Source organism: Haemorhous mexicanus, chromosome 1 (assembly GCF_027477595.1).
Source record: "Haemorhous mexicanus isolate bHaeMex1 chromosome 1, bHaeMex1.pri, whole genome shotgun sequence".
Taxonomy (NCBI): domain Eukaryota; kingdom Metazoa; phylum Chordata; class Aves; order Passeriformes; family Fringillidae; genus Haemorhous; species Haemorhous mexicanus.
Window position 1 is genome coordinate 136181546 of NC_082341.1, and position 243793 is coordinate 136425338.

Below are 243793 nucleotides of genomic sequence, written 5' to 3' on the forward strand. Positions count from 1 at the left end.
CCTCATCGTGCCCTGAGCCTGTGCCAACAAACACTCCTAAACAGTTTGAAGGCATGCTTTGGGATGTAGCTCAAGTTTAAGCTTGCGTGCAGTCATCCTTTTTTGGAAGATAAGCAAACCTAAGGCCCCTCTTCTGCCAGCTAATTTCAGTGCCCAAGATTTAGCCTGCACACATTTAATTTAATGACAGAGCTGTAGGCACAGAACCACTGAGCATGGTGCCCCTGCACCAAAAACTTCTGGATATCATCCTGCCTGAACTGTGGTCACTGGCCCTTCTCCCCACCCAGCTCAATGCAGGATCAAACATTTGGTCACACCACCCCACTCCAATGGGCATTGGCTCACACTTCTGCTCCTGCTGAATCCCTCCATTCATTCCCCTGGTCTGGAAGGTTACACTTTTCCTATACTACCTATTAGTTTTTCTTACTCAAGATCCATAAACATCCAGGTACCCTGCTCATCTTGGAAGTCTTCTCTGCAAATCCTGTCTTTTCAAGCCCTCTACCCAGCAAACACTTGCAGCAGGTAGCCCATTAATGGGCAGAGCTAACACTGATCAGGTTGACCATGACTGTTTTATTATTTCTTTGAGCTGAAAGGCTTGAACTCTGCCCCAAGATAAGGAGCAAGAAGAGACTAGCAGGAGAGTAAGTTGTATTTCTTGTGGAAAGACAAGATATTTTTAACTTGCTTTTTCTCAGGTCTGATGTACTACAGAAAACTGAACAGAAACACCAAATGGTGGAGTGGAAAGGCTACACAGTGTTCCTCTTCATAATGCCACATCAGGTTTCAGTGATGCTTAGCCCCATCATGAGCCTGTTTCTCCTGAAAGATCTCAGTGATTGCCCTCAGTGTCTTCTCTGCCCCAACGTGTACCCCTGAGCCACAGCTGTGGGGTGCCAGCCATAAGTGAAGGGGTGCAAGTGCTCCTCTTATGCAATCCTGCCCTCAGATAACAGGGTGCTGCAGGTCCTGCTGTAGGCTCTGCACATCTTCACCATGTGCATGTCCCTACTGCCTCCACCCTTCTAGATCTGCCACAATTCATTTCTCAGAATTTTTCAATGGCAGTATCTTTACTCCTGCTATAAATTTGAGATGTTTCCAAGCAGATGGATTAAGTATTTGCTAGTAGGAGGTAGGTAAGAGTCAGCATTGAACAACAACCAGCTGGCCATCATGACCCATATTTTACATTGTTAAGGGACTGGATTAATAAAAACAACAGGATGAATAAAATCAGCAAGTAAAGAGCACAGGGAAATTTCACTGCTTGTGCAAAAGGGAGCATGTCTCCCATCCCAAGTGATTGTGCCTTTTCTTAGGACTAGCATGAAAGTCATCCCAGAGAGTCAGAACAGGCTAAATCTTGCCAAACAAACATGGTCACTCCTCTTTTACTGATTAATAAAACCAGCTGATAAAGAGAATGAAGAAGCAGCCTACAGCCAGTCCAGAGACAGCCTCAGTTACAAAATTACTTGAAAAATGAATGTAAGTTGGCTGGGAAATGAGCAGTGTCACAGAGATTGAACACAGGCTGTAAGTCCATAAACAAAGAGGAACAAAAGATAAACATGAACATAAAGAGCTGATGGGAGAATATCTGGGGCATGAATTGGGTGTGGGGAGGGGAGGAAAGGAGGACTAGAAATCTGCCCTAAGTCTGTTTTTATTTAATGTCTATTATGATCTGGAAGGAAGCAATAAACACCACATTCATTCAATTTATATTTGATGTAACAACTCCTATGAGTTAGAGAGGTGTTGTGTAAACTAATGGGGACAGACACAAAACATAAAGAAAGTCAGACAGGCTGGAAATAACAAAACAACAGCCAAGTGGATGGGCACAAAGCAGTAGTCTGCAGAAGGAGGGTCAACCTCAAAGGCAGACATGGAACTAGAGAAATGTGCTCAAAGAAGGGAGGCAGAAGGTCCTAATAACAGCAGACACCAACAAACTGTGATCTTGTGGAGCAGGCTCATCCCAAAGGAAGCAACGGGGTAAGTATCTGGACCTATTGATTTATGAGGAATTAAGTCAATGGACGAGTTTGGCTGTACACAGCTGAGCAGAGAGAGCAGAGTGTGCTCAGGCGTTCATGTTGAGACAATCTGCTGGAGGTGAGGAAATACCCTGGGGATGTCTATATATTTTGACAGTGTAAACATCACAAAGGAGGAGAAGGACTGATTTATGGACTGAGGAGGAGCGAGGGTCAAAAACAAGCTAAAAGAAATACAGGCTGACTCATTGACAGGGTGAGCTGTACTGCCCTGTGAAACAGCTACCTGAGGAGTGGTCTGACATTTCTTTCTCTGAATCCCTTAAAAGTAGATTGCACACAAACATATGAGGAAATAGTTTCTAGGAAACAGGTTTTTGTCTTTGAAAGGAGAGACTGAATGGATGTAGAGGGCAATGGCAGCCCAGATTTGTCTGCTAATGGGTCTTGTCTGTTGTAAAATCCTAAGTGAGCTTCTCTCTCTCCTAAACTGCCCTCACAGTACAGCTGCCTGTGAAGAAAAAAAAACAAAACCAAACATAAAGCCAGGGGATAGCTGAAGCAAAAACAAGAGAAGAGAGAGGCCACAGAACTAAAGTGAATGACCTGTCAGCAGGGAAAAAGATTCAGATCAGGGACCTGGACACTTCACATCTTAGTGGCTGTATTATTCCACAGATAAAAGAGAAACCTGAGCTCTTTGCTCCTTTCATCAGACTGAAGTTGAGCCCACACCTAGCTGCCCAAAGATTGCCTTAACCACACAGCCTGGGAGAGGCTACCAAGATTACCAATCCTCCCATCCCAGTCTCTTCCCCTGGAGAAGGGAGGATGCTCAGGGGATCCAAAAAAACATTCAGCAGAGGAAAAGGGCAGGGTGGCAGTGTGGCCTGTGAACTCTAACGCTGACTGCTCAGCACAATATGGATTTGGATGGCTCTGGAGGCAGGACTAGAAGCTAATGATTAAGAGGAACTTGGCTGGTAGACATGCAGATGGCTCAGGAATTTAGGCAACACAAGGCTGAAGAGGAAAGAGCAAGGAATTTTGAGGTGTAGTATTAGTTCCAGTGTAAGTTTATCTAGCACTAATTTCTTACAGGTTCATTGTTTTAAGATGTTAAGCCTCTCTCCTGTGCCAGATGAATGTCCAGAATATACTGGAAAATCAACCTTAATTTAGATAATTCTGTTCACCAGAGAAGTAGCCATAATGCATTATCAATTGATATCTCATGCTTTGGGCTGAAGGGGAGGAAAAAAGAAATCTATTGAAAAACATGTTTTCAAACATAAGACAGCAGGAATTGGCTTCCCAGCTGTCTGAAGAAGGTAAGGACAAAAGTGGAAGTGAGGAGCATTTTAATAAATCACTGGTGAGGGAAACATTAGACTTGTCAGTAAGCTGCATTTCTTTACCTAGGTATTAGTCAGTGTTTTTGAAAAATCTTTAAAGGGTATAAATAATTTTTTTAGACAAACAAAAAAACCAATTACTCCTTACTACAGAAAGCTGTGAAGACACCCAAACTTCAGATCCTTCTGGGAAGGGAGAACTCACACCATACAGAATCATAAAAGGTATTCAAACATGAGGTATTTCCACTTTGATTTTCCTTATTATACAGGCGGTCCATGAGCGAAACAGCCATTTCCAATTTTAATGCAAAGAATGGTTGGACAATATTTTTGGTAGGCAGGAGGTAAGTGCCAGGGTCATGCTCTCTATAGATGGCTCCAGGAGGCATCAAATCACACAACAGCTGAGGCTGACCAGCACCCCTGGAGATCATCTAGTCAGTCCCTGGCCCAAATCAGGGTCATGTGATGATGATCCTCTACCAGGGACTGAGACCTCACAACTTCTCTGGGCAGCTTCTTAAGCAAAGTCCAGCCCCATCTTCTTCGCATCCCCTCCCTCAGGTATTTATACACATGGATAAGGCTCCCCCTCCAGGCTGAGCCACAGCTCTCAGAGGCTGGTCTTGTACGTCACTGCGTGACACCTTTAGACATCTCAATGGCCCCTCACTGGACCAGCTCCATAATGTCCAAATCTGTCTGGTACTGGGGACCCAGCAGTTCAGACAGGTCTCACCAGTGCTTAGCTGAAGGGAAGGATCACCTTCTTCATCCTCAGCCTGCTGGCAGTGCTCTGCCTGGCGCAGCCCCAGCAGCTGTTGGCCTCTGCTGCAGGGACACAGCTGGCCCACGGCCACCTCCCACCCACCAGCCCCAGCAGGGCCTCCCCTGCCAGCTGCTCTGCAGGCAGCCAGCCCCCAGCCCGTCCTGCTGCAGCCCACCGGTCTGGCACCATGCCTTAATCTCTTTGGAAATTAAGGGATCCTCTCAGTTCTGCACCCTTTACATCTGGGCTACGGGACAGTCCCACGGATGAACATTTCTCTCTCGGCCCTGAGGACTGGGCAAGCAAAGAGGAGATTTCAGCTAGCTACTGGGAAAGACTTTTTAATGGTAAGGAAAGTAAAGTGTTGGAAAGTCATGCACTCATGAAAATTCTGTCACTGGAGCTTAGACAAGTACCTAACAGGAAAATATTAGGCCTAGTTGATCCTACTTTCAGGCAGAGGAGTGGATTTAATGAACTGTCAAGGCCTTTGCCATGGTTTTCTGCTGCATCACTACACAAAAATAATGGCATCGATATTTGAAAAATCTTACCCTGTTATTCTAGGAATGGCACCTATCATCTCACACACTGTGAAACACAGATACTTATTCCAAAAAAGGCACTTTATGGTCTTCTCCGCTGCAGGATCATGGTGTTCTACAAACACTGACAAACTATCTTCCCAGTACTCCTGAAGTTGAGAAGAAAGTATTCTTCTATGTTTATTCATGGTCATTGAGTCAAAATTCCCAAAAGAAACCACAGACTTTGGCTGCTCATTTGAGATGCTCAAGAACAGATTTTTTTCAGCATCTAAAGTATATCTTCAAATCAAATTTCCCATAATTGTGAGTTTTCTGCATATCCCATATCAGATTCCAGTTGTCAGGGTTTCCAGAAAATCAGTTACCATCTGTGAAAAGTTGTGAGTTAAGCGACTAGCCCAGCATTACGTTTGGAATGAGGTGAAGTAGAATAACAACAAAATCCATAATAGCAACAAAATCCAATACCAAGAGAGCACTCAGTTTCCCAAACCACAGTACAATCCTTTCCTATTTTGAAGTCCTCGGCCATCACCCTCCAAATTCCACAGCTTCTGCAATAAGGTAACCATGATTCATCCACAGCAGGTCCATCCTCTGCAGTGAGGGGAAAAAAAAGCAAAGAAACCACTAGTTTTTGGTCATGCAATTAGAAATTGGAAGATAATGTAGACAATGGACCTGAGTTATTGCAGTTTTAGTTCTGGCATTCCTCATTCCTTAGCCCTGCTTGGCAATTATTATGGTCTTTTCTGGGTTGGCTTTTGCTTCTTTTTTTTTTTTCTTCTTTTTTTTTTTTTTTCTTTTTTTTATCATTTCAAGTAGTTTCTTAAGCTTTTAGAAAAGCAAAGTGGAAAGACAAATTCTTCACATGGAACCAGCTGCTCCACAGCTGGGTAAACAGCAAAGCTGGAACTTTGGTATCCTCATCACAGTTCAGCGGGTGAGAGGAGAGGCGGGGGGAGAAGTGCTGATACTGACCCTCTGTTATCCTCAGATGTGCTAGCAGATGCATGTCTTCAGACATGACTCGTGCATTCCACAGGAAAAACGTGGCACCTCTTCTCTTGAAAAAGGTAGTCCTCAGACAAATTCCTGCTCTTACTCCAGGTTTCATCCCTCAGGTTTGGTTCATTTTATAGGTATACCAGCATACTGGCTATCCTCCAGATATAAAAAACTAAAGCCATATTGTTAAAGAGGGTCCATTGGCTACAATAGTCTCCACAGATGTTAGGGCCAAATAACCCATGGTGGATTTGTAACTGGATAGGAAAGCTAAATACCTTCTTCCTGAAACTGTGCACCATTCCTCTGCTGCTTTTCTGAATCTAAAATCAAACTGAAAGCATAGATCTCCATTCTGACCTTCTACAGGTTTTATAGATTTCTAATTACCCTAAAGAGTTAATTTCAAATAAGTAACAGCACTGTTATACATTTTTTTTCTTTAAATTTAAAGATGGCTGTTTTCCCATGTTAAAAATTCACAAATGTTGTAATACACGTCTGTACATAAAGACCCAATTCATTTCTTCTTTTTGGCAGGGTAAATCTCTTACCACAATCAAAGTCAACACAGAAGCACCAATAAAGCAATTAGATCTGAAGTACCTCTGGTTGTTTAATAACTTGAGGCCTGTACATTAATGGGTTTCAGTCTTCTGGCTCTAAATATCTAGATAACTAGAAGAAGTCTTATGCATTTCCCTGCAGAAGAAAAGAAGCTAAGATTGGAAGTATTGCATTTGGGATGTAGAAGCAAGAATCACAGGACCAATCATGCAAAATAAATTATATTATTATTAGCATCATTTAGAAGCTGTGTGAAAGATGACAAGTTGAAAGGATGTGTTTAAACATGCCAAACATGTTTAAGATATCTCAGAAGGATTTTATCATCCTCAGATACAAACTGATTTGCTTTGTTATTCAGGGCTAGCTGGCCTACAGAGCAATTCAGTACACTCTAAGGCCAGAAGAAAGTATCAGATGAAAAAAAAGACAAGTTTTTGTCTATTGCTACTTTCAGCTCCGGTGACATATGTCATAAGTTCATTTAAGATCAGATTTTGACAATTTCTTTGTTTCTAGTGAGACTTCCTTAGAATAGTCTCATCCCTAAGTGAGACTACTCTAAGGAAGGCTTTCAGCAAAGACCAGGGCTGGTGTGGCCCATGAAACAGCAACAACAAGCAAAGGGATCAAAATCTGATCCAGTTCAGTGCTATGGCAGAAATACCAGCCCTTGAATGGGAGCTAATGAAGCACATCTAATTGGTGTTTGAATCACACCTCTACCTCTTTTCACAACCTCAGCTGAGAAACTGTAATGCTCTTCCTGCCACTATAAATTCTCAGGAGAATCTGCACTAATACCTGGGATTTTTTACTTTAATCTGATAGAATGGTTGAGGCTGGCAGGTACCTGTGGGGAGCCTCCAGTCAATCTCCTGCCCAAACCAGGGTCATGTTGCCTGTGATTATGTTCAATCAGGTTTTGAATATCTCCACAACCTCTCTGGGCAGCCTGTAGCAACACTTGACCACACTTGCATTGAATATTTTCTTTTCTAATTTTTTAGTAAACTTTCCCATGTTTCAGTTTGTTCCTACTTTCTCTAGTCCTGTCACTGAGCACCACTAAGAAGAGTCTGGCTCCATCTTTTATTAATCTCTTTACCCAATCAGCTGTTTTATGCACACTACTGAGATCCCCTGGAGCCTTGTCTTTTCCAGGCTGAGCAGCCCAAGTTCTCACAACTTCTCATATGCCAGATGCTCCAGTCCCTTAAACATCTCAATGGACCTTCACTGGAGTCACTTCAGGTACAGCCATATCTCTTGCACTGGGAAGCCCAGACCTAGCAGACTGCACTTCTTTGTAAGTCAGAGGATTCTTATCCTGCATCTGTATGTACAGAAAATCAGAACTTTCCACTCTGGGAAATAATTTGCCACTTCCATGTGTTTATTCTTAAACTCTTTCACAGGTAGAGAGTTGGAAATTTTTCCGAAAAAATACCTGATGAGATCTATTTCCTCGGAAAAGAGACGGCCAAAGCCATATACCTGCCAGCTGCTTGCAGCTGTTCTGAAGTTAGCTTTAACATGCAGCCACAGCAGCATGGTCATAGTGGCACATGGCTCATTAGAGAACATCAATTCAAGCACAGTTTTGGGAATGTCCATGCGTTGCCAGCTTATGGTGAAGACCAGCCTGGCCTGTCTCATACTATCATTATCCATGAGAACCAGAGAACAGCTCGTGTGAGACTGCCTCTCTGAACAGTCTTGTGTGTTAACTGGGCTATGTGAGCAACTCCCCCATGTCTTCTTTCTCCCTGGGATGACCTATGTTCTTGGGCCAGCCTCCAGAAAATCCCTGTGTCCTGCACAGAGAAACCTCACCACTGCCATCCCTCCATCTTTGCCAGGTTGTGTCTCTGATACAAATCCACCCTGAATCTATAATCAACATAAAAGATACACAAAATTACTTTATACAGTGGTATTGTATCTGTAGATAGGAGTTTTCCTGGCTTAGTTGTTTGCCTAGTATTGCAACAAGACTACCTATCTAGAGAGTGTTTCTGTTACTAAAGGCATCACTAAGGAATGTTTAATTCTTAGCAGAACTCCAGTTCTTGTTCTACACAATCCAGATGATATAAATAAATAAACCATGAAACATTCAGGGAAGGCAAATCACCAGTCCATCAAAATACCTGATAAATTAGTTCAACAGACTGGACTACAGACATGTTCAGTGATTCATCATCACAAAGAGTAAATAAATTCCGATTAAGCAAAACTTGATTGAATCATGCTGAAGTTTGGCACTTAACAAAATAGATCAGTCTGAAGTCTTACTTTAGGAACACATAATCTCTTAAGATTTATGAGTGTTATTGCTGACCACATATGTTTCTATGTTCCTGTTTGCTATGTTGAGAAATGGATACTCTGAGTGTACAAAGGTTTGCCTGCTATTACACATTTTAATCTTCAAGAAACTCTTCTCCTTATTCCCCTTTTTGGGGTACAGAACAGAACAAACTTTTGCAATAGTAAACTTCCTGATTTCCTCCTCTGCCCCAGTAAAATTTCCAGTTTCTTCCAGGTTATTTTCAGTTCCATCTGACCATTCAATTTGTTTCGCTAGAACAAATGTTGTGATATAGCCAAAATGCAAGAGCTGAACTAGGGCACTTAGTGTCACTGCATTAAAAGAGTTGAGAATTCTTTCCAATAGCTGAAACAATTTTCACATACTGATCATTGTATTAATCTGTTGGTAGCTGTAGATTGGGAACAACTCATGCCTATGGATATCTTTTAAGAAACAAATCGAGGGAAGAAATAACCTACCCACTTTTTAGCAATAATTATGTTTGTTTAATGTGTATAGTATGGCAATATCCAGAGGTCACTGTCAGGGTGGAGATCCAGATGTGCTGACTGCTGTGAGAATGGGAAGGTAAAGTCCTTTACAAAGCAAATTGAAAAATTGTAACTGCTTGAATCTGATGTCAAGTTCTCCTCTGGTGTAATACTAAAGCCCTCAAATATCTTTGCATTTGAGAATTTCTTTGTGCTATAAATATTGGCTAGGGATAGAGTTGGTATCATTAACCTTATTATACTAAGAGATATAATATGCAGAACAAGTTCCAGACTAGCAGTGGTGAGTACTCTGTGTTCAGCCTTGGATGGCTATCATACTTTCCAGAATACTTAAAACAACAAATGGTGATTTTCCAGCCAACATCATGGATTGTGGGTCAACACTGTCAAAAGTTGATATTTATAATCTGTGTGTTATCACACAAGCAACAAAGTCGCATGTCCTTATCCAAGCAACTGCTGTATTTTCATCTGGAAATACTGATCTTCATCCATGCCCTCCATCCAGGCTTTACTAAAGACTTTTAACACTGTGTTTGGAGGGCCCAAACGTCAACATCCCAAGAGGTCACACTTAGAACTAGAATATGACTGAATTTTAAGTATGTTCAGTGCAAGTCAAAGTATGCTCTCCATAAATAGCCTCTATTGCTATAGGAAAAATAAACAACAAAAAACCCCCCAAAACAACAACAAAAAACCAACCAAACAAACAAACAAAAACAACAAAACAAACACACAAACAAAAATAAAAAACCATCTCCCCAAAAACAAACCAAGAAAACCTCCACAAAACCAAACCAACAAACCACAGGAAGATTCATTTTGTATAAAAGCCTTGTCCTAAATTCTAAGTATTAGTGGTTACCATGTTAGCAGTGCTTGCACACATATATGTGGATGCCAACACAGAACTATTATTTTCCTATTATGACCGTACCCTGAAATAAGCCTGTTCATTGTTTCTTGTGAATTACAAAAGTAATATTCACTGAAGCAAGCCTGCCCTTGGTGATGCCTATGCTCCAGCCCATCTGTAGGTCAGAGAGGAATGTTTTACAAGACAGCTTCTCCTGTCTGCTGGGGCTTGTTCAGACAGATGTTCTCTGACTACTGGTGTGGTCTCTGTGGTGCCAAGTTAAAATTTTAAACCCATTTCAATTTACCCAAACCATATTGCAAAGGGAGAGCCCGGCTGCATTTCCCCCACTACACCTGGGAAAAGACTGGCTGAAGTACATCTTATCATTGTTTTGTGTTAGGAACTGCAGAAAAACAATCTGCAGAGCATGCATCTATGTCAAGCACTCTCCAGAAAATATTTGCTCAAAATGACTTACAAAAGCAGCGTCACTGGACAGGGGGTACCAGGAAATGAGAATGGGAGAACAAGGGACAGTGAAGCAGACCAGAAGTGCCAGTGACAAAGGCACTGCTCCCTCTCAAGCAGCTCTTATACCCAGCCACAGCAGCAATACATCTGCTCTACTTGTGGCAGATTGTGTGAGTCACAAATAGGATTTCACAGCCAGCAGCAAACTTGTGAGCCATAAAACCCACTCCCTCCAATTACAGTGATCACCTCCCAGGGATATTGTAAGACTTGATCAACTGATATTTACAGAGTGCTTTGAGATCCTGAGATAAAAGTCACTGTAAAAGGCTACAGATTTTTCATAACGTTCATAGACCACCTGCTCAGACCAGAAGCATTCACTTTTAGCATTGCTTGAGCCAGCTACCAATCTGATATCTCCACAGGAATTTCCTAAAACAGATGTGGCTGTCACATTTAATCTCTCTTTTTACTAGGAACTCTAAAAAAAGAAACTCCTGGAAAAGGAAATAAAACAAACTGCTTTAAAACTGATGGTGAGAAGAAGGCCCATAATTCTGTTCCCACAGCTCATGGATTCTCCATCTGTACCTTTCAGAAAGCTGCCATAGTGACTAACTCTGTGAGCTTCACAAATTAGACCTGACCTAGATTCAGTGAAGTCTTTGATCTGCAGCTGGTTAGTGTAATATTCTGACTGCAGTGAATTTCAGAATTGTTCCACAAAGCAGCAGCTTCAAAAGAAAAACAAATAAAACAAAATTCAGGTTTTCCTCAAAACGTGCTGGCCCTCACTTGACTGTATACCAAATGAATCAGTCAGCAAACCAAATGGTGAAGTTTAAACTACTGCTGTTTTCTCATAATTCTATAGTATGTGCTCTTGAAAAAAATTACTTTGTTATTTCCTCTCACTCTTTATTATAGGAATAACAAACTCCAGGAGACTGAAGAAAAGCATGATTCTGAGAACCAGAGGGGGTTATAATTAAGCATATTGTTAAGTGCTTTCTTGAATAGAGGTTAAAAATTTGAAGTTTAAAATCATGTTAGCTAAGGATAAAACAGTTCAGAGGCTTTTTTTATAAACTGATCTGAACCATATGAAACTCTTCAGAGCATGGATCTGGACTGGCATCCCTTCAGAATAAGGTTTCCCATGATGTTTTGGACTTTCTGCATTGTGTATAGAAACTGAGCACAGATGTCCCAACATGTTTCAGAAATTCTAAAACCTTTTGTTCCACGATAGCAATGGGAACAGTGGGAAACATTAATTACAGTCTTATTTGGTGATCCTTTTTTTTTTTAATTGGCTTGTTCTTGCTTTAAATATGATCCAAAAATATCATAGTGAATCAAATCCAAAGGAAATAGTTTCTTTATCCTTCATCCAATAGTGAGAGGCCTCTTTATAACCAGAATCTTTTTGGAAGCATAGAAGAATGTACACAGTCTCAATCAGATACTTAGGTAGGCAAGTCTGACCTTTAGGGTAAATTACAGACCAAACTGCTTTTGAGATACATTTCAAGCAAGGTACTACCATGGCAAACTTACAGTGAATGACTCAGAGGTAGTTACTGTTAATAATTTGTTAGTATTTCTAAAAGGGTGAAGGGTGCCCATTCTTAAAAAAATGGGACATAAGCATTATGCAGATTATGAAAAAGTTTTTAAATTCCATTTGCTGTGTATGCAGTTATTAAAGAATATATGGTTAAGGCTGATTTTTTTTCAATAAACAAAATTTAATTTTGGAGGTGCAAACTACTATCTCAATCCCAGTAGGGCTTGGTGCAGCACAAATCTTTCTCTTTGAGCTGCTACCAAAACAAAACAAAACAAAAAATTAAAAAAAAAAAAAAAAAGGTGGGGGAAGACAAAAAAGCTGCTGGAGACAATAACAGTACAGAAATATATTTTGTTGGCAGCGTGTGATGGCCATATATCTTCCAGATAGTGGGCTACAAACATCTCAAGGAGAGACTGATCTACCTTTATCTCAGCTGGCAAACTCTGCACGTGGCGGTTTATGAGGCGGTGGCGAATGGGTCACACAAACTGAGAGAAATTATTCACAGTGCCTGCTTTGGGAAGCTTCAGGAAGCTGGTTAAGTGTGATGTGCTTTCACTCGCTCCTCTTTGGTGGTACTAGGCTGCCTAGAAAAAGATATACCTGTACTGCCACTTTGGGACCACTCCTTTTCAGACCCAGGCTGCAATTTCTTTAGGCACCCAGGATCCTTAAGTTTCTTTGCACTCAGGCTGACTTCAGAGGCAAATGCTGTTCTTCTCTTGATGAAGCAACCAGCATGAACAAAGTGGATACTGAAGAACTGTGAACACCAGAGCCCTCAGGGCAACAACTAAATCCTTTGCAAGTAACACAAGGATAAAACAGAGGATCTGATGTTGTGTGGCTTCATAAAAACCAGACAATGGTAATATTTCATATTTAAGGATCTGAGACCTTGTTTTAGAGGCCAGGAAACAGTAGCTTCTGAATCTTTGCTCAGCTGCACAAATATTGGGATGCAGGAGGATGGAGCCCCTGATGGTCCTCTGTGATCAGAACTGGGTCTTAATTATTAAGTCAGCTCTCCAAAATCTTTCCAGTTAAATCTCTATGGCCTTATCTGAAGATCCAGTAAAGCTTTCTCTCAAGCTAAAATATGGCAATAGAGACCAGATATTGTATCACCAAGCTATTGTGTCATTGTTTGGGCAGTCAGGGAGGTATGGCGGTGGCAACTCACACGTGGAAAGCAAAAAGCACATCTTCTGCCCTCTCCCTGTAGAAACAACCTTTGGGAGGTGCAGGGAAGGCTGCCTTCCATTTCCTTTGCTTCTTTGTTTTATCTCACTCATTGATCTAGCTGGGCATTAAGGTTTTCAGTTGCAAAATAAATACATTTGGACAGATGAAGAGGAAGATTCTCTTATGCTCTTCTAATTTGTTTTAAGGTTAGTAAATGTGCTTGTGATTCCAAGCTCTACCTGGCCCCCTGCAGACTGGCCTCACACTCTGTGGGTGTGCTGGCCATGAAATGATCAGTCCATCCTTGCCAATCTCCCTAGTGATGAGGCTGGGCAACAAAAGGCAAGGGCAGTGTGGCAGGTGTCATGCCTGGGTATTTGCTATAAGGGGTGACTACATGGATGAGAAGATTTGGACACCCAGCAGAAACTCATCCAGGGAGTCAGGACAGAGAATCAAGGGATTAAGAATTTGTGTTTGGCAGCAGAAGCAGTCTCTTCTGGCTGTTACCAACACCGTTTCAATGTTCTTCCCATTTATTTGAAAAACACAGGATTAGCTAAGAATCTCCTAGCACCAAACTCCCCCAAAAACGTCTGGAAGAAGAAAGGAGATAATACTGATCCACATCTAAGGCAATGGTAACAACATTGGAGCTGGCCCAGCACTGCAACACTGAACAACCTCCTGGCCTGGAGGTTACTAACCTGTGTAAAGTATGGCATGGCCCTTTGCTGCTCAGTGCTGACAGTAAGAGCAGTCTGTGAGGCTGGGTCACCCAGCTCAAGGGGCTACTCCTGCCCTTCTGCATGCTGGTTTCATAATCAAAATCAGTTTTCCTCCCACACTGAAATAGCTGTAAGCTAGGAGGGGCTTTCTCATATTCATGCTTTCTTTGAATTCTATGTTTCCAAGTAGGAACTTGGATAAGTTCCAAATAAGTTCAAAATGCAAGCTAAATAACCTTCCAGTGCTCCATGTCAGCTGACTGACATAACAGAACCAGGCTTTTTAGCCACATTTTAGAAATAATAGCCATAACCTGCATCCAAGCAAGATCTTCTTTCTCCTCACCTCCATTCAGACAAATATCAAAGAGGCCATGCCCATTGCTGTCCGCAACACGTGCCACTGTGAAAGTGACCCTTGCACTGCATTTGGTCATCTTTACACCCAAAGATGCACCTCTAAAACCCCCTCTTTCCCACTGCTCATTGCTACTGGCAATGCTTACTGCTGCAGCTCAGCTGGAGTATGGGGGGTTCTGTAGGTATGGCTCATCTCACCCATCTCAGACATCAGTTCTCAGTAGGGGACAGAAGGTTGAATTTCTACAGTCTATCTAAAAGAAAGTCACAATTATCTAATAATCTTTTTTTCTTTTTTTTAACCTTCCATTCCATGATTCTGGGATGCAGTGATTTAATTAAGGAAGACAATGCTCCCCACTGGGCTTCCAAAAGCCACATGTCCCTCAGAGTCGAGAATCAGGTGGAGCAGGCACATCAGTGACTAAGGGCCACTCACAACAAAAGGCAGAATACTGCAGTCATCACAGTAAAACTCCAATGCTCATGCAGTCACTGCTCCACAAAATATCAGTGTTTGCCTCTCTGTTGAGGTGCTATCAGACAAAAAGAAATGTTTCATTCGTGTTCAGTACATGGTTCAGTTTCTTCAGCTGCCAAATGGTCTCTCTGTGGTCCACTGAGTTCCGCTGTGTCACAAAGAAGGTCTGTTTTCAGACATGGCTATCACTGCCTTGTAAACTTAGAGCTTAGTAAAGTGACTCTCCTACCTCTCCCATTTTATACTGCAAATGCCACAGAGCTTGTGCAAAGCCTTTGCCTCCTAAGAAAAGCAGGCATGTCAGTCAGGGCACTTACAGGGCAAGCAGACCCATAAATAAATGGCACTTCTTTTCTGCCAGTGGTTATGAGGGTTTGATAATTATGAAAAAAGCAGGGACAATCTCAGCTTTTGCTAGACTTCCAGTTAGAAAAGGCTGGCCACAGACTGACAGGAACCAAGCATCATGAGAGTGGCTTCCTTGCTGACATGGGGGAGGTAAGAACAAAGTTTGTTTAGATGGATTTCTCTTCTGCAATGTTCTCTCTCAAATTTCTGTCAAACTGGGGCTGTACTCAGATTATTTGAATGAATAACCAAATATCCATCCAGAAAGGGATGTAGTATTTATGAATTTGTTTAAATACATTTTCAACTTTGTTCATATAAACTTGTCAATGTTCTGCAACAGTCCTTTTCTAGTATTTAGTGACCATGATATGCAGAGCTATTTTTACTTATTTTAAACATATTTACTGACTGGCCACAGTTAACAGTCGTGACAATAGAAATGCCAACACAGAAGGGTCTCAGCCACCTTTGAAAAGAAAAACAGGTCTTACCTATTGATCTTAAACTAACACATTAAGACTACAGGATTTTCCTCTCTGTCTGGAACAAAAGGAAATAGTCAACAAGAATGCACATTTGAATCTGGCCCTGGGGACAGAGGGAAACCTTTCAATAAATATGAAGTTCAGACTAAAGTTCTGCCTTCAATGTAATAGATGGTAGTGTCCTCAAGTTCAAAGTGAATCCACCATGCCAATAAAACTACTGGCTTTGGTCCCACAACTTCCTTTAGACCCTGTTCAGTATTTCATTAACACTTGTAGATTTAGTAGTTTTGGAGCAGTTCCATTTCTTCCAAAGGTGACAATGCATCTCAGATGCAGTGTCGTGCCTGCAGGACAGAGTGCCACATGTCCCCAGCAGTGTTAGCTCACTGCAGTGGTGGTGGGGCAGCCAACAGGGACTGGGCAGGGGATGTTGTCTGAGGACATGGCTTCTCAGGCAGCAGCTTCCTACACTGAGTCAGTCAGTAGGATGGCAATAATTTCCACATTCCCTCACAGCTCAGGTCACCATAAACCCCAGGCAGGGGGTATTGTCAAACACTGCAGTTGCTATGTCTCCCCAGCCCTGAAGGGCACCTGTACCCATGCCATGTTTTACACAGCACTGGCACCTTCTCATATTCCTTAAATAATGTGGTACCACGTGTACCAATTAAACAAGTCCTGTCTCCCACAGTCTCAGTCAGAAACTATAACCACCAAACCCAAAGTTAGTTTAGCTTTTGTAATATTGCCCTAGGGTAATATGAATCACTCATTCATCTCTCCAATCCAACAGGCAATTCTTTCACGCTTCCTTTTGCTCCCAGCCCAGTCCCACCTCAGCACTGGTCTAGCATTCTCTACAGTCCAAGAAATGTCCACAAGGCAGTGTAAACAAAGTGTTGGTTTGTATTTATTTGGTCTATTACCAGTGCATCCCAAAATGTGCTTTTATCTGACACATCAAGAGCTCATTTTGTGCAAAAATGACATACCTGATTTCTTTTGACATATCTTTTGCCTCAGATTACACCAGTGATAGTTTGTTCACAGCAATTTTTTCTGTATTTACTGCTGGGAAAGGCAAAAATATTAGGTCAGTAACAGTAACTCTTATATGTTCATGGAGCAGAGTGTGCCCCTTGCAAAAAAAAAAAAAAAAATCAGATGGATTTTGGATTACTAATTTGGATGCTGGAATCATTTTAGCCTTATTAGCAAAATGCTTGGGCTGAGTCTATTTGCCCTAATTACAGGAACAGTTATATGAGACCAGTGAGAGCTGTATCCCAATGTCTCTTTTAATGAGAAAATGCAACTTAGAAAAGTGACCAGCAATTTTTCCAAGGTACAGATAAGATCAGAGATTGATAAATGAGTAATGAGACTGCCTATAACCCTTTTTTCTTAGCCAAGTGACTTAGAAGGTGAGAACAATCTATAAAAACTTGGAAGTCCTTCAAATATATCTCCACTTAGTTTGTTCTAAAGCAGCATTAGGGAAAATATTTAATTTAGGAATAAGAGACAAAAGTAATTTATATTTTTACAAATTTCCTGAAAATGTTTCAATATGTTTAAAGCCCCCACCAGCCCCCCAGGATAGACCAGAGCTGGGGGAAAAACATGGACATTGCTTGAATGCACTTCCAGCAGCAGCAGCTCACTATTCCTTGTAATGTTACTGAGGAATATGAGTTATTTTTGTTCTCCTAAGAGTGAGTGGGAAATTACAATAGAGAAGTTTCGTGATTTATCCAAGCCCTGGGGAACGTGGTGGGGCATCCAACTCAAAAATTTTAACTGGGTGGTTTCGCAGTCTGGTGTCCTGCTGCCCCTTGCTCCAGGCATTAAAAGCCAGTATAATTAGAGCTCCCCAGTGAGTAGCTCGCCAGCAGAGCCCTGAGAGGAGGTGGCTCTCCCGAACACAACAGCTACAGTGCCACTGGGAAGCAGGAGAGCTGCCTCTCTGGACGTGAAACACCGCTGGTACAGGGAAACGGGCAGGTCGCCACTACATTTGCAAAGCCTCCTCCCTGCTATATGCAGTCTGTCTCCTCCGTGCCACTTCCCAGCAGGGGAAGAGCTGGAGGGACAGGGCTGAGAGGAGCAGCACTTTCCCTGGCCAGGAGAGCAGCCTGGTGTCCGTAATTCCGTGTGGATTCAGCGTCCCTCGGGATGCCACCGGACACGCAGTGACGCAGTCTGGGACACAGAGCCCTGACCCAGGGCAGTTGTAGGAAAGGGAGGCAGGAGCCGCTCACCAGCAGCTGAGCAAAGCAAAAACACGCACCACCCAAGAAAAGGCGAGCAGGGAGACCATCTGTAGCATCACTGAAGCACGGATCGTCAGAAGCATCTCCGGGGAGCTGAGGGCGCCGTGGGTCCCTGCACAGCGCTGTGGGAGTGTCCCCAGAGGTGTGGAGTCTTGGCCACACTATGCACCAGCCTTGGAGGGATGTGGGGTTCTCATGACACCCCAGGTAGGAAAGCTGAGCAGGCTCTCGGAGACCTGGCCCGTGGCATACACTGGGACTTATTTGCCCCACTTCATGTCTGCACTCAGTTTCCTGGGCTCTTAAAGGGCTGACCTTTAATACTGGGGGTCCTTGTAAATGAGGCTCACCTGTGGCTGGACTTGAACGTTATAACCGCTCTTCTTCATTGAGGCTTTGAGGAACAAGCCGAAGGTGATGCATAGGGCTGGGGTGCTCAGGGCTCTGACAGGGCTGTGGGGAAGCAAGAGAGGAGTCTTCCTCCCCCTGCACACCCTAACCCTACAAAGCACTGACAGCAGTGCATCTCCAGGAACCGGACTTCAGATGCGTGGGACCACGAGTGAGAGGCGGTCACGAGGCAGCTGGCAGGAGACGATGTGGGTTATCCCGGCATAAAGCACCTGTCTCGAAGCATCTGTGCTCTGCACAGCCGGCCCTGCTCAGGGCGGGGTCAGGTGAGCAGGGATTGCCACGATCAGGCTTTCCCCACGAGAAACTCAGCCTCACCCCGGGCTCAGCAACAGAGGGGAGATTTCTTCCCCAGTCGCCTGCAGCGTGGGCAGGGACACTGCCATCGCTGACCATGTAGCTGGACACTACTGCGTGTGCTAGCACGAAAAGTCTACCCACCAAGAGCAGCGGCAGCGCAAGGAGGTCAGCCCTCCCTCCGCCCTGCTCGAGGTGCCGCCGCTCACGATTTCTCCCCCCCGAAATGGCTGGCGGGGCTGTGTGCTGAGGTCGGGGGTTCCCAGCAGGCGACTGAGGGGGCGGCGTGCGGCTTCAACACGCAGCTCCGCTCCCCTCACACCAAATTGCTCTGACAAGTGTCCCCCTCTTTCCTATTGTCAGTCTCCGCAGAGACCCTGCTCAGGCGCCACAGCGAGGACCTGCCGGTGCCATGGGCGGGCGGGGTAGCGGCGCCCGCTCCCCCGGTCCCTTCCCGGCAGGGTGAGGGGGAGAGGGGCGGGGGGCGGGCGACGCCCCTCGGCAGAAGGTCCGCGGGCCCTCGGAGCCACTGCGGCCGTGGGTGGGCGTCCCCCGGCCCCCCTCGGGAGGTTGTGCCGCTCGGAGCCGGCGTGAAGCAGGATCGCGGTGGGGAGGAAGCCCGAGTTTGCGGCGCCGCTGCTGCCGGTGCGCAGGGGCAAGACCGAGCGAGCGGAGGCACCTCCGGCACACCGGCTCCGCCGGGCCGCCCCTCCGCAGCCCTGGTGCCCACCCACCCGGCCCGATCGCTGCTGGCGGGGTCGGGCCGGGGGTAGGTGGGAGAGGCGGGGGCGGGCGGCAGCCGCGGGGGTCGTCGCCATGACGAGCGGGCGTGCCGCCGCCTCCCGCCGCTGAGCGGGGCGGCCGCTGTCCCTTCAGCACCGCGCGGCCGACGGGGCCGTCCTGCCCTGCCCTGCCCTGCCCTACCCTACCCTGCCCGGCACCGGCATCCCCCCGGCACCGGCATCCCCCCGGCACCGGCATCCCCCCGGCACCGGCACCCCTCCGGCACCGGCATCTCCCCGGCACCGGCACCCCTCCGGCACCGGCATCCCCCGGCACCGGCAGCCCCGGGCAGCGAGGCGAGCCCTGGCGGCCCCCGCGGGTGGCGGCGATGGCGGGCGGGGACCGGGGGCAGCAGGGCGCGCCGGCGGGGGGCCGCGGCCGCTGAGGCAGCAGGTAGGGCGGGCGCGGAGAGCCGCGGAGCCGGGCGGGGCGGGATCCCGGCGGGTCGGAGCGCGGCTCCGGCCCCGGAGGCGCGGCGTGGGACGGGACCCCGGGCGGCGGCGGGGACTCCTTGTGTGGCGGGGCCGGGAGCGGCGGGGGGGAATGAAAGGTCCGCGCGGCCCCGGTGGCACAAAGGCCGTGAGTAACGGGGCTTGGTGGGAGCGACAGCCGCAGCCCAGGTGAAGGGCGAGGGGAGGGACAGGAGCCTGCCGCGGGAACAAAGGAGCCTCCCTCAAGGTCTTCAGTGGGAGGTGGGAGAAAAGAGGGAAAAGGGGAGAAACGGGGGCAGAGGGAGAAAAAGGGAGGGAAAGTGAGAGAACGGAGGAAAAGAAAGGAAGAAAGAAAGAAGACATCAATAGGTGAACATGCTGTAGACTTGTTCATTTTACCAACTTTCTGTGTAATTATATCCTAGGTTTTCGTTCCCTACCCACCTTTGGAAGGAGCTCACTATGACAGGGCAGAGTCTGAGGGCTTTATCTGAAGCGAATTTTGAAGACAATGAGATCAGCATCAACGTTGGAGGCTTTAAGAAAAAGATGAGATCCAACACATTATTAAGGTTCCCCGAGACCAGGCTGGGCAAATTGCTGAGCTGCCACTCAAAGGAGTCAATACTGGAGCTTTGTGATGACTATGATGACACCAAGAATGAATTTTATTTTGACAGGAACCCCGAGCTCTTTCCTTACGTGCTACATTTTTATAACACTGGCAAGCTCCATGTGATGGGTGAACTCTGTGTCTTCTCTTTCAGCCAGGAGATTGAATACTGGGGAATCAATGAATTCTTTATAGACTCCTGCTGCAGTTATAGCTACCATGGGAGGAAAATGGAGCCAGACCAAGAGAAATGGGAGGAACAAAGTGACCAGGAAAGTACAACATCTTCTTTTGATGAGATTTTGGCATTCTACAATGATGCCTCTAAATTTGACAAACAGCCCTTTGGAAACATCAGGAGGCAGCTCTGGCTTGCTTTGGATAACCCTGGGTACTCGGTTTTAAGTCGCATCTTCAGTGTCCTTTCAATAATGGTGGTGTTGGGCTCCATTGTGACCATGTGCCTGAACAGCCTCCCAGACTTCCAGATCGTTGACAGCAACGGGAACACCGAGGAAGACCCTCGCTTTGAAATCGTGGAACATTTTGGTATTGCATGGTTCACTTTTGAACTGGTGGCAAGATTTGCAGTAGCTCCTGACTTTTTAAAATTTTTCAAGCATGCCCTGAATTTGATTGACCTAATGTCTATCCTTCCATTTTATATTACATTAATTGTCAACTTGGTGGTGGAAAGTAGTCCAACTTTAGCAAATTTAGGCAGAGTTGCACAAGTCCTGAGACTCATGAGGATTTTCCGCATATTAAAGCTTGCTAGACACTCCACAGGTCTCAGGTCTCTTGGAGCCACTCTGAAGTACAGCTACAGAGAGGTGGGGCTTCTTTTACTCTACCTCTCTGTTGGCATCTCCATTTTCTCAGTAGTGGCTTACACTATTGAGAAAGAAGACAATGAGGGGTTAGCCACCATCCCTGCTTGTTGGTGGTGGGCTACTGTTAGCATGACCACAGTTGGCTACGGGGATGTGGTGCCAGGGAGCACTGCTGGCAAGTTGACGGCATCTGCATGCATCCTAGCTGGTATCCTAGTGGTAGTGCTTCCCATTACACTGATCTTTAATAAATTCTCCCACTTCTATAGGCGTCAGAAGCAGTTAGAGAGTGCCATGAGAAGCTGTGATTTTGGTGATGGCATGAAAGAAGTTCCATCTGTCAACTTAAGGGACTACTATGCTTATAAAGTTAAATCCCTTATGGCCAGTCTGACCAATATGAGCAGGAGTACCCCCAGTGAGTTGAGCCTGAATGATTCACTGCATTAGTGTACAAGTCTGACAGCAGTTTGCATGAGAGCTATCAAGAGCTATGTTTATAAATGTTTTCCTATTTGTCTTTTTTTTTTTTTTTTAGAAGATAGTGTGCAGTGCTGACACTGCACTTTGCACTTGGAAACTAAAGACATTTCTATTACAAGTTAACAGTTTGCACATTTTCATCCTGTTGCATAAAGGTACTAAGTGCTGACTTTTCCATACAAATGTTACCACTTCCATGCCATTAAATTAGTGGAATAGTGATGATCTGTTGCTTTGTGCATTTTCTCATATGAGCAGAGAAATGAATGTACCCAAGTGGAATAAAAATTCTCAGCTGTGACATGAGTAATGAAAAAATCACCTATCACCTATACTGGTGTCTGTGCTAGTATAAGACTTAAGACTTCCCTTAGAACAGTTTGAAACAGACACCTGTGAGTCACTGATACAGGAACACTTCTACCTATATTGCTGACCAATAATTCTGATCATCACTTGCCTGAAAACACCTCTGAGTTCTTGACTATGTGTGTTAAAATCTGGGTGTTCTTGTTCTGAAATGTTATGGATAATAATATTTTTCAGAATCTTCTGGGCATAGACCTTCCCAGTTTCCAAGATTAGATCAATACCGAGCCCTCTAAAGAAGGCCACCCCTCATTTTCAGATAGCTGCATATTCAAAGACGTAATTTCCACAAGTGACTCCAAGTATGGAGGCCCATCTAGATCTTCTCAGGATCCCTTTTCCAGAAGGATCTGCTCACAGCTTGGTCCCAGTGCAGCTGCAAATGTGTTGTATCAGTCCATCAAAAAGGTTTTGAGATTTGACATATGAAGATGTGGGGTTTAAACAATTAGAAGCACCAATGAAAAACTTGGATTTGATTAATGAAGTGAAATATTCCTACATGAACAGTACAGAGAGCATTTTAGGAATTGACATTCATATACTGCAAAAAGACTAATTATAAAGATGCCATATGTGATGCTGAGATATAAAATCTAATTTTATCAGTAAAGCTTGAAAGCAGGTGTTGATGACAGACAATTCCATTAAAATTTCTGCCAAGGAATCTCTAAGCAAAAAACCATTTTCACTCAGAAAGAAACTCTCAATTTACAGCTAAGGGAGAGTATAAGGGCCTAAGAAGGGAACAGATAAAGAGCTTAATACTGCATTGTCTGTGGGTAGATCCTCCTACCTACTTCTGTGATGTAGTCAGTTTTAATCCTTTCAAGGGCTGGCATGTACTTGTTTGAAAAAAAAAAAAAAAACAACATGAGAGAACAGATCATATGCAATTTCAAGAGTAATAATGAATCTGCATAGAGTTGGCTTTTGAGCGCTCAGTCTCCTCCCTTACACTATTATACAGAGATCAAACACTTGTAGGCAACAGACAGAAGCCACTGCTTCCCTCTTTTTACATCTGTGCTAGAAAACAGACTACGGGCACCCAGTGGGCAGAACAGCATTTCTCTTCAGATCCTACTGTGTTTCCATCCCATTCATTACAGATAATATTCCAATTTTTTTTTTTTTTTTTTTTTTTTTAGTTTTACTTGTGAAGACTCGAGAGGTGCAGAAATCAAATTCAAGCTAGTTAGAAGAGAAAATACTAAAGCAGAAATTGCCTTTTTGGAAGACTGTTTTTAACCATGGCAAAGGATGCTTCAACCAACAAAATAAAGCAAATATGATATCAATAGGTAATTGCCTCATTTAGGCTATTAGAGGTTGCAGCTTGGTCTGGATCCTTTGATGCTGTATCAGCACCACCTAAGAAAAAGAAAGCTGAGCACCCAGGATCAGATTTCTGTTTGCCCAGTGGTCTATGACAGAATACACAGTGTGAAAAAACTAAAACTTACTCCCTGCCCACTCCATTTCTGTTGAACACCCTCCCCTCACATCAGTAGCTGATTTAGGCCATGAAGTGTGAGGGGAAAAAGGTCGTTTCCACCCTTACCAATATTCAACACAGCCTGCACAAGTTATAAGTCAGTTGGCAAGCCATTGCTTGCTGTCCCTGAAATTGAAAGTGCCATGCATGTGGTCCTGAAGGTAGACCTAGATAACCTGAATTTGGGGTCCAAACTTGAAACATTTTGCTAAGGTTTACACTTCCAGATAGGGCCAGTTCAATTCAATTTCTGCTGCCTCCCAGGCATCAATTCAGTGCTGCTGTCCCTGATTCATACTGCCCGTGTGTAAGCTACGACACACCCCCAAACAGCGCCTGACACACGGAGCAGCGTGGGGTCACCCGTTCAACTGAAACACCAAGGAAGGAACAAGGGGAGGAAGAGGTGGGCATGGGCAGCACATACCCTCCAGGCAGGTTACATGCTGCAAGGGTGGCAGATTCTCTCACTGATGCAAAGGACCCTGCAAACGCTGTCTGTTGGTTGGGGCTTTTGGAGAACTCAGCTCCAAGCAGTGGTTTTATCTCAGTTTCATAAACAGTAGGTTTACAGAGCTGAAAACCAGAGACTTTCAGAGCAGTTATTTGGTGAGACCTGTAGACTTGCCAAAGAGCCACAAATTCCCTCAGCTGCTGCTAGTTTAACATTGCAAAGGTTGGATTTAACTTTGCAACACATCATTTCAATAACCTACAGCTTATCTTATGTTCTAGATTTATTATTATTTGTAGGGCTGATGTTCTGTCATTTCTGCAAATATCGACTGGAACGTGTCCAAATTGCATTTTACTAAAGAAAATGAAATACCCAAGGAATTCCAACTTTTATTGTACTGGTTGAAAGGAATTTTCATTATTGCATTTTTATATAAGTGCTTTTGATCAAAGACACTAAATAAATAAAGTACTGAAATTTAAGATGTTCTTATTATCATGGCAATTACTTTACACAGTGCACAGGAATTCCTTTCATAAACTTAACTAACTCCATGTTAAAAGTAGTCACATTTTCACTCCCCCTTCCTCCTGAAGACCATTCTAGAGCTGTGCTGCTCTCCAAGGCTTGCACAACTTTTAGCACAATTGTATTAATGGCTGCTTTATACCAGTATTTTTTTTCTTTTGCCAACACTGCTCTTTAGCTTAAAAATTTCATTTTCCTCTTAGTGTATTTATAGACAGCAACCACATGGCCTTACATACATATTTTCACAGGTTTATACCTCTCAAGCTTCCTTTTACTTTTCTTTTTGTAAGTCCTGTTCTCCTGGCCACGCTAGGGGATGTAGCTCTTTTTTTGCATTACTTCTGCTTAGATTTATTATGTTTGAGCATTGGACAGTACTGTACAGCAGTTTTAATATTGGCTTATGACTAACAGAATTTTTCACTGAGCAGGATAACAATTTAATGATTTAAGAAATGTTGCTGTCTTAGCTGCCCCAAAATACCTAGGTAAGGAAGAACAGGGCACATCTTTCCTGCCATTTTATGAAGTAATATCTATTCTAAGGCTCAGTGCAGTAAATGCTGCAAAAACTTATCTCTCGTTAAATAAAAGCTACAGTAAAATGTTTACATTACACTTGGAAGAAAAAATGCAATCTCCCCAAAGCCTCACAGGGGAGAAGAGCTGGGGCACTTTTTGCACAGTCAGTGCTTTTGCCAGACTTCCTCCCTGCTGAGTGAGAGCCGGGCATCTGCACTTCCATGCACCACTGGGTCAGGACTGAAGGATGAGAGGACTAACTGGCCACTTTCTCCAGAGCTGGTCAGTAATCTGCTCAGTATGGAGTGCAGTTTGCTGAAAACATTGCATCGGCCTGGGCTCCTCCTGCCTGTGACAGCCGCCTTCGTGACACCAGTGAAAATGCTGTGCCTACTCCCTTTCATCTGAGAGCTTTGTATCATTTAAATGAGAATTGTGGTAATATTTCAAATGAGGTAACTTGCTTTATTGCAAGGAATAAACTGTTAGAGAATCTGGATTTCTAGTACAAATCTAGGGTATTATGAGAGTCAGAGATGCCCTTGAGAAGCAATATGTTACATTATGTTCCTGAGATGTAAAATCTATATATAGATTGTGATTAAGCTTTTTATGTATGTTCAGATTTTGTATTATTGCCTGGTTTATTACTCATTTGCTTTCATCAGTTGCTAATTCTCTCTTTCCCTGCAGACTTTCCATTTTAAAAACAGACTGGTTTTTCCTCCCATGTTATAAAAAGCATGGGCTACTTCACATTGCAAACTTCAAGCCAAAAAGCTTTGCATTTAGTTTTCCAAATTTAATACCTTCACTATTTGTACTTTTTTGTATAGAACTTTACAAGACTGCAAGGAACTACTGTTTCTGGTGCTCTTTGTACTGTGTGTCTTGTCCCAGTAGTGTGTACTGCACTAAATAACTCAGTTTTGTGCCACAAAATAGAAATTAAATGCATAAAAAAATTATCTTTCACCAGGGATCTAGAACTGATTTAAGTTTCAGGACATTCTGAGTATATATTATAATCAGAGAAGCCTGAGCCTCATTGTGAAGATAAGTTTTTTTTTAAATATGCACATCAGGCTAGATTTCAATTCTTAGAAATGCTCTTAATTGGTGATTGTGGGGGGGAACCCACATTTTTCAGATGAACAAACAGTACAAGCTTCTTGTTCTCTACCTGACAGATTAGGGACTAAACAACATACCACCAGCATTTGTAGGCACTAAATCAACTTGACACGACCTTTCATCTCTTCCAAAATAACCCCCATCCCTAGAGGCCCCAGCTGTGCACATATAAGCAGCAGAAAGCCCCTGGAGTAACTGCTCCTGCTGTGCTGGTTATCCATTTCCTCCCACAATACTCCTGACTTTAATCTACCTTTGATGGTGCTTTCAAACAGCATTCAACCCAAGGCACCACTCATATCCCTTGGTGAGGTGTTGTGCCAGAACTATTCTTTTCTCATTATGTTATTCTTATTTTCTTTTCCAATTTATGCACCTGGCTTCCCATTAAGTTACACCAGAAATTAATTTGATCTGTAACTAACTTTCAAGTTACACACTGTTCAGACAGGATAAAAGAATGTTCCCATCTGATTTCAGAAGCATTTTTTACTGATTCTGCCTTTTTTCTTAAGAAAAAAATAAATAATATACTTCTCATCTGAGAATAATTTACGGGGTTAAAAATAGAGCAATGGGTAATACATTATTCAAAGCAACAGTTCTACAGAGCAATCATTGAAGCTGCTAAGAAACATAATTCTCATTAAAAATTGTGGATCTCTTCACCCCTCAGATATAAAATTATGGGTTGTCAAGTGGAGGAAGCAACCTCCAAACAGTCTAGAAAGTGTTTCCCGAGATCACATGACACTGCTGGCAAAGGTCTGGCTCTGGAATTTATTTGCCCTGCTGGAAATGAGGATGGAGAATCATCTTGCAGGTGTTGGGACTCACACTGACCTCCCACTGCAGAAATTTGTTTGCCTGACATCGCCTCACCCTTTACACACAACCCTAAATCATGTAAGTCCTCACTTGGATAAACACATGAATTTGCCATAAGAGGCAGCGGCACAAATCCAGCATTTCAGCTTCACAGAAGTGCAAAGAAACATCAGCACCTCCCACTCTTGCTTTTTTTCTCTAAGGGTACTAATCGGCTCTGGCTTCTCACAAATCCCTGTTCAGATATAAACAGGGCTAAGATTTTCAGGAATTGGACAAAGCCTGCTATAAATCTGACAATTCCTTCTATAGATCTAAAGCAGCCTAAGAGCTGCCCACTTTCAGATGCACGGTCCAACATCTGCTTGTTGTCACCCAATGTGCAGGTGTTCTGTGTGGTGCAAAAGTCTGTGCAGCTTTGAGCAGACAATTCCACTGATGACACTATTGACTTTCAAAGAAATTTCTTAATCTTACTTGGAAGATGAGTGGTACTCACACAACAGCTCAGTTTGCTTGCCAGCAGCTGCTGTGCTGCCCATCTCAAGTCCTGTACCTCCTGCTTCACCCTCTCCATCTGCCATGGCCTGACGTGGCCATTCCTGCAGCCTCCGTTTCATATGAGGAAAGGTGATGTGGTGGGGTTGTAACACTGCAAAAGGGGGGGTTGGAATTCCTGAACTAGGAACATCAATCCCACCAACTTCCAGTGGAAATTATCCTTTCAAGTTACTATGCTGTTTTTGAAATTCATGTTCTGTCCAATTCTAAGAACTGTTCTGAATACTGACACCCTACCACAGCCTCCTTAAGGAACATCCATTTGATTATCATTAGGTAAATTCGAATTTATTTCCATTGTATCAGTGCCTAGGCATGTCAGACTATGGGCTAGCACCTCCCTGTGTTAGGTTTTCCAAGTATGGCAGGAGATAACGTCAAAATTGTGGTTTACTTTTGGGAAAAATCTACTCTCTATGTTGTTTCTTTCTTCTTTCCATACCAAGGCACACCTTCCTACTGCCACAGTTAGCGTGATCATTTTTTAACATCTTGATCCCTTTCTATTGAAGGAAGAAGCCCTGGATGTATTTTTCTTTGGTGAGCTGGTTCTCAGCATTCCCTGTGGGAGCATGCTCTGAAGAAGACAGCTGAAATCAGGGAAGAGGCTGATGCCACTTGCAAGCACCTTCCAGAAGAGTGGCTTATCCCCATCCTACTACCCCTCCCTTGCAGGGTCAGCAGAGAGGCATGGCAGGCCCTACAACAGACATCTCAACCAGCCAGAGGCAGGATGCAGCTCCTTCTCCAATCCTTCCTTACTCACCCTGGCAAGTGAGCTACCAAGTCTGGCAGTTGATTTTTGCAAGGGACATCTCAGCTGCAGTGTTGGAAATGCTTTATAAATACAGGGAAATTCTGCTTATGCTTTTGATGGCAAAAATGCTTGGGCCTTCCTTATACATTGGTGAGGGCAGCCCCAGTCCTGGCTCTCACCTTCCCCAAACTGGAACTGTACTGGTGCTCTCCCCAGTGCTACCAGTGCACTGCTGGAGAGCACAAAGGACTCTGCCTCACGTGAGTAGTAACACAGCACTGGCCCATCCACCAGCACACAAAAATACAAACGTGCTTCCTCACACTCAGCAGGAGCCCCAGAGCACCAAAACAATTTAACATGCTGGGAAAGGAACAGAGGTGGCAGGTGTTTCTAGGTGCATTTGATTTCCTTGGGAATCCCTTTAGATTCAGAGAAAGGTCAGTCTAGACATACCAAAAATACAGAAGAAAAAGGCTTTGCTAGACAGTTAATGATACCTGAAACAAGACACCTGACAATTTTCCATCCTGAGAAAGAAGTATTATAAAAGCAGAGTGCATCTTTTCATCTTGCCAGAGAAGAGAAGAAAGCCATAGGGAATGAAAAGTTAGTCTGTTCCAGTTCTGGGCTTTTAAAATAAAGCATTGATACAATGCAGCCCAGAAAAGAACAAACCTGAAGGGAAAGCAAAGCTGCAACTGAAAAATGTTTCAGTTCTTTCCTTGCAAAGTGCACAGGGCTGTCATGTCTTGCATGGTCTCATTTAGAGATCTGGACCAAAAATCGGAGCCCACCTTCCAAAAGTTTCAACTTCAAATTTCTGAGCACAGCCAGGGGTGTTAGACACACCCTCCCTCACCTGGGTGAGCAGCATGGTGCTCCAAACATGAGGCTGGCAGCTTCACAACATTGGGGAGGTAAGGCCATGCAGGTTCTGTCACACTGCTGTGATGAGGGAACATAGCAGCTGCTTGGCTCTGCAGCACAGTGCCCATTCAGCCCTGGCAGCCTGGATCCACTGACCAGGACAGAAGCTGGAAGACAGCTCAGAAATGGAGCACTAGCTCTTCTAAAAAAGCCTGAATGGTTGCTCCTTGTTCTAGAGCGAGGAGCTGAACTAAACAGTTCACATTAGTCAAACACTGTGCAAATAAGACTTTCTCCTACTCTGGCTGAAAGATAGAACCAAACTGTTGAGGTTTTTGTGGAGGCAGTAACTGAAGACAAGTGCTATGAGATGTATAAACTTATGTCAGTTGATGGACTGAATAAATCAACACTAACTACACTTAAAAGGCTTCAAAATTATATTTACTCTTGGAATAAATTTGCATTAATTTTTGGGATGAAGAATTACTGTATTGCTGGTCCTAGAATCCTAGAGATCCTCAATTCCTTACTTATTCTAATAATTACATATTTGGGGGCTGTTTAAACATCTGCTTGTCAACAAAAGTTATAATTACACTAACTAGGAGAAATAGGCTTCTTGGGTTTGTTGAATCTAATACAACACTATTGCTATTGATTTTACCCACGTTACATTGTGGAATGTAAACAGCCTCGAAAACTAATCTATTTTTATAAAAGCTGAGCAATCAGTGGTGGATGTGTTTCCTTAGCAGGAGAGATACCCACATACCTATAGTGGGTTACCAAATTGCTTTTGATTGTTTTAGAGTTTCTAATGGAATGGGAGACTCTTGGAATGATTCAGAGCAATATTTCACTTGTATTTACTGAAAATTTATTGAAATACTGAACCAGTACTTATCACATCAGAGAATTCTGTTCACTTTCTGAGGTAAATCAGATTTGGACTAAGCAACTGTATGTGTATATAAACTGGTGCAGTGCTGAACATTAATACAGTCCCCCCATTATTTTCCTGAACAGTCTCCAGGCCATTTTGTGTAAAGATCAACTAACAGGAAAAGCAACCCAAAATTTCTTCTGGATTTCAGGAAAAGTTATTTTATTAATTGTACTTATAAGTGAAGCATTTGACTTGTTTCTGCATTTTTAATACAAAACACTTTGAAAAATTCTAGTCTTCTTTCAGCAGGAAAAATTGGTATATGACAAATAAATATGACTTATCTAGACTGAAATAACAGCTGCATTTTTAAAAGAAGCTCATGCTTTTGGATATGGTTGCTATGAAAAATGGTACTACTACTTAATCCTTCCTCAAATAATCTCTGACCTCCACAATCTCTGGACTATGACACCTGTTTTCATGTGCGATGAGAGATCAAAAGGACACCTCTTGCTGTTAAGCCTATATACCCCACTGTACTGCAATAAAAATGAAATATCAATTGATGAACCACACAAAAGGCTTAGTGTCATATAAATCAACTCAAAAGCTTTTGGTATCCCTCTTTGATGTATTTGCTGCGAGGCTTTTTTTAACAGCAACCATGCAGGCCTTGGGAGCCAGGAAGAGTGCAAAGCAGCAGAAAGATCTGAACAGGGGAAAAGAAATAGTGTTAGAAACATCTGAGTGCCACAGCCACCTTCTCATGCATCAATCCTTCCAGTGACACCGAGGGAATGAAAGAAGGAATGCAGGGGTAGGGTGCTTGTTTCTGGGCACACCTGTATGCAGCAAAGGAACAGCTGTAAGAATTATACTGGTCAGCTCCAAATACTGTCCAGAGAAGAGCTCAGGAGGGCTGAGCTCTTCTCTGGGAGAAGCTAGGGAGAGATACTGCAATATCAGAAGAAATATCCACAGGGAGAAAAAAACAGTTTTTAGTAAACAACATGTGGCTTAATTAATTTGACAGAGGAAAATACACGCAGGTACATTAGCATGTGGCCATGTATATTTACAAATTTAATTTCTGAAGTTGTGATACCTAAAGAAAAAAATTTTAATGTCACTAGGGTTTGCAGTGCCATGGTAAATGGTGAATACCATTAATGTTTCCCCCCATTGTGACAGACAGAAAACCTGTATTTGAGCCCAGAATCAGATCATAGTTTAATTCCTTCCAGTATCTTCTTGCTACCTGGGTCTGGGCAGCTCCCTACTTAGTGCCCAGTTTATCCTCTCTGAATTTTCTGTGGTCTTTAGAAAGGCCTGTTTGCACCAAACAAGTACCAGCACCAAGCAAGAACTCTGGCTGTTTGCCTACAGCACATGAAAAATTCCTGCTCCCACCATCACTTCTGGCAAAGCCAAAGCCAGCACCCACAGCAGAAACTTGGGAGACTGAGCAATAATGCTAATGCACTAAGAAAGGTCCTGGCACAGGGCATGGCGAAGTTGTTAGCTGATGCCATTACACAAACTCTTCCATTGCACTGAGATAATTTCCTAAATATTTTTTGTACATCAATAAAAAATGGACACAAGGAACTTTATCTTCCCCAAGGGTCATGGGCCAGACTGGAGTCCAGCCAACCACGTAAAGTGGCATCAAAAGCTGTTTGCCACCACAGCACGGCTCTATCCCTGAGATAGCCCTGGCTCTTCCAAGGCTTCCCAGACCACAGGCATTGATTTGAGCTTAGTGCTGCCCTGCTGGGGATCAAGAGCTTCCAGACTCACACTGACTCTCTGAGCAGAGCAGGGCTCCCTGCTGCGTGTTGGTTCCTCGCGCTCTGCAGGAGCCTCAGTGCCTGCGCCACAGCGCGGCAGGGAGGGAAGCAGGAGGACAGCAGTGGCTTCCAGCAGGGCACAACACTTACAGGACATCCTAAGGAGGGGCACAGCTCATCCAGCCCTCTCGATAAAACCATCCCATCCATGTCTGCCTGGAGCTGGAGCATGCTAAGTGTCTCCATGCCAGAAAAATGTTGCCATCAGAAGCCTCTGTAACCCCAAAGAAAGGAGAAGAAAACACCCCCACTTTGGTGACTTTGATTAAGTGCTTTTTCATTTTTATTTACTTGGCACTGTTATGGTATGTTTCCATTTATATAAAGCTTAAAAAAATTAAAACTTCTATCTTTAAAGTAGAAGCAGGATAAATAAAGCATGAACACAGAAGACAATTCACATTAATGGGAGAAAATCAGATGTGAAACATCAACACAGAGCAGTAAGTTGTACAGATGACTACCTGAGTTGCTTTTTTCAGCCAACACATTTTTTCCTCACATTCACAGTTAGCCTCATAAGCCGCCTGGCCAGATGCAGATGCCATATTCTCTTTTTTCTCTCCCCAAAGAAACTTTTAAAAATCGTTTATTTCTTCCTGTTTTTGTGACAAATACTACTCTTCTCCAACCCAGATGACTCTCTGAAGGCCTAGTGAAATGAAGTGTGAATCTGTCCTGAGGACTGTGTAGCAAATAATGGAAAAAAGTATAAAGCATCTGTTGGTCTGGGACTAACAATTATTCTGAAATATTTGCTCAGAATTTGAACATCCCATCCTTTCAAAGGAAGGAAAAACAGGACAGCTGAGACTTCAGTGATCTCTGAATAAAAGAAGAGAATAAAAGCTGTTGCTTACCTTTTCATGTGCCCACTATGTCCAAAGGACACTTGGCTCAGGGGATGCTCTTAAATGTAATGCCCACATTCATTTTCCCGAGCAGGAGGAAGAGAAGGAGGAAAATACAGGGAATTTTCACATATGCTTTAAAAATGCTAACAAAATAAACCAAATCAAGATGGATGAGAGCACACCATGTAAAAGATAGGCCATTTCCAGAATGAATGCACTGAACCAAAAGGAGAAACACATTTTGGGAAAAAGTATTTCACAAATGCAACTTAATAGCTTCACACTAAGCCATCAACATAATTTGCCTTTCTCCAAAAAGTTTACTCCTTTTGGCACAACACAATCATGAGAAACAACACGGGCTATGCAGGATGTGTCTTCTCCAAGGCTTTCATTGTCAATAGTGGGCATAACACTGCTGCATCACAGCCTGACATAGAAACATCCCACAGTAAACTTCCCAGCCAGCAGCTTGACACAGCCTCAAGTTGCACCGGGGCAGGTTTTAATTTGGTATTGGGAAAAAATTCTTCATTGAAAAGATTGTCAAGCACTGGAACAGGCTGCCCAGGGAAGTGGTGGTGTCACTGGAGGTATTGAAGACACATGGGGATGTGGCACTTAGGGCCATGGTTTAGTGTAGAGTTTGCAGTGCTGGGTTAACAGCTGGATTCAATAATCTTTGATCTATATCAAGCTAAATTATTTAACATGCATCACTGCCTTTGGAAAAAAAAGAAAGAAATGTCACTGTAAGCTGGAGTCCTATTTAAGAATTTTCACATATTTAAGAATGTGAAGAAATAAAGACTTTCTTACTTCCTGAGGTCTTCTGATTAGCTTTATAACCAGGTATAAACTGAAGAAAAAGTAACCCTCATCATACCCCACTGATAGAGCCACATGCACAACAAGTGCTTCAGAGAAGTTGTACAGTACACATTCTGCTTGGAAGCACCAGTGCCTTTCCATGGTGAGTCAGGCAGCGATTCACTCACCATGAGCCATAATTATATCTGAAAGTTGAACACACTGAATGGAGAAGCAGCCCAAAGCCACTGTGCATGCTCATCAGAATACACTGTGCAATGCAGACAAGCTATTATTTGCTGTAAATAAGTGGTAAATAATTACAATATCCAATAAATGTCAGATTAATTCAAATTAGCAGCAAACTTTTGTGACTTCAAACATACCATGGTTCAGTAAGGAGCATCAGTCATGAGTTCCTTTTACTAAAATGTATTTGTGGGCAAGTTATTAAGAGAATAATTTTAAAAAATCAGAAAAGAAACAGGCAATGGAATTATATTCGAGACACTAAATGTAGCCAGTTTGCTGCTCAAGTCTATCCATTGCCTACTGGTTTTCTAGTGTCATGAGAACAACAAAGGAACAACACACACCCCTTAAATCCACTAGCATAAACTTTCCAAGTTTAAGAAAACAGCCAAGATATTTGAGTGACATTCAGCTGTCTCAGGATTAGGCCTTCAGCCACATCAGATTGCAGAGAGGACTTCCACAGAGCACTGAGGATTTCTGGACTGATCTGTTTTCATGGGATCCTCAGACTTCAAGTTCTTGCAGCACTGTTGTGATCTGGAAAAATCCTTTCCAGAGCTGACTTTGAGACATGTGGGTTTCTGTGCTCACAGTATTACAGAAAGGAAACAAAACATGAGGGATGACTACAGAAATAAACATTAATGGTTACTATTAGGATAATTTTGCTTCAGTTAGAATGAACAAGTCAACAATTATACAGGAAAAATTAGCTTTTATTAAAAATGTTTAGTAATAAGCAATGATTTTCCAAAATTGTTTTAACTTACTAAACCTAAACATACAAAGTCAGAAGCAAACATGAAATTGCTTGGTTAAAATCTTATTGAAGGTTAACTTGTCAGTAGTTCTATTAGATTTCCTGCAAGGCTTGCTTTTAAAATATCTTATTTATTGTTCTATTGGCTTTCCTTTACAGAGATGCTCATCCTCCAGTAGAGATGTGTAGTCAACAACATGGATGATTTGATTCATTTATATAAATAGAGGAAAGAAAAAATAAGTTGCATCCATCTCTGAGTACAATGTTAATGCTTGCAGAGGATTCAGAGGTCCATATGCTGGCTGCTGAAGCCCAAGGCAGCTCTTACTCTGACTGCAGCTTGCACCACACCAGAATGGCAACATACTAATTTCATATCAATTTATGAAAGTATTCTTTGGTCACAAACATCCTGTACCTACCCAGTTTACAGTGCACCGGACACTATTTTCACCTTTTTAAGCAGCTTATTTTATTTGTTTTATTCATTGCATTCAGATTTTCCTCATGCATGTATATTCCATTTCTGTGTGTATGCATGTGCACAAAGTCTGAGTTGTTTCTATGCAGACACATCAGGATAGAAAAAAAGGATGTCATTTACCTTCTGATAGCTTTCAGATGTCAGACTGCAACAGCTCTAGTCTAAAATAGCCTTTTATTAGAGTTCCTCGGGATACACAGTTCATCTTTAGGGTACCACATTACTGAAGTTTTCAGAATACACAAAATAAGAAATTAGTGATCCTTTTTTATTAGTGTGTATTACACTGTTAAGCCACATTATTCAAACTCAAAGTCTTAATTTTGGTGTGAGAAGTTAAAGATTGAGTATGGGAAAATCTGGCTGCTGAGGATGCAGGTAAGAGTGTCTAGACAATGACACTTTGCTTAAAAGGCACACCAAGAAAAGGCAAGCTAGGTTCCTCTCCTGATGGTTTAAACCTGTTCTATATTTTCTCTTTAATATAGATATGAACATATATGTGTGTATATCTATAAAAATCAATGTATGCACACACACCTTTGAGCTTTTGAGAACAGAAAGTTCAAGAAGTAGAAATTACTTTAAATAAATAAGAACCATAGTAATAGGGGGAAGTTGGTGCTGTCATTTTTTTCCTGCATTATGATTATAATCTAATGACACAGCAATATGTTTATACCATTTTTTACTTTACATCATTTAGTTCTATAAATGTGAGGCATAGGACTACCAGGTGCATTTTATCTTGCCTAAAGTAATTTTTATGGATCTTCTGTGTTCTTGCATTTTCACAAGGAGTGCTCACTGCTCTAAGCAGTATGAAGAGAGGTGAGGATAAGGATGTTCTAATAATCACAACTGAGATTTATTTGCCTCTAGGGTTTACATGTCAGAGCGCGGTGTGCATGCAAACACACAGAGAATGACAAGGACAGCGATGGCTGTATACGGCTCAAACCCAAGTACTGGTACCAGCATGGCTGTAGAATGCTGATCTGTAAGAACTTTTTGTTCCCACTGGCATAAGCTTTGTGACATAACGCATCATTTCCAAAATTGGCACTATTCCATCTAAATGGTCCACATATGTTGACAATTAATGTTAAGAGGTATGAGATGATTACTAACTTCCAGAAAATGTTTAACAGAGAAGATGCCCATACAGTAGTCACCATTAAAAGTTTAACAGCTGAAGGCTGAATGTAAAGATCTTTTCAGCTGTATGGTTTAAAGAAGTATGACTATCACAGTGAAGTTATTTACATACAAGGCAACGATAGTAAAGATTTCAATAGAGAACACAGTAGATTGTTCAGAGAGTGGATCACATTTTCCGCGAAGTCGGAAATATTTCTTACAACGTTGTAAATTCTACCAATAGACATTCCACAACATAAACCAGACAAGAACTTATAAAAAGTTATTAAGAGCTTGGTCCTGCATTTCTGAGTCCCCAAAATCTACCAACAGAAGACTATAGAATTTTGAATGTTTAGCAATTGCAGGACAACCCCCCCAGAACACTATTAAATGTTGCTTCTTTTCTATACTTATTAAATATAAGTATTCCATTTATTTTCTTTGGTTTTTAAATTACTATCCCTTTGTAGCTACAATATGAAAACAAACAAACCCCAAAGCTCTAATAATTCCCCTCTCCCCTCAAAAAAGTGATTAAAAAACCCCAAATGAAACAAAAAACATATCCAGAAAGTGTAGCTGTTACTTCATTATAAAACTACCGTGCAAAATAGAGGTTTATACTGGTCAGAACTGCAATAGCAACTGGAAGTTTACACTTAAAGAGTGACTGTAAGTATTGCTTCTCCTGAATAACAAAAATTAAAACTGATTAGGCACTTGTTTTCTTGTTTAATGACAGCTGACTCAGTGTGCGTACAAATGACATAAATCCTCTCTCAAAGAATGCTCTGTAGTGTAACAACTGTTCTGTCCCTGATTCAGGAGAGCAGAAAAACATGTGCCTATTACTTACTTGATTCCTAAATTTTACTGCTATGAATGGGCTGGATACATGTTCAAGTGCTGTCCTGAATCAGGATACGTATTGAATTTGGAGTTTTAAAAGGTAATACAGTGGTGAGCAGCTTTTTATTATACTACAACAGCAAGTTTATCTAATTTGACTCTGCTGTCCACAATATTATCCTACTACTTCCCAACAGAAAACAGGCATAAAATAAATAGGATAACCAAAGATTACATAATAAATATGCTACTATGTGGGAGAAAAATACATTGCAATATAAGGCTCGGTAGTGTTGCACAATCAAGAAAATATTCCAGGTGCTCCAAAACACAGTTCCCAATGTACAACACCAAGTTACCACTACACACCTGAAAAAGATTGGGAAGTAACAGATTAAACTTCTATTACATTAAACATCTGAAAATGCAAACAAGTAGTAAAGTGTTTTGCTGCCTTTGCAGAACACCATATGAATATTCTTGACTGCTGAAATTGTCACTGCTCGTGAAGGAAAATGTAACAGATTGGATTTTTGAAAACTCTCATAATCTAATTCCTTCTGACTTACAAAGTTACCAGTGTCCACAGTGACTCCTAGTATTATGTCTGAAAGGAAAACAAACTCAGAAATTTTGCTGCCTCCGTTTCTTTGCATCCATTGCATCTAGGATAGGTTGCCTCTTTGCAGTGTACCTCTGACGAAGCTCCTCAATTTCTCGTTCCATCATAGGGTCCAAAGCCTTTAATCTCATCTGCAATTCTTCTAAACTCAGATTTTTTAACTGCAAAACAACCAAACAAAAAACAATTCCACAAAATATATTAGAAACTGTTTTCAACAAAAAAGAAAATCATTGCCTTTCATAATAAGCCTTTAATTTACAGCTGCAGAGTTTTTACACACTTGGAATGTATATACATGTATATATAACTGTTGATAAAGCCAAAAGCCTTAGTGTGCTCCACCATAAATAACAGCCAATGAAAGCAAACACACGTAGTACATTTAACTGAAAATTAAAAAAAAATACAGGACTGTAGTTTAACTCATTAGGCTGAAAAAAGCATGCCACAGAATACAAACATATATATATATATACTCACATATATAACTTATACTGCATAATCAAGTACTTCTTATTGAACTTCATATAGAAGCCTGAAAAATACACTGCTGCTCTAAGTAATACTCTTGAGAGATACTTAGGGGTACTTTCTGATAAGAAGAACAAGGCACCTTCCTCAACAGACTGCTGTCACAACTACTCAAAACAACTGCTAACAGTGTTTTAAGTAATATATTAAATAATTTCCTGAATTCATGGGAGGTTACCTTTGACCAAGTTCTTTTCTCTCAAAAACTATTTTCTCAGAATGTTTAACAGTTCATTACATTTCACTCATTACACGTGAGTGATCATACAACAGGTAAATCACTTCACTGCCTTACTTGCTGCTGCCAACAAAGGTTGGAGTCTTGTCAGATACTGGGGCATGTTGGGCACTACTGCTCCACCTGCTATTGCAAGGAATCATCTGCATTTGAAATGTGTTCTTTGTCTGGCCTATGTGTTTTTCTCCTGATGTAATTTAATGCCATTCTGCATTTCTCTTTTATTAGAATTGCCCATGTGCCATTCAGTCATATTATTCAAGAGTGTGAAAAACAGCAAATTTCAAATAGCACATATAATTTCCTCTTACAAAAGGGATAATCTTTATTTTGTTTGCAAATACTCTAATATTGCAAACAAGCACACTACCTAACTCATGGGTTAAAAAAAAAATTCTGAATCAACTACCAATGAGTCAATACTTCATTCATGAATCTAGGGCAGACTTCTATCAACACAATCTGATCTGTTTTCTCTGAGGAATTAACTGCTACTTTTGATCTTTATTTTTATCAGCAATTGAGGCATATAAATTAGCAACACATACTGCTACATACAGTCCAAACCTCAGCATTATGACTTCTAACAGACCACACTGCACATAGTAAACAAATTATTTAAGGTCATAATAAAGAGAGTGGGCATATCAGAAATGCATAACAGAGCATATGGAAAAGACGCACATTTTCATGGGACATCATTTTAACCATAAGGTTCCTAATGAAGAAGAGAATTAAACCCCACATGTCAAAATATCTTCAAGGACCAAAGATCCCAAGATCTGTATGAGACTTCAGATGTGCTCAGCAATGTTGGTCTTACAGAATCACAGAATATACCAAGTTGAAAGGGACCCACAAGGATCATCAATGTCCAGCTCCTGGCCCTGCACAGTACAGCCCCAAGAACCACATCAGGTGCCTGGGAACATTATTCAAATGGTTCTTAAACTCTTTCAGGCTCAGTACTGTGACCACTTCCTTGGGGAGCTGTTCCAGTGCCCAAGCACCTCTTGTATGAAGAACATTTTGAAATGTCCAACCTAAACCTCTCAGTGACACAACTTCAGGCCATTCCCTCGGGTCCTGCCACTGGGCACCTCAAAGAAGAGATCAGTGCCTGCTCCTCCTCTTTCCTTCATGAGGAAGCTGTAGATGGCAATGAGATCTCCCCTCAGTGTCCTCCAGGCTGAACTGACCAAGTGACTTCAGATGTTCTTCACATGGCTTCCCCTCCAGACCCTTCACCACCATCTTTGTTGCCCTCCTTGTGACACTTTGCCCTCCCTTGCTTTCTCCGAAAGACTTTTCTCCTTATGAAGGAAAGAGCTGCCTCGCAAGGCATCAGATATCATCCATTTTAGTGCACTCCTCCCATTTACATATAGAAAAAAGACGGGGGAAAGGAATTCCTCAGTCACCAAGACTTCTGCAGAAAAAGACCTTTTCATTTTCAGAGGAAGAAAAGATTAAAAGCCTGCACTATTCTATTTAATTTTTAGCTCACTGATATATGTAACTGGCATATGATGCACTTTTCTGTGAAGATACTCTCTTAGAGGAGTTAAGTGTCAAAGATTTTAAGTATAATGGGAAGAGATGTCAGTGCCAACTCCACTGCTTAACTGATCCCAACACAGCACAGATGAGAGGAGCAATAAACCCACGTGTGACAGGAATAATGTATTTAGCACGTGTGACAGGAATAATGCACTTGGGGCTCCACAGACCAGCAAATGCCTAAGGCAGACACTGAATAATCTCATGCGTATGTTTTGTGAGAACTGCCAGTGATGAAGTCCCTACCCACTCTTGGCCAGTCTGGACAGCCACTTATTCTCTCTCAGTCACCACTGTAGACAATAGGCTTAAGCTGCACAGAATAGACTCCATCTGATGTAATTACATAATTATTCTGCTCTGAAAAACATTTTTTCATAAATTAGCAGAGAAGAATGTGGTGGGTGAGTTTTTATTTAAATTTCAATCAAGAAACTGAGCCAGCAAACAGAATTAACTACTCTTTAAAGATCACAGACAGCTGGGATGAATATTAAAATATAAAGAAAATTAATTTTTTAAGCCAGAGACCAAGAATCTTTCAGAATTATCTCAGACACATCTCCCAGGAGAGCCATATAGCCACAGTACTCATCTATTTGAACAGCTGATACCCAGGACATAAAAAAGAAGGAAGTGGCAGAAAACAGAAGAGTTAGGAAGGTCTCACCTATCTAACATCAGATGAGAAAACCACTTAATCAGCCACAGCTGAATCTGGGAAATTATGTATGTGCGTCTGGGCACATACGTTTCCTTGGCAAATTAAAAAATATATTTCTTTGACTTCTGTCTGTGCTATAGGTATTACCTCACAAACCCTAAAAGCCTGCAATAATCCAGACACTTAATGCAACAGCAAATATATCAAATAAGATGTGTAGAAATATCTCAAACAAGATATTTCATTACTCCTATGTAATTTATTGCCCTGCACGAATAAATATTTTGGTTCAAATTCTTAAAGCAATAGAGCTCAGTGTTCACTTACTTCCACTTGCAAACAGTTTGCAATTTAAACTGCCATAAATAATCCACCAAGTAGCTCGCGGCAGTAACTACTGAGGCTACTGGCATTAATGGGAAGGGAGAGGGAAGCATTCAGCAGCACAAGCTACAGGAATTCAGAAAGGCTTTAAATTTTATTTCAGTAGCTTTTAAAAAGCTGTTAACTGTAACAAATTGTTACAATTACAATTGTAATCAGGATAGCATTTGTGTGATAATAATAGATAATTCCATTTCTGCCTCTCCACATAATGGACTGAATCACGTCCTTTCAGAGATCAAACACCCACAACCACACAAGAGACATCAATTAGTGTCAGGATGGGCCACTTCCAAGACAGAGGTATTAATGGAGTTTCTGGTAGCAGCGTTTGCCTTCACTGGGACCCTTTATTTCCCATTTAGGAAATCACACTTGGGATTTCAGAAAGCAATAGTCCAAACTCCAACTTACAATGCCACACACAAACACAGCCTTTTAGAGTGAATACACTTACCCAGTTTTCCAGAAGAAAGATAAGGTGTACAATGATAAAACTTTTCTCCTAAAAGATGTATTTGTTAACCTAATCATTAAAGAGAGCTACAATCCAGAAGAGAAGCAAATCAAACAAGGAAGTCAAACCATGCCAGAGCCAGATGACATTAAATAATTTCTCCTCAAAGCTAATGTATTCTCAAGACACAATCACAGACAAAGAAGCCTCACTGAAATTCTCTACTTTGCTAGAGCAAGGGAAATCAACTTTGCTTATGAAGAGAGCAGACAACAGTCATCCTTATGGGACAAAAGCTCCCAGTGCGGCAAACTGAGTGCCAGCAGCTCCTGCCTCCACCTACTCCTCTCCCTGATCCAGGGAGAAAACCTGGCAGTAGGCAACCTTTCAGAAAGGAGTTCCATTGACCTAAGTTCCCAAGTGGCTGAAATACCTTTCAGCAGCACCAACCTAAGATGGGACAAATAGAATAAAAACTTCTAACTAACTACAAAAATAACTAACCTTCTAACTAACTAACCTTCTAACTGAACAACAATTTTCAGTTATAATCTTCAGAAAAGCCAACTCAGCCACACACTTGGGAGACCAGTAAGTCTGGAAACTTAGTATACTTTATCTCAAACTTCCAGCAAATGGGACACCAATCATTAAACTCCTCGTTGCTCATTTTTCAACTTATTTGTAATAGGTTAGAAGCTTTTCCAGGAAATGCCATATGTAGATGTTAAAAAGGAGCACAGATAAGGAATCGTTAGCAAGCTTTTTTTAGTGTGACTGTCCTCGTTATGCTGGGATACAGTAAAAATCCAAAAGTTGAGGCAGCTCCAGGCATGAAGTGTTCCAGTTGCCATCAGAGCACAGGTCAGAGCTACAAGCGCTCCACAGACAGGCGTGCTGCCCTTGTGTGAAGGTGGTAGGAGCCACTGCTGATCACACCAGGGGTTTAAAATAATCCAGCATGATCAAAGGTTTGTTGAATACAGTGCAAATTAGCAAGTCATCAGAAGAACACTTCCTATTGTAGTGGGCTGACCCTGTCTGGGTGCCAGGCACCCACCAAAGCTGCTCTGTCACTCACGGAAGTGGACAGGAGAGAGAAAATGTAACAAAGATTCATGAGCTGAGATAACATCTGGGAGAGACCACTCACCAAATTCTATCATGGGCCAAACAGAACTGAATTTGGGACACTAATTAAATTTACTTCTAAAAAAATCAGAGCAGGATAACAAGAAGTCAATTGGACTTCTGTTAAAACACCTTCTCTCTGTTAATTGGGCTGTAAAAACACCTTCCCTCCACCCCTCCCTCCTTCCCCCACCAGTGGAGGGAGACAGGGAATGCAGGTTTTGATCAGTTTATCATATGTTGTTTCTGCTGCTGCTCAGGGAGTTATCCTTCTGCTGCTCCAGTGTGGGGTCCCTCCCATGGGAGACAGGCATTCATAAACTTCCCCCATGTGAGTCCATCCCATGGGCATCAGTCTGCACAAAGTGCTGCAGTGTGAGTCACTCTTCCATGAGGTAAAAGCCTTCCAGGAGACAGGCTTCTCCAGCATGGGTCACACACAGGATCACAAGTCCTGGCAGGAAACCTGCTCCAGCATGGGCTCCTCTCTCCACAGGTCTGGAGGTCGCCACCAGGAGCGAGCTCCAGCACAGGTCTCCCACAGATTCCCAGATCTCTTTCCAACATCCAAGTGCCCTCCATTGGCTGCAGGTGGATCTCTGCATCACCATCTACCTCTGTGAACTGTAGGGGCACAGTCACCTCACCAGAGGCTGCAGGGGAACCTCAGCTCTGGCACCTGGAGCTGGAATCTCCTCTCTCACTTCTCCCCTGACTTTGGTGTCTTCAGAGTTGTTGCTCCCACATAGTCTCACTCTGCTCGTCTTTGGCCACAATTGCCACAGGCAATACCTTTTTTTCCCCTTCTTAAATATGTTATCACAGAGGCGTTACCACCATTCCTGACTGGCTCGGCCTTGGCCAGCAGCAGGTCCAGAGCTGGCTGGCACTGGCTCTGCTGGACATGGGGGAAGCTTCTGGCAGCTTCTCACAGAAGCCACCCAGCTACCAAAACCTGGCCACACAAACACAATACACCTATGCTAAAAACATTTTTACTCTGGTCATTACTGGTTTCAGGTGATTGGTTTTTTTACCAATCCTCAGTTTCCTCAGTGAGACACAAGGAACTTTTCCCTCACATAGTGATGCACTCACCTCCCAGAACCAAACTTCTGCAAACAAAGTTACTTTTTTTGTCTTTTGGTCTAACTTCTTGCATCCCATATGGACCAGGTTCATTTGGATCACTATTTCCAGCAAACCAAAGAATAATTACTTGCAATCAATACTACTGCCTGCAGGAGGACCCACACTGTATCTTATATAATTCTTTTACAATCCTCATCAAATCATACTGATGAAAACTCTGGCCAAAAGGGACACCTGGAAAATAGGTGTGCATTCCTGTCTACAGACCTGAGTTCTGAGCAACAGGCTCAGAAGGAAGGAGATAAAGTACAATCAAAAACGGACTCTCAGAAGTCGTGAAGTCAAAGAGCAGAATGCAAATCCTGACTGCTGGATTCCACATGTGGCCAGCACAGGAGCCAGAAGGATGGACCAAGTATCTGAGATACCTGGTGATGCTTGCAGTCCATGGATTTAGGTGAGGGGGTCTGGAACTCAACAGCCACACTTGGCTAACTCATATCTATAGCCATCCAAACTTTTCAGGGGGCGGAAGCCCCAAGTTGTGGTGGATGTAGAACACTATAATCTTAATCCATTCTGGACAGTAAGAGAGGTAAATAAAACCTCCATGCCAATAATGTTTTCAATAAGATAAAAGTAGATTTCATTATTAATTACATAATGCATGAGTTACCATTGCAAACTTCCAGTCTATCAAAAGTAAAATATGAAATACTGTTATTATTAAGCTGGTGCAACAAAAACAAGCAAATGCATTTTCAGGGTTTAAATTGTTAAGAAAATAGATATTCAACCAGAAAGTAACCTCCATCAAGTTTGTTGCATTTACTTGAAAAAACAAATTCTTCCTAGCAACTGCTTAAATGAATCTTACATACAACATGGCTATTAGGAGTCTTTGATTAAAAAAATATGGATAGTTAATACTGTATTCTGAATAATCTATTTTCCCATCTGCTAGCAATTGCTACAGTATGAATTGTCAACAGAATGGCTAACAACAGCTATTGCATCAATGGCAATTGCAAAATGGGATCGGCCATAGCACCTTCTAAGATTTAACCAGTGCATATCTTGGATTGTCTTTGTGTTAGTGGTTTAAGGTAACAGAAACTTTTCTGTCCAGCTGTTCACTTCCCTCTGTCAAGTAAAGTTTTCTTTTCTCTAGTGGAATGAGCTCCACTTCAAACTCCTTTTTTTTACTGGTATAAAAAGTTAAACTTGAGTCAGAATCCAAAAGGTACAAGGTGGGCCTTTCTGCCCAATTTATCTCTACTATGAATTCACACTCAAAATCTGTGAATCTCACCAATGAAAACATTGTCAAACGTTTGTGTGCAAGGAAATACTCCCCAGCTACTGCTGTCTGTTCAGCTGCTTCCATGCAGCAACAGGAGAACTGCTTTATGTTTGCTTACACAGCAAATCCTGCTGACCCTGCCTAAGCAGTGCCAGGTGAGGAGGAGCTGTCTCAGGCACCCACTGGCCACACAGCAGAGCTCTGACTTGCTGCCATCCCCACCCCTGCTGTCACTACAGTGAGCAAATCAGTCTCAAGAAAAACTGGGATGGGGAATGGAATGAGAGCATTTATTTCAGGGTGTCTGAAGAGCAAGAATGCTTGTTGCAGTGCATGAAGTTATACAAATAAAAAAAGGACCTTATTTACTGTAACAATTTATAGGAGAGAATGACTGACAACTGTTGAAACCAAAGTTCATTTCACAGGACTGCAGTTACCTTAAGCATCTTGGGGGATAAAATAAGCATATAAGAGAAAATTAAAGAAAGAGAAGTTAATGTATTTTTTAAATGTTTTTCTAGGGATAAAATTGTATTTAACTTCTCCACTATTAATTCCTATTTTCACTAATAGAATTCTCCCTGCTCTAACATTAAAGCTGAACATAATTTTAGCAACACAAAGCTAAATCTTAGTCAGTACCATCAATATTTTTCAGCTCTAGGAGACTTTTATCAGCTTCATACAAAGTGACATTTCAACAGAAATCACTAGGAACCAAACAAACTTTTCTGTAGCATTAGTTCATACTGTCATTTGCATGTTTTTTTGCATAGCGCCCAGGGCTCTCCTTTGAGCACATTAAATACTGCCAGTACTAAAATTCAAAAATCATGAGCTGAGTCATTTATTTTCATTAAACTATCCCTAAAATAAGATTCCTAAAATAAGATGTTTTTAAGAGAAGGAAAGTGTATTTTTATTTTCCATTCATTTCTAAGTCATCAGGATGCAAATTAAATATTTCTGCAATTAAAAAAGCTAAAAAGCTCAGAGGAAAAAAAAACTAGTAGTCAAAAACTTCAATGAACAATCCTGATTATTGGAACTGAAATCTAAGGAAAAGCATAGCTTATCATGAACAACAAGGTAAAAGTAGCAATAATGTCTGTTGCAATATTACCCAGTTCCTGCCAAAACAGTAAGGCAGTGTGCATTGATGCTTTATCATATCCTAAGCATTTCAAATATAGTTTATGTCAGTTTTACCTACTATAGCATGTGGTATTCTTGGAGCTATTAGGCATATAGTTTTCACTAAAACAAATAAAGCACCATGAAAGAGTCTGAACATGGGGAAATAAACTGAAGGAATGTATCTCAAAAACTCTGTAGCCAGTAAACTTCCATTATAAGTACCTTCAAGATCAAATCTTTAGCATCTCATAGAAAATGTAAAAAATAAATGTAAGTGTACAGAAGGAAAAAAGCCCTACCAATCTCTCTTTCCCATGCCATTTACACAGGGTGTGTTGTTACACATGCTAGGGTCTACTGAAGCATGACACTTTATTTTGCTATCACCTTCTCTTTAGAATTTCATCATCCATCACAGACATTTTAAACATTACTTTTAGAGTATCACAGGCAAAAATTCACAGTTTGGAATCCCTTAGAGAAAATCTTGGTGGCTTTTTATATACTGTGATTTTCTATACTAGGAATCTCAAGTTTAATTGTAGTTTGTCCTGAAGACTACTACAAATGTTTACAGAAGCTTCCAACAGAGTAAATAAGCTAAAGATGAGGAAAACCACTCCATCTGGATACTCACCATGCTGTTTAAACTTCATTGCAAATATATCTACACAGTGTTGATGGCAAAGTAGTTACTACACCTGATCTAAAAATATCAGGATTTCCCCCCCAGTCCCTTCTGCTTTTGGAGAAAGAAAAAAAGCAAGGGAAGAAAAAAACCCCAAAATAACACCCAAAACATCCTTTCAAATATTACCAAGCAAAGATATAAAGATTTAAAAGGAAGAGGGACTCTCTATTCAAAGCTCTTAGCGTAGCAAGTAAGTAGCATCAAAAAGTTAAAAGCACTTTATCTTTATTAATCTAGCTCTCCAGGGCAAGTGCTTGTAAATAATCTTTCATCCTGTGCTCAGCTATCAGCAGGTATCTTACAGTGTCCTTGAAATATCACATTTCAGCTACTGCAGCTGTCATTCAGCATCATAAGCCCAAATGTTGCCCTCATATTCAAAAGTTTTTGCAAGTTAAATCACTGCCTCCCTGACTTCTGATTTTTCCATGAAAAGAGCATGAAAAAATACTCAGAAAAGAACAGTATTTTTTTTTGTAAAATTCTACTCATCTACACATAAATGCACCCTGTATTAAGAACAAAGATCTAAGCTATTAGGGATGAGAAACATTTAAAAAACGGCATTTTTTTAAAACACCAAAACACTGTGAAGATAAATTAAAAAATGAAAGATGCACCTAGTTTTGCTAAAGTATGTTGTAAATACAAAAATATAGTGAAAAGTAAAGACATAAGGAACTTGAAGTAGAAGCCCTGAGGTTAAAAAAAGCTGTATTAAAAATCTATAAATTCATTGAATACATAATGATGTATTTTAAAGCTATTTTTCCTCAATAGTCCATTTAAGATTACTTTTTAAATAGAAATAAAAATGGAAACTGCTTTAACAGTGAGTTTTGACACACAAGGCATGCACAACAATAACCCTCAGAATGAGAAAAGCATTTAACCTGAAGAGCAAATGCAAGAGGCTAAAAGAATTTTAAACATCAAACCTTAGCATCCTACTGAGGGATAATACAAGTGAATCCCAATCTTCTGAGAAGCATAAAAGGTTGATACTCAAAACTAAACCAACAAAACTAAATATTCCTAACAGGAAAAGTCTGTTGGAAGAGACACTCAACCCCCAAACCCAAAATGCACATGCGAATTGCTATCTTATTTGCTGGGAAACCTTGACTTAGCTATACTCTTTATAAGGAAGAAAATTCAGTTTAGTTTAGAACAGCTAATTTAGAAAGGACCTAGGAATAACAAATTATTTTTAATAAATGTAAAAATTACAGACATACTGTTTGCTGGGGTTTATTTCATGCAGAAAGCTTTCTGGAAGTCTTCCTATAGTGAAAAAACTCAGGGCAATTTATGAGCAACAAATGCCAGGTTTATTAATCACTGGAAGAAGGAAGAAAATACAGTAAATGCAGCAAAAAACTCCCAAGAAAACTGAGACATCAGTTGAAAGAGGCCTGCAAAACCTCAGAAACTGTGGAATCTGAACTTGCAGCAATTCAATAAAGACTGGGCTAAGGAGAAAGATTTAACTGAGCTGTTCATCTCAGTTAGCAGGGAGGAGAACCCTGCCTCAGGAAGGCCTGCAGGTTACCACCTCGGGAGAGGGATTGGAGGAGGATGACAGCCGCGCACACCGAGCTTGCTTAAACAGCAATACACAGCCCATGGATGCTGCACACAGGGACTGACTGCAGTGAACTGCAAAGGTAGAATCAAGCACCTAGCCTGTAGCATCCTTGCCAGATAGCACCAAGCTTTCTTTTATGTACAACTTAAAAGAGCAAAGAGAAGCACTTTTGGCTTTTAAAGAATGTGTCTCAGTCCACAGTTCCTCAAAAATTCTTTATTCCTTCCTCAAACATTTTCTGGAAATCCTTTTTCCCCTGCCAGAACTATGTGACTACTGTTTAATTTGATGTGGTTCACAGTATTTAGCTTGATGTGGTTCACAGTTTTCCTAAAAGCTTTGGGTGCCCAATAGCAGCATCCTGGCCTACAGCATACCCAAAGGGGAATGGTACTGTTCCGCTCCTGCATGGCATGCAGCAGCTTCCTGAATCACAGGGGGTGGAGATCTCATCTGCTGATGGAAGTTTTAGTGTTATGAAAATTGATTAACATTGTTCAGGCTTAAGGACTGAGCAGATTTTAAAAAATCTCTTTACACCAAAACAATAGTTTATTAACTGTTTCCAATGCTGCCTTCCATTGAAGTCCTATCTATAAAGCATACCAATCAAGCACTACAGAGTTTCAGCTGGTTCATTAAGGTGGATTTGGTTTCTCTTCTGTCAAAATGCACCAGCCCCATACTTGGAAAACACATAATAAATAAACACTATCAATGAACCTGATGAAATCCACTGTATGATGGGCTAAATCTAGCAGACATCGACTGGTTTGCTTTTAATCCAGACTAAATTAAATCTAAAATAAGTGAACAAATTCAGAAATGGATAATCTATTAATAACACCACTTAGGTAGCAGCTTTTAAAGATTATACAGTATCTCTTATTTTACAAACATGTAGTAGACCACTCCATTGCAAATAATATACTAAAAAAAATCCTGAAAATACAGAACAAGATAATCACTGATAATCTGTCCTGTCAACACAAATTAATCAAGAGTTCCATGTACCAACATACAACAAAAAGCAACACTAAATAAAAAAGAACAGACCACTCATTTTAATGAACAAGAAATCCAGGGAATCTAGACACTGAACAGTACACTTAACCATAATCTAAATCTAGTCTCTAAAACACAATCCACCTTTGTGAGAAGTATGATGCTCACCCTCCATGAATTTAGAAACTACAGTTATTCATTAAGATTCAACAATTCAGTGGCATATTCACTTACTGAGTCCAGAACTGCCAAAATCATGTGCCAAAGAAATATTTTATTATCAAACATTTTGTCTGTCACTCAAACATTAGTGCAATCAAGCCAACAATTAGCACAGCTCTTTCTTACCTTCACAGAACTCCCTCCTAGGAAGATCTACAGAGTATTTATCTATTTGCCTTCTCACAGACAACTGAGCAACACTAGTTTATTTAGTTAGGTTTCTCATAATCTGCAGATATAGTTTTGACTCACTACTCAAGGCTAACAGGTACTGTACAAGCTTTTGTGCCAACACTGTTCATGAACCCCCATTCAAATTTAGAGTGCTCACTACTCCCCTTCTGCACCTCTGGAGCGAATGATGATGATGACATAGCCCAAACTCAGGAATGGTACAAGCTCTGCAAACCCTCATCATGTGAAACACATCTCAGTAGAATCTTTCTGGCCTCTCTGCTAATGTTCCAATCCATCTCTGGAATGATCATCTAGGGTTCAACTAAGGGCTCCATTTTCTAGATTTAAAAATCCATAAAGAAAAAGAAAATAATAATAAAATCTTTTCCATTGCATAGTATATCAACAATGAAAACACTGGTAATGTTCAAGTGCAGAACATTGGTAAACTTCTAGTGTCTATGGCTTCTAGTCTAGATCCCTCTCAAGAAAAACTGTTGGGAATTTCAATCCAGGTTTTAGAATTGATTTTGTGTTTACAGTTTGGAAAATGAAGTAGAACCAAAGGCATCACCTATATTAATTCCAAACTTAACTATCAGGGCAGGAAATAATGTGAACTCCCATGCAGCACATTCCTAGACATAAAAAGCATAAGAAAAATGTGAGCTAGAAAAATGCATTCCTCCAATGCAAGGTGTTAGCACTCAAACAAAATTCATGCTCAATGCAGTCAGCTGCTATACAGTTCATAGGATTAGCTTTAAATAAAATTATAATTAAAAACCAAAAAAATGTAGTTCAGTTTGCAGCGCCTTGTGAAAGCAGTTTAGTAGCTTTGACCATCTTTATAGCAGTGCCTTTCCAAAATAAAGATGAAAATACAAATTTTGAGGTTATTAAATGCCCTCACAATTTATTTAGAGTACATCACTGGGGTTTCTGCTTACAGAACATCTATTCTTCAGTCTGAATGGTATCCTGCATTTAAAGATACAACACTGAAGACAGGCAAAGTGCAAATTTATAGGACTGGTCATGTATTAAGAGTCATTGTTCAGTCTATAAGAATAAAAGAGGTTGAATAACTCCCTTATCACTGACAGATCTGATGTATATGCACGAGTTTAAACAGATGCAGGAAAAGTGTCAAAAGACTGCCTATCTGTCCTGGACTTTAAATATTAATTTACCAATGCACATGGGTTATTTCTTGTTCCAGTTATTGCACATGTCTGGATATGAACACTAGGATTTACTGTGAAAAAAAACTCTACTCTCAGAAAGATGTAAATATACAGCATACAGAATAGAATTGATACAAAAGAGAAATTCATCTTATGTGGCAGTAGGATGCAGGAACGGGAAAGGGAGGAATCAGGAGTATCTTTTTAACTTCTACATCTCATCACAAACAGAAAACAAAATTACCTCAGATATTTTAAAACCTGACATTAACATATAGGAGCAAATGTTAAGAACCTCAAAAATGTAATTATTTGAAGAATCCCGAGTACTAGTATCACCTCCCCTTGTCACCCAAAGAAAGAGATGTGTTTTCATTTGAAACTCAAATGATTTTCTGGGTACATTCTATCAGTGACAGAGAAGTTGTTTTTGGCATTAAGCCACCATCTTCTGAAAAGCTGCCATAGTTTTGAATACAAATTGCCTTGTTGAACTACACCACATATTGAGTAGTGGACCCACTAACCAATTATTTTTTCCTTGAAGAAACAGCCAGCTCAGGTCTGATGGAGGAAACACTATACTTTTTCTGCTTAATGTCTAAAAGACTTGCATTCTTCCAGTCTGAAATCGGAGTGCAATCCAAGCCTAGATGTCCCAACATCCTATCACCACAGAAATTCTGTTAGTAATTTAAGAATGCTATAGACATGAAGAAAGCAATGTCTTGTTGGCTTTTTTGACATCACTGAAAAGGTAAGGTTTTCACTATAATAGTCCTAACTTCATCTCACACACACAACTATGTGCCTGAAGTTGAAAGTACAAATACTGTATGAACTATGAGAATTCACAATGCTGTAAAATCAAATACATTAGAGAAGATTTTAAATTTTTTTTGTTGCAATGAATGTCAAATTCACCAAAGGCTCCATTAAAAGACACAAAATGCAAATAAGGACTTCGCAATATTATAAAATCCAAAACATAGGAAGAGGTATTTTAAAATAGCAACATTACCAAGTTGCATACAAAAAAATTTGTGGAACTGGTCCATCAGTTAATTTTGTAAAAGAAGTAACTGTGCTTCCATTTTCATTACTGATTCCGACTTTATACCCCATTTGCAGAAATTTTAGATTCTTGCCCATTTCAATCTCAAACCATATTCCTCTTTCCTCCATCAGTATCTCTTATTGATTTAAATACAGTCTAAGAGAAAGATCTTATTCTGTTGACTTTTAACATTAATGTCTCCAAATATCTTCCATTCTGGGAGTGTATTTATGTCATTTGATGGTCTGTATTGCACAAGGAATCCTAGTCATTATGAACTAAATGCCTACTAATCTGGTTGGTGATGATGTTGTTAGAATGCCAGTCACGATTACCAGATCCTGGCCATTAGAACAATAATAGCAAAAGAGTATTTTCAGCAATTTAACAGTTTCTCCTACTTCAACAAATGTATTCTATTTATACTTCCCTAAGTAGAACCACAGTGCATAATAAGTTGCCTAGAAGCAGCCACATTGCAAAACTACAAGGTAAATTAATTAATCACATTAATTTGCTTTATTATGCTGAAAATATTTCACCTCTTACTCACCAATATAATATCATACAATGTTTTGAAAGCAATATAATTTGAAAATTAACAGATTTGTTATTTAATGTTGCCATAACAACCACAGCAAATTGTGTAAGAAAATACCAAGCAATAAAGGATGAAATGCCATAGAAACAGATAAGAATAGAACAAGTTATGTCAGTTCTAGCCTTAAGGAAAATTTTAGGCACAGAAAAGCTCATGGACAGAATTATGAAAAGGTGGAGAAGCAGAAAAGGGCAGTTAATGTTGGAAAACTAAAAAAGTAGTTGTATGGCATAATGCCAGTGTCCTCCAACAGAGATTACATGCAGATTAGTTGAAACCTCTAAGAAAACTAAAGCACATTAGATAAAAATTCAGCACAGATTATGACAGAAACTTGTTTTACTTTTTGAAGTTTTTTTAATCTTCTGCTTATAGCAATACTGCTGCAGTTTTGCACGATACAAATAGTCAAAAGCCCTCAAAACCTGAATACAGTAATAGCTAAATTGCTGCCAGTTTTACATGGTTTTCTAAAATTCCCTCCAGCAGAAGGAACTAACAATTGACTTAGGAAGTTATGAAGGAATTCAAATGTAGGACCTATTTTCCTGTAGGTCAACCCACTACTGCACTGCATAATGAATGTAAACATGAGATGATATCATTTCATCTCTGCTCCTCACCTTTCCAACGACCTTTCAGAGAAAACATCCTGGAGACTGAATTTTGTTTAACATGGAAATCATACAGGCTGGATAATATGACGTTCCTACCTGTGAGCAAAACATCTTTAATGCATTTATTTCTCCTAAAATAAAAATATTACACAGATATCTCGATATCACAGCTGAATTCAACACACAGAGCAGTCTAATGCAAAGTTTTGTGTACAGTAAAAGAAATAATATATTTACAGCTCTTTGTTTGAAGAATTAACAAAGCCAAAATGAATCCTCTCTCTGGTGAAAATCCATTTTGGATGTTATCCACTGCCTTGAACTGAGAGTATAATCAAGGAAAGCCACTTTCTTATTACATCTCTCGTTTCAAAGAAAGACAAAAAAGCAGATGGCATCAAAATGGAGCTCAAAAATGGTATATTTAAATTTGATACAGCAAACATATGGAAACCATTATATAAGGAAGAGAATTGTTGCATAAAATGTTCAGGTGAGATGCAACTTAATGAAAGACAATCTTGGGAGCAGCATAAAAAAGGAAAGAGACTAAAGAAGCTTCATGTAACACAAAATCTGATCTAATCACAGGAGATAGCCAAAAGGGCCAGTCCTGCTGTGTGATACCCTCAGGCTACCTTACATGACAATCTACCAATTCTGCAACTGTAGGGTGAGCTGGGAGAGGGAGGAGGACAAGGGGGAGTTGGACATTTTTTGAGCATGACAAATTGACTCAGCTTGACTGATACATGGAAATAACAGAAATGAGCCAGTGTGCCCTTCTGTCATGCCTCAGTCTTTTCCTAGCTGGGTATGGGTATGCAACCCATCTGTCCCTGGCTCCAAGCCACTGAGGCCACAATCAACCTTTCAGCATGGCAAAGACAACAGCTGACTACGGGCTTCAGGCTACAACCCATCCTCCAGCACAGGTATCTACCTGGATCCCTCTTCTCAAGAGGCAAATTAGTAGTAGTAATATTGAAATGTAGAGCAAATTAACTTCCTTTGAAACCTCTACCTTTGCTGGAGGCCAAATTTGGTCAATATGACTCAAAAGTTATCAGGATAAACAGCACAATAACATAACTCTAATTTCCTCAAGAAACGGATAAAAAAATATTATACAGTTAGATTGTACACAAATAATCTTTGTACAGGGTGATTAAAAATTTGAAACACCAGCATGATTAAATGTTAGCAGAACATACATAGTAAGACTAAGTATCCCATTTTGGATAAGTATAGGTTGGGGAGAGATCACAAAAATCTACGAAAGATGACTGTGCTTTTATGACAAAGTGAATAAAATTGATTTTATGTAGTACAGCTTCTAAATCATATAAAGTATTTCCCTCAAAGCTCTGGAACAAGATTAGTAGTTTCCTCAAATTCAGTCTATGTGCAAATCTGTAAACAAGTCATTTAAATGCAAGAGTGGGGGATTTTGCAGGGCTGGGGTCAACCAACAGAGCAGCTTTTCTCTCTCTGGTATTCATAGCACCTTAGAAGAAACAGAGAGATGGTGTATCCTCAGCACATTTTAGGATTCACACTATATCTGACAGCAAAATAACAACACCAATACCTATATCAAAAATTGGCACCACATCTAAAACCCAACAAGTGAAAATGTAGTACCAGCAAGCAAAGCTTTTGTACCAGTTATTTCTTGTAGACTTAGAAAATGAATTGGTAAACTTTTTTCTTACTTCACAATTATTCTTTAAATGCCAAATGCCTACAATCATCAGTCATTATCAGCAGACCACAAAATAAATGCTTTTGAAAATGTTTTTATAACATCATCTTACAATGTAACCTATTGCAACATTTTCTTGTGTTCTTATATTTCTTCCCTGTTCCAATTGAACAAGAGACGAATATCCTATTCATTTATTCTCTATATAAATTTGATCTTTTCCCATTTATAAGAAGAATATGAACTAGAACCAATTGTGGATGTAGATGGGGACCTACTCAAGTGCTGAAGTTATACAACAATGAATTTTAAAGCACAATCTAACTTATCAATTGTTTTTCTAAAAAGCCTTCACACCCATGAAGAGGAAGAAAGAGCATCTTTGGAAAAAAGGTTTCAGCTGTCACCTATTTGAATCCTCATGTTGCTTCACTGTTACTACAGACATTCTGACTTGTTCAACTGCTCAGGCAGCCCTGGTTTAATTTGGAAGCATTCAAAATCTTCTCTCTCAGAAAAGCCTCCAGCAGCCTGGCATCACATCTTCTCACCACTGTGCAAAAGCATTGCTTTATCAAAACCACAATAAATTTAAAAGCAGTAAACAAATAGCAGAGTCCACAACTGTTGTGATAGCACTGATGAAATGTGACAATGCTAATGCTTCAAAAAATGTTTTAATTAACATGTTTCAGTGAAGCAATTGCTACTTTTACTTTTTACAACAGATTTTGATTATCATTTAAAACAACACAACTAATTAAAATAAAAGCTTAAGTAACATTCAGAGTTTTATGAGGAGATATTTCACCAGGAAGTGAATGCTTATTAGTAAATTTTCTGTCCAGTGAACTGAAAAGCATCTGCAGACCTATGGAATATAAAACACAAGGGAAAAGAAATCTGCAGGTATTGCAAAGTAAGTCACCACAGAGCCTACTGAAACTCTCCAAACATTGAGATTCTGCAGCACCACTAGGAAAACTTATCTTACCCCTGAAGTAATTGACACTTTTGAGTGATGAGGACTACACCGTTCATTTTACTTCATGTTATCCAACATGTAACACTGAGGTCAAAAGGTGTTACTAAAATGACCAGCTGCAATTGATTATTCCCCACCTGAACTGGAAACCAAAGGCAGCAGGGAAAGGGAGGCTCTCACCCACTGTCACCCAGCACAGTACATGGTCCAGGACCACACAATGAGTTATCACAGTGCTTATCCTGTAAGGCAGATGTCTTTTCCAAAAGAAAAGTTTGAAGTGCAGCCCAACTGTATTTAGATTCCCTGTACTGCATCCTCATGACATTTGTGCTAATTTAAAGGATTCAACTAATTTCAGGTGGCTGCTTTGAAAATTTAGAAATTAGAACAAGTCTTACATGGCTATGGTTAGTGACAAAGCTCTGACTGAACATAGCTCAGTTTAACCTTTAAATATGTATACTCTAAAAGTAAGATATGACTTCTTAACATAAGCCTCCCATAGACTAAAAGTAGAAGCCCTCCTATATTTAAATGTGAAGTTGCCAGGTATAACTACTCTACAAGAAAGAAATAGAAAGGAAATTTTGGTAGAGAACAGTCAGGAAATAATCAATGATTCCTTCATGATTCAAAGCACCAGGGTCAGCATGAGCCTAACATTTATCAAAACCAGTCTTAAGACATTTAATAAACTCTTGGCATGTCTCCTGTAGATTTCCCTAAACTGATACAAGTTTTGCTGTCATTACAGCAAAATTCTATCTCTTGCCTGCTTGCATAAAATGTTCAGATGAGATGCAACTGAACATTTTATGCAAGCAGGTAGACATGGTTGCTATTAAGAAAGGTAGTAAAAATAATAATTTTTAGTCTGTACTTTTGTCCTCAAAAAACAACATATGCTTTTTTAATGTATAAATGTAGCAAACACTCAATAGCAACCGCCACAGCAAGAGAAAAACTCAAAGAATACATCAAGCGTACAAGACATTACTCAAACATAAAAAAAGATACTCCATGTTCATGAATGCTTTGAACTTGACAATTCTACTTAAATTTCCTGAAAGGTTAGTTGTGATCATGGACTGCCTGGCAACAGGTACCAGGTGCTTAGGTGAGTATAAGGTGAAACAAAGCATGACGTTTGATGGCATAATCAGACAAAAAAATACAACTACTCCTAAAAAAACCCATATGGATTGGACAGGCAGCTTTCACTTAAATACCTGACACCTACTCAATTGTCAACCACCTGCATATAAAGTTCTTTGAAGGTTTAAAATACCTTTTTACTTTCTTTCCTTCTTTCTTAAGAACAAAATATTCTCCAAGCTATTTCCCATTGTATCAAGCACAAACATGCTTTCATTTAACTTCAAAAATGGAATGGGTCTTATTTTAATCTTTCACCTTTGCTCATTTGAAGAAACTTGTACTGCTGATAATAGGAGACAAACCAGATCTTACCTAAATTATGATTTACACTATATGTTTGTATCTTCTCAGGAACACTGCATTCCAGACTGATAGCTACTTGGGGTTTTCTCGGGGGTGGTGGTGGTGGTGTTTGTTTTTCTTTTATTTTGTTTATTTGCTTGCTTTGGGGTGTATTTTAATGTTTTCAAAGCAGTCAACCCTGCAAAAGCAGTTGGCAGGATCACCAGACTCCTGACACAGTAGGTTTATTCATCAGGCACTCATGTTGATTTTTAGCTGAAAAACTCCAGTCTTCATTCCACAAATCATGGTTTGGGAATAGAGGATTCCCATGGCTCTGACACCAGCAGCCACATTTGCAAAAGGGACTGCATATTCCCTGCTCCAGGCCCTGCCAGAGCCCCGCAGGATGCCAGCACAGCAGGGTCTGCAGGGGATGGACCCGTGCAGGGTGGCTGTGAGTGTCACCTCCCCCCGCCCCCGGCTGCAGGAGCCGGGGCAGCTGCTGCAGGTACCACCCAGCACAGCAGCTCCCGCCCGTGCTGCGGGGCACACAGAGCCACACGGCATTCCACCACCTTTGCGTGCTTTTTGGGAGAGACTTCACCATTTACAGCCTAGATCATTTGCTTAATTTTCTCAACTAACTGAAGGATTATCATGTAATAAGAATGCAGTGCAATTGTTTGGCAGCAGGTTCCAAGAAATGAATACTTTTGTGGATCCAAGGCTGTCAGGACAAACTGCAAAAATAATGAACTCATTTAAAGTAGAAAATAAGATTAAGGAAAAAAAACACAGACAATAGGAACCAGGATTGATTATGTAGCTGTAAGCATGGAAAATGCAAATCCTTGAAAAGAAATAAGGGTATCTTTAGAAAAATAAGCAGCCATCTAGACATGAAAGTAATGCCAAACATTATCATATTCCCATAGCTACAACTAAACCAGCCCAGCAACACCATGGTACTCCTTCTTCCTCATCTGAGAATTTAACAAGCTTAAGTTCTAGAAGAGATAACGGAATATGAGCCAAAAATTAAGAATTATCCCCTCATGCTAAGTCATTTGTCACAGTTTCCAGGCTTGCTGAAATTCTGGTCCTATCTCTAAAGAAAAACAAATGGTAAAAGGAATTGTCCATCTATTCTGTGTAAGCATTTTGAATTTCCTCCCTCAGGAAACAAGGTATAAGCATGAAGTTCAGCAACTTGCTTCTGGTGAGTGCTTCTTGCATTCACATGGCTGGCTTCTCTTCTAAGACATTTCTCAGTTCCTAGTCACTTTTAAATAGAGTAAAGATACTGATACTCTCACTGAAAAGCATTTTCAATGCTCTTCTGAAGCATTTTCAGTGTCTTTTCTTCAGACACTGTAGTTTGAAGAAAACATGGAAGAAACAATGTAGTTCTTTTAATTTTAACTGTATAGTAATATTCAAAATAGCGAAGTATAGATATTCCTTGTTTCACCTGAATTCAGTGAGGTAAACTTATGATATTCCAAATTATGGTATTAATAGCATGAACCCAATTTTCTTTTAAAAAAAAGAACCACTAAAACAAAACACAACCAAGCAACACAAAACAACAACAGGAAAAAACCTAACCCACTCTCCAAGTAACTAAACCAAAACAACAACAAAAAAACCCCAATCCCCAAAAGAAAACAACCCAAAAAACTGAACTCCCCATAAACACTCACAAAATCCCCAAGAGCCAAACACCTATCACTTCTGTAAGTAAAGCTATTCTGTAAATAGCTTTGGACTATTTTAATTTTTGTATGACAAATCTAAGGGATTTCATTTTCATATAAGGGAACTGAAGCAACACTCTTTATTTCTTTTCAACTCTTCCCAAAAATATACATGGTTAAAAAAAAAAAAAAAAAAGAGAGAACACTAACCTTGGGAGATGGAAGACCACAGAAGTCTTCCTGGTTAAACCAAATTCCATGGACGCAGCCCTGGGCTGCTCAGATCCACTCCAGTTCAAATCCACTCCAGCCCCATACTGGGGAGCCCCCATACAGGGGCCTCAGGGGAGGTCAGAGGTCCAGAAGCAATGAATATCATTATGAATTTTGCTTTCATTAAGGTTTGATTACTGTGTACAGTGGAGGAAATTTGCCACTGTTGTACTACACTAAGTATTTACAGTGCAAGAAATTCAACTCACTAATAAAAAAGCAGTAATTCCCTTTCAGGCATTATTTGTGATGCTTTGAACAAGTTGCTCAGTACTGTGCCTGTCAGTGGAAGTTCACCTTAATAACAGACTGCGCCACAGGCTCTCCTACTATCCCTTTTTTCTTTTTTAAATCTATGCCATAAAATTATACATCATATATATTTTATTTCCATTCAAATTCAACACTAGGCATGGGAATACATTTCTATGCTACAGGTACTTTGGTAAAAATCTGTGAGCAGTTTAATTTAAAAGCCATGGACAGCAACCTAAAGGAATTTTTGACCATGCAAAATGTTTTATAAACAGTTCCATGTGCACTGTTCTTCTGGAGTCTCACGAGAGACGAATAATGACCTTGTATTTCGTTCTCATTTACTCTGAATTAGCCAAACCTTCTGGTTTTAATTACATACTTAATACACCTGGCATGGTCTAATTACAGAAAACAAAACATCATTTAAACAAAGGGTGACCTTGAACTTAGTCTATCAAAATAATGGTTAACTTTAAGTTTTCAGTTTTTAACGAACTGCCAAGACATGCAATAGTGATTTTCCAAATGTGATCATATACCTTTAGAGCAACAGACTTATTGCATTAGGAAACATCTGTATACACTCTATGGCTTGCCTCATTATTAATGCAAATCCCTCTTAGATTTCAATAGTGCTATAAACAGTTCTATAGGTAAACACCAAGTCTGCACTACTGATAAGTTTAATGTATTAGACTACACCAGATCTAGATTTGCCAAGCAACAGCTTGTAGAAGCTGAAGCTGAACTATTTTTAGTGGTTTTGTATTGCATCTATGTATTGCATCTATGAACAAAGGGAACACAATGCGATAGCCATGACAACATGCTACAAAAGAAGCAACAAAGGGTTATAAATACCAGAAACTTAGTTAAATACATTGGGGATTCTACTGCTGTCATGTGGTTACTTATCTGCTTGAAACTGAATATTTGCTTTAATTCCCTTTTCAGTTGTGTTGAAGAGTTTCAGAGACAGGTCGGTTTTAAAAGAATGTTTCAATATAATAATGAATTCACACATCTGATAATGTTTTTTAATTCTACTTGTGATCAAGTAATGCTAAGAAGCATATTTATTAAAGCATCTGGGATTTAAAGTCAACAGAATGTAATGCCTACTCAAAATTCAGTAAGGCCTAAAATTTCTGTAATATAACCAGATCATGTATAATTTTATATTGATTATTGTTACAGCCCTAAAGCTTCCCACCTAAGCATGTCAGTGCAGCAAATGTGAAGTGCATTTGAGGTAAATTATGTGAATAATAATATTAAGGAAGGACAAGAATTAGAATCTGAGCATGCTCAACAAAGATCTCCCAATAGCTCTTTGGCTATTTCCCAAAGAGCTGGCATTCAAAGATGTACTCACAGAATATTGGTCTGTGTTCCATCCTGCTGACCACAGCACACTTCCAAAACAGAATACTCCAGCACGTATAGGCAGAGAAGTTGGTTATTAGAGATTCTGACAATGTTTCAGCATGGGAACAGATTACTGTCACTGCTGACACTGACAATGTTTTGAACATAGATGACAAAGTGAGTGTTTTGAATGTATGTCAGGTCTGAATAGGTAGTATTTTTTGAAAACAATAATTCTTCACCAATTAATAGTTTCAACTAATTAATATAAAAGTATCCTATATAGATAAGCAAATATATTCAGGGTTGCCATGAATGTTGACAAACATCCATCACTTAATTTACTTAGCTGGCAAACTAATAATAACAATGTCTAAAGGAGTGAAGAATCCTAAACTTTTAATACCTCACTGACAGAATTCAAGAAATATATTAAATTAAATAGTAAGAAAAGATTGTACAACATACACCATATATGTAATAGACTGTGATTAAATAACTATATATATCACTTATTATTTAACTGAAATGCAATAGCATCCAAACCAAGACTCCACTGCCTGACACACACACATTGCAAACTGCCCAGGAAGGGATATGATCTAAATGAGATTTTTTACAAAGCAATACATCCTAGAAAATGAAGATATGAGACACATGGAAGTGAGCAGAATTTATACTTCACATGAGACCTGATGGCAGGACTCCTGTCTTATTCCAGCTCTGCTATGAACTCATTGTGAAATCACTCACTTTCTGTTTCTCTGTCATCATTCTCCTGACAACAGCATTTATTAATTTTTTTCCATTACTAGACTATAATTAAGGAAGTCCTTGAATAAATACTCAGATCTGAATCCTTTTCACTGTGTTCTCTCAACCAAAAGGTCTCTGTCAGTGCAATTATGTTGTTTCAGCTCTACCAGAAAATCCTGTTTTCACAACATAGGCTATATGCCAAACACACAAACATGGCACCCACTAACATACTACAAAAATAATGTGTCATAAATTCAAACAGTATTTCATTCTCTTCAGAGCTAGCATGGCTGTCTTGCTTCGAAATGGAAATAATCCTGTCCATCAAACAATGTTAGTGACATAAACAACCTGGAGCAAACAGGCATGTAACATTAGCACAGAGGAATAAAATCAACAACAGCAGTTAAAAAGGTAATCTGGAAAAAAAGCCTTGAGACTATACAGGGCAAAATGCTCTATGCTCTAATGTTCTCACAAACTCTGAAATTAATGGGCACAAATAGTTAAAATACAGTTTAACTACAAATTGAAAACTATGATAGTTTCTCCGGAAGTTTATTTCCTAAATAGCAAAATAAAAATCAGCACTTCACAAGCATAATATGAGCAAATTAAAATAATCTTTTTCTTCATTTAAATCTGATCCAAAAACTTGACATTATTTAGTCTCTGAATTGTTCAAAGCACATAGTTAATTATATTACTGTTCAAATGACAGCACAATATAGTTGTCAAAAATATTGCAAGAAAGGTCAGTCTATAGTGAAAATAAGAACACAATCCTAAAAATTAGCACAAATTTATCCCTGTTACCTTTTCCTCCTTTGTACTGGAACCAAGAGATTAACTTAAAAGTTTCAAACTCTGTTTCCTTAAGTTGGCATTCATACTTATGGAAGTGAATTGAATTAACCTATCTCAAGTTATGTATAGTAGTAGATACTATCTTCTCTAAGGCCCTTAATACCAGGAATAAGATCTCACAACATAGTCCAAGGCAAAAATCACCCACTATAAAAAAGCATTCCTACAAACCACCAAATTACATGAATGACACACTGAGACTGAAGATAATGGGTCCATCTCTGCTTTCTACAATTCATAAGAATTTTAATAATCCTGGCAGCATCCCTAAGGATAAATTCCTTGCTGTCTGCCAGTGGCTAACCTCTTCCTTCTGTGAGACCAATAATTTATTTACATGGTATCTAAAAACGGCTTGCACATGAAACAACAGAGGACTTTTGTTAGGTTGGTTTTTCATTTGGCAGTATTTTGTCTTTTGTCAAAAAAAAAAAAAAAGACGCAGCTCAAAAACTTTTTTTCTGAGTCTGCCTAGAGTCTGTTCAACTGTAGGAAGAAAAAGTAGCTCCTTCAAGAAGATGACACACAGCCCAACTAATCTCCCCTGGCTGCTGTCAAGGTATTTATAAGGGTTTTCACAAGGTTTTTATAAGAGTTTCCTGTGCTCTGGTTCCAGAGCCAGGGATGACTTGTCACAGTTCAAAATTAGTGTTCAGCTGAGAGATGTCCTGTCCCAGAGAACCAGCTATTCCCACCTGAGAATGCTCCTGATGCATGTAGAGAATCGACACACGGGGAACGGATCATATTCTTTACTGCTACTGATCACTTGGTTGTGTTTCAGGGATCTTCAAAGTAGACACAAATACCAAATCTTTTTAATAACTCCTGGGGTGGGTATTTAAACATTCATACATATCTTGTTCTAGTTGTGCAGTATTCCTCTCCCTAAGGCAGACATGCAAGGGAAGATTTAGTAACCTATATAACTTGAGTAATTTATTCTTCATTGGAGGAGTAGGAATTGTTGAAAATTGTTCAAGGAGCTTCAGTTATTCATAAGATCATAAAACTTTAAACTGAAGATAAAAAAATATTGTTTAGCTGACAGATCTATAAAACTGTGACACAGCCCCCCCAAGGAAAGTAATGGAAGTACCTTTGATTCAGACATGTTAAGCTAATCTGGAAAAAGTACTTGGTAGCACATTTACTTTAGTAGGGATACAGAAAAGAGCAAGGAATTTTAATCTCTCATTTTTCAGATTAATAAGAGTTTAGACAAGAACTACTTTACTAAATAAAAACAACAGAGTAAAAGATAAGAAAAGAAACTACTGGAATCAATATTTAGTTGTTAATTTACTTTAGGACAACCTCCCACACGTATTCAAATTCAAATTACCACATGAACACATCCCAAGTACAAGGAGCTCAAAAACCACCGAAAGAATAAAACATTTTTCTAATTTTGGATATTATATTGGATATTCCCTGTAGATTTGTGTGGTTTTGTGCTTAATGTTTTCTTTATGTTATGTCTCATTTAAAACATAAAGTGAAACTCCAGTTTACCTGAAATAAAAATTTTGAAAGATCACAAAAAACCATGATAGTCTACATAGATCACCTTTTATATCCTTTGCAAGAAAACCATCTATTTATAATATTTTTTGACTTTTCTGCTTTTAATTTGAAGGAAGAAAATAACATGTACAATTCCCCAACAACTCAATGAGTCATTTTTTCTAGATTGTTCTGGAAAACTCCAAAGAGATAAGGTCAGAAATCAATGATCCTCAAGCAGTAATGTATTTAGATACATGTTTTTGGAAAAACTTTGCCTGCCCACAAATTAGCAACAGGAGCAAGTTTTTCTCAAATGCAAGGTGTTTTCCCAGTAACCCTGTCTACTCACAATTTAGTGGCAGGTGCACACTACTCTTGAGACTCTGCAGATTTTTCCTGCAAGATAACTGAAGATAGACTCTTGACTAAAGAAGTGTTATTATAGACACAATTTGTACATTACAACATAAATAACACGGGCAAGCCAACTTAATACTTTGCTGAATTAGAGGTAGAAACCTGGGACTAGCAAAAAAAGGGGGATGAGAGAGTCAAGGAGTGTCATTAGGTATTCTTAGAGAGGCAAAGCCAGAGATAAACCTTACAGATAAAAGAAAACTTGAATAGTTTTAGAATAAGGAATAGAATAGAATAAGGAATTTATCCTTAGGGATGCTGCCAAGATTATTAAAATTCTTATGAATTGTAGAAAGCAGAGATGGACCCATTATCTTCAGTCTCAGTGTGTCATTCATGTAATTTGGTGGTTTGTAGGAATGCTTTTTTATAGTGGGTGATTTTTGCCTTGGACTATGTTGTGAGATCTTATTCCTGGTATTAAGGGCCTTAGAGAAGATAGTACAAATTATTAGCTAGAAAATCTTCAGAGTCCATACTGAAAAACATGAAAAATCACAGTTGACAGGGATTAATTTCATACAAATTATATGATCTAACCATTCATTCATTAACTAGTACCACACAGTGCTGTGCTTAACATTTGTAGTGAATGAAAAGGTGAAATGAAGAGACAAAGTGAGTCTGTTTGTATACCGGCAAGAGGAAACAAAAGGCAAGAAAAAAACATTTAAGACAAGGGTTGCAAATGCTCTCATTAATCTTACACAGGAAAGTGCAGAACAGGTTTTGACACCCTATTTTACTTACAGAGTTATCAGGTGACTAGATTTGACACCAATTCCAACAGAAACAAAGCAGCCTCTCAAAAAAAACTCCAACCACCTTCTACCCAACTTCAAGAGCCATCTTCTTTCTAGTCTTTCTTTTTTTTCAAACTGTATGGCAATCCAAAGAATTTTAGTTTTAACCAAAATACCAACAGCTGCTAAAATAAGAGAATGTAAATGTCTTCTATAGTCATATTAATGTGTAAATGTATAACTCAGTATATTACACCAACTATTTACCTCCACAATTCTGCTTGTCTAATATGGTTACAATTAGATTGTATTGCCATGGAGAATAACTGCAGTCTGAGCTTTCCTCTAATTTTGATTGCTGCTGAAGTTTCTCCTTTCATCTTTGTCCCAGAATGCCTTGCAACTGAACAGAAATCCCAGTTATTCTCCCAAACAGAAAATCAAAATCATAAAACTGGCAGTAAGAGAACAAGCCTTACAGTTTCCAGTGTTACCAGAAGACTTGCAGCCTCATGGTAGTTTTATTATTTTCATTTTCTTGCAATAGTGTGTGAAATTAACAACCCCAAAACTTAACTGAGTGGTTGTTATGCAAAGAAACACACATTTAGATGTAGGATTCCTCAAATGGAAGTTTCTTCTGAATTTACATTTCTTTGTCTCTTAATTCCTATTATTTCATTCCACTAGTGGATGAACGCAAAAGCTTCCATCCTGAAATTTGCTGTTTAATTCTCAAAGGGCCTTTTTTCTTTTCTTAAAATAATAATATACAGCACCACCTAAAATAAGCTACTGAGCAGTAACCAGAATGTCCTTGAAATGTGATGCTCTATGCACAAACCTAGAAAGACTGGGGTTTTTTGGTCTTTGAAATACTCATGACACAGCTATGTCATGCTGTGGAGGTTGCCTACATGAGGTACCAACTGGTAAACGTGCACCCTTGGTTTCTCACATCCAGAATCCCCAGCAACTTTTACTGAGACCTCATACATAGTTAGGAATACACCCATGAATGCAATTTCCTGAAGAAGTTCCATTCCAAGCTGAACCCAGTGGTTTTGACAGATGAAGATATGTAAAACCTTAAGGAAAGCAGTTCTTAAGAACCACTGGAGCTGCATCATGCACAGAAGCCCTCAGCGATGGTACCATGCTCACAAAAAAGCAAAAGCACATATGGAATGTATAGGGACAAATCAGCAAGTCTCAGGGATAGACATATTTCTCATCTCAAAGCACACTTGTGCTCATGTGGATACATATGAATCATACCTCTGGCCCTCTTGCAGTAGATCCTGACCCAGCATGCTACCACATTGTCTCCCTGCAGGGAAATCACCACACACAGGCATTTATGCCATCTCTTTGAAAAGCTGAACAATCTTTCTAAACTTTCTTGTCCACATTAAGAAAAATCCTGGTATCTCAGATGTGTGTGACTTTAGTAAGAACACAGGCAGGGTGATTTTCTGGCTTCAGTCACACATTGCAAGAATCACATAAAATGCAAACTTACACAGTTTTTTCCAATGTAAAGAAAGCCAGTATGACTCAAGATGTATTTTCCTAAGTATGTGGAAATCACTAGGAAATATTATTTGAACTCAAAGAATTAAAAATTGAAGGAGTGATCATCACACAGCCATGAGCTTACACGGATGATCCATAAGGGGATGTAAAGGTAACATTAAAGTCTCAATAAAATGCTGCTTCATTAGATCAGCCAGAAAACTCTTATTATAAATTTTCCTATTGGGAAATTTTGCTTAAGAATACAATGAACTCATTCCAGGAACAAGGTGTACTCCTAAAGAGTGCCCAAAGAAAAACTGCTTTTTTTGTCTTCAAAAAATTATTCTGACCAATGAGACCTCCCCCTTAAAACACAGAGGATGAGTACAAAGCTGGCCACCACCCACAGAAACTGCTTTGCTTGGCTGTGGGTGTACATATAGTGAACTTCTGAGCACTTTTATTGATATGGCCGTTCTCAGAGGATCAGGAGACTTTCCACAATCTGGAGTAACACCTAAGGCATCAGGCAATGAAAGTCCCATGATAGCAAGCCTGAAAACCCAAAATTAGCTGTTATCATGGAGAAGATAACAGCTAATTTTTATTGTAGAATAAAAACTGCCTTCACGAAGCTTGGAATAACTTAAGTCTTTTGAATATTGTAACTTTCTAAGGATCACCAATAATCAACCCCAAAATTAGCTCAGCTGGGTAGAGCATGGTGCTAATAATGACAAGGCTGCAAGTTTGATCCCCATGTGGCCATTCACTTAGAGTTGGACTCAATGATCCTAGTGGGTTCTTCCAACTTGGAATATTTTGTAAATCTGTAAATAAAGTTGCAGGAAAGAGATGAGTAAAATTACTGTAATGAGCGGATTACAGAGTTATCCAAATAGAACCCTGTGGATAAACCAGAGCACAATGAAAAATATTTATTCACCTAATAAAAAATATTTCCTTTTCATTATCAGGGAAAAATGGGCCCATTTAAGCATCTCAAGTGCCACAAAACTGGCTTGAGTATCTTTTTGAAGCCTGTTTACTCAAAATTCTCCAGTCCTCACTACCCAATATTATGAGGCTTAGTCAATACGAGTCTTATACAGATGTATCAATTCCACATATAGTCACCTTTTCTGCAGAGCATAAAGATCTCATGCCTCCGTTTTTGTTCACAGAAATTATTGCCCTGGTATGTTCTTGGCATTCTTGACACACAGAGGCTTAGACTCTTCCTAAGACTCAAGTACCACACGGGAGAATGTGGTGAGATGGGCTAGGTGAAACCAATTGCTTCAACCACAACTGGCCTTTGGGTGTATCTGAACAAAGCATGTGCTTGCCTCATGAACATCACCAGCTGTAAGATTGAGATATTCACCTGTGTACCTACTTGCCAAGCACCTAGCTGTTGCAAAATACCAAGAAAGCTCCAAGCCAGCTCTGACAATCACAATTCTGAGGACAGTGAGTCACTCCAGTGAACAGCCAAGAAATGCATTCAGGCCACCCTGTAGCCCTTCTAATGCAGACAAGACCTTCTTCTAAGAAGTTCCAGAGAAAGCTGATAACTTTAATGAGCAGGAATTTGGAAGCAGTACTTCTGTACATGTGTCATGGGGCAATTTGAGGACAGTTCCAAAAAAAGAAATGAAAAAGCAGCTAGACTGATTATCTGTATCTGGCATGTGTGAGCAGTTATGTAGAAACTCACTGAAGTGATCTTAACTGTAGGACAGATGGTATTTGTGCTTTAGATCACTGAGGGGGAACTAGACCTGGCACTCTTTCCAATAAAGCGAGCATCTGCAACAGCACTTCTTACTTACTGAGCTGTGACTGCATGACAGAAGTGCTGTATCAGGAAAAGAGAGAGAAGACATGACACAGATCATGAAAACTTCTTCTTATGTCAGAGATGAAGATGAGCTTCTAGCTATAGAAGATTCCTCTAATGAGTCTTAGCTGGTGAGGTGGGCAAAGTCTTGCTAACAGCCAAATGCCCATCCAGTTGCTCACTCTGTCCATTTTCTTATGAGGCATGGGGGAGAAAATAGGATGAGAAAGCCTGTGTCTCAAAATAAAGATGAGGAGATTGCTTACCACTTACCACTGCAGGCAAAACATTTTTGACATGGGGCAAATTTATTGTCAATATAAATAGATTTGTGTAGTGAGAACCAACCAACAACAGAAAGCCACTGAAGCAACACCTGGTCTCTTTCCCTTCCCAGGCTTGATTCACTCCTTCATTACAGACTCTGCCACTCATAGCCACTACTCCCCCAACAGCACAGAGGGATTGAGGCTGAGCAGTTATGGTCAGTCAATAACAATTCTTTGTTGCCACTCCTTCCCTCCTCATAGTTCTCATAGAAACACAGAATGATTTGCGTTAGAAGAGACCTTTAAAGAACATTTGTAATACAACCCCCTTGCCATAGGAAAGGGCATCTCCCCCTAGATCAGGCTTCTCAAAGCCCCATCCAATATTTGAACACTTCCATGAATGGAGCATCCACAAGTTCTCAGTGCAACCTGTTCCAGTGTCTCAGCAAACTTATAAAAAAATCTTTCCATTTGAAAATGCACTTCCAGCTCACTGAATCAGTTTTGAAGTCATTGTACCTTGTCTTCCACTACAGGCCCTGGTAAAAAGTCTCTCTCCATCTTTTTTTAGAACTCCACCATAGATATTGAAAGGCCACAGTATGGCTTCCCCATAGCTTTCTCTTCTCCAGATCGAACAACCCCCAACTCCTTCAGCCTTTTCTCTCTCTGATAATTTTTGTGTTCATCCTTTGGACTCAGTCCAACAAACCACATCTTTCTTGCACTGCGGATTCCAAGGCTGGATGCAGCACTTCAAGTGAGGATACATGAGAGCTGAGTAGAGGGGAAGAATCACCTCCCTGGACTTGCTGCCTGTGCTTTTTTACGCAGCTGCAAATGGCTCTCTGAGCCACAAATGCATATTCAGAGAATCGTTCAATGGTTTGTGTTCAAAGGGACATTTAAAGACCACATAACCCAACTCCCTTTCAAAAAAGCATTTTAAGGCTACTTCCACTTTCACGGAAGCAGAAATAAGCGATACATTATCTCACATCTTACCTTATCAGTCCCTAGTCTCATCTCAGTACGCCTTATAACACATCTACAGGGCAACTCTGTCAGACAAGCACTATTACACGAAGGCCAGGCTGGACTGACTCTCTGCCAAAATGACTGGCGGTCAAAGCCATTTTTGTCTTGTTCAGAGTAAAGCATTTGCTCATATTAATCCCACCTCATGACCAGCAGAAAGACTAAGGTGATCTTCCTTGTTTTGTTATATTCCCTGTTCCCTCCATCCAGCCTCCCAGTAATCTATTCTTCCTTTGCACTTCCTCTCTCTGCTGGTCAGCATAAGTGATCTGGGTATCAGTAGTTAACAATTCGGTGCTTAGACCTAACTGATGTTGTGTAATGAAAGGCTTTTGTGTGTGCATAGAATAAGCATTGCTTTTCTCCCTCCTTTTCCTTTATAAATTGATATGAAATTACATTCTGTGATTCTGTATCTAAAATTGTGAAAGAATGTTAAGCCAAATACTAGGAAGACATTAGGGAATAACATCTTACGATTCCTTAGGCAACCTTAATTTTGCTTTTTTTCCTAATTATAGCACTGCAACACATTCTTTAATTACGTGACTATGGGTTAAAACTCAATTAAATAATGAGCCCATAAGGGGTCAAGTCATCATAAGTGTGTCACTTCTTAACTTTTTACCATTTGATTTCAGCATCTGAACACAGTTTTTTAACTTGTTCTTGCATTTAGTGAGATTGGTTGAGAACTCTTCACAAATACTACTTTTTCCCACATAACCAACAAACTAAAGATCACAGATGAACATTCTCCTTCTTTGGTCTTATAATCTGCTTGTTAGAGGTGAAGGAAGACTTTCAATCCATGGCTTAACAAGAACAAGTCCAAAATAATGCCAATAGATTTGGGGAATAAAATAAAAAGCAGCTAGCTAGAATATTCCACTCTGCCATACCTCCCACTCAGTAAGGCAAAGGCTCCAGTATTCCTCTTAACTAAGGTGCTTTACGTACTTTTTTTTTAGACATGGGTCACATTACAACCGCTCTTCTAACTTCATAACATGAAAAATGCCCTAAATTGAAAATTATATTACACCTCTACTAACCAAACCTTTCTGTTATCGTACTATATTGCTGTCCATCTTCTAAGTGACAGTTCTCACAAGCAGCACAGTACACTCTGTATGCCAGGCAAAGTTCACTGCACTAATTTTCAATTTAAAACTGTGTCTTGAACTGGCCACGTGCAAATTCCTCTCACCACCGCATGTTATAACAGCAACAGCCAGCAGTAGAGGAATTTCAGATAGCAATTCACAGATTAGAACTGTCAGATAATTTTTCAATGAATCTGTCTCAGCTCTGGAATTAATTTCTCCTTAACCTATGATCTAACAGCATATGTTTGCTGACTTCCATAACATGGGATATGGAACTGCAGAAGAAAACTACCATTGTATTTGGTGACAGGACAGTATGAGGACCACAGGGTACTATCGCTCTTTGGACGTGTTCTATTTTGAGAAGCAGCAATGAGATGAGATGTGCACAGGATAAAATTAATTGAAATCAAGCTAAATTAATCAGCTGCTCAGCAGGGTTTGGAAAATATGTTTTCTAACGAATCTGTGCTAATTCTAGGGTAGCCCAGGAATCTGTAAAAAAGGTGGGTGCAGGGAGCACACTTTGATGCTGGAAGCAATCCAGCCGCTCCACACACACACGACTGCCGAACCGCTGAAACTTCACAGCGCTCATCCTCGGTGAGCTGCTGTTGCCATAGCAACAGCTCTTTAAAACATGGAAAACAGGTCAGGTAGTTTCAAACTAACCACTGTTTCCAATGTCACTATTTTCCCCTGTAGTTTTGAACTAGCCCACCTCTGAGATAATCACTGGGCTGTTGCTATAGAGTCATCAGCCCACAGAGAGAAGAAAACAAGGCTCTTGAGTTTCACAGGGATGCGTAAGTAACATGGAGTTTGGCCTCCCTCCACCTACCGCTCTCCCTAAATCCCTTGGAAATCCCCTTCAGACTTATCAGCTCTTTTCCATCTCTTTTTCTCTGCAAATATTCTTTACTCTGAAAACTGTTTGGGACTTAAGATTTTTAGTTTTCTTTTTTAAATAAAGAGGCACTGCAAAATTTTAGATTTAAATCCTGTTAACCGCTGAGTGTAAGCTAAAGATGAATTATTTGGCCGTAACATCATTCCTTCAAAAGGCCATAACAGTACCAATCAGAACTTTATGTAAGGAAGAACAATGACTGCAAACAAGGTCTTTAAATCCCATGACAAGGAAGAGAGGCCAAGACAAATCATGAGACAACAAATAAAACAGTTGAGCATGTACACATCAAGCTGCACTACAACCAACACACTCCTGCCAATTCCTTCTCTGTCCCTCAAAGTAGCACTGAAGGTGGACTGTACACAGTTGCTCACATATTGCCAAATTTTAAGCCACAGAGAAAATATAAAAGGACAAGCCTTAGTTTCATTTTTTAATTTAATGTCTTTGTTACATGAACCTGCCTGAATGCAGGCATACTTACACAGGTCTCTTCATCTTGCCTCATAGTCATATTCTAATAGATAATGGAAACTCTTTAGACAAAAATAGTACAACTTTGCAAAATCAAAACAAAAAGCCCATTTAATCCTATACACACATATCACAAGCACCATAAAAATACCATATTTCTATCTCTATGAACATTATCAGCATAACAGTTTGCATCCTTAAGCGGTTCACCATCCCTGTAGAATACATGTTCTTCTTGTGCATGGATGGCATTTAGAACGTGGGACTATAATTAATGGCAATCCTAAAGTAACCCAGATATTTTGCACTTTGGAAAGAAAGCCTCCGCTTCCATTTACACTTCAGGTAATTCCCCATGCCAAAAAGCACAATCTTCAAAGAGGACACAACAAAATAAAAGAGATTGTTATTTCAAGAGAAGTCATTTTTACTAGCAGAACTTTTTGCATCTAAGTAACTTAGGGTAATTTGAAAGTTTGGTCAGTGTCTTTGAGTAACACTTTTTTCTCCTTTCTTACTTGAAAGTATAATATTGAAATATAAAAACCAACTACATATACTGGACTTTATTGACACCACAAGGGGAAAAAAATTTCAAACATGTTTTTAGAAGATTCCACCTAATTCGCATCTACAAGTGTAAAATAAAATGAAGCCACTGGAGCTAGCTTCTTAGCAGGATAGCTGATCCCTCGTAGGGTAAGTGCCCCAGGCAAGCAGCCTCAAGGCTGGACACCTCAGCCCTCTGGAGGCTGGGGTGCCCTAGGCCAGACTGCGGCACAGCCGTGACCCCTAGCAAGCTTAGTGATTGTCAGCTCTTAGTGAAAATCAGCTCTTTTATGATTTCAGCTCTTAGCTTGCTCGTAGGGGCTGTGGCTGGCTGTGGCTTCTGGAAGGCAGACAAAGATGAGAGAGGAGAAGGCGGCCAAGGGTTCCACGATGGTTTATTCTGAGGGTCTCGCGAAGGGTCTTGAAGCTGCTCTTCTCAAGAAATGGGCCGAGACAGCCTCTTTTATAGGGTTAGGGAGGATTGAAAACTGACCAATTGTAAGGGTTAGGGAAACTAGCCTATGGGGTCACAGAGAGATAAGCAGGCCTGGAGGACCAGAGTGAGGACTCCTGGTTCAATTCCTATGACTCAGCAAATACCAATCTCTAACTATCCCTCCACGGAGCTGTAGCTGGCCCTGCATCTGCTACATACAAGCACTACAGCATGGTCATACAGCATCATGTGGTCAAGGCTGCACAAGTTACAAAGTTCCTGCTTCTCAGCTGCAGACCTAACCTTGCCCATCACCCTAGTCTGCAGCAATGCAAAGGAAATTACATTTTTCAAAATGGCTTAAGGTAACTTGTTTTAGTTCTCACTACAGCACACTAAAAATTGTCATGGAAATGAAGTCAGAGTGCTCAGCTGAGCATCAAACTGCTTCTTGAAATAGCTATAACCATGCTACTGTACCTTTAGAGCTGTCCTACTGAACAGTTTTGTCCTGGAACATTTATATCAACAAACTAGATTATCTGATTACTATTCTTATATCTGTACAACTTCTAATGTCAAACACAAATGTAAAACCATGATCATTAAACAGATACCAGAAAAGTGTTAATTCTTCATGTGTTTCTTTCTTAGGAATGGGGTGAACTTGCCCTAAACTGAGGAATGCTGAGAGAAACAGTCTGAGTTGTGAAATTTCTAACCCAAAATCTAAATGCAGTTTCACATTTAGCCACACAAATGAAAGTAGCTTCTTTAACAGTCTGAGCAGTGAAACTTAAGATTGACATCAGTAGGAGTTTTGCCACTGACTTTAGCAAGTATGAGATTAAGTCTTTATGAAGAGTTTGCCAATAACCACAGCTTTGTATACTGGGCTTGCATAACTTTATTTTTAAATTTTTACTCATATAAAAATATAAAGTAGGTATAAAAATTTATTTTTTTGCTTTGTTGGATTTGTTGTGTGTGTGGGTGTACCCTCCACACACCAGAGGATATCACATAGGGGTTTTTTTCCCTTTTTAAGTACTGGTGCTGTCCATGAGGCACATGTCTGCCCAGGCACAAATAGCAACATCAAAAAAATGAAATTACTAGTTCACAGCAATGCTGCAACTCCCCATGAACAGTAGTAAATGTGGATTATAATGCATATTTAATTACAGATCTAATGTAAAAGAATGACATTTGGCTAATTTTAACGTATAGTTTTAATACGTTAAAAAAAAACAAGTAAATGAGAATAATAAGTTATTCAGAAACTAAAGAAATACAAATTCTGCTCTCAGGTTTCACAGAAGTTCCCTTTCATCTTCAAGTTCTGCAAGTAGTAAGAAAAAAAAATAAAATTTACATGTAAGACAAAGTATTTTAGACAATCCCTGGACTTGATATATGTGCACTAAGTCAAATCTAATAATATATCTGAAGATATTAATTCAAAAATAACAAATAACTCCAAGTATTTGAGCCCACTGCTTCAAGTCAATGTGTTAGTGCACACATTGACAAAGCGTGCATTGAAGAAGTGTCTTTCTTCAAATTCTACAAGATATTTGCAAACTAAAACCACACAGATTTTTTTCTGTTCCTCATAAAGCACAATAGGATTAAATGTCAGCCACTTAATTTCCAGCATTTTGTTTATGAAATATTGTTAGCATCTATGCTTAATATAGAGTCTACACATGGTATTTATTGGCTGCTGATCAAAACACGAGGCACCGAAATCTAATACATGCCTTGCAATTATTCAGAGTCAGCCACACAGTCACTACGCTCATCCAAATTCTTTTTCTGTTAAATTGCTAGAAGCTTATCTGACAAAGATCCCATCTGAGTCTAAAAAAAAAGGGATGGGGGGCCAGCACAAAAAACCCTAAACTGATAAAAACACCCCATTCTTTACCAAACTTCACAATGAAGAAATCCTCCTTGAAAATAAGAAGCTATAAAAATTAAGTTAAAACAATCTTCCAGTCACCCACTCTCTCAAGACAGGTTTTATTTTTAGTCCTTTTCATTAGCATTAATTATCATAGCAAAGAGCAGAAGAGCAGATTTTGTTTCCCAGTGGTAAATTTGCATGATACTGACATAAAGATGATTTCAAAGAATTCTGCAGAAACCCTGAACTGGAACAAGCACTCCTTGGTGTGAACATTCAGTGTGGAGATCAGACATTATGCACAAAGGTGTGGCACACTGTCTTGACACTAACACTGATTCATGGCACATGAAAAACTCCTTGGATTAAATACCCTCTCTGTTTGTTTGGGGTTTTTTTAACTGTAAGGGAAAACATAATAGAGACCTGAATCTGAATTGGTTTGATGGACAAAAAAGGAACATTTAAAATTTGTCCAGCCACAACTGCCTTTTTAACAAGTTTCTCAAAACTATGCACATTACTAAGCTATTACACAATGATCCTAAAGAAGTATATTAGTACAGACAACTGGTTACTAAGGTAACAAGATGTTACTTTAAACCAGCAGCACTGTCCCAGCTCATCAGTTTCACTCATGTCTTTCCTTTGTTCTTTTTAAGCTATGCACAAATTACAGACTTGCTATATAATCAAATATACATACTAGAGCTATGCTTCAGTTTCTCAACTCATTTTCCTCATTCAAGCTAATGAGGTGAAAAAGAAGGCATCAAGACAATGGAAGCATTTGAACTCTTTGGTGTGTAGTAGATTCATTCTTAACTCTATACGAAGAATCTGAAAGTTGGCTGAAAATTAAGTTTTGAAATGTTTTCTCACCAGAAACTATTTTGTAAGTAAAAAACAGCTGCACATTGAAATTTTTTTATGTGATAAAATAAGATGGCAGGGATCCTACAAAGTTTTGGGAGGGAAAACCTGCTTAAGTCTTACTGACTGAATCTTGGCTGAAATTTTTCAGAGGAAGACTCATGTTTGGAAATAACAGTTGACTGCTAATGGCAAAATAGATTAAGGTTACTCAAGCTCTAGCTCCTCCAAAACACTGATGCTCCTAACAAACAAATTAAGTATGTCACTATTTGTGAGAGCTCAAGCTTGTAAAACCTAAGTGTTCTCAACATCTTTTATGATTACAAACATCAGGCATCAGCAGTAGTTTAAAAAGCCAGAGGAAATATTAAGGCCATCGGAAACATTTACAGGAGCAGGTCACCTATAACAATCTTCTGCTCCAAGTGGGATTAACTCCACCAAAACAGTTCCTGATGTGTTTATATAACCAAGTCTTCAACACTTACAACAATGGCAACTTCTGCAACCCTCCAATGCAGTCTCCTGTTGTATGTAGTTATCCATTCTTCCTATATCTAACTTCAAATAAATTGCTGCAATTCAAGCCTGACCTCTTGCCTTGTCTTCAGAGTGTATGTCAATGATAAATAAAAGCCTTTTGTTCTGTTTAACATGTAAGAATGCAAAAAGCTTTTTGTTCTAGAAGGGTGTTTCCTGTGCTCTTTTAAGATACAAAAATTAATATAATCTTTGTCAGATAGCACGATTCGCTTTCCAAAGCTGCTGAAGTATAGCACTGGCACTTTGTTACATTTAACTCAGTAGTCAGAGTAACAGCCTTATAATAGTCCTACAATTTAAGATGAACAGAAAGTATTGATCCTATTTACAGCCAAAAAAAATTACTGGGATTGATTTTTAATTATTTACTTACATACTAATAGAAGAAGGGACATATACAAAGAGAAAGGATGCTGTATTCAATACCATTTGGAGAAACACTCTGCTTAGGCATTGTATTTCCCCCTCTCCGTATGAAAAATAATTCTCCTTTCATGATAAGAATATACAAACAGGATTAAGTTAAATCAGTAAGTATTGGACTTAGAGAGATTTTTTTTTAAGTGTCATAAATTGTTCTGTTATCTTTGCCTATAAAATTTCAGCAACCGATACTTCACTTCTGGTTTACATGTCAGGCTGGCAAAAACTCCCCTCCTGAACAGCTGCATGATAAACCTAACAAACTACACTGTGCAAACCATCCTCTGTGGATTCCTAATACAAATACCTCTCCCACTGACTTACCTACATACATACCTTTCATTTTTTGTAAATAATCAACCAAGATACAAGAAGTTTCTCTAAAAGCCACCTACTTTGAAAGGTACAGAAAATCTCCACTGCTGAGGTTCACACTGTCCTCACAAAATGACCTAGATAAAGCATGTAATTTTCATTAAATTCATTTTACAGTGTCTCCCCTTTTAGCTGTGCCTGAACTGAGGGGAATAAAATTTTGTGTGGAAACTATCAGCACCAATAATATCTTTATCTCATGTGTGTACGGCCCATGCAAACACAGAAACCTAAGTTTCGTATCTGCTTAGTTAAGAAAACATTTTTCCTGTCATCATCTGCAAATGCTTCATGATATTCAACAACTAATTAAAAATAAAGCAAAAAGAATCTATATTAATACTTCACTGAAAATTTTCAAATCTTTGAAGAGAATCAGAAATGACTGAAAATAGATTAAATATGTTAATTGCAATTAATTAGAAAGAGAACTGTTCCAAACAAGCTCAATCACTGCTCAAATGAAGTCAGCATAAACCCAGCCAAGATTGTGGACAAAGATGTATTTCCAATGAAGTTATCTCAGCTTGGCTTTATTAGTGAAGTTTTAATTTAATTCTAGATAGTCTTCAGTAATTTTATGCTATTTAAGTTTTTACAGAATCAATTGCTAAATTATACATTTGTAAATATTAACTGAAGTCTCAGTATCTGAGTACTACTATTCCAAAATTATTATATACTAATGTATTTGTACCTTTTGAAACCCAGGGAAATATCTGCCTACAGTAACAGATGGCTTTTTATTTTTTTGTTGCTATTCCAGAATCTTTAAGTCACCCAAAATGCATCTACTTAAACATGATACTGCAGTTATTATGCAAAGCATGATCTACATGTTCACTGTTTAATATTTAACAATCTGGATACCATTCCTGTTTGGAAATAATTCTACCAGAGACAGAAATCATTACCCTAGCATTGCTATAATAAACAGATTTGCCTTTTTACATGTTATTGTCTCATAACAAAAAGTAAATGACTCATTTAAAATGAAATAACATATTCAATTTGTGGAAATGAAGTTTAGCAACTCATTCTGACTAATGTAAATTCAGAGGTTATCATCAGTTAGGTTCACGTAAATACTTTGTTAATATCACGTCCCACTCTAACACACATTAATAAGGGGCAGAAGGATTTACAGGGTAATTTTAAATCTAAATGAGACCTAAAATGTCATGATACAGTAAAAACGCAAGCAGCAGGTTATTTCACAACCCGTACACATTGCACATCAATCTCACAAGCTAAGATCTATCTGAATATCCCCACATAACAAAAATGTTGAGCTGTTCTTGCTCAGAATTAAAAGTTCACATTTTCTTAGTGAAAACGAATTTCTGTTATTAATGTTCTACAACATAAAATCTTCAACTGTGAAAGACAATAAAAAAATTTAAGCAAGCTGCTTTAACAACAACATGCAGTTATACTACTCATTTATTACAAAGCTCTCTCCAGCATGTACCTATTTCATGGGAAACATTCCCCATGGAAAGAACAAAGCTATCCTAACAGCAGCATGGCCACAGGAATACAAAATATCTACAAAAAACAACTGTTCTTAAAGGGACTGGCCAGTCAGATGGGTGAAAAACCACATCATTTGCTCTCATTCCAATCCCATCTGCTGACTTCTGAGCTAGAACTAAAAGTCAACAGTTAAGCCTCCTTATGAAAAAGCTACTTAGACCGTGCACCATTAACACTCCTAGGAATCTAATACCCATACATTACAGAGCTTTACTGCATTTTTACTTATTCAATGAGATTATGCCACTATTCCTCACAATGAGTACTAGCTTGTTGATTACACTTACAGGCATCAAGGTTTGCTGTACATAAAGCATCACTTACCCCAAGTAAAACTGACAAAATTAAAATTAAAAATACTGCCTTATTTATGCCATCTGCCACATGCCTCTTAAAAAGAATTGAAAAGAATTGTGTAAAAGAATTGCCTATAGACTGGTAGAATTCATTGTAAGCAAAATTCCACAGTGATCCCTCAGCGTGAGATACACATTAACAATTTAATATAAAAGCTGAAGTTTGAATAAACATTATTTTGGGTTTTTTGAAAGAGCTGTATATCAAATCAGAGCTTCAACAGCTGCACTTCAAAGGCTGAAGTGGAAAAAGCAAAACATTACAAGTACTTCCCCAGAAATACATTTCCTAATATTCACTGATATCAAAGGCCCATACTTTTAGGTTTGAGAATTTATCATGAGACATCAAAAAGAGACAGTAGAATAATGGAAAACAAAAATTAAAACCAGCAACTCTTTATAAATTCCTACTCACAGAAAAATATTCAAAAGTGTTTGAGCTTGAATGTTTTTGTTTGGTCATTGTTTCTTTTTAAAAAGCAAGAAGAAATGTAGTACAAAAATTCCAAACAGCCCTTTTGCACGAAAAACAGCATTTTAAATCCAGAAGCAAATATAACAGTGTAAATTTGGAATAATGTCATATTCAAGGTGAGTATACAGTGACTGAATTCAGTCTAGTTTAAGTTATTTGCAATATACCTGATTCAATGCAATGTAAAACTTGAAGGTCTGCAGTGACAATTTTTTCTTATCAATTCCTGGAACATGACAGCAATAACCAGCACAGACTGATCACAGAACTGAAGGCCCGCAGGACCAAAAGTCAGAGATAGACCTTAAATTCCCATATGACATCAGTGAAAAAGAATTAAGATCAGCTTTTAAATTTCAAAACAGATGTACTTCAACAGAGGAAAAAAACAAACCATAAATACGAACTTACAGAACAAATAATGCTGCTAAAATTTACTTTTTTTAAAGCTCAGATTGATGACCAAAACATGTTATTTTCTTGGAAAAGTCTTTTAGTTATATTTGTGTTGGCAAGTAGTTTTTAAAACATTTACATCAGGGTGGAAAACTATACTCACACCAAGCCTTTCAAACCAGCCCTAGCACTAAGTTCGTTTGCCTTATTTTATATATTTGTTTATCCACAGTATGAGAACAGTTTCCTATATAATTTATTTACATTATCTAAAAACATCAGCAAGTATGTAAGACTAACAGCTCTACGCACATTACATGTATTTGTACATTTTAACAAATAATATAACTATGTTTTATCAGACAGTACAATAGACTAAGAATAGGATAAAGTATCACTGTGACCTAAAGCAAATACACTATTTGGCCACAGGAAATAGTTTCCAGCTCTGTATGTTTCACCTTAAAATACACAGAAATAAGCAAACTAATTAGTTGCAGGGATTTACCAAGTTTGTTTTCACTTTCTTTTTCCTTCTCTTTCCCACCTCAACGGCATTTCTTTTTCCTACTTTATGCTTTAACAGACATATATACATTAATAAATTTGCAGGGCTTTCCATTCAATACACTTAAATATTTCTTCTTAGCATGACCCTGTCATTCACCCTGGCTCACAAGCGAAGTGCCCACTGGCTGCCAGAACTGCCATGGTGTCTTCGGCTTACGAGGGTAGCAAATTATGGCATCATTCTGTAAATGAGTTTGGTGACTTCTGGCTTACAGAGTATCCTTCCTCTTCTACACAGGAAGCTGGAGTACTATTAGAATATACTAGTATTAAGCTGTATTTTGATCATTTATATTTCCACTCCAGTGTAGCAATCCCTTCTTTAAATAAAATTATGACTGTTATCACTTACAATTTGCATACCTTTTTAGATCCCATTAAGGCTAATTCCAAACAAAACAGCATGGAATTATCCAGTTCAAAAAGTTTCCATCATTTATCCCTTTTATAAATCATTTAAAGACTTCATGTCAGGAACTGAAAACATTCATGTTGATTTCACAAAGAACAGACAATATATTATGCATGCTGCCCACTGATTTATCCTTTGAGAAAGTCTCTTGCAGGCCACTTGCCAATACTGCCACTCACTGTCAAAAACATAAATAGAAGTCTTTCTTGAATATATAAGTAAATAATAATTGCCAGTGGTTCAAATCAGCAGGCAGTTAAAACCCATATTCTGAACATCATCGGCTGGTACCAGATGCTTTAGAGAAATGTATTTTTGAGTGGACTACTCTGAAGCAGTATATCCACTACTGAAGCATCTTCCTAAACTTTTTCTTAGGATGGTTTATCTCTTCTTCATGTTTAAATCAAAATACCATCCCACACACAGAGTTCATACAAATAGTTACTCACTTTTGAAAAAATCCTATTTGGTTTTCAATCAGAATAATTTTGTAGCAACAAGCCTCACAACACTGCCTTTTCAGGAGGCCAAGGACAAACTGCACATCACATAAATCTCAACAGACTCAGGAAAAAATTGCCCAGGTAAGTTGTGGATGCTGCATTATTGGCAGTTTTCAAGGTTACAGCTTTAAACAGCTAATGAAAGATGACAGTGTCCACAGCAGGAACGCTGGACTAGATGACGTCTAAAGGTCCCTTGCTTTAGAGAGAACCATTCTAGAATTCTGAAGCCTGTACTTGCCAGTCTACCACCTCCAGGAAGATTTGCATACAAAACTGAACAGTTCAGTTTCTGAAGATCAGAACTGCTTGGGGTTTGCTCTGGACAAGTTCTTATTTCAAAACGGCAACTTCATTGTACAAGCAACGTCGAGAAATTCCAAATGCTCATCCACATATGAATTATTAATGAGTAGGTACTAACAGATTTATCACCTTAGCATTTACAAAAAGAATAAGTTTTGCCTGCATTTCTTCACAAGTAATGGAAAAGATAGAATGAATTAAAAATTGTTCTAAAGGCAGTTTTTTGCCACTATAATGACCCCACTGAAACAATTGCCAGTTATTTTCCAGTGAATAGTGCAACTATTTTGTTAGTCAATCATCAGGATGATGATTGCTGCATTTGATAGGAAAAAAAAATAAAATAAACCTAAAAAAACTCCACCCAAACCAACTAAACCAACTAAAAATCCACCCAAAATCCAACTAAATCAAAACTCTCCAGCAGCAACAGCTTGTACTATGCTATTTAACTGGCTTTACCTCAGTGTTTTAAATTTAAGAGTCAGCTTTAAGTAGAAATGCAGTAAGTGAAAACTGGAAAGAAAATTCCCCGCCTACAGCTTTTACCTAAAATTAAACACAACATTTCTCTTGAAATCTCAAGTGTGCTTCAAAAAGGCACCATGTGATCATATTTAGCTACTGCAATGTAGTTATGAGCATTTCATCCACAACAGATAAACAAAGACTTCCTTGAAACATGTTAAAAAATAAGCCAAGGTGAAAAACAAGTATAATTACTTACAAGTCTGTAATCACTAATTGTATATTTCATTTTAAGTGCAACCTATAACTTAGGAACATTTTCTTTTTGACCCTGTTATAATTTGCAAAATGAAATAAACTATAAATATTTTGGCAAAATGAAATAAACTACAAATATTTTGGAGGTTAAAACTCCAACCTAAAATAAATGAACTTCTGTTAGGTAGAATAATTCTGTGTAAAGAGATGTGTGCTATTGGAATGGTACCAAGAAGATGACTTGTGCAAAACAGTAGGTGGTCTTAAAGATCTCCAAGGGAATTGATTAAATGGCTCCAATCCAGTTTAAAATGCTTATCATTTTACTGAGGTAGCCAACAAATATGACAACAATATTCCATGTCTATAGCAATTCTATTTTTTCTTAACAGTATTGGGTCAAATTTTAAAGTTGTTATATCACATGAATTTTAAGGAACCAAAAACATTTTTTAAAAAAGTAATTACAAGGTAGTATAATGTAACACACCACTCCTCATTAAAAAAGTCCTGTGTTAATCAGGTGTACTTACTTCAACAACCAGGATGAGGCACAAAAATTAGATATCTGGACAGTATTCTTGAAAGGTTATTTATTTTATTTGTATTAATATAGTTATAGAAAGGGATTAACTATTTTTGGCACATATAAAATAAACTGCATGTAAGAGATTAAACAATAAAAAAAGTACTTACGAAATCAAAGTCTCCATCTTGAGGGACTTTCCAGTTATCAGGGAAAACGTTTTTGGATATGTGGTAAGGTTCATGCATGTTCTGATTACAGTTTTCAGGGCTTTTATTCTTGGAATCTTGTTTATCAAAGTAGTCCATGAAAGAAGGTCTTTGAACTTGTGGTGAAGTAGCATTTCCTTAGTTGAAAGAAAAAAGACAAAAAAGGTAAAAAACTATCAAATTATTAAAGAATTAATGCACTATAAATTAAACTTCACTAATTAATTTTTCTGGGGTTCGCAATAACTAATACAGCCATCTGTATGTGATGCAAGCCTCTGTTTGTCCCCTGAGTATCTCTGGCATAAAAGCTCAAAGTCAGATATTTTTGTAGCAAGATACAATGTTGAGAAATGTTCAAGACATTTCAGTGTTGCACACACAAATAATGAGAGAAGTTACCTCATGCAGTATTAATTTGTTGTTACAGAGACTGAATAACATGAGGTGCTAAGCCTCCCTTTGGATGCTGAATGCCCCTAACTTCAAGGCCTGGACCACAGGCACTTGTAGGAAAGGAATAGTTTCACTAAAGGTGGGATTTAATAATCACTTAGAAAAAGAACTTGCAAAATACAGCTACACAAATTGTGTCTAGATGCTGTTAAATTTAATTCATTAACAATTAATATTCCCAGAAAATTACAGGATCATCCTCTACAGATGGTTGCAAAGCACCCTGTCTCCATATCCTGGGGGACTTTTTGTCATCATCAAACAGTTGCAAAAGCTTTATGAAGCAGACAGGGATCAGCATGAACGCCTGCTCTTTTATCCTTTTCGCAAAATTAAAAGTAAAAAAATAAGATTTTCAGTCCTATATGATTGAAATTTGTGGGATTTCAAGCAAATTCATTACTAAACAGCATAATAAATAAACATAACTGTCACCTCAGAGACCATATTCTGCATAGCACTGACACATGAAATGTGTTATGTCACTTCCTGGATGTGTAACACATTTGACATGAAGATATATAAAACATATTTCCACAAATAAAATATGAAACAGGATGAGAGATAAATAACTAAGTTGGGGGGGGGGGGGGAATCTAACACCAAAAATCAGACAAAACTATACATTTAAATTACAAGCATAACAAAGTAATAGGAATTTTTATTTTATATATTTGTTTTAACAAATGAAAAGGTAAACTGAAAATATATTTTGAACTTTTTTTACATGATTACTAGGACTTGTTAATCTCCTTATCTGGCTTTACACTTGTTTTTATTCATTCACTAAGTGGGGTTTTCCCCCTCTCTTCCACTTCTTATTCCATCATCTCTTTCCATCTCCTTTGTCTAAAAATTTTCTAACTCATTCTAATTTTGCTGCATGGCTAATAGCAGCCTGTTTCTTCACTGATGTTTATTTTTGTACAGCCATCTTTTCACAGAATCATCAAGGCCAGAAGAGACATTCAAAATCATCTAGTCCAACCACTGACCTAGAAACACCATAATCACCACAACCATACCCCAAGTGGCACATGCAGACACTTCTTGACACTTCCAGGCATTCCAGAGATGTTGCCCCCACCACCTCCCTGGGCAGCCCATTCCAATGCTTACTCGCTTTTTCCGTGAAAAAAAAAAATTCAAATATCTAATCTGAATCTCCCCTAGCAAAACCTAAGGCCATCTTCTCTCATCCTTTCACTTGAGACATGGCACAAGAGACCAACCCCCAGCTGGCTACAACCACCTTTCAGGTCATGATGGAGAGCAATAAGGTCACCCCTGAGCCTCCTTTTCTCCAGCCAGGCTAAACAACCCCAGCTCCTCACAGGACTTGTGTTCCAGACCCTTCACCAGCTTCACTGCCCTTCTCTGGACACACTCCAGCTCCACAATGTCCTTCTTGAAATGAGGGGCACAAAACTGACCACAGGATTCAAGGTGTGACCTCCCCAGGGCTCAGTAAAGGTGGACAATTACTGCTCTGGACCTGCTAGCCACACTATTCTTGATAGAAGCCAAGACTGCATGTTGATTTATTGCTTCTTTTCTTTCTGCTGTTCCTAAATTTTTCTGTTTCAGTAAGATTTCTTCTGGCATTTTTTAATGTGTGCTTCTACTGTCGTGCTCTAAGCTTTAGTGAATTTGACTTCAGCTGCTTTCCTTCAACTCCACAATGATTCCTTCAATCAATCTGTTATTTCCATACACACCTTCTTTCCCTCACATTTTTTAGCTGATTTTTCTCTCAGTTTTTGCCACATTTTTTCATGTTTTTTTTTTTCTAATCCCAGATCTCTACTCACATATTTTAATTAGTAACAACTAATAATTCAGTGAACTAAACTCCAGGCCAAATTTAACTGACTAGACAGCAGATACCTCTTCTCCAGAATCTCCCAAGTTTGCCCCCACTAAACTCAAGATCACTTGAAGGACATTCCTTGATCTCCTGAATCTAGGACTGAGGAAGGGATGAGAAGTAAACAGCAGGGATGCCAAACAACTACAGGAAAGAGCACTAAAGAGCAAAAGCCATAGTCATAGAATGGGTTGAGCTGGAAAGGACCCTTAAAAACCATCTAATTCCAACTCCCCTTCCATGGGCAGGGATGCCTTTCACTAGATCAAGGTTCTCAAAGTCTCATCCAACCCAGCCTTGAACACTTCCAGGGATGGGGCATCCACAGCTTTTCTGGGCAACTTGTTCCAATATTTTAACACCCTTATAGTAGATAATTTCTTCCCAATACCTACTCTAAACCTGCCCTCTTACAGTTTAAAGCCATTATGCCTTGTCCTATCACTACAGGCCATTGTCAGAAGTCTCCCTCCAGCTCTCCTGTAGGCTCCCCGTTAAGTACTGCAAGGTCCTACAAAGTCTCTCCAGGGACTCATGCAGAGAATGAGTCTTCTCTTCTTCAGGCTGAACAACCCCAACTGTCTCAGCCAGTTTTCATATCCGAGGTGCTCCACTCCTCTGATCATGCCCATGGTCCTCCCCTGGATTTGCTCCAACAGCTCCATGTCCTTCTTGTTTTGGGGGTCCTAGGGCTGAACACTGTATTATGGGTGGAATCTCATGAGAGCTGAGTAGAGCAGAAGAAAAATGGAAGAATCTAAATTTTGAAAAACCACACATTTAGGAAACAGATCCAAGAGAAGATAGCAGCATGAAAGAGGTAGAATTAAAAACAGAAATACAATGCACTTTCTTAGTACAAACTGTTCATTACTTGGTGATTACTGTCCAAAACCCCTGAAACTGTTTGTACCAAAAAGATAGGACACCACATTGCCTTTCACAACCAATTTTTTTCTTCTGTTGAGATGGCTGTACTTAAGTTTCATCCCTGAGACATAGTTATAAACAAAAAGATTGCCAGTGTCTCTGTGCAAAACTCCAAGTACCAAAATGTTGGCTCATTACAGGTAAGGAAGTCTCCATTCTCACACATATAAGGCACTACTAAAGATTTTCCAAGCACTGCTTGTAATTTTTAAAACTATTTATAAATATCTACCTTATACATGTAATAGAAGACTACCTACATACAGAAAACAAACCAACCCCTCTGAATTCCTTGCTACCAAATGCATATTATGGAAATTGGGTCAACAGGACTGAAATTACTCCAAGGTAAGCAAAGAACATTTATTTTTTGAGAATGTCTTTTATTTGCTTTGCTAAGTAAGAATTTAGAACTCAATTCTGATTTTAACTGAGCATACAGTCAGTTAGCCCAATTAAAACAGTAAGAGCTGCTTACCTTCACTGCAAATACAAAAACTCACACAGAAAACCAGAAATGTGACTGCAAAATGACGGGACCAGAGGTATTTCACCCTTTTTTTGTTTCTTCCTCCAATGTAAAAAATCCCAAAGAATTTATTTAGAAATTTATTTTTAAGGTTTTGTTTTATTTTTATAAATAAATAAATAAATGAAAAAGAGGCACTATTTCAATCACTAGCTAACCTAACAGGTGCAGTTAGTGTTTCATAGGAATGGGTTGACACCTACCAGTTTAAAGGCCATGTGAAAGCTGCTATCTCTGTTGTATTTACGTTAGAAAACACTCAGGATCTTTATGCCAGAGAAAACTGATAAAGGTTGCAGTTTGGGGTTTTTTTTCCCCCAAAATAAGATAATTTTGGTCTGAAAGTACTTTTTTAAACTTTCACGAACAACAGAGTAATGTTATCTTCTCAAGCATCTTTCAAGAACCAAGAAAACTGGAATTATAACACGTAAAGATTCCCCTAAGGACAACTAATTCACTCATCTATTCAGTAAGTTACATTTGCCACAAAAAATCTGCAGCATAGTCAGTATCACTCCAATCTTGCACTGAAAGCTTATTGTGCAATAGCCTGTTCCATTCTAGAAGGATCTGGATTTTTCAGTTCTTCTAAATATTTGCTTTTCAATAAGCAGTGATCACGTTTAAAAATGTTTTCCACTGTTTCAATATTTAAGAATATCTGTCTTCTATCATACCTACAAGTTGCCTCCTGTAAAGACAGCTTGGGGAAAAAGGCTATAACAAAACAACAGTCAGAAACGGCTGGCAAGCCATAAAACACAGCACCACTGGTACTGAAAACACACTCTACCTCAGCAATACCCCTGAAAGGAACACAGCAAACAGGGATGTCCCCTAATAGTTATGTAAGCAAGTTTTTTCCCAAATGTATCCTGAATAAAATTAATGAGGCAACAACATAACACCAACTCTTTGACACTGTTTCAAAAACATAACACAAATAAAATAAATAATTCTCAACACATTTCAAAACATAGAGGAATGCAAACTCCATTCTAATACATGTTTTAGTAAATTCCACCAATGTGTCATCTACCATGAAAAATTATTTTGCAATGAAGCATTTCCAACAGAAAACTATTATAAACCAGTTTACAAGTTCTGCTGTTAGTTAACAAGTAAGGTCAGCAGATGAGGCTGACCATCTCCTACAGAAGGGAGACTCCCACTACAAGTTCCTGGGAGGGCGTGGGTTCTGGTATTTTGTTTGTTTGGCATTTAGGAGTTGAGAGTTTACAATGTCCAGTAGAAAGCATGCAAGTCTTTCTTTCTCTCACTCTGTGACTACCAGGAACCTCTGCAGCTGCATATTTATGGAGGAAAGGTTTCTTCCTTTTGCCAAAAGCCACAAGCTTGCACAGCCTTCCACATTCTGTGGATCTCCACCTACCTCTCAACTGAGGAACATTTTCAGCTGTTTGGTGAAGTCAGGGATCTGGCTCTCCTGTCTGAAGTGCTTCTGTGAACATAGTGTCAGTATCTTTTATTCCCTCAAAATACACAGCTGTGTCACTATTAAAGAGTCAGAAGCTGTAAAGCAATCAGCTTTCTTTAGACCTGTACCTACCTATGTGCTCTCACCCCTGCTGCAAAGGCTACCACAGCTTATACAACAACATACTCTACTTAAGTTTTGTATTCCATACATTCCTACCACTTCTCTCTCCCCTGACAAGGTGCCCTACAACACAGTAGCAGTAATTCTGGGAAATGGGAGGCAGAAGCCTAGAATGTCAATCTGACCTCAGTCTCCAGGCAAATGCATGTAACAGTGAACTACCACATAAAAACCTGCAACAGCCACCTCCTTCAGCCATATTTTAAGCAGGAATTGTGACTGTATTTTATGAGTGGGAAAGTTCTGCTGCTAACACACACCTATTAAGCAACACCCTCAGAGAATTAGAGGTCAGGCTACTGGGAACCACAAGGAAGCAGCAGTAGAAACTGTATCAGTTACTTAGGCTAGAGCAGCTGGGATTCTACCACAGGACAGATCTAAGAAATGTTTGACTACTGAGAGCTGTGTAACAAGTGGCTACTGAGTTCACAGGTTTTGTATCACACTGACCTATATGCCCAAGCCTTCATTCAGGTCAGGCCGCATTCACTCTTCTGTTTGTTGTACGACACACCTATTTACCAGAAATAATTGCAATTGGCATCTAAATGGAAAATCCACATAATTTTCAACTAGTTTAAGCTTTCAGAGACTTTTTGAAGGACTATGAACCCAAATTACAATTTTTAATGAGGAAAAGTTTCTAGCACAAAACATTCCTTTGCTTCTTGAGAATAAGACTTGTAAAACTAGTTTAATAATTTTTGGGTTTTTTTTTCCTCCACTCCCTGGAAAAAAGAAAAAATATTCAATTATACTGCTATTATAATCATGGAATATTCTGAGTTGGACAGGATTCATCAGGATCATCAAGTCCAACTCCTGGCCCTGTATAGGACACCCCAAGAATCACACCATGTGCCTGAGAGCATTGCTCAAACACTTCCCATTAGTCCATTCCAGCAGAATTATACTTTATTTCTGTTTTTAGCAAAACAAAGAAAATCCACATTAAACTAGCATTCTGCAACAGCTCTCAAAAGCAGAATTGACAACAGCATTTAAAAAAAAATCCCCATTTTTAAAATATACTACTACTAGTGACATAAATGAACAACTTTATTACCAGTCAGAGAAAATGGCCTGAGAACCAATACAGATCTGTAAACATCTATCATCTCTATACATATACACCTATATAGTACTATATATAGAACTTGGGCACCAAGCAAACCATTTTACTGGGGGCACAGTAAACATGCCTGACTGAAAATACACCTGTGAAGTATCAATACCTAGGCTACAGACTGAAAATCGCCCACAATTGAGTTTCCTTAAGAAATTCCTACCAAAATTAGGATATAAGTTGTTATAAAACACATTTCACCAGCTTTTGCTTGTCAGCTGAAACACCAGCTGAAGGATTTAGGCCTTTCTAAGAGTTTTGAAGCACCACTCCAGAGCTATCCAAGCATACACCTCGCATCACAGAGAACGCTGACTTACAGTATCAAACAACCCCTGACCCTGGATGCTGAAATCACTATAAAATAATGAATAAACCAACTCATGAATTCTTCCATCAACATTCTACAGCATGGTGCATGTCCCACTGTAATCAAAAATACCATTATGTATAATAAGACAGGAAAGTAAGTGCTGAAACCAAACCTGTTGCCTGACAGCTGAATGATTAAACTACCACTTGCCTCAGGCTATCTCCAGTTTGCCAACTTTGCTGGAGTTATTCTACTCAAAACAGTCATCTGTTGGGGGGGGGGGGAGAAGAGGGAAGGAAACCTGCTGTCCCAAGGATTATCTTCTTATATTCTTATGTCTGATTAGAAGGAAGAATGTGTTTAAAACTTATACTGACTAAATCTAAAATGTTCATGCCTTCTAGGGCAAAAAGTAATAAAACAAAACCTGATTACTTTTCTACATTCTAGCTGTCAAATGCCACCTCATGACTTCTCTGTCCTTGTCTTTTAATACATTCATTACCAACTACAAACTGTCTAGAAGCTTCACTAAAGACTGAAGCAACATTTAGGAATCCAGAACAAACCCAAACTGCACTAAGAGATAGCTTCTTTTCCAGCCAAATGCAGATAGCCAATATAAATTCAACAGGGCAAAAAGGAGAAGAAGGGGGCATGTTAGTGAAAAGGAAAAAAGAGAACAACCACAAGTACTGTTGGTGCACTGGAAAGCCCTAACACCAAGCCTTGCTGAAAAACCACAAGGGGAATGTGAGGAAGCTGGTCTGAGCACTAGTCTCTCCACTGACATATGAAAAGGCTTCTACACAGAAACAAGTAAAACCCCAGCAACCGAACAAAAGAGGTAATATTTCCATCATTCCCCCTCTCTCCTCTACTAAACATGAAATCTCCTAAACTTAAGCTCCTGCAAACTCTCCTATGTTCTTCATTTTCTTTCCTCCTTCCAGGTACATACCACAGAGTCTCTGTTCAGAGCATGCACAGGCATACCAAGCAAGACAGGATAAATGTTGTTTATTACTAGACTGTATAATGTATGTTGGGGCAGAAGTACAGACCTCTTTTTGTTCCAAATCCCAATTTTATCTGGGCACAATTCCCTATTTGTGAAAAAAATATGGTTTTCGTTATTTTCTGTCATGGCTCCCAGAGGCCTCTAAGCATGGGTACTTATAAATAAAAACATATTATTGTTTCTTATTTTGTCCTTGAGCAGGGAAACAAAAGGCAGAAGGAAACAAAACATGAAACTAAACACAACAGCAATTAAATAAGAAGTTTGTCATAAATATTTTGTGTCTCTAGGAAGGAAATGAAATCTCTCTTCCCTAGTTTACAAAGCTGATTTCTCCAACCCTCTTGTTTGCAATGTTCTGTTATTCAACGGTATCAAAGAGCACTTTTAAGATACTAATTTTGATTTATTACAACCAAATCACGCAAACATCCAGAAAGTGCCTACTTTGCCTCTAAAGGTATATTGGAAAAAGCAACCAATCTCCAAAATCTCGTGTCTTTGTTGAGTACAAAGAAGCACAAAATCTGTGGCTGCCTTTCAGAGACAGCAAGGATTTTTATGTCCCTTCCTGGTGATGTTTATTTAGGAAACTTGCTATTGCTCCTATTTCAGCCAATAGCACAACAATCACAGCAGCTACAGTGGACATGATTTAGTCATTTTTAGCTGAGAGATGCGGAGGTCCCATTCTTGAATTATTTCTAGTTTTTAATGTAAAAAATGCAAATAATGGGTGCCTAATGCAAAATACTTGCTAAAATTTCTTGTAAGTGCTGAAACCAAACCTGTGGCCTGACAGCTGAATGATTAAACCATCACTTGTCATGAGGCAAACTACCTCCAGTTTGCTGGCTTTGCTTTGCTGCAGTTACAGGGCTCAAGACAGTCATCTACAGGATAGGAGGGAGGGGAAGGGGAATAATCCCATGATTATTCTTGCTTGAGAAGAAAGAAGAATGGGATTAAGACATATACTGACCAAATGTGAAGATGTAGAAAGGCAACTCCCTAACTACAGATTGTTACTGGAATCAATTAAAAATTGAAAATAACAGTACATTTTAAAAGAAAAGTCCCCAGCAGACAAATAAGACACAGATTAAGAGATTGCAATGCAAACCCAATGCCACTCTTCTGATCTGTTTGGCCTAGCAACAGGAATTTCCTCTCAGCACATATAAAAACTGCATGAATAGTGTGGTGCAATTTTGTAAACTACTTACACAGAACTTACTTATCAAGACTGATTTGGCAAGCTGCATAGAAACTGCACTAAACCCCAATTCAAGATACTTCCACCCTAAAAATTAATTCCAAATTTTTTCATACTATCTTTCCCCCATTTTTTTCAATCACACAGCTGAGAACTCTAAAGGAAAAACAAAATAAAACCCAAAACAAACCACAAAAAAGCCAAACAAGCAACATCTACAAAACCCCCTTTTCCTTCCAACTTCCTGTACACACACAAAAAGCTTCTGCTTTGCACTTCCAAATAATCTTGAGCAAATTACATAGGTATCTACCTGCAAACACAAATGCAGCTTTGTATTTGCTATGAAACACTACAAAGGTATTTATCTGGCACTGAATTCCACTCTTGAGATATTAGCTCTCTATATTACACACACACACACACACACACACACAACTTCCTACAGCCCCCCCCCCTCCCTGCAACTGCCTGGAGTTAAACATTACATTGTGCCTCATGAAATCAGGCAGCTGCAGCCTGAGTTAGAGTCATCTATTGACACTGCCTAATCATGCAAATAAGTCTATTAAAATTCATGGACCTCAATCTGCAGTAGTCTTCAGCCAAACAATGAGCATATCAGCTAGTAAGTATGTAAATCAACTACTTTTAAAATGTGTATTTATAGATATTTCAGTATAAGTTATATTTTTATACATAAAAACAATCACAATTCTTTTTTCTCCCTGTTACGTACTCCCTCACATGCTGCCAAAATCAATTAGAACTTTTTAGTCAGGTTTCAACAATCTTTTGATCACTGCCTTACATCAACCATTGTTGAATTACATTCCAAAAATGTCCAAATAATTATTTGCTTTAAAAAATACAGATATGCTAAGTGATCGTGAGTTACAAAACGATTTTGCAGCAAAATATATTACTGACTGCTGACCCCAAATAGAGTCATGATACATTCCCAGGACCACTGACATTGAAACAGCAGCCTCTCACATAATCACACCAGTTTAGCTCCAAGAAACTTGTTCAAATGTATGTGGAACAGGAGACAAAGAGACAAGCAGTACAATTCACAGAAGGACAATTTAAGAGTCCTCTAGAGAAACTTAGCAAAGCACCAAAACCAGGCTTCTGCTTTGAATCTCCCACTATAGTAAACTTTTTCTCTGCAAATTACAGAGTGCTTAGAGACACAAAACCCCCTCTCTCCCTGTTTTAACCACAGAACTTGACACTTAAAAGCCTTTCATGATACAAAACTGTCATGCAACATGAGAAAACACACTACTAGAAGAAAGCAAATTAAAAACATACGTTTCATGGTCCCATCTTCCTCTTCATCATCATCACTGTTGATTACCATGGTCCCCAAGTCTGATTCTAACATGGTGCTGTTGTGCTCAATCATTGTCTGAGCGCCTTCACTCATCGTACTGGTGGCTCTCATGGTACCAGCACTCTCTGAATTGGTCTTCACCATGGTGTGAGAATCCAACTCATCTTCATCCTACAGGGAAACATTTGCCAGAATACAGCAGATCATTAAAACAAAACAAAGGTAAGATACAATCACTTATTGATTAGTATTTTATCTTTATGTGACCTAGTTGTACTGCTGGAATTCCAGGTTTAACGCTTTAAAAGAAACAACAAAATAAAAAAATCTTCCATATAAAGAAAAACAAAAACTCTTCTCTCTCTCACAGATGCATAGCAGGGTAAGGATAGCATGGCCCACACACTCACTTTGCATTAGCATTCAGGTTTGAGTTATCTTTGTGATTTTCATGACCCACTTTATCTCTCTGGGTTCCAAGAATCACTAACACAATTTACAGAAAGAGATTTTGCGGTTCTGCAAGGGACTGTCACAAAGGATGCTCACCACCCTTGACTTAGGATCATGCCCAGCATTTGACATTACATACAGAGCCCAGATGATAGGCTCATGTTCAATTTAGCTATTAAACAATCTCCAACAGAATTTTTAAAGTCCCCCTCAGAAACAAAAAATCTACTTACTTCAAGTGTTTACTTCCATTTTAAAATCTTTGTTACAAATATGAGTAAATAACTTGTTAATACTACACATAAAAATAGCCCTTGAGCACATACTTACCCACTAAGTGTGGGGGAGATAATATCAAGGAGATAGACAGTAACATTTTGAATTGGTAACAGTAATGGGCCAGCAATTTGAAACAGAGCACTAATGGCAATCCAGTTAATGAAACATGAAATTCATACGTAATGTCAATATTTGAAAACACTAATGGGAAATCCCACTGGTTTCCAAAATCTGATTTAGATTATACACACAACATCACAGCATTTCAGGAGAAATGTGATATAGACTGTGACTATACACCTTTTCTATATGAATAAAATCTATTACTCAAGGTAAAAAAAATTATTCTCATTTGTTGATTAAATGTAAGCAATAATACCCACCACTATGAAGTTACTCTATGCCAAATTGTTGTATTTTAAATACAAATGCTACTTGCACAAGTTCTATAACCATATATGCATCCATTTCCTCTATTGTGTCAAAATTTCATAGAGTTCCTTGATAAATGAATTTTATCCCTGATTAGCAAAATATTTTAGCTACATAGTTTGGAAGACTATTACATAACCCTTTTTTTTTTTTTTTCTTTTAAATTTACCCCTTACAAATAACATGTTGGTACATAGAACCACAGAATTCTTTAGTTTGGAAAAAAGCCCTAAAATCATCAATCCGGCACTGCCAAGGCCACCACTAAATCATGCCCCTAAATGCCACATCTACAAGACTTTTAAATACATTCAGGGTAATATGTAACATTAAAACAAGTCTTCACCCACTAACAAATTTCCCCTTTTTCCTAAATCTTTGCATTACTTTATAGATTTTAAATGTTAAATGACAAAGTGACTTTTAAGTGCAGGGGCTGGGGAGAACAGAGGCAGAATGCCAGAAAAAGTAAAGCCCAGACTCAAACCCCTGCAAGGTCTGGCACTTTCTGTTTCTCAGTGAACTCATTCCCCAGCATGGCAGACAATTCGCCTCTCACAGAGACGCACGTGCACGAGCTGCATGGCCTGAGTGCCTGTTTCACTAAGGGCTGGTCTAGGTAGATATGGAAAATTGAGTGCCATAATACCAGCTCCTGAAAATTACTCTATTACATCTCAACTAAGAGATACAAAAACAGATTTAATTTTGATAGTCCAGCTAACAGCATACTATAATGAAGCCAGGATACAGACCTAAACAGATTTAAATTAAAATTCCAAATGCCAAAAGAATAATTATTTTCCAGATTATAATTTGTAAAAATACTTGAGTTCTTAATTTGCATTCTTTCAGGGTAGTTTTCTTTAGTTGCATTCTAATTAGTACCCTACAGTTAAAAAAACTGTGATATTCCCAAAGATACAGACAACTTACAGCTACAGCACAAGCCAACTGTGACAGTGAAAAAATGAGAATATTTTGGTACTGCTCCTCCTGGTGGCAACTTCAATTTTCTTTACTATCTACCACCAAATGTCACCCCAGTATTTTCTATGAATTGCATTTTTCCCCTTCTAAATAGGGCACTCAGAAAAAAAAGTAGTTTTGCACTGCATTGTAGAAGTGCCAGAACAGTTAACCTACAAGTGTTTCTTTCCGTACTGCAATACAACATAAAACTGACTCACAGCATACTGCTGTTTTGCCTATTAATCACAAATGTGATTACTACAAATGTGGCATCTCTAACATACAAGCAGACAAATCTCTGAGTTTAAGGCACAGTTACATTTTATTTACAGACCAGACTGTCTAATATTAATATCCATATTAATATGCACATGCAGTGCATATGGCCTTAAACTTACCTAAGCTGAAATAAGAAATTAAACACTTTCCTGGAGCTCAAAAGTTTTATTGTAAAATTAATGGGGAAAAGTGATGGCTAACAATATGAACAAGTATGAAATGGAGCCCTAAATTACCATTTTCATAACTCCAGCTTAATTGAAAAAATATCTTTTATTTCTTCAGTCAAATCGACTACCTGGACTTGGCCCAAAGAATGGCATTTCATTTTCCAGTCTAAGAGTGCCAAAAGCCTTTGTCTTAGTATTATCTGTCAGCAAAGAGAACAGTTATCTTTTAGCCCCTAGGAGAATAAGGATCACAAAAGCCCACCTCAGTACGAGAAGAACAGCTGTCACAAAAAGGGAAGTACACACCAGTTTTGATGAATGGTGTTTTCCTTATATCAGGAATGATGTACGGAGAAGAGAAATATCAAACTTCTCGTGGCCTGTGCACCTCCCAGAATATTTAATTTTGGAGCTAACACGGATTGCTTCCAGAGCTGTCATTCTAGTATTTCTCACAAATATGAGATTTAGCTAATATGGCAGTAGACTACATTGGTTTTCAAAAGGTAACTTAATAAAAATATGTAGTGGATCAAAGTTATGGACGTGCACATTTACATGAGAGATGAAAGTGATTCCTTCGTACAAATTCTGATTCATGATTTACAGTACATAAATATTGGTGTAGAACTTGTGATCTGTTGTTATAAAAGGTAAACACACTGATTAAATAAAAACAAACACAATCTCAATTTTAACCAGGAAAAAAAAGAGAAGTATTAAAGCTGAAGTGTCATGTTCTCATACTGTTTATGAAAACAGATACAAGAATCAAACAATAAAAACAACTAACTCTGGAGTTAAACTGTCTGCTCCTCTTCTGTGTACAAGTAATAAGTAACCAAACTTGTATTTGGAAGGGGTTTCAGTTACACCACTGTACAGCAACAGAAGGTGAGGCACAAGCGAGAACTCTAAAATCTCTTTAAATGCTACAGAAATAACAATAGGCTACAGAAACTCTGAATAACATCATAATGTAAAGTACAAGTAAAGTACCAGCAATAACCTGCAATCCTGTAAGACTAACTCTCCAGATCTCCTTATTTACCAGAATGATGCTATTAACAAAATCAACCCTTAGAGCATTAAAACACAATCATAGACGTTTGATTATCAGGATAGAAAATTTAAAAAGACTTCAGCAGAAACCACACATAAGACTTCATGATATACTTGTAAATTAAAAGATCTCATCACACAAGAAGTTTTCTCAGAAGTTGGCCTTGCAGACTATACCTGAGTCTACATCAGTACAGAAGTGAATGAGACGAAGTGATAAAGATTAAAGGATTTTTCTGTTGCCTTTTAAACATCAGTAGGGGTGAAGACTGATAAGAAACTAAACGAGAGAAGCAAATACAGCAGCAGCTACTTTTAAAATCTCTCTGCCTGTGGTTTGGCATGTTAAAAGAACACTAGAGGGCAGCAAAGACAGCCAACTCGGCTGCAAGGTATTAAAGGAAGATTTATTTACATGCTGGCAAAATTTAGTATCCTGTAAAATAATTTCATTTACTATTAACACCTCATCATCACCTTTGAAAAATGTAGCTGTAGTCACAGCTATCTTTTTTTAAAGCACTGCAGTAGCTACATAAACACACAAAATAGTTTGGTCAAGCACAAGGATTTTGTAAAAGCTCCTAAAGTACAAAGCCAAACTTCAACCTGAGTATATGATTAATACTGAGCACACAAAGTTTAGACCCATCAGTAAAACAGGTAAAAACTTAACTTTCAGCTTACAGTCAAATCCCATCACATTCAACTGACATCTGTCACAAAACTGCACTTCAGCACATTTTCTACCTCCAGGTATGATGCTTTGCTGCATGCTTTTACCCCCCATGTTTATTCTTCCCATAACCAATTTCTGGCTCCACACTGCTGTGGATTTTAACAATACGCTATATTTCTAACTTCAGGACACCTAAAGGACTTCAATTGAATCTAAAGAACACATATGTCAAGTGTTCTTTGGCATGAAGAAAAAATGGCAGGGAAAGAGAAAGTTTTAACACTTTCATACAAAATTACATGTACATATATAGACAAATATAGCCACAACATATACATGCAAACACATGAAAGAAGCATGAAAGCAAATATAAAAACCTTCAGAAAAGTACAGCCCAGAGTAACTAATCTGATTCCCTAGTTCCTGTACAACAACACTATAAATATTGTAAAAATATAAAGAAATAATATAGCAATTATTTATTAGAGTCTCAAAATACAGATACCAACTTTTCATAATTAATACAGGATTAACCAAATAACCCTTTGTATGAATGAATAAATAATTCTAAATATAGGAACAATTGATTATTGACAGTTGACTTTAGTGTTGATAGTTGTTAACCATCAAGTGCCCAAGAAAAAAAAAGGGATCACTGAAGTAGTAATTCCTTGATTTAATACTCTAAAAGACTTCAACATTTCTCACATCATAGCGACATTAAAATGTAAAAGAAAACATACAGAGAGCTGCTTGTTAGCTCACTCCTTTAAAGGTCCACAGAAACAAATATTTAGACATGTTTTCTGTAAGCTGCCAGGCAACGAGTTACTTTACATTCCCATAATATAGCTGCCCAGCCTCAGCATCCACTTCACATCACACTTCCAAAAATGCACGAGAAGAGATTGGTCATGCCTCATAATGCCTAAACTAACATTTAAACTTTGATATTGGGATTAACCTTTTGTAGAACACAACACTTGTGATTTTTGCTTAATTAAAAAAAGCTGTACAACTACCTCAGCACCTATCAAAACATGTCAGATTGTCACAAGGCATTCTCATCACATGAGCAGCTCTCGTAACAGGCATAAAATCAATTCTGAGCACACTATTTATAATGATATATCTCTCAGGAAGGATACAGACATGAAGACTGTTTACAGGTCTATAATACAAAGTTTTGAGCAGTAAAAAATATTTACAGTACAATTTACAATTTCTCATGCTATAAAATGTTCACAGACGGTGGTGAGAAGGAAAAATAGAAATCAATTTTAGGGGGGATGTGACTCTTCCTCACTTGAAGGACAACTGAATTGACCCTGAAAATAAAGTACATAATTGTGAAAACCTTGCATCTGATTATTTCTCCAAATCCACTCTACTTTCAGTTATGTAAGTCACTTTTAACTTGAGTGCCCATTACTATACAATAAGTGACTTTAAGAAGGTATTAAAGCACAAAACCATATTCAAATGTAACTGTTAGGGTTAAACAGGTTTCCTAACATAAGAAACTTCACAGTCAGAACACTTTATACCTTCCTTCTTGATGAGTCTCAAATCATGTACTAGGGAGTAACAAGCAGAATTCCTCACAATTTACATAGGAAATTCTTGGGGGGTTAGACCAATAAATTCAAGCCCCTGACAGGTTAACTGAAACCATTCTTTTTCAACAGTATATGGACTCAATTCACTGCCCATGAGAGAACTTTAACCTCAACAGAATCTACTTAACACTAACACCAATATTTGTTCTTGCTTTTAGATGCTGTTAAATATATATTTCTCAAAGTTCAAGTCTGTTTCTACAGGGAGGTCTTTACAGTAGTATGATTGGGAAAAAAATCCATTTCTGAGGTGTTATTTTTCAAAACCGAAGTGCCAGGTGGCCATTACTTTGCAACCGGACATGACACCAATTCTAGACACAATCTAAAACCATTTATAGATATTAAAATATGAAGAAACACATGCATTACTTACTGTCACTACTACTACATAAGATAACACAGGGACTGTCATTAGTTCTTTCTAGGATTGTTGCCATCACTGCAGACTTATCAAGACCTGTATTATCATTTGAACTATAGGATCATGTAGTCATGTAAACCACATACAAGCAACCCTATATTTCTTATGGGGTTCTGTGAAACTGATATATAAGGAAGAGGAACATGCAAGGGTTATTTATCTTTATTCCTGAATGCTGGACTGCTGACTTCATCCACTACCAAACTGTATAGCAACTATACCGAACTGGCACTCATATTATCTGCTTTCCCTTTACCAAAGGAAAATCATAAACACCCACAAGTGCAGAAATAATTGGTTTACTCTCTTTCTGGCAGTTCCACAAAAAAGTTCCAAATTAAATGAAAGACAAATTTTTGTCAAATAATTCTTCACTTTAAATTATTTTGAAGTGAAGTGTGGGGTTGGGGGATTGATTGTTTCTTTTTCAAAAATGACAAACACAAATATTGTAATGCTTTTACTTTATTCTTCCAGATTTTTATCCTGGTTTCCTCTAATAACTTGTGGGTCCATTGATTAACCTCTACCTAGTAAGCTTACAAAACTAAAATCAGAATACTTCGTGCAGGCTTCATTTACACCTAACATATTGTTCAGGAGTTTTCCACTATGCAGTATGCGAGCAACATGCATTCAAGAAACACCTTACAGACACTGAAATTAATTGAAAAGAAAATGGTAACAGTGTCAAAGAATCACAGAATGTTTGGCATTGGAAGGGACATTAAAGACCAACTAGTACCAACTTCCCTAGCATGGGCAGGCACACCTTCACCTAGATCAGACTGCTCAAAGTCCCATCCAACCTGACCTACAATGCTTGAGGAACAGGGCATCCACAGCTTCTCTGAGTAACTTGTTCTAGTGTTACACACCCTCTCCACAAAGAATTTCTCCTAATATCTAATCTCAGTCTACCTTCCTTCAGCTAAAAGCTATCACCCCTATACTACATGCCCTTGGAAAAAGTCCTCCAGCTTTCTTGTAGGCTCCCCTAGGCACTGGTACAAGTTCACACTGCTGTTTCCTAGTTTGGATGAGTTTGCACTTCTGGCTGATCAGAACCTTTGGTGCCAGCAACTGGACAAGATTCTGGTGTTATCTCTCAAATAAATCTGGAATTTCTTACAATGATGTACTGCACTGAAACTGCTGCAAGATATAGGAAGTCTGTGTTATAACCAAACAATTATTAAAACCAGTCCGGAACAAAATTTGTTCTGCATTGTGACACACAAAAGATATTCATAGATCACTCCAAAAACTGCTTTTGTCAACAAGGAAATTCCTCCTCACCTCATCAATATTCTTCCTTTCAAACACCTGTACCCTTGCTTTTTCTATTAAAGCTAAGTATTTCAAAACTTTTTTCACTCAAGGCTTACCAAGCAACACAAAATTATTGAACGTACATTTACTGATAGCAAAAATCACACTCACTACCAAATATGGCCAGATTTAGTAACTGCTAAATCCTAACTACAAATCCTATCACAGATTATTTTCTTGAACCATAAAACTGTGTGAAAACTTAGGGAACTAAAAAAATCTCAATAGCATAAAAAATACACAAAATTATTTTTTATAGTAGGTACAAAAATCTTCTCTTACTTGATCTTTTTATAATGGGAAACTTTTAAAAATGTTTAATTCTTCAATATAAACTTTACAGCAATAACACCTGGACATCCTCTTGTCCATTACAAGATATTCTTGCACACCTCTTAACAGGTCTTGTAGAAATCCTTTAGTGTTAATTGTTAATATGAATTATACAATTACAGCCTGGAAGTCAGCATCCACAGTGAAAATTCAGAAGGACTACACAAGATCATATAACAAAAGATGACAAAAGAATTCTGAAAGAACATATTGCTGAGGTTTTTACCAGACTCTCTCATCCATCTCTTTTTGTCATCTTAGAAGTCTCATGTAGTGATCCCTCCACTGAAGGGAATACTACAAAGCTTCATTCTCCAATTTCTCCCTTTCTGTTTTTCACTGTGCTGAAGTCATGCTCTTCTGTCTATTTTTCGACTACCTTACTTTTCTGAACTAACTAGTCTTATTCACAAGCCCACTTTCATGGCTTTCTCCTATTCTGTTACTATTCAGTACTGAGAAGTCAGCTCTGCCTCTAATTTGCCTATTCCCTTACTCACCTGTGAAGTTTTCAGACCTTTACTCTTTTCTCACATCCTGTGCAACTACAGGCAGGGCTGCCTCTAGCCCTCTGCAATGCTGGCCTTTAGAACTCCTCTACATCATGACCACAAAAAAAAATTGAGCAAGGTATGCAAATGCTGAGCTGCCAACTGCTCTGACCTTCTGCCTTACATTGAAGAGCACTTTCTTCAAGCAGAGGTTGACTTCTGGTTCTGGATTTGTTGCTACTCATGCACTGCTATATGATTTATAGCCCCTAAAATTCTATTAGTGTACATTAAAAAATGACAGACTTAGCATTTCCATATACTACACCAGCACTCATTTTTAAGAGCAAACCAACCTTTTAATAATAGTGGCTAATTAAGACAAATTAGGCACTGCATTAGACAAAGTTGCCAGGAGGTGCAGGAAGGTGAGCGATCCTTCCCTTTAGCTCCACAATGCTGATGCTACACCTGGAGTGCTGGGTCCACTTCTGGCCTCCTTAGTATGAGAGACATGGACACACCACAGAGACTTAACAAAGGGCCACAAAGATGACCAAGGGACTGGAACATCTCTCCCAGGAGGAGAAACTGAGACTGGAACTGTTCAGCCTGGAGAAGATAAAGCTCAGGGGGAATTTTTTTAATGTATGCAAATAACTGAAGGGAAGGTGCAAAGAGGATGAAGTCAGGCTCTTTTCAGTGGTGCCCAGTGACAGGAACAGAGGCAATTGGCATATAATGAAAAGAAGGTTTCCTGTGAACATCAGGAAACACTTTTTGTACCATGAGGGTGATGGAGCACTGGCACAAGCTACACAGGGAGGTTGTGGAGTTTCCTTTCTTGGAGATATTCAAAAGCTGTCTGGACATGGTCCCAGGCAGCCAAACCTCAGTGGCCCTGATTATGTAGGGGGATTGGACAAGATGACCTCTGCAGGTACCTGCCAATCTCAACCACTCTGTGATTCTCTTTTCTCAGCCGTGTTAACCAAAGATATTCTTGTTACTTTCAGATTTGAGGCACTTATCTTCTGTACTTAGTGACAAGCAGACTCTTGCTGTCTATTTTACTCATAACTTGTTCCCTTACAGCACCACAAAAGCTCATGGCAGAATTCCCAACTACTACCAAGGTAACAAAAGTAACAGATTGCTGCCTCACTCCTGGATCTGACGTTCTCTCACAGTGAACATCAAATTGGGAAAAGTATGGAGGGAAGGAGTCGTGGGGGGGGTAGAGTGGGGACTGCAGTGGGGACTGCAGTGTTAGGTTCTGATTTCTGTACCCATGCAAGAACCATGAGGAGTTGCTAAATGCTGCCTCAGTTGAGGTGAACCAAACTTGTGTTACACCCTTCCACACAGGAGAGGGAGAGGGAGGTGTACACCACATCCTTAGCTAGCACAGACTGTGCCTGGCAATGTGATCTGAAGTAATCAGATGTCATGCGTAATTTTGGGTTAATGCAAAAGACATCAATATTGCCAGTTAAGGAAGATTAAAATAAGATTTTCCTTCTAATTCAGAAGGAAATAGTACAGATGAAGCTAGTAAAGATATCAGATTTTTATGTCAGTAATAAATCAGTATCTTCAAAAATCAACTATTCAATAAGTCAAGTCACAAGCATCAACTCTGCATGATAAGTCACACAGAGGAAAATTTCCTAATGTAACAAAAATAATCTCGGCCTTCCCTGCCTGTTTATTACTGAGTAAGCATATACAATTCCGAGTAAACCACTTTTATAAAAACAAGCTATCAATCTTCTTAGAACACACTCTTAGAACAGAAAAAAATGCAGCCATCCACACTGATTATTGGAGATACAAAAGACTTCACAGAATCTGCTTGAAAAGTATTCCTATGTATAGATCATCACATAGCACTCTGTAATAAGGATTCTACAATTTTGCTATAGGATAAACTGCATTTACTGCACTGCTCTTTTCTGTTTGCTCAAAGCTGTTACATTCCAGTCTTCATATTCTCTGTGCTCTTTCTGAATGACCCTGAATGATCATACATTGTATGTATGGCAATACACTTCTCTGAAGCACATCCTACTGCACTGCACAAGACTAACCTGAAATAAATTATGTAGGGAAAAATAATAATATCATGAACACAGATTTATTCTTAACACTTCCAAACAATTCTAAATGCAACCTACTTATCTCACAACCTGCTTCTCTCCTCAAATATATGCTGACAATGTCACCTGAAGAATGAAGTGCTGTCACCATTTTCATGTTACTTGGCTCAAACCACACTGCAATCACTGCTCACTGAGTAGCGTCATCATTAACTATTTTATGCATTAGACTTAAACAAAAACCCCAAACACCAAGCAGCAAACTAAAAATGAAACCACTTGTCTAGAAGTCCACCTGTGAAAGTAGAACCTTAAACAATTTTGGGGGTTTTAAAATTAGTCTGAGTAGCTGCAGTTGACACAGTTTCTTTTCCCATTTCCTAGAAAAGCTTTTTACTAAGACATTTCATGGAATAGTGCTGAAAGCTGGCTTATACAGCATAACTCATAATTAAAGAGTGGAATACTACTCAAAATTCATAGGCTTAAAACTACAGAGAAAACTGGTAAAAAAGAGTATTTGAACACAACTGCAGGAAGTAGGGGAAAACCAGCAACTTATCTGTAAAGTATAGGTGGTTACAGGAAAAATGGGTACACACCGAATTTTCTTCCTCCTCTTCCAGCTCTCTCTGCTGTTCCTCATGTCGCTTTGCCTTTATCTCCATTGCTTCGGTGATCAGGTCCCTTAAAATTGAAACTGGCTTAGCATTCTTAATAAATGTATGCTAGGAGAAAAAAAATCATTGAAATATGTAATATCATTAAAGCAGTTGTACTCCAGATTTAATTACAAGTCCTATTCAACACCACAGATTTCAGGGATAAACAGTATTGTGCATTACACAATAACCAAAATCTACACCAACACAACATATATCTTTCAGCTGCTTTATAACTAAAATTTTACTTTAACTATTTTTAATAACTGCAAGCCTTGGGAAATATAGTCACTTAATAACTGTTTCATGATTGAGGATACAATTTTCCAAAGAAATCATGCAGAAAGTTGTAAATAGAGTGGTGATGATCTGACATAGAAAACCAAACTTTTTCAGATACTGAGTTTTATCATTTGTTTAATCTTAACAAATTGAGAACATAAATTAATGGCTCTAACCGAGTATCTGTGGCTGCTTACTTCAACAAACCTATACTTTAAATGCCATAAAATATTTCCTGATCTATGATGCTGAAAAGTGGAACCAGTAAAAAAAACCCCTTACTATTAGCAGGAAGTTTAATTTTTAATTCAAGGTCAATTAAAGTAATGTTTTACTTCTTCATTTAAGACAATGTGCATTACACCATTTGGACATTTTGCTGCCTAATAAACACCTGCTGTTAGAAAAAGTCTGATTTTTTGCACCATTACATGCAAGTACAATTTAGGCAAAAACACAACTAAGCACCTCAGAAAAATATTACTAAATATTTAAAAGCTGTTCCATGAAGAACAGAACTGATAAAGCCTCATGCACTACATCTATTATCTATCTTCTCCCTTGATATATTAATTCAATTACTCTCTCTTTCATTCCATGATCTCTCCTCACAAGCAGTACTCTCATTTCTACTCAGACATTTTGACTGCACCTCCAGCTCCATCACCCATGCTCCAAACTCCAGCTGGGGAAAAAGACAACACAGACTCTTGATGAACAAACACAGTATCTGGTTTCCTGGTCAGTTAGCACTGGAAAGAAACTGTACACTGAAGCTTTTTGTTTGTTTGTTTCTCCTTACTTGCCCACATTAATGCAAGTCTCTTCTATCCAGCTGTCTGTATTCAGCTAACCATACAAACTTCAAATCCTGGAGGTCTCAAGTACTGGTTCATACATCACACAGACACAACTTTCAATTTTTACTTACCTTGTGGTCTGCATTTTCATATTTTGCAATGTATAAAATTAAATATTCATAGCACGACCTACCAAAAACTACTTTGCAAAATTTTTGTTCGCTTTGTAGTGGAGTTCACTGGAACTTAAAATTTAACAGCTGCTATTGCTAGCTCAACACGGAATAAATCTAGCAGGAGAGTAATACAAGAAGCGAGAGCCTGGCATACCCTGCCTTGCTCCAAAGGTCCACACTGCCAACTGCGGCTCACATAGGCAAGTGCCCACTTGGCTGAACTTAGCCCAGGAACAACCTCATCATACTGCCCATCTGCATCAGACCTTTCTAGGACACAGAGCCTCCTGCCTGCTCCATCTGACATGACCAGAAGGAAAGACTGAATATACCCCATGCGTGGTCCGCACAAAGGGGTACCCTGGGCTCAGTTCTGTAATTTAGACAACTAAACACTAGTCTAAATCCTGAGACCTACTGAGGGCCTCTAATCACAAAGCAAGGCTCCAATATTAATAGCAAGAACCAGCCCTAAACTATTTAATGATTAATTTTAGAAGCAGCAAGAAGAGAAATAAAATGGGGGCAGAGATACAGGAGCTGACAGAGAAAAGACTACAAATTGAAAAAAAATAAGGCATAATAATAGTTAAAAGAAGATTTTCCCTTACAAATTTTCACAATGTTTTGGGTTTGAGGGGGGGAAAAAAAACCCCAATACTGACCTGTAGCAGCTGGGTTGCTGTAGCTCTTTGTTCCGGATTTTTCACTAAGCATTTCTTCACAAAATCTGTGAATTCATCAGACCAGAGCTCTGGCTTCCGGAAGGTCGGAGGGGGATTTGTAGGAATCATAAAAATGGCCTAGATAAAAATCAAACAATAGCAAGTCTAAACAAAACACATCACCACAGCAGCTGAAGCCAAGTTAAAAAAAAGAAATGGCTTTATCCACCTTTCTTATCTGGCTAAGAATCTGGAAGACAAATTTTAAGTACGCAAGGATTTCTACCCAGATCAAGATTCAGAAAGTAAATCCATCTGCTACTAATATAGCTACTTCCCATTAGATTTTCTCTATTTAAACTCTACCCCATTGAGCACAAGACTCCTTATTTAATCTACTGCTGTACATCAATCTGAAGAGAAGATTGTATTATTTCAGAAATTCTCAGCAGAAATGACAGCACTGCTTGTTTAAACACATATATAAAGTTCCTGTAAACAGTCAAGCTCACCTTCTCCTCTCTTAAATGAATGTAGTTTTATTTGAGAATTGCTTAGGAAATTTGGGAGGATTTTATTTCCTTTTGCACTCATCATTCATCAGATAGAGCTTTAAACTTGCTTGGTCAAGTAAGATTTAGATACACATACTAAAAGACCTAAGGTAACACTAAAAGATGACAAAATAATCAACAAGTCTTACAGTACTGAAAACCTACATGAAATTGAAAATGCACCATTTTACCTATATAGCAAAAATTTCCTCTGTTGAAAACCCTATGCAGACAGATTTTTCAACTGGGAAAAAAATATTCATTGTATATAAAAGAAAAGTTTGTCCTACTCGAAGATTAACTATATTGTGTCATTTTTTACATTATTATTTCCAGGTTTTCCTCTAACTATAAATACACATTTGTAGCGGGATGGGGGGTGGGGGGCGGGGGGGGAAACAGCCATATAATTCTGACAGACTACTGCAAAATAATGAAAATTTTTGAATTTTTGTATGTAATAAATGCATCCAATATCATTGCTTAAGACTAACACATGATAGCAACAGACTATTCAGAACTAGGTCTATCGACAAGAACAATGGGCTATTATTGTCTTCTAAACCCAAGTTCAATTCAACCACATTTTCCAAACTCACAGGGAGTGAAAGTTCTTCATTTGTTTTTCTATAAGCATAGGCAGAAATACAAACCCAGAAAAGGGGAAAAAACTGATTCTGCACACTTGTAACATAGTAGAAGCACTAGAAGCTTCAGCCTATGTCTGAAACACAGGAGAAGGCAGAGAAAACTTAATGAGATTTTATCCATAAATTCTAAAGAAGTGTGACTGGCCTTGAAAGTTGGTTGAACTCATTCAAACCCTCATTAGAAAATTCTTCTCATATTCTGAAAGAAAGTGGAATCTATGGAAAAGGATTTAAAAAGTGTTTACTATCATTTTAACAAAAATTAATTCAGTACTGAATAGTTGCTAAATGTTTACAAAACTTGCAATTTTGTTTAATAAAACTGTATGCTACAACAGCAGCTTTATATTTTCAGTGGCAGCCATGCCAAACAAGTATATAGACTCATACAGGAAACGTGGCACTCAGTAACTGCCCTTATCTAATTCACTTGTGATGCAAGGTTAATTGTCTTGCACAAGTACAAGTGAAGTGCTTCTGGCAAAAAGCAGTGGCTAAAAAATTCAGCTGTTTCTGTCCTTGAAATTAATGATCTGAACTTCGAACTGATGACTTTTGATCTTATGTTCAGCTACTCTTAACAGCCAACTCTGCAGTAGCTATTGAAAACACACAGCTGTAACAGAAAACTACCAACTTCTGTTTATGTGGTGTCAAAATGGGTACCTCCTCTTTGATCATAAACATTGACCTCTCTCCCCACAGGTAAGCAAAGATAAGTTACAGAGTCCTACTCAGCTCCTCAGTTCTAGGAAAAATGTTTGTCTTGGCCAATTATTTCCACGAAATACGCAGCAGTTAAGAACCAAAGCAGAGAACTGACTTCGCTGTCATTCACAAAGGACAATGAGAAGAAAGGGAAAATTAGTGAATCATTCTTTTATGCCAGGCAACAAAGGACACAAAAGGAGATATTCAAGGGTTAGAGTTCTAAATCCACACTTATGCTTTGCACACTCATGGAAAACACCTACTTCAGAAATTTGTACATCCATGTAATGCCTAAATTGTAGGCTCTTTTAAATCCTACTATGCCACAGGAGCTGTATTAACTGAAGAGAAAAATTAGACACATTTTTGTAATACAAGAAAACATACAGAAATTACTTATTGTTTAGTCCAACTTGGTAATTATGTCATATACTTGCTAGCATGTACCTCTCCCTCCAGATCTCATCGCTCCATTCTATTAACCAACCTAAAATTCTGGGTTTCAATTCAATCTTCCCTCTCTACTACCTAATTTTGGCTTGCATATTTCTCTGCAGAAAAGTTAAGCTCCTTTCCTCTTTCAAAACAGTCAGTGATTTAGCTTTCAACTACCTTGTTTCCTTTCAAGAGGCTTGCAAAGCAGTCACTGGAGAATTATAAAGCTAGTCCCAAATCTCCAGGAATAAAAACGAAACACTTATCTGACAGAAACTTATTCCTCATTTTTGCTTCCACTTCTTGTCCAAAAAGTAATTTCTATCCTAAAATAACTATGTATTATTTTAAAACAAAACTAAGCTATTTCAATCACTCTGGGTGCCAATGGAAGCAGGAAATACTTGGGGTTTTTTTCATGTTTCTTTCATCTTACCTTAGATTTCTCCAGTCCCTGTTTTCCCAAACTATTACTTGTATTTTTTTTTTTTACCTCCACTCCACTTGTAATTTTCTCAGAAGTTTCCCACAGCTATTCATTTTAGTGTAGCTCTCACAGTGAGGCTGAGGACAGTGATCATTCAGCCAGTGTTAGGCAAATTTTGCTAAAAAGAAACACCATATATAAGCTACTATCCACCCAACTAAAGGGGTTGAACTGGCAGTTCCAACTGCAGGAATTGTTAGGAGGAAATTGCTCAACAGATGGGGCAGGTTCTACACATATTTATAAAAGAGCTGGGGCTGATTCTTTTCTCTCTCCCACCCTCACCATCACCTTCCACATTGCCTTAAATTTCTGAGACAGAAGGACAAATCTTACACGATTAACACAGCAAATATACAACCAAATAATTTAATTGTATGGCTCAGTCTTCAGTTTTAACCATTCAATCATCTTTAAAAAGAGAAAGAAATCTTTAAAGAAGGATCAGCTTAATCTGTTTGTCTTCACCTGTGTATAATATAGAGTTAATTTCAAATTAATCCTGAACTGGTCCCTCCCCCTCTGAACCTTGAGCCCAATTCTACTTTGAATCATCTTTCACACATTGGTCTGAGGCAAATCCTTCACCTTGCAGTGAAACCAGAATTCAAGGCAAATTATAATATATGTATGATGAAAGATGGGAGGAAAGAAAAAATCATCCAGGGCAGTTTTTGGGGCCACTTCTGAATTAGGCACTGGACAATCCAACATAGTTTCTACCATACCTGTTCCTGGGCAGCACTTGGATGGTCAATCACCAGCAGTTACAACTAAGTTGAATACCAGACTGAGAACCAGGTCTTAAATGAGAGCAGAAATGCACAAGTCAGCCCAGGATTTTCTTTTTATTATTCTTAAAGGGCCTAGTATTTTAAATTAAGTCCAGGCTGAAAACAGGGGGTTTTTTAGTATGAAGGTTCCTTTACGGACAATTTTATTGGCGCGAAAATGTAATTATGGTGATGATGATGAATTAGGAAAAGCCAAAATTAAAATGAGATGCTCATATACCACACATGGAAATTCCTAATCAGAAAATCCTTGCAGCTCATTCTTGTAGTCAGTCAGGGTAATATATCTGTATTTCACACAGCCCACAAACACATTAAGTGATCAACAGCAATTTTGTAGTGGTACCATGTATTCTGGCTTTTGGTTCCTTGAATAATTTATCTCTATTACTTAACTGAAATAAGTTACTTGTAATAAAAAGCAGAAAATCTACCCAGTATCATAAATGCTACTGAAGAAGACAACAAAGACTTTTATATTGTGGTGATTTTATAATTTTCATGCAGTGAAGCTTCATTGCTAGAATCTACAGAGAAAACCTTTTCTTATAAACAGGATAGGATATATGACATCAGTTCGTGACTTCATAGTTTTTGGAACCACAAGTACACTACTTAGTCCAGCAATCTACTGTAGAGAACAAACACCAAAACACATTTAAACTCAGTAACACATTTCAGAGTACAAAATCCTGTTTAAATCTGGCAGAGTTAAATATTGATTACTGCAAAATATTAGTAACTTTGGAAACAAAGAATCACCTGAAAGACACATTTTTCTCTTCTTTGTGATACACATCATAAAACCTCCCTCCTTTGTTGAACAGCCTTCAAAAAGACTACTAAAACACCATTGACTGAGTTACACAACTCATCAGCTGTCTAAGAATGAAACATCAGCATGGAGAGGGGTGAAATACTAGCAGGTTCTACACTGGATTTTCTTTGCAGAGCATGTTTTCTTGGTGTGGCTTTTTGGGGTTTTTTCTGTTTGTTTTTATTCATTCAGAACTACAGTATTGCAACATAGTGAAAAGTAAAGTTACTGGACAACATCTCATGTGTTTAAAGTCAAGAAGGTCGGTTCATAATCTGCTTCACAGTAGATAATAGATTTATTAAAATCACTGCTTCCTCCTCCCACCTGCAAACATAGATGTTGATCAGCTGTGTACTCACACCTTTTGTGCAGAACTACCAACAGGTCTGGTTCCATCAAACATCAATCACATACCTGATCCAAGTTGATTCTTACAGGATTAAATGCAGAAAGGGATAAGTGAAGCTTTAATTCAGGGAAGTTCTGGTCGAACAATAAATGACTAAATTTTTCATCCTAATAAGGGGAAATATGTGTGACATTTAACATGCAATCTACTGTGCTTACTTTTATAGTTTTTAGTAATGGCCACTGATTAAACCACGTACACAATACTACATAAGTTAAAATTACATTTAAATTAATTTATTATAAAATTACATATATTAACACTGGGAGCACTTGAAAAATAAAACACCATAGGGGAAAAAACCAAACTGAATAAAACAAACCACAACTGTTAACAGCCATTCACTATCATAAGCTTCCCTCTGGAAAAATGACCTTTCAATGATCAAATCAAAGTATGATTAACTTAAGATGTAAAGTAATAAAGTAATAAACACAGAGAAAAGATACATAATGGGAAGACTATTCTCACAATTAACAGCAAAGATGGGTTACTGAAAGACAAGCTATTTACATTGACCTGAATATTTATTATTGCTAGTAAGCTCATTCTGACAGCATTACAACAGGTCACAAATGTAAAGATACAGATCTCAAACATTTTGCAATAGTAAGTGCAATTGCAAACCTATTGAAAAGAATCAACCCTTGCCTTGTTAGCACCGTCATGCAACAGAACAGTGCCTTCAGATTCACCTCTGAGTTTACTCTTCCTACTAAGGAGGGAATTGGACTAATGAACCCTATGGGTCCCTTCCAAAGTCACACATTCTTTGATGCTAAAAAATTGCTTTCAATTTCAAAAGAATATTACAGATCATTTGTTATGTGACAACAGCTTGAACAAGTTATCATTCTAAGGCCACTAGTTCTTTCAGTTTGGGGTCTTTCATAACTGGTTTTAAACACACTTACTTAGAAAATTGATTTTTAAGTCCCATCACATTTCCTAACTTCTACCATATCCACCACTGATATATATAAAGGACAGAATTTATTGTACTGACTGCTATGCAATTACCAAGACAAACAGTAAGTTCCCCCTGCTAACTCAGCTAAAAGGATCATGGTATCTGCATATATGCCTGTTCATTATCAAACCATTTTATCAGATGAGTAACAAAAATATTTATTACCACCAATCTGCTCCCAAAACTATCACCTCAGCATGTTGACTTAGTGCCAGTTGTTTAATTTACAAGTTTATCTATTTATTTCATTTTTCAAAGCTTCTTGAACTCTTACAACTCATCATTTGTACTATCCAAAGATAACTGAAAGCTACTCAACAAATTACTTCATGGACTTGTATGCAATGACAGAACTCTGTTGATCTGCACTGACCTCCTTATGCTTGCTTCTTTCTTCTCCCTCTCCCTTCAAGTCCAGCAGACCTATCAGTATATCTCCAGGTTTTATTCTAACATATTTAAATAATATTTGGGGAACTCTCCATTACTTTTACCTGTAGTTCTTTATTATTATCTTGTTCTAACTTTCCATCTCCTATTCTGAAATTGAACAGTCTCAGTTTCTCTGTCCAATTCAGTAGGGTTTTTTTTTATTTCCTGAGCTCATCTCTTCAACGCAAAATGTTCCTGAATTCTGCCATTCAATTGAACATTGTCCTTTTAGTTTAAGGATGTAACATTCAAGTTCCCATCTCATCTGCAAGGTGCAAGTCATTGATGTCAGTGACATTTCAACAGAAAGAAGACACAGTCAGCAACCTGCTCCTCAAAATTCTTCCCTCCTTCAATTTAGATCCTTGAAAGCAGGGCAACAAATGCCTTTTCAAAGTCTATAGAAGTAAAAAACAAAGCATGGGAAAATCTGCAATGTTGTGAAGGTTTTTGAACCCTTCTTTGGCTTGATGGGGTTTTTTGTTTTTTCCTTGGGTTTTTTTTGGAGTGAGGGGGACAAGTGTTTTAGATAACTGAAATTTTTCAAGTGAAAAAATAATTTCAGGCTACTCAAGATTTTGTGCTTAAACTACCCAGTCAGCTATCAGTTTTGAGTTTTAATTGATATCTATAGGAACTTTCAGAGGAAAATACCTACTTGCAAATAACCCCTTATAGGTACTAAAAAGTGTAAGTATTAAACAATTTATTGACAGGTTATACTGAAAGTTCACATCTGCAATAATTACAAGCCTACACATTTTTAGTGTTCTTGGACATAAAAAAAAATTTAAATCTTGATGACTTAAAAAAATCCAAGCACTAGTGGAAAACAAGACAGTGAAAGTCAGCAAGTCTTACAAAAAACCAGAAGTTTCAGACAGCTGAAAGAAACTGCAGCATTCAGACACCATCTAGGATAGTATTTCTAATAATTTCAATCACCAAAAGGAAAACCTAAATAAGCTGAAATTTATTTCATTATTCTTATTCTGAAAAGTACCCTCAATTCAAGCACTGGGTGATCAAGATTCATTTTGTCAGAGAGAGAAAGAAAAGAAGGGTCCACTGCATGTATGTATATGTGGGGTTCTTAGGGTTTTATTTGAGGGGAGGAAGTGTTTGTGACTAAGGGGGTTGAGATAGGGAAATAAAGATATTAAACTACCTTTACTTTAGAAAGAAGTATCTGTTATAGAGGCTTAAACTTCTAAGTGATTTTTTACTTAACACAGACTTGGAAAAACAAGTATTTTTAAAATTAAACATTGTTGTAGAGGAGAAAATTTCCTTTTGATAGTGATGAGCAACACCTTCTGTTTGTGAGGAAATCAAAACCAGCATAACAGAGAGATGGAGCCACTTCAGGCCACTGCCCATTTCAATTCAAACCCTCAGAATTCAACACTTAGAGAGTCTCTCAGACTAAACCAGACATTATGGCATATCCTTGCTCAAGAGCTAGGCAACTCACTGCCTAAAGGATATCTCCAAGCCACACAGGTGGCCAGGAATCAAAAAAGAAGATGTCTTTGTGAATGTTGGTACCTCTCAGCCAGAAGCATCCTGCTATCCCAGAATCACCACTATCACTCCCGTCACAGAATACATGAAATCAAGAACATCAACTTGAAACTGAACAACTTTTTTCTTTTTTCAGCACTGAACTACTTTCTTATCAGTTACAGAACAAGGAAATGGTTCAGAAAGTGCACACAGTATGACAGAATCCAGGGAATACTTGTGATTAATTTAGTCTTCTTTCACCATAGTTTGTTTTACTCCTGATTCAGTACTATCTTGAATATGCATTATGCCTAGAAGGTTCCAAATTTTTACCAGAATATGAAACTTACTTTCCCTCCAAGAAAACTCCAACAATAGACCTTACTTTAATAAAAAAATGTTTTCTCTTCTTCCCACAGTATTTTCTGCAGTTTCTGAGAAAACAAGTCCATGATTATATCCAGAGACATACTAACATTTAATGAGACAGCAAGTGGAAAAACTACATTTGCAATTATATTTATTAGTAGAAGAATCAAGGAGTGAGTAACTTATATTTGTGAGAAAAAGCTGCAGTAAACTCACTGGACTTTAAATGTGAAATCTCTGACACAACCACAGACAGCAGTAATGAAAGAAGGTATTCAAGAAATACGTGGCAGTTCTCCTTTATTTGGGGTATGTTAGACCTCCAGCAGCACTTTTGTGCTCAGTTTCAGGCATCGAACTTTCAGAGATGTGAACCAACTGGTTTGAAACAGACTAACTACAATGCTTAGATATTTAAAAAACACACTCTGCAAGAAAAGATTGAATAAATTAGGATGGCCCAGTCTAAAGAGGAGGATACAGTGAGAGATATGGTAACAGTCCCCAGCATGTTAAATGGCACTTCAAAGAGGGACAAAGTCTATAAAGAACCAAAGAGGAGCTAATGAGTTTAAATTTTAACAAGGAATATTCAGGTTACATGGTAGGAAAGTTGCCAATAAACTACCCAAGAAGTTCCAGAACTTGTTGTTTAATTCTACAAAAAATTATAAACAAACAGTTTCAGAACTTCATTATCAAAATCTGGGCATGTGTTTTGAAGATATTTTGAACCACCACGACCTTCCCATTTGCCCTGTGCTCATATAAAAATATGTTTAAAAATAAAGTATATATATAAAAAAAAAGGGGGGGGGATTATAACATTTGGTCAGCCTAGGTGCAGAAACAGAATGACCATGTTTAACACAAGAAACATGAAACAAAGGAACAATGCCTTTCAACAGTGTTTCTTGCTTCCTACTTCACCTTTTACAATAACAGATGAACAGGTGACAGCAAAAGCTGACCACCAGCACAAAGCAAAACAATTAATTCACCTGCAGTGTGCAAACTAGGAACTAAAATTAAACTGACAGATTACAAAATTCCAGACATTAAATGCCAACATCCTACAGACATAAGGCAAACAACTAATTAATTACAGATTTTGTAGTCTATGAAAGAGTAACTGAGTTCATACATCTTAATGCACAGTCTACTTTCAGAAGAAAAAATGAAAACCTCTCCTGAATCTGCTACACTGACTCTCAAGGTACTGAGAGAATGCAAGACTCAATGGTGTTGCTTTCTCAGCTACCAGGTACATACAAAAAACAGTGCTACTGTCCTTGCATTGCTAGTGCTTCCAGTATTCTCCCTACTAGTTTCAAATAAATGTCATTTATATTGCAGAATCTTAAATTTCATTGCTAGATTAGTGTAATAGCCACATTCCTTCCAGAAAGGAAATGTAGTTGCTACAGTAAAACTATTTCTTCTATTCCATAGACCATGATGCAGTGGGAGGCATTACAAAGTAAAATCTGGACATGTGAATGTCCAAATGAAAAGAGAAGTACAAACAAGGAATAGTATTACTTTCATAATTACACAAATCTTACATTCTAAAAAACTAACACTCATTTTAAACCAAACTGAATAGTACAAGGTCATAGTCAGAGTTAAAATCCAAATATAGTGCCAGAGCTGATACTTCAGTTCCTCAAAGCACTGTGTTAGCTTGGTATGGGTAAGCACTGCTCTCTCAAACAGAGTGTGAAAAATATAAATTACATCATGGAATTCAAAAGCCTATTCAAAAGCCATGGAATTCCTACCAAATGACAGAGATAAAGCAATATACCAAACTTTAGACTTGCCAGGTAAATAAATTAAAAGAAAATATCTCTGAAATGGTATTGTGTTGGAGGAAACTGGAATTGGTAACAATTGCTCATGATTTAATAAATGAAATGAAATACATCCTCAGGAAGATTCTTCTAAAACCAGAAAATGTTCTAAAGAGAAAATGTACACACAAGATTCAGATGCCATGTATTTTTTTTAAGAGACAGTAAAAAGTAAAATGAACTGTGAGCCAAAGTTAACTCTGTATCTTCAGTTTTATTTATCAAACTGAAAAATCTCTCCAACTTTCTCTTTTCCTGTATGAGACCAAAACTATGAGATGTTCTGTTTGTATTACAATTATACTAATTCAATGCAGGTCACTTGCATTTTACTGAATCCAGATGACATTTAGTAAGCTAAACACAGGCCAATTGGCTTTTTTTTTTTTTTTTAAGGCAGGGGCTGATTGCCGCTGGGTAGGTCATACAGTGGCTACAGAACACAATTGCTTGAATTACATTTTGACTTACATCAAACACAAAACTGAAGCTAAAAACTACCTTTTTTTTTCTGCATGCCTTCTAGATTTCCCATATTGAAATGTACTAATTTAAAAGTCACCTCTTTCCACCCTAAGGTGATAGATACGTACAGATTCAAAGTTTTTGTTGTTTCTGCTTTCTCTACTTAGTTTAAAAATATACATTTTTAATAGTCTAAGTAGTACAAACAATTTAGTTTCCACTTTATTTTTAATATCCCCAGTGGCTAACTAACCTTTTCAAGCCTGCTCATTTGAACATACCACAGTAAAAAAGAAAAACATAGCACCCTAGATTTAGTGAGTACTAAAAATAAGCCTCTTCTATTTCTGCAACATCTGTATTCTCAAATCAACCTGAACTGCCATGTAATTAGCCATACAATAACTTTTACTGATAATGAAGAGAACTAGTTCCAGAGGAGCAGGAAAACCCTCAAGCTTATCACCAAGAAAGAAATAAACAACATGTCTTCCTTAATGCTTTAATTGTGATCAAGGGCTGATTCTCTTTTGACAAAAACACTAGCTATAAAACAGTAGTTAAGATCTATGCTATTAAATAAAAAAACAGTTTAGACTTAGAGCACCTGACTGCAAATCAGTAGTAATATTCTTTCTAATCATGTCTGCCTGACCTTGGCATCTTTTTTTTTCCCCAGAAGTTATCCACCTCTCAAGTCCTATTATCAATTGCTAAAATAAAATGTAATGCATATTATATAGTAGTAGCCTCATTATTTGTTTATTCTGTAACACCCTGAATTATACAAGTTAGTTACTATTTGTATTATCTCAAGGTTTTGTATCTACCTCTTATTTCTACCAATAAGATCTGCTACACTTTCAACAAATTTCACCCAACAGAGGAAACAAAGCACAACACAACAGATTAATTAAAATGCTTTACGTTAATGCCATTATGCTAATGGCATCCAATGCTAATTAGATGTCCACTAGACTTAGTCATCTCCAAAACACTACACATCCTACAGGAATTGCACATCCTGCAGAAAATCATGCAGATAAACTGCTTAGTTGTATTTACATGGTACCACTCTACAGGATATCAAGGACATAGAAGAGTAAAATTCTTCATAATTAAAAAAAAAAAAATCATAGCATAAGATATTTCGGAGGCCAGAAAGATACACAGACACTGAGAGAAAAGATCTGCAACCATGTGAACTGGCCTTGCATCTATTTTCCTTTCCTTAAACCAAATTATAAACAAACTTGAAGAAAGATGAAAAACAAGCAAGCATCTGGAGTAAAGATGCCTACATCATTTAGCCTGGAATATTTTTTAAAATTTCTTAAGTGTTGGGGTTGGGTCTGTGGGCTGTGTTTTACTGCCCTGTCCAAACACTTACCAATCATATCTTCTACATATTTTTGTTAGGGTCTGGTTTAACCTACTGCACTTTGTTCTATTTGAAGACATGTATCATAGCTTTTCTACAATGACTGACACTGAAGAGAAAAAAAAAAACAAACAAGTGAAAGCAAAGCCCTGTTACTACAGGTATACACAGAAATCACATTCCTTCACAAACTGTTTAGGAACAAAAATCTATAGCCTATATTGCTGAAAAAATTACAGTTTAGCAATGTGGCTGTTGCAATCACTCAAATATGCAAACAATATAGCAATGGTTGAAGCACTGACCAGAAATGCTGATATTGTATAAATGGGCCATATCATACCCTTAATTCCTAGCAGCTTGTCCCTGGTTTATACAAAATACCTCAGGGCAGACAGGGGAAAGGACCTCTGAATGCAAAGGTTCTTCAAGACACAGCAGCTATATACAGTTACATGTAAATGGCCTTTCCTCTCTCCTCAAATGATATGTTAGCAATCATACTCCTGGCTCTACCAGCAATATGATAACTATTCACTGAGTAAACTGCATAGTTCATGTGAAGCATCCCAAAAAGCATCTTCAAGATTCATCTTGCTTGAACAGCCTTTGAATAGCAGGATACTTTACAACATATATATGCAACTACCAAGTGAAGGCTTTGCAGATCTGAGAAATGTACACTTTGAAAATGGTGAAGAATTTGCATCTCTCTTGCTCTAAATGTATGTATTCATTCCACTTAAGCAGCTTCACAGAAATTCCTCTATCCAGCCTAAGAATATTGAGAAAGCTCCCTTAGAGCAGAGACAATAGAGGCAATAAATATTCCTAAGCAAGTAGAAAACTAAAGCATGAATGACACCTATGTTACCTGAAGGACACATGCAATTTGAAAAGAGTATCTGCTGGTAGATTCCCAGCATAAAAAAAGTAATAACCTAATCCCTATAAAAGTCCACACAGAATCACAAAGTCAATCAAACTTCTCCATTCCTCCTCAGATCCAAGGTCAACAATAAGAAAGACTATATTAAAAGGTGCAGGTTGAAGGAATTGACTACAGATTCAAGAATTTCTGAGGGACACCACAGTTACAGAATGGTTGATACTGGAAGGGACCTCTAGAGGTCATTTTCTTGAATCCTCCCGACCAAGCAGGACCACTCAGAGGCAGATGCCAATGACTATGTCCAGACAGCTTTTGAGTACCTCAAGTATGCTCTAGAACACTTCCTAGCTGAACAGGGTTCCTAGCACTCAAATAGAGTGGGACTGAGAAGTTCCTCATGGAAGCTAAAACATGGAGAAGGAATGCAAGTGATAAAAATCCTAAAGAGAAAGCTTGACATGAAACGGGAAAAATCATTATTTCCTGTGGATTTCCAAGGCAAAAAAAACTCCTCTGGAAGTCCCCTATCTCAAAGGGTAAGTTTTGAAGCATTGTTCCAGACTCATGTTTTCCTGAAAAGTGTCAGAAATTATTCCTGAAAAATATTACACTATTGAGCTTAAGGAACAAAGACCTTCACAGGGACTTGAATTTCACTTGACTTCTTTCTTTCTCAGGAGACTGATCCTCATCCGGGAAAAAGCAATCCCTCTCACAATATCACTCTTCTTGGTCATCTGTACATACAGTGTCTTCAGGCCACAGAGGAGCTCCTATGTCTAAAGTTTCTGATGTGGGTGATGAGAGGTAGATTTGCTCACTGTTAGAACAGGACAAAGACTGAAGCTATACCAGGCAACCAGAGTCTCAGACAGATTCTCAAAGTCACCTATAAGCTAGCACAGGGTAAATGCAAATTCCACACATACAGTCCAAAGCAATATGCTAATATAAAGCCGGGCCATCATACAACTTTGCATTAAGAGTGCCATGTATTTCAGGAACACTCTTTATCATTGTATTTAGAGCTTATGTCTTGTCTCTGCAGCCCTACATATTTAGCTCAACACCAGACCGCACAGTGTACCCAAACCTATTTTAAATCAGAAATGAGAGCCACTGATTTGGAAGACAGCAAGAGCTGGAAAGCTGCTGAAGACCATCAGTTGAAGCTTCAGGTAGAGAAAGGCTGGGCACACTGCTTGAAGACACAGCACTCAACCTGAAAGCACCAAATGCAAATCATGAAGCAAAGGTTTCCCTAGAACAGACAGCAACACCAGAAAGCGCAGAGGGTGGTATCTTAATCATTCCTCCTGCAGTTTCTCTTGGCTACTTGCAAGGAACTATGTGGGGTGATGGACTGAAACAATGACTCAAAAGCAGCACAGCACACTCCAAAGGGCCTTTCCTGTGGTACAGCCCCAGGCACTGCATAACCAAGACCACCACCAAGTCCCATATCTAGTGAATTATTTTCTTTGTCCAAAAGTGGATATGCCCACTGAAGAAGGAACTTGGCCTTCATAAGTTAAAGGGAACATAAAAACATAACTAGGAATGACATAAAGATGATTAAACAAGCCACCCAACCAGGATAAAGAGCACTCACTTTGTAGAAATTATTCACTTACTTTAAAGAAGCCTTTATTAAAGCAGTAGCAAACTCCACAGTCAAGCCAAAGTCAACTGACATACAAAAGGAAAGGGAGATGTGAGATTATTTTTCTGGGTAAAGGAAAGGTGAAACAAAGAGAGGGACTGTGAACATACCTGCTACCGACTGCTGGGCTATGTAATCCCTGTGTTAGACTAACACAGGTAATGATTTAGAAGACAACAATATAAAGGGAAAAGTCAATTGCTTAGGCTGAAATTCAAGTACACATTAAACTAAGAAGATGATCTTAAAAATAGCAACAAAAGCTTTAGATAGGATAAATCCAGGATAAATTCCTTCAGAGATTCAATGCCTGTAATTACGTCTTTCATAAAAAAAGAGCCAGATTGAAAGTTTTCATGTGAATCTGCCCAGCAGTACAGATAAATACAGGATGATTTACCAGATTCTCTGCCTAATTCCACTCCAAATGACCTATCTGATGTCCAGTTGATTCAGAAAATGCATAAGACTCATTTTCTACACAGTAGTTAAGCATTACTTGGGCATCCATTTTTGGCATTAAAACTGAGAGAGTCTTGGTTTAGTATCAGATCCACCGGAGCTCTTAGGTATAAACATTTTGTGAAGGGCTATAAAAAAATCAACAGTTTGCACTCATATGATCACCAAGGACACATCTGCAAGCTGCTGAAAAAACAATGCCTTCCTAAAGTGTTATTAAACATGGACATTAAAAAAATAATTAAACAAACACTCATTTTCTGCATGACTGAAAAGAGAGGGCATTATTTGCAAATATGTAGAATGAAAGAACTCCTCTGTGTCTGTGTGCCTGTGTTTCTATACAGAGTTCTTTGAGAGATAAATCAATATGTAAATATATATTCCTTTGTATAAAAAATTAAGCTCTTTCTTTATAGATACTGAGATATGTTTATGGATTTTATATATACACATATATTCCTCACAAAGAACTAACTCAATAGATACAGATATTTGAAAAAACACCCAGTAACAATAAAAATTTGTTGTTTTCTTCATCTTTATTCAATGGAGGCAGGTTTCCACATGTTTGGAAATATCTTGCAATCATGCATTGCATTCACAAAGAATACAATGCTCATTTTTGTCTGAAAATACTAAGGTTCCTTATAATCTTCTAGATGCAAGTTTTTAAAACCTACTGCTCTGCCTCTGAACAAGATTTGCCTCTATTTCCCTAGCAAGGCTCTCTGTATTGGAGATGAAGCATAACTCTAAGTTACATGAGCACAAGGTACAGCAGTTAAGGAATGGTGAATTCTCAAAACACACCACTCACATCCATTAGCTACTCACATGAGCTCCCTGAACTCTCTGGTTTTTCTCTTTAAGAAGCTGGTGTGCAGAGACAACAAAATACAAGTGAAACTACTACTACTGAAAAATCTGAAAGCAGAGGCTCCTCCAGTGAAGGGATTGCCATGGCTGGGTTCTGATCTTCTCTGTGAAACAGAACTTCAATCTCTCAAGGAGGCTTTGCCAAGCTTCACTCCTGTGACTTGACTTACCTTTTCTCCGCTTGCATGCTGGAGAGCTCCCCTTTGCCTGGCCAAAGCACCAGAGACAAGAACGTGAAAATTCACATGGAAAGTGGGAAAAGAAAGAAAATTCACGTGGAAATTGGGGAAAAAAAGAAAATTCACGTGGAAATTGGGAAAAAAAAAGAAAATTCCTGAGCACATCTTGCCTGACCTAAACAACTCAGACTAAGCTTCAAAATTTGGCTTTCTCTAATGGTAGGGGACCAGACAACCATTGCTCTGGCTCTAAACAGGGCCATTTAAAATCTTCAATTTCTAGAACAGATCCCTATACCTGCCAAATGACAAATTTTTATTTGAGAACCACTGTTTATATACTAAAAATACTGATTAAAAAATAAAAAATCCAACCAAACATATTTAAACTCTCTGTAACAAGAAGTCATTTTTTTAGTGAATACTCAATCAATTTCTTTAGCTAAATTATAAATACGCTTAATGATAAATTTAAGAAGAGAAAACATATAACTTAACTCCTAAATTTGCCAGATGTTCTGCAAAGAACAGCATCCAAAACTAACACAGCTTACCTTTGCATATCACCCCACCAGCACTAGCTTTTTCTGCCATTTGGACTTAACACCCCATACATTCAAATGACTCCCTCAGTGAAAGAAAAGCCATCTTTGGTTGACCATCATTGGAATGGTTATTTGAAACTAGTAATCACACAATTCTTTCAATTCTTATCATATTACCAGTATTTTATAGGAAACAGATGTTAGCAGCACAACTTAGTAAGAATTATTTTCTTCCAATTTCATAACAAATTAGGCAATGCTTAGTTGATGCATCTGAAAAAAGTTACAGAATTGCAAGCCCTAAGGCACAGGGCTGGTGTCATAATTTAAACCATCACCATCTGAAATGCAAAGGCATTAGAAACATAATGTTTTACTCTGTTAAACAAATTTCCCTTACAGATGAATTTGTTAATAAATTCTGAAGCCTCAATAGCAACCAAAAGCTCCCATTTCAATGTCAAAAGTCTAGTAGAATTCTTATGAACATAATACTAAAATTCCCCAGATATTTAAAAATAAGTAGTGAAATACAAATAAATAATTAATAACATTTTTTTAACCAAAGCCCATCTTGGCCATAGCAATGCTGAAGTTATGATAGAGTTTTTGATTCCTATCATGTAAGCAAAACAAAGCTAGAAAAGGGAATAATGCAGAAGTCAAATCATCCTGTATGCGTACACTACAGTAGCAGAGCCTAGGTAACAATTCTCAAATTTAAACACAAAGCAAGATATTTTCAGTGTCTGTTTTTTGCTCCAGATTTGCTGTCTTGGCCCCTAGTAATCCAGTTTGCTGCCTTTAAAGTCACTCTGAGAGGCTATTTTATAAATATAACTGTCAAAGGAATCCAATAAAGGTGGAGACTTTTGTCAATTGCTGAAATTCTGGAGTGCAAAAGTTATTTATCTTAGCAACATGCACCAAGAGCATCTTTTGACCAAAGTTGTGTTACAAAAGGCAAAAAAAAAGTTCCTGTGTCAATGCCAGGTTTGGCAGTCTCCTACTCACCATGTGTCTTCTCATAACTGTCATTAATTAAATGTGTAACAAACATAATTATGATGTTCAGGATACACCTTCCTCTTCTGTTAACATTAAAGGTCAATTTTACAGGAAAAAAGTTCCCTTCAGGTGTGAAAGAAAGCTGAGCCAACAATGTTTTTATTTTCTGAATACAGGTAAGGAATCAAGGGAACATCCCAACTAGACTATTAAAAAGCAGTAGAAAAAGAAGAGGAAGGATACACCTTCCTCTTCTGTTAACAATAAAGGTCAATTTTACAGGAAAAAAGTTCCCTTCAGGTGTGAAAGAAAGCTGAGCCAACAATGTTTTTATTTTCTGAATACAGGTAAGGAATCAAGGGAACATCCCAACTAGACTATTAAAAAGCAGTAGAAAAAGAACATGCTCAGTGTATGAAATAATACCTGGAAGACATATATGACAATGGCTTAAGAAAATTAACATTATACCCACTGACTTCATCTATAAGTACTAAGGGGTCAAGAATAAACTCTTATATTATGGGCATGTTAGTCTAGTTGATTTTTATCAAAGTTCTTTCCAGACAACACTAAAGCAGCTTTAGGAATCATAATTCTAGATCGGAAACACCACAGAAGAATACACTGTTCTCCTGCAGTAAGTTACTTTAAAAAGAATAATCTAATAGGTTAAATTTTGCATCAGCTAACTCAATGCTGAACTGAATCTTAATTTAATCAGAACATGCACAAAGTCAACAAGCCAGCAGCAGAAATCCTGTAGCATATGCTTTAGCTGCTTGGTGAAATGCACTTCTGTGTCCACCCTCAGTCCAGGCACTGTGAATGAATTCTGTACTAAAGGTTATGAATCACAGCCTGAAACAGAAGGTATCTTCCACACAGAGAGAGGTAATCAGGGAAACAACCTCAGAGGGCAGGTACATTACTTTGGGCACAGAGGCATGTCAGGGCAGTGCACTGCTCCTGAGCTGGAGCCACGTCACGTCCTGCCCTCAGCCAGCACAGCTGTCAGAGGGAGCACCCCCCAGCTTTTCAACACCCATCCAAACAGACAGATCCTCTGGCTTTTAGCCTGTCCTACTATTCACCCAGGCCTACAGCAGTAAGAGCTTTTTCAAGCACCATCAGCTTACCATAATATTTCCAGTCTAAAAAGAACCTTCCAGCTACTGCACACTCCACATATTTTCACACCAAGCAAATGGCAATGCAACCAGTTGCTCCACAGTCACAATTTATACATGACAATTCACACGACTGCTAGAAGGATCAAGTTCTAAGAAACTTTGTGCCAATTTCTCTAAATAATTTAATTACTCTGACTGTTTAACAACAGCATGTTTTACAAATTAGGAACTTGCATATGCTCATTTTCACCACCAAGAATCAAATGCTAGCTACTTCTAAATATCAAAAAACACAGCTTGCACAAATTAGTCATATTATTCAGAGAAACAAACAAAAAGCAAGACATTTACAGTATGCACACAGTTGCTCCAGAGACACTCCTGGAGAAAAATGAAACAGGGACAGTACAGGCAAAGTTCATTTGTGTCTGGATGTACCTGCCCAGTGTAGATGTGCCCTCTGCCCCAGGTTAGAGTTCATGATCATTACATTTCTTAAAGAACATGCTGCTTGAAACAGACGACTGTTTAAACACATGCATGTCAGTTTGCCAACAAATCTTGTGCTGGCTGATGCTATCTGGTTTACTTTTTCATAGCATGAGAAAAGGAGCAACAGTAGAGAAAATACTGGGCTGCCATCTCTAATGCCTCCAGTCCCAGCACCAGGACACTGGGAAGTACTGCACCACAGGTACCCATGAACTCCATCAGAGGTACTCTCTTTTCTGGGAACAGATTACTTCATTATCTTCCAAAATTATTCTAAGTTTCTGGGGGAGAATGGAAAATATAAGACACCTTAAACTTCTCAGACTGTCCAGTGTTCCTGTAACTATTACTAAAAATCTGAATTGCTCCACCAGAACACCAACTTTTTTCTTATTTAATCGTCAACAGTATAGCATGGAGCTCAGAGGAGGAGCTCCTCACAGCAGATGAGGCTTCTGGCAGTAGAGTTCTTCAGGCAAGTAGGTAATGATAAGCAGTATTTGGAAGAATTATGTCCATGTTTGTGTTTCTGAAACACAAATTGATAATGTATAAAGATTTGTAGCATTTGGAACACCATATGCGTAATTTTCATAAGGTGAATTCTCAGACATGGTGAAGAAGCACAGAAGAAAGCAGAATCTGGAGGTAACACTCGTGTTGATTTTGTTTCCCGTGGGAATGCAAATAATGACAACTTACATCTGGAAGAAAACTTTGGATCCATACAGCTTTAAAAGCAGACAAATTGTGTTATCTAAAAACTATGAAATTTTACTCTACTTTTCTGCAGGTAGTTATTACAGCTTTCATACACACTTTTTAAGACAGTGCATCAGAAATACTTCCTGTATCTCAATGCATTTTAAAAACAGCAGAACAGTACAAACTGGCATTAGTACAGAAAATTCTAATTTTTTAAAAAAAAAATCACAAATTGTACACCCAAATCATTTGAGCTAGTTTGTAAAGTACAGACTGTGTATTAAAGCTTTGTCTAACAATTTAGTCACTAAAATCAAAGGCTGAGCCAGGCTGATTTCATTCTTCTCCAAAACCAGGGTGGTCTCTGGGCAATTTTTGATACCACTGGTGTTGCCAGGGAAACAAAATGAAAACAGGTGCCAAATACAAATTAAAGATTTACTTCTATTTTAAACCACCTTAAAACAAAGTTTCCATAAACTTAACTGATACTACTACAAAATTGACAATACTTTATAACAAGAAAAGGATTATAAGTTGTCTTTAGACCATCAAGTTTTAACTGAAGCAAATTTAGACTGATTGGCAACCCTTCCTTTTAAATAAATAAATTTCTTCATTAAATATGCATCATCCTCTTTTAAAATTACCTAGTGTACATTTTAAGGCAATATAATACCATGACAGAAACAGGGTACATGCAGTCTTAATAAGCTTTCTTCATTCCAAATTTTATCCATATCCCAATATAAGCAATTTTTTAGATTCTTTATGAAGTAAACAACCTGTATAGGCTCAAAGCATATAAAAATCTTCTGGTAAGTAGCAACAGAAGCTTAATATTTTCCTCCTAATTTGATTGCGGTTTTCTCCCACATATTAAAAAAAAAATCAAATATCACTATAATGAAAATCCAAGTAAATACACTTCTGCTTTTAAAACTTGTAATAATGTGCTAAGAATCTGACAATACAGCAGTCAAGTCTCTAAAGCACTTCCTCTAGGTCAGCTAGCTATACTGACAGAAAACGTATTTAAGAAAGTGAACATACAATGCACTTTAATAAATCAACATTAATTCAAGTTTCCAAGAATGTCTTAAAATTATTTACCGAGTTCTTTTTTGGCTTAAAAAGACATTAGTTGTATACAAAAAATTCAAACAGACATTTCAATTAAAAGCAAAATACAGATTCCCTCCTCTTTAATAAAGCTAATTGCCAGACTGAATAAAAATTAAGCTTGTATATTTAGTGCCAACCCTAGAACTTGAAAGATAATAGTAAAAAGAAATTGAATTATATTTGTAGCTAGTATGTATAGCTCTTGACTTAAAAGTGGTACACTTGACAATATCCTGGAAGATATAACAGAATTGCTAATAAAATTAATTTTCCTAAATCTGTGCATAAACACCTTGCTGAATTACTTTCCACATCCATAGCACAGGTTAAACAGAAACTGAATAAATTCAGCATACAATGACATGTACAAATGAAGGAAAGATTTTTTTTTAAAATAACAATGGCTGTAAAGTTCATTAATTAAAAGGTCCTGTCATGTTAAAATTGTCATTTTAAATTTAATGAATCTTGATCATTTACTACAGATTGCCTTTTTCAAATAAAATTTTCTTAAGATCTTCAAATTGCAAAATTATTTTGCTTTGCACTCTTATCTATGTTTATTAACATCACAAATGAACAAATCTATAGCAATTAAAAAACTTCTGAATAAGCTTTTTGGTAGAATGTTGTCTGCTTGCTTGCTCTTAACATTTGCCCAGGAGAAAGCAGCCAGCTCAGCCACAGTGGATACTGTTATCCTGTGCCATGCTACCTCTGCTGAACACATTCCGGGCTTTACCCTCATTAACAGTTCTATCAAATAATCTTTAACAATGTTTACAGGTATAGGCCTTGAGCCAGTGCTCACTCAAGTCATCAAGCATATTTTCATTAATTTTATGGCTTCATTCAACCTCTGTTTACTGTTCCAACCTCTTAGAAAAATAAATTTTCCAGGTCCAATATTTACCACTGAAGCACCTTGTAAATAAATAGGTAGCATCGTGGTATGGGTCCTTTTTTCAGATTAGCACTGCCAAGAATCTGAATCACTCACAGGAGATGCACAGCACTGCATGAAACTAAGCAAGATCAATCTCCCTTCACAGTTATTTTAGTTAAAAGTCTCAAGTTAACTCACTTGTGTGTAATTATGAAATTACTGTACTGATCCTCCACTTACTTTGAAAGTGATTAATCAAAGTCAGAGAAAACCAACCATCAACTGAAGCATGTCTCAAATTTCCAATTCAGGAGTAAGTCTAAAAAGATGCACTAATTTAATTTTAATTAAATCCTCATTTAGCAGCATGCAATAAATGTTTTCCATTTAATTCAAGTTAAACTCCAGTTCCAGTACAAATTTCGGATATTCTCTGCTTCTGCTACTTTATTACACATGACAGATTAACATTTCCTTTTTGCACATATGCACCAGCAAACCTGACATAATTTAAAAATGTAAGGATTTTATACTTTTAACAGTAATGAACATTTATTCTACTTCCAAAACTTCTAGTGACATAAAGAAAATTCTGGTGATGTAAAGGAGCGACAACTCATTCTCTAAGTCACAGTCAAACATGTATGCTAGATTCTGCAACTACTCTTTAATTGCAATTTATTTATATTGTAACAGTTTTGTTACATGAACTTTCAAGCTATCTCCTCACTGAAAAGAAAATCAAGATAGGGAGATGCAAAAAAAAGGAGGGTAAATTAAAAAACAGGAAGACAACAATTACATACATCACTTTGTAGACTTTTTCAAAAGCTTTAATGTGAACAGGAATAGGATGCTATCATCCTCCAATTTAATCACTGAGCACACCTCAAGTAATCTAGTGTTTTCACAGCAAATCAATGCTAATGTCATATCATTAAAGAGTTCAATAAACCAAAGAGATCTGTCAATCCTTTGTTTGGGAAGCCATGTGGCAGAACTTCTTTGAAAAGTTCCTTGGGTTATTAGGGAGAAAAATTTTATTATCTTTGAAGTTTTGCCAGAGAACAAATGGTGTTTTTTCCTATCTTATCACAGTGGCATTACAAATCTCTCTTTCACATAAAATGGGCTGATGTTAAACATACTATCCCCTTTGCATAGCAAGCTGTCCAGTCTTGGAAACTGCATGCTGCCATGCTGGCACATCATTCCCTAGGAGGCTCAATACACTTCACTGAGTCTGGTAAAGTCAAGTAATGAACTGTTGATTGCAATTTAAGGAAATAAATAAAATATCACATGCTATATTTCATATGTTTTGCAACCAGATACCCCTAAACTTGCCTTCAGTGTCTGAGGAGAACTCACACACCATTTCTTTTCAGTCCATTTTTATATTTTGACTAAGCCATGCCATAGGAATTTTTATTAAAATTCTATGCTATGCACACTGAAAAACTGAAAGAAATTATATTACTGAATCACAAGAAACTAGACTATACCCCTAGAGAACTTCCCTGGGTTAACTTCCTCACTCATGACAATTTTCCCCCTTCACCTCTACAGCAAGTCCATAGGAGGGCTTATCACAAACAAATTAGGAAATTAAATCCTTTGGAAATTCACTGCCTGCATTAATCCTGCAAGCATTACATATTAAAAAAGAAGTTATGTTCAAAGGGTACTATGTCTGTATCTATGACTAGCATTTCCAGGAAAAATAAGAGCTTAAGGAAGAAAGCACTTGAAATCACCTTACATATATAAGTGAACACCAAACATATTTTACTAAAATCATAAATCGTAGCTTTGAGTTTGGAGACCCACACACACTTTGAAATTAAAAAGAATTTTAAACAATCTACAGAGCAGGATCTCTGCACCTCTATGATCAGCTTGCCCAAGAGCTACAAGTGAAACTTTGACAGAAAATTATTTTTCTGTAGGACCACAATATGCCCTTTATTTACTTTTCAATTCACTACTCAAAATAACTCAACCACAATGAAAAGTAATGTCAAGCTGACAAAAGTACCTAAAAACTCTTCTTTCTATCTAGTAAAAATGCCATTATACTCTAACAGTTAACAGTTGCCTTAAATATAATCCAGAAAATTTAGAAATGTATCTCTTCACATTAAGGTACATACAACAACCCGTCAAAAAAAGGCTTTCATGCACCCAATTAAAAATAATAGTTGATGAAATAAGCTATCAAGTCCAATTGTTGTTACAATTACAGCAATTCTCCGGGTGATCAGTAGATCTATTATCTAGATATTAAGACTCTAGCAAACTCTATGCAAATATTTCATTTAGGTAGCACCTCAGGTATTTGCTCAAATAAATGGAAACATGCACAGATATATAAGTTCAAATGTACACACTCATTTTAATCTGCCCAACATTTATCATCTTATTCTAGAAGCTTTGTTGAAAGGAGTCAGATCATGAACAGAGTATTAGGACCTGGTCTGCACCTCAGCAATTACTTACCACACCATCAGCAGTTCAGGCAAAGATGTCTGTTCACACACTATAAAAACTGACCAGTCATTTAAAATAAATAAGTAAATACATTAATTTTGACAAGCAAAATAAGTGAATACACTTATTTTGACAAATAAAATACATCTTGAATAAAAAAAGCATTTAGCACCATTTTTTTTTTTAATGTATTTGCCTCCACCTGTTTTGGTTTTCGATTCATACAACAATTCCTGCACAGCAATTATTCACATTTTGATCAGAGCAGGTGAATAGGTTGTTTACTAATTTGAATTAGCAGCATATTTAATTAAAATTTAAAGTTTTCCTTTGTTAAGAACTCTTAAGTAAGTAGGTCACACTTCCTTAGAGCTAAGTCCTGAAAAGCTGTTGAACAACAAACGTAAAGTACCAAAGATACAGATCAACACTGGTATTAGCAGAGCTTCAACTGTTCCGAACCACATACTACTACTACTACTCACTCCAGGAAAAAATGTTCCATATCCCATTAGAATATGGACTTTTATTTCTCATGGTGATTTATGTGGAAAGCAATTCCTTTAAAACCAATTTTTTTTTCTCAGTCTGTACAGAGAACATATTTTAGCTTCTGTTAGACAAATACAGTCTGATGCAAACCATGCTTACAGGTTTTTTTCTTGAATACAGTTGTAACACCTATTTGAAACTTTGGCTATAAATAGTACCAGAGGCAAATATATTATGAACCAAAACTTGACTTCAGCTGCATGCAAATTGAAGACCACTGGAAGTTTCCCCCAAGAAGTTCTGCTGTATCACAGCAATAGCATTTAAAGATGGAAGAACAGAATGCGTGGAGAAGGAGGAAGGCTTTGTGGGGGAACACTCAGAAATGAAAGGGCTAGAATCCTGTCTAATTTTATCAATATGCCCAGCCAGAAAAGGCCTCAAAGGACAATTAGGACTGCTACAAAAATACCACTTTGTCACTTAGGACAAGCATTTTTAAGGGTCAATTTCAGAAAAGCTCTGCAGTTTCCTTTAATAATTACTAGGTATTAATCATAATAAATTTACACACAGCCAGCTGAGACTCTGGTTTTGTAACTACCTAAATCAACTTGGTTGATGCCCAAAAACGGATTAGCTATTTCTTCTACCAGTCCCCTCCATACATTTTTGTCCCCAACTAGTTGGAGTACCCGGTTAACAATATCATTGAAAGCTACTTCTTGTTATTTGGTTAGTTTTCTGATCCAGCTTATCATGTGACCAGATAAACGCTCATTCCAGCAGAAATGGATGTTGAAAAGGCATGGAAACAGGCAGAAATACCACCCCTCTGAACCCACTGTCTGCATCTAGGTCTGTATAAAGCAAATACAAAAATTCCATTTAAAGCCTAGAGAGGGGCAAAGGTCTTACAACAGCTCTTTGAAACCCCTGCAAGAGAACACATGCTCCTCCAATTCCTCTGCTGTCATAGCCGTATCACATCACTGCCTTAGGGTCCCCACAGCAAACACGTGTTACTTGCACCTTAAACAGCACAGCTCACTGTCATTCTTCCACAAGATTGTGAAGAGTAGTAAAATAATGAACAGCAATGTACAATCAAATATCCATATTTTAAACTCTTTAAATATTAGCTCACTCTATCTTGACACAGCAGGCAAGAAGACATCAAGTTACAAATTAACAGTGTCTCATGGAAAGTTCTTAAAAGGTAAAGGACTTTTAGAAGTTAATTCAAAGTCTTTTGCTAAGATAAGCAAAGGCACTAAAAAAAGAAAACCATATAGTTTTACAAACCTAGTCTAATTTAAAAGCAGTAATGCTGAGATAAGATAGATGAACTCTGAAAGAAAACAACAGAAACCAATGAGATAACACCATCTGTTGGAGAGAAGAAATGCAAGGGTGACTGCACAAAAGACAGAAGTGTTTTTTTCTTTTTTCCTTTCCTCAATTTCTGGCACAAAAGGCATACAGAAAAGTGTCTTCTTAATGGCTGCAAAACTGGTCCCAATCTGACTGCCATGCTCCACATGACACCTCTTTTTTCTTAGAGCCCTACAGAGCAATAATTCTCACTTCAATCTCCAGTTTTAGTGCAATATGTCGAGAATAAAAAACCGGGAAATTGTAGTTTGTTATAAGATACATCAGGAATAAAAGGTTATTACAAACAGATTAGTCCAGGGTGGAAATGACACAGGCTAAGCAGGAGGCATGGATAATCTGGGTAAGTGCCATGGAAAAATAAATATCATGATTGAACTAGGCAAATGGAAGCAGTTCAAATTGGCTTCCTCCAATTCACTGCAGAACATGTGATGCCCACATGTCCATTTCCAACAAACTCCACCATACAGAAACAAAGACCAATACTGTGAAGTGTTGAAAAACACATCTAGCACCAGCTTCTTCCATGCCACAACAATGTGTATTACTGCAGCTGCCTGATAAGCATGAAAGAAAAGCATTTGGGCTTTTTTAGCCTTTTTATTTCCTTGCCTTTTATAAGAGAGCTACCAGCATTTATTTGAAGCACACAAACCTGTCAGTTATTGCTCACCTTGCAAAGAAGAAAAAATCTAATAAAACACACGTTGCCATTCTGCAGTTGGTCTAAAAGGCTCAAAAGCAATAACTCCCCTCAGGTCATTTCCTCTGTCCACGACATGCTCCTACAACTTCTCTGGCCCAGTTCTAGGAGGTTAACTTTTCAGAACATCAGTTGCTTTAACCAACTCCATGAGAGGCCACAATAATGTTAGTGTTTTTTTAACAGAAAGGTCAGGGACTCCTGGCAACTGACAGGATGTCTCTAACAGCAGCATAAAAATCTCAGCCTTGCAGGAATAACTGATCACATCATTGCATGAACATGAGGAAAAATTTTAGTAAGGGTGGCCTAGAGAAGGACCTCAAAGAGAGCCCTGCTTAAGTTTAAAGACTAGCTTAATGGCAAAGTGTTATTAATCTATTTGTTATTAAAGCCAAATACCAGCAGCAGAAGGATCATATGAAAACTATGCAGCTTAACGGATGTTCCATCAAAAACAATTCTTACAAGAGAATTTGAGATCATGGTTTAATTAGTAAAGACAGAGGATATTTCACAAGCATGTTACCAGTTTTTAGAAAGAGCAAAATCACAAATGTTACAGTAAAACAGTCCATTCTCTGTGCTCTCATCACAGATTATAAATAGCGAATTTAGAAACACTAAGGATAGATATCACATGCAGAGGAGTGACTGAACAAAACAGTTAATGGTTTGAATTAAGTTTTGTCTGGGTTAGGACATAAATATTTTATCACTACAGGACAGCATACACGCTGGAGTCAATGGGGACATGGGAATTCAGCTGTTAAAACATCACTGCAGCTTCAGAGGAAGAGATTGAGTCTTGACCTAGAACCACAATGAAGTCCCCTTTAATTAGCTCCACTATAAATTGCTAACTGCTCATAACAGCAGAGCAATCAAAGGCAGATGCAGAGACTGTTAGCCACATTAACCCAGGGTGCTGCACAGTCCACTGCAATCAACATGCTTTTAGCCCTGCTAGATGGGTTAAATTATTTAGGTTTGATATTAGGAATTTTTTTTTTTTAATCAGCAAATTCCTTGCTATTTCTAGTGGCTGTATCACCATGTTTTAGGGCAACCTTGAGGACATCTCTATTTCTCTCTCCTTTACAACTACCTGAAAATACTCCTTCTTTTAAAAAAAACATTAAAAATACACAGAAGTTTCACTTTTTGTCATTAGCAAAAGCAGAAAAGGACTCTGACATTGAGTATGTGAGACAGTCCATAATTCTTAGGTGAATAAAGCATTAAAACTACTGAGCTGGCAACTGCTCTTGACCTTTGAGCCTCAAACCAAGTGTGACAACTACAGCTCCTGTTGAACTCAAGTTTGCAGCAGTAACAAGTGAAATAAATCTTAAGCTGTGCCAAGGGAACTATAGGTTGGATATTAGGAAAAAGTTTTTTACAGAAAGAGTGATAAAGTACTGGAACGGCCAGCCCAGGGAGGTGGTGGAGTTGCCATTCCTGGATGTGTTTAAAAAAAGACTGGATGTGGCACTCAGTGCCATGGTTTAGTTGAGGTGTAAGGGCATGGGTTGGACTCGATGATCCTGAAGGTCTCTTCCAACCCAGTCATTCTGTGTGAAATAGCATGGATGACACAGCCAAATACACTATGACAGCAATACTTAACCAGAAAAAACCTGCTTCTTCTTTCCCCTCCCACCTGAAATTCCATTTTGCACGCCCCCACTACTTCTTTCCCATACGAAAGTAGTACAAATCTTTGTAGAAGTCAGAGTGTGGTTAAGCAGAGGAAGCTATGCTTGTTTGCATGGAATCTGCTATTTCCTCTCTGCCAAAACACTTGTTTAAAGAAGTCATGTAATATTTCTATTAAGCTGTAAATGCAGTTGACAAGGAAATGGCCTACTGGCAGTGCATTACCTTTGTGGCAGTGCCAACCAGCCTACAGCAAAACAGTGTGCATGGTAATTTCACTATGCATTCCCAGGCAACAAAATTGTGCCTTACATAAATACCACAGAACTCCAGCAACATCTAGGAAAAGCAATGAAAATTTGCCCAAGCTTTCATGCTTGCCTGTATCAATTCTGTGTCATAACTAAAACAAAGCATCTACATATGGCCAAAAGTCCTGTGAAGCTGTATCATATGACACCAGAAAAACTATTGCAACTTAAATCTGTGTATTTCTTGTTAACCACTGTAACAACTCACTAATAAAAATTAAGAAAAACTGGAGGTATCAAATATACAAAAGAGTACTAACTACATACAAACCCTTAAAAACCATAACGTAATTTATTAACAAGAACACATGTTGTATGTAATCCAGAATTGTGTTACATTACATTGGCCTTTGATAGCATTCACTTGATTGCAAGAATTAAACAGATCCACGAGCTTTCAAACACAATGACCTTTGATTTATAAGCAGCTATTGTCATGCATATAAAAATCCTCTCTGATAATGTAGTCCTCACCTTTCAACAGCTGGTACAACTAGATACAATGATGTTACTCAGATGTAATTAAGGCGTTTTTGTTAGAAGTATAACCAAAAATCCCAGCATGATCAAGTGTAGCTAATTTGTCACCAATCATTCTTCAAAATATTTTTACAGCTTATTTCATCCTAAATTCCCATCAAAATCCAGCTCCAGAGATACTTATTTTGTTCTCAGCTTTCACCTGAGTATTTTTCGTTTGAATTGTAATTTTAAAACAGTTAATTACATGGAAGAAAAATATGCAGGAAAACTATTAAAACTTTGCTTCCAAGATTATGTAATGTTTCTAAATGAAAATCACTCACTAGCTTTAACAGAAATCTCAGGAAACATCTCTCATCCAAAGAGCACACACAACCAAAAATCAAGAACCCCACAAACAAAAATAGCACTAAATACACTTGAATTCAGATGTGCATCACCTTACAGTAATTGTATATGAACAGCACCTTCTCTTTCTATAGTGTGGTTTCTTTATATTAAGTTCTGACACATGAGGCACCAGCAAAATAAAACTGAATAAAATAATTTAGTATACATGACAATTTTGTGGCAAATTGCTAAGATTTTTCTGGAGAAAGGTATGCTTTAAGCAACATAAAGTGCCTTCTTAATTCAAAATGGGGTTTAAACAATTAAAGAATGGAGCATTTATTGATGCTCAGTGCAATTGGCACAGCTGTTCTATAGCTCATTACAAAATAATGGCAGCATGACTAACAGCATCAAGTTATCCCTAGATACACATTGTTCCCCATTAGCCTCTCCAAGTAATTCCTTTGTAATTGCTACTCCTCATAAAGCAACTAATGCTATTTATATTTTGCAAAAAGTAAACTCATTCATTAAGAGACTTTAGGAGTCACTAATAAATAAAAGCTGTCAGGTGTAACTAATAATAATAATATTAGCACTGGTCCCATAGGACAGTTTGGAATTCTTCCTTAGGTCACCTTTATTTCAAAACTGCCTTTCAAAAGCAGACTGACTCTTGGTGATACAAATCTCCCAAGTGCAGTATTAAACAGATTCCATATATCACCCCAAAGCCAATTAACAGCATCCTGCTGCAGCTCCCTCTCAAGTGGAGATACAGGCATTCTGAAACCTTACAGAAATCTGTTAAAACACAGGCAAACTGAAGTCAAGAGAAAGCAATACAGAAAGTAAAAACTGTTAGTATTAAAATCTCTATTCATAAACATACAGCTTTATGATTTCACTATTAGGGGGTTTTGAATGTTTTGTGGGTTTGAGGGTTGGTTTTTTTTAATACAACAAATAAAAAATGCCACCAACACACTTACCCTCATTGGGTGAATATCAGCATATGGAGGCTTTCCTTCAGCCATTTCTATTGAAGTTATACCAAGGGACCAGATGTCTGCCACACAGTTATAGCCAATCTCTTGTATGACTTCAGGAGCCATCCAAAATGGAGTTCCGATAACAGTATTACGTTTTGCCATGGTATCCTGTAATCATATTATTTATGAAATTAAACCAGAGATGCTTATTTTCAGATTATTTTTATAACAATTCTATATCCACTCAAAGGTCAAATGGTAGTGACTTCCAATTAATACCAAACAGATTCAGCCCATCAGCCTACAGAGCCCAAAGAGGTGACAATAAACCTCATACTAAAATTTAAAGGGCACTTGATACACTGGGCTATAAAAACAAACAACTAAAAACTAAATAGCCCTGCAGCACATTAAATACTCACCATGATAAAGAATGTTAGTTCTGCCACTACCCTAGTGGCAGCGACACTGCTCAGACACAAAACTCAAGGCAGAAGACAAAGGTGAAAGAATAAGGTTGGGAGCACTATAGCATTTTAAAATTATCTTCCCACAGTTACTTACTGTTAACTGGCCAGCCACCCCAAAATCAGCTAATTTTGCATGTCCCTCAGTGTTAAGAAGGATGTTTCCAGCTTTTATATCTCTATGTATTTTTCTCATAAAGTGCAAGTATTCAAGTCCTTTAAGAGTAGATTTCAAAATAGTTGCAATTTCATCTTCTGTTAGCTGCAAGAAAACATAAAACCACTTTCAGGTATATACATAATGTCCATATATTTGACTTATTTAAATCATGACCATTTCATAGTGATTACTGTAAGGAGCACAATGCTTGACTTTTTTTTTTAACAGACCAGAAAAACTTCCGTTTTAAAGCCAAAAAACCCAAATAAAAAATAAATTATTAAATGCCAACTTATAGAGAAAAAAGATATTGTGTAGACTTGGCAGGCCAAAATGCTTCTCTTAACTCTAATATAGTGCAGAGTCACATGCCATCACAAATGCTACAATAAATTGCAAGTCAGCTGGCAAAAAGATGACAGACATTTCAGTATGAAAGAAAACACAACAGAGTGAAAAAACTGAGACATATTTTGTATTATTGCTTCATAAATAACACAAACTCTTGAGTAAGTCATCAGCTAGCAGTTATCTTCATCACTTTAGATCAACAAAATAGGAACACATAACACTTGTTCAGGAACACATAAGCTCCTGAACAAGTGTTACCAGAGAAACAGCAAGAGTCTCTTTTTTAGGTACCAGACCCCCTTGAGAACACTTCTCAGGTTTTCATCAGCATTTGTTCTTGAATAAAAGCACAAACACGCACATATATATAACTCATTCCATGTGATGCAACTGCTCAAGGAAATACAAAAACTATTCATACAACTGAAATGCCAAGTAATTACAGTACACTGATGCTTCAATAGAAGAACTAAAATGAACCTTACACATTCTCAAAAACGCAAGAAACTAGAAAAGTGAAGATGAATACTCTGATTTGGCTGCAATGCTGGGTTGCATTTTTCCCCTCTTTCCTCTACTTTTCCAATCCTACACAGAAAATAAATTAAGCACTAGCAATTCCTTCCAGTTTCAGTTCTGAAAGTGTTGGTAGACATCTACACCTTCCTCCAAAAAGCAGACACCACCAAAAGCCCATAAGAAACAAAAAAATCCATTCGTGATCACTCTAAGCCAAAAGAATGAATCAACAAAAAGGAAAAAAATATTAGTCAGCAAGATTATCAGCACCTGAGCTGCTCACAAGTTTTAATTATTTAACAAACAGAACCACTTCCCTGTTGCAGCTTCTATCCAGTCTCACAAAACCTAGGTGTGGAGCCCAAGGGCACAGCTACACATTTATTTAAAGAGCAGTCCCAAGCTCCAGTCCCTCCCTTCCCTGCAACGTACAGCAGTAATTCACAGTGTCTCAGCCCTTCTTCCACTGAACAACTATAACAGACAGATTCTAGTTGAAAACAAACCTGTCTGCCAAATTATTTTTCCAACAAAACAGTTCCTGGATTCAACTCATGGCATAGTAAAGAAGAACAAAGCAGAGTAGCTGCTGCTCAAATTGGCATTGCTTTCAAAAGAGTGATTGTGCTGATATACCTCAACAGTTCCAGAGACTTTTATAAACTTTTCCCTGTGGGAGCAGAGGATGAAATTGATGGTGGTATATTAGCTCCAAGCCAAGCAGTTACCGCCTCTGCTGTGCATTATGCATTCCTTGCCCACCATTTATCTCTGAGATCTTTCAGTGTTTCTATTCAGCAGCACACTGCTCAAAGCCTTTATTTGTGCTACTTTATGCTGACTGCTATGCTGCTTCAAAGGCCTGCATGCCAGAAGAACTGAAAACCCTCTTACACACAGTTCAAAAAAGACAACTTTCCTGGCATTGTGCCATGGGAGTAAAACCACCTGCTTGATCTGGAGTCAAGCAAGAAGAGACTTTAAATCAACTGTAAGATAAACTTAAGTATGGTCAAAAAGATATTTGGAGAAAGAAACAATCCTCATTATGTGAGCTAAAAATTCTATGGTGAATCTCTAAAACTGTGATTATTGGCAGACTCACACTTCAGGCAATTTAAACCCTTGCTATTAAACACTGTATCTTGAATGGTTTAAGACATGCTAAGTGTAACACTTGCTGCCCAAACTTTATCAAATCCACCCAATTTCAGAAACAATACAATGTCCTGAATCTCCAAAGCCTTCCATGCAGCTAATCCTGAACATGCAACAGAAAATGACCCTGAGTACTGACAAACGTAGCAAGATAGGCATACAACTTCCCTCCCACTTTCATCTAGAAACAAGTATTATGAAAAATGGTGCTTAGAGAATATGGCAGAGATCACTCTTCAATATGTTGTGCTTCTAAAGAGGTAAACACCTAGCTATAGTTCTTGAAAAATTAACCACATATAGATCTTTGGATCATCAGCTCTAGATGGAAAAGTCTGCATGGGAAAGTCCAGCTCTCAAAAGGAGAGGCTAATGGAAGACTGAAACCAAAAGCAGGCAAATAAACTATGGAGGGAGAGAATCCAGCAAACCAAAAGAGAATGCTGGAGTACTGCAGCCTGATGCACTACCTGGGGACCCTCAGCAAAGCAAAGCTCTACCATGGCTAAATATTACATAAGAACAAAGCATTTACACATCCAAATACACAAAGTGGTCAAAAAAGCCCAGAGAAGTGAATACCACCCCAAGAAGCACACAGAGAGCACAAGTCATGTTTATCACAAACAGCAGTAACACGAAAGCGCAGGAAAAAAGGAAGAGCAGATTTATGCTGTTCCAAGACACATCAATTCCAGCTCCAGACATCCTAGACTTATCTACTTGTGCTTCATATAACCATCATCTATATAACACAATGCAGTCACTAAAATCACTTCTGCTTATATTGTTGCTGAACATGGGCAAGTATGTGCACAATAATACTCAGACAAAATGTTTGGCTTTAATACCTAATATTATTTAGAAGGATGCAATGAGTTTCCAGCCTTACACAAGAAGCAAAGAAAGTACACTCACCTTCTCTAGACAAAATTACCTTTTCAGAAAACAATGCACTGCCATATTGAACTTTACCATACAATCACCACAAAAAAAAAATTATTAAAAAAAAAGATTTCAAAATCATTAATTTCATTATTTTTGTGCCATTTAAACTTTTTGCAGAACACATATCATCTATGCATAACAGTGAAAGCACATAAATTACAAAGTTCTCCACAGGTATACTTCTAAAGACAGAAACACTATTTAGCTATGCAGTATTGCAGCTGAGCTATACTGCATAGTTAAATGCAGTACACCTTTTCTTCCCTTATTGGATGCACTAAGCATTGTTTTAAAAGTTTCATTATGTTGTTCCTGCAGACCAGAACCATCTTGTGCAGAGGTTTTTGCGCACATTAATGGTATTTAAGTATTTTGTACACTGCCTGTCAAAAAGCAAATAGTATCCTGGGCTGCATGAGATAAAGTTGCCAGGAGGTGCAGGAAGGTGAGTGATCCTTCCCTTCTGCTCCACAATTGCTGATGCCACCCCTGGAGTGCTGGGTCCACTTCTGGCCTCCTCAGTATGAGAGACATGGACACACCACAGAGACTTAACAAAGATGACCAAGGGACTGGAACATCTCTCCCAGGAGGAGAAACTGACACTGGGACTGTTTAGCCTGGAGAAGATAAAGCTCGGGGGAATTTTTTTAATGCATGCAAATAACTGAAGGGAAGGTGCAAAAAGGATGAAGTCAGGCTCTTTTCACCTTTCACTGGTGCCCAGTGACAGGAACAGAGGCAATGGACACATTCTCAAACACAGGAGGTTCCCTCAAAACAGCAGAAGACTTTTTACTGTCAGTGTGACTAAGCACTGGAACAGGTTACCCAGGGAAGTTGTGGAGTCTCCCTCCTTGAAAACCATGCAGAAATGGCCCTGGGCAGACAACTCTAGATGGCCTTTCTTTAGCAGGCTGGTTGGGCCAGATGACCTCCAGAGGTACATTCCAACATCAACCATTCAATGATTCTGTATTAATATAATTTACAAGTCCATACAACAAAATTAGGTGCATTTTACACCAATTTGAATAAATCACGGGTGATTTGTTTTAGGTGACTTGTCTATATTTAAAGTTTGAATATCATCCCAAAATAAACAAAATCCAAAATATATCACTACGAAAGAATAAGTAAGTTAGTTAACTGTCTGAACAAAAGGCAAGTGTGTGTTCCTAAGGAGGTAAAATCACTAGCTTTAGTTCTTGAAAAATTAGCAGCTGAGGTCCCTGCTGACTGAAAGCTAGGGAGCGTTATTCCAGTTTACAAAAAGGGCATGAGGGAAGGCCTAGGAATCTATGTGTATGTTAGTCTGATCTCAGTTTCTACAAAACTGATGGAGAGCATCATACTAGGTACTACTGAAAGGCTTCCAAAGAACAATGAGATCATCAGGCACTGTCAACATGGGTTCACAAAGAGAAAGTCCTGTTTAATTTGATACCTTTCTATGATAAGGTCACCCACCCACTGGTTTTTATTTAAGTAAGGCTTATGATACCTCATGGCATCCTTCTGCAAGATTAGTGGATACGCAGCGAGCTGGAGGCCGAAAGGCAGGGCTCAAAGCATTGTAGTAAATGGAGTTACATCAGGCTGTTGACCTGTCACCAGTGCTGTACCCTCAATTCTAGGGCTAGTTTTGTTCAGTACTTTTATCAATAATCTGGATGCAGGAATTGAATGCACCATTAGTAAAGTTTGCTGAGGATACCAAAGTGGGAGATGCTGTTTGAATGAAAAGCCTTGCAGAGGGATTTGGACAGAATGAGGCACAGGGCAGTGATGAACAGGATGAAACCAAACAAGTCTGAATGACAGATTCTACATCTGGGACGGGTATCACAGGGACAAGCATAAATTGGGAGAGTAGTGGCTCAAGAGCAGCCCTACAGGAGGGATCTGTCTGTGCTGGTCAGCAGCAGGCTCAGCAGGAGCCAACAATGCATCCTTGCAGCCCAGAGGACAAACCCCTTCTTGGGGTGCATCAGACTCAGCATCCTCAGCTGCTCACAGAGGTGACTGTCCTGCTGTACAGCCTTGGTGCAGCCTTGCCTTGAGCTCTGTGTGCTGCTCTGGGCCCCATAGCTGAAGAATGAGAGTAAAGGATGAGAATGTGTCCAGAGGAGGGGAAATACTGATTTTTTTTTTTTTTTTTAACATGACAAAAAATAACATAGAGTTCTTCTTTACAGCATAGAGACTAGCTGACACACAAACTAATGCAAACCTGATGGAATTTTGGGAAATAAGTGGAGGACACTTTTATGGAATTTGGGGAAATAAATGGAGGACACTTTTATAGCCTACCAATTGTTGGAAGTAACAAGGGACCAAAGTACATAAAAACAGATCCAAAGATCCTACAGCTATTCATTTATTCACAAAACCACAAATAAACTCTTAAAATCCACATCAAAATGCTTCCTAATTATGACTCCTCCCTTTTTTACTCTAAATCAGAATCTATCCTCACAAGCATGGTTAAAAGTCACTGTCCAGGTAGTGTAGTGCCTGTGTCCTTACAAGCAACTTCCAACATACAAACAGTTGAGTACAGAACCAGACCATAACATGCTTTGTCACAGCACACAACTTGCCATCTACTCAATACCCAGTACTCTCTAGTTCTAGAAGTAGTTTGATGTTGACATTCATGCAACGCCATTGATAATCATGACACAGAACAATTAAAAGAAACAAAACTATTTCATATTAATATAAAACTATGTTCCGGACAATGTTGCCATCCTGATCTAGATGTATGGTTCTGACACTCTTCTATTCCTGATCAGTCTGTATGGGCAGTACTTTTCCTGTAAACAAGTTGGTCTATTTTATTCTGAAATTTTCCATGCATAGCATCGTTCTTCCATCAGCACAGCTCTATACCTTGCACCTTAGTATAATCTCACAGTCATAATCTTTCTGCTTCGTTTCTGAGTTCTGTTCATGTCAAGATCCTCACTTAAAACCTTGTGGAACATTTATCCGTTTGGTATCTTAGGCTAGTTCTAATCCTGTATGATGTCCCTTTGAAAGGTTGGTGCTACCCTCTAAATAAGAGTCAGCCATGGAACAGCTTCTAACCCTTCACCATCAAAGCCACATGCAGATTATATATTAAAAGAATGTGAACGATAAAGGTGAACAACTCTACAGCCTACATAAAATACATTACACATTAAGCCAATCTTAAAAATCAAAATCTGGAACAAAGCAGCATATTCTAGTGTTCCACATCTATTAGGAGACTATAAGAGACATCTAATTCACATATTTATATCTAACTGGATACAGATGCCACACACAAGGGAGACTGAGGGCTGCCTTTATCCAGTCCATCACACACCACCTAATCCATGCAGCTGTTGGGACAGCTCATCCACAGGTTCTCCTGCACACATTCTCCTTCCTGAGGCCCCTCTAAAGTGGTCTGGGTCAGCTCAATTGTTTAACTGACTAAGTCCATTCCCAGCTGCTCTTTTTACACTAATACATGCACATTAAATCTGATACTTCCAGGAAGTATCAGATTACTTCACCTAAACACTCTGATTAGATTGAACACATTGGGTAGGTCCACTCTTATGGCAAATAAAGAAGCCATTCTTCCACCAGAAGCTATGAAGCTCGAACATTTCACATCCTATCACCATCACACACCTCTCCTATTTTTCATTTACATGAAGGCAAGGCTGGACTAAGAAAAAACCTGAGATCAGGAGAGAAGGGCAAATAAGCAGGGAAGAAGAGATGACAGTTCCCACAATACCCTTCCTGTTTGTAGTATTTCTCATCTAACTTAGGAAGTAGGCAGAAATCTTCAGAGAGAAAAGGAGTTGTTCAAGTTACAGCTCTAGCCTGAAGCCAATCCTAGATTTTAATTCCCACTACCTGTTAAAAACTACACTGTCCTGAAATTGCTTTCCTTGAGCCTCCCTTTCAGGGCAAAGATTGAGCAACTAGACTCTTTTTGAGCAGATGTATATGCTATGAATAAAGATAGTGCTCCTCAAACAAAATCACAGCCTCTGTCTTGGAGTAAAGCACCAAATCATGGCATTACTTAGGACAACAAGGTTTGGTCTAAGTCTGCCAGATAACCTTCACCTAATCCTATATTATCTAAGGAGACACCTCAATATTACAGTAATGGACAGAGTAAGAACTCACTACTATAAGACCCAAGCTGCACATAAAATCATACAGAAAATATGCTGCAACAAATATAACAACAAATATTCACTGTACAGGTGATGATCGGAGTTACTATTTTTTAAGATAAATAACATAACTTTTAAAAAGTTATGTTTTAAAAAAAGTAACATAACTTTCATAATATTTCTTGAATACAATATACAAGAGACCTCATCTTTTCTTTCCGTTAAATTAGCATTTTTATACTGGATTATTAAAGATAATGCTAACCCATCAGTCTTCTATATGTAGTTTGAAAATTACTACAGCCTAGCAGCAGCATAATACTATCTAAAACATACCTAGCAGCTCATAGGAAAAACTACTGCAGGAAATCTCTTGCTTAACACTAGCTAACACTAATACGTAGACACAGGCAGATCAAGAACTGATCAGAATATGGAAATCAGATTCTACAGCCCTCCATTAAAAAGTCCCAGCTTCCTATAAGATATCTACAGAATACTGAACCAGATGTTGAGCACAACCTTAGAAGTAAAGCAGAAAAGAACAGAACCCCTTTAGCACTGCACTAAGTGCAGATTTTAACTATGATTCAGTAGCACATGCTTTGGCATGCCAACACACAGCTGTGATCAGCACCAGTGTAGTTACTTTGGTTGTACAAAGTCCTCTTCTGACAAGTATAAGGTCAAGAACTGCACTGGAAGTCCCTAACACAGGTCTGCTAAAACAATACAACTGTATGCCTCTCTAAGAGGAAGCACTTATCTGAGTTGCCACTGTTTAAAACCAACTTTACCATCATAGGGAATGCATTTGCTAACAGATCACTTGGCTCACAAGCTACCCACCTGCTCATACCACCCCCACTGGGTCTGACCGCATCACCAAGAGAGACCCTATGCAATCTTATAAGCCAACAAAGAGCTGGCTGAGCATAAAGGGCAACCTCCTGTAAGTATGAAAACAGGCAAGTAAATACAGCAGGAGGCCATCTTGAACAAACTAAGAACTCATAACTGAGCTAAAGTGCAGAAAATAAGACATGCAAAGCACAAAAACAGATTACTAAAGATAAATAAAGAAGCACTGCCTGGATAGTAAAGAGTTGAATCTCAAAGGCCAAGAATAGGGTGGACTTGAATCTGGAGAGCAAAACAGAAGACAGCAATTAGATTGTATAGGGAGAAGGAAGTGGCAGAAGTGGCGGAAGGACGATAAATAAGAAAGACTTTGTGTTGAGTGGTCAATCTGTTGACAAGCTATGGAGAAATCTCTCAAACATGTTCCTTGCATCAGTCTTTAATAGGGTTTCTCTGACTCTCGGTTGTCTCTGCCTAGTAGCAAAATGGAACAAGTTAAGAATTACTCTAATAAATTGGACAAATACAAGTCCATGAGAACAGATAAGATACATCCAAAGGTGTCAAGGAGCTGGCTAATGCCAACTCAAGGCTATCTCTTATCAACTTTAAAAGGTTATAGCAATCAGTGTGTCCCTTGCAATACCATTATCTTCAAAATGGGCAAGAAGAACGACCTGAGGAACTACAGGCTGATGAGCGCATTCTCAGACCCCAAGATATTATGGGGCAAATCCACAGAGAAGCTAACTTTGTATGTGTTTTTAGAGACACAAACGATAAAATAGTGACTGGAAAAAGCCAGCATAAGTTAACCAGAAAGAAATGACACTAAATTAACCTGGTCACTTTCTTATAAGGATGAAGAGAAAGCTGAGGATGTCATTTCATCTCACTTTAGCAAGGCTGTTGGCAGCATCCAATATATATTTTTAAGTAAATCTGGGGAATTGTGGAGAAGATGCAGAGGAACAACCAGCTGAACTGCCAAGCTCAGCAGCGGTTTAACATGTAACCAAGAGCCAGCTATAAGCAATGTTCTCAGAGACTGATCATAGGGTGAATACTCCCCACATCATGATCAACAACCTGAACAACGAGGAAGAACACACCCCATCGTGGTTTGTGGATGACATGAAACAAGGTGGAAAAAGCCAATACACTAACAGACACAGCAGAGCTGTAGAGGGCCATGTGGAGGGATCTCAACAAGCTGGAAGAATTAGCTTGACAACAAATACAGCAGTTCAACAACGGCAGAGTCCCACCCAGGAGAGAACCACCCCATGCCATGACCAGTACTGACTGAGAATCCATGTGACAGGGAACATTCCTCCACAAAAGGCTCTGGGTGGCTCCAGAAGACAAGTTGCACATCAGTCAGCAACATCAGCAATACACCCTAACCGTAGGCTGGCCTTCAGTAGGAAAGCACAGTCAGGTCAAGTGAAAATCCCCCTCTATTTAGCATTTGTGAACACAAATCTGGAGCATAGTGCCCTGTTCCAGGCTGCCATAAAAGAAAGGCTGACAAATTGGAGAGTCCAGCTAGAACTGGACTAGAGGGGCTAGAACAAACCAAAACAATCCTCACTGAGCATACAAGAATAAAAGTTCACAGGGCTGGAGAAAGAGACTCCACTTTTTTTGTTGAGTCTCCCACTTTTCAGGTTGTTAAATCTGATCTGAAAAAGGTCCTAAACACTAACTGGATTATTCCAAATCAGTGGCACACTGTTCACCTCTTTCCTTACCACCTCTAAAATAAACATCCACATTCAAAACAGCAGCCTTTCTTTTACCTGCAGTTTTTCTACATTTCATCCACTTCCTCACCACAATAATATATAGCAACAAACCCATCTAAACTTTCAAGACTCTTTTATTGTAAAATAAAATAGACATGGAAGACCATAATGAAACTTGGCTCAACTCCTTGAATGGAGACAAATTTTATTGCCCAGATTATACCTTTATATGCAGAGAGATTGACTCAAACTGGAAACACATTAAAAATTCAGCTGATATTTCTGTCTCTCCAAGGCAAAAAATGATGGGGTTCTTTTGAGAGGAAAGAGCAGTGTGGGGAGGCAAAAAGGTGAAACTTCCACCCCTTATTACAACAGGAATAAGATTTTGTGTGTTTTGTGACTCAAGCTACATACAGGGTACCAGTAGATGACTGATTAAACATTCATTTAAACAGCTAACTTTTATTGCAAGATTTTATTAAAAATTTCTTCATATTCTATGTTTACACGGTCATTTCATTGTTTGAGCAACTTAAAACTGGCACTAACTGAAAATTATTTACAAGAGTGAAAAAAAGCTGCTGCTTTTATTGAGTAATTCTAACAATTTTTTAAATGAAAAATCATTAGCAGCTCAGTTTGAAAAATGAATGACTGAGTTCAAACCACAGATGCAACTTCTGCTATTCTCCCAGAAGTTCCACAGATTTGTTTTCTGAAACATGGGTAAGGAGGAGATCTGTTGACTGTTCAACTAACCAGTCTTTTCAGATCAGAAAAAAATGTAAAAATCCCATCTGCTCCTCAACATACCATAGTCTCTCTCATCTTTTAGCAGTGACCTGACTGCAAAGAGATCAGTAGCAAATATAAACATTGTGAAACCCAGCAAATACAACCATTAGAACTCAAGTAGTATTTTGTAAGCTTTCTTCCAAGAACTACACTTTTTAAACAGAAAGTGAATTATATGATAATGAGTATTTTAGTATTACATGGCTAGTTTTAAGACAGCCCTCAAAATGAACTCCAACATTTTATGCACCTGTAGGAAATCAAAGAAATATAGAAATCATCCAGGAATCAAATTCTTAGAACTGACTTATAGATGTTCATGGCACAAGCTAATAACAGTACTTCTTTTAATGGGAAGAAGAAGGTCAGATAAAGTTTGGGGAGAGATAATTCTGTCTTCAGAGCAATTGTTATAGTATTTTAGAAATAAACACAGGACTTCGGAGGATGTATAATTTATTAGCATATTAGTCCTCATTGAGTGAGCATGATCTACTAACACTGTAGAAAAAAGGGAAGAGAGTACAGTTAGTGTACCCCAAAGCACATTTACCAGAGGACACTGCATGGCCAGTCTTTGTTTTGAAACTTCCCTATTTCTGAATGCTTTTGGTCAACTGTAGTTGCATGTAATACATACACAGTTATTTTGGAAATTGATGAATACCAGTGTAGTTCAAGCTTCCTTTTCTTTTATAAAAATTAGCCAACACACAACTTGCATCTTATTTCTGACATACAAAGATTTTTCAGCTCAGGGAAAAAAAGTAATCTTCATGAGCAAATTTCCAAGCAGATAAACACAGTTTAATGCAAGGTTGAAAGAAAGGTCTATCATTCTGAGAGTCAGACAGTACAATCCATTTTTTAAGGAACTTATAATGCTACTCTGAAGAACTAAGGAAAAATAATTCCCAGCATTTATATAACAGCCAATAATTCAGAGCCATAGTAAGAATTTTATTAGACAAGGACTGGATAATCTCAGCATTGCATTGCAGAAGCTAGTATAAGCTACCCTGCTTTGTAAGATTAAATGCAGAATAAGGCAATAAGACATTTGTGATCAAGTTCTTTTCTCCTTTTCCTCAACCTGCAGAGAAAAGTAATTTAAGAATGTTGGCCTAAAGCTCAGCCTCTGAAGAGCAACACAGCTGATTAGCCCACTGGGTCAATACATCACCTGAAAGGCCCACTGACCTGAACATGGTCAGCAGCAAAGCCAGGATGGACCTGCCCATGGACACCAAGATGAGATAAGCAAGTGAGCCAGTGCAGAAGGAATTTCAGTCTTTGTGTATGGACTGCCTGGGTACTAATTAATCCAGTGGGTTCAACTGAGGAAGATAGCTGCTTTACAGCTAATAATCACATGAACTTTAGTGAAGCAAAGGCCTACAAATTGGAAATAATTTAACTGTGAAATTACTGAGAAACCGGACTGCTTAAAACTGCAAAACAACATCCTTAGGAGCAAAATGCCTTTAGCCCAGATAACAAAAGATCCATTTACATAAAGAGAAAGCAAATCCAGCAGGACATTTAAATACAGCATCCAGAGATTTGGATACACTATTCACTTGAATTAGTGGAGCTTAAACACACAGAAAAAAGTAATTTGCTAAGAAAACATGGCAGAAGCTAAGAGTACATGAGGCATTATATATGTAACTGATAAACTGGCATGTAAAGGAAATCATTTTAGATATGAAATGCACAATCTCTGGGCCCAACTGCACAGTACCTGAGCAACTATCCATTCCTACACTTGTTATTTACAATACTGACCCAAATAAGACAATTTTGTCTGATAAACTTACAACATAGCCACTACCTGGTATGTTTCAGTTGAATTTGGTCCCCAAAGAATGAGGATTATAATGACTTAGTTAATCATGATCACTGGATGAGCAAATGCACCCTCAATAATCATTAGAGAGACAAGGTTGGTTGTGTGTAAATATTCTCCCCTATGTTAAGGGCAGCCAGTGGGTGTTGCTTCACACTGTAATTATCTCATCTATTGACACTGAAAGTCAGTCTCAGACATGTTCTTCCTTCCCTTTCCACACTGCTCATTCCTTGCATCAGATCAAGCCACTGTGCTGCCACAGTAAGTCCAGAGTTAGCTCATGAGGGGGTGGGGAGGACAGAACAGAGAGGAAGTTCCCCCATCATATCCTCAAGCTTATCGAAGATCACCCTGCAGCCACAGACAATCACTGCATCTGAGGCATGGAAAAGGCAGGAGGAACACATCAGTCAGGTTGGAAGACAGCAGCAGAACTGCCCTTCCAGGCAGCAACCCACAGTCTGAATGCATAAGATACACGTACCTCCCAAACTAGTCTCTGAGAAAAGCAGACAAAACTAGATCTGAGCTTTGCTGCCCAGGACTGATGAACACCACACCCTGGACGAGCTAACAAACACCATGGATTTGCTGAAGTGCTGATGATCTGCCTGGCACATTAGAAGACTCCAGGCAGAATTGCGGGGGTCCACTTAACTTCAAATTAATGGCTCAGGCCTCTTAGACAAGAACCTCCTCTCGCTAAGCTGAAAACCTCTCCATATGAATGGGCTCCAAACAGTCACTCAAAATTACCCTAACTTTGGATTCTGTTTTCCTTGGCTTTGGTCCACTAGAACAGTGGAAAAAAGCCCAGTGTTATTCACTTTCTAGACAAACACAATTTTTGAAAAACAAAACCACAAAAACAGAAGATGATCAATAAATTCTTAGTTTTAGAGACAAGTAACAAAGGCAAATACATATTAACATTTCCTCCCCAAACAGGAGGAGAAATCTACCTTCTCCTATGTCTTGACTTAATAATGATCCTGGAATCATTTTGATTGGAAGAGCCCTTTAAGATGAAGTTCAAATGATAATCCTAATGGCCATTGCACTAAAGGGTTCTTACTTCTACTTTCCCTATTTCTTTTCCTTAAATATGAAGAAGTGGGAAATAAACTTTTCTTTGGCCCAGCCACAGTCTTCATTTGACAATTTAAGAAAGTTGCAGAATACATAACTCTATGTGTCTGACTGTATTCAGTAAATATTCTGATTAAATAAGAAACAACTCTCTCTATGTTTGCAAGTGAATATATTTATTTTCTTATCACAAAACAATTTTTTGTTTCCATTTAATGAATAAATAAATAAATAAAATGTAAGGTCATCAACAGAATGCAAAAGTACTTTAAGCAGCTTCATTCCAGTAATAGTCACAAGCTTCTCATCACACACAGTCTGAGTGATCAGGCCACTGTTCCACAAAGAGCAACAGCATTCAAACACATCCAAAGCCTCTGCCTAAACCTTCCAAAACTTGTAAGACAGAGGCACAGCAAGGGAGAAATTGAGGAATTTGCTTTGCTTATTTTTTGTTATAGGTACTAGAACATTCCTTATTCTACACCAGGATGAAAATTCTGTCCAGCCTGGTAGCCTGCCTGAATATAAGTACACGCCAAGTAAACTGTGATAGTTTCCTGCTTCGCCTTCCCAGAGATCTGAAGCACATGGATTTCCTGCTCCAGTCATTACCCATTTGAGTGCACAGTTATTTTTTCCTGGTCTTACTTAGCTGCATTTTGAAAATCAACTCACAGCACCTACAAGAACTTCTGTAACTACACAGTGACCCTCATCATCATGTGCAAAGAAAAAATCTTTGCTTTGCATCTACTGTGACAAGTGATCTCTTGTTTTATAATAAACAGTAAGATACCCATATTTTACTTTTTTGGTGCAACACATGGTTTTCAAAACCTTTGACCATGTCTCTCCCTCCAGGTACCTCTTCTCATCACAGAAATATCCAAACACACCTGGCTGCCTGCTTCTAGAGAAGTAGTCTTTGCTTCTGACCACCCTTGTTACCTTCTTTAAGTTCCATAGTTCTCCTGTGTCCTTGGTACCACTGCAACCTCTGAAAACCACTTTACTTATTCAACTATTTCTAAAAGTTAAGCTCAAGCACTCATGAACCTGAATATAAAGACTTTGCCTTCCTCACCAAGCCAAATGTATTTCTTCACATTTAGTTGTGCTTATTTTCTCAGTACCACAAAGCCTTTCAAGTCTTTGCCAGTTTCCACCGCTAGGAATACAACTTCTCTCACCAGTATTTCTATCCTCTTTCTGAAGCAGGATAGTACAGACCCATGTAGTAGGCCAAAACACCCTCTTTCTTACATTTTAAACAATTACACATCTGTGACAGAACTTCCCATTTACTCCAGATTACAGCTGTATTTGCTTGAAGAGCCTCTGGTGTGGAAGTCTGTACATAAACCTTTCAGCACATCCAACCAACTGTACATCAGCCAGCATTAACTGTGTCTTTACCAACTCCTTCACAGAACTCTACTACTAGCCATACACTCCATGACTTGCCTTTACAAAAGCTTCGTCATTGGTATCCATGCATTTACTGATTATTCCGTGTCTTAAAACAGAATCCATGCTATTTAATCATATGGACCTTAGCAGTACAAGACATAGTTTGTCTGATCATCACTAAGCATTTGCTTCAAGACTCCAATATCCCTTCCCCTCAAATCTTTAATTAATCTACCATGTCAATATCCTACAACAGATACAAGGAAAACTAGATAGCCTAATTTTATATAAGCACACACACATTCATATGCATATCTTTTTTAAAATAAAAATTCAAGCACTTTCTATCAACACACAAACAAGTTTGCTCCTTTTTTTTTTCTTAAATTCTGTTTTAAATGGGTTATGGTTTGTTCTGCTTTTTTAAATTCTGAACTAGCTTGTGCCATTTCTTACTGGAGCTACTGATCCTTGGATAATATACAAAAGCAAGAACACCAGTTTTGAAGATTGCAGAACTCCAGCAATCTCACATTGATTTTGGCTTTTCCCCATCACTTCAACATCACAGCAGCCCCAAAACAAGCCACCTTTTCCAAAGGAGCTCCCTCTAGTCTCGACATCACCTCCACTTCCTAAAAAACCTGATTCCATTTTCTTTATGTCTTGTTTTCTAATCATTGCTTTTCTCTCCTTTACTTTCCCCCCTCTGCTCCCAAGTAAAGTGTTAAAGAACATCTCAAGGAGTGTTTACAAAATGTGAAGCCCAGCAAGAAGTGTCACCTCAGAGTACCTGCTGGTAAAAAGAATACCTCATGTTACAGCCCATTACTGAAAACAAAGGACTCAGAGGAATTCAAGGCTGCTTGAGAGCTACAACAAAACACTTTTTAGAGAAGCTGCTTCTTACATAGAACAAACAATACCTGCTTCCTACAGGCGTCCTCTATATTACTGCTGTTATAAGTCCATGAAGACACTTCCATACAACCCTCATTTTGGTTCCCTCTCACATTCCTTAGCTGGCATCTCTTCCCCTTCTCCTTCCTTGAGTAATACCAGTTACTTCTCATGCTCCCTAATTACTGAGTGAGAGCAAGACAATTTTACACCTGTTTCCAAACTAAGCAGCTACTAAGTGGCTGCTGACAGACTGTAAGGTGGAAGGGGTAGGGGAAAGAAGACACAGTTTTGCCTTCTATAAAGCAGTAATTTTCAATAAACTCCCAAGATCTTTGTCTTTCAAAATGCATTTGCTTCTGCTGGTGACCACTCCACAGAGGAATGCACAATGACAGTCACTAACTGCATGAGCTTGTTTCCTGGGAACCAAGGCATAGAGGGGCCCCTTGGCATCAGCAAAAATCTTGTCTTGTAACTCCAGCTTTGATTCTGGCTTCCAAACTTAATTCACAAGTTGATTTTATGAACTGCTATATATATTTAAAAAAAACCAAAACAACTCACCGTTTTATTACGTAGTCTAATTATGTCTGAAACAGAGCCAGCTCCACAATATTCCATAACAATCCATAGATCTGTGTTCTTAAAGTAGCTGCCATAGTACTTGACAACATAAGGACTAAATGGAAAAAAAAGTTAAATAAATAGATGAATTCTTAGTAGAAGGAAAAAAAAATCACCAGCACACCTGTTGTTAAAAACTACTGTTTGACACAGCTAAAGAGAAGGTGCAACCAAACACATTTTAAATCTGTAATTAGCTTAACCAATGCCTTTTTAGAGTAAATTATGATTTCTTAATAAAATTATAAAGGCACTACTATGTAAGTTTTCCGCAATCTTCAAATACAGAGTTTTCCCAAAAAAGTTTTCCCAAATTTTTTCATCAGTCATCTGATAACAAGCTTTGTTTTTCCCTCCTCTAAGGCCTCTCTTGAATGCTTCTCTTCTTAGAAAGACTGCCTTGTTTTCTTCTCTCCAGAGCAAAGTCACACGGAAACTCAACCATGTTTTCCCAGTTTTGCAAGAATGAATTTATTTCAAGCACAGAACTAGACTTTCTTACTAAAGAGAATCTAGTGCTGGTTTGAAACCTGCTGGATTTGCAAAGGCTTTTCATACTGAAGCATCTCATAAGAAGTGATAGTATTGTCACAAGCAGAAGGTATTGCTTTGCTACTCATCAGTTTGTCATTTGACGTAATGCTTCCTTGGAGTCACTTGCACGAGAAAGGCAGAAACAGATGTGGTAAACATAAAAAGGATCATCCTTCATAAGTTATTAGATGGTGTATTTAGGGAAATAAAAGACTGAAGGTTTGGGGTGGGGTTTTTGGCAGGAACTGAAACAAAGAAGGCTACAGTTCGATGGTCATCTATCACCCACAAAGTCAGGAAGTGAGATACTGAGATTTCAGACAGTGGATTCTCATCAGAACACCTACATTATGCAGTACAATCAAACCCCAGTTTCTTTTGGAGCAAGGAACTGTATTTCAGGATCACTTCTGGCAGCAACATTCTTCATAGAGACAACCAGTACAAGAAGAGAGGACCTATGGTTGCCTCCTGCAACATGATATCTTTACAAAAAGACAGGTCAACACTATCAAAAAACTATTTCATTTAAGAGCAACTATTAGCACTAAATGAATTTGCCTTTTCAGAACAAAAGGTGGGTCAGTCTCCTCCTAACTAGTCCAAATGTCTACCATTTCCAAGCATGACATATTGATTTTGCTCCTTATAAATTCATAAAGTGAGTAAGGCTGTATTACTTCTAAAGAAAACCCACTGATTTTTGTGACCATCTCTTACCAGATTTATACTATGCCAGGATTCCCAGCAACAATTGGGTATTAATATCAATCAGGACAAGATGATCTTTTCAAAACATCAAGTGCTGTGCAATCTCAAAACACTTGCTCATATCTGCCTAAAGACTGACACTAATAAATTTGATTTTGAAGTTGTAGCCCAAAACTCCATTGACAACAGAAATAGCAAAGTAATTTCTGCATCCTTGCATTAAGGCTTCCTCTTTTACAAGACCTGCAGTCATAAGATCTGTGAACAAGTGTAAAGTAACAATCCAACATCACTTTCACAAGACTCTTCACTTTTTGAAAGGGATGTTCTCACAGGAAAATGGCAGCCAAGAAAATATTTTTCTGCAAGTCAACTGCTAGCCATTCATCTTCTGCTAGGAACATCTTTATCTATCTTCTGAAAAAGGTAGACTCAGAATTTCACAAAACCCAAAACATTTAAAGGAAACAGTAACCTTTGGCCTTAACAGTGCAAGTAAAGTGAAGCAAACAGAATTCTCAGCAGAGGCCAGTATTTCTTCTTTCAACACTTTTTGTAATATACACTCTTTGTACTTCCTTCAATCCAAAGTAAGGAGAGGAGGAGGTCTACAAAGTGGTTCCTTTAATTAAGAAGTCTATGTTGGACAATTTATTTTCCATGAAAAAGATGGCAGCTGCTTATATTTCAGCTATTTTCACAAGTAGAAATACAGTATCACACAGACTCTTAGAAAGGGAAGAGAAATGTCACACCTACCTGTCACATTGTTGCATTATAGAGATTTCTTTAATTATTTCTTGAAGATCCGACTCCACAGGGACCTGTTTAATTGCTACAACTTGTCCAGATTCTTTGTGTATTGCTTTAAACACGCTACCGTAAGACCTAAAAGTACGAAACCATTTTTTTTAAAAAACAAGGCAAACTGCTCCTGATTTCCATTATGCATAAAAAGTCACAGAAGCCATATGTTCATGCAGAAGTGTGAGCATTTTTCAGGCTGCAAAAAGATCAGTTTTACCAGGACTGCAGGAAAGACAGAAGAATGCTTTGTCAAGGCACCAGAAACTTTTTTCAAGATTTAAGAGTTTCTAATTCCATTACAGGTGCAAGTAAATTTGCTTTGTTAACAACAATAGTCATCAAAAATGCATAAATATATAAGGGAAAGTATAGAAATCTACTAATGCATGCATTTGCTTTAGTAGTAAAACTTGTCTATAGAGGCATTTACAGTCACTCTCTCTGTAACTTAATATTCCAACATATGCTTTATGTATTGTTTCCCTCTGATCCTATGCCCCTGTAAATAGCTGTACTTACCCTTCACCAAGCTTCTCCAGAACATCAAAGACTTCTTCAGGCTGCTTAGTTAAACTATCTTCACTTAGCTTTTTCAGTTTGCTAAAAGAAAGACAAAAGTTATTTAGTTTTTGGGGGGAGAAAGAACTCAAGCAAATTTTCACACAAGCAAGCAGACAGAATAAATTATTACACAGAAAAATATATTCCAATGAAAATAAAATACTTAATGTGTAACAGCAAACAAATTTTAATCAACTATCATATAAGATTAATTGAGCTATGACAAATTTTGTCATTATCACTTTCCCATTCATGTTTGCTCAATTCAACACAGCATGGGACCAATTCACTCTTCAAACTACTTCCTTTGCTGAAATAGAAACAGACAAAGAATGCAGGAAAGTTTACCTTCCCTGAAAAAACAGCACGCAAACACATGCCCCTTACTGCTTAGAGGATGCCACACTGTTCTCTATTTATAAATCAATCCTTCACCCACATGAAGTACTCAGTTTCTAAATTACACCCCTCATCAGCCAGTGAATGATGTCATTAAAAGCAGAATTCTGAAGTCAAAATCACTCTGGGAGCATATGGGAGCACTTCCCAGGTAGCAGCAGAAGACTCAAATTCCAAAGCTGAGTACTGCAAGAGCTGTTGGGGCAGCTTCTCTTGCATCTTTGTAAACACACATAGAACAGGACGCAACAAAATCTCTAATTACACAGTATCACCATATTTGCTCTCAGTTCTCTCTCACACAGTCTCAAATCACTCAGTAACACCCCATGATTTCTTCCAGCACTTTGAACTCCCTTTTACCACCATTTGTTGTCCTTTACAAGCAGTCCTAGCCTCTCCCTGGTCTCTAGCATTCCCAGTTCTCCAGACCCCCAGACTCCTGGCAAATCTCAAAACACAACTCGGCCGCAAGCTTGCACTAGAGCTAACACTGAACACAGCACAGGAAAATATAATCACACACACACTGCAGCAGGGATGGGTGGCTGCAACATGTAAATCCTTCACCATAAAGTTATAGGGAGTTTTGCTGCAAGACTGAAGTAACAAGCTGACTCTACATGACAGCTTTCTTCTAATAAAGTAGAAGACGAGCTGAAGAAAAGCTGGTGATGTAGTGTTAAATATAGTCAATGTATTCCATATGCAGGAGGAGGAAAAGGAGAATAAAAAAAGGAAACTTTGAAGAACAGCAGATCATTGAGAACTTATGGAGAGTAAGTTATCCCACAACACTTTCTAGAAACAAATACGAAATAGGGGAAGGAAGGAGAGCATGGACAGAAAAGATTGACAAATCTTAATAGTGGAAGAACAGCGATCTGAAAAAAAATCACCCTTCATATTAGGAGATGCAATTCTTTGATACACAAAATCAATAAAAATAAGTGACTGACCAATGAGGGAACTCTTGAGTCAAAATAGATTTGTAATTGCCAACCATCTAAGTAAAAGCAAAGAACTTAAAGTAATTGTAAAAGCACACAAGTCATATGGATTGGTGTTAAACAAAGGTGCGCACATTTATACATCAAAGAACAATTTCACGCATGTAATTTCACAATTACATGAATACAAAAAGCATCCACAATCAGTAAGGAAAGGTGCATTAACTACAATAAAGACCATGCAGTTTGCTACAGCAAAGAGTCAAGCTCGAAAGTCTGTGTGTTCAGGGAAAATAAAAATCTTCACAGCAAAGGAAAGGCACAACTCATCAATATGGAGTAAAACAGCAAAAAAATTTAAATGAAAACAACTAAATAATGTCTGTAAAACTGCCCTACAAGAACAAAACTCCGATTTCTTTTTCACTCTCTCTGCTCGTTAGACACTAGAGAGTGGAAAGACAGAACTTACACCTTGCAGAGAAGCACATATTTCATTAGTGAAAAAGCATATGTTGAGACAATCAAAGAGGAAAAAATATTTTGCTGGTAGGTATTAAGGTAATAAATCATTCATTTTGCTTCTTTGTTCCAAATCTTTTTCCTCTCTGAACAGATTATATGCAGCCTTAAAGACTGCATTCAAGAATAACTTGCTGCCATCATCCCCTTCTTGCCACCAAAAAAACCCCATGAACAGTATGTTTATAATATAAGCAGAGCCCTGAAAAATAAAAAGCATAACCTTTAGCTGAGTCTCTTAGTCAAAGAGCTGTGTAACAAAACATGTACTAAACAGAAAAGCAGAGGGACTGAACTTTTTAGTAACAGCAAGAAAAGAGAAAGTATAGAGCACTCCTGACCAGAGATGGCCACAAAGAGAACACTTCCACCTGATCATTGAAAAAGTAACGCCTGCTAAAATGAGAAAGAAGAAAAAACAAAAAAATCCATACCAAAAGGGTTCCCAACAGCACCATTAATGGCAAAGCATCGTGAGCGCTGGAGATGAGTTAGTGAAACAATCACAAGCAGCCATAAACTAATCAAAACCAATGTCATTGTCAAATAACATTATCTGGAGTACTTGAGAAGCAACGAGGAGATGAAAAAAAATAAGCATTCTGTAGTTTTAAAATTATTTTCATATTATCCAACTCTGACACACATGTTACAAGACCAAATCACACTTAAGACTAAGGCAGCTTAACACAAAGCCTATTTCCACTGAGAAAGGTACTGGCCTCAGGAATGTCATCACCAAATACCTTGCTCAAAGCACCTCCCACTCCTTCACAAGCACTGTAACAGTACAGATGCTGGTGCTCCAGTGATAGCATCAACACCACAGTTCTCTGAACCATAGAAAAATCCTAATGACTCAGACATTCTAATGATTTCTGTTTCTGGATGTTTAAATAGAATATTCAGCTCTTGAACTGCAGAACACCACGCGATACACCCTGAAGGGCTGCAGTGAAGACAGCACTCATGAAAACTCTAGGAGAAACAAGGAAGAAGGTGGTGACCGGTGTAACTGGCTGTAAAGCACCAAGCAGAATACAAGAAGAGACCAGAAATGTTGGTTAAAAGCAAGCAACAATCTTGGGACAGAGAAACACATCTAAGACTTCAGCATCAGCTTTTAATGGCAGGTGGAAGTGGACAAGGTGAAGAGGGGGTAGGAGGTAAAAATGAAGAGACAAATGGCACAAGAACAATAAGAGAGAAAGACAAAATGTGTCTCATTCCTCTCTCCCTCATTGATCCTCTACTTTCATAACACAAGCAATTAAAACAGAACAAATAAATCAGTAAATCCAGGCACTGCTTTACTCTGGCCAAAGGATGCAAGTGCCATATATATGTGTGTGTACACAAATATATATATATATATATGAGATGCAGAGAAGTTCAGTATAAAATCTGGACAGAAAATTGTTCCAGATTACTTCTTTTCTCTAGAATCTAAACTATCAGGTAGTGATTATGAGCTATTTTAGAAGTCTTCCAGAAGGGAAGCTGTTCCTTAAACCAGACAGACTAATTAAACTACACTTCTGGGAAAGACCTGTGAAAACGATTTTCTTGTTCCAAGAAGGTTTGACTTGCCACATAACATCTGCTCTCTTAACAAGGAAAATACATCCTAGCAGAGAATTATACTTTCATAAATCCAGTTCATACAAGAAAACCTTAATTCCTAGTCTGACCAGAATCTTATTTGCCATTAAGTATATCAGCAAAACTCTAGAAAAGGAAAACCTAGGAGGTACTCAATCACAGCATAAAGATCAGAAAAACTTGAACTGCAACATGAAAGAGAAAGAGACTTCCTCCCCAAAAATGAAAGAAAAAAAAAAAAGTATAACTATAATACCCTACAGTCATTATATATAGATTTCACAAAATAAATTGGTGATGTGCTACAGTGATAGGGATAAAAAAATCCCTGAAAGTTAAAAAAAAAAAAAAAAAAAAAAAAAAAAAAAGCTGGAATAAAGAATCGAAAGCCATCAATTACTGTCATGAGTTACAAAAAACTGGACAGCCATTCCAAGAAACATGAATATATGTGGTTTTTTGTGCAGAAGAACTAGCACATTGAAACATTTAAAAAGAATGGCTGGAATCAATTATATTGATATATTAAATGAGAAGGTAGTAGGAGAAATCACTGCAGTCATCTGAAGTAGAGGTAGCACATGGAAGCCTTGAGACATTTGCTCTGCTTCACAGCACTCATACAAGTAGAAGCAAGACTAAGACAGTTTACACCATTGTGCTGTGTACTTACATTTAGCATTCTGCCAATAAAGCCCAAACATTTTTGTCCCATCATTTTCAGGAGGAACTTGACAATTGCAAACATGTCCACTGACACAAACATTAAAAACATTTTTTTCACAAACAATTCATATTCTAATAACAAGTTCTTCCTCTTCCCACAAAACCTGAAAAGTTGTGCTTTTCAGTGAACATTAAACTCAAGTTTAAAGAAAGGACTGGAAAACCTTCATTAACACTTCCTATGCCTGTTAAGCAGCCTTTCACTTGGCAGCAGAATGCAGGAGATGGGCATGATTAAAAACTATGTACTTCAGAAAATTGTGTCAATAACTACTTTGTTTTTCCCTTGTATGCAACCTGCATCCTCACATGCGAGCTTGCCAAGGGTACAGAAAAACAAAACAATAACAACAAAGGAAAATTACAACACTAAGAGGCAAATTTTGTAACTATTTCAAGACCAAATCTCCTTACTAGTGAGAGAAAAAAACTATAAAGCATATCTAAAGTATAGTTAAAGATTCAAGATGCAAGAAAACGCTGGGTCAACTACTAAACAAATTGTTCAGCATAAAATCAGAACATCTACTCTAAATTATTTCTAAAGTAAAAAGTATTCTGAAAAGGACTCTTCCTTAAAAGTACTGTGTTACTGTTGCAGTGCAGTGCAGTGTTAGTCAAGGGAAAAAAGTGAACTATTTTGACAGCACCTCCATTGAAAAGTCACAATGGCCTAGAATGTCACTTGGGCATCATCATTGCTGCTTTCTGAAGGGCTGTATAACAGAGTTATGCAACAGACAGTTGCATTGTGCCAGGAAGTGGAGGTAAAAGTGCCCTATACCTGTAAGGCAACACTGGGATTCTAGGACATCCCTGCAGCTTTTTAGTGTACATATGAAATTCTTACTACCTGTAAACAGATGCACCACAGATATGATGCCAAGAGATCTCTCTCAGTATCTGCTCCTGTGAACAACAGCCACCAAAGAATTCTGGTGTTCACATCTGTTTTGCCAACTAAACATGGTCCATTTCACACCACTATTGCATCCAAGGACAGCACCAAAAATTCAGCCCACAAAAAATAATCTGCATTTCTTCTGGACTTGCATTAAAAGGGGGTGGCCTAGAACAGTTGGAAATATCAACAACTGGGAAACTGTACAAAACTACCAATAAAGGAGATATTATGCACAGCCATGAAAATTTTGCTTCAAATCTTAAGAAATAACCTGAGTTAATATCTTACAAAAAACTGAGTACAAACTTTCCCTTCCACTAAAGAAGCAAATCTGAGTTCTCATCACAAATTTCCAGAAATAAGCATAAAAACCCATGTGGAATATAAAACCATGCCAGAGTTTAGACATTCCCAAATCTAGTTCTTTTTGACCTAATCCAAAGATTTAAGCATCTCTTAGTGCCAGTTAGGCCAGACACACACCTCCAGCTAGGCAATAAAGTTACAGCAAATGCCACATCTTCCCCAAAACATCTGGCAGGTTATGCTAATTTCACAGTTTGATTTTCAGTCCTGTGATACCCACCAGATCACTGCTGCTGGTGACATCGATTACTCCTCAGACATTTCCATCTGTTTTCCTAAATTTTTGCTGATGCCTCTCCTACTTCCTTATTTTGAGATATGCAGCACTGTCAGCTTGAAAGTACAGTATAGGCCTGTCCCTTCCTACCCATCGCCTGCTACAATCACCCTAGATAGTAATTACAAACCAATTCATTTTCAAAGTTTTCCACAGTAGGTACTGTCACTTGATGTGTTATTGGAGAAGTCATCAGATGTTTAAAACTACATTCTTCTCAAGTCTTATCATCCTACAGGAAGCTGTTTTTAAAGAATTTTTTCTAAATGGAGAATGTACAGGTTTTAAAGATGAATGCAAAAACTTATATCCTTTATCTCAAATTTATATTGTGTAGTCCTTAGATTTTTCATTATCAGGAGGCAAAGTAAAATCAGAGCTCAAAGACAGTAAATATACATGTAAACCATATAATTACATTCTGTACACCACACAACTACAGTCTGTGTATTGTACAACTATATCTTGTTCCAACTGAAATATATGATTAAATTTAAAACAAAGCAAAATTGTTTTATGCACTAAGAAGTCAAATGATAAATTATTTTTAAAAATGGGCACACTCATTAATACAACCTGATAGCCTATATATTTGAGAAAATACATCTACTGTGGGAATATTCCTGGGTTTTGCCTCTTCCCACTCCCTGATTTGCAATTGCAACTATGCAACGCCCACCCCCACAAGCATCCATCCCTCCAGCAGCAGAGCACAAGGACACTTTCCAACGTGAAAGAGAACGACTCTGTGCTGCCACAGACCCGAACCATCGAGTGAGAGACCCTCAAGGCAGAGAAGACTCTGAGGCGACCAAGTTTCCCTCACTTCACGTTAAAAATGTTGTTAACTCAAGCAGCCCCCAAGGGTTCGTCTCCGCCGGGGCATTTACTGGAGGGTGTATTTCGGGGCATCCACCCTAGAGAAGACCCTTCCCCACGTGACAGAGCCCTCTGGCCGCTAAGCAAGGCTCAGCACTGTCCCTGTCCCACCGCCCCCTCATAGACCCCGGGACCGAGGCCTCACCCTGGCCGTGCCACTGCTCCCGGGCGGGGAAGGGGCCGCCGGGGAGGGTCCGTACCTCTTGGGCGCTGTCTGCTCCATGCCGTCGCCCCCGCGGCCCCCCGGGGCCGGTGACCGAACCCCCGGGCCCCACCGAACCCGCACAGCTCCCGAGCGACCTCAACACGGGGCCCACGCTCTCCCACGGCCGCGCTCCGGCTGCCGCCACTACCGCTACCTCCGGCCACGGCGGGGGCCCGCCCCTCCACGCTGCTGATTGGCTACAGCCGCCGTACAGCTGGCGCTGATAGGGTGATGTGCACGTCACTCAGAGCGGCGGCTGCGAGAAAGCCCCGCCCACCGCGAGACAAGCGGGCGCTGCCGCGCCGGCGGGAGGGGAAGATCATGGAGGCCGCGGTGCTGCTGTGCTCCCGGCCTGCCCCGCGCGGCCTCGGCCCGCGGGGCACGCCGGGAGGTGTAGTCCGCCAGCGAAACCCGCCCCGCCCGCGGGGCGTCCCTGCGAACCGGGCCGTGCGAAGCGGCACCCCCGCGGCTCCGTTCCGCCCCCGCGCCTCGTCCCCCGACTGTGGGCGCTGCGCTGCCGGGCAAGGGTAGCCCAGGGCAGCATCGCCGCCTGAGGGCGGCTCTTCCCCCGCGGCCACCCCGTGGTCTTGGGGCAGCGCTGCTGGGCGGTCGAGCCTTTCACCCGCCTGTGTGCCGGGCGAGGCAGCGACACCCAGCCCCTCCTCAGAAAGTCGAGGGGTTCGTGGGCAGGCGGCTGCCGAACAGTGCTGAGGGGAAGCTTGGAGTCAGCCACGGCAGGACAGCCGAGCTGCTCCCCGCAGCCGCCTCGGGTGACACGGGAAAGCTTTTGAGGTGAAAAGTGCCGGCTCTTGGGTGTGTGGTGCCAAAGCACACAAGTTACCCTGCGAAGCAGGGGAAGTTGCCACATAATTATTCAAGCAGCAGGTTTCAGGCTCCAGAGCACCATGCGACAGCTACAATTTCATCACCTTACAACTTCGACTTTCTGCTGTTTATGTGCTTGAATCAGATGGATCCAAGTAGATCCAGCCAAGTCAATACAAGAAAAGCTTACATGCTCAAGCCAATTTCTATATCCTTTCCTGACAGTAGGTTTATTTGCCTAAGTAATGGAGTTCAAGGCAGTAAAACACCTAGGCAAGTTCCATAAAACTACTGAGATGCCCACGTTCCACTTCAAACTGATTTTAGATGTGCAAGTATTACACTCCCACTTCATAGAAAAATCTGCACTCCATACATAATTTTGCCTCTTTGATGTGCATTAGCAAGGGAATTTAGAATGACTGAAGTCCTACTGTTGTGCAAGTCCTCTACTTTGTCTGAGTCAATCCAACCCAGTTGACTCACTGCAGTCGGGCCAAATGCACAATGGCAATATTGAATGAACCCACAAAACAAATCACACACCACCATATGACCTTTTAGGTTTCTTTGTTTTTCTGAGTCATGGAAAAACTGCAATAGAACATCTTCCTTTGCACAACAGATTAATGCAGAGCTCTTCCAAAGCATCATCCCACAAGCCGCAGTGGCTCACCAGCATTACTGCCAGATGTGTCCATAGCATAAACAGCAGTTTGTAGGATATGCCAAAAAAAAAAAAAAAAAAAAACAAAACCACCACCCAGGAAAAGAAGCCAGCAGATGCCTGAGATGGAGTATGGTATGAGTGCCTCAGAAGGTGGTGAGGAGGAATCCCACAAGATGTCTCATTTTCCAGTTCAAGGACAGGTGAGGTCAGGCAGATAGCGAATGCCACATGGCCAGTGTCCAGCTTTGTTCCACAGGATATTTGGCTATAGCCACTGACCAATTATTATTTACAGTTCACAATTTCACCTAGTGAAGGGAAGTCTGACATCCCTATTTGGCTTCAATACTCCTGGAATGCAGAGGTTGTCTCCACATCCTTTAACACAAATATTCAAGGCAGTATTTTGTCAGGTTTTTTCAGAGGAGGCAGGTTTTGCTCCCACATCTCAAGCCAAAGTTGCCACTGACTACACATTAAAGCAAGCAAAAGGATTCTTAGAAATAAAATACAGGTACTATATTATGGTTGTAACAGCAATACAAAGAAACAGAGCCAAGAAGTGCTCCCTCTCCCCCTTCACACATATATATCATTTCATGGAAAAACTTTGGGTGAACAGTGTAATCTGCCACTTATACCTCTCCCTCAAACAATAGTTGACAAGAACAAAAGAAAATTTTTCTAAGCAAAAAATAGCACATTTAGAAATTTTCTTGTTTCATTTGAAACTATTTAATACCACAATCCCCACTTCAAAAAATACCCTGACTCCTCAGTAACTGAGGAAGACGGAGCAGGACTGTCCTCCATCTATGCCACTAAAGAAAGAAAAGGGTGTACAAAACTCAAGACGTCTGAAAGAGGAGAAGTTAGGTAGCCTGGCTTTATTACATAGTGGGGCAGACAGTGCCAAAAAAAGTATGGACTAATTCCTTGCCTCTCTCACAGAAATTTAAGTTGTATCTTGTGCAATTGCCAGGAAGCTTTCTAAGTACATTTAAACTGAAAAAAAAACATCAGTGGGATAACACGTATACCATGGTATTTTTCAAGATCACTTTATTCATCTCTTATAATTTCTAGTAGTATTTTTAGTCAATGACATTGGAATAAATACCACTCTCTCACCTTTCCCCTCTGATGTGAATTTGAGAACCATGCTGTGAAATATGACACTGATTTGGTATTCATTACAATACTGTACCTAGCCACTGGCAAAGAAGAAACTTTGAAAGGGAAAACAGATTCCCTCTGTTCTCCTACCTCATTCAGAGTTCCCAGTTAAGAGAAGCCTAGATGTTCTGGAGGCATGAATATACTATGAGATTGCTGGTGTCTAGACAAGATGGAGATGAGGAACTTTGCAGACACTCTACATGAGTATTCCCATGATTTTTTCCAACAACAGGACTAACACTACTAAGAAGGCAGCTGAGTAAGAAAAGGCTTAATGTAGCCCAAACCTAGAAATGTAGGAACAAACTTTTCTTCTGAAGTATTTTATCTATTTTACAAATTTATCTGCCTGAATTAGGACTCCCTTCTCTGCAGAACTGGCATCAACATCAAATACAATGCCTTAAACCAAAGAATGGATGAAGACCATATTTAGTTTTTGAGTACTATAATTATTTTATATTATAATACAGTTTTTAAACAGATAAAATAATATCTATTATAATTACTTATACTGCAATGAAATCAGGAATCATGATAGCATGGACAACTATTAGATGCTGTATAAACAGACACAAAGGAAGTTCTCAAGCCCCTAAAAATATTAACAAAAAAAGTCCTAAGATATCAGAGTTCTGTCTCAGTTGTATATAGTTTGTAATAAAACCAAGAAGAATAACAATTACTTGAGAAGGTCATATCTGCATTTCTAACATGTATTAGTAATGTTGGGATTTAAATTACAAATATATACTTCAAAGTCATTCATAAACATCATGCAAATAAATTACCTATGTTATAGCAGGGACCTTATCTCATTCCTTTGATAGCAAATAAAAGCAGCATTTACTTCAGAAGGTATTGGATCAGGCTCATTTAAACAAAGTTCATTGTAATGAATACATGATGCTACTGTAAAACAGCAGAACTAATAAATAGTGTGTGTTTTCCAAGAGATACTTGTCATGAACACTCCCCAAACAAAATACCCCTAGTCCTTCATCATGCCTGTGGTGCTTGTCACAAGCCAGCTCTTTTTCCCATGTGCTTTCTGCCTTTTCACCATGGTAGCCCCCAGTTCTTTCACACGGACAGGGTCCTCTGTGCTCTCTCCCTTGATGTGGAATTATCATCCCACAGAAGTTCCATTCACCTTCTTGGCACACCAAAACCAACAAAATCCATAAAGATCCCCAAGAAAGCTCCCAGCTCGATCCTCCTTAAAACCTTCCCCATCACTAGTGTCTCACCATGCCTTGGCCTGCTCTGGCATTTCCCCACAAGTCCTAAGGGGACTGTGTCTCCATTACACCTGCAGATTAGCTCACAGGAAAAGGTGTTTGGCTCACAGAAGGCTGCAGGCCAGTCCACAGCGTGGTCCCAAACCCAGGTAAGGTCAGAGTTTCCCTTACTTTTCCTTTGCCCCGTGGTAGACTGCCCCACAAGCAGGGCATTCTCTCCTCTACCCTTGAGTTTTGTAAAAATAGGAATTGACTATAATTACAGACCTCCAACTTTTCATGAAACGCGTTTAAGACTAGTAAGTGAAGTCACAAATTATTGTGAAGGGGAGAAAGGCAGGGGATGGCAGGCAAGCACAAAGATGGAATGAATGCAGGAGCCTGTTTTCCTTGGAATCCAATTCATAAATTCAGTAGATAAATAAACAACAACACGTTTGCATATCTCTCCCTGTGACTGCCTGATAGTGATCTGGTATGCCAAAAGTTAAGGAAAAGGCCTTGAATGAAATACCAGCTTGTTTATACAAAAGATAAGGAAAACTGACTTCTGCCTGTATTTTCTTCCTACCTATCATGTCTAATGTGAAGTAACCTTGAAGACTTATCTAAGAATTTTTTTATATACTTTCCTAACCTTGTCAGTCATAAAATAGTTATACATAAAATATAAAAGAATATCACATTTTCAAGTCTGGAATAAAATTTGTATTTTTCTAGAGTGAGTTTTTAAGTAAGTTTAGGAATAAAGAACAAGGCAGAGAGAGGGGGGGATCTCCTTTCCTGAACTGTTCACAATTTAATGGTTAATTATTGTCACTAAAAGGAAAATTAATTTTTGCTGGTCCAAAAAAAGAAAGAGGCAGAAAATAAAAAGTCAGGCAATATAAGTACAGCAATATAGAGTCTGCTATCCATATCCAATCTGTTAAAATCAGCATGATTCACTTCTACATGATTCAAAATTCCTACTTAACATTAAAAAGAGCCATAAAAAACCCATAAAATATTAGCTGCACGGCTGCAATTCCTCTCCTACCTAGTATACCTTATTTTGATATCCAAAATATTATTACTGGACCTAAAGTCATTTGTTGATTAGGATAGTTTTTTACTGTTGACTAATCATTTAGCTCACAGTCTTGGTAACAAGCTATATATAGACTTACCATTTGCTATTTTTCCTATTATAGCACACTATGGTAAAAATAAACCATGGATACAGAGTTGCTATTTACAGTTGACCACAGAAGATATTCTGGTCTGTACTACAGCTGCATTGATTGTGCTCATGGGATCTACAGATTGGCATTAATGTCAAAAAAAAATCATTTTTTGGTTTGTGAAACAATTACTGTTGTTGTGGTAATACTGAGGGTTACTCTGGATTCTCTTCTGCACAAAAATATTCCTTCTCTTTCTGAGAGCAACCATCTGCTCTCCAGTGTGCAAAGAAGTGTGCTCACGCCCTGGAGAATAAATAAATAACATTTAACTAGCAAGCCTTGATGCCTGCAGTTGGGGTGGAAACTAGTATCAATAACAAAAGAAAAATTGAATCATCATTGCTTGATGAAGCAAGTACTTCATGAAACCAGCTTCAGCTGGGTGAGTACACACAGACTTATGCCCAAGGCTTCCACCACCATGGTGGCTGGATTTTCTCCTATCTTCCTTTAGCTCTTGAGCTGAGAATTTTAATAATGCATGGCAGAAATATTTAGGGAAGATAAGGTTTGTTTTTTTTTTACAATTTTTAGGGATGAAGATTTCAAGAAGCTTAGAAAAACCGTTCTTTCAGATTCAAAGGAGGGAAGTTTCCTTGCCCTTGTGGGCCTGTCACCTAAGTGCTGGAAGAGAAGTATCAATATGTGTGGCACCAAATGACAGAATAAAAAATAAGAACTCAACAACCTGAAAACACATTGTGAATACTGAGCATTGCAAAAACAATGCCATGAAGTACTTACAGTTTATTCAGTTATAGGGTTTTGGGGTTTTTAGTAAAACCCTTCCTATTTATTTCTGAAGTGCATCTCCAGCTTGCTTCATAAATATTAAAAAGCAAATGTTTTTATGAGGAAGAATCACTCATCAAAATGCTTTACAATCCAGAAACCACATTTCAGTTTCTTAATTTTTTCCAACTTTCCTGACCAAAGCAAGCCAGAAGATCATAATTCAAGTCCAAATAAGTTACTTGTATAGCATGTACAGTCACACTTAAAAAAAAAAAAAAATTCCAAACCCTAAATACAATTCCAGTCTTAAACTTCACAAAAAAAAAAAAAAGTTCAGGGACATAAGAGCCATTTCATGACTGACTATGAAATATTGTGTCTGATTACAAGATAAGGGCCCATGGAAAATGTTAAGATTTGCACTTATATTTCCATTTTGCACTTAGAAGCAGTGGGAAGCCTTCCCCACAGCAGCCTGTGTGCTAAAGAAAAAACAAAGCAGCAAATAATGAATTTTCACAGAACTGGCTTTGTACTATGCACTCCTTTGAGTCTCCTCTAAGCAGGTTTGGATTGGTTCTATAGGGGAGAGTTTTATGGCATCCTCACCACTACCCAGGATGAGTCCTTAAACTGCTGTCTCTACTGAGCAGGGGAACTTTCTGCTGGAAACAACACTTCAAAGTGACTAAATTGTACATAGGTAATGCTATAAAACCACAGCAAAACACAGAGCAGTTAACCCCATTAAATTTGAGAACTAAGCTTTTTCCACTATTTCTTCCTTAAAAATAATTTTCTTAGTGGATGATTAATGGATTTATTTAATACCACAAGAGAATTTATCAACAGCCATCAAAACCACCCATTTTTATCCAGCCTGGAGTTAGCAAAAAGAAAAAAACTTTTGGTGGCATGATTTTCTTTCAGAGCTGAGGAAAATAGAGCAATTCCATATTCTAGGAGCTTTCCCAATAGAAACAGTTAATTTACCACATAAGGAATATCACATGCATACCACTTCCACCTAACATGAATCACTCCTTCCAGTTGAGAAAACTAAGGTCTTTTATCTTCCTCAGGGTGGAGTCCATCTCCTCCCATAGATCCCTACAGAATAAAACTGCTAATGGTTTTAAGATTTAAAGGCATTACTTCTTTTACTTTCTTGTGTTCATATATCACGTTTCAATGTCTTCTAAACAAGAGAGAGCTTAATGTTTTTGTGTAACCTTGAACAGGCCGGTACAAAACTTTTATTGCTTCATCCTTGAGCTCTTCTGTAGTTCCATAATCTAATTTGTTGTACTGGTGGTATTCAGCTGCTCTTCCTAGACTAACAATATGCAGTATAAATTCCTTAAAGCTAATTTTAAAATGGGTGTGCTAATTTGAATACTTGGTTAAACAAGGAAAAGCTGAAACAGAGCAAAAAAGCCAAACTACGTGTTTTAATATATGCTGTGTCTCTCCTTCAATAAGGTTAGTAGATAGCAAGTGACTGCTCTATGCAGTTCAAACTAGGCAGAATGTCTCTAGGACCTGATCTAAAATCTGTTGACATCAGCAGATTCTTTCTTTCAAATATACTACTTTGAGGATTGGTCCTTAAAGGAGGGTCCTGTCTAATTTTCTCATGGGAGTGGGAATAGAAAGGCAGATTTTTGCTTGACTAGTATTTCTATGCTTGGACCATTTCATCTCCCAGGAGGATTGAGGAAAACCCAAGATTGGAGTCAGATCATATTAGACACCACCATTTCTTTGAAATAACCTCTCAATAATGTGTCATTGGTTCATTAGATGAGAAATTATGCAGTCAGAGAAGATAAACAGTGTAGAAGTGGTCCCCTTATTGTGGAATAGATACTAAGCATCTGAAATTTTAGACAGTGGGAAAATCTGCTGGTCCTAGTCACAGGGAACACTTACGCAATGTTGTATAACATGCATTGCCCTGTAATGCATTACAATATCTAAGTATAATTTGCATTGCAATAGTAAAGCAATTTTAAGTGAGAAAATGTGTAGGAAGATTAAAACCACATAAATGTGTTCATATACCCACAAATATATACAGCACTAATCTTTCATAAAGTAACAGGAACAACACATTATAAACACTTGACTCAAATGTTATTGGCATTTTTCTTGACCTTTCAAAATGGTCTTTCAAAAACAAGTACATCATTTTGATGGGTGTGGGATACTCAAAAGCTCTAAGTTAAATGCCTCAAAAGCAGTCTTCAAAACTGTGTTGTAAAGTTTATTGCATTAGGGTACACAAGCCCAGTTTTTGGCACCTGTTCTTGCAATGAAGGGGAAGAAAGCACATTGAAACAAGATTATGCATTATTTTACAGGAATTCAGCAATTTCTTGGAGAGATTAAATTTACTACAGCTTTAAAATAACGGAGTTAGTGCACATGTTGAATGGTTGCAGAACTGGGTAACAGCTAGCACAGGAACCTCAGGGGATTTTTTTGTAGTTAACCCATCCTTCTGTTCTGTTCCTACTTTTACACGCAAAAGATAAAGGTTGTACTTAAAACAATATTTATATCTTTAAGTAATAGTCAGTTCCCTTCTGGTTTTACTGTACCAGCATGTATAAGAAATACACAGAACTATATCTATATTACTGCTACTACTTTGCAAAATGTTGTATGTATTGCAAAGCTGGCTCTCTAATAGAAGGCAGTTAAAGAACTCTGCTCTGAAATCTGCCAAAGCTGATACTGCAATCACAAACATGTGTTGTTACACTTCTTGTGGCTCATCTCCACATGGTGCAGCTGTTGTGTTGGCTAAAGAAAATGAAGGCCCAAGGGAAACAAATTTAATTCAGCTGGGGTGACTTCCACTAAAAAAAGTGCTTTAAGGAGAACAGGTGTCTTACAGTAAGGGGGATTGTTTGAGAGGTTTTCCCCAAAGTTGCTTTGCTTCTAGGAAAGCTATTCTAAAGTGGTATGCCTATGATAATAATCTTTTGTGGTTTAATTTTTAAATAATGCCCTTCAGAAATGCAATGGATTCCAGAAATTCTATTTTTGTTTGTTTGGCTCAGTCCTAGGACAGGAAAGCTACTACAGGACCTTATGCTGCTCATTAGGAGCTGGAGGAAACCTCATTGCTGTTATTCAGTTTTCTCAGCCTCAAGAAGGTTTGTTTAATCAACAAATTATTGTACCAGGCAGACCTGCAGCCCATGTAAGTCACTAGCTGACACCCCTAGAGCTGTGCCTGCTTAAACCTGTGTAACTATTGTTTTAAGTTTAATTTTTTGCTAAATTCACTTAAATGTAGCTCCTTCCTAAATATGTTCCCATTTAGTCAAAATTAGTAAACTAAGATATAGTATGTTCTCTAAGAAACCAGTATGAAGTATAAACCAGTATGAACCAGAAAGACATTTACTCTACACACTATGATACCTCCTCCAGCTCTATCATGCATTCCCTCTTCTCTGCTTTCTGTGCTGTCTGGTTTAGCAGAATGAAAACTGTTTGACTGATGTTCAGCAGCCCTCACACTATAGGCAGTAGCACATCCCACAGCACTGAGGAACTGAGATCCCTGGGAGCTGGGAAAGATTTTCCCAGCAGGCTCTCAGGATATCTCTCTGTCAGTGCTGACTGAACCAGCCCTTCAGACAGATACTGCAGCAGACAGCAGGTCTTTCTCTTCCTCCTGTCAGCTCTCTTTCCAAAAGAAGTTTACTGCAGAAGGCAGTCTCTTCTTGTGTAGATGTCTTCCCACTGCACTTTTCTCCTTTAGGCCTGTTTTTTCTATCTCCTGTAAGTTCAGAACTCCTTTTCTTCGAGGCAACAGAAGTCCAAATGGGGGATAATTTTTCCACACACATCCCATTCCTATACTGTTGGTTCTCCTAAAGGATGTATAGGAGTTACTTTCAGCTCTTCTTTCTCACATCATAACTGGATGAATGTTATGACAAAATTCTGTCTTTATTTTTGCAAAGTTAATATTCTTGGCTCCTTCTTCAATATTTATTGCCAGATGTTGTGTCTTTAGAGTATTGTATGCAGACCTTGGGCTGTTTTTTGGACTTTTTCTCAAATTTCTGAATTGAAGACTCAGTATTCCTCCTTTTGAATAATCTTCAGAACTCAGCAAGGCCAGTAGCAAAATTCATGAGAACTTTGATTTCTAGGTCTGCACATAAAGACCTGCAACAAATCTTGCATTTTTGCCAACTTTTCTTTACAAAAGGGAAAGAAATTTGTTCTGCCCTTGCTGCTTTTCTCAACAGTACTTGTGACAAAAGTCCAAAGTCACACTGGTGGAAGGAACTGCCATGGCCATGCCTGAATTCAAAAGCCAGGAGTAGATGGATCATACCCTGCCAGTGAGGGGAAAAAAAGTATTCCAATTAACTAAATAAGGAGAAACAACAATGTAGTGAAACCTGCATTTGCAGTGAAACCATTAGGGAGACACTCACTCTTTAATGTGTATGTGTACAACCAGTATCCCAAACACTGGGAAAAAAAAATATTATTTGTAGAGTGAGATGAATTGGACAAAGTGTCTGAGTGTCATTGAGGGAAGCTGCTTAAAGTAATATCTGAAGTTAAGATTAACCTCTTACTTTTCATGGTGTTGGACTGTGTGCTTATCAGGGAAGTTTTATGTTTGAGGTTCAGGGAGAAGGTGATGGCCATGTCCTCTGAATGCTTTCAGATGACTGATTTTCAGCATGTTGCTGGCATTCTTCCAGCTGGAGGCCTGGCCATTAGATAAGCTTAACATTATGGTGGCCATTTGCAAAACAGATGAGAGCAGGAATAGCAAGAGGAAATGAGAAACCCAAGGAACTTACTGAAACTCCCTGAAAATAGTCTTAGCATTGGAAGGAAAAGTCTTAGATCCCTCCACTGAAAGAAAAACTATTAGGCATAAATTTTCAGCTGGTAAAAGTATAACCACTACCCCAAGGGAGACAAAAACCCTGGCTGAAGCAACAGTACCAAAAATGCCGGCTTAAAGAAATCTAGGAAACGTTGCACTAGCTTCCTGTGTGAGAGTCTAGACAAAAGTTTTTAGATATTGCCAGATAGGATACATTTACATCTGCTTTCAAGCGGGGGGGGTTTGGTTTGGTTTGATTTTTATTTTTAATGGTGAAGCCCATAGCTCTGCTGGCTAAGAACCCTGTTAATAATCCCTCCTGCCAGTATTTAAAGTGTGTTAAATGGCATTGGAGCATTACACGAGCAGAAGATTTGACAGATATCATTTGGCAGATCCTGTTGTGGCCATTCACATCACCCTTACAGCTGCCTCCTCCCTCCCTCTGCCAGAAATTACTGCTTCTGGAAGTGGCTTGGCAAAAGCATCATACCTGTACTTCAGCAATTCTTGTTCAGCCAGATGCTGTAATTCAAACTTGCAAGCAGAGATAGCTGAGGGCCATTCATTTTTGTTCTGCATTTAGTAGCTGAAGTCTCCTTTGCACTGGCATTTGGAAACACTGTGAGCAGTGATCCTTAGTTACCACATTTAAACTATCAGGCTTTCACATGGCAATGGAACTCGATGTGGTGGAAACAGGAATGGGGCTGTCTCCACTGGTAATTTCCTGGCAGAGAGAAAATATTAAATCATCTTTTTTTAATCAAAGAGCCTCACCTGAGTAAATATCCTAGCAATTCCAATTTTTAATTTTATTATCATAGTCTGTTGCTCAAGCTGTGTTTTCTGACTGTGCAACAATAATAGTGCTATGAGCACATGAAGATTTTTCAAACTGGCATTGTATTCGGTTCCTCTTACATTTCCACACATAATCTGCATAACATTATTAAATCTTTCCTGTACATTATTTAGCCTCTGGGATCAAATGAAATCATACATAACTGGAACTCTTTGGACTTTGACAGATGTCCTCTGGCAGATTTTTTGCAGTGGTTTTTAAATTGTTACTGCTTTTAGCTATTTTCTTGGCCTTTTCCTGGAATTGGACACGTGTCAGCTGCTCTGGTGGAAAACACTAACCTCTTAGCTTTTAAATATGATAAAAGTGGGTTTGAGTTACTGTACCAGACTTTGAACTGAAGCAACTTGAAGCAAAGGTATGGTCCTTTTCACCTTTTCACCTGCAGGAAGAGTAGTGCTCCGCAGAGGGCTGTCAAAAGGGTTGGGGAGGTAATGTGGAGGACTTGCTTACAAACTGCTGGAGGAATATTTACAGCATCTTGCCTCTGGTCCTTTTTCCATTGGAGAGCACTGGAAAGCTGGGTATTCTCCTAAAACAGTGAAGGTAATGAAAAAAAAATACTGACCTTTTACAGCTCTGTTTTAAAATAATACAGATTCTCCTGAAACTGATCTGCTTTGTGGGCTATCTCCTACTGTGTGTTGTGAAGTTACCCTAAGTCATACTGTACCTAGACACTGCACAGTTTGTTTTCTTTCATCTCTGCACCTGCACAAGGCTTTTTATGTGAGGGAGAGCTTTTTCTGCCTTGTGTATTTTGTAAGTAACCTCTTTGATAAAGAGAACTCTAGACTTATTATCTCTGCCTAAGTTACTATACTTTCTACAGATTTGGAGCAAATAAAAATAGTCATCCCAAATCCATGATTTGTTTTTTAAAACCTTGTATCAGCCATATAATACAGAAAAAAAAAATCCACACCATCATATTTTGATGAGTTCGGTTTTTGAACAACTGAGAATTAAATCTGTGAATAAACTGAAGAATGTGTCACTGCATTCAAGAAGCATACTTTCACTTTAAGAAACCACAGCTGCAACAATAAGGTGGAAATTTGACACATACTAGGTTGGAGGTGGCAAGGATTAAAGGTATGGAATTAGAAAAGAAACCCTTATGCTGTTGAACAGAGTGTGGGACATAAATCAATGACTAACTTTGGCTAAGCTTTGCCTTATGGAGGTATGCAGCATTGCAGCTTCACAGTTATCAGTATTTGTCATCTTGAGTATCAGTACACATGCCAGATGCAAAAGAGGGGCCCAGAGAGAATATGGGGGATGAGGAAAAGAAAATTAATAGTTTCAGTGACAATCTACAGTATTTTGATGTGAAACAGAACTTCTGTAATATTTCAAGGAGCTTACATACATATATATATATGGATATATATATACATATATATTTATATATATGGACAAAAGCTGTTGGAAATAAGCCTTTGACTTCAAAATGTGCCTGATTAAAAAGAATACTGATAAAAATTGAGACGAGAACAGCTGGAACCTTGATTGCAGTTATGCTTTCTTCTGGATGTTTATTTCTAGATCACTTTTGCAGCTGCTTTTATCTACTCCTTAGAAGTTCTTTTTGATTTGAGGAACCATTAGCTGTAAAAGTAAACATCAGCTCAAGTCTGGTTTTATAGATTTTGAAACCATTGAGGGTGGGAAAGATAATATGAGACTAGTGCTGAACTAGATGAGACTTAAGTGATCCTTTGAACAGCCTTTTAGCATCTCAGGCTCCACCTTAATTCTAACAGAGCATCCAGTATTTTCAATATTGTTCTTTATTAAGCAGTTAGGAATTTCCAAGCTCTAGGAATTAAAATACTCTTTTTTGGAAGACTTAAATTCATGTCTCACTGTCATTCAAAAGACAGAATTCTTTCAAAGTATGCCTCCCCTATCTAGGTAGAGAGATGGTCCTTAAAACTAGTTTGCTGCCTTACAGTATCTGTCATATATAAATATTATGCTTTGAATAAAACAGATCTACAGTTTTGACTCCACTTCACTCTGTTTTGTTATTGTAGTTGTTTAAGAGTTCTTTAATAACTGTGGGTTTTATTTGCTTAAGAGATGCCTGTTTGGAGACCAGAGAAAGGTCAGGGTTAACCCTGCTTAACCTTAGCTAATGACCTATATTGGTGGTCCCTTTTTTAGATCTCAGGAATATCAGCCGTGATGCTGTGGCCACTGACTGACTTTCATGCCAGGTCCCACTGAAATAAACACACTGTTATACTTACTTTATCCTTCTTCCCAATAGAAAATTTTAACCCACTACATTGGTCAAAGTCCTCTGGTAAGTCACTCAGGCTTCTATATTTTCAGATTTAAGATTTTAAGAATTCAAGCACAATATACATTTTGTTGAAAAATCCTTTCAGATGGCTTCATGAGTCTTTTCCTTGGACTATTCCTGGATTCAAAAAATATTTTTTCAGTTTCTATATTCAGCTTTCATTTCTCTGTCCTGAGCGTTTCTGCTAATGATGGAGATTTCCCAACATTTCTCCATAGGCATTCTCTGAAAGCCCTTAGTCTTGCAGATGCCATAGATCCTTGCTCCCATCACAGCCAGGAAGGCTGTTATTCCAAAGCATTCCTTGCCCCAGGATCTCTTCTGCTCCCTTCCACATACCCACAGCCTCCCAAAAGAGGTGGGTGCTGGGCCTTCACAGGCAGGGTCACCCAGCAGTTCAGAAACACTCAGACTCATGGCAACAGTGAGATTCAAAAGCTCCTGGTTGCAGTGTGGCTGACAGTATCTCTTTTCCCTCTTCTCTGGAGCTGAAAATAAGAGGCCTTGACTCAGTTCTGTTTCTACTTCAATGTCATGTCCTTGGCTGTCAGCACTCCTCTGATGCTAAAATGAGTTTTGGTGCTGAAATGAATGGGATTTATGTTTTTCTTGGATACAATCCCCAAGGGGGAATTTGAAAGAATAGTATAACAACTAATAATTTTCACCAGCCTAGCATGGGTGAGCAAGCCAAATAAATGAAAGTTAATGCAAACATAAATCCTGCAATAGTCATTGATACTGATTATGAGACAGACCATGCCATCTACTCTAGACTAAACAGGGAAAAAGGCCATTTGCAAGCTTCATCCTACCCTTCACCATCCCCTCCAAGTCCTTCAAATACTCCTGTGGGGTCTGTGAAAGGGAACTAAGAGGAGCAAGCAAAATGCCAGTCCTCTGAGCAGAGACCTGGACCATTGTGGGAGCAGAAAACAAAAGTTCGTGAGAAAAGAAGGTGCAAATCCACTGCTGGGTCTTCACTCTGGTTTGTCCAGGTTTCACATGGTTTCAGTTTGTTGCTGACTCATGATACCCAGACACCAGAGACTGTCTGCCATGACACACTGGCTCAGCCTCACAGGAAGGGAAGGAAAATGAGATAGAAGAGTGTTCTTTACCAGAAAGTCTCCTGACTGGCCCATGCCCATTTCAGTTCTATTCTTGAACTGATCTGCTCTTTTTCCCAGCTGTTTCTTTGACTCTCCTCCAGAGTGATCTTGCCCTGAGCTTTCCCCACAGTGGCTATGGAGAATTCATGGAGAAAAGGGACTCTTTTTCCCTAGCCATAAGCTAGATAGGACTCTTTTTCCCTAGCCATAAGCTAAATGCAGTGGAACTCCTCTCCACTGCAAAATCTCTACAGCGTGTCTGTCAGTCAGCATTGCATCCACAGACTCTGTGTTGGTGCCACTGTCCTTTCACCCAACAGGATGCACACAGTGGTGTTGTGAGGTAGCAGCAGAAGCTGAGAACACCAGCACTTAAGGCAAAAAGAAGGTAGTCATACAGATATTATTGCCAACAACTTAACTCATGGAAAAGGACATGAAAGCAGGCACGATGAAAATTCTTGTCTAGAACAGTAACTGCTCTTGGGTTTTTTAATAAACTTTTGTTCATTTGTTTATTTTTATGAGGCAGTCTGAAAATAATATCCCTGATTAAGTAAATATTTAAAACCAGCAGTAAACCACACATTCAGCAGATGACTGGCATATAAAGACCTTGAAGCACCTGCTTAGATACTGCCCCAGGTAGCAATGATCTTAAGCATGCCCTTAAATACTTTTTGGATCATACTGAGTAGAGATACAGAGTTATGTTCAGCCTTGGCAATGTCTTTTAGTGCTTTCTAATGCCTTACCCTGGTAAGCTTTCCCTTGATTTCCTTGTATTTCAGCAATTATCAATAACTTAACATTCAAAACCCCTGATTTTACTGTGAACTGCAGGTTTTCATCAGTAAGGTTTGTCTGGACATTGTAGAAGTGAATCTGCCTGGGAATAGCTGTTAGTTTTTTTGTAATGTCCATTATTGTCCTTTTCTTTGAGTTAGATGCCACAAACAACTGAAAAAAACACAGAGATTACTACAGACATTGTGCACATCTGTAAGTGATGATTTGCATATGCTTGCACCACGCTTGTAATGCTCTGAAAATATCTGAAATGCTCTGTAGTATCCTGGTTTATAACATATCCTTCACCACAGTATACACATTGAGAATGCATGCTGAAAACAGGAAACCCGCATATGGAGGGTAGGTAAAAGAGGATTATAGTATACAGGCATTCGACAGAATAGTCCCAGTTTAAGAGTATCATGAGCATCAGGCTTGCATAAACAAATCAGTGTTTAACCCACAGATGTATCTAATGACCAGATGGATACTGCATGTTTACAACTGGAAAAAACTCTGAGCTCTTCTATTGTTTGTTGACTTACACCCTATAATATTAATTTTATTTGTGAAACCAAGTTATTCACTGGGATATTGCAAGTTCTTAAAAGGAAATGGAGTTACTTAATATATGCCACAGGAGAAGATGTATGGGTCTGTTCTCTGCTGCCTTGGAGTTTTCATGTCGTAGGTAAGTTACGAGGCATGCGACCAAATGTACAACTGCATTTCTTAAACCAATTTATGGCTTTTATACAATAATTCTTTTAGATTTTCCCCCCTAGCAGCTGGCTCAGAGATTGCAAACTTCATGATCCTTTCGGCTTGAGGCAGCTGCAGAACTTCACGGGAGCCTGAACCCGCCCTTTAACTCAGCAGCGTAGTCTACAAACCCATGGCCGTTCAGCCGGCAGGCAGCCCTGAAGCCCTGCCGACCTTCACCTGCAGGTGTCCTTTGACACGTCTGCCAAGAGAGGTAAAATGCCACCACCAGAGAGTAAGCAGAGCCTGTCAGCCTAGGGACCCTCTGCAGTCCCGAGGCTCAGCTGGGGGGGTCGGCGGTGAGGTATGGAGCGATGGGAAAGGGGCCCACTCGTGTGCAATGGGTCCACAGCACAGCCCTGCTCAGTGTTTCTGTGCTGACGGCAGGAAAGACTTCAGCCAAAAGGTTGCTTAAACCAAACTGTAGCAAGGTACGGCATGTTGTATTTCTTTATGTCTTGACATCTACTCACTTCAGGCACCACAAAAACCTCTCATTGCAGATGGCGGGGGAAGGAACATTTTAGGCTAGAAAAGTCCTTTTATCGAGGGCTCGGGGCCCGCCGTCGGGGCAAGGCGGCAGCACCGTAGCTGGCGGCGTCCTCTCCTCGGTCCCCGCGGCGCCGGCGGCCGCCTCCGCACCATCCGGCTCCCCATCCGCACCGCGCTATTGCGCGGAGGCAATGGCTGCGGCACAGCGCGCAAGTTCCGCGGGATGAGCGGCCCTCACCGCTGCGCACACGGCAAGGACGGACTCGGTCAAAGGCGGTTTGACGCTTCTCTCGGGGCGCGACGCCGTGAGCCCCGCGGTGTCCGACGTGGAGCCAGGAGCTTCGGGAACGGGGAGCCGGGGCTCGGCAGTGGCCGGAGAACAAAAGCCCCCCGGGGGTCTGTGCTCCCCAGAGAGGGGAAGACGAGGAGGAGGCACCCTCCTGGGGTGGCCTCGGTGGTGATGCACATCGGGGTGGACAGCCGCGGTGCCCGGTGCCGCAGTGAGGCTGCTGGGCCCGCTCCCTGCTGCGCAGGGGCAGCCGCGCGGCCGGGACCCCGGGCAGGGGCCGAGGGCGAGGGGGTGGCCGGGCTTGTGCGTCCGGGGGAGACGCGGGAGGTATCCAGCCCTCTGAGGTCGTTGCGTGCTTAATTACTTTCTCTTCCATGGTAATGAGTCGTGGCGATATTCTACGGGGATATGAGTCCGTGTAGGGAAAGAGGGGACGCTGAGCGGGAGTTGCAGCGGCGGTGTCCCCCGGAGCCTGCCAAGAGCCGCGTCCCCGGCCGCCTACGCCTGTTTGTCAAATCTTGGCATTTCCTGAGTAGTTCATTAGAAACAAAACAGAATATCCCACCCAATAAATCGGAGCGAAGCTGGTGATGATTTAGTCACCAAGAAACACCAGCGGAATCCAATGCCAGATAGACGGGCGGTCACTGTTTTTCCTTTAAAAAAAAAAAAAAAATGTCCTCGGTGTGTAGCTGAGTTGTTCGCCGCATCGGCCTGTCTGCCGGCCGGCGTTAGCCCAGGGGAGGGCTCGGTCCGCGGTTGCCGTCCCTGCCCAGCCACCGCTCTGCTCTGCGCACCCCGGCAGCGCTCCCTGAGCCAGAAGCCGTCGGGGGCCCTCGGGTCTCTTCCAAAGCAGGGTGCAGCCGTGCCCTGCACCGGGACTGTGCTCTCGGCCCCTTCCCTTGGCGTAGCCCCTGTCATGGGCCGGAGCCGTCCCGAATATCCCCTGACTCCTTTCCCTCCGGCCCCGGCTGCTGGCGCACACCTGACCCCCTCTGAAGACTCTGCCCCATTCACTTTCGCGGGAATGAGTTCCCGGCGACCGCGGCCCCCCACTGCCGATAGCGCACCGTGCAGGCATCCCCCACCGCGGTCGCGCACGGTGCCCCGCGGGAGGGCCCGACAAGCGCCGCTGCGGGACCTGGCTACCCTCTCCCGGGCGAATTACTGTGCTCAGAAAGGGGCGAATGGTCAAGGTTTGCCCCAAGCTTCACGACCGCGGAGGAACTGCTCTAATCTCTTCCTCGCAGCAAGAACAAACACTGCCTATCTCCTTGCTCCTCTGGACGGAATCCAGAGCTCCGGATGAATTTTTTTTGGGGGGGTGTGGGAAGAGAGAGCGGGGGGAGGCTGAGATAACCGCGGCGATGTCTGCACCGGCGGGGCGCGCGGATGGGAAAAGGAGGTGCGAGGTGAGAGCTCGAACGCCCGCGGATAGCGGTGCTGCCTCCGCGCTCCTCGGGGCCCTGCGGCCGCCCTCTCGGGCGGTGCGAGGAGAGCCCCGCTCTGGGTCCGCCGGGACCCCCATCCCAATGTGCTGGGGCCCGTGCCGGGACACCCACGGCGGGGCCGGGGCCCGTGCCGGGGCGGGCGGAGCACGCAGGGCGCCGCGCCGACCTCCAGGCGGCGCTGCAGCACCACGGGCCGCCGCCGCCGGCGGGCACAGCGCGGTCCCGGGCGCTGTCTCCCACCGCCCCGCCGTGCCCGCGCCCGGCCCGGCGCAACCGGGCGGCCGCCCCTCCGAGGGGGAAAGTGCCTTGGGTGCTGGAGGCGCTCTCCTCAGGTGGACGCGGAAAGGTGACATGGGAGTGCTGGGCTTCTTCGAGACCCGGCGGCCCGTGCCCCGGCTAGTGTCACCGCCGCTCGACGGGTGCTACTGCCGTGAAGCCCCGCGGCGTCCGAGCGAGCCCGGGCTCCGCCTGGTGCGGAGCTGACGCGGCATTACCAGTGAGCCGCGCGGCCGGCTCTTGCCGCGCACCTGCCGGCCGGGCCGGGCGGAGTCGCACCGGGGTCACCGGGTGCTCCCGGCCAGCCCAGACGTGCGCGGCGACCGCCGCACTGCCGGTGGTGGGAGAGCGCGCCGTAGCCAAAAAGGTACCTCGAGCGACAGGGGAGCAAACAGCCCGGTCAGTGACGTCGCACCGCACCGTCTCCCTCCCGAGTTCCCTCTGTTTTGTGGCTTTTTCTTTGCCTGGTCGGCTTGTGATTTGAGAAGGTCGTTGTTGTTTGGGGAATTTTTTAGATTCTGGTTTTGATTTTGAGTTGGTTGTTAAATATATACTTTTTTTTTTTTTCTTCTCCACAAGTGCGTCTTATTTCTACTTGCTGTAAAGGGCAAGAAATTATGGTTCTCCCGAAACAATTTCCCTTTGATCCTTGAGTCCGGGGGTGTTGCTCTTGGTATCCAGAAGCCAGCAGTACGGGGAAGAAATTGCGACTCTAAAGGCCCCTTTTAACTTCGTTCTTGAAGCAAGCGCTCTCTTTCGAGTAAGCAAAACAAGAGCATGCGGGTCCTGCCCCCGCGTCCTGCCGGAGTCCCGCAGCCCGGCCGCTGCCGACGAGCCCTTGCCCTGTGCAGGCTCACCGAGGCGGCCCGCACCCACCTCATACCCGGACCGAGGAAATCACTCCTTCTCCGCGAATTGTGAACTTCCGCATCCTCACTGGCCGGGAGAAGAGATGCTATTTATTTAGGCTGTCTGAATTTAAAACAGAGCATTTTCGAAGCAGACATTTATGAAAAGAAACGAAAAATAGCCCCGGCGGCAGCCGCGGGCTGCAACGTGCGCCATCCTCGGCTGCACTGCCCTGTGAGGGGACACGGCCAAAACTTCCTCTGCCGACTCTTATTCCCCTCTTTGATTAGTTTTTTCTTAGTGGACACTAAAAGGAGAAAAAATCTCCATGCAGTCGTAATTTATGTCCTCTTCTCTACCTCGGGCTTGAATTAACCTGCATAGACCTTATCCTTATCTTTGAACATTTTTCAAAGCTGTCCTTTAAGTGCCATTTTCCCCAACATCTTTTTGTCCTTTTCCAATTCTAGTTCCAATTTCCAGTCCAGATTATACTATTAATTCCCCATACATGTGATTGAAATAACGCACTTAACAAGATAATATTACAGATAAAAATGTAACCCAAAGCCGACATATGCAACCATCCGCATTGCAACTATCGACGAACGTGAATAGAGCTCCCTAATCGAGTGATTTGAAGAGGGTTAGGGTGGCCCCATTTAGCAGTAAATTCCCCGGCAATAAATCGAAACTGCTTTCGAAACTATGTGTCTGTTCCAGGTAGGGATTGTGTGCTTAGTCACTGAGCGTGGGGATGCCTCCGCAGAGCTTCTCTTCCCGAATCTGCCCTTAGGCAGCTCAGTCGCAGTGAAAGGGCAGCGCCGAAACGCTGACGGTCCATAGGGCGACCCGACATGGGCCACGAGCCCATTTGGGACTTGAGAACTATCTGCACCTACTCTTGGAGACACAGGCACACACGAAACCCCATGCTCTAGGTTTGGGAGCGTTATTTTAGATATTTAAGCCAGTCGGGCCGCCTATGTCACTCCATCTGGGGCACGACGGGCAGCTGAAATGGGCAGCGAGACGCAAGGAGCGCGCAAATACCCGCGGCTGGCAGTGGGACGGGGGGCGTCGAGCTGTTCTCGGAGGGGAAAGTTACCTTAGGTGACGCGGGGGGAGCTGGGGGCGTCCTGCCACTTTAAAGCCCAGTTGCTACCCAAACACAAGTAAACAGTGGGGCCGGCGCGGCGGGGCGGGCCGGGGCCGCGGCCGGGGGCGGTCCTGTCCCGTCCCGTCGGGGCGGAGCGGCGCGGCCCCGAGCGCGGGGCTGTGCGCGCCGCGGGGTGGGCCGGCGGCGGCAGCGGGCGGGCGGGGACAGCGCTCCACGCCAGTCACCGCTGAAATGTGATGGACCGGGCAGGGGGCGGCTCAGACTCGCGCCGAGCCTCGCCGGGGTCGAAGGCGGGAGGCTGCGGGCGGGAGGCGGCGGTCTATGCCGGGGCCCCGGGACCGCCGCGGCCAGAGCTCCCAGCCGCCGCCCAGCCCTCCGCAACATGCCGGTCGCCGCCGGGCCCCGGCCCCGCTGAGCGCCCCCGCTGTGGATCTAATGTCTCCGTGAAAGTGCCGCGGCCGCCGCTTCAGCTTTGCCCCCGGAGAAGCAGCAGGCTGCGGTAGGTGAGTGGCTCCGGGGCCCGCCCTGCCCGCTGCCGTCGGCGGGAGCGGGGCGGCCGGCCCGGGAGCGGAGCGTGCGCTCAGCCGGGAGCGCAGGGCCGCCGGGTTTACTTTCAGTTCGCAGCTCCCCGGCGGCTTGGGGTGCGGGTGTCCCCTCCTGCACCCCGCGGGCGCTTTGGTGCGAGGCAGGGCACGGCAGCCTCCCGGGATGCGCTCTCGATGTCCTTCACGCGAAACTCCTGGCAGGGAGCAGCCGGTCCGTGCATGGACTGCGAGCTAAGCCGCGGGTCGCACTGGAGAAACCTCGGCCGGGGGCAACACCTGGCTGCGCGGGCAGCGGCGGCCGCGGCTTCGGGCGAGGCTGTCGGGGAGCGGAGGCGACCCGGTGCCCACCCGCTCCCTGGGTAGGACGGCAGCGCCTTCGGGGCACGGTCCCTGTCCCACCGTGGGAGAACGGGGAGCGCGGGCCTGACCAGCAGGTCGGCGGCAAGCAGGTAGAGAGGGCTGTCCTGGCACCGGGCTTAATTTAATTAAGCTCTCCGAATGAAAAAGGGAAAAGGAAGTGCCAAGGTTTAAGTAACATCCGTTTTTGGTTGACTTTCAACCCCTCCGCCCCAACACACCTTAATATAAATGGCCTTAAAATCATGTTCCAAGGCGTTTTCTATTCTTTTTTGATACCTTTTACGAAAGTAACTTCCAAATACAAATAGTAGCATATGTACCGCCATTCAGACAGAAGTGTGGTTTTCGAAGTTCCTACCTTAAACTGAGGGTTTCGTGTTCAGAATAGTTTTCTCAGAGCTGGTTCTTTGACACCAAAACGAGCGTGGTACAATGACACCCCCATACACAGCCACCAAACGGGGCTGTAACAGAGGGAGCTCTGCCCTACAGAAACACTGCTCCTGGCCTCGGTCACAGCTCCCAGCCGGTGGCTCCGAAACCCAGCCTCAAACAACCGGGAAGGAGGCAGGAGCCGCCGGAACAGCCAACGAAAAGCGATTTAATTGCTTCTGTTTCGGTTCCTCGCGGAAAGCGAATAGGAACTCACACTACGACATCTTTAAAAATAAGTCTCTATGTACAACCACCCCCCCACAATAAAACGAAAAGATCGCCATATATAATAGTATCGATAACTGTACCCGGTGTCGATACCATCACAAACGAGAAAAACTGGGCAGCAGCGGAGGAAGCTCCCGAGAGCCACGACTCGAGGCAAACGAAAACAGGAGTAGGCAGCGCTGCACTTCACACCCGACCTCCTTGCCACATATTTTTTTCCCCAGTCGGCCAATTGTGCTGTGCCACAAAAGTGGAGGGAAGGGTATTTTAGGAAAAAAATCGAAAAGTATCTTTGCAGCCGGAGTGCGCGCGGTGCCAGCGGAACGGCAGGAGCCGGGCGGCAGCGGCCCGGGAGGCAGGGACACCGCTCACGGAGCGCCGGCTCTGCCCTCGGAGAGTTTCCTTAATTTTTGTTGTTGTTTGGAGGGGGTGGGTTTAGGATTTTTGTGGGGGGAGGTTCTCTTGTTTATTTTGGAAACTGCGCGTTACCAGACCCTCCACGCAAATCCCTTGAGGTGCTGGGTCACCCTCGGCCCTACCTCTTGTTTACAGGCCCGGAGAGACCCCGGCGTTCGCTTTGGCCGCTTTCTACGGTCGCGGCAGTCTCTTGGCTGCTGGAAGTGAACCCTCAACGAAAGCAAAAAAAAGGGAAACGGCAGGGGCTTGCCCCCCGCGCCGATGTCCCCCTGCCCGCGGTGGGGGGGGGGGAGCGCAGCCCCGGGTCGGCCGAGGGGACCCCCTTGCGACGGGAGCAGCGGGCCCGGCGGTTTCGGTTGAATGGGCTGAGTGAAACCCTCTGACAGTCACACACCTCTCATTAGCTCACAGCCTCGCCGCTCCGGCGAAGCTCCCGGCCGAGGGACTCCCGAGGGGGTGCGGGGGGCTAGGCCGCACGGCTCCGTCCCGCTGGGGCTGCGGTCGCCCTTCTCGGCCCCGCAGCGCGGAGCGAGCGGACTGCGGGGCAGCGCAGTGCCGGGCGGTTCTCGGCGGACCGGGGTGGCCTCCGGGCCGGCCGCTCTTCTCGCCGCCGCTGGGATGGCTGCTGCGCGGGGGGCTGGGTAAGAGGTGTGCGTGCGGGGTAGGGGTTCCTTTTCTCTCCTGCGGTTATCTTGATAAATGAGTTGTTGTTGAAGGAAGAAAAATAAGCAACGGAGCTAGGACGAACGCGGGGTTTATTCCCCCCCCCGCTCCGCCCCCCGGGCCTGACTCGGCTCTCCGTGAACACCCTGCTCTATCCCGGGGAGGCCCCAGCCAGGAGGGGTCGGGGTCGGGGCCTCTGCTCCCTCAGGAGGCTGGGCGGAGGGTGGGAGCGACGCCGGGGGTCAGGTCGGCGCGGGGGGCAGGAGGGAGGCGGCTCCGGGGTCCCCGTGGTGGGCGCTGCGGGGGAAGGTGGCTGGGCGACGGAAAGCGGAGAGGCTTCGTCCCCGGCCGCGTCTCCGTTCTGTCTGTATTTTTACACGATTCGTTAATTTGAATTTGAGGCGCCTTCGGTTGGGTCGCTGCTGGGTTTTCTCCTTTTTTTGTTTTAATTTGGGCTGGTTGTTTCGGGAACGCTATTTTTATTTATTTATTTCCTACGCTTTAGCTTCTCCGGTGGAAGCGATCGTGCCGTGGGTCGGTGTCGGTCGGAGGACGGGCGCCTGTGCTGCGGCGGGGTACTGGGGCCGCGGAAAGGCAGCGCCCCGGAGCCGTGCCTGGCCCTCCCTGGCTCCGCTGCTGCGCTCGCCTCGGCTAAGGAGCACCACGCTGCTCTCAGTAAAAGTCTCTTTCTCCTCCTTTCTCCCTCTTTCTTCCTAGGATTTTCTCCCGGTCTCGGAAGCCCAACAGAGGCACCAGCTGCTCTGCCGGCTCGCACCCACCTCGGGAAGATGGGAAGCAAGGCTCTGCCAGCCCCCATCCCGCTGCACCCGTCCCTGCAACTCACTAACTACTCCTTCCTCCAGGCTGTGAACACCTTCCCCGCAGCTGTGGACCAGCTGCAAGGTCTGTACGGACTCAGCGCCGTGCAAACCATGCACATGAACCACTGGACATTGGGTTACCCCAATGTGCATGAAATCACCCGCTCTACCATCACGGAGATGGCGGCGCAGGGCTTGGTGGACTCCCGCTTCCCTTTCCCTGCGCTCCCCTTTGCCACGCACCTCTTCCACCCCAAGCAAGGGGCCATCGCCCACGTCCTCCCTGCACTGCACAAGGACAGGCCCCGCTTTGACTTTGCCAACCTGGCCGTGGCCGCCACGCAGGAGGACCCCCCCAAGGTGGGGGAGCTCGCCAAGCTGAGTCCCGGACTGGCCTCGCCCCTGTCGGGCATCAGCAAGCTGTCCCCGGACAGGAAGCCTTCCCGCGGCCGCCTGCCCTCCAAGACGAAAAAGGAGTTCATTTGCAAGTTCTGCGGCAGGCACTTCACCAAGTCCTATAACCTCCTCATCCACGAGCGGACCCATACGGACGAGCGGCCTTACACCTGCGACATCTGCCACAAAGCTTTCCGGAGGCAGGACCACCTGCGGGACCACCGGTGAGGGACCACCACGACCGGGGTCGGGCAGTAGGCAGCTGGGGTGGGGTGAGCCGCTCGAGGGGGCTGAGATTCAGCGGCTCCAGGAGCCACGGAAACAGGAAAAGCCCCCGGCTCAGATTCAGAGGCCACGGAGGGACCAGGGCAGCCGAAACCTGCGCTTTGTGTGGGAAGGGCACCCGCCTGAGGGAGAGCTAGAGGGGTTCACAGCCGGAGATGAAGATCCCGGGGCTTTTGTGCTTCTGAGTCATGACCCTGGGGGGTGCAGGGAACAGGACGGATCGCAGGTGGGCGCTTCCCTGCTGATTCCCCACCCATCTCCGCACGCTGCGGCCCGTGCTGAGAGGCTCCCGCGGCCGCAGAGCTGAGAATCCTCTCCGCCTTCGGGGAAGAGCGGGCTCGGGTCCGGCCGGCCGCGCAGATGCTCTCCCGGTCTGGCACCAGAGAGTGCAGTCACGCTTCGATACGAATTATTGCAAATGTTTTGAACCGGCCAAGAAGTTTAACCATAGACAGAATAATAACGGGGAAAGGAAGCAAGAGGAGGGTGAGGGCGTCTGGGAGAAAGGGTCGAGTTTGGGGAAGCAGGATCTGGGGTCGCGGGGCCCACGCGCCTCCGGCAGCGCTGCTCACCCCACGGGTTGCCTTCCAGGTACATCCATTCCAAAGAGAAACCCTTCAAGTGCCAGGAGTGCGGGAAGGGCTTCTGCCAGTCCAGGACCCTGGCGGTCCACAAAACCCTACACATGCAGGTGAGCCCGCCCTTCCCAGGCCTCTCAACCCGTGTGCAGTCGTCGCTGTTCCGGCCCGGCCCGGCCCGGCTCGGCTTGGCCCGCCGCGGGGCAGGGGCGGTGGCCACCGGGGGAACAGGGCTCTGATGCGGAGGGGAGCGAGGGGGGTCCGGCACTGGACGGCCCCGTGAGTCCGCGGGGGAACAGCGGCCCGTGATTACCTCCGCGGCCGCGGGAGACTCGCGGATAACCGGCGCCCTTGGGAGACGGGCTTAAAGAGAGCGGGGACGCTGTTGGCGGTGGGGAGTGAGCCCCGGGTTCGGGTTTGTCCACGCTGCTGCTTCGAGGCGTTTTTCGTTGAGGGCTGCAGCCCTGCCCTGGCGGCGGCAGCGGGCGCGGGGCAGCGGGGCGGCCCGGCCGCGGGATGCGGTGCGGAGCGGAGCGGAGCGGTGCGGAGGGACCGCCGTGGCGGCCGGGCGGGCAGCGGGTGTCCCGGAGCGGGAGGGTGGTGCGGAGGCTGTTTTCCGTGTGCCCTAGGGGCGCGGAACATCACTACTCCAGAACTATAAAATAAGGCTTTTGGGGCAGGATAGAGAGAGGTGGGCGGCCGCCCGGCCGTACGGGGCTCCTCTCGTTCGTGTCCTCCCCCGATATCTCAAGTTGTGCGTTGCGGTGAGAAAAAGTGCAGTAATACGTTAAACAAGGTGGTTTGTGAAGGATTAATCCTTTGCTTGCTTCAAATCTGAACAGGAATCTCCACACAAATGCCCCACATGTGGAAGAACCTTTAATCAAAGAAGTAACCTGAAAACTCACCTTCTTACCCATACAGACATCAAGCCCTACAACTGTGAGCAGTGCGGCAAAGTGTTCAGGCGAAACTGTGATCTACGGCGGCACAGTCTAACTCACACCCCGCGGCAGGACTTCTAGAGCAGCCAGGGACCCGCGCCCGCTCCGGCAGCTCCAACTTGCCCACTTTACTCAAGGAGTGTATTGTAGGAACTCACAGACGCGCACGCACACACACGGAGACACGCACGCAGACTCGGGGCCAAGCTTTCCTACCACATGTCTGCGAAACTCGTTTAGAGAGTGCGGACTGCAGGATCGGGCCCCTCTCCAACCCATACCCAAGCGTAAAGCTCATCTTGTAGATAATCGCGGCTCATTTTAGAGCTCTGTACAGAACGTGGTTTTTTCTTTGTGTGGTTGTTTTGTATCGTGTCAGATGCACATCGATAACAAATCATGGAGGCAAAGTATCTCTTTAAAAAGTTATTTCAAAATAAATCTTTTTTTTTTTTTCCAAATACCTCCCGCCTTCTTGTATTATTCTCTGAGCATTTGGGCTTTTTTTTTCCTGCTGTGTCAATGCAATGGCAAAGCATATTGAATAAATTTCCTAGCCGGGTAATTGTACTGTCACAACAATTTTGGTGATCGCTTTTGTTTGGTCTGTTCCACTGTCGCTGTTGTGTTATCTATTGTTAAGTAAAATGAAAGTGCCTTATTTGAGAGTTTATAGCTCTATTACTTAATAGTATGAATGTCTAAATATTAACTTCTGTACTTTTTTTTTCTAATTTTCCCGAACGATTTTTTTAAAAGAAGAAAAACAAAGAAATATTTGCAAATAAACAGATCTTAGGAAATAATGCATAGAGCCGTTCTTACGCCAAAGCGGCTTATTAGTAACTTATTTGCAATCAGGCCGTATATTGTAAAAGTTATCCCTCTCGCAGGGATTGCAGCAGGCAGCCTCCTGCCTGTAGACTTTGGACACGGGCAATTCACCCGCCTAGACAGGGACTTTATCCTGCAGAAGACGATTCTTTCCCGGCAGCTCTGGAAGCAAACAGCGAGGCGCCAATTCCGCCCGCCTTCCGCCGCGGGCTCATCCGCGGGCCGTGGCAGAGCTGCGGCACTGGGAGCAGGGATCCCCTCACCCCGTCCCCTTCCTCCATCTGCAATGCTGAGCACAAGTCACACCCAGGGGGTTGGACGGAGAGGGATTGTTCCTCCCCTCTCGGGAGACCCTTACCCCACCGTGGGGGCCCCAGGCGCTCCCCGCCGGGGCGGCTTTCGGCGATCCCGCATGTCCTCCCCATGGGCCGCACGCTCAGTGCCTGCACCGGGTCTGCAGGCGGCAGGATGGCGGCACTGCATAACGGGCTCTCCTCCCTTGTCATCCTTGCAAGCCCCTCACCGGTGCCTGTGGACTCTTCTGGAAGGGTGTGGTGCCAACACTGAGGCATTTTCCGTGATATATTGCGGGGCAACTTGGTTATGTGCATCCCCTCATTACCATCTCACCGCTCTTGTCACTCCTGGCACCCTCTCCAGTGTCTTGAGTAGTTTGGGGCCCCAAAAAATTGCTCTTTCTCAGGCTGGGGGCAACCATCCTTCCCTACTCCTCTGCCAAATGAAGGACCAGGTTAGAATGGCAGGGAGAAATCTTTTCCCCAGGCCCAGGGAGCCCTGTCCAAGACAGCAATCCCCTTACACCCAGTTCAGCAGAGAGAGCTTCACTCCTGGGCTCCATCTAGCAGAACTCCAGACTGGTCCATCCATGGGAAGGATCACAGATCCTAGCATGCCCAAAAGCAGCAGGTATTGACAGGTCTTGTGTGGCCACACTGTCACCATCCCTGATCCTGGCTGGTCCTTTGGCAGGGACCACTGCCTGGACACTGTTAATGAGCAGCAAGTCAAACCCAGCAGTGCCTGGGCTGCAGTCAGACCATCGGTGCAGAAAGCTCTGCATTACTGCCAGCACTGCCTCCACAGAAGGCTACCATGGGGCAGGGACTACGAGCCAGCCCTGCTCTGTCCCAGACCAAGCAGCCATGTGAACTTCCACTGGTACAGCAGATTTGACAGCGCCAAACTCAAAATTTCTTATGTGGTCAAGGCCTATGTCTCCATCTGCTCCTGTCTAGGAAGATGGGGAAGGAAAGAATGTTTCTGCAGCCAGAAATACTCATCTGCTGGCTGAAGAGCAGCCTCCCTAGTCAAAGTTTATGTCAGTGCCATCTGGTCTCTTCCTCTTCACTGCCTGTGAACTTGCACCCCTTCTTTGCTGGGGTGCTGCACCCCTAGAAATATCTTTTCTCACGCCCCACCCTGCCGCATTGGCGGCCCTTGTTCTCCCTCTTCAAAATGCTTTTCTCTCCAAAACTCTCTTCATGGGCATCTTTTTCTCCCTCTTCATGGGCATTTTCCCAATATCTGATGTCTTCCCATCTGACTGATTCTTCTACTCTCAGTGCATTCCTGTTCTCTCAGTAGGTTATTTCCTCTAAGTTTCTCTCTCCTTATTGTTCTCTGAGTTCCTGTCCCCAGGCCGTTTTACGTCCCCAAGTACGCAGGGCAAGGCTGGGATAACTCTGTTTGAGTAAACACTCCTGTCAGGATACATATGGGCTCAGTCCGCTCCTCATGGGCCAAGTTCTGTGTGAAGTTTGTTTGGAAAGAACTTAATCAGATGAGCAATATCAAAGGACAAAATTAAAGTGATTGTATATAGCTAAGGTTTTATTTAATTGTTTGAGGTTGCTTGTTTAATAATCTTCCCCCTGAGCAGACATAGACTGTAAATTTTTCTTCTGAGGATTTCTAAAGTTCAGCAGTCAGAAAAAAACCCAAATTACTGAAGCAGGTCAGTGACGAGCATCTCTAACTGTTGGTCCATGAACTGTTATTTTATCTTTAAACCAGTAGCTATCATCTTAAAATCTCAGAGAATGATCTAGTGTTTCTCTTTACTATCAATTCACTTGCCTATAGCACTGCCACACCCCATTCACTTTTTAAAAATTCATCCATCCCTGGAAAATTTCAGAGGCAGCTATAAAGAACATGTTAAAATACACATATGGTTTGTTGGTTTTAGACCTGTTGGGAACAGAAACAAGCTCTGTAAAGCTACTTTTTGGGCAGGGCTAGGGTTTTTATAGCCATAAAGTTCCATCCTGACTTTCACAATGCAAACACTAAATACAGCAATATCCCTGTGACTGCCATTTGTGCCTCTGTGAAGTATCCTCCTTCCCTCTGGAAGTTCTCTGCTCAGTCACAGAACATAGCACACAGCTCCATGCTTCTGCAGTTTCCCAGAGCTTCCCAAACCACCTGCCTCCTGCTGCTCTCTGTACTCTCTCTCATTGCCCCTTCTTTTTTGGCACTGCTTATTTTTTGCCTGTACTGGCATGGGCTGATTCTGCATCTTTTGCTGTGTTAGAGGCAGCAGCTGCAGTGCTGTAGCAGGAAAAAGAACTAGCTGTGCTACATACCAGAGAGAAAAGAACAACAGATAATAAGAATGTCACAATAATCTACATTTTTTAGGGACAAATTATAGCCCTTTAAGTTGCATCTGAAAACTGAGCTCTTTGCATATCAGTTGCTGAAACAGACACTGTCCACAGCTGATGGCAGAGCAGCTCAGCCCAGCTAATTGTGCATAAAGCTTTTCTATGTGGTAAATATTACTTAGCAATGGCATGTCATGCTATTCCAGCCAGCACAAACTGTATCTGATGCAGTGCAAATTTGCTGGCAAAGCCCAGCTTTATATCAGTACCACCTTAGCCCAGATCTAAGCATCAAACACCCAGCAGCAGCCCAGGAATGTGGCATGGCCATGTCTGCCTGGGTCTAGGGGCTGGTGTCTAGGGTCCCTTAGAGTAAAACATGTGAAAAACCACTATTCAACTCCTCTCTGCCTTCTCTCCCTTTCCTTTTTCCTCTTCCTTCTTCCTTCTCACTGCTCTACTTTTGGATATTTGCTTCAGGAGTTGCTTCTCTTACCCCAGACATCCTGTAACACACCCTGCCTCCTGCCTAGTCTCACCTCCATCTCTTTCCCTACTTTTTCCCTCCTGTTTCTTTTTTGCTTTCCCATGTCTCATCCCACACGTCAATATCTTTTCCAGAGCAACTTCCCACACTTAGAATTTTTGGTTCCCTCTTTTGAACCACTCCAACTTCTACTTGATGCCTCATTCTGTCCTTCAGCCATCAGCCCAAACGAGCTCCTCTCTCCTCCCTGACCCAGAGCTCATGTCCCTTGTGGGGCACTTCTCACCCACTGCTGGTCCTTCCTTGTGATCCCATTAATTGATGTAATGTCCACACGACACTCAGGAGACATCAGAACAGGTGCCATAGATGTACTTGGACCACTTTAAGCATGCTGGCTCTGACTCAAAGCCAGCAGCATAGTCCCAGGAGCACCAGGGCTGGTGGCACACACAGCTGGTGGCAGCCTGGGCTGCTCAGGGTGGAAGCACTGTTGTCAGCAGTGTTGCAGCCCCCAAACTACGTGGCCCTCACGAAGATGAAGAGGAGCCAGTGATTTGAGGTTCAGTGCTCCAGCCCCAGAAGGTCAGCACTGAGTCTGCAGTTAGTCAGCTAAGGTGCACTGGTGGCTCAGAGCCTCCTAATACTGTAACTGCAGATAGTCCTCTATACATAAAGTATAGAAGAGTGACTGGATTTACCAAACTGTATTACACAAGGGTTTAGGCATATATTCCTTTATGTTAAAATTTTACTGTGTTTATAGCTTGTATTTCTCTCCTTATGGCACATTTCTTCCTTCCTGCTTATGTAAACTTGTATTAGTTAATTTTCCAACTTATAACAGTGCAGTTATTACGAAAATAGAGTAGCTACCAGACAAAAAGTTATTTTTATTGAAATGATTAAAAATAGTTATTTACATTCAAAATAAAAGCATCCTGTCTGTATAGAACATTGATTTTCTTCTATTTTCAAAAATTCAGGTGCAGATGTATATGAAACTTTTTACTAGAAGCTCCTAGTTTATCAAATGAGATGCAAAAATGTCTGCACCGGAAACAGTAAGCATCTTTCCTAGCTCTGCAGAATTAAGGCAATAGAAGCATAAGCTGCTTCCCCTTCTTAGAGCTCCCTTTGCAAGCCTGAACACCCTCTGCCAGGTGCAACTTTCAAACACTACTTGGTTTGATGAGTGGAGCAGGACCCAAAAGCACTGGGTGGGACCCAAAAGGAGTGGCCTTGCACCTTCATCCCTACACAGTCAAGCTGGAGTGGTGCATAGTCACCTTTCCCTGAGAAAGTTTCCTCCTCTGTCAGCACTAGAGCAGAACTTGGCAGTACAGATTGACCAAAAAAGCTTAATCTGAAATTTACAGATACAGAAAATACCAAGCTCTACCTGAAGTGAGTGGTGTATGCAGCAGGGATCCCTCCTGGCTGCATCATCAGGGAGAGCACACTGGCTGTGTCCCCAGCCCATGGGCAGGCAGGGGACAGACAGCAGGGGACAGCAGGCAGGGGGACAGCAGGCAGGGGACAGGCATTAGGGGACAGCAGGCAAGGGGACAGGCAGCAGGGGACAGAAGGCAGGGGTACATGGCTCCAGTGGAGACCCTGCATGCTGTGCTGGGAGATGCAGTGGCCCCAGGGGTCAGACGTCTCTTCTCAGACCTGGCAATGCTGGCTGAAGGTGGCATCTCTCCTGGCTGTAGGCTACCACCAGCGCCAGCAGCCAGGTCTTGCAGCCATCACAGGGCTGGCTTGGATTTGGGGCCATGAGGGACACTCCTACAAGCTGTCCTCCATCAGGACGGTGAAAGGGGGTTGAAGAGGGTGCTGGGCAGGCTCTGGGACAATTGGGATTGGCTAAGTGAATCTCCAGGCCTTCAGACTCCATTTGAAATCAGCCTTCTCTCAGTAGGAGAAGGGGAGCAGCAGGACTTTTGCTTTCCTGAAATTCTTGTAGGATCCAGAGAGTGGCTCCATCGCCTCACATGGGTGAGGGCTGGAGCTGGAAGAGGATTACAATCCCCAGGTCTTTTGACTTTCCCTCTCTGCAGAAATCCCCCAGATTTCTGGCTTCAAAACAAGATCACTTCACCTTGCCTGCAGACCAGGGATGGGATGGGGAAGGAAACCTGCTGGCAGGGCGGTGCCGGTGGTGCCGTGCCCCGGGCAGTGCTGCGGGACTCCCGCTCCCCCGGGCAGTGCCTTGACCTGCGGCTCCCTCACCGAGTGCTTGTCAGGGCTCTCCTGCATGACGGGGCATTTTGGAGACCCATCTGTTCGTCTGGGGAAGTAGGTTGGCTGATTGTTTTTCTTTTTTCAAGGGTAGAAGGAAGCAAAACCCTTATTTCTTTTTTCCCTCAGAGATTATTTATAAGGCATTATCTCTACTACTGCCAGCTGCCATCCTCTGGCGTCACTAGCACTCAGTGCACAGAAGATGCCTCAAGGTGTGTCAGCCGTGCCGCACGTCAATGCGCCTTGATGTATCTCCTTGGCTGGGATTGAAAGGTACAGTTTCTAAATCTCCCGGTGACCCAATTTGCATGGATCACTGCTGCGCTAGAATGTAGCTACTCCTTTCCATCGTGTTAATGCAAGTTTGCCTGCCTTCAAAGCAGCCTGGCCTCCGTGTGCCACGCTGAGCACAAACGCAGAGCTCACGCCCGGGTTTCTGCGTGGAGCGGGCTCGGCTGCTTCAGGCTTAGTGTCTTCCACACAAGTGGCATGCTTTAGGTGTTTTCATTGCTATACCGTAGTCCCTTTATTTAAACATTGTAAATTCTTTTGCTTGATAAACATGGGCAGACAGCTGGATTATCTTAATCTTGGGGTTTGCAGTCGGCGAGCACAGTGAATGCTCCCAGGCTGCCGAGGCACCCTCTCCTGCCCGGCTCCCGCAGCTGAGCTGGGCAGCAGCGCTCAGCGTGTCACCAGGAAAGGACAAAACGCCTGCAGGGGAGCAGCCCGACACCACCTATGGTCCCAGGCTGCCTGCCCGAGTGTCCCTGGAGCCAGCCCTGGGGGCGGCCCTAATAAATACTTCCAGCCGCCCTGTGGCTCCCCGCGCACTGCCCTGTCTGCCGCACGCTGGGATGGGAAGGAGGGAGGCGGGAAGGCAAACCCTCAGGGGCCCTTCTGGAAGGCCCTGAGGCCCAGCTGTGATGGCAGATGGGATTCATGGACAGCTCCAGCCTCCGGCTGCCTGCGAGGGCAATGCAAATGCAGCGCACCTGCCCGCAGGGTGCCGTGACCTCCGGAGTCCTTTAAAGGACGCCTGGCTGGGGTACAATGTAAACCCAGGGCTGATTTAGTCCAGGAGCTGGTTCTGCTGGCATGAATCATTTAAGCACACAAGCACCCCATGACTCTGCCTCTCATTTCCATGTTGTGGTCTTCTTTTCCCACTCCACAGAGGAAATGATCTTGGGCAGGAACCGCAACAGAAAAACGCTAGGAAAACAAGGAAGCAGTCAAGGGGATTTCAGTTATATATATGATTGAACAAATCTGGGTGACTGGGTCAGATCCTCACCAGCTTCTTTTGTCCTGCACCCATTATCTTCTAATTTTATTTCATGAAAACTGGGTCTTGAAATGAATGCTGCTTTAAGAGGTATGTGTCAGCTCACTCTATCACAAGTAATGTTCCTGCCAAGCTACAACCATAGCTTTGTCATGATTCATATTTTCAAGCTCCCATTAAAAAGGTTAAAAACAGATTTTCAGGTGTTCAGCTGTGTGCACCTCACATTTTTCTGAGTCTCATTTGCCTGCTTAAAACAAAAAACAAATTCTAGACACACCAAATTTTTAATGGAAAAGTAGTCTGCAATGCAGTCGTGTGGTCCTGTCCTTTTCTGGGGTGCATAAGAGGTTCAGTTCCCTAAAATCACCCAGTAAATTCAAATGAGCTGGGTTTATGACATGGGAATGAGTTCTATAGGTGGGGACCTTGCTGCCCTTGCCTAGGTCTGCCCTTACGGAGGAAGCACTTGTTTGTCTACTTCAAAAATGTTTGCCAGCTGGGATGTGGGCAAATGAACAAGTTACTGCAGGCAAAACAGGGGATGTGGAAGTTCAGCCCCTCAGCTACTGCCCACAAACTTCTCTAAAGTATTCTTTAACCCCCTCACAAATGCAAACTCACTTTTCCTCTCCCAGAGGGAATATTTTGCTACAAGGTACTGTATGTAAGAGGGTGCAGGTGGACACTTGCACCACAGAGCAACCAAACTGTAGGTTGGTGCCACCTTGTCCTGCAGTTCGTTGTCTCTCTAAACTCTGGGGCACAAAAGATTAATTTCCCTAAAAGTCCCCCTGTAAAAATCCTGATTCAGGCGAGGGAATGGCATGGGAGCTTCTGTGCTCAATTGGCCTTTGCCTCACAGCCACTTGCAGGCAGCAACCTGGTTTGACTAAAATTCTTCGGGTTTCAGCAACAGGAAATTGCAGATGAGAGAACGGTCTGTAAAGTGCATTTGCACAGTTTCAGTCGCAAGCTGTGAAAAGTAGCAGCTCTCCAAGCCCTCAGATTTAACACTGCTATTAATACTGTTTTTTTCTAGTAGCATTGAGATTAATGGAGCATGAGGGTCTTGTTGTAGTGAACATCCTCCCAACGATGCTCAAGAAACCCATGTCCTGTCTTCACACAGTTTGCTGTCTAAATGTCCCAACAAACTCCCAAGCACCTTACAGTGTTCCAGGCAAAACACAGATGGTTAGGAAGGTGACTCTGTTTTAAAACCTAGTTTTGAGGTGTTTCTTCTGCCAGGCAGCAGAACAGGCACCCTGCAATGCTCCTTGAGGCAATGATGGGTGCTGTTCAGGGCTCACGAGAGGTGAAATTAGGGTTTTCACCAGTGCCTTATTCCTTTTCCTTGGAGAGCTCCAGGGACTGTTCTCATACAGGTGCTTGGAGTGCTGGGCAGGAGAAAATCCCCGTCCCAAAATTGGATGGGCTTTGCAAGCTGCCCCTGATGACTTAACACCACTTTGGCTTCCACACTGCTCTTACTGGTAATGTAGGCAGTCTGTGGTAGTATAAAAGCTGGTCAAGATGGTCAAATAAACTACCAGGACTCCCTGCAGCACTGAAACCTGAAAATATATTCCTCCCAAAGCAGTCAGGAGAGGGATGGGTGCATGGCTGATAGGAGCAAGGCTGGCTGGTGTCTGCCCCATGGCTAGGTAGCGACTCTTCCCAGTCCCTGAGGACAACAGACCCCATCCTGGGAGTGGACTGGTTTCAATATGGGACTCTCCATCTTGATCCAGTTTGGATGGGTCAAGACATGTTGAGACATGCTCTTTCAATATGCTGCATTTTATTAAAAACAAAGTAGCTGTGGGCCAGATTGTAAAACTAGGTGGGCCTCATTTGTCTGTCCCTACTGTAAGCCAATGAAACCTTCAACATATTCAAACTCTCACCTTTTTACCCATTTGAATGAAAAAGCATCACTAATAAAAGAAAATGACTCACCTAATGCTAAACCTGAGCTCTGTAGATCAGCTTTGATCAAATTCACTGACATTTGGATAACTGCGTTATTATAACTAAAACATCTTTTAAAGTTTTTTTTTCCAGACGTTCATTCTTTAAAATTTGCTTTGATCACTGTGCATATCCTTTTCAGCAGAAATTTGTCCACAGAGGGTGAATTTTTTTCATTTGTTTTTCATATGGATTCTCTTTCCTTTGTTCATATTTTAAATCAGTGAAGCTACCCTTCAAGCTAGCCCTTACAATAAAAATGCAGCTACTGTGTGGCTTTTAACAACTCATTTAACCCATCTGTGCTTCAATAGCCTTGTTAGAAACCCAACACAATTATTTATTCAATGAGGCTGATCATGAGGCTTAATTAGATATTTTGTTTAGGATAAAGTAAACATTTCAGAAGGGCAGAGCAGGGAAGTGGTGGTCACTGTTATGGTGGTCTGACAACACCAATTTGTAAAATGTTAGAACAGTAGTGTTACAAAATGCTGCACAGAAGGATATTTCTTTCAGAAAGTACTTTTGAATTAGTTCAAGTGCTCCAGTTTCCAAATAGGAGTCACAATCCGAGACAATTAAAATAAATGGAAGCAGGAAAGTGTCAGGACAATTACAAATTAAAAGATTGAAATCACTGGAGATGGAAGGGCAAAAAATTTGCCTGTGTGTAAGTATGCATCTGTGTATGAAGCTCAACTTTAGATGTTGAGAAGGATAAAATTTGTTCTTTTTCTATGGAAAAAAATTCACACATCTATGTTGCAATAAAATTTAGTTTAGTTTAATTACATTTTACAAATGTACATAAGTACATTTGTAACCAATTTTTCCCTTTCAAGCAGGCAGGAAGACTGTGTAGGTTTTAATTTGTTAATTATCATTTATTGTAATTTGACCATGCAGCTGGGGAAGGTGGTGCCGATTGTTCATCAAAGAGGGCGTCTGCCGGGCTCTAGAGTCAAGGTAGTCTCATTAGTGGCTTTTTACAGCAAGGGCAGAGTTCTTGTTAGAGCTTGTAACAGAGGTGGATTAACCACAAATAATTTTTAAAACTTTGAAGTCTAAAGCTGCAGCACCTTTTGCCGTATTCTAGGAAAAAAGAGCGAACCCGTTCAGATAAGGCTGGCTGGTGAGATTCTCCGCCTGGCTCGTGCCAAGGTGCAGTTCCACCCTCCCAGGGCTGCCTGTGCAGCCATTTTGCAAACACAGATTCCTGCCTTCCGACAGAGCGAGCCCTGCGACTCCGCTCGGCTTCTGCCTCCCGTCAAACTCTTTATGAGCGCACACTTTTCCAAAGAGCGGGCCCTGCGATCATTAGCTCCGTGCCAAGCTTCTTAGGGATCGCTCGTTTTCACAGCACACTTCAGGCTGAGAATTCCTATTAATATAAATCTGCTTTTAACAGGAGATAGATAGCCATTTTTTAATGCAGACATCCTCTAATATTTTCATGATGTGGCCTATACCTTAATAGATAGCAGTTGCGGTGCAGATCTGGCCCCGCAGTTGCATAACATATTTGCGGTAATGAGAACCCTTGCCGACATGGAAAATTAATATTAAGAAAATTAATGTAAGGAAAATCTTTAATAGATTTTTATCTGTGTCTAATGCAATTTTGCAGTTAGCAGAAGGAAGGAATTTAGTACCAGGTGAGTAGCCAGCTCTTCAGAAATCATGTTTTGTTGACCACATTTTAAGACCTGCTGTTTTGATTTAGCGCATCAGGAGCAATATCTACTTCGTAAACAACAGCATGAAACGCCACGCTCAGGATCCTGCCTGCCAGACTCAGCTGTCAGAACCTCGCCCACAAGAAAGAGTTCCTTGGTAAAAATGCTTTTCATGTTGGTGCCCATTATGTCTGGGGAAGTGCTTTGAAAGCTCAGAAACTTCGGAGGGCAGGAGAGCAGCCTAATGCTCAAACCCACCTAGCAGTGACTGGGTGAACAGCCATAATATTTTCACAAGCAGCAAGTCAAGTCCTTTGGCAGAACAGAAGCAGCTGATTTCCCAATGAGAAAGGCTGCTCTTACTTGCTGCATGTGCAAGGACCGCAGTGCTACAGCAATAGGGCAGCGCGCAGACACCGCTCTGCACAAAAGGGGAGGAAATCCTGGATGGGAACCAACCTTCTCTGCCTCCCACCCAAGCCTCTGTCCCCCCTGCTCACAGCTGCCATCCCATCAGAGAACACCAATGTTGGCATCAGCTTTTGCTCAAGGTGATCTGTGGTTTAGATGTTAGAGTCTTTTTATCTATTGCCTGGGTTTCTCTTGAATAAAAGGAGACTGGCATATTTTCCTCCTTTTTGCTGCAAGGAAGGTAGGTACTGACCCCCTTTACTTCCTGGTGATTGTGGATATTGGAGATGATGCAAGAACAAGATATCTGGCATGACATTACAGAACCCAAAGGGAAAAGAATTCTTGGGAGAAACCCCTTTCTTTTTTTTCAATTAAGACAGCTTGTAGTTGTTTTTTTTCCCTTACCTCCTACCTACATTTCTTGAAAACAGTACTTAGCAAGAAGGAGGGATTTCTTGGTAAACACTGTGTATTGTATGCCTTTTTTCAAGGAGTGGGCAGACCCTTAACAGTCTTCTGAGTCCTCCCTGAGAGACACCAATTGTCTGAGAAAGGGTTGTATTCGATCAATAGGAAACGTGTGTGTGTGTCTCTGTGTGTGTGTGTCTGTGTGTGTGTGTGTATGTGTACAAATTAAAGGAGCAGCAAATCCAGCACTCTTATCTCTCTTCCTTCTTGCATGCCAGATCACCTTTAGCATCAGCTCCAGTCCTGCAGCTGCTGCTTCCAAGCAGGGCTCACCGACACCAGCCCTGGCTGCTGACCTGCTCTGGCTGCAGATTCAGGCCCTGTCTTTCCTCATCCCTTCCCTTTACCCTTTCATTGCCACAACAACAGGAAGGGAAAATGAAAGTGAATAGTTAACTGCACTTTTTCAAAATTAAACAGGTATCAGAAATTCTCTGGAAGTGAAAGATGACAATTATTATCCAAAACACAGCCATAACTTTTTTTTAAGAAACCCTCTGCTGCTCATTGTTTCATTACCGAGGGTGAACCGAGAACAGTTTGTTTTATCACAGAAGGGACTGCCTTCCTGGAAACCCCAACACACATATAAAGAAATGCTGTTTGGTTGAAGGAGCTTTCAAGATTTGGATAGCTAGTTTTGCCCAGATAAGAATTAATTTATTCTTCATAACTAATTCAGAAAATCTTTAAAACAGATTGACCAGCATAATATTCATCATCGTTTTGATACTGCCAGCGGCTTGATCACATTGTTCAGAAATATTACATGAACAAAACATGCTTATAAAATATAAATGTTGGTGTCCGTTCTGTGCTGTACATGCCCATCTCACTTCTTTTATCCCCAAATATTTATTATAACTTCATTTTGCAATATGTGGATGGTTAGTTTGTAGTTAGTTCATACACAAAAAGTAACAGAGTATTTAAATATTGCCCCCCCCCCCCCGAAGACTGCGATAGTTAAATCAACTTTTTTCAGTTGCCTATGGTACTTTTATAGAAGGTAGATAACACATTTGTATATTTGAAGACACACACACCCAAAACATATATGATATTTTGTGGCTGAACCAGTTGCATTTGTCATCAAGAACAGCAAAACATGGACCTGATCCAATTGCTTTGCAGCTTCCTGTCACATCAATGCAGTATAGAAATACAAAAATAATGTATAATTATACTCACCATATGACAGTAGAAAGTTCTCTGTATAGATTTTGAACTCTATTCTTATCTTTACTAGAAACCACTATTTTATCTTGCTTTACAATGTTCTTTTTGCATCAGAAAAATGCTGCTTATATTTGCATAGGCCATTCAGCAGACCGATAAAGATAAAAATGTGCACAAAGAATAGAGGATAAAATTTATATCAAACAATAGACATCAAAGAGCAGAGAATTCACTTCCTTTTTGTTACCTACACCAGTAGATTTTCACATTAAACAAATCAACACTACATTATTGCTAGTAGCCCCAAATGGCTCATATTAATTCACTTCTTCTCATTCAAAATGATTTTTTATTAAACCTTTAACTATCATTATATCAAAATAATATGCTAAGAAGCATTTTAAATACTCGATAATGTAGAACATTCGCCCTTTTCATTCTTGTTAGGTGGACCCCAAAACAAAAGCACATCAAAAGAGAAAAGAATCTGAAATTTCAATTAATCTAAACCAAAGTTCATGCAATGACAATATCGAAGAGACTTTGTAAAACCTAATATCCCCTGACAATATTTCAAATCCACATGTGAATATAAAATAACTTCTTGCTTGACTTCGTTGACCCGGCATTGTCAGTGGAATAGAAACTTCAGTAATTCCTAAAGGTATCAAAGTGTGATTTGCTCTGATATCAGCTTAAATTATCTATTTGTCTATATCTGCATTTTGTCTCTTTCAGAAAGCAGAGGGGATTTGTTAGTTCATGGTCTTTAAAAACACTGTCTTATTTTCATTAAGCTAAGCCCACTGCTGATGTAATTCTTGCATTACAAAGGTCTTAATTTAAACCATGACATAAATGCTTTTCATCAGTTGATTTTTTTTTGTTCTTTGTGCCAAATTTCTTGCATTTTTAAAATAAAGAATATGGTGTATAATAACTGCTGCGGGACAGGCTGCTTTATTCTCCAATATGAAAGACAAATGGGGTGTGACATGCATACGTTTCAACATGCAGCACTTACTTCTTCAGGACCTTTACTTTTTCCACTGTTTTCTCAGTAGACTATTTCACTTCCTTTGAATCAGGCCTAACGATAACACCGGATTTGAAGCACGGTTCTCGGCGTTGAGCGCACTGACGGGACCAAGAGGTGAAAAGTGCTTCTAATCTCTCTCCTCTCTCTCTCTCCCCCTCCTCTCTCTCTTCCACTCCCTGCCTTCCTCTCCTTCCTTTCCCCCTCCACTCAAGGATTTGGGGTCTGCAGATGATAATTTACAGAACGTTTTGGAAGAAGGGTGGGGATGCATTCCTAACACCCCAAATCCTGGTTTGCATTACACATTAGGGATTTCAAAGCACACCAAGATTTAATCATAATCAGAAAGTAGAGAAATCGTTTCTACAGCTTTCTGCAGTACCGAGTCTTACGTTTTTCCCCCTTTGATATCCCTGTAACTAATACAGCAAAATTGTATTGCCATCATGTCCTACTATTATTGCAATGATCAGTAAGCTGTGCATCTGCATAACTTGTTTGGATATTATTTTGAGTTTAGGAGCTTGGTTAACTTTCAGATGGAGTGAAAAGACACTAGCTGTTTCTCTATTTGAATGTGAAAGTACGGAAGAAATTTTTCTTGATTAGCGCTACTGCAAATGAATCAAGATTACAATGGAAAGGATGCAAATATTTTATTAAAGTAGAATTTTCAACATGATCCACGCTAACATCAAACCGTAGTGTTAGTTCATTGATCTCCACAGGACAATATTGTCAAATTCAGAACAGATTTAGAAAATCTCAATTGAATTTGTGGAAGGAATAAAATCTTTACATGATCTTTCTTCATCTATTGCATTTTAGGAGATGTTGACCTGATACTTCTATGTTCATCCTGGCTTTATACTTTGTCTTTAAAGCAATTGTCTTAGAATTGCCAAAAACAGGATACAGGGACAGATTGACCTTTAGTCTGCCAGCTTGCTAGTATTATGCAAGAAATTCAATTAAATGGAAAAGGTGCCTTTTAAACTCAGATTAAGTATTTGTAATTAATTAATTTTACATGAGGTAATAGATTAATTCTGAGGTAATAGATTAATTCTATTTCTTAAATTGGGAACCTAAATAAAATTGAAGCTGGAGAAATAAATGTTTTTTCTATGAAATACTTATGACAACAGTATGTTGAATACTTCTAAATTGCAGATTATATCCATAAGGTTGGATATGATTTGTTCTGTTATTTTATCTTTTCTCTTTTATTCACTTTATTGTTCTATTGCATGAACCTGAGCTGAAGAGAACAGGACTACTCTGTAAGGGTGTGTTCATCTTTACATATTTTAAACCTATTTTGATAGATTTATATCAAGGCTGAAGTAATTCACTCTGGGAAAAAACTTGGCATCCAAACTTTTAAATACAAGCAGATTTTTCTTTCAAATTTTTTAAAAGAAAATTTGAAAATAATTCGGCACGTTCTTAAAGGCAAAGGTTTAAGTCTCGATTCATTTTAAGTCAATGGGAGTTTTGCCATGACTTCAGTGGAGCCAGGACTTCCTTCAAATGATGGGAAACAATTACACTTAGCATTTTCAGATGGAAATGTTTGTGCTAGTATAAATTAGAATTTTTTTTCTTTTTTTTTTTTTAGGTGGGGGTGTGTATACATATTGTATAATCCATAGCGTGAACTCATCTCTGGATATCTTTCTGTTAAGTGACTGTCTTTTTTTCATTAAGATAAGTAACAGTTCAACATATGTGGTTACTTAAGAAATTCCTCAGGATCTTTAGTGGAGTCTTTTGGGATAAGATGTGAAATCAGCCGTTGTCATTCATGACAAAGATCCCACATAATTTTTCCAAAGAGTTCAGCATGCCAATGAGAGTGGATCAGCGTAAGTGATTGTATTTTGCCTGTGCATTTTCCATCTGAGGTTTGGCTCCGAGATGGGACTTCTGCCTTCCCTGCCCTAATCTGCCTTCAAGTACCACTTTGCATTGAAGTACCTTATGTTTTTGGCCAGGCCAGGAGAACTGTGAACTTCATTGCCTTGCCTTGCTTCACAGGAAGGTGAGGTTATCGTTGGTGAGATCCTGCTCACCTTAATCAAAGACAAAACCTGAACCCCAGAGAAGTAGTTCAGGACTGCTTGTGTGAGGCACCTGCAGGATGGGCAGGGCATCCCTCTCTCAGGTAAAGCTGTTCCAAAGATGTTTATCGTACTTGTCACCTCTGATTGCTTTCAAATATCAACGTTATTAAAGCTATCCAAGGCAGATGATACAGATTTTGTGCAAGGGGTGAGTAGTTCAACCAGACCTACCCTGAAGTTCCTGCCTTGAACCGTGAGATCCCCAATACTTCCCTGGGGATTTAACCCCACATGTGGGGTCTTGGAGCCAAGCCAGGCTACTGTAGACAGAACAGCCCCTTCCTTGTGCCAGCAGGGTGGGATGGTGTCCAGCTCTGTGTTTCAGGATGTTAGAAACTGGACCGGCTCCACTGCTGTAGTCCTAGATGTGAAACAGCATCTAAGGCCTTTTGGGGTGTTTCCTGTGGATGTGAGATTGATGGTAATTCTCTGGTGCAATCCTGCTTATTTACAAAGAATAAATAGCTTTCCTGAACCCTGTGCAGCAATATGTAACAACTTTGATGGAATCACTGGTCAGCACTGCCAGGGAGTTTTCTCCTGAAAGAGAGCTCTGCTCCCTGCTTTCCTCCTTGGCTCTTCCATCAGCAATGGCTCAGATGCACCTTGGCTGTGGTTTCTCCACAAGTTGTGTGGATCTTTCCATCTGTGGCCTGTACACTTCACATGATCTGCACCAGGGAAGGCTGGGCCCCCACACACCACAGGTCCTGGGCTGTGCAGCCTGGGGAGATCGGAGCTTCCACATGTCTCCTTCTTCCACAAAAATGCTGTGAACCTGAACAACCTGGGTCAGCATCACATTATGGCCATGCCCTCCCAACCCAGGCACAGGTGGGACAGAGCTGGCCTCAGGGTGTGTACCCTGGCTGCCTGCCGTTCCCAAAATCTGGCCAGAAAGCTGAGTGACAAGTGTCACCTAATTGTCCAAATAAATAGCTCCTTTTGAGCTCAAATGGAGGAAGGAATACAAAAGGAGTCCTTGTATGTCTTGGCTGTTGTCTGTATCCAAATGTATTATTGCAGTGTGTAGCTGCCTCCATGCCTACACTTTCATCATTACATTAATTTCATCCTTCTGTGGGGAATAATTACATTACATGTTAATATTACTAGTAGTTTGCACTGTTAAAATTCTATTATACTCCCATAAAATCCAATGACAATTTCATAGCTAGAATAAGTAACTCTACATCCCCAATTTAAATCTATGTATGTATGGCCAAAAATCATCTTTTGCTGGTAGGATGAAGCATTTCCTAAGATTTTAGAAATTTTTTTTTCCAGTAGCATGCAGTCCAAAGTCCAACGTTGATCCAACAGAACTTGGATGTTGCAGGGACTGCCAGGCAGCCCTATCACAACTGGATGTTGCCTTGTGCTGCTGTCTTTTGTGATACAGCTTTTATTTCCACAGTTATGATCTCTTATGTCATGGCTGTGACCAAATACACCTGGTTGATGAATTTGCAATTTCGGTTAAATACATAGGGGATTTAACAGTGTGATGACAACTTGTTAATTAAATTTGCATAGCTTTTAGAATATGCAGAAATAACATGCTCCTGTGGATCTCCAATCTTTTAAGCATTGTAGACTTTTTATTTTGTTGCTCAGAGTAAACACTGGGCTCTGTGTATCCATCCTGCTCTCCATCTGGTATTCTGAGACTGTAAGCAGTAGTAAAGGTGGGGCTACAGACTTCAAAGATACTCATACGTCCTGAAACTAAGCACGCTGCTAAACTCCCTTTAATGCCTCTGTGGGAAAGTGTCTCCATATGTCATCCCATGTATTTTCTTTGCTATTTAAAGTATTGCTTAATAGTACACTAAGCTGGTGGAAAACTATTTGCTTTGTTGGGTTAGTTCTACTTGGGCTTAATGCAGGGCTGGGTGAGCACCAGATCTTGTGCATGGGAGCAAGTGGGACCAGGAGCAGCTGGGGTGGAAGGAAGAGGGGCTGGGGCACCCAGCAGGAAGTGGGATTTCCAGTGCTGGGAGGTGGTTATCAGTCCAGCTGAGTGGACAAATCCTTGGCTGGCTGGGAGGTGTTGAGGCAGGGGTGTAGCTGGACTTGCACTTCATCAATTGCACAAACAGCCTGTGGGTAAGTAGGGTCTGTATCTCTGAAGTATTTTCAGACCTTGGAAATCCCCATCCCTATCTCCTTTGCTCAAGCCCTACTCCTTTTGGACTGTTCTTCCCAACTCCATGCTTTCTGTCTCATCTCAGCAATTGGAGCACCTTCCTGCAATCCTGTCATCTTATTTCTTGTCTTCCCTGTCTTCTGTGATTCGCTCAATTCTGTAATCACTTTTTTAACAAGTCCTCTGAGAACTCCTTCTTATGTTTCCCTACTGATTTTTGAAGGGTTCTTCCAGGCTTTGGCTTCGATTTCCTTCCCTGGTTTCTCTACACTTCATCTCTGGACAACCTCCTATCAGAAACAGATATGTAGAACTCTTTGTGCTAGCGAGTCATAGACCTACCATGCATCTCCTGCCACGTCCTCCTGCTTCCACTTTGTCTACTTTTTGAAAAAAGCCCATCCTTTCCCATTTCTTAAGTCTGGGCCACCTAACATTCAGGAATGCAGAAGTCATGAGACCAGAAGGACAATCACTCCTTTATTCTGATTGATTATCTGGACCTTACAGTCAACTTCCTTTAGAACCACAATTTTTTTAATTTGGGGTTGTTGTTCCCTCTTCCTGTTGTTTATAACCACAGAACAAATGCCTTGTCAGAATTTGCCTTTCTTAGAGATGTTATTTATTTTCCTCACCATGTCAATACATGGTGACATCTTTTGTGTCTTTCTAATTTCTGTGGTTTTGTAGAGGCAGCAACCAAGAAATTTCCCTCTGGCCATTCTTTAACACTATTTGGGCTACTCTGTGCTTTCTTGGTTGCTGCCCTACTTCTGCAAGATACCCCAAGCAAGAATTGGGTTTAGAGGTAGGTTCCTGAAAATGAAAATTATAAGACTGACAAGACTATTTTCCACTTCACAGTCTAATTGTCACTAACTTAACTATTTTACCTGTGCTGTTGCCGTGGTCAGGACCCCTACTGTTGCAGTGGGACTTCTCTTGTGCAAGTGAAAGGGTTAGTGGAAGTCTTTGTGGACAATCTGTTTGATCCAGCCCCCAAGATCTCCTCTGTGCTCTCCCCTTTGTCTTCCTGCAAGATGTGATCAGGGTGGCTGGGGCTCTTGCATGAATGCCCTTGGTACAACCCTGCCTGCTGTTACACAGTTTAACCCCTTATACAAGTGGCTGCACACAACCCCATCTGCAGTATCCCTGGAGGAAAAGATAGAAGACTTTAAATGCAATGTTTTCATTGGAATCAATGTGATTTTTCAAAGGTGACTTTTCAACAGATGGTAGAAAAAGTCAAGGTTTCTGCTAGTGCTTAACTATAATAGGGCATTGATATAGAGGATGCATTGTCAAAAAAAACCCCTGCAATCCTAAAGGATGTATGTGGCCAGCAGTTACACTTATTCCAAGGTCTTTTTTAAAATCATACTATTCATGAAATATGCATGACTCAAGCTTGCAATATAGGAGAACTGTTTTCTCTCTCCCTCCAGTTATAGTGTTTATAAGAAAAATAGATACCACAGTATTTATTTAATATAAAGATATATGATTGTATCTTCCAAAGACCTGCACTTAGGGAAAACTACTTTTGACCATCAGAAACTGAGTGCCCACTACATGTTACCCAGAAAACATCATAGCATTGAAAAAGTCAGGTCTTACACCTCCTCATGAGGCAACCTGGTACGGCAGAGTGAGAACTGCTTTTCATTTGGGAAGGCTGAAGAAGAAGGGATTTGAGCAAACTAACTCCATACATTCAGGACTAGAAAAAAGCTGGTCCATAAATTAAAACTTTTCAGAGAAATCAAATTCTACTCACTTCGTTGGAAGCACAACTCTGTTTCTAGCCAAAGGAATGAGCATGGTTGATCCCTCCACATACAGCTTTTTCAGTTTGGAAATTCAAACATGAGAGAAAGCATCTCTCTGAGTCTTCCGGAGAGAAACCATTTTCCCTGCACTGATGTGAGCTGGGCTGTACCAGTATAAGTGAGGACAACACTTGACTTGGCCTTGTGCTCAGGCTTATGATATTGCCCCTATTCACAGTGTGGAAACTTGCTGGATTTCGTCCATTCGGAGGAGAAATTGATGATAGGAGTCAGGAATGTCTTTGGTTTATTTACATAGCATGTACTCAGAATCCTGTTTCTCTGAATGCAGCAGAAACAAACAACAGGCATTTTTCTTACTCAGAGTTTCCAAGCCTGCGTCCGTAGTGCGGCGCGTATTCCACAGAGCCACACTGCTCCAGCCTGGGCCCCTGGCAGGGCTCTGCTTCCCTGGCTGCTGCTCCTGCAGGGCACTCAGGTGAGACCTGCACATGCACATGCACACCCAAGCCCCCTCCTCCCCACATCCTACCAGCTGGCTTCCTAACCCCCACATGCCACGGGGGATCCTGGTCAAGCCCAGCCTTCCTCTGGCTGAGCTCTGTCACCATCCAGGTCACACCTTCGGTTGTCTCCAGCCTTCTGCTCCTGAAGGGGCTGGAATGCTCTCTTCATTTAACTTGAGGGACACACATGTGCTGTAGCTTTTTGGAGGTATGTGACTGTAGATTAAAAAACTCCACTGCCATGAGGAGCAGTGTATATATCTATCTATATAGATAGAACCCACATGTGCACATGCATGCACATGCACCCTCCTTCCTGCATGTACACATGCAGAACCTCCAAGCCTTTGGAGGACCCGAGCAACAAGCAGTATAACAGAATTATAAAATTGTTTCATTGTTGTCTAAATAATTTATAGTTTTCAGTTCCCCTATTGTAGGCCCAGTTCTACACTAGTTTTACACCCAACCAACTTATCTCAGATCTGTGGCATGAATTTTGTCAAAGGGAAATAGGTGAATGACAGTGAAAAATTTTGACATTTTTGAATGCCTACAACAAGAAAATGTTCTCACATTTCAAACAAGGCCTAATTTTTATGGCATTAAGCCAGTCACTCTTGAGATCTGCTGATCACATTTTGATAGAAGGGTGCAATGGATAATGTCTAAGATTTTTTATTCCATGAAAAAATCCCCAGTAATTTCAAACTAAAAAGGTGGAGATGATGGGCAGGCAGAGTTACACTATGCTATATTTCTCAATGTACGGTCTTAAATCTTTTTCCATCTTTAGTAATATTTACTTGTAGCAAAGAACATTAGAATGGTTGTAAGTGCAAGTGAGCTAAAAGCAGACTCTCACCAGAGCTCACTGCACAGAAAGTGGAAAGCTGATAAAGAAAATGTTCTTGTGGCACTGTAGCTTTGTAGCATTTCCCTCCTTTCTTCTCAGGACAATCTGCTTATAACCTGGATCACACAAAGGTTCCCTTTTCCTCTGATCTCAACAATTCCATGATGTCTGTAATTTGTGAATTTTCATATGTAAAATTTATCTGATTCATTCTATTTTAAGTACATGTACAATTCTAAAACAACTTAAAAACTATTGCTAGGGTGGGATAAGCATTAAATTGATCCCATTTACATCAAATAAGAGAATAGCTAGTAGTTTATGAAACAGATCCTTTGAACCTGATGTTGGACCAATGAGAAAGGGCTGTTTTCAATGATTCTTTTCATATGTTTATTGGATGCACACATTGCTTATATCTGTCAATAACACTGAGAGCTATGACTAGATAGGGCAAAATAAACATTTTTAAACATGAACAGACTGCATTGGTAGCAGTGGAATGCATCTAGTTAGCTAAAGACCTTGTCCTCAGGCGCTGAAGGGATCATAATTACAGTTGCAACTCCACCTTCTGGCTTATTTTGCTCTAAGGAGTCCAAGATTTTGGATCTTTTATTTGAATAAATGTGGATGCTTCCTTCAGGGTTTGAAAAAGGGAAAAATTGACAGCTACATTCCAAAGAAAGCGTAGCTGGATGGAAAACGACTGCTTGCAATACTAACGTGCTCTTTGTTTAGTGGTGCAAATCATTATCATCACTCTTAAAATGTGTAACTACAATAAACACTGAACATGAAAGCAAAGTTAAAAGGAAAATCTTCATGAGTTGAAGATTTCCATATGAAAATAAATGTATATGTGTGAAATCTTTTTTGAACAACCTTCTACAAGTGTATGGGAAAAATACAGTGGAAAACTCTTCTCACCAGAGGCATTTGGGCTACTTTAAAGGAACACACAAAGGGTAAATTAATGACATGGGGATGGAGAGTGAAAAAGCAGCTACTTCCTTGTCTACCTTTGTTCGGTGACAGCAAAGAGTCTGAAGTTTTCCATAGTTGTCTCCGTATTTGTTAAGCTAGGGTACTGCCTCAGACATTCTTCTATACTACAAGCAGTACTTTTAACTTTTAGTATTCCTCTTCACCACACCTATCTGTAGCAATCAATTTTGTGATAACTCTCAATGGCTTCAGAACAACATTCAAACTCATATGTTCCTGGTCAGGAGGGTTTTGAACATGCAGCTCTCTTTTTAAAAAAGAATTATACACAGATTTAGCTATAAACATCTTCTTTCTGCATCCTTAGAAATAAATAGAGACTCAGAGTCATACACAGGATTTAATGGAAAAAAGTTAAAACCCTGTGTAAAGACAAGCACCAGCAGTGGAACAGTGATAAATGAAGCTGTTCAGGCTCCCTGGCATGTTGTTTCTGTGGAGTGCATTTTACTGAAACAGTTTCCATATCATGTTTGGCCCCATGAACATTCAGTGGTAGAGGCCAAATTCTGTCTTCAATCCAATCTCTGCAATTCCCTTCAACCACGTTGCAGCTTTCATCTGTTTTCTTGCATCAGATTCTTTCGCAGGAGTTGAGCCGTGCCAAGCATCTTGAAGTTGTATTACCAAGAATGTTTCAAGCACAAATCTTTTAGCCTCATCACTGAACACAAGTGCCTTTGCCCAAGTGCAGAAAAGGTTTCTTTGCCTTGAATTCAAGGAAAAAAACTGGCAGATTTTGCACAACTTTGAGTCAAGATCTTGGCATTTAAAGCTGTGGCATAAACAAAGGTGTTGAACCAAAGCAGGATTTGGACTGTGGAAGAGGAATCAGTGTCTGTAGGCATCTGTGAAATGTTTCCGTGTGAAGAGAACATTCTCCAGTGTGTCCCTAGACTGGTCCGTCTGCAGGGCTTGGGAGAAACAGCGTCTTGATTTTCTCCACTACAACCCACATTCACAGACTGAAATTATAGCTGTGCCTTGGTCTGAATGGTTTTCACCCCTCTGTCCCTGGGGTGTCAACCTTTTCTCCCTTCTTGTGAGCAGAAATTAATGGGAGAGGAGGGGAATTTTTGTTAGTTTTGGCTCAGGACTGGCTGGGGCACTAACAGGCTGACCAAAGTGTCAAGATGTCCCCAGAGGAGAAAGGACTAACCAAAACAAAATCCCCGTGAGGAACAAAATCAAAACCAGCCAGGAGTGTGAGATTTGAGGGCTCACACGTAGATCAGGAAGGTATTTGGTGACCACACCAAGCAGAGGACTCCAAAAAATGCTCAGTAGGCTGCAAGTGTGTGGTGTACCACTCATTCTTTACTTTTCCTTCGCTAGACTGCTGCAGCTCAAGAGAAAGCCTTTCCTGTCATCACCCCCCTTACCCCACTGCACCAGGCAGCAAGCGTGTGCTCGAGGAGCATGGCCTCTGCTGCTGCCCTGCTCCCTGGCAAAGGGCCTGGCTGGGCTCCAGGGAGAGCTGCTCTCCCCTCCTTGCCAGCACCAGAACAGCCTCTGCCTAACCCTGGAAGATGAGAGAAGGCTTTTCACAGCGCTACCATGTCACCAATCCCAGTGCAGACCAGCCAGTGCAGGAACACTGCCCTGCTGGTTCTGGGACATTTAGCAGGTCATGGGTTGGTTTTTGGGGTGCTCAAGCACATTCCTAATGGAGCCTCTTTTAAGAGAAGTTTCAGGCTAGGGATGGGAATAAGTGGGAGATGGGAGGTGGGAGCCAATGAGAAAAATGAGCTGAGGAACAGCAAGGGAATGAAGAAGGTATTTTGTCTTTCCCTGCTGCAAATGGGACCACTTCACTCGAAGAAGAAACATCTGAGAAATAAAAATACTGTCTCAAAACAGTTAGGACTAGTAGACATCAGTCAGGGAAAATCTGTCTTTAAGTTCGAGACTCTGGAACTGTGTTTCTATTGTGTTTGAACCAGTTCGGTCAACCCCACTTAATTTCTATTGTTGAGGGAGTCTAAAATAGGCAGGAAAATAAGGAAAAAACAAAGTCTGCTGGAGAGATATGCTGAGAAAGAAAAGATCATTTTGAGAAGAGGGCAAAAATGTGGAGAACTGACAGGAAGAATATAAAATGTACCTAGTAAAGCAATTTTGGGGATTTTTGTTTTTACTTTTTGGATTTTTTTGGTGGTTTTTTTTTTTTTGTTTTGTTTTGGTGTGGGTTTTTTTTTTTGTTTGTTTGGTTTTTTTTCTTTTTTTTTTTGGTTGGGTTTTTTTTTGGTTTTTCTTTTTCCTTTTTCCTTCTTTCTGTAAAGAAGTTGTCATCAGCTTATTGTAACCATCCACCTGTACAGTAACTGTAAATACACTGGGCATAACAAGCTAATCTTCTGACTTCTCTTTGCGTCACCCTTATGGGGAAAATGCCACAAGAGAAATTTATCTGTCATGTTGTCATTTCTCATTGAGTTTTAAACCTGTCCAAAATGAAAAAGTGAAGCAGTTTGTTTGAGTTGCAGAGTTTTGGCTTACTCCCCATGAAAATATGATTATAAATTCCTCCTGCGTTTACTGTTGGCATATTATAAACAATTGAGTCCACTGATTACTGAGTTATATAAGAATTTTCATGCTATTTGATACCTAATTCATCAGGTGCTCTGTGAAAGTGACATAGATATTTTTTAATATCTAAAATTCAAACTAAAAGAAACTTTTTCTGTTCTGTGTGATTTTTATTATTGGCCTGGGGAGGAGGAAAGAAAACTGTGGGAGTTCTTGCCTCATACGCCCAAGATTATTGCTTTCAGTGCAATTTTTACCCATTTGCAGCTGGCCTGTGAGTATTTCTACTCTGTGACAGTGTTGTCCTCATCCAGATATCCAGAAATTTCAGTGTCCTTATTTAAACCTCTGGGGTTCAACCTCTGCATTTGAGTCAAGATTTTGAAAGTCTTGGTGTCTATCCCAAAGCTTCTTGGTGAACAACAGGGTGTAAAAGAAACTGCATTTTGACCACTGTATTTTACCTTAATGTGGAACACTGAATTTTCTGTCAGAGACCGGGAAAACCTGTGGAAATTGGTGTAATCCACTTATTAGTCTGTGGTCACAATGTCCTCAAAGGAGTGCTCCAAAACGAGAATGCTGAATTTGGTATTTCTATGAGTTAACAGATTACTTCCTGTTAACTATCTGCCAAGCAGAGCCTAAAGGTTTGATAAACTCATCAAAGATGCAGAGCAGTCACATACAAAAATATTCCTGTAAGACATATTAGAAATTATTTTTTGGGGGGGGGCGGGGGGGAAGCTTTCTGAGATCTTTAAAACACAGTTGTAGAAGAGATTATCTGTATGAGGATGACCCAGCTGAAGAATGTCATTTCAGGAAACATTACTACCAACACTATGGAATACATAGTTCTATGCATTCTATTGTATTCTAGGATATTAGTCATATTCTGACATATTCTTACAAACTATATTTTTGCCTATTACTGCTATACTGAGGCAACCTGTATCTCAGCTGTTTGGGTAGGTGAGAGTAAAGGTGTTGTAAACTTCATTTTTCTGCCAGTTTCTCATAGGTTTAAAGGTTTCTTTAAAGGGAAAGCAAAGCATGTACATTTTGTAGTTACAGCAAATTGGACTCACATTGTACCATAAGTTCTCTTCAACTTGATTATGAATGGAACCTTGATAAGAGAAATTCTCTGAGTGAACTACCAGTCTTAACTCTTTCAGTTTTATTTGTCAGTTATGGGACCAGTTTTCTGATATAAGGACATTTTCCTAGTCAGAAGGCTGTGGAGACCATCATGTTCTTTTGCTGGATTCATGGAACACCCAACAGTATTTGAACTCTTTAGATGACACTGGATTTTCAACATACAGCAAGCACATACTGAAAGATATTTAGAATGGACCATAGACACCATTTGATTAAAGTGCAAGTGAGACATAATGTAAAACTTTTTAAACTGATAGTTCAGGAATTGATTACTCATTGGTAAGAGGCTCATACAGTGAAGTAAGAACACACTGGAGAAGAATGCTATTAGATTAATTCCTCCAGCAGGATTTGTGACCCACAACATTAATAAAAGCAGCAAATCCTGTGTCCCAACTTTGGTTCCATTATCAGACATTTAATGGTATTGTTTATAAATATAATCATTATTTGTACAACAGTGTTACTTAGAAGCTTTAAATATGAGACAACAGTGGAGTCATTTCATCTGCAGGATTCAGTTTCCCAATCTCATAGTAATATTTTAGAGCCATGTTGTTAGGAAGGCTTAGCAATGTTTGCTGAGCCCTTTGAAGAAATGAAACAAGGTATTAAGGTACAACCAGGGCTGTTATTTTTTAAAAATCATAATTTTTTTCAAAAGCAAACAATTTTGGCAACGTGATAAAAGGCAGGAAGAAAGAGGGAGTGTAGGACTGAAGACAATATATTCATTTTTTCCCTCACTAAACAGTAAACTCTTTAAGGAGCACTATATACTTTTCATCTTCATTGTTCTATCACCCAGCCTCCCGCACTCAAGAGCAGTCATTTCATATCTGTATTTGCACTTCTCAAGCCATAGTCTGTGCTCATACTTTTCAGCACTTTATACATTTATTTAAGGATCAACTTGGAGCACTTATTTCTCCTATTGAGAAAACACATCACATTCCCACATCACAGCTTGCAACTGCAGAGCTACTATAAATCATAAAATATCACTGACATTCCCCTTTCATCTTCTGATAGATGCACTTTTTAGGTGCTTTGCCTTTCTTTAGGTTGCTTTGCTACTTCTTCCTTGGGATTGAAATGCATTGTCTTTAATTTCTTTTAGCAGCCAATAGATTTTTTTACTCCTGATAGTGCACAAGAGTGTGATTGTAAGTTATTGGTGTATGCAAGTCCACTCATGGATCTTTGGCAATCAAAAACTATACCACAAAGTCAACTCCTTTACGAAAAGGCAATGCCCATATCAAAACCATTAATCTTACATTATGTCTATCAGTAATATATTTCCTGTAAATTTTGTTTGCCTAAGTACCATTTTGGGAAGGAAAAACATGAAGGTACAACTCAAAGCATGACATTTGTGTGTTGAGAGGGAGAGGATAAAATGCTGACTTTGCTTTCCATGGTTTTAAGCTGAATTCAAGTAGTATAAATTAAGTAAGTGTCCAAGTGAGAGGAAAAAAGTAATTTGGTCTAAAGAAAAAGACATAACAAAGAAGAGACAGTATCAGAAATAGAAGGGGGATGTCTAGAGGAGAGGCCAGTGGGAAATTTCATAGGCAGACCAAAGTGGGATGACATTTGGAGTGTGGTACTGTAGACATGCAGTCAGGACCATTAAAATAAAAAAAAACCAAACCAAAGATGTTGCTAGTTTTGATCTCTGGTGGTAATTCTGCAGCATACTTAGACTTCATCCACAAGTTGCTGCTTGTTGGCTGATTAAGTTGATCCACTTGCATTTTTAATCACCTCTGTTACTGATGATAAGCATGTAAATATTTTGTGGCAATATTTTGTGACAACTACTTCCCATCATTGAAAATACGATCTAGCACTGACGAAAAGGTGATTGATGAGACTCCACATCTCTTTTGAAATTTCTTTTGTTATGACTACAAAAAATAGAAATGTAATTTAAAAATATATGCTAATTCCTGATGAGCTTTAAAAAAATAAGTAACAAAGAGTCTGACTGGGACAGTTTGGGTAAATTTAGCTGGTGTCAATCAGTGGCTAACATGAAACCGCTGGATTTATGGTATTCCACCAAACTTTCTGTTTTCTGCTAAAAGTCACCATTAAGTTCATTGCTTGTTTTCAACTACCTAGTTTCTAAAAGCTGTACACTACTTTAAATGATTTGTTCTGTGAATCTGGTCACAAGATACTGCCTGGACTGTGCATGAAAAATATGTTGGAGATAAACTGTTTGTCTGCCCTTCTGTCTAATATCAAAAGGTTCAGCTCTGTAAATAAAGTTAAGAGAGTCTATCTGGAATAGGAAATAAGCTCGTTTAAAAAGCCACTTTCTGAAAATATCAATTTCCTATCTCAAAAGGTGAAATGGGCTCTTCTTGGATTAGAAAATACTGTCTTCTTCAGCGTTTGCAGCATTATGTCTCCAGTGTGTGAACCCAATATTCACACAGGATTGTGTAATGGTAAAAGTATTTGCCTGGAACAGCCAGCTTTATGATTGACTGATTATATTCTACTGAAGATTGAAGTGAAGATAACATTTTCAAAAGAAAAATATTGCTGGCACTTGACTACCTGTTCTGTACAGCATTTATTCGCACTTGTCAAGTAACCAAAATAAAACCTTTAATACTGCCAATTTGTGACCTTCTTTGCTGTAAAATACTCTGTTACTAAATCAGCACTTCTCTGCTGCCTGTGTTTGTCTTAAACCTTTTTGTGAAACAGTATCTACCCCCTTAGAGCCATTTACTGCTCTCGCTGTGTACGCAATGAGAGTTCTGTGCAAAGATCAAGGGGACATTAGGTGTAGGTACATCCAGGTGATAGTGATGCAGGGTTTACTTTAGGGTTGCTCATTTATTAGGATACATGTTGTGTGTTCTTACTGAAAGACAGCTCAGCGGTATTGGAGCCTGAACTCATTGTTCTCAACATTTAAACACTTTTTACGCTGAATAGTTGGGAAGAGCTGGGTAAATGTTTTGAGGTTTTTTAAGGTAATGAGTGAAAGACACATGAAACTAGAGTTATGTTTTACCTGCTTAATACAGCCATAAACAGTACTGCCTGGTTTATAATGAGAAGATGTTACATTTCTTATAATAATCTGTGATGAATAGGAAGTGTTTTTGCCTATGGCTATATTGTGCTAGGGTCTGATTATATCAGAGCTCATAAATGAAAAAGTCAAAAGGGGCCACTGTGATCATCTGGCTTGGCCTCTTTTATAATACAAGCCATGGGACTTCCCTGAATTAATTCCTGTTTGAACTGGAGCAAAAGTTTAGAGAAACAGCCAATCTCAATTAAAATACTTCCAGTGATGAAGAGCCCACAGCAACCCTTAGTGAATTGTTTCAAGGAAAAACTATCTTTGCCCTTACATTTTTGAGCCTTATTTTTATTTTGAATTTCTCCTAATTCGGCTTCCAGCAATTAAATCTCATTATGCCTTTGTCTACTAGACTAACTCTTATTTATCAAAATCACATTCCTGCCATAGATACTTACAGTCTGCGATCATCTCAACTCTTAGCCTCTTCTTTTCTAAAACAAGATACGAAACTCCTAGAGTATGCTATAAAACTTTGTGTAGTGGTTTAATCAGTCCCATGGCTCTTCTTCATAGTCTGTGAAATCCCTTAGCATCCTCTATGGATTGAAAACATGAAGAACGGTCTGTAGCCCATCATGGCTCCTACCAATGCTAAGTGCAGCAGCAACACTGCCTTCCTTGCTCTTCATGCATGCTCCTGGCTCCCTTGCATCCCTTCTGGCTGCAGTGCTCATTGGGAGTTTATATGCAGAAAGTTACTGACCATCAACATTCAAAAGTTAAGTCAAAGTTAGAAATGTACTGAGTAACTTAGAAGTAAAAAAAAAAAAGAAAAAGAAATATTTCAGAAGATATTTTACTTTCCTTATGTAGAACCAAACAAGTGCAGGAAAAAATTCCTCTCACTGCCTGCCTCTCTTATATGTCTATGTATGTAGTTGTGTGCAACAGCTTTAATGGTTAGAGAAGCAACAGGGTTGAGCATCAGGGGCTCCACTCCAGAGCACATCAACTGGTGAAGGGAAGGCAGGAGAGAAAGAGGTTGGCAGCCCCACCCACAGCAGAACTTGCTCCCCATCTCTCCACAGTGCTGTGGAGGTGGGCCAAGGGGGGAGGTCCTCTGGCATTCCCTTCCTGAACATCACCAGTCCCAGCAGACTGTAAGGAAGGAGGACATGGAGAGGCAAAGAAGTGCCTGAAGGTGGATTTCCCCAAATCTACTTGACTGTGAAAGCCCGGGTACACTCAGTTTTTAAAGCAAGGGTAGTGAGACATTCAAGACCATTCAATAGCCTAGCAGTGTTCCTTCAGCCTTGTATGCTGTTTTCTCTAACCAGCTTCCTCAAAGTCATTTTACACTTCATCTTGGAGAATGAGTAAGCATCTTCATACCACTTTAGACAGTATCATCAGTAGTTTGTGTAACTTGCACAGCTACCTATGTAAAGCAGCCACTCACCCCCAGGAGATTAGTGAAGATTATGCTAAACCTCCTTCCTGTGTATGGTCTCTGTTGTTATGTGAAATCCTTATATAAAATCTCATGTAGGTATTGTTGCTGATGCTTCCTTTGCCTTTATTGTGGCAGCATAGGTGGGCTTTCAGTTTATAAATACTGCTGATATCAGCCAACAGTACAGGGTAAAAATGAACATGTTTTATACAGTAAATACACTTGTGATAAATGTCCCCATAGGAACTATACTTATACTAATGTTCCATTTACTGCATTTATTTAAGATACCAAAATTAATTGCAACTACCACAGCCAATTTATGTGCTTAGCATTCTGTTACACACCCTTGAAGTCTGAAATTCATTAACATCATACATATTTTAACACACTCGTCTGTCTCTTTCTCTTTTCTTAACTGTGTGTAGGATCTAAGATATTTTCCTCGGGGCTTGGAGAGGTGTTGCTCCACACTGTGCTGTAGCACAGGGTCTTAGATTTACCCCGTAGGAGTTTAATGAGTGTTTATCTTCTGACAGTGCCAGGAGGCTGTCTTGCAGTCAATCCTTCCGCTGGCTGTAGTTTCTCAATGCAGTGCTGATCATATCTCAGTGAAGGTGGATCTCACTCTCCTTCATAGCAATGTCAATGACCCAGTGTTGCAATAATGTCTCAGGGAAGCATATGCTTGCCCACTGCTGTATTGTATCAACAAGAATTTCCTTTTTCGATGCCCTGAGTTTTTTCAAGGTTACAGCTTGTTCTGGGGAGATCCCCAGTTACAACAGTCTCCTGCTTAGAAGGCAGTCAGGGTTTTGGTTGTAGTGAATTCTCATCTTTTCACATGCACTGATCTTCCTCATCCTCTCACCACCACTAGTGGCAGTGGTGGTGGGGCTGTGAATGTAAAAATATGCAGACAACATTGTGTGCAGCAGCAGGATGTTGTTCAGGCTCTTGGTACATCTATTTCTTTACCCAGGAAGGGCTGGCTGTATTTTTTCTTTGCCTTTTGCAGAGATAGGGTCTCTCTCTCTCAACACTCTGTTGAGGTCATTGCAACCATCCAAGCTAACACATTCCTGGGTTAAGTTACCATCTCTCAATTGGGAAACAGTTCAATTCATAGCAAGCAGTTCAAAAATAAAGTAATACGTGCTAAATTTACACTCAGCTGTGACAGTGTTTTAACTTCACATTTAAAAGAGATGTACAAGTACCTACAATCTTCTAGCTCAAAATTGTAACTTTTTGGTGCATTTTCTCAGAAGGCCCATTCCTACTGTGCTCCAAGGCCTGCTAGGGATGCTGCAGTTTTTCATAGCTTCTTTTGCTGTTTGGACCACATTTCCCCACATGCCTCACATCTGCTTACCAGGTTCCTGGATATCCTTGATATAGTTTGGCCAGTCTGCTGTGCTCTCCAGATACAGAATTCTCTTCCAAAATGGCTCTGTGTTATTCTTAAAAGTTTCTATTTTCAGTCATCCAACTGCCCTTACATACACTATCTTCTGTGCCCAATCCGTCTTGATAGCTCCAATATTTTTGAGAAGAAAGCAAAATTCTTCCCTGATGTCTGGCTACCCTATCAGAAATCTAGATGTAAGCACTTGTAAATCTTTGTCTTGTGAGGTTTGTTTTCAGATATTTTCCAAATCCCTGCCTTGAAACCATCTGTATAAGAATAAAAAAAAAAAAAAAAAAAAAAAAAAAAAAAAAAAAAAGAGGGGAAAACTATCCACTTTGCACATATACTGAGCAGAAGCTTTTTTAAAATCCCTGGTTAAAATGGTATATGGCTGGATTTTCTATCTATAAGAGTATTTCTTGCCCATTTTCACTCTGTTGGTGCTGCAGGACTTCTATGGCTAAAAATTCATTCTTGTTATATAAAAGTAGAATTGCTTTGCAGAGTCAGAAGTTTTGTTAAAAGTTGTTTATGACTTTCTACACCTAAACTTACACACACAACTCTATGGCCAGACACTCTTCCAAAAAAGCTATGGAATATTTCCGTCCTCAGTGCAATGGCCCAATTCTGTTCCAAGTGCATCATATTATTTGCTTGCCTATTGATTTTAGTCATTGCATTTAAAGATGGGAGATATGTTCCCTGATAGATGTGATGGCAGCATTATGCTGAAGTATTCTTTATATAGCATCTTTCTTCAGTAGCTGCACCAAGGGTTTCCCCTGCATTCAAGATTCTTGGAATAAATATCAGTAGATATTTTTATAATCTAATAAGAGAAATGAGAGAAAATAGTAATGAAAAGCATAAATATAAGTAATGAAAATATACCTAAGTAAGATGATAAGAATATAAAATGAGAATGTAATGGAAAAAAGGAGACAGCAGTCAGCCTTTTCCTCTCCTCTGCATGTCCTCCTCCTGGCTGCCACTGCTCCCTGGGAGTCAGAGCTCGTTAGCATTGTCTCCACACGGAGCCCAGCAGTGATCCCCCAGCTCGCAGGGAGCCACGTCAGCCTCTGGCATGGCACAGAGCCCTGCTGTGCAAATGAGCTAGACAGGGGCTGGCAGAGGGTGGTGTAAGGCAGAACTCGTTTGTTCAGGCACATTTCTTCCACTTATCAGTCATGCCAGCTCAGGCACAAGTTTCTTCATCACCACTGGAGGCATGTCCTAGGTTCGTGGACATTATTTAATGCATGAGACTAAACACTGATCTTGTGGGGCTTTCTGTGGGGTCAGAAGTCAGTGACACTGTGCACGCCTGCTTTTTCACATCATACAGGAGGAAGCCACTACTATGAAGATTTTAGACCAAAGCAGTATCAAAGACCAAAACAAAGACCACTGGACAGGAGTCTGCTCTGTGGCATAATTGGCATATGGGTGAATCAGCCTGGAAACTGCTTAACATAAGAGAAATTAGGTGACTGTAAAAAGAGTGTGACATCATTTTATGCAAATAATAACTTGATGCTTAGAATGTGATGGTATTTCATTATGAAATGATACAAACACTTAATTGATAGTTTGGTTCAATTGCTACCAAAGACTGGCCAAAGCTGGCTGGAAGACAACACATGCTCTCCGAGTTGCTGTCCGAGTCTATCTGACTTCTACTCCTGCTTTATTTGTAAGACCAAAAGCACTGACTTTCCTGGGGCACAAGTAAGGTGCAGGTCTTTCAGCATTGCTTGCTGATGGGCATTGAGAACTTCCCTGGCTGGCATAATGACCTGGAAACACTATGGAGATCCTGAAACTAAGAAAGCAATAGATCTGCATAGGACCCCCAGATTAAACTGGGTTCTCAGTACATATGACTTTCCCCCTCAGTTCCATTGTTTCCTCCATTGTCCATTATTGGGAAGGAACTTCAGCATCCTGTACAGAAGAAATCTGCCTTGTATTTTAATCAGATGCCCATTTTTGATCTGAGGAATTGAACCCCCTGGGACACACTGAGCATGCATGCACCCACCAGTAAGTCTAACTGCAGTCTGAAGAGCAGAATAATTCCTTTATCCTTGTAAAAATTCCCCAGTGGAGATTATGAGTAAGATTGATTGATATTAGGTTGAGTGGGGAGCCTGAGAACAACTTGAGGCATGTGTAGGTTGGATCACAGGGTTTAACTGTGTGGGGCAGGCCTTGAATAGAGAGGACAATGGACAAGTCTGATATAGAGTAGTCAAGATTCAGGTTTTAAGCACCAGAGTGATCAACAAATGGAAGTCTCATGGAGGCTGAGAGGGCCTTGGTGAGGGGAACATTGCAGAGACCAAGAGCCACGGCTCTGAAAGGCCATTGGCAAAGTACACCTTGAAACACTTCTGCTCTATCTCCAGTGGATAGCTGGGGTGTGCCTTGTCCTGGGGCTCTGGCCCACCACCCACACAGGCACACGGCCCAGCCAGGCTGCACCATGACCTCTGCCAGTGCTTGCCTTCCTTCATTGCAGCTGCAACACTGGGAGAGCTCTGCTGACTGGCAGGCAGGCTGCAGAAAATGGCTCCAGCACAAAGGCTGGCAGTCCTGTCTCCATACTGTCATTACCTGGGGGGACAAGAGCAGGGAAAATTACTTTGAGAAAAGCTAAAATACTTTTCCCCGAGTCCTGATAAAATCAGATTCTCTGTGTGTGTCAGCCTTTCTGGGACACTTTCCTAGCTCTGAAGAAGGGTTGGTAGCATTGTACTCTTTACACCTTAGCCATAAGTCACATAGGAATCAGTAGTTAGGGTTGCTCTTTTTTGCACTGCTTTGAGGAATCTCACTTCTGTCATGAAACTGCCCATACCTTAGTTTTAAATTTTCTCTGACATGCCTGAAGTCAAGGAAAAAAACCCCCTAAAATCAAGTGTGATAAGAGCATGCTATAAGCATTGTCCTCTGAAAAGTCAAATGAGCTTCCTCTTAAGATCAAGTAAGGACTTCCAGCCCAGTTGCTCAGCAAGATGCTATCAAAATCTTACTTTTCAAAATAAATATGCTCCTTTGTTTTTTTCAGGGATAAAAAATTTAAAAACCCTCTCCTGAGAAAATCTGGAGAGTTAGTCCTAACTAGAGGAGCAGATCTGCTCCCCACAACACTCATTCAACTACTTTCAGTCCAGCTAATGCCTTATCACTCAAAATATGAACATCTTTATTTAAAAGTCATCTGAGGATGGATTCATCATGAAAGGAGAAAACATATGAGAAGGAGGTGTCTGCACATGTCAAAAAATGATCTAAAAGGAAGTGGGGAAGAAAAATTAAACATATTTTAGTAGGAGGTTATACTACAATTATCACATAAATTGGCAAGAACCTGTAAAGCAGTGTTTGAGCCTACATGACAAGGACATACAGGGAAAATCTTCATATATCCACATATGTGGTACAGTTTTGAAGTGCTGGTGCAATGTGTGTGCATAGGAGAGAACAAGAGCACGTGCAATGAAAGCAGGAGAGAGCTTCTGTGGCTATGCCAGCAGGGCATGACTACATAATTTGTTGTGTGGGAAGAAGCTAGCAGAGATGATCTTTGAGGTGTTGAAAGTATGATGAATACCTGGGTTAAAAGATTAATACAAAGAGAGCACATGAAGAGTCAGAGTCATGAACACAGGAAGGTGAAGGACCCACAGGAGTGATCCAGAGAGACTGGGAGGGCTGCACATGAAAGGCAGAGGAGCAAAGCAGGGCACCAACTACTGCCCAGTGTAAGAGAAAACTCCTCAAAATAGAAGAAGATAGGAAACTTAAATGGGAAGAAACAATGTGAAGACACTGAAGAAATAGAAGGAACATAAAGCAAATTTAAAAAAAAAACTTTGGTAAGTTGTGAGTTTTCTAGGGTGAGGACTTCTTGTTTGGGGATTATTGTTGTTTTGGTATAAAATGCACTCTAGAGACAGAAAGTGTTTACAGTCGATATTGTCTGCTTGCTACCTCTCTTATGATTTTGGTTTGGGGTTTTTTGGTGTGTTGTAGTTTTTTTGATTGGTTTAATGCTTGCTTGGTTGTTTGGGTTTTTTTGTTTTGGTTTGGATTTTGGTGAGTTTTTTGTTTGTTTGTTTGCTATGTTCTTTGTGTTTTTAGGGTGTTTTTGGTTTTTTTGTTTGGTTTGGTCTTTTTGGTTTGGGGGGAGGAGTTGGTTGGTTGGTTGGTTGGTTGGTTGGTTGGTTGGTTGGTTGGTTGGTTGGTTGGTGGGGTTTTTTTTGTTTGGACAAAATTTTTTTCATTTCCTTGACAAGCAGCTCCTTCTAGCTGTATCTGTGCATCCCTGTTAGCGTTCAAACTGTCCCATTTGCTATACAAAAAAGTTTCACAGATTTTGACACATTAAGGGAAATTCTCACTGTTAATTCTCTTCACATCATTTGCAGGGAAAGATAAGAATAAGGTGTGAATATCTTCTCTCTCAGTCTTGGCTGAGCTATGTCCACACTAATCTGTCAGGATTTTCATGTAGAGGTGGGATGTAAGCATAAAGGTGCAGTGAAGGGGAGCATGAGCTAGAAAAGGGAAGTAAGGATCTAGGCAGAAAAAAAATGTGCAGATGAATGAAATGAAGCAAGGGCAGTCAGGAGAGAGTCTATGAAAGATAGAACAAAAGTAAAGCAGAAGATAGAATAAAAACTTGATAGGGAGAGCTAATGAAGTGACATGCAAACGGAGCAAAAATAGAATGGAAAAGAAAATTAGTAAGGAAATGAAAATGTAACAAAATTTGGGCAAGAAATCTAGAACAGTAGGAAGAAACTAAAGGAAACTCGAGGGCAAACTAGAGAAAAGTAGAAAGAAAATAAGTAGAAGAAAAGCAGAAAAATAAGCCAGTGAGTAATTTTAAAAGAGTAAATATTGGCTGAGGTCAGCGTCCTTTTATTTATAGGTGTTATTAGGGAAGAGATGCACTATACATTTATGAAACACCTGGCAGGTTGGAAACAAACGTTGGAAACAGGCACTCCTGGCTGGAAGACATATTTTTGTTTTCTTTAGGCCTTTCATGACACTTTTAGATCTCTGTAGCTAATCAGGCTGCTGCATTACTGATAGAGAATATTGACGTTGAAAAAGAGTGGACATGAGGCACAATGGGTTTGGTGGTGTGTATATAAACATTTCTAACTACACCCTCATGGGAAAAAGTTCCAACTCTCTCCATGCAGAAAACAAGTCATGACCTTTGAGAAAGTAAGCAATAGAGATAAGTCTAAGCTGCCAGATATTTATTCCTGCCCAACAGGATGGAAAGGGATGCTATGGAATTAGAAATTTGGCTTCATTTCTAGAACTCCACTTCTATGTGTACACAGTTCTATTTATTTTACCACAATGGTTCAGGTATTTGGACTTTTCTTGGATAAGTTTCTAACCAGACCCATGTCCAGTTATTCTATACACCTTTTCCCCCAGTTTTGAAACATTATCTGCATTGATATGTATAGAGCCATTGATTTTGTTAATTTATGTAGGTGCTCACCTTTGTTACTAAGCCCTTCTAAATGCTTTAATTCACAGAACAGATTGTTCTTTTGGTGTGAAACCATACTTTTTGTTGGTTAAACACTAGCAGCTGGAGGGGCTTTAATGTGTTTTAATAGGGACCATGAAACTGCCCTTTTGTTTTACACTTTCTTGTACTTATACTGTGCCCCTATTCCTTGTACTCACTACTCTCAGTATTTAATGTAGATAGTTAAAATGCTTATAAGAGAGAGGCAGGGAACAGTTTAACCTCTGACAAGGGCAGCATTTTTAAATTCAACCATAAGCATTTAGTTTAGGAAAATCTGTTTCCACTTTCCTGATGAACCCTTTAAAAAAATTCTGTTTAACTACATACAGCAAAGCCATGATATCAGCCCTGCCACAAAAGGCCAAATCCTGCAGATCCCTATTTGCATGAGAAGTCCTTCAAACTGGGAGTACTTTTCAAGTGAAAGGAATACACATGTGATTTTAGGATTTGCAGAATTTGGCCTCCAGCTAATCACTTGGCAAAATTGTGCCTCAACAAAATTTGTGGTCTCAAGTAAAACTTCTTAAGTGGTTTTTGATTCCTTTGCAATAGTATTAAGCTCCTTTAGGAAAAAAGAACTGCCAGGTGATGAACTTTCCTGGGATCCAGAATGTTTGCTAAAACGATATCAAAACAACACCCTAACAGTTGAGTCATGGAATTTAAAAACCCAAAGTTTTACAACAGTGCAACCTAGAGATTAATGAATTAATCTCATTTCCTCTATGCAGTAGAATAAATGTAAAAGACCAATTTGTCTTGGAAAAACTGATTTCAAATTGAAGGATAATCTAGTAATTTTAAAAAGGCAAAATTCTGTAGCCTTACTGGAGGAAAATTCCTAATGTTGTTGTTTGACATTTAAGGAGCATTACCTGACTCAAGGCTGTAGCTCTGTAAAAGATGATTTTACTAGAGCTGGCATTTTTATTTGCTTCCAGAAGTATTTTCAGAAGTGAAGCAAGATTTCCCTTTCCTCTGTTGGAAGCAGAGAGGGATTCCTCTTTTCCACCTTGTTTGTTAAGAAGTGCTGCACCACACCACTGTCTCTTCTTGCTTGTTACAAGAATGTCTCCTGCTGCTTCAGCAGATATTTGAGGGCAATCCATGTGTCAGTCTCTCCAGGGATCCTCCTGCAGCCAGTAATGTCTCTTCAGATGGCTCCATTGCACTCCAAGACAACATGGTATCCAGAAACCTACCAGAAAGGAGGAGATAAAATCCACAGAGCAGCCATTCCTCAAGGAAGGTTCACACCAGAAAAAAGAAATAAAACAGAGCTACTGTAGGTCAACAGCAGAACTACAACTGTTCACAACTCCACGGCATCTCTATCCAATTATCCCAAAGGATTTGGCAAATGCCCAAAAGGAATGATATGGTTGTCTACTTTTGTAGGAAGAAACAAACTGGATAAAGCTCATTTCTTTCAATGGCAGACATCTGTGATTTTTTACTGGGTTTACAAATGCAATGTGTTCCAAAAGGCTGGGGGTAGCAATACAGTACTGAAGCCCTGTGTCTTATGAATGTTAAATACTATTTAATTCTGAATGTATTTTCACTAAATCAGACTTCTGATATTTCATGAGTTGTATTAATAGAAAACTCATAAACATCTTAATAGAAAACTGTTTGTGGTACAAGAATCCTCTAAAATAACCTGAAAATAGCTGCTCCATGTTTTATAATGCCAAAATTTTGCAGGCTACTATCTCTAGTGCTTTCCCTCTCTTTCACTGTTCCCCACATTGAATCTATCCCAGATGCAACACTAAATACCACTTTGTCCAAGACCTATGCTTCTCCCACCTCTGAAGAGGAAAGGAAACCTTTATCTGCAAATATACATTTTTGGTTGTTTGGTTCTTAAAGTGTTTCAAGCTGTTTCACATTAGTCTCAGAGGCCGAGGTGGTGTACAGAACAGAAGGCAGGTGAGACAGTTCATGATAAATGAAAATTATCTCATGAACATCAGCACCTCATTTGTGTACATGTGTGTTTTCCCCGTTGCCGAGTTAATTATTCTTGGTAATAATATTGAGTCAGACACATGACTATATCATTGCAGACAAACCCATGTTATTAATGCATTTTCACTAAAGTAATCCTTGCCACAGGCAAGATTTTAACCTTCTAATGGGTTATAAGCTGCTCATGCACGTAGTTGCTCTACCCAAGGAACAGACTGTGAACAAACTTAAACTTGTAGTCCTCGTTTATGCCTTGGTCTCCCTCATCTCTGGGGAGGAATAAGAGACAGAGCCATAAGCATTTTAATATCTCTGAAGATTCTTTGATACAGATGAATTTCTATGTAAAGATCATATAAGAAAAGAATACTGGGTGTAAGAACACTTCTTTCTTAAAGTGACTGCAACTTCATTATTAGGTACAGGAAGAAAGAAAAACACCAGCTCTTGTTCATGAAGGAGCTAATCCCAGCTGTCACGCAGCCGCTCAGGAGAGCTGAGTCCTGTTTGCTCCAGTGACTAATTCCAGCTGAACAGAGCACATCTTGTCTCTGCTGGCATTTCAGTTTGAAGGACCTTACCACCCAAAACCTGGTATCTCTCTTTTTAGCTTTCCCTGCCCTGGTGGCTGGTGGTGCAGCTGCCCCAGTGCTGAGTGCTGGCAGCTTAAAGTAGAGTGACAGGCAGCAGCGTTAAAGAACATGCTCTTACTCAAAGGAGCAGCTCCCTGCTGGAACACCCTGAATTAGGGCTGCTTACTTTTCTGAGCAAAAGCCTGTTTTTACTATTGTTAGCTCTGTAGAGCCAAGGAGCTCTGGGAGGGCTTCTATTCAGTTTTGTACATCATTAACCAAATTGTCAGTTAATTTTCTATTATGGAATCTTTATTACCATCAGTGACCTATGAGGCAGAATGAATATTTTTTACTTTCAAATCTCATGTGGAAGCTGCAGGTTGCCAGCTGGAAAAAAAAAATTCTGACCTGCAAATTTAGTAAATATGGTAGGAAAGTAATTGAAAATGAAAAATAAGGATCTTCATTTTATCCCTGTTAAAGACTAACTGAATTATAAACACATTTTTAAAAAGTGTCTTTTTCAGTTTTGTGTGTGTGTGTGATGTTTCCTTTTTTTTCCCTTTTGTGTCCTTTTTGTCAGTTCTTTCAGGCTCTGTTAAGTCCCTAGGTTTCAAATCATGTTGAAGCATATAGTTTTGTTAACCCTAAAACTGGCATCCTAGAGGTGTCAAAAATGAGATTGGATTAAAAATCTTAAATTCCAGAAAAAATAAGATGTAATTTTAGAACTTCTAATATTTTATCAAATTTTTATTTTCAGATGTTACAAATGTGAGAGGTAGAAACAAAGAAAAAGCAGCTTAAAACGGTCATGGGTTCATTCATGTCCAAGAATGGCAGTTATAAAGGAAGAAGCAAATATTGAAACTCAAGATAAAATCTTGAGACTTTTCAAAACGGAGCACCACCATCCCCCCAGTCCAAAGCAGTTCTTGTTCTGGAATTTGGATTGTAAATCTCCACTAAGAAGGTAGAGCAAAAATACAGCACAGTGGTGTCATTTCTGTAAAGAAAAATTAACTTTAAAAAACCCCTGAAAACAAAGCCACTTAAAGCTGAGCGGCTGGTATGAAAAAACTGAAGCACTGGAAGACTTGCAAGTGCAGATTAAGGTACACTTCTCCTAGCCAATTTTGTCTCCATGTCTCTTTGCTCAGTGCATGTCCTTTTTGAGGTGAAGACAGTTAAATCCAACAATCTCCTTATGCTTTGTTGAGGTCAACAGTAGTTTTAAATGTGAAAGGACTGAAGCACTTACTCCCTGTCTAGGAAGCCATTACAGCAAGACCTGTTGACCCTATAGCTCCTTACACTACGCTGCTATTTTAGGAACTCCACAGAACAGTGTAAATTATTCTGAGATGAATAAAATCATGAAGAAGAAAAGCATGTAACTAAAAAGCATCCATCTTAGTGGAGAGTGGACTAAATCAAAAATTATGCAGGAAAATAATTCAATGATGCTGGGGGGAAAAAAAAAAAATTAGGGGAGATATTTGCACAGTTTGTAACCTACGGAAAATAACTCCATCTCAGGCAAGGATCCCGTGGCAGAAAATATAGCGCAAATAGAATTGGGCAGGAGGAGTAAACAGGGTTGAATTCAATTTGTATTAGAAAGCTCATAGTAGCTCTAATTGTACAGAAATGACAGCCACTCAACATAGTAAACAGCCTATGGTAGAGATCCTAGTGCAACTTCAAAAACAACAAGAAAAGCTGAGATCATCTGAGTGACCTCTCTATCCCTGCAAAAAGAAGCACTGAAAACACACACTTGTACTGAGGAGTAAGTGCTCACTCAAAGAATGCATGAAAAGTGCATGGATCTACAGGGTATAAGGTTTTCCTAAGTAATGCTTCTCTAAGATGTAAAATACTTTTTCAATAATTACTCACCCTGTTGTTCAAAAATGAGCTACTTTTGCTGATACAGAAGCTCATTTTATAAAAGCTATGACTGAAATCCAAATAAATTGTTCTGTGTGAACTTTTGTATTTTTATCAGCTTTGCAAAACTCTGAAAAGATAAAGTCAAGATAGAAGGCTAATCAAACAGAGGGAGCTTTTTACCGCCCCTAGATGCAGTGAACTAACACAAAGTTAGTAAAACTAACACGTGTGGAAGCTGTTTGCATGAAATTATTGTCATCAACTTTGCTCAAAACACAGAATAAAACTTTTCTGAGAGTTCAAATGCCTGTTACATTTCTGAGAATGATTTTATTCCTTTACTTTTATTTTATTCCACTTACTTTTGGCTGGAATGTACAGAATGGCTAACTTGTGTGCTGAATGCAATCTTAACCAAACCGGCAATAACATTTTTGACAGCTGCTCTGTTGAGTTTTCTCTCTCAGATCTTCATACTCATAAGAACCCAAGAAACTGGAAAACTTAGTTTGCTTGGTGTTCTTTTAGGTTGAACTCCTGAAAATTATTTCAGGGAAAACAAAATTAACATACTGTGCTAATTGCATTTCAGAATATACAGCTTTTCTGAAAAAGGTGAACAGAAAAAAAGTGACAGAACTAGACCACAGTTGAACACCTTAGAATTTGTGATGCCTTTATTGCATACTCTACCTTTAACTTGATGAGAAATTATCTGTTTCCTGAGATAGTGACCATTTTGTTTGCAGTTGCTGTTAGGTGAGAAAGGTGCATTCTGTTTCTTCCAAGAACAGACTTACTTTTAGTTCTTGGGCTTTTTCTTGAAATTAAAAGAAAAACAATTTTAAGATCAAGAGAAAAGTGGAAAGCTTTTGTGTACATACATGGTACAAAAAACCCAAACCAAAACTAATGCATACAAAAATAAACATAATCTATGACCATAGATGGTGTTATAATTTGGTACTTACCTGCCTTTTCATATATAGCTAGTTGGAAAAAAAATAAAAAGCCTCACTAAGAGATGTTGCAGAGCTGCAGCAGTGTCCACAACACCCTTCTCCAGAAGCACTTGAATACACAGCAATTCCAGGCTTGATCCCTCATTATCACATCAGGTGTTAACATTAGTTTGCACATCATCAACATACAAATGTTAGTTTTAATCAAGCATGTAGCTATTTATTGTTATAAAAAAAAAATGACTCAAATTTCAAGTAAGAAATCCAGAATTCAATTGTCAGTGCAAAACTACATTTTCTGTGGCAGCTGCCAATCTCCATAAGGGCAATGAGGAGATCTCCAAAAGGCAGTGGAAGAGCTCCTTGCTCAGTATCCCTATCATGCAAGCCCATTTTTGTCCTTTGGAATAATGCATTGTATGGTATTTTCTACCTTGTTTGGTATTTAGAGTTGGAATTTATTGCCAGGCTTCCTGGCAGCAAGCTGTGCAGGTTGCAGGCGGAGGCTGATGGAGGTGAGTGAATTAATGTGGTGGCTGTTTGGAATGTCGTCCAGCTGCCAGGGAGAATTATGTTTGTTTGCCTTTGGCACAAGTGTGAAAGGAACAGCCGTAGATTTCAGAAGTGTGAGTCTACATTTTTATATCTCACACTAATGAATACATTTTTTTGTATCCTATACATTTGGGGAAATAGAATTTATTTGTAGATTTTATTTACCACTTGTGTGGTAGAGAAGGAATGTTTCCTCAGAGACCAGAGACTGAACTTGTACTTTGGAAAAGAAAAAGAAAAAAAAAAGAAAAAGAAAAAAAAAAAGAAAAAGAAAGAAAAGACCTGACTAAGCCAAAACAATGTCACTAAAAGTGATCCTAATTTCACTATTTTTGCAACTATATCTAAAGTCAGATCATAGACTGGGCAATTTCAGCAAGATTTGAAAATTTCTTCATGTAAGATTATTTTAGTGGTGGAGAGATGTCACTGAAAGACTTAACATTGCATTTGTTTTCTACTGGAAAATTATTTCTTCCAGTCAAACCTTTCCTTTACCTATAACCTGTCAGTTATCCCTACCCCAACCTCGTGTGCTATCAACAGAGGGATGATAATGCTATTTGTAATGTGCTCTGATGTGAAAAGTGCTATGGAAGATTGAATTGTTGTTGCTGATAGGACCAGAAATTTCCCCAACTAGATCTGTCAATAGCTGACACTAAAACAACAAGGTACAAAGTGCATTTGAAGACTGTCAGACACCATTGCCTTTTTGTTTTCTCTAGCAAACTATTCCTTAGATAACTGACTTGACCTAGCATTGCTTAAAAAGATCAAGCGCTCAAAAGATCAAGTGTCTCAGAAAGAAAGAAAAGGCTGGAAAGAATAATATTAGTTACTGCATACTATGTAAAGCCTATTGATCTCTTAACCCATTATAGTAAGTTAATAAAATTGTCACATCTCTTCTGTTGGTCTTAATAACAGAGAAAGGAAAACAGCTTTCTAGATTTGGTACAGTAATAAACCAAAAATAATAACATGCAAAATTCTATATTTTTAATAATTTGCAAAAAGCCACACCATAGGACACATTTTAAAAAGACAGTAATGAATACCTATACCTAGTATCTTATTTTCTATGTACAGCCATGAAACTCACATATATGATCAGGAAAATGGTAATTTCAAATCAGATTTGAAGATTTTTAATTATTCTACATTTATTGTCTATATGTTAATTGATTGTTGTGAAGACCTTATTGTGCTATAACATACTTCAATTATTATTTAAGGAGAAGCAAATACATTTAAGAGAAAATAAATTGTTGAGTCAATATTCCTCAAATCCTTGTTTCATTCTAACCATTTAAAGAAAAATATTTGCAAACTTAATCAGAGCCCTTCAAGGAAGCAAAGATGTTTTAAGTGGCATATCCAGCAGAAGAAAGAAAAATAGATGTAAGCTTGCAAACAAGACTATTTTCTGGTAGGATGAAGATGTGAGATGTCACTTTGGAGATGGGATTACGAACAAAGAGGCAGAGACAAGAACAAGGAAGAAGGAAAAGGGGGGGACAACATGAATAAAAAGAACAATAGAAAATAGGGAGTGGAAGGTAAAGAATGCGACAGAGAAGACTGAAAATAAGAGTCAGTGGGGACAGAGAAAGTCAACAGGTGGTGGAGAGGGAGAACTACAAAAAAACGAGTGTAGGGTGAAAAATCTGTAAAGGAAGGAAAAGAATCTCACATGAGTGCTAAACTTAAGGAAGAATGGCAAGTCCCTCTTGGATGAATCAGTGCTTCCCATTTACCCACATGCAACCCCTCTGAGTCACCCTCTGTTCGTGGCTGTGCAGCCTTGATGCCAAGACAGCTATTTAGAGTTGTGGTCCAGTGTCAGAGGCAGCAGAAAAGATGGCAGTAAAAGTCCTGTGGCAGGGAAGCCTTACTGCTCCCCAAGCCAAGCACTCCTGCCAAGAGACCCAGCTGCAGCTGGCTACGGCTGGAGTCACTCAGTGCTCGCTCTGCACGCAGGGGGAGCGACCCAGGAGCTGCAGGGGTGCTGCAGGCAGCCAGACCTCCACGGCTTCTCCTCTGCTCTGCAAGCCAGTGCCCAGGAACTGAGGGAACAACCAGATCTGAAGGACAGAGCAGCAGGAGAAATAGGGAAAAGGAAAACCAAATGAGGGCAAAAAGAGGAAGAGAGTAAAAGAGGAAAGCAATGAGTGGTCATGGCCTCTTTGCAGCAAGAAATGACTCGTACTACATACATAACTGATCTCTGTGTGAACTGTAAGTGGGAGAGGCACAGCAAGGAGCCTGCTGTTGATCTCATGAGCTGACTATGAAAGCTCAAGGTTGACACATTTCTGTCTCAAATCCAGCCACTCTGAAACGTGGAGATACTTCTGCTAGGGTAGTTCAATGGCATATATACATATCAGTTCCTTTCTGATCAGCTTTGACCTTCTCCTGAAGGCAAGCCCGGATTTATCTTTTTTATTTATTTTGCCAACGTGGCTGTATTTCCCAGCATAGTAATTAGCTGGGCCCGGTGGAGCTCCAGGGATAGACTTCCAGCTGACATGTGCTCCCTCTTCTGGTTGGCATTTGCCTCTACACACTGGGGTCAAAGGAAAGACAAATTTGGGACCTCTAGGTTCTTAAAAAAAGAGCCTTAAAACATTCTGCTTACTCTATTTTGATATGACTGTGAGATCTCTGCTGCTCACCGTCCTATTGCACCAAAAGGACGTAAACTTTGATGCACTTGTGCCCTTCAGACAAATGATATACCATCCATGAAGTCCATTCATGGATTTGTTTGTTAAAATAGTATTTCTAATGTTTCACTGATAAAAGCATGCATTAGTGCCACTGTTTTCTTCCCCACAATGACAGGTCACTCATACTCCCTCACACAGCCATTCCCAGCTGAGCTCTTGAACACAAGGCAACCAAAGTTTCATTGGGGGGGATCTGATACATGATTAGAGGGGCACTATTGCAGGAAGTCCTGCTGGTCCACTTCATTTGAATACACAGATAGTGGGAAAACACAATGCTGAAATATATCCTTGGTGAAAAAGCTCAATCTGAGAATTTCTGTGGAAAGCATTCGCTCCTTACTTTGACTGTGGCCTGTTGTGGCATAACCACTTGAGCAAGGACCTGCAGCTGGTAATGGAGGGGCTCAGCTCAGAGGGCCAAAACCTGCTGCCTGCAGGAATGGGGTTTTCAGCGGGCTCAGCACTGGTTATTGAACTGAACTCCACAGCAATCAACTCTGGAATTCTAATCTTGTCTTTAACACTGACTCCTGGTCAAAATCAGTTATGATCTTTCTGATTTGCTTCCACATCTACAGAGAGGGAATAACTAACCCTTGCCTATTTACCAGGCACACTGAAGCAGATCTTCAGCATTTACACCTCATATCATCTGTTCAACTGCCTCTTCTTGACTGGGGACTAGGTCATGCCTCTTTGCTGCTACCACATAAATGTTAAAACTTAAACATCATCTGCTCTTCAAAACGGGCGGCTCCAATTCCCTGCCTTTTTTTTTTTTTTTTTTTTTTTTTGGAAAGTAACTGTTTGAAATATTGTTTTAATAAAAAAGAACAGAATAAATGTCTGCTTGGCCAGTTCTTATGTCAAGATTTAGGACAGATTGCTGGATAGTATTTAACATTCAGAGTGGAAGTATTACTTTGGCCCTTAGGCAAAATGTACCAGAAACTTGTCTAGGGTCATGCCAACATCAAATGATGAAGAAAGCAAACTTTTTTATTATAAAATTTTAAATATAGTCTTCGAGCTTTTTCAAAGAGAGACTAAATTTGGACAATTGTCTTAGAAATAAACTCAGAGAAAATTTAGATTTTTTCCTGTTTATCAGTTTTCTAAGTATTCAAATTTAAAATAATCTGTCAACTTCTATTTCCTCTCCTAGAATTTTGTCTTTACTGGTTTTTAACTGTTTCCTACTGTTTTCACAGTTCAGTGCTTGCAAACAGTAACGCAAGCACTGTAAGAGCTGAACAAAATAGGCACCCACTAATATTTCCAGATCTTTTCCAACCCACAGGCAAAGCTATATTTCATTTGTCCATAAGAATTTCACTCAATCTTTTGGGGATTTCTTTTGGGTTTTTATTGTATGAAATCAATTTTCAAATGTATATTCAGTTAAGTTATCATCTAATGCTTGCTAGAGCTTACATCAAATCTGGAAAAGTTAATTTTTATAGTATAATCCAAATGGAAATGTAATTTGGGTGAGATTTCCTTTACTATCATTGTCTACCACATCATTGCAGAACAAAGCACATTACTAAGACAATATTTGTGGGAGGCTCAAAGTACACAAAACATTTGTGGATTATGTGATACAGATATATCTCAAATGCATATGCATCTCAAAGTCTTTTTATCAACACTGTCATTTTTTAAGAAACAAATCAAATAATTTCATTTCAGACCAAGGAAATAGAACGGGGCTGATGGGGCTCCTACTCATTCAGCATGTCTTTTCTGACCAAAAACCATTCATCTAACTGAATATTTACTCCCTTTGATATCCAATTCCTTGTAAACCCAAAGAAAAGTTGATACTTTAGAAACATACATCTTAGGCAAACATTTTATATCTATAGCACACAAACAACTCCAGTGACAGGAATTCTTATGTCACATTATAAAAACCTGAGATATAGAACTACCACACCCTGCCCTTTTGCTTATATCATTGGTCCCCAAACTCTGCTTCGTGAGTGCTTGCTGAGTAGATTGTGGCCTCTCAGAGAACAGGTCTGGAGAGCCCTGAGAGCATCATGGTCTGTCACCTGCCTTGTGACCAAACACGCCTCATGGGTCCCCTGGCCTACAGTACAGCCCACAGTCAGACGATGGCTCTGCAGATAAAACACTTGGCCAGCAGTGCTGCCTGTCCTGCTGAGAGAGGGGCAGGGCTGCCTACCTCAACCTTAGAATGGAATTTCACTCAAAATGAGGAGGAAGGGCTTCATTCTTTATGGACAACAAATAATGTGGTAACAAGGAAATTCATCTTGCCCAGGGCATATCCACGTTTGAATCACTGCTCTCAGAGTTGAAGCAGTGTCTGAGATGGGGATTCACCATGACAGGTATACACTTAGCCCTGGTTACACGTCTGTCTTCTGTCTCCTTTGCAGACTCTCTTGCTTTCAAAACATGCTGAAAAGTCTTGATTTCACCCTGCATCAGAATGAAACCAAATGCCAAAACCTCAGAATCTTTCACGAAACAGAATCCTTGTTTCCTGGCCAGCCTTATTATTGAACCTTAATATGATACAACATGTGTCCATATTTGCACACATGGTCCACAGCCCTTACACATGTGTAAATCCTACTGAAGTCATGTATAAAGGATCAGGCTCTAGGGCTGTTATAGAAAAAGTTCATGTTTCACTGACTTTTTGGTATTCTTTGAAGATATTACATTTAGAGTAAATATAGAGAAGTACATGTTATATGCAAGATTTTCAGAGAACATTTAACTTCCACACCAGAAGGTCACATCTAAGGCAATATGGTCTTGGAACAAGTTCAAAGTTGTCACACTTGATAAAAATAGCTTAAAGGGCACATAACTGTGCTGGAATATGGGAAAACAGTGGAACATGAGAGGGGGAATGATTGAAGGCCCCATTACTAATTATGTACATACTTTGTTGCTATTGAAAGCTAGGTTTCCAAGCATGTAAATGGTAGTTAAGTTAAATAAAAGTGCAAGCAATTAAAAAAATATAAATGCTTTTGCATGGCTAAATCTAAGGAAAAAACCTTTTACAAATATAATTTTATAGAATAAAGGAAAATCTTTAAAAAAATAAGTGAACAGAAGATAAATGTGCCTAGGTTTTTTTCTGTTTATTCTTAGTTTCAAAATTATGTTTATATACTTACATTTTCCATCACTTATTAGTATTTTTGTAACACTTAATTGAAAATCAAAACATATATTATTTTTTAATATAAGAAGATATATTCACTTTTTTTCATATTTCACTTCAAACAGCTGCAATTTTGTTCATTTCTTCTAACCTCCTGAAAGAGGGACAAATGTACACAACAAACTGAATCTCAGGAAAAGCTGAATCATACTGGAAGATGGGCTGTTATAGCACAATATGTGGCACATTAGAAATGCAAGTTTACATTAAACTGCCTCTTGAGAGACACATCATATTGGCAATAATTAGCCCTTAGGACTGTGTTCTGTGTATTGGTTACCTGTTAAACCACAGTCAAATCTCCTGATGATGTTTAAGCCATACATTTAAGTGAGCCTAAAATTAGGTCCTACAGCCCTTCTGCAAACTGATTCACTTGCACCAAAGTCACACAAAATGGGCAGTTTTCCATGACTGGGACACTCAGTAAGTCATGGGTCACATGTGTCCTACACAGAAAGCCAAACCATAAATCTTCCAGTTCAATGTTTTGATTTATTGTGCTATCATGTTAATTCTGCCCTTGTCAAGAACATGTCATGCAAAGGAATCTTTTACTTTGCTTTTAACTGAGAAATTTGCTATATTTTGCGCATACTTTTTAATGATTGATGGCATGGTGCAATCTTTGTGCCAAAACATGAAAAAAGCTAGTGTTTAATGATTTTGTAATGCAAGACTTTTGACTTAATTCTGCCCAGAATTACTACATGCAGGGCCCAGTCACGTGCTAATCCTATTTATCTCGCTGAGGCTCTTGATGGTGAGAAAATGAAATTGCTACCTTCCATGCTTGGAAGCAAATTTTTCATTCATCTGTATTCTTCCCTGTAGAGAAACTCAGATACAACTATTTTTTGACCAGGTTTGGTCTCATCGGAGACTAATGTACATTACCATGGAAGGTAACATATTTTATGGCAACAGTCTGCAAAAGGTATGTTCTGTGACAGCAAGACTTTTTTTCCCCTATAATAATTAAGTACTCAAAAATTGAAGATATCCTTTCAACCCAAGAAAGACACCTGAAAGTAAGGGTGTCCCATGCCTCCCATAATATAAGCAGCTAACAGGATGATTTTATATCTTTGAGGATGAGGAAATAAATGATCAGAAAAAGGGCCTGAAAGCTGAACTCCAGGAGGTGCACTGGATACACAGAACTTTCTGTACCTCCCTTTTAAAATGTATAACCATGGGAAAAGGTTATATTATATGGCAGCAGAGAAGCAACAATGTAATTTATGCCACTCAGTTTAAAAGCATCACATTTTTATACAATAACAAAAAAGTAGAGAGTCTGAGTCATTAGAAAAATACTTGCACAGCTGGTAAATTGTATTTTTTATGGACCTTATACATGTGATTGTAAGCACTAAGTATACACATTATTAGGGTCAATTTAAATCCAGGCTGATGAAAAATCCGAAGTGTTGGAGGATTTAGAATCTTCCTGTGGATTTTGTTGTAGACTCCACATGTATGCTTTCAGTAAAATAATATCTGTTCTAACTTCCCAGATTTTAAAAGGAGCATTTACAATGTTAACCAGTGCACTGTCTCACAGACTGTACAGCCAACAGATTGAAACTATACTACCAGGATATGTGGAATAACAACAATATTTATTCTGTATTTTTGTCTTCCTGGAATAGATTGACCACTGATTCAGAAGCAAAGAACTACTGAGATATGGCTTTAGCTTCTCACTCAATTGGAGATGGTAATGTTTTAGTGGTTTTAGTGCTAACCATCTATGAAAGAGCACAAAAGGTGGCAGGCCCCTGGAGAGCAAGAAGATGAAGGTCTGTGTGGCTGTTACAATCCCGCTAAGAGGACCGTACCGCTCTGTTCTTTCATCTTTGTAATGTGAGAGAGAAACAGTCCATCACAAAGCTTGGGAAAAAAAATGACTCATCTGCTGTCCATTTTTATTTTGTCTCAGTGTCTGGAAAGAAGTGCCTCATTCCTTACTGCATCTGGACAAAGACAGACCTCCTGGAGGTGCTCCCAGCTCCCTGAAGATACTAGGACGTTTTGGGTTAAACTCATGCTGCATTCAGGCTGGGGTTCACCTACTTTCCCAGTCATATTTACCCACCACATTTCTTTTGGCTGTATTTCTCTGTGTTCACTAAATCCCTCTCTTTATGTAGTGTACAATTCTGAGAACTGCAGTGAACAGGAAGGTTTTTAGTCATCTTGCCAGTTCACATTATTTGCTGCTGGAAAGCCTTTGAGCTGATGGAGATTGGAAGGCATGCAATTTTCCATAAGCTAATGCCCACTGCTTTTATCTCAAATGGTTTTAATGGCCATCCAAGTAATGCAAACTGGATTTACTTTACTCTAGTCCAATGAATTGCATCTCATTGAAAAGATTTTGCTACCAATAATTCTTGCAGTGCAGCAAAACTAAAAGCTGCAGTCAGGAATAGAAGTTATGTTTTACAAGACGCTCTACAAACACAGAACAGAGAGATGATCCTTGCCTGAAAAATATATAACATAAAGGTGTCACTTGGCTTTATGCTTTCCCCAGATGTTGCAGTTAGCATGTGTTTGTACATCAGTTTTGTTACATGAAAAATGGTTGCACCTAATTACATCCTAAGGTGACAACATGGAGATATGACTGATGGATGGGGAGCCCAAGGACATAATCATATGACAGTGATCCATCCAACAGGGAAGGTATCAGTTCCC

The 243793-nt window shown here is 40.1% G+C and overlaps 3 protein-coding genes and 2 long non-coding RNA genes across 13 annotated transcripts; 3 read left to right on the forward strand and 2 right to left on the reverse strand.

Moving 5' to 3' along the window:
• Positions 1–20241: 20241 nt before the first annotated feature.
• Positions 20242–22030, forward strand: KCNS2 (potassium voltage-gated channel modifier subfamily S member 2). The gene has a single exon (XM_059857245.1). The coding sequence runs from the start codon at positions 20266–20268 to the stop codon at positions 21697–21699; it is 1434 nt and encodes a 477-aa protein (XP_059713228.1). The 5' UTR covers positions 20242–20265; the 3' UTR covers positions 21700–22030.
• A 12585-nt stretch (positions 22031–34615) lies between these two features.
• STK3 (serine/threonine kinase 3) lies at positions 34616–176034 on the reverse strand. Of its 2 annotated transcripts, none has more exons than XM_059864430.1 (11): positions 175800–176034; positions 157686–157766; positions 157119–157247; positions 155055–155169; positions 138619–138783; positions 138055–138222; positions 107389–107526; positions 105406–105531; positions 94158–94350; positions 83717–83892; positions 34616–37942 (listed from the first exon to the last, which is right to left on the reverse strand). In XM_059864430.1, exons 1-11 carry the CDS (start codon positions 175886–175888, stop codon positions 37784–37786), a joined length of 1539 nt encoding a protein of 512 aa, XP_059720413.1. In that variant the 5' UTR covers positions 175889–176034; the 3' UTR covers positions 34616–37783. The 2 variants fall into 2 exon arrangements, with proteins under 2 accessions (XP_059720413.1, XP_059720423.1); XM_059864440.1 differs by lacking the exon at positions 175800–176034 and adding an exon at positions 164553–164727.
• Positions 176035–185875: 9841 nt separating this feature from the next.
• Positions 185876–191763, forward strand: OSR2 (odd-skipped related transciption factor 2). Of its 3 annotated transcripts, none has more exons than XM_059864451.1 (4): positions 185876–186131; positions 188994–189717; positions 190370–190469; positions 191199–191763. In XM_059864451.1, the coding sequence occupies exons 2-4, from the start codon at positions 189065–189067 to the stop codon at positions 191379–191381; spliced, it is 936 nt and encodes a 311-aa protein (XP_059720434.1). In that variant the 5' UTR covers positions 185876–186131; positions 188994–189064; the 3' UTR covers positions 191382–191763. The 3 variants fall into 3 exon arrangements, with proteins under 3 accessions (XP_059720434.1, XP_059720450.1, XP_059720442.1); XM_059864467.1 differs by having other exon boundaries at positions 191281–191763; XM_059864459.1 differs by having other exon boundaries at positions 185876–186127.
• Positions 191764–197281: 5518 nt separating this feature from the next.
• Positions 197282–233925, forward strand: LOC132336711 (uncharacterized). Of its 5 annotated transcripts, none has more exons than XR_009488937.1 (6): positions 197282–197771; positions 202487–202596; positions 205589–205653; positions 207161–209774; positions 216705–216786; positions 220039–233925. It is a non-coding gene; the product is annotated as an uncharacterized LOC132336711 (long non-coding RNA). The 5 variants fall into 5 exon arrangements; XR_009488936.1 differs by lacking the exon at positions 216705–216786 and adding an exon at positions 198676–198876 and having other exon boundaries at positions 197297–197771; positions 230118–233925; XR_009488932.1 differs by lacking the exon at positions 216705–216786 and having other exon boundaries at positions 197290–197771.
• On the reverse strand, positions 222449–235347 carry LOC132336700 (uncharacterized). 2 transcript variants are annotated; one of them, XR_009488930.1, is made up of 5 exons: positions 234593–235342; positions 234315–234441; positions 233984–234158; positions 230052–230374; positions 222449–226220 (listed from the first exon to the last, which is right to left on the reverse strand). It is a non-coding gene; the product is annotated as an uncharacterized LOC132336700 (long non-coding RNA). The 2 variants fall into 2 exon arrangements; XR_009488924.1 differs by lacking the exon at positions 222449–226220 and having other exon boundaries at positions 226796–230374; positions 234593–235347.
• Between the last annotated feature and the right edge of the window lie 8446 nt (positions 235348–243793).

Bases quoted from the DNA above. Each gene is read 5' to 3' on its own strand.
- KCNS2 (XM_059857245.1), top strand. From the start codon at position 20,266: ATGACAGGGCAGAGTCTGAGGGCTTTATCTGAAGCGAATTTTGAAGAC.
- STK3 (XM_059864430.1), bottom strand. From the start codon at position 175,888: ATGCAGAACAAAAATGAATGGCCCTCAGCTATCTCTGCTTGCAAGTTT. The intron at 157,248-157,685 runs GTAAGTACAGCT...TCGTACTTTTAG, and splicing joins CTGGAGAAGCTTGGTGAAGG to GTCTTACGGTAGCGTGTTTA. The intron at 37,943-83,716 runs GTAAGTACTTTT...GTTGTTTTGCAG, and splicing joins AAGATGGAGACTTTGATTTC to TTAAAAAATCTGAGTTTAGA.
- OSR2 (XM_059864451.1), top strand. From the start codon at position 189,065: ATGGGAAGCAAGGCTCTGCCAGCCCCCATCCCGCTGCACCCGTCCCTG. The intron at 189,718-190,369 runs GTGAGGGACCAC...GTTGCCTTCCAG, and splicing joins GACCACCTGCGGGACCACCG to GTACATCCATTCCAAAGAGA. The intron at 190,470-191,198 runs GTGAGCCCGCCC...AAATCTGAACAG, and splicing joins ACAAAACCCTACACATGCAG to GAATCTCCACACAAATGCCC.